The 288,358-nt window shown below is 39.8% G+C and overlaps 5 protein-coding genes across 18 annotated transcripts; 3 read left to right on the top strand and 2 right to left on the bottom strand.

Moving 5' to 3' along the window:
* The first annotated feature begins 38,332 nt into the window (after window positions 1-38,332).
* Window positions 38,333-82,202, top strand: FAR1 (fatty acyl-CoA reductase 1). 4 transcript variants are annotated; one of them, XM_075425464.1, is made up of 12 exons: window positions 38,333-38,415; window positions 56,184-56,378; window positions 58,939-59,114; window positions 62,019-62,198; window positions 65,006-65,183; window positions 65,430-65,474; window positions 65,607-65,725; window positions 66,211-66,278; window positions 68,302-68,473; window positions 74,387-74,516; window positions 77,097-77,224; window positions 79,267-82,202. In XM_075425464.1, exons 2-12 carry the CDS (start codon window positions 56,190-56,192, stop codon window positions 79,427-79,429), a joined length of 1,548 nt encoding a protein of 515 aa, XP_075281579.1. In that variant the 5' UTR covers window positions 38,333-38,415; window positions 56,184-56,189; the 3' UTR covers window positions 79,430-82,202. The 4 variants fall into 4 exon arrangements, with proteins under 4 accessions (XP_075281579.1, XP_075281576.1, XP_075281577.1 ...); XM_075425461.1 differs by lacking the exon at window positions 68,302-68,473 and adding an exon at window positions 67,818-67,989; XM_075425462.1 differs by lacking the exons at window positions 38,333-38,415; window positions 68,302-68,473 and adding exons at window positions 38,448-38,585; window positions 67,818-67,989.
* Window positions 82,203-105,416: 23,214 nt separating this feature from the next.
* On the top strand, window positions 105,417-128,423 carry OVCH2 (ovochymase 2). 6 transcript variants are annotated; one of them, XM_075427612.1, is made up of 21 exons: window positions 105,417-105,831; window positions 107,496-107,605; window positions 108,546-108,637; window positions 109,762-109,934; window positions 110,875-110,970; window positions 111,381-111,532; window positions 112,248-112,443; window positions 113,202-113,225; window positions 114,700-114,790; window positions 114,893-115,026; window positions 115,440-115,580; window positions 116,572-116,702; window positions 117,100-117,193; window positions 118,000-118,131; window positions 121,082-121,162; window positions 121,861-122,047; window positions 123,574-123,643; window positions 124,214-124,409; window positions 124,695-124,846; window positions 125,179-125,347; window positions 125,770-128,423. In XM_075427612.1, exons 1-21 carry the CDS (start codon window positions 105,741-105,743, stop codon window positions 125,790-125,792), a joined length of 2,535 nt encoding a protein of 844 aa, XP_075283727.1. In that variant the 5' UTR covers window positions 105,417-105,740; the 3' UTR covers window positions 125,793-128,423. The 6 variants fall into 6 exon arrangements, with proteins under 6 accessions (XP_075283727.1, XP_075283728.1, XP_009935456.2 ...); XM_075427613.1 differs by lacking the exon at window positions 125,179-125,347; XM_009937154.2 differs by having other exon boundaries at window positions 125,179-125,839.
* Window positions 128,424-131,932: 3,509 nt separating this feature from the next.
* LOC104331830 (NADH-cytochrome b5 reductase 2) lies at window positions 131,933-153,988 on the top strand. The gene is given in 12 exon segments (XM_075427617.1): window positions 131,933-132,125; window positions 132,128-132,192; window positions 132,195-132,317; window positions 132,402-132,548; window positions 133,327-133,399; window positions 135,185-135,291; window positions 136,350-136,479; window positions 138,050-138,133; window positions 138,687-138,772; window positions 139,625-139,724; window positions 141,551-141,752; window positions 153,656-153,988. Coding segments are annotated over 11 exon segments (1,266 nt in total). The 5' UTR covers window positions 131,933-131,947; the 3' UTR covers window positions 141,724-141,752; window positions 153,656-153,988.
* PPFIBP2 (PPFIB scaffold protein 2) lies at window positions 142,772-251,774 on the bottom strand. 6 transcript variants are annotated; one of them, XM_075427606.1, is made up of 30 exons: window positions 246,507-246,623; window positions 234,377-234,474; window positions 217,505-217,719; window positions 194,971-195,060; window positions 190,577-190,690; window positions 179,982-180,113; window positions 174,126-174,308; window positions 172,012-172,104; window positions 169,380-169,488; window positions 167,814-167,846; window positions 166,039-166,100; window positions 163,369-163,444; window positions 161,093-161,190; window positions 160,834-160,898; window positions 160,506-160,574; window positions 160,014-160,074; window positions 158,090-158,131; window positions 156,003-156,147; window positions 154,353-154,385; window positions 153,647-153,785; window positions 152,855-152,983; window positions 152,081-152,231; window positions 151,797-151,908; window positions 151,200-151,288; window positions 150,091-150,213; window positions 149,286-149,411; window positions 148,265-148,453; window positions 147,699-147,869; window positions 146,033-146,098; window positions 142,772-145,349 (listed from the first exon to the last, which is right to left on the bottom strand). In XM_075427606.1, exons 2-30 carry the CDS (start codon window positions 234,441-234,443, stop codon window positions 145,278-145,280), a joined length of 3,054 nt encoding a protein of 1,017 aa, XP_075283721.1. In that variant the 5' UTR covers window positions 234,444-234,474; window positions 246,507-246,623; the 3' UTR covers window positions 142,772-145,277. The 6 variants fall into 6 exon arrangements, with proteins under 6 accessions (XP_075283721.1, XP_075283722.1, XP_075283724.1 ...); XM_075427607.1 differs by lacking the exons at window positions 158,090-158,131; window positions 234,377-234,474; window positions 246,507-246,623 and adding an exon at window positions 251,573-251,774; XM_075427609.1 differs by lacking the exons at window positions 174,126-174,308; window positions 234,377-234,474; window positions 246,507-246,623 and adding an exon at window positions 251,573-251,772.
* Window positions 251,775-270,045: 18,271 nt separating this feature from the next.
* OLFML1 (olfactomedin like 1) lies at window positions 270,046-275,761 on the bottom strand. Its single transcript, XM_009937153.2, has 3 exons — window positions 275,636-275,761; window positions 273,769-274,057; window positions 270,046-270,824 (listed from the first exon to the last, which is right to left on the bottom strand). Exons 1-3 carry the CDS (start codon window positions 275,759-275,761, stop codon window positions 270,046-270,048), a joined length of 1,194 nt encoding a protein of 397 aa, XP_009935455.2.
* Between the last annotated feature and the right edge of the window lie 12,597 nt (window positions 275,762-288,358).

Here is a 288,358-nt window from a genome sequence, read left to right as displayed (position 1 = left end):
TCTCTCTGTGGAAACTCCCTCCAGTTGTGGCAGTGATCCTAACAGGAGAATTCAGCCTACAGATCAGATTGTCTGGCTCCCAGCTTTCCATTCTGAGAGGCGACTGGACATTCATTAGCAAAGACAGTTCTTTTACCATTGTAAAGGCAGGGATGCACAGCAAGAAGCCTAGTCTCAGTGAAGTCAATTTTGTATTAAATTCTGATGTATGATGACAGTTTATTGACGTTATCAATGGACTTACATTTAATTCGAAAACATGCAAGTTTAAATTTAAATAAAGGTCTGTAAATTATGCCCCTGCGGAGTAGTGAAATTTTAGGGAGGCCATAGGTTTCCAAGAGACTCTCTGCAACTCCTAGCATAGGGATAAGCTCTTGAACTTAGGGTTTAACTGATGTTTGACCTGGGCACCTTCTTTTCTATGGCAGTTTGCTTTGATGACATGCACAATAAAAGCTTCAAGCATCCCATGGACTACCAGCAAGGATAGGGGTTTACTTGCTGGGGAAATGAGAAAAAATGGTAAGAAGCTTGGGGGACAACTGTTTATCATCTTTACATGGATATTCTTCAATTCTTGCATATATTAGAAAGCTGAGGAAGGTCACTTTGTATATGAGCCTAATTAGTATGCTATCAAACATGTTTTGTCCAGATTTTAGTGCTAGAGGGGACATGATAGGTTGTAAAACACCTATAAAGAGAAAACATTTTCTTCTGTATTTTATTTTAAAGACTTTTCTCTATTACACTCATAAAAGCTGCAGAACGAATAGTTACCTACCTAGCGACAGCTAAAAAAGCACCTGAGCGCAGGCACAGCGCTGCATGGGAGTGTGCCGTTAGCCACGCTGCCCTCGCGTGGGGAGAAGGGAAAGGGTTGCCCTGACTTGAGCGTGTGGCCATCCAGTTATCAGCAAGAGCGCAGTGAATGGGTTTGCTTTTGCTACTGATGCTTGATTCATATTGATGAGAAGCAAATCTCTCACGTGTCTGAGAAGACAACAGATAGCCAAAAAGCCTACTCCTAAGAAAATATACCTGAACAATTTGCTATGCAAATAATATGGAATACGACACAACCTTTCCATGGTCACTCCAACAAAGAGAAACTGGGCCAAGTTAAGCCTGAAGTGATTCTGATGAAGTCAATGAACTGTGGTTGAGCAAAGGTTGAATCTGGACTGTGATGTAGCTGATTTGTCTGTTCAATTTCAATGTTGACAAATGAACTCTTACAGATCTAAGAATGCTTTAGGACGTTACCACCTTACCTGTTGCGTCCTCCTCCCAGTTACACATCACTGCCACAAATATTGGAGCTGCATGAACCAGGCACATGAGCATTTCTACTCAGCTGTGGAGCAAAGACTGTCAGATTTCTAGCCAGAATAAACCAACAGAAACTAGGCCTATGTGAAGAAAATTTGTAGATATTTGAGATAGGTCAGGTATAAGTAAAAAGTAGAAGTAGTAATAGGGATTCACGCAATATCTTATTCATATGATAGCACTTACATCAGTATTCCGATGCAGTAATACAATCTTCACCCCCAAAATCATGCATCTCCAAAGATCTGTTCATTACGAAAACAGACTGTGTTAAATTGTTCTTTATTCATAACTGTCACATGGTTTTCATGGAAATAGAACTTTAAATACTTTAAAAACATGTAATTAAGAAGTTTTGAAAATGTTTCTCTTTCACTTTTTTAGGATTTAAGCTATAGCATGTGATTGAACGCATAAGAATTGAGAGCCATTGATCTATGTTAAAGTAATTTTTCCACTCTCTACTTAGTTCCTCCAGCACACACAAAAAAAAAATACCCCAGAACCCAAAACATACAGAAACCAAATACCCTGATCGTCTTGTTTTTTCCAATAAGAATAGAATTTTATTTGTATATGTTTTATGTTGATTTCCCTGGGGAGATTTATATATATCCTCAAGGATATAATTTGATCCTTATAATATCCTTGGTTTCAGTTATATTCTGGTATCATTAGACCTGGAATTATCCTCCAACTAGATTTTAACTGCAATCCCAGAAAATTCTTAACTCTCCTCCAACATTCAAAGATAACTTCATCCTCTGCTAGACTTACAAGGAATGGACACAACTGCATTTTTTGACATTTTGTCAAGTGACATTTGTTCCTAGCCCAGGAAGCTAAACGCAATCAAGGTGCAGAGAACTTATGCTACATGTTCAACCCTCTACAGGTGCTGTGTGCAGGCCACATGATGTCCCAACATAAAGCTAAAAGAAAAAGTAATCCTTGACTTCTAGATTTTACTCTCCGTAGCAAACACCAAGGAAGCACTAAAAAGTGTAAAAAGTATTTTAATAATAAAGACCTTATCTAACCTAGGAAACTTTACGATGACAGAGAAGGAGATAGTGACATCCCAGAGAATGAAAGTAAGAGGCTGAATAGCTGAAAGAATTTTGTCATTAAAAGTTCATCAAAATTTTTTTTTTTATCTCCTGTTTAATCACTGCAACCTCTAAATCAACTGGAGAAGGAAAGAGTTGTTTGAGATTTGTCATCTCACTGCCCACATGTACAGTGCGTGATCAAGACAAGGGGACACACCTGTCTCCAGGCAGACATTGAGCAAGACCTGACAAGGTTGGTGAAATTAAGTGAGGGGAGAAGGTGGAACATAGGAGGAGGAAGCAACTCTTTAACTTGAAAAAAAAGGCCTTTTGTTTTTCCTTTAGCCAATGTAAAGAAACAAAAAAGAGTAATTACAGTTTTTAGAAAGTCCTTTCCTGGCCACCTTTAAATGTCCCTTACAGTAGTTTACCCCTAATTAAGTATGGATACAGGCAGAAGGGAATGGAGCTACAGGAAGAGAAAGAGCAAGAAGAGCCAAGTAAAAGGACTGCAGAATGAGGGGGCTGCATCACCCTGGTTTAGAGGGATCCTCATAACCACTGAGTATTGCTGTAGTATCTGTGGGACTACACTGAATTTATAAAGTAGACTGTAATGCCGTTAAAAGTCTGTCCTGGGCATATCTGCACAGCTAGGTGAAGCTGCAAAAGCAATGTGGATAGGCACATTCAAGCTCTTTGGAATCCAGCTACTTAATATAGCAAGCATAAAGAAGGCCTGGTGGCATGAGCTTCACCATGGTGTGGCAGGCCATAAACAAGCTCTCTGAAGATATTCTTACTGATGCTAGTGTGGCTTGAGCTAACTATAATATAGCTGGTATGGATGTACCTATCAGGCTAAAATGACACTTTCGCTGGGCTGGATAGATATAGGAAATTGGTTAATTGCAAATCTCATACAACAATGTGATTTTTTGAGTGTTTGTTAATTTGGGAGTGTTTATTAAAAGCATATTGAACATGACTCTGAAAGCACCTAGAATAGAATTCTGAAAAAAAAAATAATTACCCAGGGAACTGGTATGTAGTTATACTTAAGCAAAACTTGTTATTAAGTAATAGCTATTTTTAGCTAATATTTAGCTATTTTTAGCTAATAATAAATTAATAGGGAGAGCTGTGGATGTTATCTACCTTGACTTCAGCAAGGCTTTCGACACAGTCTCCCATGATATCCTCCTGGGGAAGCTGAGGAAGTGTGGGCTGGATGAGTGGTCGGTGAAGTGGATAGAGAACTGGCTGAATGGCAGAACTCAGAGGGTTGTCATCAGCGGCGCTGAGTCTAGTTGGAGGCTGGTGACAAGTGGTGTCCCTCAGGGGTCAGTACTGGGCCCAGTCTTGTTTAACTTCTTCATCAACGACCTGGATGAAGAGTTAGAATGTACCCTCAGCAAGTTTGCTGACGACACCAAACTGGGAGGTGTGGTAGATACACCAGAAGGCTGTGCTGCCATTCAGCATGACCTGGATAGGCTGGAGAGCTGGGCAGAGAGGAACCTGATGAGGTTCAACAAGGGCAAACGCAGGGTCCTGCACCTGGGGAGGAACAACCTCATGCACCAGTACAGGCTTGGGGTGGACCTGCTGGAGAGCAGCTCTGCGGAGAGGGACCTGGGTGTCCTGGTGGACGACAGGTTAACTATGAGCCAGCAGTGTGCCCTGGCTGCCAAGAAGGCCAATGGGATCCTGGGGTGCATCAAGAAGAGTGTGGCCAGCAGGACAAGGGAGGTTCTCCTTCCCCTCTACACTGCCCTGGTGAGGCCTCATCTGGAGTACTGTGTCCAGTTCTGGGCTCCCCAGTTCAAGAAGGATGAAGAGCTACTGGAGAGAGTCCAGCGGAGGGCTACAAGGATGGTGAGGGGACTGGAGCATCTCCACTACAAGGAGAGGTTGAGGGAGCTGGGCTTGTTCAGCCTGAAGAAGAGAAGGCTGCGAGGGGACCTTATAAATGCCTACAAATATCTGAAGGGTGGGTGTCAGGAGGATGGGGCCAAGCTCTTTTCAGTGGTGCCCAGTGACAGGACAAGGGGTAATGGGCACAAACTGAGGCACAGGAAGTTCCGTCTGAACATGAGGAGGAACTTCTTCTCTCTGAGGGTGACGGAGCACTGGAACAGGCTGCCCAGGGAGGTTGTGGAGTCTCCTTCTCTGGAGATATTCAAGACCCGCCTGGACAAGGTCCTGTGCAGCCTGCTGTAGGTGACCCTGCTTCGGCGGGGGGGTTGGACTAGATGACCCACAGAGGTCCCTTCCAACCCCTACTATTCTGTGATTCTGTGATTCTGTGATTCTGTGATTTTATGAGGATTTTTTCAGGTTTTTTAAGATATCTGAGCTTTATGTTTCCTCCATACCTAAAGAAGAGTACCTTTGTGAAAGTGCAAAACTGAATTAAAATGTGATTTTTCCATGACAGAGATGTAGTTATGCTTTATGATACTACACAGCCCATAGTAATTTAGGTATCTGGTCTTCCTTCTGATGCATTCAGAAAACATGTAATTAGTATTATTGCCCCTGTCTAATTGGTCTTTCCATGACAGCTGCACATACTTTGGAATTACTTCAGAATCTTACGGGTGCCTCTGAGTTGTTAAGACAGCAGGCTCATTGTTTGTCACATGAACCAAAAGTATGCAGACAGAATTTTCCACTTCTACATATTGCAGCATCTTGGGTCTCTTTTCACAAGGTGCAGATTACCCAAGGTGTATCGCAGCGAAAATCAAAATCCTCTAAGGAGTCATAAACGTGTCCAGTCTTCCTAAATATGAAGGTCTGGATGCAGGGGGCTTGCTTTATTTCTAATTCGTTGCAGTTTAAACCAAGGTACTCTACAAATTCAGTGGGATTACAACTATTTTGCCTATACAAAAGAGGTGTCAAGCCCTGTAATACTTAGCAACTCCAATAATCCTCTATCAGATATTAACTATATAAAGCAGAACCCCACAAACGATCATAATGGAAACAAATGTTTTTTACTGCATGTGAAAGGATGTCTAAATGCACTCAGGTGGATGCTAATGGTGGCGTACTCTAGTATGCACTGTTGCTTGAAGAAACGCTTGTGTTAACATCTGTCTCAGACTGGGGCATATATATCATATGTTTCAGCATATAGAGCAACTGTAATCATGTTTCCAGAGAACTGGAAGAAAAATTACATCATTCTTCAACCATGGGTGTCACGATAGGATTATACTTCTTTGACTGTTGATTTCTCACATCCTTGTCTTTGCAAATGTCACTGGAGATTTCACACCAGCTTATTCCATTTCACAATAATAAACAGTGCAGGAGAAAAAAAATCCCTTAATACAGAGAAGTTTGAGATTATTTTCTCAAAGCATTCTCAATTTAAATACAAAAGCAGTTTGTCAGTTTATTGAGATCTTGGCATGCTTAACCTGGTACGGGGCATGCTACTTGCCTCTAGATGGTGCTCTCACACTGAGATTAAAGAGTTCCATTAGCTTTTTCATTACAACTTTCATAATTCTCTCAAAATCAGCATACTAAACCATGTCCCGAAGTGCCACATGTACACATTTTTTAAACACCTCCAGGCATGGTGACTCTACCACTTCCCTGGGCAGCCTGTTCCAATGCTTTACAACTCTTCCAGTAAAGACATTTTTCCTAATATCCAATCTAAACCTCCCCTGATGGAACTTGAGGCCATTGCCTCTCATCCTATTGCTAGTTACTTGAGAGAAGAGACCAACACCTGCCTCGCTACAACCTGCTTTCAGGTAGTTGTAGAGAGCAATAAGGTCTCCCCTCAGCCTCCTCTTCTCCAGACTAAGCAACCCCAGTTCCCTCAGCCGCTCCTTAGAAGACTTCTTCTCTAGACCCTTCACCGGCTTCATTGTCCTTCTCTGGACGCGCTCCAGCACCTCAATGTCCTTCTTGTAGTGAGGGGCCCAAAATTGCACACCGTATTCGAGGTGCGGCCTCCCCAGTGCCGAGTACAGGGGCACGATCACCTCCCTGCTCCTGCTGGCCACACTGTTCCTGATACAAGCCAGGATGCTGTTGGCCTTCTTGGCCACCTGGGCACACTGCTGGCTCATGTTCAGCTGGCTGTCAACCAGCACTCCCAGGTCCTTTTCTGCCTTGCAGCTTTCTAGCCACTCTTCCCCAAGCCTGTGGCATTGCATGGGGTTGTTGTGATCCGAGGGCAGGACCCAGCACTTGGCCTTGTTGAACCTCATGCAGTTCACCCTGGCCCATCAATCCAGCCTGTCCAGATCCCTCTGCAGAGCCTTCCTACCCTTGAGCAGATTGACACTCCCACCCAATTTGGTGTCATCTTACTGAGGCAGCACTCAATCCCCTCATCCAGATCATTGATAACGGTATTAAACAAGACTGGCCTCAAAACTGAGCCCTGGGGAACACCACTCGTGACTGGCTGCCAACCATTCGCCATCACTCTCTGGGCTCGGCCATCCAGCCAGTTTTTCACTCAGTGAAGTGTACGCCTGTCTAAGCCATCAGCTTCTCTAGGAGAATGCTGTGGGAAACAGTGTGAAAGGCCTTACAAAAGTCCAGGTAGACAACATCCACAGCCTCTCTGTCATCCACTAGGCGGGTCACCTGGTCATAGAAGGAGATCAGGCTGGTCAAGCAGGACCTGCATTTCGTGAACTCGTGCTGGCTGGACCTGATCCTCTGGTTGTCCTTCACATGCCCAGTGAGCGCACTCAAGATGAACCACTTCATAATCTTCCCCAGCACCAAGGTCAGGCTGGGAGGCCTGTAGTTCCCGGGATCCTTCTTCCAGCCCTTCTTGTAGATAGGCGTCACATTGGCAAGCCTCCAGTAATCTGGGACCTCCCCTGGTAGCCAGGACTGCTGATAAATAGTGGAGAGCATCTTCGCCAGCTCCTCCATCAGCTGTTTCAATACTCTTGGGGGGGATCCCATCCGGCCCCATAGACTTGTTACTGTCCAGGTGGCGTAGGAGGGCGTTAACTACTTCCTCCTGAATTACGGGGGTTTTATTCTGCTCTATATCGCTGTCTTCCATCACTGGGGACTGAATACCCTGGGAGTAACCGGTCTGACTATTAAAGATTGAGGCAAAGAAGATGTTAAGTACCGAACCTTTTTCTCATCCTTGGTGGCAATGTTCTCCCCCGCCCCGCCCCGCATCCAACAGAAGTCTCAGATTCTCCTTGGCTCTCTTTTTGTTGTTAATGTATTTGTAAAAACATTTTTTATTATCTGTTAGAACAGTGGCCAGTTTGAGTTCTAGCTGGGCTTTTGCCTTTGTAATTTTCTCTCTGCATGACCTAACAAGACCTCTGTACTCTTCTTGAGTCGCCTGCCCCTTCTTTCAAAAGTGGTAAGCTCTCCTTTTTTCCTGAGTCCCAGCAAAAGTGCCCTGTTCAGCCAGGCCGGTCGTCTTCCCTACCGGTTGGTCTTTTGGCACATGGGGACAGTGTGCTCCTGTGCCTTTAAGACTACCTTCTTGAAGAACATCCAGCCTTCCTGGACTCCTTTGCCCTTCAGGACTCTCTCCCAAGGGACTCTCTCAACCAGCGTGCTGAACAGTTCTGAAAAGTCTGAACAGTACTGAAAGTCTGTCCTCTGAAAGTCCATGGTGGTGGTTTTGCTGACCACCCTCTTTACTTCACCAAGCATCAAGAACTCTATCACTTCATGGTCACTAAGCCCAGGACAGGCTCTGACTGCCACTTCTCCCACCATTTTTTTCCTGGGGAAGTAGGAGATCTACTTATTGTCACAGCAATACCAGCTTGTACAGCTGTGCAACACCTTCACTCTCTTTGTGCCTACAGCTGCTGTGGTGCTGGAATTGCTTCCTCACAATTACCACCACTACTGACTGCACAAATGTGATCATTGAATGTCTCAAACTAGTATAGGACTCGGGTCATAACTTTGGCATTTTAGCAATGAAGCTCAAAACTTTCTTCTAAGAACTAATTCCACTGCTGGCTGTGTGGTTTGTGTGGATCTGTACTTGCATATTTCTACTCAGCATTCTCTTTCATGTTGGTGCAAATATTATGGCAGAAGGTAGAGGTGATTCATGTGTCTCAGAGATTTCTGACAACATCCATTGTCTTTGAGCAGAAGGCAATTTTTTTGCATCATTTATAAATGCTTTGCATTATTTTGGGTTCATTTTTATTTTCAACAAGCAACTCATCTTATTCTTGCATGTTCCTTCCCAGAGAGAGCTCTAACTGAGGTGTCATTCATCAGTAAGAGGCTCTCTTGGTCCCACCATCGCTTCCTATTTCTTCTGCCACATGCAGCTGTGACATACAGGAATATTTTGGTTAAAAATGAAACACAGAAATATTTTGGAGGCCAGCACTGTCCTGCTGATATGTCTGAAATATAGGTTTACTCTTAGGGAATGAGTAGCTTTGCCTACTTTTTGTGGTAACTTAATATCCATCCTAAACTTTTTTGTGTCCTCTCTCCCCTGTAGTGACAACTATGCAGGGTCCATCTTGTTCCTTTCATCCTAAGCTCACATTATACTAAACGCTATTGCAACATATCATTCTTTATCCCTTCCCTTCCTTTCCTTGAGGTTAAGTCTCTGTTCATACAAGCTGTTCCAGTTCTAGGTAAAGTGGAGCACCCTAACATTCATGATGAAGATCAGAAGTCAAATTCTTTTTCGGCAGAGGCAGTGTTCCCAAATGTAAAGAGTCTATTTATTTTCAGATAGCACAAGATCAGAGCTGTGATCCAAAGCTCGCATTTAGCATGCCCTTTAACATCCAAACGCACTGAACAGAAACAACTGAGACTTATGCTAATCCCGGTTAGCAAAGAAAAGAAAGCTGAAACTTGGAGATTGCAACATGGAAGATTCTAGAAAATACTGTATGAAGTGTTGTTTCATGACAGGAATGACTCAGCAGCTGCTTTTCTAATCTTAATGTGACACTGCTAGCAAATAAAGCTACACAGAGAGAACACTCAAGAATATTTGTTGAACTGTGGTTCTAGTATTGGATTTTTTTTCCTGTAAGACCTGATATCAGGAGTAACTTAGCTTCTGTTCTCTAGGATCTGCTCCATTAGGAACTTTTAAAACAGATGACTTTTGCTCCAAGTTTTTCTGCCTGCAAGAATTTGAAATATTAAATCATTTAAACATAGTAAAATTGTAAAAGCATTCTCAGCTGGGTCCCAAACAAAGTTACTGATACATTAAAAAGTCTATGCTTTTTATGAGCATGATAGACATCTCCCTAACTCAGCATATACAAATCTTTTTTCATCTTTCAGGATTCAAACAAGTTAGGAAATTGGAGCACATAGAATTATGAAAGTCCATGATCCAATATTAGTATTTTCTCCAGTAGTGACTTTGATGTCAGAGGAGTTATTACCCTGAATTCTTTGTTTGAAAATAAAAACTAAATGGAAGGTACACATCTATTGAAATATTTCCACCTCTTATAGTTTTAGCTGTAGAATTACAGATTTAATTAACCAAGAAGTATGTTTTAGAAAACTTTGTTAAGAGTAGGGGTACAGATTAGATTATTATTAACAGTAATGAATTTAGCATGACATCAATCTATTGCAGTGTCCTCCAAAACAGTAGTTTTATTAATAATCTTTCAGAAATACTTTCATAGTTTTCTCTACATCAAAAACTAAGATGGCAGATACCACTTATATGACTGAAATGCTGAGGTCACTTCCTCACCATGCTGCTTCCCAGATTTGCCTCTAAACTGCTCCTCAGCATATTATCCCAGGGTACCCACTGGCGTAGCTGTTCTTGTGTTCCAGGTCGAAGTTTGTCCAACATTATGGCTTCTCTAATGGTGGTTTCTGTTTTATCAACCCCACTGTTTTCTCTGTCCTCATGTTGTCTCTGTCCTCCTAGCTGCAGCAGAGAATCACACAGGCATCATGGGCTGAAAGGGTGAAAAGTCAGTCAGATATGTCTAATTTAGCAAGTAGACTTTGTGCAAAGGGAGCAAGTAGGAAGAAAGGGAGTAGAGGTGAGAAGCGAAATGACACTAGAATACTGACTCTGTACAGCTGCACTTGCACTCACTGTCAGAATTTGTAGGTCACAGCTCATCATACAGCAGCCGTAATCCGGGAAAGAGAGCACAGGTCTGAAGCAAGTATAAAGCTCATACATATAAGCCAGATGGGCAGAGGTGAATTAGTGACTTAAAGCTTTAAACTGCAGTAAACACAGACTCATTGCATCTGTCTGCCCATACACAAACATAACACATTAATGTGTAAACTTCAAGCTAGAGTTGCTCCTCTAGCTTCTTGCCTTATGTGCAAAAAGTACATTTATGTAGGTAAAGGCAGAATGATTCATGTTGTCAGTGGCAGTTTCTTGCAGTTAACTTCTGTTAGGCTAACAAGTTGATTTAAAGTCAGTGGGAAAGAAGGAGTTGAGGCCTATAAACCGTGCTAAGAGTTGTATGAGCATGCCATATGATATGCGTAGACATTTTCTGAGTCATCTTTGTGAATGGAAAGACGTTTCTTTTCTCTCTTCTAAGAATGATGTTCATAAAGTCCTGAAGAAAGATAGCATTAATACTCAGCATTTAGCATGACTTATACAAATATTCAGGAAGCCATTTCATTGGGTTCTATTTTCCTATAAGCAGTACGTAGTACAGAGCATCATTTATTGTCATTAATATTGAGTTTTGTCTTCAGTAACAATCCACAACATGCTTTGCTCTGCTTGTGACTACCACATTCATGAATAGGACTTACAGTAGTCCTTTATATGGATGGCTCTATCAGGTATACAACTTCTTATCAACAATAAACTGGACAGAGCAAAATGAATTAAAGAAAACTGACATTCCAGCTACTTTTCTGCTCTCTGGACAAAAACGTGAGCAGCACTCTCACTGTTCAGTGGGAGAAAGCAAATGTTTTCAGAAAGAGTCACCTTTCAGACTGAGGCCAACAAAAGAAGAATACACATCTTGTATGAGAGGACATGCAGGGTCAGTTTTGGACACACAGAGCAGAACCAACTCAGATGCTTCACCATCTCTGCAGAAGAGTCCTTAGATTTTAAGTCGTACATTAAAATGCTGAGTGTGCACTCAGCACACATAAGTCCAGTGTGACAAAGATAATCAGTTAAGTTACTGTACTTCAAATTAATCTTCATCTTGTATAATTTTAGGGGGAGGTATGATCAAAAAAGTGAGGTTTAAAGCTATGACTGTAGATGCATCCATTTTGCTTGCAGACCTCCTCTAATGTCATTAGGGCTACTGTTGGGCCATGTGCTAACCCCATATACAGGAGAACTAAGATAAATGTAAAGCAAGCTATATCCTTACAATCCTAGTTGTGCATCAGAACAAATATAACTGAAAATATAGACCAACATTTCCATTGCAGGTGCACTGTAATATCTGCAGGGCACAACAGGCTGCATGACTCTATCTGGGAAGATTCGTAAGTATGCTATACATATTTCTTTCTTCTGCATGCATCTTCTCTCCAAGGCTGTAGGACTTTCAGCAGCAGCTTTTCCATGTACTCAGCTTTTCAGTAGTCATGGCTACATTTGCTGAAGCCATTAAATAAATCTAACACTATAATACTTTTATATGTATGTAAGGAAGAGTTGGATGCAGTTTGGCTTAGAAAGAAAAGCAGCGACTGTGCATTTAGGAGGCTGAATCTTATTCTTAACCTTGGCAGGCTGTTTAGCCTTCAGCAAGTCAGGTAACTTTTCTGCACCTCAGTTTCTCTATCAGTAAAACTGAAGTAGTAATCTAATTTCTGTATAAATGTTGTTGAGTCCAAGGAACCAAATATACTATAGTAAGGATAAATATTTGCAAGCAGATATGTCCTGGCCATTGGAATGAAGTGCACTCTCCTCAACGTGTGATCTTGTCTCAGGCTTGCAGAGCACAGCCCATTTGCACAGCAACTGGATCAGCTCTGCTTTTCTGCCTGTGATGCAGAATCATTGAAGAGAGAACCATAAAAACCTACAGGAGCCTGTGATTTTGCAAGCCCAAATAATTATCACATATCCGGAGTATGGAGTCTCACTGAAACTACAGCCGCTGCATGCTATTTGCTTTCGTGCAGAATGGATCAGTTAAAAGAATACAATTTCTAGTCCTGTTCATGTGTCATTCCTTTTGTAACACCAATTTCCCCAAGTTCTTTTTTTCTTAATGCCTAGAAGAAACATTTCATCCTTGTAGAAACATCCACAATGAAATTGGTTTGTTTAAATATCCACAATGAAGCCAATGTTTGCAATGTGTGCAAACCAAAACACCCTAAAAAGGAATCTTATGCTTTTTCTTATGTGTACTATTTGATGAGTAGACATGGCAAGTGTGATTATACATAGACAGAAACACACACACACACAGATGTCTGTGACCATGGCTTTGTTTGTATTAGCAAGTGCCATGGAACAGCAAGAATGGATCTGTAAAGTAAATCAGTTGATTCTGTGGATCTGATTTCATTCTCTATGTGTCTTGGGGGGATTACTCCAGACTAACTCCAGTGCTGTCAGCTGAATTAGTTGTTGGGGCACATTAGGAGGACTCCCAGGGCAAATTTCTATTTTCAGGTTGCTTTCCTGCAGGAACCAAAGCCTAATAACTGGAGAGGATCAGGATATTTACTTTGGAAGTGCATGCCTAATCTGAAGTTCAATGCTAGTGTAGCTCCATGCTAAATCATCACAACTCTTACTGCTTCTAAATGAACATCTGAAGGCTGAGATGAGATTTGCTTTGATCTACACTCTACAGAGGAAACCTGAATGCCACATGCCATCATCCTTTGAGTTATGAAATTACGCCCTTAGCTCTTAATAAGAAAAGAGGTTTCCAAAGGTAAGTGCTGAGTTCTAGCATACAATAAGCAAATCTCACTCACTGGAGTTCCAAACATGCAGTTGGCTTTCTCTGTTATCTTCAGTTTGGACTCTGGAACATGGCTTTGGATATGGCATATAGGATCCTTTCTGAATCAGTTTTGATATTTCTTTTTTTTCCTCCTGGCAGAAGTAGTCAGTTTACTCTTATCTTTTTGCATTTTAGCCTATGAGGAAAAACAAGAATCTGAGTCCTCCCTAACTGTGTCACTTCTTCCATCACAGAACAACTTTAGCTAAAGAGGAAACATTCTGTGAACCAAAAACTTCCTTATCGTCACGCAACAACCAGAATATCTACAAAAATAACAAGTTTCAGCACCTTTCTAGGCTCTTTTATTGTTTCGAGCTTACTACAACAATTGATCTCCCCAGGGTACTCTGTGCCAATGTTACATGAATATCCGCTTATCTGGGGACCTACAGGCCTGCCAGCCTGACCTTGGTGCTGGGGAAGATTATGAAGCGGTTCATCTTGAGTGCGCTCACTGGGCATGTGAAGGACAACCAGAGGATCAGGTCCAGCCAGCACGAGTTCACGAAATGCAGGTCCTGCTTGACCAGCCTGATCTCCTTCTATGACCAGGTGACCCGCCTAGTGGATGACAGAGAGGCTGTGGATGTTGTCTACCTGGACTTTTGTAAGGCCTTTCACACTGTTTCCCACAGCATTCTCCTAGAGAAGCTGATGGCTTAGACAGGCGTACACTTCACTGAGTGAAAAACTGGCTGGATGGCCGAGCCCAGAGAGTGATGGCGAATGGTTGGCAGCCAGTCACGAGTGGTGTTCCCCAGGGCTCAGTTTTGAGGCCAGTCTTGTTTAATACCGTTATCAATGATCTGGATGAGGGGATTGAGTGCTGCCTCAGTAAGATGACACCAAATTGGGTGGGAGTGTCAATCTGCTCAAGGGTAGGAAGGCTCTGCAGAGGGATCTGGACAGGCTGGATTGATGGGCCAGGGTGAACTGCATGAGGTTCAACAAGGCCAAGTGCTGGGTCCTGCCCTCGGATCACAACAACCCCATGCAATGCCACAGGCTTGGGGAAGAGTGGCTAGAAAGCTGCAAGGCAGAAAAGGACCTGGGAGTGCTGGTTGACAGCCAGCTGAACATGAGCCAGCAGTGTGCCCAGGTGGCCAAGAAGGCCAACAGCATCCTGGCTTGTATCAGGAACAGTGTGGCCAGCAGGAGCAGGGAGGTGATCGTGCCCCTGTACTCGGCACTGGGGAGGCCGCACCTCGAATACGGTGTGCAATTTTGGGCCCCTCACTACAAGAAGGACATTGAGGTGCTGGAGCGCGTCCAGAGAAGGACAATGAAGCCGGTGAAGGGTCTAGAGAAGAAGTCTTCTAAGGAGCGGCTGAGGGAACTGGGGTTGCTTAGTCTGGAGAAGAGGAGGCTGAGGGGAGACCTTATTGCTCTCTACAACTACCTGAAAGCAGGTTGTAGCGAGGCAGGTGTTGGTCTCTTCTCTCAAGCAACTAGCAATAGGATGAGAGGCAATGGCCTCAAGTTCCATCAGGGGAGGTTTAGATTGGATATTAGGAAAAATGTCTTTACTGGAAGAGTTGTAAAGCATTGGAACAGGCTGCCCAGGGAAGTGGTAGAGTCACCATGCCTGGAGGTGTTTAAAAAATGTGTACATGTGGCACTTTGGGACATGGTTTAGCAAGCATGGTGATGTTGGGTTGATGTTTGGACTTGATGATCTTAGAGGTCTTTTCCAACCTCAATGATTGTATGATTCTACGAATCTGTAATTCTACCTCCCTTTTGTACCTGGCAACACTGAGAATATCTTTTTGAGGGGGAGAATTTTTCTTCCTTTCACCTAGAATCAGCCTTAACTTCTTGACACTTCCCTCACTGTGAGCAACACCAATTCTAACACGCAGCCATGGCTGAAGAATATACTGGCCTGTGACATCTTTCTAACTTTCCTTGATGAAAAGCTCCATGGATTTACAAAAAAATGAGACCAAATATTTTATTGGGCCATTGTTTTGTAAGAATTACTAGAAAAATATTTTCCGTCTACAGAACTCCAGCAGTGATGAATATTTTAAATGAAATATTTATATAAACAATTACTGGTTTCACCGAAGATTATGTCTTTCATAGTTACCAGAAGTGTGGCAAGTAACAGCTTTCTGAGAGATCTATCACACTCAAAGAGCAACATCCTCTATTTTAAGGAAGGACTGCTTTATTTAACATGAATAGTGATCTGAAGTATTTCAACAATACTCGTATATTTTCAAATTAAGTGATCTTTATTGCATCTATTTTCAAAACACAGCATTTTCTGTTGCCATATTCATTTCACACAGGTGAGCCATCACTGTGAAAGTTTCAGAAGAAGCCATCAGCTTAACTATCATCCAGATGTGAGTTTTCTAAATACAAGATATAACAATGGGAAAATCAGCATAAATGCTTCTTTAATGTGTTTTAAAATGTCAGTGGGAACAAATGAATATTTTATTACTTGAAAGATGAACTCTTCAACATTCAGCTGGGATTATATAACTTTAAATGGCATCTGAGCACAAGTCTTCCACCACTGCCTAGGCAGTAGAAATAGCCTAACTTGGGAATAAAAAAGACAGACTCTGAATCCTAGAAGCACCGTATTGCCAGTCACAAGGAAACCACAATCGAAAAAGGTTCAGGAACTGCAAATGAAGTGGCTTTATAAAAAATAAAGTATTCTGGAGAAAGCTCCAGGGTATGGTAAATGTGTCTGAAGAACTAGAGGAGTATGTCTGCAATAATCAGCCTGCAGCACTTATTAAAGAAAGTATGAAACTATGAAATTCAGACAGAAACACGCAACTCCTAAATAATATAACATCCCAGAGAAACTGGAGATAGCAGCTCAGGAAAGGACTGAGGTTGCTAATGTGTACAGAAAGATTCCTTCAGAAACTGGAGTAACTGAAGTTGTAAGGGTTGGTAATCTGGTGAATATTGCAAAGTGAGGCTGACTCTCTACTAAAGGATAAGGCTGAACAAATAAAATATCGTAACCTTGACTACACTGAGATCTGCAGTATAAAAGCTAGCCACTAATACACCAGGGACACAAGAAAAGGGTTATTACAGCTAGGACAAGCAAAACAGTCCTTGTAAAATGAATGCCCTGCTATAGTATAAATCCTTGCAGAACCCCAAAACCAAATGCATTTGATGAAGAATTAGGATATGGCCCCAGACATAAATTACAAGCAAGATTAACCTGCCAAGAAGTAACATGAAAACAACAAGCAGTAGCACCTTTGACTGGATGGAAACAAAGAACACTCATAAAGAAATACTGTGGTGGCTATGACAAAGAGTAACTGCAAGTTTCCCCAGAAGAAGATTAAAGAGGTAGATGAAAGAGAACATGGGTGAAACCATATGTTGCACATGACATGTGAAATCCAAAAAAAAAAAAAAAAAATCCAACTGTTTCTAAGCCTGGAAAAGCTGAAGCCTTGTAACATAAGCTCAAAGTCTTTTGCATTACAGTAGGGCTAAAAAGTTCTTTCATATTGAAAAGATGGTCCTATATAGTCCTGAGTTTGGCTGGGACAGACTTAATTTTCACAGGAAGCTGAGAGGGGACTCAGCCAGGATGGCTGATCCAAACTAGGCAAAGGTATATGCGATAACATATGACATCATGCTCAGTATATCACTAGGGGAGCTGGCCAGAAAAGGGGAATCGCTGCTTGGGAACTGGCTGGGCATCGCTTTCGTACCGTGAGAAAATTGCATTATGTATCACTCGCTTTTTGTAATCGTTTTATTGGTATTATTGTTGTTATTTTTCTCTTCATTTGCTGTCAGGCCCATATCTTGAGCACCGTCTCTCAGAATTTATTAATAGTTGCACCTAATCTATGGGAAAGACAGGAGGGTATGCTTTCCCCTGCTCCTTCTCCCCCTTCTTCTCCTTCAGGCTAGTCACAGCAGCTTTTCAGAAGTTTGAATATCCTTGGAATGTTCAAGCCAGCATACTCCTATTGCTGTGTCTCCCAAAAGTCTTTTGGGTCTTGTTTAGGGTCACTAAAAATTATTTTAAGAATACCACCCAGAGATCTGCTCCAAGGCTGGGTAGTCATGGGTGGCATGGCATGTGGGAGAATACGGGCAGGTGTCTAGAGAAATTCTCACTTCCAGTGCTTTGGAACTTCACTCCCAAACAACGACAGAAGCCTAAAAAAGCAAATAGAATATTTGAAAGCAAAATGCTGTGGCTATTCCAAAGAGGCATGACTTACCAGACTGTGCTGGGCCCTGGCCGGTATCTACCAAACACTGCTTGATGTTGTGCAGAACCCCTGGGGGAAGAGAGGGAGAACAGACGGCAGGTGCTGCGGCTGCTCCAAGCCTGGTGACAGGCCCTGAAGCTGAACCAGAAATCCAACCTGTGCCAGTGTCATCGCCCCTGTACAGAGGCAGAAATACACAAAAAAAAAATCAGTTTGCCTCGTCGGGGAGGATGATGAACCACGGCCGTCAGGAGAAAAAGAGGAAGAAGCAGAACCAGAGATAATCACCCAATCTATATCCCAGAGTGAGCTGCGAGAAATGCGATAAGATTTCATCTGCCATCCAAGTGCACACACTGTTACCTGGCTGCTCTGATGTTGGAATAACAGGGCCAGTGGCTTGGAATTAGGGGACAGGGAGTGCAAGCAGCTGGGATCCCTGTCTATGGAAGGGGGCATTGACCAGGCAATCGGAAAAACGACACAAGCCCTCAGCCTCTGGAGGTGACTTCTGCCAGGTGTGAGGGAAAGGTATCCGCTCCAGTTTCAGGTGGGCATTTCCCAGACAGAGTAGAAGGCCTGATCTTAAATTCTGATCCTCTTAAAGAGACTTCTAAGAAATTTTTATACAAAGTGAGTAACGAATTTTACTTTTACTCTACTCTTTACTCCACTCTCGTGAGACCCCACCTGGAGTAACTGCGTCCAGCACTGGGGCCCCCAACATAAGAAGGACATGGATGTGTTGTAGTGGGTCCAGAGGAGGGCCACGAAGATAATCAGAGGGCTGGAGTATCTCTCCTACGAGGACAGGCTAAAAGAGTTGGGGCTGTTCAGCCTGGGGATGAGAAGGCTCTGGGGTGACCTTATAGCAGCCTTCCAGTACCTGAAGGGGGCCTACAGGAGGGATGGAGAGGGACTTTTAACAAGGGTATGTAGTGATAGGACAAGGGGGAATGGCTGTAAACTAAAAGGGGGCAGATTGAGATTAGATATTGGGAAGAAATTCTTCACCATGAGGGTGGTGAAACACTGGAATAGGTTGCCCAGAGAAGTTGTGGATGCCCCCTCCCTGGAAGTGTTCCACGTCAGGTTGGATGGAGCTCTGAGCCACCTGGTCTAGTGGAAGGCGTCCCTACCCATGGCAAGGGGTTTGGAACCAGATAATCTTTAAGGTTCCTTCCAACCCAAACCATTCTATGATTCTATGAACACAATGAGGAGGATTAGAGGGGCCTTGCCTCCAGCCAGGTCGAGTAAAGGCACAGCTGGGTTTACTGTACCATGTGGATTCAATCGCCTGGCACGTTGTCAGATCCACAAGAGTATAAAGCAATAGTGGACACCAGTACACAGTGTACCCTAATGCTATCAAGCTATAAAGGGCAGCACCCCTCTGTATTTCTGGAGTGACAGGGGTATCCCAACAGCTAACTGCACTGGAAGATGAAGTGAGCCTAACTGGGAATGAGTGGCAAAAGCAGCGCATTGTGACTGGCCTCGAGGCTCCATGCATCCTCGGCACAGACTGCCTCAGGAGAGGATATCTGCAGGACCCAAAAGGGTACCAGTTGGCTTATGGTACAGCTGCCTTGGAGATGAAGAAAATTAAACAGCTGTCTACCTTGCCTGGTGTCTCAGAGGCCCCTTCTGTTGTGGGGTTGCTGAGGGTCTAAGAAGAACAGGTGCCAATCGCTACCACAATGGTGCATCGGCGGCAATGTTGCACCAACCGAGACTCCCTGATCCCCGTCCATAAGCTGATCCTTGGCTGGAAAGCCAAGGAGTGATCAGCAGGACTCACTCTCCCTTGAACAGTCGCATACGGCCAGTGTGAAAGTCTAATGGAGAGTGGAGACTAGCGGTAGACTATTGTGGCTTGAATCAAGTCACGCTGCTGCTGAGTGCTGCTGTGCTGGACATGCTAGAGTTTCCATATGAACGGGAGTCAAAGGCAGCCAGGTGTTATGCCACCACCGATATCGCTCATGCGTTCCTCTCAGTCCCGTTGGTGGCAGAGTGCAGGCCACAGTTTGCTTTCACATGGAGGGTTGTCCAGCACACCTGGAATCAACCGCCCCAGGGGTGGAAACACAGTCCCACCATTTGCCTTATCATATGAACATATGAATAACTAGGGAATTCACACATATGAATAGACAAGGGAAGAGAATAAAAGAAGATTTTTCCCTTTACATCTTTGTACAACTTTTGGGTGCATGAGGACTGGAAATAGGCTTTCATAACTGTTCTGGAAAACTGGAAATTAGTAAAAAATTATAGAAAAGAGCTTCTCTGTAGGAAGAAAAACTTTAAAAGAAATGTGAGGGAAGAGCCGTGGAGACTGTTTCAAAAGTCTATATTGATGATGTGCACTGTGGTGCTCTTCGGAGTCACTGTCCCCTGACTGCACAGACAGTTAATGAGCGCTGCAGCCTCCTTCTAATGCACAGCCCCTGATTTTACTCCCATGTAAACCAAGGCACAAGAGAAAAGGACAGAAGTGATGTTGTATAGTCAAGTCACACCCTGATGTGGAGTCAGGATAGAGCTAGAACTCACATCTGTAGTTATGAGCCCAAAGGCATTCCCAGCCTGTCGATCTACACATAGATAGAAAGAGTGAGAATCAGCCGAACCCTCTGTATGTCCAGAAGGCAGCAAGTTTGATCAGTGGGGAAAGCCTAGCACCATTTCTTAGTTCCAGTATGACAAAAGAGCTAACTTTGTCATCTAATTTTTTCTAGATTCTGTCATATTGAGGAGAATATGAAACTTTGTTCAAAGCACAGGCTTTTTGGGAGTTCAACTCCTGATTATTTTTGCTGCAGCATTTACAGCTAAAAATGGTCAAAAGTGTTAAGATTTTTCAGACTTCCAGATAAAAGATATTCCTTTGACTGAGTAAAAAATTGTGATAATTAGGCCAGTGTCCCTAATAAGGTAACTGTAAGTGTGTCTATTCCAGACTGCTGAGATATCAGGTAGCCCAGTTGGCTGTGCTAACCCCAGAACTGGAATCAGTATCACCACATCCTCAGGGCACTGCACTCAAACTAATTAGCTGGGTGATGAGAGATACGGCTTTTTCAGCTTGCCATGTGGTGTGTAAGATATTATAGCTTAAGCTAAATGTCTCCACTCTGCTTGCTTCTGACACATGTGTCTCTGTTAGCTTGCTGGGTGTTGCCTTTGTTGGCGTGGCGACCTGGTTCAGGAACGGCACGGCGACCAACCCCAGGCCGCTCGGGCCATCAGCTCGCAGACACCAATGTGGTGGACAGCAAATGGCGTTTATTGACGGGTAGCACAGTATTATATAGCTTAGGTTTACAGCGTCACTTCCGTCTGCTTACACCTATGGGCTAAACGCTACTGGTTATCAGGAGAGGAGGGGGGGGCCTACCTTTCTGTACAGCACGACATCTTCCGACTGCCAGGCCCTAACTATCCACATTTTCCCCCTCCTTATGCTTAACTAAATAGGTTAATATAAAATATAAAAGTGTTAATACTTAACCTTAAGACTTAAACTTAATATCTGGCCAGACTTAACCTTACTTAACCTTAACTACAATTTAAAAAATGTAAATATTAAAATCTTACGATTACAAAGATAAGGTACCTTAGACAAATGCATTTGTAAATTAGCTAAAATATAATCTTAAAAATTCTATTGTTATTCTTATTCTATATTGTACAGTAGTGTTAAAAAGTATACGCTATAAACTTGAATAGAAAACATAAGGCACAGTAAACGGGTAGAAGTTGAGGTAACTTTTAGGGACGATTGAGGATAACACTGGGTAGGTACATTTTTAAAGCAGTTGTTGGTGTTCTACGAACATGATGTTAACTTTCTCTAGCCGACTCTTGACGAATGACACTATCTTGTTCAGTATGCAGGGTCCAAAAATTAGTGTCATTACGATCATCGCGATCGGCCCTATCAAGGTGGATATCAGGGTGGTTAACCATGGCGAATGGTTAAACCACGATTCAAACCATCCTTGTTGGGCTTCTTTGTCTCTTTTTCTTTTTCTAGTCCTTCTCTAAGTTTGGCCATGGTATCTCTGACTACTCCAGTGTGATCAGCATAAAAACAGCACTCTTCCCCTAATGCAGCGCAGAGGCCTCCCTGTCGCAAGAAAAGAATATCCATTCCCCTCCTTTTTTGTAACACAACTTCTGATAGTGAGGAACTTCCAGGCTTGGACAGAACGTTTGCTGACTTGTCATCTTCTTTTGTCGTCAGGGTGTGTGGGTTATGGGGGTGTCCGATGATCTGGTCCTGTGAACAAAAACTCACAGTTTTCATTAGTTTTATTCTGGCTAGTATGGTGCAAACAGCCACCTGGATCGGGGTTAGATGATCTTCCTTCGCGACATGCTTAATCATGTCTGCGATACTCGACCCCGCTGATAGTGATCGCAGGATTTCTTTGGTTGTCGAATTACACTGCTGACGTAAACATTCTGCTACGACCGGGCCTTTTGCCTCCACAGGCAAGGCTGATGAATCGACCGCTGCTTGGAGACGATCCACAAATGTTGTGAAATTCTCACTTTCACTTTGCTTAATTGTGGACCATGGCGATGGTTTGGCAATGACTCTAGAGGCTATGCGAATAGCTTCTCTGGCCGCACGAGTAGTTGTAATGACTTCATGGGCCCGCAGGCCCTGGGCTTGTGCCTGGGGAGTAATCATTGTGGGATCTGTGCCCATTAACCGCTGCAGGCTGGAGCCATGCAGTGGATGGTCTGCCCCAGTTACATGGGCCAATTGCCTCGCACAGATGTCCTCCCATTCTTGTTTAAAAACGATCATCCCTGCCCCGTCAAAGATCAATCTACAAGTTTGTTTTATATCGAACGGGAGCATATAGTCTCCCCCGAAGACACCATCTATGAGGGCGGAGACAATGGCAGAATTAAGGCCTTTATCTGCGATTGCCTTAACAATCACTTGTATGTCCTTAGGGTTTATCGGTGTGTGGACCCTCTGTCCCCCGTCCGTCACCCGGACCGGGAACGCTAGTGCGGCCGATGGGGTCCAGTCGGCGCACGTAATCTTTATTTTCCTCCAGTCCGTGACAGGGATTTCTCCCCCTCGCGGTTTCTCTTTAATTTGGATGGGGATATTTTGGCTCTTGACTTTATTTATCTTTGTTTTCTTCTCTTCAAAACTTAAATTGGTTACAAGCCACTCATCCCCGCTAGTGTCTGATTCGGAGTCGGAACTCGACTGACTGGTTACTTCCGGTCTCCAGTACCTTTTTGCCGAGCTCTGGCCCCCTCCCCTATGGGCGGGCCGCTCCTCCCCCCGCCCGGGCCCGCCCCGCCCTCCGCCCGGCGGGGTGCCCACCTCACAGGCGCATCTTTTGAAATGCACGCGCTGGTTGGCTCTCTGCCCCCCGCTGGCCCCCCTTTCCCCTTCTAGGTCGCTCCTACCGCTCCTCTCCCCCCTGTTCTCCTCTGCCTCCCCTTTGTGTGCGCTTGATAACTTTAGCGCTTCCTCCCTGTTATCACCAAAGGAATTTTCGTCCCGCCTTTCCTCTTTGTGCTCGGTGCCATCTTGGGGCGCATAGGGCGGTGGTGTGGCCCAGACTTTATCAGACTCTGTTTCTTTCGCGGCGCCCCTAGCCTCCTCGGCTAACCCGCCCCAGAAGGATTTAGCTTGTTTCTCTCCCTCCGTAAGCGGATCGGGGTCCGGGAGTTGAGGGGACGTGTCGCCCTCTTGCTGATTTTTAGGCTCAGCAGAACCGTTATCGTCTGGGGGGTGCGAAGTCTGTGTAGCTGCCCCAATTCCCAATTTTGGGGTAGCTAACAAACAGTTCTTTGCCGCCTTCCAGGTCTCCTGCTCTTGTATAGCTTTCTGCAGGGCCTGCACGACTTTCCCCCACGACTTAAGCTTTTTCCCACAACCCGAGGACATCGTTTCCTCCGCTAACACTTTAGTGCACTTATCCCACACCTCAGGGTGGAGAATATCCACCGGCTGGTCAATGACCCCAATTTGCAAAAGCCTCGCAACTGCGAGCGTAAGATCTTTGGGCTTACAATCAATTCCCCACTGCTTATGTAATTGCGATACGACCTTCACAAGGGCTTCCATCCTCCTTGTTGGTACGGGAGCGTCCTCCCCGCCGGGCTGGTCCCGCCGATCCGGCCGCCGTTCACCCGACTCCAGGCGAGTCTTTCCCGGGTTTCGGCACCACTTGTTGCCTTTGTTGGCGTGGCGACCTGGTTCAGGAACGGCACGGCGACCAACCCCAGGCCGCTCGGGCCATCAGCTCACAGACACCAATGTGGTGGACAGCAAATGGTGTTTATTGACGGGTAGCACAGTATTATATAGCTTAGGTTTACAGCGTCACTTCCGTCTGCTTACACCTATGGGCTAAACGCTACTGGTTATCAGGAGAGGAGGGGGGGGGCCTACCTTTCCGTACAGCACGACATCTTCCGACTGCCAGGCCCTAACTATCCACACTGGGAGTTTGCTTAGGGATCTTTGCACGCTGCCTCCTGTGGGGTGGAGCCAGGCCCTGAGCAGACAACCCTAGATGATTGGGTAGGGCCTTGGAATGGAAAAAAGGCCTCTAAGAGGGAGTGCAAGAAGAGCACAAGGTTGCCTGCACCTTCACTTGGAGGCACAGCTCCACTTAATGATGTTTCTAAGGGGAAGAAGTAGATACTGATCTGCCTGTAACTCTCAGCACAACTGGCTACTAGTCTCCTAACTCACTGACAAGGATCTGATCATGGTAAAAAAGCCACTAGGTCAGTGCTGTTGCTACACTTTGAGAACTGTCTGCATCCTTATCTTCCCCTGTCAGTGATGTAACAGACAAGCAGAAGCATTTCATGCTACTACATGGAATCTAGCAGAGATCACAAACCCTAAAATGTCACCTGCCACTCCCATAATTTCTGCCTGGTATCATCACTGAGTGCCAGAGCTGTGTTGCTCTATCCTGACATAGTTTGATTTTCTTTTCAAGGTAACTTTTGTTCTGAACTTACTTGTTTTGTAATACTTGGATTGAGTATTAATTTCAAGATCTCTGTAGTGTATTTTGTCCTAAATCACTGCTGGGTGCACATACTGCATTGTAATTTAGTGTTTGGAAATTATAGAGCCCTACAGTGGTGTGGTTGCACATGATCCTTTGTTCACAGACGCATGGCAGAACTTACCACCTACACTCTATGGCCTTTGCAAAACAAGAATGAAACACCCAAGCACTATGCTTATGGTGTGTCTAGGTTAATTCCAAAACAACTACAGCTCCTTTACCACACATAAGCATTTATAGAAACAATAGAGATGAGGTACAAATGAGTATAAATTAGAGTAACAGAAGGAGGGGGTTTTTCCCCCAGAGCAGACAGATTTATCTTTGAAGGTGGTCAAGCCTTGGAGTTGGCTCTGCTTTGAGTGGGGGTTCGGACCAGATAAGGTCCCTTCCAACTTACATTTTTCTGTGATTCTATGATTCTAAGAGATTCCAAGAGATTGTAGCACCCAGTCTAGTAAGGCAAGAAGAAGATAAGGGAGTGAGGAAATAAGAATGGGAAATGGAGGAAACAAAAGAAAAGGTTAACCTCTTTAAGAAAATATGGAGGCTTGGTTCTTTTGGAATTCTATCTACCAAATGGATTGGTGTGCTGCAAGCAAAATTAATGGAACAAAATGCTACAGCTTTCATTCCCATGAAATGCAAGGAATGTGAAGGCATTTAGCTAATGGAATTAGTTAAGATATATGCAGTTGATACATCAGGGAAACCAGGATTCAACACAAAAAACTCACAGTACAAAATAATATTTTATACCATAATAGTTTTGGCAAAAACCTGTCCTGCATTAAGCAAGAGAAATAAAAATAAAAAAATATTTAAATTCCAACTGCGTCCTGAATGTCAGGTCCAGAATATGGCCAAAGACCGGAGATTCTGACCCACTGTCGAATGAGAGCTGCTATTAAAAAGTCTCACAGAAGAAAAATACTCAGCTTGATTTCTTCTACACTTGAGCCTCAAAGTTCGCCAAATCAATCTGAATCAGGTTTGCAAAGACATTTGGCTTGTAGGCATCTGACCGCTTCAGCTCCTGATTGGAAACCCTGACTCTCTAAGCAATGCATTGAAGTCTAATCCAGCTAGTTGGTCCTGCCAAGAATGGAGATAAATATAATTGGCACCCCGAATGACAGAAAGTTGCTTCTCTCCTTAGGAGAGTGCGATCAGTTTACCCCTTCAAGAGGCTCCTAGTTGGGAGAAGGGATATATTTTCTGATCCACGTTCTGTCTCTCATCCACGATCCCTGTTCTGACAAATTTATTATATAAAGTGAAACAGCGCAAGTAAGAGATTCCAGAAGACTGACACCTAAGGTGTATAGCAGCCGCTGTCAAGGTCACTCTCATGGACCATGTGAGAAAGAATTAACAAGAAAGTCACTAATCAAGCAAAGTGAGGACTGAAATGAGGTCTGTCAACACCAATGTGGGTGCCTTAATCACCAGATTACTGAATCTTTAGAATTCTCAAAAATGAAATCACAGCTCAGAATTACTTCTGAGTCCTCATATTGGAGGAAGGACTATTGCACTTAGATTGATATTCTTAGGTTGGGGCTCTTTTGTCTCTGCCTGGACAGAAGTATATACCCATCTATTTAGCGCTTAAATAGCGAGCCTGACACATTCAGGCTGCAGTAGACCACCGTTACATATTCTCCATGGGCAAACAAGGCATTTTCTCTAACTCCAACACACACGGAGTTTGCTGGATTTGTTGTGCTTTTGCAAACCGTTGCTACAGTACATGCACATTAGACCTGAATCTTCTGAGAAGTGCCCTAACTACTGCGTGTTTGTTACAGTGTTGGGGATTTCTGGACATCCTGCTGTGTGCTTAGGACTGAATGGTGGGACAACAACAAACACTTGACAAATGTCCAATATCTTTAAATTCTGTCCAGTCAAAATATCTGTAGAATCTTCTACAAAAAGTAGGCTGTGTCCTTGGGACCTGACGACCTGACTACTCTGCTTTAAGAGTCAAGTCCTGTTGGAGATTGCAGCAATAATGTAGCAATATTACAGTTACAATTAAAACTTAAAGCATAGGCTACAAAATCAAGTGTCTTAAAAAGAAATAATTTCATTGCAGCCAGTGTTACAACAGTGCATTTTGTGCAGTTTAAGTTTACTGTGTTGCCAAGAAATAATCTTATGCTCTAATACGCCTAATGTTAAGGTGACGATTAAGCAGCTCTCTAATATGTGGCTCAACTGACTGTAACTTATCTGAACAAAACATTTTCAGTGTTTGAATTCATATAGTCCCTTGCTTGATAAGAAATTAATTTTAACAGAGGTGTCTCAGCATCAGTGGTATCTTGCAACTGTGCATCATAAACTTAGATTACATTGCTCAATGGCCGTAAATCTGCTCGGTGAATATTAGTGAAGACAATGACTGCCAAACTGAGCCAATATTGTGTTTTCTCGATGTTACCCGAAGTATGGTGAGTGTCAGACACTTAGGAAACAGCATGTAAGAAACAAAGACAGGGTGTTGCTCTTCTTGATATTCAGCTTCCATCTTCCAGTGCTACTTACATGTCATAAATATATTACCAGGAGACTGCATATGGCATTGTGGTGATGGCTTTAAATCAGCATCAAATATTATGTGAGAATCACAGTAGCATCTTAAACCACATATGCTCCCTGGTCTGTACAACTGATAGCATAAGGTAAAATTCAGACAAAAGAATATGTCACAGAGGACTTAATTGCAAATACTAATCTTACACTCAGTGTTCTTGGGCCTTCACTTTTTTTTCAAACCAGTGGCTCTATATAAATGAAGAAGTTCCTTACAGGATGTTCCACAGTTTCTGAATGTGATCTTTCTCCTACTGCTACCACTATTTTTCTAATTTTTAATTTCTAATGAGGTTCCAGGTCATATCACTCAATGACTCATGTGAGATTCTAGAGTCAGTTTTAGGCAGGTGGAAATTAAGTAAAAAATCTCAGAATGGGTACTGGGACTGTGCCTAAGAGCCAGAAGACGAGCACACACCACATTGATCCTTTCTTCTTTGTGCTGCTCTGTCTACTGTGGTGTCATCTAGGGATAGTTTCCAGGCTCTGGCCAGAGGGGCTGGCAGAGTAACCATTTCACAATATCTATAGGAATCACTTCAGCATAGTATTTGCTTCATCATGATGTAGTTTCCTAAGGTAGGATTTACATTTGTCCATACTTTAGTGGGTGTTTTTATTGAGTTTGCGTGCCAAGGTCTTGGTAGCAGGGGGGCCACAAGAATGGCTTCTGTGAGAACCTGCTAGAAGCTTCCCCTGTGCCTGATAGAGCCAATGTCAGCTGGCTCCAAGACGGACCCACTGCTGGCCAAGGCCGAGCCCATCAGCAATGGTGGCAGCACCTCTGTGATAACATCATTAAGAAGGGGAAAAAACTGCTGCGCAACAGCAATTGCAGCAGGAGAGAGAAGTGAGACTATGTGAGAGAAACAACTCTGCAATGCCCAAAGTCAGTGCAGAAGGAGGGGCAGGAGGTGCTCCAGGCGCCGGAGCAGAGGTTCCCCTGCAGCCCATGGAGCAGACCATGGTGAGGCAGGCTGTGCCCCTGCAGCCCATGGAGGTCCACGAGGGAGCAAAGACCCACCTGCAGCCCAGGGAGGACCCCACGCCGGAGCAGGGGGATGTGCCTGAAGGAGGCTGTGGCCCCGTGGAGATCCCACGTTGGAGCAGGCTCCTGGCAGAACTTGTGGACCCATGGAGAGAGAAGCCTGTGCTGGAGCAGGTTTGCTGGCAGGACTTGTGGCCCCATGGGGGGCCCACACTGGAGCAGTCTGTTCCTGATGGACTGCACTCTGTGGAAGGGACCCATGCTGGGGCAGTTCATGAAGAACTGTAGCCCACGGAAAGGACTCACATTGGAGAAGTTCACGGAGGACTGTCTCCCGTGGAAGGGACCCCACGCTGGAGCAGGGGCAGAGTGTGAGGAGTCCTCCCCCTGAGGAGCAGGGAGTGGCAGAGACAACGTGTGATGAACTGACTGCAACCCCCATTCCCCATCCCCTGAGCCACTCGGAGGGGGGAAGGTAGAGAAAATCAGGAGCGAAATTAAACCTGGGAGGACGGAAGGCATGGGGGGAAGGTGTTTTGAAGATTTGGGTTTATTTCTTACTACCCTACTCTGATTTGATTGGTAATAAATCAAACTAATTTCCCCATGTTGAGCCTGTTAAGCCCATGATGGTAATTGGTGAGTGACCGCTCCCTGTCCTTATCTTCACCCACAAACTTTTTGTTAGATTTTTCTCTCCCCTGTCCAGCTGAGGAAAGAGAGCAATAGAGCAGCTTTGCTGGGCACCTGGCAGCCAGCCAGGGTCAACCCACCACAATGTTACAACCTGGTAGCTTCATCAAGGATCTTGCTCTCATTCATCTGTGAAGCTGTAATTTGCTATGAATCTGAGGCTGTTCTTGTGGGCTCTGAGTGTTATGACAGCTTGAAAACCTTCATGGAGAATAACAAAACTTTTCTCAGTAACATAACTACATCACATGAGTGCTGACAGTGCAGCTGCAAGATAAGATGTGTTTTGCCTCATCCCATTCAAGGATTCATGCCCAAAATAAAGGAAAGTTTCCGTGATTCTTCATTTCCATGCCTGCTGGCTTTTCTAAACATCTTTCCACACCTTCACTGTCTGTAAAGTCAATGGCACATCACAAATCTATTCAAGATTCAAGTGTCATGTCAACAACTCCATTTGCTGTTGATGGCCAGTGTTCAGCTCTTCCTCATCCGTCTACACTTCTTCATGTTTGAAATCCTTTTCCCTGCCCTACTTTCTGTTGCCATTTCCCCCTTGCTGATGCCCTTCTTTCTTTTATTACTTTTCTTTTTTTGCTCTTATCTACTTGCTTCTGCAATGTCAACAGCTATATTTCCAAGTTCAGAGAAATTTCAGAGATGCAACCAGCAGCCTTAAGAAAATGACACTCCTTGTAAATCTGCGTCGAGAGAAAGCCACACGTTTCTTGGGTAGCAGGATTACCCCATGGCAGTATCAGAGGGTTGCTAGCCTCACAAATTCTGGATTTGAGAGGAATGTTACCTCAACAAATTTGAATGAACAAAGGCAGTGTTCTTGAAGACCAAGAATAATAACTACACTTTGGGGCCACACAACAGATGCAGCAATGACAGAGAGCTTGAAGGGATTCCCAGCTGGGAACACCCTACCAAGCTGACAGCTCATCTGGCCTTCTGTATGCTCAGTCCCGTGGTGACTACACAGCAAAATGTGGAAGAGTGTGTACCTTCCAGCATTGGTCTGGGTATCCAATTACTAATCCCACAGAAAACTCTGCAAGGGATGTGTCTTCATCTTTCTCCCCACCACAACCAGCATCAGCAGCTTCATGTGTCAGCACACCTGATCAAAACCAAAATGGCTGTAATACGTTTTGAACATCCCACTAGGGTAGAAAGCATGGGGCTTCTGGTGGAATAACAGCAAGTGAGCTCAGAGTTGTGGAGAAGTGATATACATTGCTGACCTGATCACAAGACCACAGTTCTCTGTGTTTGCACAGGCAGTAGTATTGCATGTGCAAACTGGTGGCCAGCAGTCGCAATATACCCTGTCTGCACTCAGATGCCTCACCCAGTAACTATCCCTGGGGTCAATTGAACAAGCAGTTTTTTGACGCACTCTTCATTCATTGTAGGCTACAAAAAACGAGGGATCCCAATTCTGTGCTCTTTTTCTCCTTTGCAGATGCTTCTTACCATTCTGCATTGCTCTGCTATAGGCATCCACAGGAGACTTTGTAGGAGACACAGGCTCTTAGATCACCATGCTGGCAATGGCATCGAGGTAACACTACTACTAGGTGGATCATCATCTTCAGAACTTGACTTCACCTATCCCTCTCATCAGATAGTCGAGGCAGAAATAGCTCTGTCACATTTTTTCCAATACAGAGACCTGTTCTTCAGAACTGGGGCACTATGGGGACAGAGACCATAAGCAACAGAACAGTGCCTTGTATTTGACATCCTTGCTTTTCTCACCTCTGCACATTCCTTTGATGAAAAGCGGGCTCAGCACTGATTGCTTCAGTCTTCTGATTTGCCTCTGTCATGCCAAGTTGCAACGAATATAATACAACATATCAATCAAAGGATAAAAGATCCAATAAACACTAACAAACTGCAGACTTCTGAAACAGGAATATTAATGTCAATACAACTGAGGAAGAGATACTATTTTATTTCACAGCTGAAAGCATGAAATGGCTTATTTTGAACAGAGTAAACATAGGAAATACATTAATGATTTTGAACCTACAAAACCAGAAACACTAAGCTAAATATAAATAACTTTGGAGAAAATACCATTGAGATAGGATGTTCTGCTTATATTAAAGGATGCTATTAAACTGTTTAATAGAACAACAGCAAAAATTATGAAGTGATCAATAAGACAAGGACTTGTATAGTTTTTATAATTATATAGATAGAGAAATTACTGTTCTTGTTTAAGTGAACTAGATGTTAATTTTGTGTAATCAGTCCTTGAGGACAAATTATGATGCTTATGCAAGCAAAACAAGTAAGCAGTTTTCAACATTTTGATATGGAGAACTAATAAATAAGATACAGAGGAAAAGTGAAGCATGAAATGAGCTGACACTAAAGCGAAAGACTACAAGTAATGTTGACATGTGGATACATGCTAATGAAATTCACTGATAAAGTGAAGAAACATCATCAACACAAATAATTAATGATTACCAATTAGAATTAATCCTAAAAGAGCCTGTAGCCTAGACTAACAGAAATCAGAAGAAATTTCATTTATATAGAAACATGAAGCTTTATGCTTGGGAACAAATAACAACACTATGTGCTAGAACCTCAACAGTTTTACATGACAGAAGAGGAAACCAAAATATACTCATCGAATTCACACTTTTTATGAACTGTTGACCTCAGATAGTTATGAGAAAAACAAATATAAGCCTAAGCTGACATAAAGAGATCTGTTTTCAGTAGAGGTATGAAAATATTTTTCCTGTGTAAGATCTCAGTGAAACTTCATCTGCAACATTGTATAAAATTATGAATTGAATCTAAAAAAGATTCGAAGATGGGCTCCTGGAATGATTACGGAAAAGATTCTCTAGTCAACAGAAAGCTTACAGAACATGGCTATTCTAGCCCAATAAAATGAAAGCTGAAATGGGGTAAGAATGCTCTCTACCCATGTATCACTGTGGGAATGGATAATTGGATAAAAAAGCAAGTGCTGGCAAAGAAACAAAGGTGTATATTGGTAAATGCAGTTAGACTGCAAATTAAAGGATAGTTCAAAGAAGACTAGAAGAAGCAAAGTATGATCATCTTACAAAGGGATTTCCATGACCCGGTGTTTGTGATAGCTGGGCACCAGAACTGTGAGCCCATTAGGCTCCCTTTAATCCTATATTCGTAACAGGGCTACCTGTCTTACAACTTTTTCAGCCGGTCTGCTGTTCCTATGAGAAACAACTTTCACATCTTTAATATCTGGTTCCTTTCAACAAGTCTATCCTGTACAAAATTTGTTCTTTACTGAGCTGTTTTCTTTTAGTCATATGATCCAAACAGCTACATTTCTTAAATGGTATGATGACCTAAGCCTCACACGATCAAGTTGTAACTAAGCCTCTGTCCTTCCTCTTAAAGGATCGGTTCACCCTACAGCACTCCTCACGGCTATCAGCCATTCCTAGCAACCGTTCCTATCACCCACAGGTTTATCGGTATACTCACTGTACTAAAATGCAATTAAATGTATTGGTATACCAGAATGCAATTGCATCAGAAAATTTCAGTAACAAAGAAGAGAGAAGCTAATATCACTAATGCCAAGCTGACAGGACTCAGCACGGTAGCCAGTACACTTAAGAGGTGTTTTAATCAGTTTTTTCAAAATAAGGAATATGAAATCAAGTTTCATACTTTGGATCTCACGACAGGTATTTCTGCTGCTTTTAAGTGATGCAGCAAGAATGCAAAAGCAGAAATGATGTTTGTGTGTAGTCATGAAACAAAAGATAAGAATCAGCCAACAGGAACCTTACAAAGTTCAACAAAGGGAGAAGCAAAGCCCTGCACTGGGGTTGAATAACTCAATGCACCAGTACAGACTGGGAACCAACCAGGCGGAAAGCAGCTTTGGAGAAAAGGCCCTGGGAATCTGGGTGCACCGCACATTGACCATGAGCCAGAAGTGTGCCCTCAATGCAAAGGCAGCTTACAGACTCCTGGACTGCATCAGGAAGAGCATTGCCAGGAAGTCGAGGGAGTTGATCTTTTCCCCTCTACTCTGCACTGGTGAGACGTTTGTGGGGTACCAGTACAAGGGAGACCAGTGAGTCCAGCAAAGGGCCATGAAGGTGACCGAGTGGCTGGAGCATCTGTCATGCGAGGACAGGGTTAGGGTTAGGGTTAGGGTTAGGGTCATTAGGGTCATTAGGGTTAGGGTTAGGGTTAGGGTTTAGGGTTAGGGTTAGGGTTAGGGTTAGGGTTAGGGTTACGGGTCAGGGTTAGGGTTAGGGTTAGGGGTTAGGGCTAGGGCTAGGGTTAGGGTTAGGGGTTAGGGTTAGGGGTTAGGGTTAGGGGTTAGGGGTTAGGGCTAGGGTTAGGGTTAGGGGTTAGAGTTAGGGCTAGGGGTTAAAGTAGGGTTAGGGTTAGGGGTTAGGGTTAGGGTTACGGTTAGGGTTAGGGTTAGGGTCAGGGTTATGGTTAGGGTTAGGGTTAGGGTTAGGGTTAGGGCTGGGAACGTTCAGCCTGGAGAAGAGAAGGCTCAGGAGGGTTAGGGTTAGAGTTAGGGCCAGGGGTTAGGGTTAGGGTTAGGGGTTAGGGTTAGGGGTTAGGGTTAGGGTTAGGGTTGGGGTTAGGGTTAGGGTTAGGGTTACGGTTAGGGTTAGGGTTATTGTTAGGGGTTAGGGTTAGGGTGAGGGTTAGGGTTAGGGGTTAGGGTTAGGGTTAGGGTTAGGTTTAGGTGTTAGGGTTAGGGTTACGGTTAGGGTTACGGTTAGGGTTAGGGTTACGGTTAGGGTTAGGGTTAGGGTTAGGGTTGGGACTGTTCAGCCTGGAGAAGAGAAGGCTCAGGAGGGTCTTATCAGTGTGTAGAAGTTCCTGGTGGGGGAGTGAAGAAGACGGAGCCAGACTCTTCTCAGTGGTGTCCAGTGACAGTACAGGAGGCTACAAACAGAAATACAGATAATTCTGTTTAAACAGAAGAAATAGTGTTTTTTTATTGTGAAGGTGGTGAAGCAGTGGCACAGGATGCTCAGAGAGGGTGCAGAGTCTGTCCTTGGATACTCAAAACCCACCTGGACATGGCCCTGATGAACCTGCTCTAGGTGGCCCTGCTTTGAGTAGGGCTGGTGGACTAGACAATCTCCAGCAGTCCCTTCCATTCTATGATTTCTTGATTTAGTAATCTTCACTGAATATATATCGTAATCCTAACAGTTGCTACTGAAAACGAAAGAATTAGCACATTAGCATGTAAAACATACAGAAGGTAGCAGAATGCATTCAATTGTAAACCATGTATTTGTGACCCATCCAGCCTGCACACTGATACCTTATAAGCATTAAATATATCCAGGATTAAATGTAAAAAACACTCAGTACACTAAATAAGTATGCTCAATCAGTTAATTTATTAGTAAAATACAAAAGCAGCACTTGACCAAAAACTATATTAGTTCTTTGGAGAGTAAAATCAGAAGTTTCTTCTCATGAGCTGTGTGCTCTGTTTTGAATCCAAAGATATCTTTAATTCTAAGTAGCTTTCATACACAGCTGAAAATAAGCTCCTGGATTTTTCCTAAACCGGTTTAACTAGTTTTCATCAGACCCTTATCTTTGAAACAGAGCACCTCAAATTAGAAAACAAACAGTTTTAACTGCATTAGTTACTGCTCATACGAAGCCCCAGTTTTGAGATTATGTAGAACTGTATCTTTCATACCACATTATGCACAGAAGTGAGTTTGCAAGTTCCAGCCTATATTACTGTGACTGGAATGCACTGTAGCTCAAGGATAAGAGCTGTTAATCCTTGTAACATCAAAAATACGCCCTTTATAAACACCTTCTTTAGGTATGGCTGTTAACTCCTATCAGCACGAGCACAAATGAAGTCTAATGAGAGTGTAAGTTTGCTGAACAGAAGTAGCTAGCTTGTGGTAAATATACACCTTAGTTTGTGCAAAAAACCCTACCCTTCATCATATGTCCGCAGCTGACTGAAATAAAGCTAAATTACTATTGTTTGCATAAAACCAGTTCTGTTTCTGAGGTATATAGCGATGAAATTATGCACAGAGAAACCAGGTTTCCATATGAACACTGTTTTCCTGTAGAATGGCTGTTTTTTCTGGTGATACTTCATGTTTCTGGTTTGGCACTTGTCTTCTCTCACTTCTGCCAGTGACACCTTTTTCGGTTTGCAAAGCAGGGAGACTGGGGAACCTAGTCCAGGCAGGGGATGCAAAATTTAAGATTTCTACAAGTTTGTCAATAAAAGGTACAAAGTTCTCATAACTGTTGGCTTGCTTAAAATTGGAGACATGCAATGAAGTAACCTCTGGAAGATTCCTATGAATGAAATAACCAAATGTTAGCTTTGCTTAGAAATATGGACCAGTTTAAAGACATGAACTGGATCTCTCTTTTTTTTTTCTGATTGTGAGTATGTAAGTGTTTGTTTCATACTCTCACAGATAATAAACCAAGATCTGGCCTTGCAGGCATTTGTAGATATTTACCTATAGAGTTCTATAACCTTGTGTCACACTAGCGCTTTGTGTTGGGTAATAGAGTTTCAAAACTTTTTCTTTTTAATATTAGCTAATGCAAGTCTGTGTTGGGTTTTTTTGTAACTTGTTCAGCATTCCCAGACTAGTGCACATTTGTGTTGATATCGTCTCAGTTTTTTCCTGTGATGAAAAACTCACAATGCTACCTTGAATAACCAGTTTGGTAGGTTCTTTGATAAGAACCACATGTTACTACGTTAAAATACAAATGCATTGTGATACTATGTCACTACCATGTTTTACTGCTGATAAATAACTTAGGAGGGATAAATTAATTGTGACTTTGAAAGAGTAATCTGGAAAAAAATCAGGTCATTATGTCTCACATGATCCCCACAATTTCTGAGGCTCTTGAGCTCCCAAAGCAGTTTTACAGCATTGTGAACTCACGCTGTATCATTGCAATACTCTGCTTTATCAAGACATTTTGTCCTGGTGCGGTAGAAGACTGATTCAGACAGATAATAGTACATTGCAACAAGTTGATATTTTGAGTTCACTGAACTAAACTGTATACTGCACTGATAATCAACACAAACTAACAACAGTGTGCTCTGAATACTCTATATTTATTTTATGTTCTGATGGCATCTGAAATAATTTTGTGATACTGTGCTCTGCTGTGTTGCCAGTAAGTCACCTTGAGGTAACGCACATATTTGATGTATGACGATGGCACGGTGATCTTTTCGTCAGAGGTATGGAGGCCATAGAACCCACAAAAAGGAAGAAATTCTGTGACTTTCATGCTGTACTTTGCCACTCATTTAGAAACCACACTGATCAGGTATTTTCAGCCTACAGAATACATACTTGGTAACTTTTACATGTATTTTTCTGGTTTTCCCCTATTTTGCCAAGAAATTAGGTTTTAAACTCTGATATCAAAATTGCTTAATCATTAGTATGAAAAACAACTTATATTGAGTGCATCAAGTTAATGCACTGTCATTGCATTATAACTTACCATTAACAAGCTATGACAATCATAAGTTGATATGGTATTTCTTATACACAAAGTTTAAAGCCCCACCATTTTTTAGCTGTTTTCAAAAATGAGGCTGGACAAAATACACTGCTCTGCCCACATTGAAGTATTGCTACTATGTTCCCCATTTCTTCCGTTTGGTGTCACAGACATTTTACAAAGTGACTTCTGAAAATTGCACCCAGATTTAACTTCTGTAACAATTTGAGAAACTGTAACAATTTGAGAAACTTCAATTTGCATATATCTAATAGAGATTTTTTAAAAATAAATTTTCTGAAGAGTTCATGTGCACTGACTGCAATTCTGTACTTGCAATGGACTCTCTCATACCGGGGAATCTGAAACGAAAGAGCTTCATACCTGCCGTCAGAAAGGCGGCCTACCCTATGTCAGGATTTCACTAGAACAAAAAAGGCAACACTGGTGCCCTAATAGCAACAAAGCAGTAAAACCTCTCAGCAGGAACGTGGGGGGGTTTGGACACAAACCTTTGTGCTGCCTGAGTTGGTTTGCCTATATGGCAGATGACCAGGTAACGCTTCAGCTTCAAGGAGCAGGTATTTTCCAAGGAACAGCATCTTTGAAAATCTGCCCGCTGACTGTTATGATGAAGAGTTCAGATTTATGTGATTCTAAGAACTCTGTCAAGAAGTACCTTGGTAATTAGTTTGGAGTACATAAATCATGAGAATACACATCTAATAATAAGGATAAAGTCATCACTGAATCTCTGTGGATTATGTGAGCACAGCTCCCAGACTCACAGCCCAGAGCAGAAGCTGTTCTGAAAAAGTAACATGCAGTTGCATAAGCAAAGACTGTGTTTACACCAGTTCTCACATAATACTTTATATGCACTATAATCTGAATTAATACGGGTTGTGCAAGCTTACACAGGGTGTTTCCTAACTTTTGAATGCTTCAGTATTTTTTCCTTTAAGCTAATGGATGTCCATCTGTGCAATACGGAGTTGTGAAACAAACGGCATATGGTCACAGGGCACGGCGTAATGGCATGTTGCTTTGTAGCCTCGCAGTATTTGCGAAGAAACGCTGAGCTGAAGTGCAGCGCGACAATCTCTGTAGCACAACGCGTATCCACCATCCGCTGACAACGGCACTGCGCCTGCAACGCTGCGCAGGTTCTCAGGCTTCACCGCGCCAGCTGCCGAACGCTGCCGCGGCGCTGGCGGGCGATGCCAGCGGGAAGGGCCCACCTCTGCCCCCGGCAACCGGGCGCGCTTGCTCCCCAAGACCTCCGTTGGCTTTGACCTTTCGGCCTTAGCACCGCAATACCCAAAGTTCCAGAAATTTAACCAGTGAAATCCCCGTGGCAAGTGGCGCGTTGTTGGGTCCCTTTCTCCGGCGTCAGACGCACACACACTCGCACACACACTCGCACACACGCACACGCCAGTGCGATGGGCCCGTGCGTCGCTGGCGGCTGGCGTGCGGCGGCCCGCGGGGGGGCAGCCACCGGCCACCGCGCTGCGATGGAGCAGCGCCTCCGGCTCGGCCGCAGGCCCGCGGGCAGCCGGGGGAGCCGTTTCGGAGCGCCGCGGGGACTGAGGCCGCAGCGGGGATGTGGCCTGGCGCCCGACACCGCTGCGGGCAGGCCGCAATGGCGGCGGAGGCCCTCGACGCGGGGGAGCGCGGGCCGGAGGCCGCGGCACGCGTCCAGCCGCAGCCCCCGCCGAGCCGCGGCGCTGGGTGGGGCTCCTGGAAGCCGCCAACCCCCGGCGTCCTCGTCCCTCCGAGCGGCGGAGCGAGGAGCCAATAGGCGGGCGGGTGCCGTGTACGCAACGGCCAACGGGAGCGGCTCTTTTAGGACCGCTGTCCGGGCCCCTCAGAGCGGCGCGGGGAGTGGGGCGCGGCGGGGGACGCCGCCCGGAGCAGGTAGCGGCCGCCCGAGCTGGAGCGGGAAGCTCGGGGCGCTCCGGGGCGGCTGGGGGCCGCGGGCCCACCCGCTCCATCCTCCCCTGCGGTCTGCGAGGGGGGCGCGGAGGGAGCCGGCCTTCGCCGCGCGTTTCCGGGGCTGCCAGGCGGTGGGGACGGGGAGCTCTGAGGTGCGTCGCGGTGCCGGGCGGGCCGCGGGCGCGTTGCAGGCGGAGGAGCTCGGCTGCCGGGGATCGATGCTTAGGAGAGGGGGGGGCCCCGGGCGCTTCCCCGGGCGGCTGTCTCGGCACCGCCGGGCTGCGCTCTGGCGTGGGCGAGGCCGAGAGCCCCGGGGCCCGTGGCGGCCCGCTCCACCTGCCGCCGGGCCCGGAGCCGGCGGGTACCACCCATCTCCCCGCGCCCTTCCCCGCCTGTCTCTCCGCGGCTCTGCCCTCCCGTCGTTGCATGGATCTCTTGTGGGCAGCGGCTCTTCCTGCGGGGCAGCCTCCTCGGCTTCCCCCGGCTCCGGCCCCACCGCCGCGGGAGTTCCCCTTTCCCGGAGCCCGCCTAGTTGTGGCCAGGGCAAAGAATAGGCTTACGGGAAGAGGCCGCGAGTTTCTCTCCCGCTTACAAGAATATGTGGGGAAGAGAACCGAAATGGTCCGTTTCTTAAACAGGAGTCCCGGTTCGATGGGCCTGTGCATTGGGGCATGGCAGACCGAGAGCTGTGATAGCTCTCGGTGTGTGCAGCAGCCCCTGCCTCTGGGCAGAGTCTCGGGGTCCTTGTGGAGCCGGAGCGGCGTGGGTCTGCAGAAAGATTTTCTCGAGTGAAGCTTAAAGTGTGGCAGAGAGATACTGATTGGTAGCAAACCTGTAATTGAAACCACCTTGAATCCCATGGAAATAGAAATCATTAATTTCGTTTAACCTACCTCACAGCTTTAGCAACTGAAAGTTTCCAATCTTTTAGTAACCATTTCAGTAAGAATCAAACTGGCAGTGGAGCATGTAGGAGTTTTACTGTATGTGATATCCATCTGTGCTGTAGTGGGCTAGAATTTCTTGACCTCCAAAGTCCCCAGTTTGTGTATCATGTCTGTGCTTTATAACTGAGCTATGTAATCTCCAAATTGCTGAAATAATGGTATTGGGTATATGTTTCTAGGATCTTTCCTCTTCAGCTTTTCTACGCTGTTTTTGTAACCCTTCCCTCAAATATAGATGGCTTAAAAGTCAGCCATTTACCCACCAAAAACCTCCCAGAACTGGATATGAAAGATTGTCTTTGCAGGTTTTTGTCTTTCTTTTTCTCCTGGCAGCTGCAGAACTATAAAGTAATATGCAAATCTGGAGGTACTTAGTTTTTATTTATTTACCTTGTGCAGGACTGCAGGTCCAATGAAGCTTGCTAGAGACAATTTTAACAGTAAAAGCCCAGTGGCACAGGTTTTTTTTTTTTCCATTAAGTGTGACTGTTTAGTGTAGAGGTATGTTTTGGGCATGATGTGTATTTTTCCTTCCTATAGTTAGAAAAAACCCAACCTGTTGACATCTTAATCATCCTAAGCAGTAAAAATCTTTCTCAATAAAAAGTTAGCAATGAAGCAAAACTGTAACTCTTATAATAGCAAAGGTTGTCTCCTCATTTTGTATTTAGTATTCCTCAGACTTTGAAAATTTACAGGATGCCTACTAGCCAATTGTGAGCAGAGAGCGTCACTAAGTGTCAGTTTTACAGTGCAGCTTCTGACAGTAACCCTTGATTCTGCTTAAGAGAGTCATCTTTGAAAGCTGGAGTAATAGATATCTTGAAATACCTGTACTAACATTTCTCCTGCAAATGGAGAATCAGTCCCTCCATAGCACCTCTTAGCTCCTGAGAGGCTGAACTGAATCTCCTCCTGACTACTACAAAGGTCCTTTTTCATCTCTCTGTTTCTTGAGTTTCTACAAGAGCTAGAACTCAAGTTTCTTACATGCATCGTGCTTCTAGTGCCTGGAAGGGATGTATAAGAAACTAAAATGGTTATACAGCAATTTGGAAAGCTAAAGCAAGTGCTAGAAAACATCCTAGATGTTGAAGACACGGCTCTATCGTTGCAGTGATATCAGGTTTGGTTAGCTTCTCCAGCCAGAAACTGTGTGTATGTTTTGTGTACGTGTTTGGTTTTTTTGTTCTTAAAATACGCAGTGTTTGAGGACATTCTATGTTCAGTACAGTATGCCTGCTGCTTGTCTGCAGGAAGCAGAGCTTGCTGGGTAACTTAAAGCAAATGAATAAAAGCTTCTGAAAAGGAACCAATATAATCAAACTTGTACTTGATTACTTGTAGTTTGGTCCTTAGTCTGAGGTGGACAACTTGCCTCATACAGTGCTTTAATGGCTGGGTATGGTGAGTAAGTTCATGTACATCTGCAGTGTTTCTCCCAGTTGCTGCCTCGCAGTAATACAGTCCTCTAGCTATGCTTTGTTTAGCTTCAATGCTGTTAAAGTTTGGAAGCTGCAAACAGTCCTAATAAATACTGTCTCTCTGAATAGGTATTCCTGTTTGCTTTTTTCTTCCTAGTGTCTCCAACCCAGGGTTTGTAGTGAGGCCCTCTTTATAAAACTATTCTGCTTTGCCTTTAAGCTTTTTCTAAATACTCTCAAAGAATGTGTGACTCAGTTAATGTACACTATTACTTTCTTCCTTTGGGTGTGGTTAGAAAGACTATGCTTAAGTCTTGCAAAGCTGTCTATTTGGGGTTGGTAGCTATGTATTCACTACATCCCTTTCCATGTCATTGTTCACCTTGATGTTTGTGAATTTGTGGGGCTTCTTGTGCAATAAGCACAGTTGATGGATCCAAATAACCCATCCATTAGTGTAAACGGGACTTAAGATTGGAGCGCTTGGCAAATACATGATCAGTAACAGCTACATGAGTGAAGTAAATACTTGTGTTCTTCTGAGAAGCAAGAGAGAGGCTTCATGAGTCCTGTTGAATTGGCTTTAGCTTTTATTTGTGCTGTTTGTAGGACAGTCAGTAGAACTTGCTTTAACTATGTATGTGCTTAAGCTATTTTTAAAGATAAAAAAAGGTGGGAAAATGGGCTTTTAATTTTTTGACAGGGTTTTCTTCTGTATGTATTGGAAAAAAAGAAAGGTAGATTTGTGTGTGTGCTTTTTCAAGTAAGTGATTAGGCTTGAAATATTACTTGATAGAGCAGTTGTCAGGTAAATAAGTTATTGTTAGGTTTCAGAATTATTGCGAATTTCTGCAGGACCATGATGGTAGAGGCAATATCTTTATTGTTTTCCATTGGAAAGCCATTGAATTGTACCATATTAAGATGTTATGTTGTTTGACTGTGGTTTTGCATGAAGGATTTTGAAATGGTTCACCTAAACATTAAGGAATTATGTTCTTGATTACAGTTATGGAGGACTTGACTGTAATTTGAATGAAGAGTTCCAAAATCTTAACTCTTTTTGCAGCTGTTCAACAGTCAGCTCACCAGCTGTCAGTATGCTTACTATGGGTGTCCTTCATTAGAAAGGCACTAGAAACTGGGATTTGGTGAAACATGATCAAGAGCATTTGAGGATTTTTCTTACAGTAGTGTAGCTAGTGAATTAGTACTAAACATTCATACGTATCTGTTAAATAATGAATTATATTTGGTATGTTTTCCCCTGTAAATCTTTCTTAAACTACCTGAAACTTCATTGAGAGTAGCTGAGAGGATCAGCAAGGTTGATCACCTTTGATTATGTTTTTTTTCCTTCAATTGTGAAAGGTATGGGGAAGTATGGAGGGAGTCTGGAAGTGCTGATTTCTAGGATTTCAAATTCATTATGTAACGTCTGCTGTAAAATGTGACTCAAGCCTTTTGGCTCCATAATAATATATATTATTTAAAACAAGGGAGGAATAGGAGAGGTTTTCTTGTTCTTGATGAAGTATTCTGATTGAAATTCTTTGTTAATAAATTTAATCATACATGCCAAGGCAATTCCAGTAAAAGACTAGCTCAGATGGCTTATCTTGTCCTTCTGATGTTTTGAACAGAATAATTGCAGGTTAGAGTTTTTGGGTGGTGATCTTTGTCCTGTCTGATCAATATGAAGAATGTGAATCTGGGTTTTAATTACCTAGGTTTGTCTTTTAACAGTGAAACTAGACAAAATGACGAGCCACTTGAGTGTTGCTTGTTGTCTCTCCCTCCCCCTTCTCTTTATAACTTGGTTTCTCTGTACTTGATTTTTGGCTTTCCCCTCTCAGCAAAATGACAGTATCACAGTAGCAACTGGAGCAATAATCTTCCTGCTGCTGCTAAGGCTTTTCCTAGTGATAACCTGGGCTGGATATCAACATACCTGTATGAAGGCTGAATTGATGCCTTTGGCTTATTTTATTAATAGAATGAAGAAGAATGGAGTGATCTTGTAGCTTTACCAGTTGTTGTAGTAGTCAACTATGAGTGTTACTCTGTTCGTTGTGTTGTAGCTAGATTCTTCAGACAGGTTTTGTTCTCTGTTCAAGGTTAACTCAAGAGCCATGATTTATGCAACTACCTTGATAAACAGTGAAGCTTTATCTTGTAATCCTTTCGTAACCAAAAGCACAAGTAAGATTTCTAATGAACTTACATAAAATGGTCTGGAACTATGATCCTGTTCAGCAAATCTTGAATCTTCCTGCCTGTAGTTTTCTTAAAACTTTTTTGAAAGTTCTCTGGATGTAAGTGTTAAACATGTTTCCACATGAACTGGAGACTGAGTATAGTAGGTGTTCTTATGTGGTATGTGCTTTACTGTAATAGCTTAATTTCTGAACCGAGCTATGCCTTCTGTGCCACTTGGAGAAATGAGGTTAATTGTACCCAAAGAGGTTTTTTTTTTTCCTTCAATGTGTTCTTGAAGGCTAAGATCAAACAGTAAACAATTCGGAAAAACATCAACTTATGTAATTATAAAGGGAGAGTAAAACCCTTTTCTTTTATACCAAGTCCCTCCTCTGAAAATGAATTAAAACATAGTAAATGTAATTACAGCAAAGCAAGGGGCCACTCTAGTTCTTTGTGAACTTGCTACTCAAAAATGACTCAAAAGTAGTTTCAAAGTCATCTGGTACAGAATCCCTCTGAATAGAAGCATAAGTGAATGGAGATTTGTAGTAAAATCAGAACTTTGGGTGAAAGAAGGTGTGTGAACATGTGCACCAGAAGTATCTGTGTAACCACAGGCATTGAATACCTCTAATGACAAAGTTCTGCTGGTATGAACTCAACAGTGGCCCACACTGAGTTCAGATTCCCCTCAGTAAGACTAAAGGAGTAGAAGAGGTTAAAGACCCCATGATTTCAGGCACAGCCCTGACTTCAAAGTCTCTTACTTTCACAAGGGTGCCTTCAAATGGCAAATGAAATAGTTTGTGGGTTGGGATGAATTCTGCTAATAAATTATTGGGTGGTCATAGGTTAGTTGGTCCAAATTCAGAGTCTTTCTAAAGTAATTGAGTGACTACTGTACTTGTTTTCTGTCACTGTTGTCTTAAAGGAGGTTACAGAACTAATTCAGTGTCTGGTATCAATGTAGACTTTGGTGTCAAAATGCTGTAGTACTGTTAAGTAGTTCGTATGCAGTATTAGTTAAGTGTCGCTTAAATAAATTTAATACTCCTTACCTGAATGTGTGTACTGGCAGAGGTACTATTATATCCTATATATGTAACTTGAGGAGCATACAGTCCAGCAAAAACTTTCAGTGTCTAGCACTTTTTTGTGGTTAAAAACAGTTAGATGAAGAACTGTTTTTTAAAAGGAAGTCTACTTGATTTGTGGACATAAGGCTATACACTTAGCTGTGTAAAACTTTGACCTAACTGTATTAGTTACTCTAACTGGTATTGTGTTTCAATAGATAAAAGATCTAAAGTGGACAAATCTCTTAATTGGTAGGACGTTACTCTCTTTGAATGTCTTCAGGATTGAAGAATATAACTAGTTTTATATGTCTATTGCTATTTTTCAAAATTTCTCTAATATACCAAGTGTCAGCCATGAGTTTGCCATTGTCCACATACAGCTTTGGGTCTTCTGGTGGCATTTATACTGCAGTTGTGATGACTTGGGTGTAGTCTTTCAGATTGATTTAGTTTTGTTGCCTTCACTTGTTTGTAGAGATCATCAATAAAGGCATGTTGGTATACATGTGAGATCTTAGTATTACCCTGAATCCACTCCAGTTACTTGTCTGGAAGGTGTGTAGTGAGATGCTTACCCTCTGGCATACTACTAGGCATAAGCCAAAGACTGGCTAGCTAATACTAAATTAGTAGACCCATTTTGATAGTTCTTCAAAACTTAGTTGTTATAATTAGCTTCCAGTGTGTTTTCCAGCTTCTGGAGAGGTGTTAAATTTTCTTCGCAGGTTTATCCTGCAGGGGACTCTGGTTTATGGCCAGTAAAGAAAATGACCTTGCAGAGAGTGAATAAGAATGTTGATGAAGTCTAAAACTTTGATAAGCTTGTCATGCTAGCTGTGGGAGACATCCCCAATCTTCCTTGTGATTGTGAAGTTTGAAGTATGTGTTCTTTAAGGTTAGCTTACACCAAAAGCAGTTTACAACAAGAAGTACTCTGTTCCATCATTTCAGTCTCTACTCATCTTCTGGAACAGTATCTTTCACAGATAAGGTTTCTCAATGGATATAACCTTGGACCGTGAAGACAAACAAACTGTCATCCTTTGGTGATATGCTGGATAGGTATTGTCCAAATAGGGCAGATCACTGACCCTTGTGGTGGTTAAAAATGTGGACATTCTGCTGATAGCATTCATTGATTTACTTTTGTGGAAACAAAGCACCAAATGAAATGAGACATGATATCATGATGTGACCTAGGCTTGTCTTTCTGACAGTAACCTTATTTAGATGAGTTAAATATTACTTCCTCTGTTGCGTGAATCTCTCCAGTTCTTAGGCTTTTTTTTTTCCCTGACTTGCTATAGTGTCCTTGCAATTTGGCAATTGAAGCTCTATATGAAGGACTTCGGTAATGATTTTTTTTTTTGTCTGGTGTGATTTGATGTCTAGATGGAATTAATCTCCTGATTATACATAAATAAAATGTTTATTCCACCTTGCTTTTAGGCTTTTTTGTGTCATAGTGCTGCTAGTACTTGGTTCAAGCTGTTGGAGGGAAAGGGGGGAAATTAGTTTGTCAGGCTGTATTTTTGCAGAATGTTGTGGCTTGTTGCTGACACTTAAGAGGTTGGGAAATACACGTTGTCTATTTCCTGTGAGTGATAATATCGGTATGATTGAATTTGGAGGGAGCATCTTGCTGACCTAATGTTTTTCAGTGATAAACTAGAAAACAGACAATGTAATCTCTAATGAGGACATACATGCACACTGTTCTGTTTTTGGCTAGGATGGAGTTAACTTTCACAAGAAGCTGGGAGGGGACACAGCCAGGACATCTGACCCAAAAGAGCCAAATGAGATATCTGGTAACATGATGTCATGCTCAGTATATCACTGGGAAGGCTGGCTGTGGGAGGGGAATTGCTGCTTGGGAGTAGGCTGGGCATGGACAGTGAGGAAATTTGCACTGCATATCCCTCGCTTTGTATATTCATTTTATCAGTCTTATTGTTGTTATTGTTCTCTTCGTTTGCTGTTCTTCATCCCAGCCCACGAGTTTTGCCTTTTTCTTTCCAACTCTCCCCCCCATCCTATGAGGGGGAGGAGGAGTGAGTGAGCGCATGGTACTTTCTTGCTGAAGCGCTAAACAATGACAGTCCTTTTTGGTGCCTGGTGTGGGGCATGAAAGGTTGGGATAACAGCAGATCCAACCAGAACATGTTGAACCTAATTTGTTATATGCATGCATTGTATTAGTTAAATAGCTGTTGGTAACAATGTTGGGTTTTTTGTTCACATGGTTGTGTTATGTAAATCCTTATATGCACTATGTATTGCCTGCGGTGCTGTCTATCACACAGGGAGAGGGATCAGAATTATGATTTTTCTGTACTGTGTAATACCAACTTGTGATAACATCACTGGGCATGAGGTTAGGCTGGCCTTTGTACGCGGAATTGCTGTCATGCCTGTACCTCGGGCACCATCTCTCAGAATTTATTAATAACCGCACCTAATCTATGGGAAAGACAGGAGGGGATACTTTCCCCTGCTCCTTCTCTCCTTCTTTCTCCTTCAGGCTAGTCACAGCAGCTTTTCAGAAGTTTGAATATCCTTGGGATGTTCAAGCCAGCATACTCCTATTGCTGTGTCTCCCAAATGTCTTTCGGGTCTTGTTTAGGGTTACTAAAAATTATTTTAAGAATACCACCTAGAGATCTGCTCCAAGGCCTGGTAGTCATGGGTGGCATGGCACGTGGGAGAATACGGGCAGGTGTCTAGAGAAATTCTCACTTCCAGTGCTTTGGAACTTCACTCCCAAACAACGACAGAAGCCTAAAAAAGCAAATAGAATATTTGAAAGCAAAATGCTGTGGCTATTCCAAAGAGGCATGACTTACCAGACTGTGCTGGGCCCTGGCTGGTATCTACCAAACACTGCTTGATATTGTGCAGAACCCCTGGGGGAAGAGAGGGAGAACAGACGGCAGGTGCTGCGGCTGCTCCAAGCCTGGTGACAGGCCCTGAAGCTGAACCAGAAATCCAACCTGTGCCAGTGTCATCGCCCCTGTACAGAGGCAGAAATACACAAAAAAAAAATCAGTTTGCCTCGTCGGGGAGGATGATGAACCACGGCCGTCAGGAGAAAAAGAGGAAGAGGCAGAACCAGAGATAATCGCCCAATCTATATCCCAGAGTGAGCCGTGAGAAATGTGATAAGATTTCATCTGCCATCCAAGTGCACACACTGTTACCTGGCTGCTCTGATGTTGGAATAACAGGGCCAGTGGCTTGGAATTAGGGGACAGGGAGTGCAAGCAGCTGGGATCCCTGTCTATGGAAGGGGGCATTGACCAGGCAATCGGAAAAACGACACAAGCCCTCAGCCTCTGGAGGTGACTTCTGCCAGGTGTGAGGGAAAGATATCCGCTCCAGTTTCAGGTGGGCATTTCCCAGACAGAGTAGAAGGCCTGATCTTAAATTCTGATCCTCTTAAAGAGACTTCTAAGAAATTTTTATACAAAATGAGTAATGAATATGATGACGAGGATTAGCGCAGCCCTGCCTCCAGCAAGGTGGTGGAAAGGGACAACCGAGTTTACTGTACCATGTGGATTCAATCGCCTGGCACGTTGTCAGATCCACAAGAGTATAAAGCAATAGTGGACACCAGTACACAGTGTACCCTAATGCTATCAAGCTATAAAGTGGCAGCACCGCTCTGTATTTCTGGAGTGACAGGGGTATCCCAACAGCTAACTGCACTGGAAGATGAAGTGAGCCTAACTGGGAATGCGTGGTAAAAGCAGTGCATTGTGACTGGCCTCGAGGCTCCATGCATCCTCGGCACAGACTGCCTCAGGAGAGGATATCTGCAGGACCCAAAAGGGTACCAGTTGGCTTATGGTACAGCTGCCTTGGAGATGAAGAAAATTAAACAGCTGTCTACCTTGCCTGGTGTCTCAGAGGCCCCTTCTGTTGTGGGGTTGCTGAGGGTCTAAGAAGAACAGGTGCCAATCGCTACCACAATGGTGCATCGGCGGCAATGTTGCACCAACTGAGACTCCCTGATCCCCGTCCATAAGCTGATCCTTGGCTGGAAAGCCAAGGAGTGATCAGCAGGACTCACTCTCCCTTGAACAGTCGCATACGGCCAGTGTGAAAGTCTAATGGAGAGTGGAGACTAGCGGTAGACTATTGTGGCTTGAATCAAGTCACGCTGCTGCTGAGTGCTGCTGTGCTGGACATGCTAGAGTTTCCATATGAACGGGAGTCAAAGGCAGCCAGGTGTTATGCCACCACCGATATCGCTCATGCGTTCCTCTCAGTCCCGTTGGTGGCAGAGTGCAGGCCACAGTTTGCTTTCACATGGAGGGTTGTCCAGCACACCTGGAATCAACCGCCCCAGGGGTGGAAACACAGTCCCACCATTTGCCATGGAGTGATTCAGACTGCACTGGAACAGGGTGAAGCTCTGAACACCTGCAACACATTGTCGACTTCATTGTATGAGGCAACACAGCAGAAGAAGTTTTTGAGAAAGGGAAGAAAATAGTCCAAATCCTTCTGAAAGCCACTTTTGCCATGAAAATGAAGTAATGTCAGGGGACCTGCACAGGAGATCCAGTGTTTAGGAATAAAATGGCAAGATGGGTGTCATCAGATCCCAATGAATGTGATCAACAAAACAACATTTATGTCTTTCCACTGACTAGCAAAAAGGAAGCACAAGCTTTTTTGGCGCTGTAGGTTTCTGGAGGATGCATATTCCAAATTACAGTCTAATTGTAAGCCCTCTTTACCAAGTGACCTGGAAGAAGAACAATTTTAAATGCGGCCCTGAGGAACCACAAGCCTTTGAACAAGTGAAACAGGAAACAGTTCATGCAGAAGCACTTGGGTTATTCTGAGCAGGACAAGATGTTAAACATGTGCCCTACACCACAGCCAGGGAAAGTGGCGCAACCTGGAGTCTCTGTCAGAAAGCACCAGGGGAGACTCGAGGTTGACCCCTGGGGTTTTGGGGTTGGGGATACAGAGGATGCAAGGCCCGCTATGTACTCCAACTGAAAAAGAGATATTGGCAGCATACGAAGGAGTTTGAGATGCTTTGGAAGTGCTTGGTACTGAAGCACAGTACCTCTTAGCTCCCCAGCTGCCAGTGGTGGGCTGGATGTCCAAAGGCAAGGTTCCCTCTACACATCATGCAGCTGATGCTATGTGGAGGAAGTGGGTCACACTGATCACACAGCAGGCCCAAATGGGAAACCCCAGTTGCCCAGGAATTCTGAAAGTGATCATGGACTGTCCAGAAGGCAAAGATTTTTGAAATGTCACCAGAGAGGAGGTGATATGTGCTGAAGAGGTGCCACTGTATAATAAACTGCCAGAAAATGGGTAGCAATATTGCCCTGGTCACTGATGGGTCCTGTCGCATTGTGGGAAAGTGTTGGAGGTGGAAGGCTGCTGTATGGAGTCCTACACAACAAGTTGCAGAGACTGCTGGAGGAGAAGGCGAGTCAGGCCAGTTTAGAGGTGAAAGCCATCTGGCTGGCTTTAGATGTTGCTGAACTAAAGAAGTGGCCAGTGCTCTATTTCTACACTGACTCATGGATGGTGGCAAATGCCTTGTGGGGGTGGCTGCAGCAATAGAAACAGAGCAACTGGCAGTGCAGGGGCAAATCCCTCTGGGCTGGTCCTTCAAGGCAAGATACTACTGCCAGGTTAGAGAAGCCGATTGTAAAAGTACAGCACGTAGATGCCCACGTAGCCAAGAATCAGGCCACTGAGGAACCTCAAAACAATGAGCAGGTGGATCAGGCTGCTAAGATTGAAGTGGCTCAGGTGGATCTGGACTGGCAACATAAGGGTCATTTATTTGTAGTTTGGTGACCCCATGACACCTCAGGCCATCAAGGAAGAGATGCAACATACAGATGGGCTCATGGCTGAGGGGTGGAGTTGACCATGGATGCTATTGCATAGGTTATCCATGAATGTGAAACGTGCTGCAATCAATCAAGCCAAGCAGATATAACCTCTGTGGTACGGAGGACGATGGCTGAAATATAGATATGGGGAGGCCTGGCAGCTTGGTTATATCACAGTCCCACAAACCTGCTGAGGCAAGTGTCATGTGCTTACAATGGTAGAAGCAACCACTGGATCACTGGAAACATATCCCGTAGCCCATGCCACCGCCTAGAACACTATCCTCGGTCTTGAAAAGCAAGTGCTATGGCAAGATGACACTTCAGAAAGAGCTGAGTCAGACAATAGGACTCATCTCTGAAACAACCTCACAGACACCTGGGCCAAAGAGCATGGTATTGAGTGGGTGTATCACATCCCCTACCATGCACCAGTCTCTGGGGAAAATCAAATGATACAATGGACTGTCAAAGACTACACCAAGAGCAGTGGGTGGTGGGACCTCCAAACACTGGGGTGCTCATTTAGTAAAATCCACTTGGTTAGTTAACACCAGGGGATCTACCAATCAAGCTGGCTCTGCCCAATCAAAACTTCCATGTACTGTAGAAGGGGATAAAGTCCCTGTAGTGCATGTGAAGAATATGCTATGGAAGACAGTCTGGGTTATTCACGCCTCAGGCAAAGGCAAGCCCATCCGTGGGAACGCTTTTGCTTGAGGACCTGGGTGTGCTTGGTTGGTGATGCAGAAGGATGGGGAAGCCTGATGTGTACCTTGGTGATTTGATTGTGGGTGAGAATAGCCGGTAAATTAAATTGCTAAATAACCCTTCAGCTGCACCTCATCACTGCTATAGTATAGTTGTTATATGCCATATCGATGGTATTACAGTAAGAATCACCCAAACTAATGAAGGGTGAACTTTGATGAAACCAAGCAAAGTGTGGTGATGATGGGACTAGACCTGGCATTAGCAGCTGGTGCCCAGCAACGTCGTGGAGATCAACATATTCAGCCTGCAGACTGTGGGCACAGACTGTGCCAGATACACAGCCGTAAGCTCCAGATAACAGCATGCAGTTGTCCAACACCACGCATCATCTCTCCTGCCCTGAAAGAAAGACTGTTATGACAGGTGGAGCCCAAAGTCATGGATTAAATGAACTCAAAGGACGTTTTAGAGGGATGGCCTGTAGACTAGTGGAATGATATCTCCATGTATGTATAATCTCAAAGACAGGAAAAGTAATGGTGGTTAATTGGGAAGTGTAGGATCTGGGCGTGATGTAGTTGGTATAGAATAAGGAGTAGATAATGTCATGGTTTTGGCTGGGATAGTGTTACTTTTCACAGGAAGCTGAGAGGGGATGCAGCCAGGACAGCTGACCCAAACTAGGCAAAGGGATATTTGATACCACATGACCTCATGCTCAGTATATAAACTGGGAGAGCTGGCTGGTGGAGGGGATCGCCGCTCAGGAGCGGGCTGGGCAGCAGGCAGTGAGAATTGCATTGTGTATCCCTTGCTTTGTATTTTCTTTTTATCAGTGTTATTGTTGTGTTTTTTCCTTTTCCTCTGCTGTTCTGTTGAACTGTCTTTATCCCAACCCACTAGTTTTGCCTTTTTCCTTCTGGTTCTCCTCCCTGTCCCACTGGGGAGGGAGGAGTGAGTGAGCAGCTGCGTGGTTGTTGCCGCCTGGGGCTAAACCACAACAATAGTCTTGTCTAGTTACTGGTGTTAGCTTTTAAACATTCAGTAGAACTGCAGCAGTTTTTCCCGGCACTTGTAAAGCAAGTCTTTAAACATCTTAATCTGTGTTTGAACGAATCTGAGAATTCATCTTTTTCCCATTAAAAACAGAATTGTCTCTCTTTTAAGAGTCAGACCTGTGTTTGAAGCAATGAGTTAAATATTGCTGCAGTATCTCTGAAGGCAAACAGAGCTGCCGTTGTTTGTTCCATAGTAGCACTTGCTCAGCCTTGGACACTAGCATTTTTTACAAGATGGGGAATGTTGGCTGGGATCCTGGACAACGGGTTTTTCTTGCTGAAGTGCTTAGGAGCTCTTAGTTTATCAAAGGACAGCACCCTTCAGATAAGTAATATCTTCAAAGTGCCACTGTTGGTTTAGCCCTTAACCTGTGAATTCATCAGTATCCTAGCATCAGTTTCTCTGTAGCAGCATAAGGGAAGTTTCTTCCACCAAAAGCTGTTCATCCCTACAAGTTATCTGATGATTTTGATCACCCCTATTCTAGAGCAAAAATCGTTTACAGAACTACTATTAATCCTTTCAACACTCAGATTTCTTTTTCTTGACTGTTATTACTTAGTAGCTTGAAGTAGCTGTGATACAGGGTTTCGGATGTTCCAAAGTGTGCATTAGACAATTTTATGTTGATAGACATTATCTGTCTGTGTGTTTGAAGAGGTAGCTGTAAACAAGCCATTGGATAACTGGTGAAAATACGTATTGCTGGTTAATAGCTACAATTCAGCTATTGCAAACATGCAGCAAGTTGCACTCTAAAACTAGATAAAATGACTGCTGACACTTAAATATCAGCATTAAAATACCACATTTGCTTTTGCTATGCTGTCTTGCAAGGTAGGTATTTTTTCTGGATCTGCTCCAGCTTGTTATGTGTTAGAGGTCAAACTAGATTTCTGCTGGGAACTAAATCTATTTCTTAACTCTTCTTTTAAAAACCACAATTATGATGTAGTTCCTCAGTAATTTGCTGCCATAAAGAACTCTGTAAGATAACACAGGTAATATATTACATTATACCTATGAGAAGTCCCTTCTGAACTTGAAATTAGGAGATGCTATGCTAACTGGCATGTGGAGATACATTCTCAGAGAAGGCAGGGAAAGGTAGGTGAAGAATGGGGACACTCTTTCCCATTCCTGCAGCTGAGATTGCCCTACTGGACAGAAAGGTTAAACATAGGGTGTCGATTTCAGACTTTGTTCCTTCACACCTAGATTCCATACATGATTTTTACCCTTAATTCATATTTGATGCTTCTAGGCAATTTGTTCACAATCCCAGTGTTTATTGCTGTAACGTTGGCAACAATGTATACTTCTGAAAACATCACCAATTCTGTTTCCCAGCTGGAATCTTCTAGAGGTATGGAAGTAGAAGGCAAACTTACTGTGGAAAATGGCTATGAATTAAGTCTACCAGAGGCTAGTTGTCAGAGAACAGAGTAAAGGGAAGTGGTGTTGAGAATTTCTCAAAGGAAATGCTTCTGTCAATACTATTTTTTTTTTTAAAAAAAAAAAAAAAAGCTTGCAAACATATAGGTGTTGCTGCCTCTCGAATGTGAATGTGAGTATGTACGTTCATGTGTTCTGGTTTTTTTTTTATTTTTTTTTTAACTGAACCCTTTTCATCACTGTACTTAATCATAGCTTTGGATCTGGATGTTTGGTACGTCTGGTATTCCGTAAGAGTTTCTGTAAGAGTTTCAGGAGAGTAACTTAATTATTTTTTATCTGATACCAACCTCATACTCAAAGGAGTATGGTCAGAAATAACTGAGGTGGGAAATTTTCTGATTTATTCTGGCTTCTAGTTTTCTTTACATTGTATGATTGTAAATATTCTCAGATTTTTCAGTTGGCTAAAAAGCTGGACCATAGCAACACAGATTTTTCCACTGACAGTATAACTCTTTTCACTGTTTGGCTTTTCAGAAACAGATGTTGGACTGTAGCCCCTGTATTGGGTGTTGTAGCAAGGTTCCTGTGTTTGCATAGCCAAAGGCTGCCTCTGCCAAGTGAACAGGTTTGCAGACTGAGGATACAACATTGGCAGAAGTAGTATTAAGCCTTCCTTTGAGGAAGGGCAAGTGAACAGACAGTGTTAAAGTACTAGTATAGAGTCTTAAGGGATAAAAAATATTAATGATGGCTAGGCAGGTAAATTAGTAACAAGATTATGTAGGAACCATAACAAAACTTGAATTTTGGTCACAAAACTGGTATGGTAATGATTGCATGAGTTTTCGCTCTTTGAGGGAATGAAAGTCTTACCCTGTATGTGGGAGCAAGCATGGAGGTTCTTAGGAGGAGATGGAGTTGAATGGTGTATGTAAAGACTAGGAAAATAAAAGTTATGCGAAGGACGTACTTGAATAGCGAGAGCATTAATTGTGACTTCCAGAGCCACAGTGAAGAAAATAGACCTGTATCTTACAATGAACAGGAAATTATTACTCACAAGCATGCTGTATCTTGCTCTTCATGCTTTACTACAGGAGGTATGCTTTGAAATTTGCATTAAAGTCTCTTAAGTATGTGGTGAAAGTGGTTTAATGCAAGTAGCCTTTTCCTTCCATCCACCTCTTTCAATCTCCTCAGACTTCAAAAAAGCAATTTGGGATGATGTACTGTGGCCAGTGGAAGTAGTGGTGTTTGTTGTGTTCTAAACTTGCTGCTGTGTCCTATTATCAGTTTTTAGATGCTTCACTAATAAGTGCAGGAGCTACCCTTGTCAAAGAAGGGAGTCTAAATAGGATTTGGAGTCTTGGACCAAAAGTAAGACTTTGTACCCAGACTCCAAAAACTGGGGATTGTGCAGGTGATAACTCATTTCTGGCAAGTAATCATTTAGAGCTTGTTCAGAGACTTCAGCATGATATGAGAACATGAAAAGCACAGCCAATTGCTTTAATGTGACAGGTGCCTGAGATGTAGACAAGCATTCAAAAAATATTTACTTACTTTTCAGGCAAAAAGCGCGAATTAAGACTGTAGTTGCTCACTCCTAATATACAACATCTTGTGTATTGCCTGGTGAGTTCATGCTTGCGGTAGCCTGCTGTTTCAAAAGAACTAAGCATATTTACAAGTTGCATTCCTTTTATTCTTGGTGGGTGGTAGGTGAAGAAAGGGTCTCATCCTGCTTAGGATGTTGTAATTCTTACTTGCTTAAGAAACACTCCATCTGTTTTTAAGGAGACTTTTTGTTGTGTTTTTTTAGTATAATGGATTTATGGAATCTGTCTCTTTTTGGTAGTGTTTTTGTCATAATGGTCTGTTTGTGTATCTGTTATAGGAGACTATAACTGGACTTTCACTACACCAGCTTACTATTTTTATAAGTCTCTAATTAGAAAGATTGGTAAAACATAGTGGAAATGTAGCCACATGCTATAGTCTTCTACAGTAAAAGCAAGCTGTTTAAGGGTTAAAGTAAATATGTTGGTATATTGGACTTAACAGAATGGCTTGAAGTTATCCTGAGGCACGGGTTCTAAAGGTCATAAAGGTCATAGTCCAAAGACCACATTAGTGTGAGAGATTGCAGTATATTTGCCCTTAAAAAGTTTCAATTTCCATTATCTCGAACTAGACATGATTTCAAAGTGGTTGATTAAGGGAGAGGAAATAAATAGTAATTTTCATAGTTAACTTCATATCTGAAGCAAAACCTGCAGTGCTTTAGAGCTTTGTTCTGGATTTAAGTAACAATCACTTACCCTTCATTTTACTGGGAGGTGTATTTGTGGCTAACTGAAATTATTAGTTTGTGTGAGAATTCTAATTGCTTATTTGGGAGGGGAAAAAACCCAACAAACTTAATAGATGGAAAGGCTGGAAGCCTGTATCATCTGTAGAACTGTATGTTGTTTTGCAATAGATATAAAACCAGCAGATCTCGTACCAAGAAACTAACTATACCTTCTCTCTGGCTTAGCATAATTTGTAGGAAGGCTAAGCCTAATGCAGACAGGGGACTTTGCTGACACAGGCAAAATACCAGGGCCAGCAATTGGCAGATGCCTGGCTCCCTGTCTTCTGTCAAAGTATTTGAAGTGTCTACTTGTCATTATATTTAAATGACACGACCTTTAGTTTACATGGAACAGCCACTCAAAGTGGTAAAGGACCATGCACATAAAGGTAAAAATAGACTGAGGTTGAACTATTTTCCTAGACTGAGAGGGAGTCTTAATTCCTTAAGACACTATATTAACAGGGCCAGTTTACAAGAAGATCTGGGATGGCTAGTGGCCCTGTGGGATTATTCTGGAATGTGGTGAAATAAATCGTCTTTAAGTACTGGTGGTAGGTGAAAAACGGCTGTTAAGCATTTTTTTCAGGCATGAGATTGAATGTTTGAATCTGTGCCATTTCCATATATCTTCTGCAAATGTGAACTCCTAGAAGTTCTTTAATATACTTCTATTTTTAACTTCTGTTAAGGTCATAATGGTTTCCATCCCTGAATACTATGAAGGAAAGAACATCCTCCTGACAGGAGCTACAGGCTTCATGGGAAAAGTGCTTCTGGAAAAGCTGCTCAGATCTTGTCCTAAAGTGAAAGCAGTGTATGTATTGGTAAGACACAAAGCAGGGCAGACACCTGAAGCACGAATAGAAGAGATTACCAGCTGTAAGGTATGTGTCATATGTTCGCAAAGTACATTTGTGTCCTTCTTTATAACATTCCCATTTCATTTTGAGAACAGCTTTGATTTGTCTAAAGCAAAAACATTGTTATTAAATGTTTGTTTCATTCTAACAGAAATATAAAACCTAAGACCTGGTAGTGTTTTTTATGGTTTTTGAGCTGTTAGTCTCTAGCAAAGCCAGTAGTGGAAAATTATCCTGTATTTAATTCAGGAGTAGGTTGTTTAGCTGTAATACAGAATTAAGAAGTAGAACATCCAAGTTAATTACATATTCTTTTAACAAGTTTTAAGTGCAAGAGGCAGTGTCGACTGGGATTTGTAAGATGAGATTGAGACCCTTCTTTAGATCTCAAGCAAGAATATGTGATCTGAACAGGTTGTTTGAATAGCTTATGTTTGTAAACAGAAGTGTTTGTCGTAATAGATTCTATTACAGATTTCTGTTAGTCATGGAGATTAGTATAAATCTGTGACAATAAAGGAAAGGCACTGAAATTCTGTGCCATGGAATTATCAAAAATGGTTATCTAAATGATTTTCTGTGCATGCTAGGTTGGCTACTTTCTTCCAGAAATGACTCGTTACCTTAATATTCTGGTGAACTAGGCTGGGCATTCTTACTACATGCAGAGCCATCCGTTAGTGTTGCCCATCTCTCTACTACAAAGTATCTGCTCTATGATGAGAAGGATGAACAGGAAGGGGAGAGATTTCTAGTGCAAACTTTGCCAAAGCAGAGTTTATTTCTGTCCAGGTCTTTCTCTTATGGGATGTGGGAGTTGGCAGTTTAATTTTTCGAGCTTAGGAAATATGTTGAGATACAGTGTGGTCTCTACAAAGTGTGTGCTTAGAAGTTGTTTAAAGGGAATCACGAAGACAGTATGAATGCATGTAGGCTAGGAGGGGTAAGCTGTTTAAAGCAATGAATTTCTATGACTCTGACTAGTTAAGATTACAGCGGACCTGAGGATGGCTGTGTCCCTAGTAAACTATTTTCTGTAACCATGTCAAAACTGTAGCTTATAGCTCAAAAGCATATGCTTGCAGTCCTGTGCAATGTCAGCGTGCAACAGAATAAGTTACAGTAGAGTTCTGTCTTAAATCTAGTCGCAAATTCTCCCTACATAAAACCCTCAGTTTGTCACTCTCTGAAACAAGTAAAATGTCTCCAGACTAAACTCTGAGATGAGAAAGGAAAAGCTTCTCGGTCCCCTTGTTGTATATATTATTACCCAAATAAACAGTGTGGAATATTCAGGCAAGGAGGAGAGTAACAGGTAGTGTGGGCTGACTTAAATTTCAGTAAGACTGAAGCCGCAGTGTAGCTTTTGGGGAAACTCCTGTGTTGTGAAAGGCTTTTTAAATTTGAGTCCAAATCTTTTGCTTATAGTCTATACCAGCTCCTGCTGAGATAATAATCTGATGTGTTTTATGAGTCTTGGTGAGCACTTACTGCTGGAATGGGTTCACTACCAGTCCTAGTAAGCAGGACTGCTGCTTGAGGTAGTCCTGCATCTTAGTCCCTAGAGTAAGAACATAAAGGGATGGTGTTGCAGAGATGTAGATAGGGCCAGATGTTTGTTCTGTCAGACAATACACTTTCGATCTAATTTGTCTAACTGGTATTAACATAATCAAGATTCTTCCAAAAGACTATGAGAATTTTTAATAGGATCTGTTGTCTTAAGCCGTCCAGTTGTAAGGGCCCTGCCAGTAACTTTTCGCAATTTTGATGGACTCATTAAATGTTCTTCAGATGCTTGGACATTCTGTTTCTTGAAGGGTTTAAAATATAAATGGGTGAATGTGGTAATCAAAATAAACTGAGTCGCAAATAGCCAAAAAATGTTGAGGTTTCTACTTCTTTGGACTTCAGATATCTAATTCCTTTGTTAATTTGCGCTATGTACTGAATGTGGTCTAGGTGTTTGTTTTTGTTCCCCTTTGTGCTGGTTAGTGGTAGTATAAGGTATATAGGAATAATGTATGGCTATGGATGTGAAAAGGGGCAGGACAGATAGAAAGTACAAAACTACAATGGTGTGACTTGTACAAGTCTGTAAGGAATTGAGTAGTTATTGTCAAGCTTAGGAAGTGGGCAGAGTTTTCCTTTCCTTCTGCTGAAAGAAAAGAGATTACAGTATTTAGACTGCTACTTAAAATTTCTTGGAGTCCTGCTGTCTAATAGAGACCATTCCTTCTTTCTTCTGATGATGATAGAGATCAGGTTTTAAGGATAGGTATGAGTATTAAAAAAAATTTAAGTGCAAATTGAAGTCTTTGTACCTTCTATATAACACATGCAATACTGCTTTCGCTGTGTGGGATAAAGTGTGCACAGCTTCATTGCTGAGTATGTCCATGGGAAGTCAGTAACATGGTGTAATTTTCTTAAAACATTTTTCTAACTTACTGATGATTTTGAAAAGTAAGGAGGTATAACTCTATATAGGCAGAAAATGTGGGTGTTTTCTTCAATTAAATGAAAAATGTATCTCATCTTCACTGGCTATTGGTTTGAATTTTAAGTCCTGTTTTTTTGACAGCTCTTCGACAGGTTGAGAGATGAGCAACCAGACTTCAAAGCAAAAATAATAGTAATTACGAGTGAACTTACGCAGCCTGAACTGGACCTTAGTGAACCAATCAAGGAAAAACTTATGGAATGCATTAATATTATATTTCATTGTGCTGCCACAGTCAGATTCAATGAAACACTAAGGTGAGTCTAAAATTCTGTATACTCTGGTCTGGTGGCCCTCAACGGGAAGGGGGTAAATCAGATGTCTGCCCAAAAATATTCAGCCTGCCAGGCTGCCTCATGTGCTCTGGTGTTTGTGTGTTTGATCAGTTTCATGATGCCCCTTAAAGTAATAATCTTTTCCTCTGAACTTACCTTAAGCTATTTGGTTTTCATTTGCTCTTCTTAGGAAGATGGAGGCATATTATTTAGACCTGCTTTGCCAGAGTTTAGAATTACACTATTCGACATGGAAATGTTCATATCTTTTTAAAGCTTTAGGCAAAAAGACAAATTCATTATTAACACTTACAAACTAAATAAATTATACTTGTAGTTTTGCTATAGGACCCTCAGGTTTTGTGTGTTCGGTTGGTGTTTGGGTTTTTTGGTTGGTTGTGGGTTTTTTGTTTGTTTTGTTTGGTTGCGTTTTTTTTGTAACTACATCCCTGTGCCAGCATTTCAAAGCCTTTTTGAAGGGAAGCTGTTGAAAAGGCTGGGGAACATGTTGCTATTATGAGTCTTCCTGACATCATGTGTTGCTCTGATCCCTGGGATGAGTAGAAGGGATATGAAGAAGCTGTAGCTATACGTACCGTGCTCACTAGTAACATTAGAGCTTTTTTCCTAGTGTGTGAAGGGGAACACAAACTATTCCTTTAGCATTCCTTGTTAGAAGCGGAATGCATGTTTTCAGGGGATCTTTTTGGCAGAATTGTAATTGGGGGAAGTGCTAGCACTTGCTGTCTACCTGGTGAACAAATGGGAGATTAAATACTGCTGAGCTTTCTCTGCATCTTCATAAAGTCTAACACTAAGAAGGACAGAGGTTTGCATTGGAGGCAGTAGGGAAAAGCAGATGCTCAAGAAAGATGAAAACTAAAAGTTGAAAACTTCTCTGTTGTACAGAAAATCTATTAAGGAAATACTAGAGAAAGGAATACGAGAGGTAAGAGAAAATTATATTTGCTTTTTGGCAAAAGCAGTGACTTGATTTAGTGTTGAAACATGGGAATAAATATCCGGTTTAGGTAGATGGCTTTGCAAGGGATAGCTCCAGTTTTTTTGGGGGGGGGGGGAAGGGAGTAAAGCAACTTTGAGTTAAAACACTTCTCAACTCGGATTTTTTTTTTTTTTTAGTTGTTACAAAGGCTGGCTCTACCTCTCTAAGAATGTTATACTGTATGCTGACATGTCATAATGTAGCCAGTGTTTATCACTGTGTTATGGTCTTGAAATGTTAAGGACCTGCCAACCTGACAAAATCCCAGAGGGACTTCAAAACAATTTGAAAGACTGGTGGAATGGAGTGTTGGTATAAAAACCTCTGGCAGTTTCCATTTTCTTGGTAGGCCCAGTATGTTGTTTCGCAAAACAGAAAATGTGAGCATTTCTTGGGAAAGAGTTGAGGACAGAGCACCTAACAGATGTGCTGGAATGGTTGGAGAAACCTTACATCTGAAGACCACCTAGAGCAGCCTTCATCAGATGTTTAACAGGAAGAACTAATATAAAATTCAAAATACTTGGCTAGGGGCCAGTGGTAGGAATAAAGTCAAGAAAACAAAACAGTTTGGCTTATTTTGGAAGTTTTCCTGATTTTTACTTGCTATACACTGTGACATCTTAGTGATGCATACAGCTCTTGATTATGAACTCCTTCCTTTGAGCTCTTGAAAGAGACAGTGAAGACTGAGGACAGTACTTTCATCTAAAAAAACCCAAACTGATTTATTCAGAAGCAGAAGTAATATTTTCCAGTTATGTTAACTGCTTTCGGAAAGTGGTCCCCATATCTTGTCCCCCCAGCATTTCAGTAATAATGTGTGATAAAGCAGTCTTAAACTTGCTTCGTATTTGGAGGGGGTGGGGCAAGATTTTTTCATGTTAATGTAATACTTCATTACAAAGACTGTGATAAAGTTTTATTTAGCTATATTCTTGAAACTTAGTTGATTAGCACACTGTGTACAAGAAAACTAGTGCCCATAGTAAATTTTATAGGCTGGAGAGAATATGTGAATTTTACAAAATACTCATAGTGGTTGGTCAGTAAGCTGTGTTCTGGTGGGAACTGTAGATACACCTAACCTCCTACAGTGTCCTTAAGGACTCTCTTTTAGTGAAAAGCAGTGAAGTTGGAGGATGAAAGTGTGGTTCTTGGTGATTTCCTGCCTGCCTGCCTGCCTGCCTGCCTTCCTCCCTCCCTCTCGAGCCTCGTGCTATCATACAAGAAGATGCCAGTCTCAAACTTACTAGCCCTGTAAGGTCAACAACTCAGAAGGAAGGCTAACTCAACTTGAGCTAGGAAGTTCAGAGATACATCTCATGCAGGATCTAGGTGTTGTGGTGTATTATTTCCTTCACATTATTTCCTCCCTCCCTCCCTCCCTCCCTCCCTCTCGAGCCTTGTGCTATCATACAAGAAGATGCCAGTCTCAAACTTACTAGCCCTGTAAGGTCAACAACTCAGAAGGAAGGCTAACTCAACTTGAGCTAGGAAGTTCAGAGATACATCTCATGCAGGATCTAGGTGTTGTGGTGTATTATTTCCTTCACATTTTATGAGAAGTGTAGGATTGGGATTTAACTTGAGGAGAACAAAGGTGTACTGACTTTTCCCACTATAGTAATGGAGGATGAGGATGCCAAGAATAATAAGGAAAATCATCCTGAACATAGAGAGATATTCTAGATTAAGGTTACAGCATATTGTTCTAAGCAGAAAGTTAGGATATTCCATGCTGCTTCTTTGGGGAGGGTGGAGTATTTGCTAATACTTTATATACCCGTCACTGAGACATTTAAGAATGAATTGATAATTATTTCTTTTTGCTTGTTTTTTTGTCTTGCTTTCTGCTAATCAAATTTCTGTTTAATCAACAGAGATGCTGTTCAGTTAAATGTGGCTGCCACACAACAGCTCCTCTTCTTGGCACAGCGGATGAAGAATCTGGAAGTGTTCATGCACGTTTCAACTGCCTATGCATATTGCAATCGAAAACACATTGAGGAAATAGTTTATCCACCTCCTGTCGATCCCAGGAAACTGATAGATTCTCTTGAGTACGTGTTATGTTTTAGGAAGCTACTGCAGTAATTTGTAACCACTTGCTTCTTAGTAATGAAATACCAAAAAATGGCTAGAAACCTGACAGATGAAGAAACTAGCTTTTGCTGTTCTGCAAGTCTGACAGCATGGGTGACACTCTCCTTATCTGTAAATGAGATGGGCTAAGGTTTTATTGTTACCTTCAGTTAAGCTAGATATGGAGTGGTACTGAAGGAGAGGGAAGCTCATATCTGCTCATGATGTCTCCTATATGCTGAGTGTGACAGGTTTTCTGCTGTATGATAGGCTGAATCAGGAGCTATTAAAAAACAAAAAAGCTGAGCTGTTACAAGTGCGCTAGCACCGGCTTTGTGAAGGAAAGGGATAAAACCAAGACAGTCGCCTTTAACAGTGGCCTCCACTATATCCACCTAAATGCCATTGCAAGATCAGACTGATATACTGAAATAATTTTACTCAACTGCTCCGAAACACAACTGTAGAAGTAGTTCTGCTTTCTGTAGCTTTTTAGTCTCGAACTGGACGTTACTGGGGGGGGGGGGGGGGGGGGGAATTACTCATTCTGTATTATTTTCTGTGCGTATTAGCTGTCCTGAGGTCTTATTTAGTAGCTGTCAAACCCTAACTGAAACAGATGGCAAACATGGGATAAGTCGTGTAATGTAATAAATAATAATCTCGACTCTGAATCAGTCTCTCCTTTCTTCTTTGTTGTACAGAATATCACTCCTTGCAAGAGAAGTAATAACTAATTAAAAAGTAAAATATCTTCTTTAACTTGTTACTATAGATGGAAGAGAACTAACATGAACAACAAATAAGCTATTACCTCGAATGCATATTGAACCAACCCTTTTTTTATAATATTGACTTTAAATACACTTTCAAATGAGATTCTGAAATAGTCATATTCTTGTCTATCTTTTCACAAGCAGGATAAACATAACTTAAAGTGCTTGGTTTGGACTTGGACAGCTCTCTGTTTTAGAACTCATGGTAGTGAGGGAGGGCTTTTGTAAACTTACACAAGGGTGATCTCTCTAGTCAACAGCTGACGGAGACACATAGAGACAGACTTGTGTCCCTTTCTGGGCTTTTCTACCCCTCTTACCACTCCAGTTCATATCATGAAGGGAGCCTGATGCACATCAGCTTTGATTGTAACACAACACAGGTGAATACTAGTGTTGGCTAAATTCTCTTGGCTAAATTCTCTTGTGGTTAAGGTGTTGGGTGGCTGAGGCAAATAAAATCCAAGTCCTGTTTTGAAGTGGAGAACACAAAAGTAGCAGTTGTTCAAGAGGCACATCTCTGTTGTGCTTGTGTACTGTGACTGAAGGTTATTACAGTTTTAAATACCAACTACTGAATGAATTGGGAAGCAAGATGAAATTGCAAGACTTAATTTTAAGTGGAGAAACATGGTGACCCAGCTTGTTTCAGAGGTGGTGTATGATTGCTTAACACGGTGGTGTCACTTCTTAGATCACTTAATGCTAACTGAGGAGCTGTATGCCTGTGTCCCAAAAACTAACTTGCAGTGTCTGCACTTCATGTTTGTGAACTTAGTTGATAAAAGTAGGATTATTGTAAAGGAATGTACTATTTGCTCTGTAGTTGGTGCGTAATAAATGAATTAACTTGAGCAAAAAAAGTAAATATCAGTATGGTTCCTTCAGTGGACCCTGAATGCACAACTCTCCTCTCTTTTACTGAGAAACTTGTTTTCATTTCAGTCTGCATCCTTTTTTCTTTAAAAGAGGAAGAAGAAAAAAATCATGGTAACTTTTTAACAACAAAAGAAGAACAAAAAAAGACTTAATATTTAACAAAGTTCACAAATGTGCTTACTTGCTATGGTACAACATATAAAGAAGTTCCAAAATACTACGTGTTCTGGTGAAAGATTTTTTTTTTTTGTTCTTGTTGTTGTTCTTGGCATTTACTCTCGAATGTTTAGGTTTTATGGTTTAATTTGAAACAAAATGAGCATGAGATCAGTATAAACAGTCTTCTGTAAGTTGGTAGTAATATCCTTAAACAAACCAGCCTAACTACACTGCTGCTGTGGGATTTCAAATATAAAATTCTTCCTTAAGATCCCTTTTCAGAAGAGTTCTACGTATGTAGTTGCCACCTTTATTTAAATAGTAGTGTATAATCCAAATGAGTGATAGGCAGACTTTATTAAACTTGATTTTTCTGGCCTCTGGGATTGGCCTTTAGTTTAAATAAGCAAAACCCCCAAACTTGTATTTTCATGAATGGTATTTTAGGAGGCTATGCAGTTTTAAAGTTAAGCACAGTATAAGCTGTCAGCAGACATTCATTGTTTGATATGCAAATGCTAATGGAAATGTTTGACAACTTTCAGCTTTTTTAAGTAGGAAGAAGTATGTGACATGTTAACTTCAGTGGGAGTTGGTGTTAAATTATGAAAATCAAGCTGAGATTTAAAGTGTACTAGTTTAGTGTTAGATAGTGGGATTGTTGTAGAAACCTGAAATACAGAACTGAGTTTTTAATTATTGTCTAAATTTCTTCACAATTTCTTGTTTCTCTTTGTTTATGCAGCTTCTAGGGGAATGCTAATGCTTTTGTGGTTTTAGTGTGGATTTTTTGTTGACTTTTTTTTTTTTTCCTTGGTTGCTGTTTTGAAGAGGAGATTTGATTTTAACTTTACTTCCTGAAGTATTTTTTATTTACCTGGTTATCCTTTTTATTTATTGCTTTTGCTACACCATATCCCAGTGAAGCAGCATGCAGTAATATACACTTGCTTCTTATTTTGTTTCTTTAGGTGGATGGATGATGGCCTAGTGAATGATATTACTCCTAAACTGATAGGCGACAGACCTAATACTTACACGTATACAAAAGCCTTAGCAGAATACATAGTACAACAAGAAGGTGCAAAATTAAACACAGCCATTATAAGGCCATCTATTGTTGGTGCTAGCTGGAAGGAGCCTTTTCCTGTAAGTCATTGAATTTTCACCTGACCATCTTGTCTGTAAACTAGCGCATACTGACAGCCTGTTTATCTAGTGACCCTTGTGGGGGGAAAATGTTCTAGACTATGAAGTTGTGGCTTAATTGCTTCTGGATAACAATGCTGATACAAAAACCCCTTACACTTGTAGAAACTTCTCAGATTTTCACTTGAGACTGCTGACTTGAATATATTTTAACCAAATCCTTTCCCTCCCCCCTGTTCATAATAGGGATGGATTGATAACTTCAATGGACCCAGTGGTCTCTTCATTGCTGTAAGTAATGGATATACTTAAATTCCTAACACACACACACACACCCCCCCCCATTGGAAAGCAACAAAGATTCAAGTGTTTTACTGTTGGGTGTTCTGTCTCTCTTTTTTTGTTATTGTTTTGTTCTTTAAGGCAGGAAAAGGAATTCTTCGAACAATGAGAGCTTCCAACAGTGCAGTAGCAGATCTTGTTCCAGTAGATGTTGTTGTCAATACGACACTGGCTGCAGCCTGGTATTCTGGAGTTAATAGGTATAACAGATGACAATAGAGAGTACGAAGTATTTTGAAGTTATATTGTGTATCTTAATAAATCAGTCTTCTATTGAACTTCTGGTCGGCGTCCTGCTATTTCCCCAGGACAAAGGAATCTAAGGTTCTAACGGCGTTAGTCCCTCAAAGTGTAACTTCCTTATGCGAAAGAAGAGGAGGTCATCTACTGATACTGTTGTACAAGCTATGCCTGAAAATACCTTCTTGGGTCTTCTTGTAATCAATAAAATCTATGGTAATGTAGCTGACGTCTTCTCTGAGAGAAAAGAAATATGATAGTTAAAGAAAGAGAAAAGTACCGGAAGATGATACAGAAAGCAAAAAATCTAAAGTGAGACTGATGCTTTCTGCTTTATGTAAATGATGCTGTTGAGGGAAAGGATAACTTTGGATATGTCTTCTGTCTATGTTTTTAAAAGGTTATTTGTCTTCTAAGTTGCTTTTTTGTCTTTTTTTCCCTCCAGACCAAGAAATATCATGGTATATAACTGTACAACAGGTGGCACCAATCCTTTCCACTGGGGTGAAGTTGGTATGCCAGGTTTCTTTTTTTCATAAGCTTTAATAGAAAAATAAGGTCAAATAATAAAAGCGCAGGCTATAATCAGTAGCTCATATTGCATTTTTATTGTTGAAACTAGTGTAATAGCCATACCTCTCAATTTTGCGATGTATTGTGCTTTTTCATTATCTTCCATTGTTAGTTCTCTCTTCTTGCAGCATTATTACCATTTCATTTTGTTCTTGTTTTTTTTTATTCCATTATAACTTAAACTATGGGAGAACTGATTGTTCTCTTTGCTGCTGCTGTGACCTAATCTGCAGAGTGTGGGTAGTGTGCAGAGAAAAGCATTGCAGAGGAGCAGTAGTGATGTGGGGTTTAAAGTTAACCTGACTAAATACATACAGATGAACAGCCCACAATTAGGTGTTTTTTGTATCTGCATAATTGAGAGGTATGCAAATAGTTTTGCACTTGTGTAACTCTTTGTTGTGTTTGGCTTAAGTTAATTGTTGGTTGAGGTGGCTTTTTTAATCTTCAGATAGCTACAGGAGACTTCAACTATTCATGTACAGGGAAAGGTAATCTTTAAGAAAGTATGGCCACCTATTTTCAACTCTTAGATATCCTGACTAGAATGTAACCCACATGCCAAAAGCTTTGTGATAGTTCTTGTTATAAATAGCAATACAAGCTGGCTGGCATGGTAAAGCTGTCTATTAGCGTTCCATTTTTTAGAACTAGTGTTCTTAAGAATTTTTTTTTCTTTCAGTTTAATACTTAAATCTATTTTGTTTCTATTTACTATTTAATGCTTTTTACTTGCTTTTGACCACTTTATATGCATCGATTTATAAACCTTATTGCTTCAGCCAAACTTGGAAAATTGATGACTTCGTTTATATCCCAGTTTGAATCAAGGTATTTAAACACTGTCTATAAACAACAGCATAAAGTTACAAGAGGTGATTAAAAGGAGAGGTGAATTTCAACATAACTTTTTAAGATACTGATCCTGCATGTCTGTCATGAATTTTCAGGTGTCAGCAGGAGTTTCACGTGGAGTCCCATCCTAATTGCTTTTTTTCTTAATGCTTAAATATGGAGAAGTTGTTTAAAAATGTCATCTGAAATGCACTTCAGATGCTTGCAAAGTCCTCAGTCTTTTTTTAAATTATTCTTCACACAAAAGATCAGAATAGCCTTCTTCATGAAATGTAGATAACTACTTGAATAGCTTTACATGCTATTTAAACTGAAGTTGCTGTGAATTTTTGAAACCAACAACTTCTAAGGTAGGGAAGAGGAACAGAAAGAGAGAAGCTACTGGAAAAAAAAGATACTGAAGATGAAGGCGTAAAAGACCTGTTGATTATAATAAGAACCAGTTCAACAGTATTTTAGGTTAAAAGCTTATGACTTTGCTTTAGTTTCTGTGGATTGTAGAAGAGTTAGGGTGGTTATTTAAATAACATACTGGCATAAATATTGTACACTGTAATGTACTTTGAAAACCATTAAATTTTACATGGTTATTATCAAAGCTGTTACGCAACTTTTCTTTCTCAGAATACCATGTAATTTCTACTTTCAAGAGGAATCCTCTCGAACAGGCCTTCAGACGGCCCAATGTAAATCTAACTTCCAATCACCTTTTATATCATTACTGGATTGCTGTAAGCCATAAGGCCCCAGCATTCCTGTATGATATCTACCTCAGGATTACTGGAAGAAGCCCAAGGTAATGGTGACTAGCTCTGTCTTGTCTGTTCCTCTGACTTTTAAACAAAGCTATGCTTACACTATGATGTATATTGATTACTTTGAAAATTTTTTTCTTCCCCTGAATGCTTTGTGACTAAAACTCAGCCTTTTTTCCTGAGAATAGGTCATTGAAGTCAAAGTGACTTTCTAGCAAAAATGAGGATGTTTTTTGTTGAATAGTTTGGGGGTTTGAGTAGTCAAGGTACACAGAATTAGAAGATCTAGCAAGTGATGTTTGTTCTTGAATAATAAATGCTCAAAATATGTTGATCCTTATTTTTTCCTACAGGATACCACGTTAATTTGAATTTCAAGATAAATCCATTAGAAAGTGCAGTGAGGCACCCTAATTTTAGTGTGCAATCCAACCCCCTCTTGTGTCAATATTGGACTGCAGTCAGCCATACCATACCTGCATTTTTGTATGATCTTTTGCTCAGATTGACAGGTCATAAACCGTGGTAAGAAGGACAGGGCTAAAAATACCTTGCTGATAAGGTGATGGAGACTTGTGAAGACATGGCGTGGGCACTATCTAGATTTACTAACTATAAGCAATAACAAGTCAGTGGCTGCATTTTGAAGAGATTAATGACTGGCTTAACAATGCTGTCTGAGATAGTCTCGGATCAGAATCCTAGCCAGTCATTAAACTCGAGGAGGTGGCTTGCATTAAGATTGTTGTTGCTATTATAAACTGAAAATGGAACGGGAGACGGAGTTAGTAATTGCTAATTAAGTATAATAATTGTTAATTATTCCTGTAGATGATACAACTTGATCTGATGTGTTGGTTTGTATCATCTCGACATTCCATTCAGTTTATAGTATTTACACTAGTATCTGGCTAACTTCTTAAGTGGTGAAAGTGGCATAGCTCTGCTAAATGGGCTAAATAAACTAAATTATGTAGCAGGAATATAAGATGTCGCTGCAATTTGTTTCAGATTTGCCAAGCCATATGATCTTAACTCATTACATATGTTATATTTTCAAAAGTATTTGTCTTCAGACTATAAGTAATCTCCACACTGGTGACAAGTGAGTATTCATTCATTATCCTGTAGTCTAGGTCTGTCTTACAAGGATGGGAAAAGTTCTGTAAGACTTGGCACTGGATCAGTAGAAGGAAGCCATGTAAGTGGTTTGTAGGAGATAACTTCTAAACTGCCTTGGGTTCTGTTGTTCCAAGCTACTCAATAGTGTAATACTTGTAGCAACTTGTAGCGTACTGTTGCTACGAGTATTACACTATTATTACAGGCACAGCACAGGAGGCTGTGCCTGTAACTTTCCCACATGAAAAAGATGGGAGCTCGTCAGATCAAAGGAAGGTATTGAATGTACAAGGTCCTAGCTTTTAGGTTTGTCTGCAATTTTAAGTTACTCTTAATAAAAATTGATAGGAATTCCCTGACAGATATGAAGACTTCATCACTCACTAAAAATAGTTATACTATAAATGCCAACCTACTGTCTTTCAAATGGTTAGGAAGTAGTGCTGCCAGAATCTTGGCAGTCTTTAAAAAGTGTCTAGTCTTTTAAGTATTTGACCAGTGGGAGTAAACCAAGGCTGTGAATAATCATGTTGTTTAGAACACTCTTAGCAGTCTTGTATTATAACACTGGGAATGTTGAATCTTGGTTTTGCCTTTCCTGGAGTTCTTAACTGATGTCCAGAGATGGAGTTTAGAACTTTAGTCAGTAGTAGTACAACTGGTGACATTAAATAAGTATTTTCTAGCCTGTGAAGTATTACTGATGTAAGTATTCCTAATTAGTTTAGTATAACAGTGGATGGGTGAGTTTCCTGTCATGCACAAGATTTCCAGTTTCTAGGAAAGATGGGAGATTCAACTAAAACAAGCTATTGTTCAGTCACTAAGGTTACTCAAATGCACTTGAAAGAAAAGCTTTTAAGTTTGATACCCAGCTCACATACAGGAATCTGGCTTTAACTGATAGGCTGGAGCCAGTCATGGTATAGGGATGTACTGCTGTTGCTGTGGTCACTCCGTCAAGTTGACAGAATGGCTTTAATTACCAGGTGGCATGTACTGGGAAACTTCTGAAGCCTTGAAACTTTACTGGAGATTCTTAAACTCAATATAATGCTGTTCTGAGTGAAGAAGGACTGGCTTAATCTAAAATGTGACCTTTTCCACCATGATTTAGTAGAAAAACTTGAGCAGTGTGGTAAAAATGTAGTTAAATCAGCACAAGAAAATGCAAATACTGTGCTAACTGGACTTCATGTGGTCAATAGCCTGCCCTGTGTGTGCTGAGTCTGAATACACCTCTGAGGTCTTTATTGCATACAGTGAAGGAAGAACTCTAAGCAATGAAATTACTATGTAGGTTTAACTGCACTGTTGTCATGCTGTGAGGGTATTACAGTGCAACTGAATGAGAAATTTTTAACAAGTGGAAGAAATAGATCAGGCCTATGACCATTCAGAAGTGAAGAATTATATTCATAATAACAAAAAAAAAAATCAGTGTTTTTTTAAAAGTTATTGCAGAAAGGTTTCAACAGATATTAAATCATTCTTTTGCATCTCACTTGTGGAAGCAGTGTTTTTAGTGAGATGGAAATATTTTTGCTGTTTTTGCATCCAGTTGAAGGTTCTTGGATTTAACAGTTCTCTGATAATATTAACAGTTATGGAAAGGGAAGGAAGAAATAATGCATATAATATTTCTTCCAAACTTTATAGAAAGAACATGTACCATAAGGACTGACATAATGACAATTTGATATTTTATACTAAATACTTAAGAATGTTATAGCATTGAGCAATTACGTAAATAGTGTTGATAATCCTTAGCATCCAAGTTTAAGGATAGTGGTGTCAGTAGCTTGCCATATGTACTTAATTGTGTAGCTAAGCTTATTAATTGTCCAATCAATTTTGATATAAGACATAGTTCTTTCTTGTAACTTTACATACTGCTTAGCACAACAGAACCGTATGTTATTTAAAAACAATTCGGTATATTTGAAATCTTAAAGCCTTTAAAAATACACACCCAGCAGATCTTTCCAGTTACTCTGGAAGAACAGAATGTGGCATGAAATGTTTATTTAAAGTTGTAATTCGGGCATATCTCCAGCAATTCATTTTTTGTTACTGCTTCTTACAAAGCTAGAGGGAAGGTGTGGTTGATGTGTGTAGGTAGGTGTAAAGGACATAATTTCATATCTTATCATTCAATTTAAAGCTTCTTGAAACTTAACATGAAGCACCTTTCACATAGTTGCTGTCCTACAAACCAAAAATTAGTAAGGAGTACATTTTTATTGAATAGATTAGCATTGGTTTTCCTCGTGGAGGCACTTCTAAGCTGTGCACCTAATAGAACCACAGAGCTACTGGGAAAATAAGAATTCCAGTAGAATGTGTTACATTTCAAAACTTACACCCAAATGAAAATCTAAACAAAGACAAATCTGAAAGCTTCTTTCATGTATTTTAGAGGAATCTTTTTTAAAAAAAATATATAACTATCTTCAATGCTTATGCAGAGACTTGTAGATTGGCAGCCTGTAGATTCACTGAAGGATCAGTCTGTAGTTAGCATCAGAATTGTTTTTAGCCTGGAGACAATAGGTTGTATGTAAGACTTCTTCAAAATGCAGTCAGAGTCTTAAGCCAGGTCGCTTTCAATTGTCTGGTATAGAAACATGAACACCTAACTTACGGATAATTCGATTAACTGTTGCTTAAAACTTGTAATTCCTGTGATACAACAACTCAAGCTGTTGTAGTGTGTTTTTGTGTTAATGGCAGTAAGGACTGCCTAGTAGAGGCAAAAGTCTATCTAGCGTCTAGGTGAAAGTCTTGCATGCTGTCACACTGATTTGCTGACTGCCACTAGTGTTCAGTTCTTTATGATGATCAGCAGGTCTGACTGTTTTCTGTGTTCAGCTTATGGAGCAGGTGTGATACAGTGCTTGAGATTATACTGACTGGTTATATATGGCTTTAACACTTACGACTTGTATCCAGTGGCTATCTCTGGAACAACCCGTGAAGTGTGTATTTCAGAACTTCAGGTTGAGAGATAAAGTTCCGTTATGTGTATTCATGTTCTTTTTTGAGTCATGTGTGTATTCCCATTTGCAGGAGGAATATGGTGCCTTTGAAGTTAAAAACTTAATGTGCCAGTGCTATGCAAGCGTCCACTAAATGACACTCATTGCTGACATCTCTGAATGAAGCTGTTGCCATACTTACTTTTCTTCTCAAGAAACAGTGTATTTTCATGTTGATTTAGTGCAAACTAACAAGCTGTCACCAAGAAAGATGGTCCTCTTCTGCCAACTTTATAATTCATCTAGCAGTTGAGAAAATGTGGAGACATTTGATTCTTTTGGCTGATGTATCAAGAGACTAACCTTTCAAAGAAAAGGAACAATTTTCCACTGATAAAATGAATCATCTGGTTCTGTGGCCAGTCACTAAATCCAATTTGAGTTGGAGGGAGGGAAAACATCTGCAGCTGAGGCAGAACTCTTTTTAGCCACTCAATTTCTTTTTTTTTTTCTTTAAATGAGCTTAGCTATGTGCTAAAACCATATCCATAAGCAGAGGCGGCAAGATTCCCAGCAGAGGTTAGCCTTAACATTAGTTTAAATTTAGTTTAGGTTTTGTGTACAGAAAAGAACAAAAACCAGTGTCAGTGGCCATTAGCAAACTCAAAATCTACACTTGTCTAATCAGATATTAACTTGCACCATTAAGTATTTTGCAGGGGCACAAGTTTTCTTGGATGCACAGTCCATATTCCTAATTATTTTTGAATCAGAGGAACTCTGGTTCAGCTCAGCGCTCGCTGTTGCCACTTTGCCCAACTGGTGAAACTATAAACAGGTGTTTGAAAGCATCTAGAAATGTCTACTAATAAAATTAGCTTACAGTCTAAAGTTTGAATACAACTCTAAATTACTCTGTAGGTAGATTGCTACAAGGTTTAAGGAAAAATATTTGTGCTTTAGAGATACTCTGCTTTTTCACTGATCTCTGCAATTTGTGTTCTAATTCGTGAGAAGAAAACGAGGCAATTTTGATACTCCCTTAGCTACAGAGATGCCAGCCATTAGTGACAATAGGGGACACTAATGCCATGCAAAATACTTTCTATAGAAGAGTTTATGGGACAATGTGCTATATCCCTTCTACAAGTATGAATGCATCAAGGTAGCTTTCAGAGCAAAAGCAGTGGTTTTTATTGCTTCTATGAATTTTAAAGAACAAAACTTACCTTCAGAAAGCCATTTCCTGTTAGTGCTGGGTTGTTCTGCTTTCTTTGCCTCCCCACCTGCATGTTTAAATTGATCGGTGTGTCCTGCTATAAGGATCAAACTGGAAGCAGCTCTGCAAGATGGAAATACCTTGAGCACCCATAGCCAGAATTTAATAGCATTATGTTATGTGGTACAAGATAGTACATGTTAAAATTCAGTGCCCATCTCTAGCACTGTAGCACTTGAAACAATTTTGTCATAAATGTGGGAACTTTACGTCTGAGACACTGGATGACTCACATTTTTTGGGTCCGCTTCAGATGATCTGATCAAAGAGAAACTTGCCCAAATTGATCCTTATAGCATAATTTCTCAGTACTCCAAGTGATGGTTTTGTAGAGTTGCTTCCTCTGCATAATAAGGGATGATGAAGATATTTCTGCATATTTTGAAGTAGCATGGAACTGATCACCTAACTAGCAGGATCTGCGGTGGTCTGTCTGTGCCCTTAAGTATTTTTCTGCCTTTGCTGCAGAAGCAGTAGGGTTAAGGAGCTAAGCTGTATTTCTGGTGGTTGTAAGCCTTGATCTCTTAGTGACCATAATAAACCAATTTTGTTTTGTTACAGAGATCTGGTCTTGCACAGTGTGCAAGATGATCAGGGAAACTTAGGCCCTTGCTTAAAGTTGTCACATGCATATGTTCTGTGCTGTGCAGTTTGACTTTCATCAAGTTAAATTGTTCAGTACAGCTAGATATTCCAGTATGGTGAAAAGTGTTCTGTGCCCTAACTAAGAGTTACCAATAGAAGACAGCATTTTACCATCTCTTCTTTCTTTTTAGGGAAGAAAATTACTATTGTACTGGGAGGTAGGATTAGGAAAAAAGGACTGTCCTATAATTTCTGATTCTATATAAAGATTGGACAGCCAAAGTCCACTTTAATAATATGCAGAAATATCCTATTGATCTGACATAACATGCTTTGGGTACAGAGCAATATGAGATATGTTAACATGGGGGTGTGGGGTTGGAGGGTAGAAAGTGTACAATCTTACTATCTGTTTTTCTTGTTTGAACTAATGTTTACCATTGTAACCTGTACATTCCGTGCCTTGGGCTGTAGGATGATGAAAACAATAACACGTCTTCATAAGGCCATGATGTTATTAGAATACTTTACAAGCAATTCTTGGATCTGGAATACTGAAAATATGACTATGCTAATGAACCAGCTAAACCCTGAAGACAGAAAGGCAAGTAGCTGTGGGATGTGGGCATGGAGACTGAAAGTAAAATATAAGCTCATTTGTTTAAGATGGAGTAAGGTCATGAGCTGGTAATGCTGCTTACTGTAGTGGGGAGCTAACACCAGTACTAATTCAGCGCTGGAGATGCCTGTCACATCCTTTCAGTTGTGCCCAGGCTGTGTTATAAGCTACATCAGTGATGTGATCAGAGATGAAGAAAGGCAGGACCACCTTGAAGGAGGCCTGATATAGAAGATTGTCTTTGGAGAGGCCTGATCATGTGATCTGGTGTCACCCATATATCAACTAAGTGGCCGAGCTGTTACGGTTTTACCTACATCATGATAAAACAAGGCTTTACTACTTGACCACTGTCTCTCGTCTGAGGAACAGGAGGTGGGTTTTGAGGGACTTTCTTTGCTTGTTTTTAAACTAGTAACAACTTTTATATACACTTTTCATGCTGTGGCCAGAGAGCCACAAGTATTCAAAGAAATGTAAGTGCAAATTCTATCACTTCTTTCTGAAGCACGCTTTTGCTGTGTGACTAAAACTGCCTCATGGAGGGGGAAAAGCGTAACAGAAGCAGCGTAACAGAAAAGTCCTGAAGGCTGTTGAAGAATAAAAACTGTTGTTGAGTGCAGGGTCTGAGTAAGAGTGAGTGAAAGAGCTCAGAGTCAAAAATCTCAGTCTTCTGCTGTGTGTTGTTGACGATCTATGTAAGCCTCTATTTTTTGTGCTGTGTTTACCAATTTCAAACTAACAGAAACACCTGGATGTGGCTAGCTGGTTCACCCTGGTGACTAGTATTGACGAAGCTACCTTCATTTCCTGCATGAGTTCCTGTGCTGCCAGATTCCCATCTCCCTATCCCTCATATGGCTGGGAAGAGTTATGCAAATATTAAGGGATTCATTCCAAGTTATTAAAATATTTGTGCAATAGTGAAGCTGTAATGGAGTTGTTGTTTTGTGTGCCGTCCCATGTCCGTCCCTCCCCCCCCCCCCCCCCCCCCATATGCCTTACAGGAAAATGGGCATACAGCAATAAGGAACTAGTTGAAATAATGGCTGAAACTTTACTTTCTTTACTTTTACATTCTTGCTATGATGATACATTGTGGAAAATGATAACTTACTAGTGCTAGAAGGCTGTTTAGCATGTATGTATTTTTATACATGACTATAGTCATGACTATAACTACATGCTGACCTTTAACTTGCAAACAATGATAAATTACAAAGACTCACTGTGAGGGATTGTCTTCAGAACTGTAATGGGTTTGTTTTTCATTATGGAAACATAGAATGGTTTGGGTTGGAAGGGACCTTAAAGATCATCTGGTTCCAACCCCCCTGCCATGGGCAGGGACACCTTCCACTAGACCAGGTTGCTCAAAGCCTCGTCCAGCCTGGCCTTGAACACTGCCAGGGAGGGGGCATCCACAGCTTCTCTGGGCAACCTGTTCCAGTGTCTCAACACCCTTGTGGTGAAGAATTTCTTCCTTATATCCAGTCTAAATCTACCCTCTTTCAGTTTAAAGCCATTGCACCTTGCCCTGTTACTACAGGCCTTTGTAAAATGTCCCTCTCCAGCTTTCTTGCAGTCTCCCTTCAGGTACTGGAAGGCTGCAATAAAGTCTGCCTGGAACCTCCTCTTCTCCAGGCTGGACAGCCCCAGTTCTCTCAGCCTGTCTTTGTAGGGCAGGTGCTCCAGCCCTTTGATTGTCTTCGTGGTGCTCCTGGACTCACTCCAACAGATACATGTCCTGATGTTGGGGGCCCCAGGGATGAACACAATACTCCGGGTGGGGTCTTACAAAACCTTATAACATGCCTGCCATGCTGTTAAGCAGCTTGGGGATTTAGTGTATGTGTACAACTTCTAAAGCTGAATACAGTTTCCCTGTACAAAAAATGTTTAATTGTCTTATTCCTGTAATGATCTTGCTTATTCTTTTACCTAAAGTAAAATTGGTAGAGTTAAAAACCTGCTAGGAAAATTTTGGTATTTATTGGGACTTAAATGGCTGTTATTGTAGAATCTTGAGATGAGGAAATCAATGCATCAGTGAAAAACTTGAGTTGTGAATTTACTGTAGTAACTTCTTCTCCTGAGGAAGATACTCATATGGTTCTTTAAAATATAGCTATACAGCTATAAGCACAGCTGAATGAACTCTGCATTTATCAAGCAGTGAACTTTGCACAGAGCAGTGTTTATTCTGTAGTATATTGGAATTATCTTGTTGCTTAAAAGGAAACAACATAATGGAAAATAGTTATTTCTAGAGTGGAATCCCTTACAGATGAAATGGGAAAGCAGTGCACTTGGAGGGAAGAATATTACTGCTGAGGAGGAAAAAGAAGGCATGAAATGGTTGAAACTTGGAAGAGAGGGTTTAAGAAGCTGGTGGTTGAGTCAGAAATGGGTTCTAAATCTGGATTGTTTTTATGATTAAGATCAAAATAACTTTCTTGCATCAAAGACAAATTAGAATTATCTGGAATTTATTTGCCTTTACATTATTATATGTAGCAGGTGAATTTTTAGGCAACTAACAGTGAAAGCTTTTATTTCATGCAGACATTTAATTTTGATGTTCGACAACTACACTGGGCAGAATACATGGAAAATTACTGCATGGGAACGAAGAAATATGTGCTAAATGAAGAAATGTCTGGCCTTCCTGCAGCTAGGAAACACTTGAATAAGTAAGTAAAAATTCTTATTTTCCTCTGTTCTTATTTTCTGTGTTTTCTTGCCCTTGTCAAGTTTTGCTTTTCCATGTTATGGCTTAATTGTTCTTTATAGCACCTGTTGAGGTCCTCCAGAATTACTCTGTTCCACTCTAGTTGTCTGAAGTGTTTTCTAAAGAAGTCAGATGTCATCTTTCTTGTTCTGTTTGTTGCTCTTGAGTTGCTCTCAGTATTAATAGTTACAGTATTAGTCTGGGATTATGGTTGTAGCTCTGATTGCTAGTGTATACTGTAATCCAGGTTTTTGATTTTACACAAGTATCTTTTGGAAGCTAAAAAGGTTCACAGTAACAAAACGTCAGAATGGCTTGCGCAGTTAAGAGGTTTAAAAGAACAATAATTGTTTGTTCTGGGAATGAGATCTTTTGAAGCAGGCGAGTAAACAGGTATGGACTCTTCACCTTGAAGCAGGAAGCTTTGATGTCTGTACTCTAAGATGTGTTCTCTTAGCCTTTTATCTGTGGCTTAACTCCTCCAATTTGAATGCATTGTTACTATACAGAATTTTACTGGCATAGTTGCCCTTCTTTTGTTCTTGGCTGATTCATAAAGACAGTTGTAGACTTTTTGATTTGACTCTTTAAAAGAGTGAAATAAGTGATTGATCTTGTTCTGCAATACTATTTCGCATCTGCTATCCTGATAGCACAAAGAGAAGTGGTCTAGATCATTACTTGTGTCCTGCTTCTAAAGACAAGGGTTTGCAGTTGTAGAGCGGATTGGGGTGCTATGTTACAACCTGAAATATACTTTTGAAAGATGGTAATCTTTGATAATGCTGGGGATAATTGAAGAGGTGTCCCCTTCTGACTTTTTTTCATGTTGATTTAGATGCTATTAAAAAATGCGTAGGGCTTGCCATACAGTTGCCATTCTTTCTACAAAGGGTGATACCAAAAATAACATGCAGAATAGTCTTGTACTGGAACAGCATGTGGTTGCCCCCAGCTCTCAGTTGAAGTGGGTTGTTTTGTAAGAGGTTTAGATTCTAACATATACTTACTCTGAGGTATTAAGTTGGTCCTTCTATTACCATCTGGCTCTTAACTCAAACTAATCTGAACTTGAGGAGTCCATTGCTTCAATATTAACCAGATGTGGCAGCGTAGCTGACCTGGCTTCTCTGGGAAACTACTGAGTAGAATTTCTTCCTCAAATAGAAAAGTGGGCTTTACTTTTCTAATACAGAAATTTACACTGTTTTTTCTACAAATAAGGTATGCAGAGGAAGGTCTGGCTATAGTAACACCTAGCCTACCTGTAAAACAAGATAAGGGCAGTGAGTATTTCCTTAAAAAGAGCTGCCTTTACAATACAGATTGTCATGATCTACTGAACCAAAGAGATTGCTTTATTTCTAAGAAATCTGAGCAAATTCTTTCTGTCTTTATATGTGAGAAGATTGCTAAAAATCACAGTTGCCCTAAAAGGACAGTTAACCTTCTCCTAATCTTTAAATATAGCTCCCTTAGAAGGAAGGATGCAGTGAAGACTCCTGGCTCTGGCTGGAAAATCCTGTGATGTCTGTTGTTGGGTTTTTGGTTGTTGGTGTTTTTTGTCAGTGGCAGTTGGAGTTACTTCTACATATATATGAAGTTTTACATGAGGGGAGGGGAGTTCATAGTTCTAAATATTTCCTTATTTTTTGGCGTAGGTGGCAGCCTTCTACAGGAAAGTTACCATGTATGTGACATTGGCTTTAAGAGGTTTTTGTCAAGCAGCTATAAAGGAGAAGTACGTGTGGTTAGCTACAGGGCTGGCTCTGCTGCTTAGTTTTCATGTGTTCCATTTTTCAGCAGTGAGCTATGGAAAAGCCTTTTCTGGTCCTTCAGTTATCAGCTTACTTCTGTCATTTGCTTAGTACCACTCGTAATGTTTCTTGAAATGAATAGATGAACAAATTAAATTCTACACTAGAAGTTAGTTTTTAGAGTGTTTGTTTTTTCCTGTAATTCTTGGTATCTTAGCTTTTAATTATTTCATCTGTTTTTTCTTAGGTTAAGGAATATACGCTATGGCTTCAATACAGTTCTTGTGATCCTGATCTGGCGTATCTTTATTGCAAGATCACAAATGGCAAGAAATATCTGGTACTTTGTGGTTAGTCTGTGTTACAAGTTCCTCTCCTACTTCAGAGCCTCCAGTACTATGCGATACTGAAGAAGATAATTTAGCATTAGGACATCTATGCATACGGTGGTCTAACTGCACAAAGCCTGTAACATGTAGTCATCTCACATTTTGTAAAAGCATAATTTCGTCTTAAATTGGAGTGCGAAATATACAGTGTGGTATATGTAATGTTAGTTGTGTATCGTCCTGGAAACAGAGAAAACAATGGTCAAGTGCCAGGTTGAATTTGCATTAGACAAGCATTTAAGTAGCTTCAGCTCTTTGACCTGGGAAAACATTTTAGACCACTGACCAACAGAACTGTGCAATTTGGAACGTGTTTGATTGAAATCTGCCTTAACATGATTTTTTCTTTTAAGTTCTACTCTGCATTGAGCAAGATAAATATTGACTTAATAGTTGCTAGTTGCTGTAGATCTATTTATTTGAAATTCTTCTAAATTACAAAGGTTTTGCAAAAAAAAGTTACAAAAGTGTATAAATGATGGTGGATCTCCTGAAAAAATTATTTGAGGACTTTTGTAATTTGTCTTTACTTTTTGCTACTTCTTCCCTTTTCAAAGTAGAGATGCAACAATGGTGCCTACTTTGCTTTAAAAGAAAAAAAAAAAACCCACCACCCCAGCCTTCCTTAATTACTGAAAAGCCTTTTGTCTGATCTGGTCTTCAGAATGCCCTTAGTGATTCAGTTCTGTGCTCGAAACTGCGTCCAACTTGCATTTATGTCAGCATAAACAATTTGCTTCTCTGAAAGCAGAATTGATCCTGTCATTGAATAGATAAACGGAAATGTAACCCTGAGGGAGGCAAGTATAAAGTCATTGACCGTTGTCTTCTTTTAATGATTTTTTTTTTTATTGGGAACATAGAGCCAGCACTTGATTATTACACTTTTGGCTTCAAAGGGTAAATGTATTTGAAAGGAATTTATTATGCTCAGTTGCTATTTATATTACTGGTAATAGTTGGACAAACTATGGGCTTTCATGAAGAGATAAGCCTGTTTTTAAATTCTAAGCAATGTTAGCAAATACTTCATGAATTAATAATCTTTTAAATCTCTGGGCTATGAAATTTGATGCACAGACAACACCAATGCATAAGCACGCTTTCTCACACCCCTGCCCCAATAAAACCTCTTATTTCACTGGGAAAGCAGAGCAAGATGCATCTTGCTTCATAATTAAAGTACGTTAACAATTCTTCCATCTATCTTTAAATTATTAGGTTTAAATCTGAAGAAATAGGTTTTTTCTGCATGTTGCTTAGTTTCAGTAGGGAAGACATTTGTAAAAATAGCAAGTTCTAAGAAAAGATTGTATCCTTGTTTAAAGCAATACATGAAGATCTCTTTAAATTTTGTTTGCACAGAGTTTGTCTGAGAACGCTGTAATGTTCCTCTAATTGATGCACTGACCGGTACCCTTGCGCAGTGTTTGTTCATTAAAATCAGTTTATACTGATGAATATGTTCTTGAATCTGCTTGGAAAGGCAAATAATGACTTAATTACACAAGAGCTGTATGTTATACTTGCCCTTGGTATTTTTTGTCCTATTTGAATTAAGTATGTAAAAAAACTTATTTTGCTATTCTTGTGAAAACTCTTACTTTTAAGAGAACACCTTTCGTGCAGGTGTATATCTCATTTTGAAAAGATAGCGGCTTCCTTGTTGAAGCTAAATATTCTATGGTAAGTAGTTAAGCTGATTCCTTTTTAAAATTACCTGTGTATATATAAATCTAGTGATGAAAAGCCGAAATGGTCTAGGACCACACCTTGTGTGAGAGACCTCTGACTGTGGATGAAAACAAATTACGGCTTCTGTGATTGAAGATGCTACACTTTAACAAATACATTAGGTGCATTGCATTTTAACTGCCTCCCAAGTATCTTAGTAGACCTGAAAGTATGCTTAAGCATTCCTGCATTGTAGACTCTTTTCAGAGGTGCCTACTATCCATTGACACCCCTTGTCCCATGTTGGCATGTGGCTGAAGTTTGAAAAAGACAAATGCGTCATATTCTGAAAATGATTCTGTGAAGCAATTCACTTAGGAATTTTGGTTGTTTATAAATATTATACATGATACTTTAATGTTGTTTTGTTAATACTGAGAACTACGAAGCCTGTGAACTGATTATTTCTGGTCCAAAACACTGCTTAGAAATCTGTTCTTTTGAATAAATAATGAAGAAAAGGATTACTTTAAACATAAGGATATTTAACCACTCTTTAAATGTTTGCCAATTTAGAAACCTAACTTTTCTCCCTCTTTGAAGAACATGGTTCTGTGCACTATTGGTATCTTGCACAAATTCATCAGTCATCATCTTTAACTGACAATAGATTCAGTGTCACACACATTACATTAGTTTCGTCACTTCCTGTAGTCAGTCTGTGAAATTCTATCTGAAACTACTGGGGTTTTTTCCATATCAGAACCCTCTTCTCTTGCAGTTCTTCATACCAGTGTTTGCACATAACAGATGTTGATCAAAAATATACTGGAACTACATTTTGATACAGTAAGTTAGACTCACTGTACTGACTGGCAAGTTACAGGAGGTATTCCAGTTGATTAAATAGGAAGAGCAGCAGTCTGAAATAACATGGTCACTTAACAGTTATTGGTATTTAAATTTGGGACCAGGAAAAAAAAATTACGTTTTCCTGTAATGTTTTTCTCTACAGTAGGAACAGATGTTTAGAAACAGATGCTAAATCCGTGAGCTTTTATAAGACAAACAGAAATATTGGGTGCCTTTGTTTGTAAACCAAAAATAAACAAAACCCTTGAAAGTGTTGTTAGTGTTTATTGTATTTTTGCATGTTTTTAGTCTAATTTGTGGAAAATAACTGGATAGTGTAAATGCCATCCCGATATACCTGAACATAACTCTTTGTGAAAAACCTTGAAAATCCAATTAATCACTAATACTGCATTTTAAAAAACAAAACAAAAACCTTCACAATCACAAAACAAAAAAAGAAAAACAAATGCCCCACAATCTAAAACCTTCATGGGGTGTTATCAAAACACATGGTGAGGTATGCTTGGTTATGGTGACTTTCTTTTATGTCAGCTAGTTTGCTCGTCACTGTCATTGCCTGTTCATTTGTAGTATTAGTTTCAAATTTACTTAAATAGATAGACTTAAACAGATTTACTTAAATAGATTGATGCCTTTTCACGTAGTTTAAAAGGGTACTGTGGTTTTGCAGTGGCTTTTGGCAAGCAACTACAGCTACTAGCAGCATCTGCATTTTTGTGATGAGGGAAGAAAAGGTAGCATTAAGTTACTGCATCACCAAAATGGCTTGATTTTGTGGTTTTTAACTTTAATTTCTTGGAGTCTGCAGATTCCATGGATTCGTTCTCCTTTTGTCGAGAGCACAGTTCTAGAGATCTTGCACGATCTGTAAGCTGTGGTTTGGGATCTACCAGCTTTAAAGCATAGCCTTTCCTTTTACTTGACTTTAAGACTTAAACTACCAAATATAGATGGTTTTTGTTGGTCTCTTTACTTGATTCAAAATCAGAAGCAAGGAACAAAAAAAAGTTTTAAGATGTTATCACTTACATGTCTTGTGCTAGGTTTTTTTGCCCTTTTTTCTTAGTATGGTATTACATCATGCGTTGTTCAAAAACAAAGAGTGGGTAACTTCAATCTGAGAAGTACCCTACACAGAGCTGGGAAGTATAACTCTTCATAATATTTTTTACACATTTCACAGTCTGCTGAGCAGACTTTGAAACTGAAATGAGAAGTCACCAAAGAATGGCCACTCTGGAGAAACGTAAGTGAATTGCTTTAAAGTGTGTTCTTGCTGTTTGTCAATCTTTTTGTGCTGAAGTATGTGCAACTTATTTTCTCTAGCTTGGTGGCACTCAGTGTGTGTTTCAGTAAATCTGTAGAAACTGTAAAATAGTTCCAGCGGAGCTAATATGAATTGTCTGCTTTTATTTTAAATATGTGCTGTACCATCATAAAGTTAGAAGCAAACCTTGACAGGTCTTACATCACTTTAAATTCTAGGTTTTCTTGCTCTTTTCAAGATTATTCTTCATAGCTTCCTCACACAACTCTGGCCTCCTTTCTGTCTGCAGATGACTGCAAGTTAAAGGCTACTTAACTAAACTGTGAGCTGCTTCTCTGCCATCTCGAACTAAATTTAACCTTGCTTCCACTTTCAAGGTATTTATAAATGCTTTCCTCCTTAATGCTATCTTAGTACTTTTCTTCAGTGCCGAGCTGACATTCACTTTGGCTTTCCCTCCTCTGCAACAAATATGACTCACTAATAGTTAATTAGTAATTATGCAACTGTCTTTTCTGGAGTGTGGAGCAATGACAGCTTTGAGCAGCTTTTATTCTTCCTATGAGAAGCAGGAGAAACTGTGACTAATTGGTGAAAGCAAAAGTTCCAACACACTAATGCACTGAATAAAACTGGAGTGCTTAGAGCCATGGGCTCTAGGTAGGGTGAATGGTACTTTTTTACTCTTGATTCAGTTATAGCCAATAACTGCAATTGTAGTGATTATTACCAGAAGCTCTTAATGTCATTTGAAGTGAATTGTTACACCTTTCAGGATGGTAATTCTGTAGCTGCTATCAATTCTGAAAACATTAATATCCTGACATGTAGAAGCAAGGCCTCTTTTGCCTCTTCATGAGCATGTGAAAAAACTGAAGTATGAACTTAGCATAAGATTTTTCTTTTGACATGAAAAAATTAAAACCACCACTTGGTTAAAATTTTCTGGGGTGTAGAACAGACATTAAATCTTAAATTGCCCTTGCCTCATACAGTAGAAGTTTTCACTGCATCCTGTGTGTATGCCCCGTCTCTGCTGTAGAAACAGCAATTTAGTCTACTACCAGGAGTGTCAGAAAGTAGTTGTGGTATTCTTGTTTTAATCAACAAACATCTCATTTACCACTTAAGTGAAAATGATTCAGTAGTTAGCCACTATGAACTTCTAAGTATTGTGTCAGCCTTAATCTAGATTCAAGGCAGCATCATGTAGTGGAATATTTTTATCCTTATGAAACTGGTTATCTCATCCTTTCCTTCATTCCTGATGTAATTATCCCAGAACTTGATGTCTGGGGACACAAATAGTTACACTTAATGTTTTAGGCACCTAACTTGGATGGAATTCAAGGATCTAAAGTTAGGAGACTGGATTTCCTCTATTACACAAATTTCTTAGTATGATTCAGAATCGGAAGGCAAATGCTTAAAATAAGCAGGGACTTCTCAAAAGCAGTCGCGTTGTGGGGTAGGGAGAGAAAGACCTGTGGAAGTGAAAGGAAGTGGTTAAATTATGGGAACAGGCTGAATATTGTTAGTATTTCTTCTTAGGTTAGTATGTATGTGGAATTGAGGCTGTGTTGACACTGCATTGTGTCATGTGGCTCATGATCTGCATTGTTGATGAAGTTTGTGGTCTGAACAGATAAATAAGACAAGAAGTTAACTCTAAGTGAGCAAGTCTGTCATCTGGGACTTCTCACTTAATGCACTCTCCTAGGACAGTGCTTATTCAACTTAAAAATTCGGGTTCAGTTTTGAGGGAGAGAGCAGCTAAAGAGATGTTTGAATATTGTTAACTGTATGAAAGTTTGTGGAGTCTGTGGAAGATGAGGTTTTACTTGCAATTTACAAGATGGAAATCTGCTTGCAGGTTAACATGGCATAAAGGGAAGCAGTGTGTCCCACAAATACACGCGTTAATCACTCCCGTGACTAGACTCCCATGAGCAGAATCCAAATCTGTTCATTAAGGCTTGAAAAAATTTCTTAGACATAACTAATTTTGAACAAATTCCGTGGGCTAGACAAAGAGGACTTGATAGCTACTGTTAGTCCTTAGCAGGAAGAATGGAAATTGCCTGATCCTTTTGCTCTGCTGTACAATTTCTTGCTTCATGTTCCTTCAAGGACTTTTAATTTGATATGCTTAATTTTTAAGTTGTACTTAAGTTAGCAGTAAACTGTAATTCTCCAGCTGTGTGAAGCTACTTTTACTTTGAGAGAGATTAGTTGTTGTTTTGTTTGCCTGTATCTTTCAAATCCATCTTGACCTTTCCCGTTTTGTAAAGACTCTCCCAGTTTAGCCCAGAGACCCACTATTTGTGGTATAAAGCACATAGCACGTACTTTCAGAATGTAGTGCCCAATAACTAGGGTGAGTATTCAAGTCTACTTCAGGCCAGAGCAGCACAGTCCTCCTAAAGCAGTTGAGCTTTTGCTCAGTAACTGTAAATTATCAACATATGCTATTCTGACTGTTAATGCAACCTTCTCCAAGCCTGCAAGTGAAGAAGCACTCTACCAAATACAACAGTGGAGGACAGATAAACTGATTTCCCCCAGCGTTCTGTTTGCTGGCAGAGCACTTGTTTATAATCAGCTACTTAACACGATCTAATGTAGGGCTCCTAATAATCACCTTTTTCCTCTGTGTCATGTTGCAAGAGTGATGATCCAGTAGGCTACTTCCATGTTTGCGTCTTGGCTTTAATCTCCCCTTGCTGAAGGGGGTTTTTTAAAAGGAAGACGAGAACTCTGGATTTAACTATGCTTCAGGAAGATCTGGTATGTTTGGAGTATTTTATGGTAGGTTAGTTTGCACTGAGCAAACTCACTCTTAAAAACTATTGGCTCCTTTGTTTTCCTCCCCCACCAAGATGCTGCCGTTTGTTCCTCTGCTCTTGCCACCCACTCAGCTGACTGTAGTTGTGGTGCTAGGCCTCGAGACACAAGGCTTGTACGTTTTTGGCTGTAAGCACTTTGTTAATGCCAGGCACTGTAGGCATCAGGGAAATGGCTGCTTTTGTTTTTTAGGAATATTAAAATTCCAATTCCTGGAAACAAATTAAAGGCTTCTAATTATCCTGTGACAGCATGTATCAGTCTAAATTATGCACTTATAAGTTTACTTAGTGAGCAGAGCATGTCTCACAACTTTTCAATCTGTGTGTGGCTTTAGGCCACAACTAACCTTTCCTTGTCAGTCATACCTGTGGCTTTCTTCTGTTAAATATTTGATTTGGAAAGAAAAAACATGCAAGGTAACTTCCACTCTTTGTGACTCTAATTTAAAACCAAGTCTATCCATTTTTAATAGGAATGTGCTGCGCTTAGCCTAGTAAGTCACCTTCTGGATGAATTGGCTACTTCTGTGCTGGTTTCTGCATTCCATGTGGTTTCTGCATTTCAGAGCCAAAAGTTCTTAGCACCTATGTATGAATCCAGAAAGCACGAAATGTTAACTTGAAATTCTACAGAACATTAGGTGGCTGAAGATATTTTAGGGACTTGCACTCCACTAGTACTCTCTGAAGGCTTTCCTTTTAGCAGTCCTCTCTAGTTAGAGAGAGGAACAGAGAACAGTTCCAGTTTTTAAAACATTAACTGATCTCACTGTTTTATCAGTCTCCGCTATTACTGTAGAGAAAGAGGAGAGTACTGATATCAGTTAAACCATGGCTAGGAAATACTGGTTATGTCTGAATTAGTGAGCTACAATACTTCTAATCAGACTCGATAGGAAGAAAAGTACTGGGAAAACTCAGAGCCACAGAATATAGCAGCAGTTGATGCTTTTCTCTTTAAAGGTTGTGCTAATACCTATCAAATTACCTTGCTTCTAATTAGAACTTTACTGTAACTGTTGTAAGCAAAAAATGCTAAGACCAGAAACCAAGTGCAAAAAACCCAGCCAGTTCTTCTTGGCACTTGTTTGTTTCTTTGTTTTAGAATTAAATGCAGTCCTGTTGCTTTAGTCATTCTGTTGGAAACTTTTGGGGTTTGTGCTCCTTGCTTGTCTTTTCTTGAAATGTCAAGACTTATTACCCCGGGTGCCAGCAGTGATCAGTGTAGCTGGCATAGAAGCTGAATGAGGAGTCTGGAAACAGATGCTCACTTCACTCATGGTAGCTTTTACAGGTGCTTGGCATGCAGGTTTAGTAATTAACCTTTTTATATCAGGCATCTTTCAGAGTAAGTTGGATATGTGGTGGTGTGGTAAGACAGCTTGCCTGAAAGGGCCATATCTTCAGGAAGTTTAAAAAAAAAAAAAAGAAAATCCAGAAAAAACGTGTGAAGTGGAAAGCCAATGTCACCTGTGTACTCAAAATAATAACCTTTCTAAATCCTGAGGCATTGTCACCACATCAGAATGGTTTTTTGCATTTTCTGTGAGAGCTATTAAAACATGACAAGTGAGGATGATGACTTGCATCTTGATAATGAATATAATCTTCAAAGCATGAAATCTGCTTACAGGTCATCTTTCTCTTAATTCCTGTTCCCACCTATGAAACATTGGGTGGCTCCTATTTGAAGATCACCTTCTTAGAAACCCAGGTGGGAGGGTTTACAGCAGATCGTTATTAGCATGTGGTGCTGCAAAAAAGACACAGCTGCTGCACATTAGCTGCTTGGGGCTTTGGGGCAGGAGAATGAGTTCCTTCGGGCCTCCAGTGATGGTGAAAGTGTGGGCTGCCACCTCTTTAAACTGAGAGCACTGGCTGTTAGTGTTCCTGCCCGTTTTGCCTTCAGTTCCCTTGGTGGGATTTTTGGGGTTGATTGCTGCTGCACCTTCTGATCACCCTTCTAGAAGCTTTTGTTTGTTAAATTCAGCAGCAGCAGTTTCGTAGGGTTCCTTAGGAAGCTGGTCAGGAGATGGGCACAGGCTTCAGGCAAGAGAAAAGCACAAATCAGCAGGTTCCTTAAGGAGAGAACAGAAGAGGCTCAGAGGTTCTGCTGAATAGTGGCTTGTTCGAACTGACCCACAGTGAACTTGCTGCTGTTTGCTCATCTCTGCATTATCCATGTGCCCCTCCATGCTGACTTGTAATCTCTTGCTTCCAGAGGGACTGATTGCTTCCTCCACTTCGCTATGCTTAATTGAAGCATTTGTCCTCAACTGTAGGCCTTTTGCAGCCATAGTTCTTCTCATCTCGGGCAGCAGTTTTTTTTGGTTTTTTTTTTTTTTCTACTGGAGCATATGTAGCGTGTTAGCCGATGTTCAAACCCAGCTTCTGGGTTTTGTAGAACTTAAATGTCCTACTAAATGCACTGCAAAAGGCTTCCTTTGTGTAGTGCTTTGTCTTGGTACTTCAACATCCTTAGCCTGGGTAATTTAGGAGGCTATTGCAAATTCCTAGACATAGCTCACCAGGAAAAAATTGATGTGATTTCATGTGTACATAGTCAGCACTTCAACTTGTAAGGCAAAAGAGTGATTTTTTTTTTTTAAATGTAAAACATGTGAAGTGAAAAACTACTGGTCTTTTTACTTCTTTTTTTCCCCTTCCAGCTATCTGTAATACTATGCTGTCTATTAATTGTTGGATTTTATGGGACTTCTCAGTGCGCATGGCTTCTGGTGTACAGCCTTCTGGTTTATTGCTGGTTTTATGACCCTCAAAATAGTCTTTTTTGACAGAATTCTATTTAGAACAGGTATATCCACAGCAGATTTGAGTCCTCATGTTTCTTTAAAGTATTACTGAGTTGTGTTAATCACATTATGAACATACATCGTAATTTGTAAACATTGTGTAATAATTTGAAAAATTTCCAAAGTGTTTAAAGTGTACATGTCTCAATCTCCATAAACATGTACATATGTATAAAGAGCAATATATATTGCCAGTTTTTCAGCTTCTCCTCTGTTTTTGTTCATGACTTCTGATTTCCTCTTCTGTCTGTGTCCTCTTTTGGAACCGAGAGAGGAAACACTTAACCATTGCTATTTTCAAAGCATGACTGCTTTACAAGAAGGCTAGATACAGAACGCCTGTGCTAACTTGTGCCATCTGTTGGGTGCTTGGCTTGCATCAAAACTGCACTAGTCCGGTGCTGCAAGAAGTCCGTTTGCTGTGTTGATGCCGTGGTCTTCATGCTGCCTGTATGAAACAGCACAGTTTGGCCTGAGGAGAATACATAAGGCTGCTCTGGATACAGCATTATTTGAGTCTGTGGGGCTGCTGAGTGATGCTGTGCTACACAATTAAATACTCTAAAGCTTGTGTCCACTGGTGAGCTTCTAAAGGAGGCTTTTGAAGAATACACCAGTGATAAATGCTAAACTGTTAATAGATCTGAGAAGCTTGTGATCTGTCAGGGGGCACCAGAACAGAAGTGGGAGAGCGCAGGCTGTCACTGTGTGTCTCAGCATAGGTGTGGAAGATGGCAAGCAACATTTCATCCTTATTGCAGGAACTACTTCTTGAGACTGGTCTAAAGCCTTCTGCCCTGCTACATTTTGAAAGCATAGAAGACATGGAAAAGTGGTAAAATGTCAGTTTTTATACAACTGGACTAAATAAAACTTGCATATCTTGTAGTAGTGTTTGCACTTGTCTGAAAGAGAAGTGGAAAATTAGAGTTAAAATGGAAGGTGGATGATGACTCAGAGCTCTTAAAACCTTTCTACTGTTGTCCTTTGCTTTAGAGTGGAAAGTAGAACCGCTTTAGAGATTGTGTTTTAAAAGTAAACAGTCTTACTATGTTATTGCAAGCACTGATTTTCGCTTCTGCAGGAATTGGTTATAGTTTATTGGTGGAATTGCTGTAGGATGATGTCTCTCAGGCTGTTTAGTTCCATTCTGCCAAAATGAAGTATCTGAGGAGAGACAAAAGGTACAGAGGCTATAACTGAAACGTTGATTGTGTTGCAGGTACTGAACAACAGACTCCTGGCCACGGTCTGGGATGTCTTGGAGCTAAAGTAATTTGAATACATGATGTTAATTGGTAAGCTCTGCTTAGATTTTAACTGCGCTATCATTTTTAACTCTGTGCATTAGTAAGCTTACTAGAAAAGCAATACTCAGTGTCCTGAAGTGACACAATTACTCTCTTTATGTACTCAGATTGCAATATTATACCAGCAGATTTTCTGATACTCCTTTCACCTCTTTTTCCTTAGAAAAGAATGATGGAAGATTAGTTGTTTGTTGGAAACTACGCAGAGCCCAGCTCTCTCTTACTTGGCAATTAACTTCTTTAGGAAAGAGGCTTGCCTTGTTTGTAAGTGGTGCATGTCTACCCATACAGCATTTTAAAAAGTACTGAAGTGTATAATCTGTACAGTCAATACATCTCAAATCAATTGAAATTTACCTGCTATATTGTGATATTTAGTTAGATGGTTCTAGCTGTAATAGAATTAAACATTGTCCAAGGCAGTATGGAATAGAAGATTAAAATACTATCCCCAACTTAAGTATTTCCACACAAAAATCATCCTCTCAAATTACATGATTTGCTTATTTTTTGTGTAAACCCTACAAGCATATGTATGTGTGTGTACACATACAGATGTACACAAATGTGTGAATGGCTTTTCAGTTTCAATCTCTGTAGCAAAAGCTTAAATGTTTGTGGTGCAAGGTGTATGAGAGGATTTTCACCGCTTTACAGAACTGAAAAGTTTATCGTCTCCATCGTTATAGGTATATTAAATGTGGTATGCACTTTAGAGCCTTATAGTTCTATTTTTTGTTAAACTGTTAGTTACTGCACCTAGAGAAGCTGGTGCATGTAATGTCAATAGGTTTTGCTCCAGAACAATGGAGTTTTGAATAGAAAATATTAATAAAGAGACCAAAAAATTAAAAACTATGTCATAAGAACTATTTTTGACTGCATTAAGATGTGTAGGCTCTAGTTTTTTTATTGTTGGGTTTTAAAGCTTGACGACTGGTAAACGAACTTGCAGAGAGACAGTATCAGTCCTGAAAATACTCTGCACATGCAGGTACCAATAAAAGCAAAGGTGAGAGAAGAGGAGCAAGTTCAGTTGCATTCCATGACAGGTACTTTTCCTGCCACTTAGTGAAAGCATCCTGGGAGCTTGTAACTGCACCCATGAGGGGGGGGGGGGGAAAAAATCAGTTTTTCTACAGCTGAAGCTGTGTTCTAGAGTTAATTTTCAGAGCAAACTTGAATGCACAGCTAAGCAGTGATTGAGTGAAAGTGCTGATAACACCACTAATGACGATATTGCAGATGCTGTTGCTTCAGTGGGTTTATGGACTGACAGCTCACTTGAATAGAGAGCGAGCCAAAAGAGGAGGCTTTAAAACACGGATCATACAATGGACTGTTGTTGCATGCGACTGTTAGGTAAGCAGTGATGAATAGATAGAGTGCCTGTTGATGGCAATTATTCTCTGCTCTGTTTCTGAAAACTTGATTGTCTTTTTGAAACCTTAATTGCACCCTGGCAAATGCAACGTTACTACTGCAGAGGCTGCTGTTAGCCTGTTGTCTAACTTCACTTGTACGATATGAATGCAGTTAGATGCCTTGAGACAGGTGTTGAATCTCCTGTTTTGCACACCTATTTCTTTCTCTTGTTACATGGCAATACTGCACGCTGTCACTGTTGGCGCTGCTCTGGATGCTCTGTGTGCAAAGATGGGAAATGTAGGAGATTCTGATGACCAGCTCCAAGTCGCTCACATTCTGGCAACATGGCTCAGAGCCTCTCTTGTTAGGAGGCTGTTGGTGTTTCCATAGTAAACTCTCGGTCTGCAGCCTGAAGCCCAGCCGGGCCTGATTTTACTATCTTTGATCGCAACTGAAAGAGTGAAGTGAGTCTTCTGTGGGGTTTGAAGCAGACACTGCATCAAGATACTTTGCATGGCAATAACAACTCTTTCCAAAGACACTTGTGCACACACGCACTGAACATTTTCTTGGGGAAGAAGATTGTTCTGGTTAAAAAGAATTTTCCTGAGAGGGAAAAAAATGTCTGAACAGGCAAACAACCCAGCTCAGATGCTGTCTGAGGTTGGCCAGTTAGCTATACTGCAGCAGATGATTTGATACTCAACAAACTTTTAATTCTAAAAGCAGCATCTTTTACTTCAAGAGTCATAAGCTCTCTATAGTAGAGAGCTTTACACTAGCACAGACTGCAGTGCTTACAGAAAAGTTTTTGGGTGCTAACAGCGATCTAGCTGTGGCAAAATGGAGCTTCCTCTGGTCTCAGTTGTTCTGCCAAGAAGTCAAGATTATCAGCCTTAGCTGAACTTGGTGAGTTTTAGATATTGAAGTTTCTGGGTATCTGAATGGTCAGAAACACATGTAGAATGTACAACAGAAGAGTGGCATTTCAGAGGTTCTGAACTGATTGTGGTTTTGTTTTTTTTTTTCCTCTGTTAAGACAATTCACCCGTTCCACTATTCTGACATTTACGGTGGCCACTCATGCAATGTTAATTGAGAGATGGAATTCTGGTTTTGTTTATTTGTGTCACTGAATAATAGAACGATAGAATCATAGAATGCTTTGGGTTGGAAGGGACCTTTAAAGGTCATCTAGCCCAACCCCCCTGCAGTGAGCAGGGACATCTTCAGCTAGATCAGGTTGCTCAGAGCCCTGTCCAACCTGGCCTTGAATGTTTCCAGGGATGGGGCTTCCACTACCTCTCTGGGCAACCTGTGCCAGTGTTTCACCACCCTCATTGTAAAAATGTCTTCCTTTTATCTAGTCTAAATCTACCCTCCCTTAGTTTAAAGCCGTTACTGCTTGTCCTATCACAACAAGCCTTGCTGAAAATATTTTCCCCATCTTTCCTATAGGCTCCCTTCAGGTACTGAAAGGCTGCTATAAAATCTCCCTGGAGCCTTCTCTTCTCCAGGCTGAACAGCCCCAACTCGCTTAGCCTTTTCTCACAGCAGAGGTGTTCCATTCCTCGGATCACTTTTGTGTCCCTCCTCTGGCCCTGCTCCAAAGGTCCATGTCTTTCCTGTGCTGAGGGCTCCAGAGCTGGACACAGGACTCCAGGTGGGGTCTCACCAGGGTGGAGTAGAGGGGCAGAATCCCCTCCCTTGACCTGCTGGCCACACTGCTGGGGATGTAGCCCAGGATACAGTTGGCCTTCTGTGCTGCAAGTGCACAATGGTGGCTTATGTCCAGCTTTTCATCCACCAGTACCCCCAAGTCCTTCTCAGCAAGACTGCTCTCAAACCCCTCATCCCCCAGCCTATATTGATAGCAGGGGTTGCCCTGACCCAGATGCAGGACCTTATGCTTGGCTTTGTTGAGCCTCATGAGGTTCACACAGGCCCACTTTCAAGCTTGTCCAGGTCCCTGTGGATGGCATCCCGTCCTTCTGGTGTGTCAACTGCACCACTCAGCTTGGTGTCATCTGCAAAATTGCTGAGGGTGCACTCGATCCCGCTGTGTCATTGATGAAGATATTAAACAGCATCGGCCCCAGTATGGACCCCTGAAGGACACCACTTGTCACTGGCATCTATTCGGACATTGAGCAGTTGACCACTACCCTCTAGCTGCGACCTTCCAATCAGTCCTAGGGACTGACCTGCTGGAGAGCAGCTCTGCAGAGAGGGATCTGGGAGTCCTGGTGGACAAGCTAACCATGAGCCAGCAGTGTGCCCTGGTTGCCAAGAAAGCCAATGGGATCCTGGAGTCAATTGAGTGTGGCTAGCAGGTAGAGGGAGGTTCTCCTCTTCCTCTGCTCTGCCCTAGTGAGGCCGCATCTGGAGTACTGTGTCCAGTTCTGGGCTCCCCAGTTCAAGAAAGATGAGGAGCTACTGGAGAGAGCCCAGCGGAGGGCTATGAGGATGATGAGGGGACTGGAACATCTCTCCTACAAGAAAAAGCTGAGGGAGCTGGGATTGTTTAGCCTGAAGAAGAGAAGGCTGAGGGGAGATCTTCTAAATGCTTATATATAATCTGAAGGGTGGGTGTCAGTAGGATGGGGCCAGACTCTTTTCAGTGGTGCCCAGCGACAGGACAAGGGGCAATGGGCACAAACTGAAGCATAGGAAGTTCCGTGTGAACATGAGGAAGAACTTCTTTACTTTGAAGGTGATGGAGCCCTGGAACAGGCTGCCCAGGGAGGCTGCGGAGTGTCTTCCTCTGGAGATATTCAAGACCCACCTGGACGCAGTCCTGTGCAGCGTGCTGTAGGTGACCCTGCTTCGGCAGGAGGTTTGGACTAGATGATCCCCAGAGGTCCCTTCCAACACCTACCATTCTGTGAATTTTGTACATAAAACCAGGTATGTCAGAGTGAGGAATGGATGGCTGTAACTGAAAAAAAACCCCACAAAAACTCTCCTCAATTTTAAGAATTTTAAAGCCAAAGTGTACCCAAATTCTGTTGTCAAGCTTTTTCCAGGTTTGTGAAGTCTAGGCAGCTGTTTTGTGCGTGTCAACTTTTGTTTTTAATTTAATTTAGGAAGTAGGAGAACCTTGGCTAAACACAGTTCACAAGTGGTAAAGGCTGTGAAAGCACAGAAAAATCAGACTAACCAGAAGCTTCTTGTGCTCAGTGTTGGATCCTGGTGCATAGGATAGGCTTTGTGACACTGAAGTCTTAAACTCTCTATTTGATGTTTGAAAAATTAGTCATGCTGAATGCACCTATGAAGTAATCGCCATTTTCTTGCATGATTCTTTTCCTGCCTGTAACAGTGAAAATACTGGAGACTACTTGAACTATTAACTCTTCATAGTCCTAAATCTGGCAGCCTTCCAGCAAGTTGAGACAGGGTCTGAAGCCGTAGAAACCTTTTGGTTTGATTTCGTGCTGTCTGGGAACAGTTCAGGATTCCAAAGACTATACCGGGCCCAGGGAGGACCTCTAACATTGCAGGTAGAAATCCCGTGCAGAAAGAAAATGCCTCTGTTCATCTTGGTGGAGAAAAGCATGCAAAAAGATGCAGAAGCTGCTAAACTGAAGGAAGTGCCTGTGGCTAAGGTCGTCTTGAATGTCATTGGCAGTGCATGCATTGGCTGGCTTGTGAGGTTAGTCCCCAGCCCTGTTCTGTCTCCCAGTCTCAACATCCCACGTGGTTTCAGCCTCTGTGGAAGCTCTCCCCCCTGCCCCCCCCCCCCCCCCCCCCACCTTGGATAGGTTACTCTGGAGTTTAGGATGAGCCTCACTGGAGTTTGCTGTACTTAAGTTTCAGATTTATATGTCCTACCACGTTTCCTTTCATCCATCTGTCCATACACACATGTACCACTCAAGCTTTCTATGTTGGGGGATTTTTTGCATTAAAACATATCAAAACCTACAGTGTACCCCTGACCTCTGCTCTAGAGAAAGGTAGAGAGTTCCTAGATCATGAATTAGTGATGCAACTCCATGTATATTGTATTAGGGTAAGGAACAGTGCAGCAACTGATGTGTACTAATTCAATATAAACTAGCATAGAGTGACACGAAGCTACAGTATTCTGCAGTACTTGTGAACTGCAGTGTTCTGAGGTCTTGACATGGCACTTTCCGACATAAAAAAGATTGCATTGTGCACATAGTTGTGCAAAACACTGCTATTCAGTGTGTTTCAACTGTTTATCTATAGGGAGCTAGTATTTGTTGTTTAGTTTTGTGTTGGGGGGGTGTGGGGTTGTGATTTTTTTTTTTTAGTTTTTTTTTTAAACCTGGCCAGAGATCTTGCATGATTAGCACAGTGCTGCTCACAAATATGTCGCTGACCCCCATGGCATTAAAGTATTAAGTCAAGCATGTACAGAACGTGTAGGTGGTTTAGTTCTATCTCCTGTTTACATCAACTGAAGAAAAAAACTTTTTCATTTTAATTTAACACTATGCCTGTATTGGTTGAATTCACATGTCTTTTTGAGCCACAAATAAACGTACTCACTAGTCTCCTGGTGCCACCTACTATGTTAGAAATTACTGCGTCTTGAAGAACGAGAGCTGACGTTAAAACTTGCCTGCTTATCTTGGGTGGACTGTGTTGCAGTTGTTCTGAGTGGAAAGAATTCAGCAGCTTCAACTAATGCTGATGGTGATATCATGCGTCTGCTAATGAAAGGCAAAAGCCACTTTCTGCCTTGGAGCATAATGTGCTTTCTGTAGTGTCCTGTGATGTTCATTGAAGGCCTCCACAATTTTTCGACTGTATTGGTACAACAGAATTGACAAGTGGCACAGTTTGGTTTTCTACCAAACTGAAGTTTCACATCGGCCTTGGAGCTCCTTTAGATGCATTTTCTTAAGCTATTAAGACTCTACCATGATCATTTTGTTGCAATGTGCTGCTTGCAGTTTGCTCTGGCACGTCAATGCAGATGTGATAGTAGTAACCTAAAACCTCAAACTCTGGCAACTTTAACAAATCTTGTTGACACGGCTGAAATTTATCCCTTGCAAAACAGATGTGTGATGGAACGGCGGTACAACCATGGCTCTTCCCAGTACAAATTATCATGTTACTTATGCTCAATGTTGGGTTTTTTTAGTAACTCTATTATTTAGCTTTTTTGCTTTGGCTGTTTTTGCCTCTTCTCACCACCACAGTTATTTTTGCAAAGACTTCACTTGTGCTTGCACATTCAAAGTACTGAATATTTTGTAAGGCAGACTTCTCATTTCCTACTTGGTATTTAGAACTACACCTACCACTGCGGAGACAGGGGATCTCCTCAGTTTCAGTAGAAAAGTTTTCTACTTCTCCCCTTTCATCCTACTGTGTGGTGTTTACTGTAGCACAACGTATGTTGCATCTTTCCCTCAAGGAGACAACTAGTAGATTCATTGCTGGCTGGTGATACCTAAGCAGCGACTCCCCTGTGGCGGAAGATAATGCAGGTTGTTGCCTTGATACAAGCTACTTGCTAACTCTTTGCTGCTTGGAAGCAGGAGGCTAGTTATGAAAGTGAGGAAATAGAATTCTCAAGTTGAATTAGCATGCCTAAGCTAGCTAAAGCTTAAACCCAGACAATTTTGTATCAGTGTGTATACCTGTACTAGGATGAATCCTACATTAGGTTTGCTGTGGGGCAGAAAGGGTTTGCAAATTGCTGTCCCTTGTACACTCAACACAGAATGAGATACAAAACTGGAAAAGCCATACAAAAACCATGCAGCAAGATCTGTACTGACTGTGTGTCACCGTTACTCATAATGCAGTTCCTTGTTATGGTTAGATAACATCACAGATTTCTTCATCTTGCAGTACAGAGGGGAAACAATTGATTTTTATTTCTGCAGCTACTTGCATGGCTGCATGTTTCAAATACCAGGCAATGTCAGACATAGATCAGCTACCTCCATAACAGAAATGGTGTTGCTCTGCCATCTTATGGCAGAGACAAAAACAGAACATGACACTTCCTACCTTAGTTTCAGTGACGATTACTGTATACATATTAATGTGGGGCAGCTAGAAGAATGAATATGAATGCAGTTCATTCTGCTAATGGCTGTAATTTAGTTATAAATGAAGGAAATACCCCTTCGTTGTTCAGTAATCGTGTTTCGCTTAGCTTTCCCCATCTCTCTGAAATTGCTTTCTCTTTGGGCTTGGGCTGACTTTGCTTGAGCCTTCTGCACTCTTGCGTTACTCTGGCAGTGTAAGATGGTGGATAGGAGACTGACTTCTGCTTTTAACTTTGTTGCAGTCTTCCTCTCTGGCTCTCTTTTTATCCATGTCTCTCTGCAGATTTAAAGGTGGGGACTGTGAATCTTGCAGTCTTTCACAAAGAAACCCAAAACCCACTACCCAGACTTCAGCCTGGAAAGTACCTCCAAAGACTTGTAAATCTGCCGTTCTGCGGTTCTGGCACAATGTAAATAGTGCCATGAGCAGGCTTCTCTCCTCTTTTCTGCTTGACCTCTTAGTCTAAACCAGTAGCTGAGGGCTGTGAACGTGCTCTGATTCTTCCTATGTGATTGCATTTTTCCCTGGGTCCTGGAAGTAAGTTATTTAGCCATAGAGACCTAGCCTGGCCAAGAGCAAACAGACCATGGTTATGTGCCAGCTTTCTGTAACAGTGGAAGCTGGTCTCTGTTGACTGATCAAGAGCAAATACATGGATTACTTTTTGGACTTCCTTCTTTGGACTTCAAAGCTAGGTTGACAAATCATTCATTTCTGATCGCCTGCCATTTGGACTCAGTTCCGTCTCTTTGAGGCAGTGGTACCCTCTGTGTAATAGGCTGTGCAATGATACCAGCAGTTTTGGACTTCTAGCGCTGAACTTAGCGGGCACCTGGAGTGCCGTCCTTTTATGCCCTGTTCTCGATGTGATATGAAGTACAGACACTGTACTAGCAGCATGGCAATGCTAACATAATAGATTTTTATCTTCAGTATATTTCTGAAAAAGCATCCAAGATTTCATCTCACTGCTGTTTGCCTGAGATGGTGTATTTTTTAAGCACTGTATCACTGTAAGTGTTTTTCCCATGTTAATATCAGACATTAAAATGTATTCACTGTGCTCTCCAAAAATCAAGTAATTTGTTGGATTGCTTTTGGACCATGTGTCTGTTATGCATCAACTTAATAAGAGCTCTGCAGTTGATTCAATGTAATTATTGTGAATGTCTTCTATAACAGGCAAATTATATTTTTATACCTTGCTCTGTTATGATGTTTTGAACCTTGTTCGAAGATAGTATATAATTAGAGCTTGCTGGCAAATGTGTGTCTGGGGCAAGAGTACCGAAAGTTGGGGAGGGGAGACAGGTTACGACTGTAGTCTCACTCGTATTTGTTTCATACCAATGAAGGGAAGAGGTTGTAAGGCCTCTGCTTCTACCGGATGCTACTGCTAGCATCTGTCACTTACTGGTATACACCTCACTTATAGTGTCAGCTATATAAAAAAAAAAAAAAAGCAAGCATCAAAAGGCTATATGAAAGGTGGTTCTTCTATTCAGCTCTTATGTTCAGGACTTGTTTGTGTTTCATGATACAATGCTAAAGCCATCATAGAAACACTTAATCAGAATGGGCCTTTAGACATTAAAAATCTACATCTACGATGTCCAGTCAGAATTTCCTAGTATCAGGCCCAAAAGAGGAAAGAAGCAGTAAGCAAAGCTCAAGCTGATCATTGTATAGATGAGCTGGAGATTCATTCCTATGAGATGATCAACATCTCAGACATATCAGAATAATTCCTATCAAGAGAATGATGAGGGAACAAATGATAAATCACAATGGGCATGTATATATGTTTTGAAGTGGCTTAACTGCTTACACTGGAAAGCATTCTAATCTTTATCATTGGTCATGCAGAGAGAAGAAATTATATTCGTGGCAAAAAAATTATGTCTTGATGAACGTTTGTTCAGCCAAATCATTCCAGATTGCACTAGCATTATTTCAACTGTCCTCATCAAAGTGTGGTGTGGTATAAAAATGTGCTTGTTAATTGGCATACTTGTCTTGCAGCAGTCAGCTGTCTGAGGCATCCGTAGGACCCTGGTCTATGCACACAGGAATGACAGCAGGAGGGAAGGGAGGGACTCGACTGTTGTCTGTGCGCAAAGCAGCTCAGAACAGCTGAGGCAGCTGGCAGCAATGGAGAGCCCGTTTCTCCAGCGCCTTACAAGTCACATCGGCAGGGTTCCTGCTGAGTGAGGAGAGCCAGGACCTTGTGCCCTTTGTGTTTGTAATAACTTCTCTGTGGTACAATGCCTTGTGAGCTCAGGTTCTTGCATTTCAGGCTTTCTTCTTCTGAATGTGAGAGGGTTCTGAATATAGGGTCTAGATACCTGCAGAACAAAACCAGTAGCTGCTAGTATGTTAGCATAAAACAGTACAGTTACATGAAATTAGTGCTTTAATGTTCCTCTGTTTTTATTGATGTTTACATTGAGGAGCTGCCACCGTGCTAAAGACTACATATTTCATTAGCAACAAAACGTTCCTGAGGGGCTGCTGTGTGTTTGGGAGCTAAGCAACCTGCAGACTTCTGTCTGTTGCTGATTTGCTTAATCCATATGCCAGGTTTTCCTTAGCTCAAAAAAGTTAGTATTGATCTTCGCTTACAAAGCATTTTGAGATATTCAGGCCAAATACTTGAGATAAGCATAGCTTTGTTCCCTTTCTTTTCCTTTGTCCTTTCCCAATTAATCAGTTATGCTGTAGATGTAAGTCTGGACTTTATCCAAAGGAAGCTCTGGCCTGTATCTTAGCACATTGTGGTTTTCATAGCCTGTGGTATTTTTGTGTTATTTGACGTTGTTCATCTTGTTTGGTTTGGCCTTGTTTACTTGGAAAGGTAAGATCTCCATCCATGCAAAGACTTAGCTGCAAAAGGAAAATGTATGTCATGGCATTACTCATCGCAGATGCAAGTTACTGAGCCTGTATCTACAATTCTCATATATTGGTGAGCTCTGAAAGCAGGAAAAATGGAGCTGTTGTGAAAAGTGGGAAAAGGCCAGCAGGTGTTGTTTCTTTTAGTTCTTGGTTACCAGTTACTTTTGACTAGTATAGCAACTATCGCGCTTTGCTTTGCATAATGAAAAAGCACTTAGTGCGTGTTCCTCTAACGTTGCGCTCCTTTTTTGCACAGGAAACTCTAATAAATCTTGATGCATGTCCAAAAGCTTGAATTAAAGATCAAATGTTCTGGGAAACAGTGTCTTGGGGGGTTTGTGTGGGTTCCTATTCTACTGAGTACTCTTTTGAACGTTCTTGCTATTGTATGCTTTGTTCTGTGCCCTGACAGGTCAGCTGAAGAATTTGGGAGGATGTAGCAAGTTGAAGTAAAAACACTACCAGAAGCCAGCCTTTCTTGTTTTACTGCTCCGAGTCCTTACTTTAGTTAATTAGAAGCAATAAAACATAACTAAAGGTCTCTCTGTGAGGCAAGAACACTGGCCCTTTCAGTTATGTGGAGGGCCGTAATGGGAACACTGTGGTAGCGGGGGAGGAAATGTTAAAAGCACAAAGTCTAAGAAAGTAGTCTGCATCCAAGGGAATCTGATATATTAGGCTGACTAATACTCGGGAGGATGTGGAGTGGACGTAAGTTGCTCAGGGGTGGTAGCAACTTTTGCTTGAACTATGAAATTACTAGGTGATGTATTTTTTGACTTCTGCTACTCTGGTAAAAGTCTATAAAGATACTTTACACTTTTACAGATCTTCATACCTTAAGAAAAAGAACTTCACAACCCCCGGACTGTGATAGTTGACACTTAAATATTGCAGAACATGTAGCTGAGACATGTTTACTAAGCAGATCCAGACAGGAGATTGTAACAAAGCTTGGAAGAGAACTGAAAACTCTGCCTGTTTTTTAGGACAATACTGTGTCTGAAACCCAGTTTGGCTGAAGTTTCATGGCTTCTTTAGATGTTTTAAATTGTAAGCGGAGGCTGCAATCAAAAGGAATGAACTGATCTGTCTAGTGCACGCATTCATTCCGTGTCCTCCACATTAGCACTAGCATTCAATTTTTGAGTAACAGCTTTGGTCAAGAAGCCAATCCAGCTATAAAAGCAAATACAGCTACATGAAAAAGAAGAGTATTCATGTCTCCACACCGCCTGACCAGAACTGGGTCTAGCATAAGGCAAATGGCAGCAACGGGCACTTACGTGGGAGATGGGGCACAACTGCCCCCTTGGTAGCAGCCTAAGCTTGGGTTGATTTAAAGCTATTGTGAACCTACAAACACTGTGGGAGCATACTTCAGTTTTTTGGATCACTTGTGAAGCATTTGACTCGTGTGTTTTCAACAGTTACTGTTTGTTCTTGGTATAGTAGCAATCAATCATCACCACTCTTTTTATTAATAGATGGAAATTAAATAGGTTCGAAATGGTACTGGCTTAAAACTTTTGTCTCTAACCTTTTTATAAATATTTGCTTACTTTTCAGACAAACATTTTGCTTCCCCAAAAATGTCCCAGTGACTGAAAAATCATGGATATGCATATTTCTAGAAAATTAATTGACAGCATTGTGAGCTTTCTTATCTTGAGAATTAAACTTGATTTTCTTGTTATGTCAAACTCGGGCATAATTTGAATCGAGTCACTGGAATTATGGTAGGCTAAAGCTGGTGAAAAACACGTTTGGAAAATCAAAATTCATGCACAACAATTGAAACATAAATACATTTAATCCCTATTAAAACTAAATCTACTTTCAGTTAAGAACTACTAGATTCATAAATGTGATACATGAATTATAAGATTTATGAAGTTTAATAATGCAAGACATTATATCTTGTTTAAAATATGAAACTGTTAATTTTTTTGAGCGAATAAGTTTTCCAGCAGTGACCTTGCAGATGGTTCGGATGTGATCGGTGACCCTTGAAAGCACAGTTCATTGTGTTTAAAAACCCCAAAACCAACTCGCAACCAAACCCAACAAAAACACGTCTGATTTAAGTGGGCCTTTTCTGCTGATCTTCTAACAGGTTAATTACTAACCAGCATTTGCTGCCTGTTTTACCCTCCCCACCCTCTGTCCTTCACTCCTCATATTCTGTCTTCTCTTAAACTTCACATTATCACTAGGTGAATAAATTTTCCACCTTTCTTTGTCCTCAGACAGGAGACAGGAGGAGCAACATGAAGAAACTTTTCTAGCAAGAACAGAAAGTGGTTTTTTATGTCTCGCAGTCTGACCATCTCAGTGGTCCACTAACCTTCACTGAAAAGCAGCCTATGTTCCTTCTCAACAGCCCCCAACCCACTTTAAAAACCCCTCAAAACCAGAAGAACAGAGCAACTGTTCTGGAAGGTTCTGATGATGACTGTTGCATATATTATTTGCTTTCTCTTGATCTTAAACTTGTTTGTGTGCATGTTTATTTTTTTGATAACCTCATAGGAAGGAGCAGCTATATACATTTCTACAGCATCAAGCATACTTTGATTTACAAACATTACATTCTCCAAATGCACAGTGAATGAAAGGACAGGGAAGACTGACTTGCATCGATTGGCGATGTTATGTTGGGGCTGGAGACTGGCTCTACCTGCTAAGACATGGGTCAGACCATTTTGGACAGTTAGTGATTTAATGGCTTTGTTTTTCTGACTACAAAGGCACAGGATGCTAACAGGATACAAAGCCGGCTCTGTGTTGAGATTCAGAGCACATGCGTGGATGGAGATGAAGTCGTAAGATTTGACCTTTGTCTGCCTTTGAGGAATGATGCTGGCAGCGCTGCCTGCCAAAGCTGCGAGTTTTAGGAGCAGTAGCAGCTATCTAGTGGGGCAAGTAAGTAGAGTCATCAGTGCTCTCCCTGCACATGGGATAAAGATAACAGCTACAGGAGACACGTAAGTAGGTAGCAAAAGAGGACAACAAAGAATAGTAGGACAAGAAAACCTGCACTTCTCTTCTGCCATCCCAGATAAGGAGCAGGTTGTACAGAACGTGCCCTTCTATGCTTTTACTTTCTGACCTCTTTGGATGCTGCACGGTAAGTGTTGCCTTTGTCATAAATTTGAAATGAGCTGATTGTTTCTCCATTTGCCTGTTTTCTGGATGTTTCTATTTCTCATTGGTAATGTAACAGGTGTAGTTTGCACAGCATCACTTACAACTGCAGAGATTGTTTATTCTTGTTTTTATATGCTCCTCTTGAATGGCATCATTCCAAAGGATGTCATTGTGGGTGATCAGAGAGCTCTGCTGTACATGGAACTGAGTTGGGGGGTTGGGAGTTTTTGTTTTGTCCCTGCAAAATAAAAATGAGTTAGTGAAGGAAAGCAGCCTTCAAAGTTTTTGATTAGAGCTGGAATAGTATTAGTCATGCAGGCTTCAGAAGTTGCCGAATTGGGGATCTCCACAGGACCAGCAGGAAAACTGCAGTCTTCAGAAGCTCTGTTTATTTGTAACAGAAAAAACAACTGCAACTCGATGTTTCTAGGACAGGGTATGTATTCAGTTGTTTGTTGTGAAAATGCATATTCTGAATAAAAGCTGGTTTTTGTTATCCTCTGACTGGCAAAGAACAATAAAAACATGGAATTGTATCAATACATAAATGATTGTTGGGATGTTGACTGATGCTGCATTGGGGGGTATTTTGAAATCCTTGGCCAAATGATAGAACATAATTGATAGACTGAGGCTAATGAGTCAAGTATACAATTGTTTTCTTTGGGAGCCTGAGCAGAATTAAAAACCATGAGTCTTGTCCATCGTGATGGTAACCCCAAAAAGAGAAACTGTTTAATTACTCGTGCAACTTATTTTAAAAGAATATATATTATGCATTTACCTGTTGGCATCTTGAAAAAAGATAATTTAGGTAAGGTATGACTGTGAAGGTGTTCAGGACTGACATTTGTATTAACATGCATGTGTTGTTTACCCCATCTTTCTGTCTTCAAAGTTTGATGCTATTCCCATGTGAAAACTGGGTTTTGTGGGAATACTGAAGGTTGAAATATTGAATTGTTTTTTACAAAGGAAGGAGAAGCTGAGATCTCAACCACTTAAGTCAAGAAAAAAAAAGCACAAACAAACTACGTTTTCCCCTGTCTTGTGTAAATATTTCTTTGTTCCCAAGTATAAATATTACTTGCCCTTTCTGGTGTAAATGACACTTGTGGCTTCTGTCATCCAGAGTAAATATATTGCTTCTCCTGATGACTCTAATGTCTTACTTGGTGCTTATATATTTCATATGAATTTAAGGTAGTTGGGATAGTATTTTAACTGTATTTACCACTTTGTTCAGTCATTTCCAAGTCAGGCAATACTACAAATCGATAAAACTGATGAGACAGAGTTTTAAGTGGTGAATTTGCAGGATAGTTTAACTTACGCTTTTCATTTTGTGAAATCTTTTAATTTAGCTGCTGATGTGCTCCTTATTTAGGATTTGAATAGCCGCCTAAGAGACTTACACTTAAATTGCTATTAAAAGTGGAGCTTAGCCATCAAAGTGACTTGGAACTGGTGCTGCTGATTGCAGCAATACTGAAATATTTTTTATAAGCTGAGCTCTGTCCTCCTTAGTTTCCTTTCATAAATGGGATGCAAGCACTGCTGTTTTGAAAAATCACACTTTGATGCAGAGAGCTATCTCTGTCTTGTACAATGCTGAGTGTGCTGCCAACAAAATGATAAACTTCTGGTATGTTTCTTAGGTCTGTAGAATTGACTAAATATGAAGTGTGCAGGAAATATAAACTATTGTTTCTTCAAAAGCTGTAGAAATTTAGGGGCAAATAGCAATTGACATTCTGTTCGTGTGTGTTCTGCTTCGATGTGTAGATCAGCCTGGGTAAGTGTTGCTAGAAAGCAAGCAATGGTAATTTCATTTTGTCATTTTGCCTAAAAAAAATAGTCTTAGGGAGGACTTCAGCTAGTATTTTACAGCAAAGACTTCAGTAGTGGCATGTAAAAGAATCATACTCCGTTAAATCTGGAAAACTTATTTGTGCAGGTACGTGCTTTATGTCTGGATTAATGAGTAACTTCTGCTTCAATTAGTTGCTGTTCTCCTGGAGTGTAATATTTGAGTTTCTTCTTCCCTATAAAAACTCCCCTTGTTTTCACTTGGTTATTTAGCACCCCAAGATGCGCATTGCCCCCAGTAACCTGCAGGTAGTCCTGACGGGGATAGTGTGTATTGCAGAGCTTCGTGCTCTACCATCTGCTCTTCAAAAAGGTAGGGTGAAAATGTCACGTCTATCTTTAACAGATTTCTCAGTACTAATGGTTTTGTTCTTGGGCAATGTCAAGCATGGGAGTCAGTGCTGAAGTAAAGAAGCTGCACTAGTTTCACCCTCTTAAGTTTTTGACCCAAAGAGCTCATAGACCTAAACGCAAGGTAGCATTAGAAGAATTGGTCTAGTTTTCATTCTTTATTTTTGTTCCAGTCCAAGTGTGTAACTGAGAGTTATCTTTTAATGAGTAATTCTTATGAAACTTTTTTCTAATTCCTTGGTGATTCAGAATGAATAAGATTAAATATTTAACTTCCAACTTTTAAACTAATCTTGCATATGTTGGGAGAATAGACTTATCCAATGTTGAAAGAAAAAAGGAAAGTTTTAGTTTGTGAATCAGATTTTTAAATTTATTTATTTTCACTCATTTTCCCAGTACCAAATTCCTTATGATAAATTTTAAATCCTGTTTTTTTAAGTTTTGCCTCTGTTTCCTCTTTTGCCTTTCCTCACTGAATCTTTGCACAAGGGAAAAAGGTGGATGCAGTGAGAATTAGGAAAGAATGAAAAAAAAAAAAATCAGATAAATGAACTATATCATTTCTCTATAAAGCCTTTTTTTATTTAATAGCTAGGGTAAGTAGCATTATGTCAGCATTATTATGATACTGTAATCGCTTGTATCAGCCATGCTAATCCTGAGGATGATTGCAAACCCCTTTTTGTAAGCTACATTTTGTAATTTGGAGGACTCCATGTTTTGCAGACAGTGTGTACAACTATTGCTCCTCCATTCGTTGAATGCAGCCACCTATCTGCCAAAACAACAAGATGTTCCAAATTTATGGATGCTAAATTTTCCTCAGTGCAGTGTTTAACAGAGTTTATAGTTAAAATGTTGTAGAGATGTGTTTGGCTTTAATGATTTTCATACAGCTTTTTGAAAAAAAAAAAAAAAGTGGCCACTGTTAGATTTATGAAGTGCACTACAAAGAATTCCTTTGTTAGAATGTGCTGCCTGGAAGAGCTGGTTGCTTTTCTTCTGTCTTTCCTACAATGCTACCAAATTAGTAATCACCACAAATATTTGTTTCTATAAATATGCTCCTTTACAAATACATAAATATTATCACTTCTGGAGAAATTAAGCCACTGTTGTTGGTCACCAAGTTCTGTATGTTGGATATTTTGATCCCATTGGTCCAATATATTTTAAGTACATATGCTGGGTGTAAAGAGATTTCTGAAAGCAATAATGTAACAGTGATTTAATCACAAAATAATTCCAAAACGTGCTTGAAAGAGAATGTTGACATTCAAAAAGTTCAAGTAAGCATGGACCTAACAAGAACATTAGTATATATATATATACACACACACATATGCTTATGGCAGGCAAAATTTAATATTTGTGATACAATTAAATTAAAAAGTGCTCATCTGGAAAACTTCTGCAAAATAAAGTACATTGCCTTTTCCTTAGCCCAATTTATCCTTAGTCTGGGCTGTTTGTATCAGGAATCATAAAATGTGGTTTTTATCATGGCAGAGAGATTGCACGTACTTCTGCGCCAACCATACTTTCCAATGCTATGTTACTAAAAGGTAGAAGAACGTAAATCTGGACTAAATCTTTCTTGCTTTTCCCCATTTTGCTCCTCAGATCCTAAGTGTGGGCAGAAAGTTCAAGATACAAACCCGTGGAGTTACTTTAACCTTTTCACTCGGATTGTTGGGGGAAACCAGGTGAAACAAGGCTCACATCCATGGCAGGTTTGCACAAGCAAATGTGGTTTTATCTTCAGAACAAAGTCTTGGCTTTTCATAGAACTGACAAAAGAAGAAAAGAGGTATACTTTGTGATTATTGACACTTAACGGTGTATCGTTGAGCTCCACCCTGCTTCTATGAAAAGCAGTGAAGCAGGCAGAGAGGACGCAGAACCCGTCCTGCTCCCTGATAAACCTTTCTTGTCATTTATTGTTTTGTTTATCATTATTTCTGAAAGAGCATCTGTAGAATCATAGAACCATAGGTTGGAAAAGACCCCTCAGCTCATGAAGTCCAACCATCCACCCAACACCACCATGCCTACTAAACCATATCCCAAAGTGCCCCATCTACATGTTTTTTGAACACCGAAAACTAGAAACATTAGAAAACTGAACAACTAGCAGTAGGATTATTAACTATATTTCATTTCTTTACACAACATCTGACCACCAAGACGAAGTGACCCTTTATATCTTCAAGAAAAAGGTCTTTTAACACTGACATTTATTTAGTTATTTGATCCAGTACACTTAAAGAGGCATGGGGCAAACCGCTCAGAAATAGACACTGAAGGACACCACCCCCAGCCCCCAACTATTGTCAGGCATCATAGATTTGCAGTGCTCCCAGTAACCTGCAAAGGAAAAATTCTCAACTTTACTAGTAACCTTTACAGTGTGCCAAGTGCCTCAGTGTCTTGGCATTTATTACGTGTATGTTGCTTTTATCCTGGTACCAAGACACAGCTGAGCAGAACAACAAGGTTTAGGATCTGTTAGGCTCGAGTGCCATAAAAATACCATGAAAGCGGGTTTGCTTGAAATGCAGTATGTGCTTTAGCAAGGTGAATCTACACGTACTCTCTCCTTTCTTCCTCAAATGCAGCCAGAGCAGATATAAAGATTTTCTTTATTTGGCATGCCTTCTTTATACAATGCAGGTTTCCTTGAAACGAAGGCAAAAGCATTTCTGCGGAGGCACCATTGTTGCTGCTCAGTGGGTGGTCACGGCAGCTCACTGCATTGTAGACAGGTATGGATGTGATATTCAGGAGCAGGCTGCAGGTGCAGAAAAACATTGATTGTGAAAGTGTGTGTGTGATGTAGCATCTTTTAGTGGCGATTACTTACAGGTGCTACCCTTTCATTTGTAGCCAGTATTTTCATGTTTTAACAGAAAAGGAGAAAAACCAAAACCTTTGAACATTTCTAAAATAATTAAGAATAAAATAAATGTACAGGGATTGGTGCGGGCTGGTTTTTGGAAGTGGAGGTTAAAGTCTGTACCTAACTATAATTGTCAGGTGACTGCATTTTTTTTTTTTTTCTTCAGAGGCGGCAACGGCTGTGTATATGCAATTAAATGGTGAATGGATATAATGCTGACCTCTTGCATGCTGATGAACTTCAGCTTTAGTGCAAAAAAAAAACACAACAGTCCTGATTCTGTGGTGGCTTCACTGAGATTCTAATTCCCTTATAGTTAATAGTGAATTTTCATACTAATAGGTCACCTGGAATTAGAAATTTGATCTGTATCTGGCATTGTATGTGGTCACATCTTGGTCAAATTAGCCAATAACTGCATAGTTTATATTAACTACAGAAGGACAGGCAGTATCTAAATCAGCATAAAGCCTCCTGACACAAAAGTAGTTCTTCAAGTCTGGTGAATAAGTTTCAAGTGGAATAAAAAGTTTGTAGTGATTACTTTTGTGTTTGCTTGCGGCCCATCTGGTCTGGTACTAGAAGTCCTAAAGCAGGATTCACTGTGCTTTTAAGGTATAAACTGAGAATGCTACAGAAATGGTCTTATTTTTTCTGTACTTTCCTATGTCCAAATCTTTCCCCCCTCCTCGAAAAAGCAGTGTGACTGAACAGTTTTGAACACAGTAAGAGGACCTGGTTCCTTAGTGGACCACCAAACCACAGTCAGGAGTGTAGCTGAATCAGCTTTCTTCTCAGTCCTTTTCATCTCCCAGTTTCTACTGAGGGGCATACTCAGCTCTTGCTAACTGTACGTATGAAGTGCTCTAAAATCTGAAGCTGAAAGGTATTAGGTATCAGAAGTAATAACTTTTCTGTTTAAAAACAACTGTATTTTTTCCTTTCATTTTGAAGACTCTGTAGCTTAACTTTTGTTTGTCTATTCTATAGGAACCTACTCCAGTACTTGAATGTCACTGCAGGAGAGCATGATTTGAGGATCAGGGAGAACGACGAGCAGACGCTCCCTGTTAAATATGTCATTAAGCATCCAAACTTTGACCCCAGAAGGCCGATGAACTATGACATTGCCCTTCTGAAGCTGGATGGAGCCTTCAACTTCAGTAAGGCCATAGTTATCTGTGATCGTTTTCAGTGGGGAAGGTAAGGCCTTTGTTTCTCCCACATGCTGTGAAAAGTCTTGAAACTTGGTTTAAGCCCATTTCCCAGCTCATCAGATTATACCACTAAAAATCTCCGGAGTCTTTTGCAACTGAAGTGTTTAAAAATGTATCAGTTGGTATAAACAGGCTTCTTTGTACTTAATCGTCCCTTGAAGAAAAAGGTATTGTTCTTTGTATGCAGCAGATGAAAATTTGACCAAATAGGTGTTTTTATTTTTTTATCTAAGGCATAGGTGGATGTTTCTGCCTCTTGTGAACAGTGAAGCTAGTCAGAGGCAGACCAGAGCTCCGAGCGTGCGGCAGTTCAGTCTGTGCCTCATCCACACCCCTCTGCCATTGCCCTCTTTTCTCTGCTGGGGGGGCGGAAGGGAGTGCAGGATTCTCTGCGGCAGTGGCTGAGTGGTCCGTCTGGGGCTGAGAGGGCAGGACAGCCGCCAACACCCTCTCTCCTGGCCCGTGAGCCGGCCGTTTCTCAGCTGTGCAGTAATTTTGCCTTATGGTCAGGTTTTCTGAAAGGCTGCTTCATACCAGTTTTATGTAATGTTGCCATGGTGCAGACACTTTGCTCTTCCAAAGGCTCGCTCTTTGCCACCATGAAGGTGAGTGACTACTTTTTCTAATGGTAGTTTGGATCATGGTAGCAGCTAAGTTTAAGCTGAATGGCAAGGCCTGCACTGAAGCTTGTGGCGCTCATGGTTTTCTTTTTCCATTCCAAAACACTATCAAGTGGAGGCACAGAGAAATGGTCAAATGCTAGATGGATTTTTCAGATGCCACAAAAATAACAATACTTTTTAGTTTTAAAAACCCTGAGACAGGAAGCTTTTTGTTGTTGTTCTTTCAAATACTTATCAATAAAATTCATGTCCATACGTGGCAGGTTCATCAGTTTTGCCAGCATGCCTTCCTGATCCAGGTGAAAAATTTGAAGCAGGATATATCTGCACTGCTTGTGGTTGGGGCCGTTTAAGTGAGAGTAAGCCACTTGAATTCTTCTTTAACATTCAGGTTTCTTAGTGTCTTATTTCTAAAGCGAAGAGATTGGTTGCATAGGTCATAGACAGACCAGTAGAAACCATCAACTGGTCATAAGAATTGTAATCTCAAAGTGGGACCTTTGCTAGCCTCTATGCCTACCTGAAATTTACCTCAAAATGGATCACTACGATATATAGACAATATATGGACCTGTATTTCAATTCTGAAACATTTTGAAATTTATTCAAGTAAAACTGCTTATGTACACAAAACTGGTTGTGTATCAAAACGTGCTTGTAACCATAAAATAGCTTGGAGCAAGTTTCCAACTAATTTTTTTTGGTGTATTAGCAGTAATGTTAAGTTTACCTTTCAGCATTTATGAACATTTTTTTTTTTGTATTTCAGATGGAGTACTCCCTCAGGTCTTATATGAAGTCAATCTACCAATCCTAAACAGTAAGGAGTGTTCAAGAGCATTATCAACTTTAAATAAACCCATCCAAGGTGACACTATAATTTGTGCTGGATTTCCAGATGGAGGAAAAGATGCCTGCCAGGTCAGTAGGGCAGCGGGCCTTGTGTACTTACAAGTGTTCCTCAGACGCTCAAGGCTCTGTGTGCCTAAGTGAATAAATACACTGTAAAATGCGGTATTTGGAGTGTATTTATATTGATGTGAGAATTCTTTCAAAGGTTCTGTATGGCACAGCGCATTTAATTACATGATACCATTTTAATTGTTGTGTGAGTTGTATGACAGGTTCCTGAGAGCAATTTGGCAATGTATCCCAGTGCAATAGTGCTTAGGGCTTTCTAACTTCAGAACACTTGATACATTAATTAATATTGCTAAGGTGCTAAGGAGGAAAGTAGAAAGCATTGCCTTGGATTACAGGAAGGAAGGGCAGTGAGATAAAGGTTAAGTGACTGTTCTTTGTCATGGGAGTAAAAAAAAAAAAGCTACTCACTCCTTTCTACATGCTGAAATACAATAGATGTGCACCCGTGAGTGAATCAGTCTATCAGTCTGTGCCTCTCCCTCTTGACAATCCTGACTAAACCCAAGAAAAAAGAAAGTGTCTTTCTTCAGAGTTTGTGGGGTTCTTTTTTTGGTTGTGGTTTTTTTTTTTTTTTTTTTAAATTACTGTTCCCTGTGTTGCAGGTTTGTTAGCATGGCACAAAAGAGAACTCTATAAACTCTTTAAGGCTTGCTCACTGGTATGCACGCTCTTTGTAAGCTGTGGGGTGTGGGCTTTTACTTGTTTTTTACAGGGGGACTCAGGAGGCCCTCTTTTGTGCCGACGTAAGCATGGTGCCTGGACTCTCGCTGGTGTGATCTCCTGGGGGATGGGATGTGCTCGTGGCTGGAAAAGTAATGAGAAGAAGAAACATTTCGACAGAGGATCTCCAGGAATATTCACAGACCTCAGTGCGGTGCTTTCCTGGATTCGAGAGAACATGAGTGCTGGTATTAAGTCTCCACAGTCATGTGTCCCTTACTTGTGACAACTCTTCTGTCTCATAGTAATATTTCATTTAGTTTAATCTTTTTTGAGATATAGTACTTAAATTTTTCCCATTTTTCCTGGCAAAGCACTACAGCATTTCACAATGCCTCTAAATGTATGGTACTGATTGGCAGTTGCCAAAAACAAATTGAGAGCATTGTAAATGTTTGCTTCTCTTCCACTTTGCCTCCTGCTTGGACTGTATGTGTGTGTGTATATATATATGTTTTTTATTTTTTTTAAACTTTAAGAATGGTGCTTTTATCCAGCTAGCCAGTTAGCCTGGTATTTTTGGTTTTGAAGTGGAAATTCACCATTTGAAAGTATCTGAAATTCTATATGCATCTCTTGGAAGCCGCTTGTCATTTTTCTCAGCTAAAACGCGGTGGATCAGACATGTGACAACATGGGAAAAGGTCATGGTCTCAGATGTGGTTTTGCTTACTCTGCCCAAAAGGCTACATATGCCCTGTGTGCAGAAGAACAGCACGGAAGTTATCCATCACTTACAAAGTCATGGAGCTGGAGATATAAACAGCAGTCTGTCCAGGAGTGAATTTCACTCAGAGCATTAAGAAACTGAACTAATAGTTTGAATTAGAATTTGCCTCAGTGCTAGCTGCATAAAATTATCATTTCACACAGCTAAAAATAAAGCCTACATTGTGAGTAATTTATTCTTCTTTTTCCACCCCCTTCCTCATCCCTCCATTGTTAGATCTGAAAATGAAAAGCACCACAGGTGAGTACAGTATTTTTTCAATATCTTCTACCTGTGTTAGAGCATAAAAAGACCCCCCCAGATAGTCTGATATATGATCTATGAAGGAAGAAACATAAAGAAGCTTGACTTATCAAAGCACTTCTAAATGTATACTTTAAATACATACTTTTCCTCCTGGTTCTGTAGAAAAATTTACTTATGTAGGGTTGTACTTATATACTGATGACTTCAAAAAGGAATTTTCCTTAAGACAGCTACATATATAAAGCCATATTTTTTGAAATGCAAATAAAATTAATGGGAAAAATGTAGAACAGAACCTTAAGCAATGCATGAAATCTAATTAGTGAAGTTGATTCTATAGAAAAATATAGATTCTAAATAGAAAGTATGAGATAAATTAGTTGTAATTTTGCGCTATCTGCAGTTATTAGTGAAGTTGATTCTGTAGAAAAATATAGATTCTAAATAGAAAGTATGAGATAAATTAGTTGTAATTTTGCGCTATCTGCTTGTCTGATGGCTATTTCTATGAATAACCCCAAGAAACCCAACTCAGAATGTAACATGTTTCAAAATTGAAGTCTTATTTTGATTCAGCCATGTTTATGTTTTTATTGGACGCTCTGTTCATCTAGGTACCAGTTCACGTAAAGATACTGGAAACAACTCTTGTGAACTAGGCCTTAAAATTTTAATTTTAGTAATTTAGAATGAGATTTCTTAGATGATAAATGAACTTGAGCACACCATCTGTTTGTATAGACTTACAGTGGCCAGTGAGAACTGGGTATCTAAGTGCTGTTTGTGTCTTTTTGAAATTTTTTACTGGTCTTCCTAGGATGCTTCAGGTAAAATAATCTTATAAGTACATGACTCCTTACATTTGTTTTCATATACGTAGTTGTTGATAAATGTCTTACTGGCTTACCTTGCAAGGAGAAGGAATGGCAAGAGGAGATAATTTTTTTTTTTTTTAAGTAACTGTGTTTGTAGTGACAATTATCTGGAGAGGAAAGCTTCTGCTTCTTCTGTTAAAGTGTCATTAGTACCGTATTGTACTGTTGCAAAAGTCTCCTGCGGTAACATAGCTAAGGACATCATTACAAATGGGCTGCAATGAACACTTTTCTTATGTCCTGAGGTATGCATTTTCCTCCCTGAAAAATATTTATACTGAAAAGCTCATTTAACAAATAGTTTCTTGAAGGTAAAAAGCAAGCACTGCCATTTTTACAATAAAATATGATAGCACATTGGCAGTGCTTAATTTTTGTTCTCACATTATGTGTTTTAAAACTGACTTACCATAATTCCAAATACGAGAGTGAAGACAGAAGACCCATCATCAGTCTGGCTGCAGAAGCAAGGTGCAGCTGAGCAATCTGGAGTCTTGTAATATTCTCTAGATGTTTGAGCTCTTAGGTGGAACAGATGATTTTGTATGTGTCAAACCTGATTCCTTCGATTTTGTTTTAACTCTACAATGCAGCATTTTGTAGCGTTCAGGATGGCAAACTCCCCAACAGTGAAGGAGAATTACATTTTCCTGGAAGTCCCAAACAGTTCTATCAAAACCAGCAGTAAGTAGACGAAACAGAGTCTTTCTCCAGAATCTATTCCCTGTACCGGCGTAGCTGGATTCTGTTGCAGTTTAGTGAACAGGGACTAATTTGTCATTCCAGATTGTGTGTATGGACTCTGTTCGTACCAGAAGGGAATTACATATTGCTTCGTTTTTCCCACTTTGAAATAGAGCCAGAAACATTTTGTGACTATGATTCTTTATCAATCTATGCAAAAGGCAACAGACTTGTTGGTGAGTTGCTGTCCTCTTATTCTTTGAAATAATCTGTCTGTGTACTCTCTCATTCTGACAGCAAGTACACCCAATGAGGACATTGCAGTTGATTGTGTTTTACTTATGTTTTCATGATAAATACATTATGAAATATCTAAAATAAAAGACAAAGTGTGTGGGAAGAGAAAAGAATGAAAAATACCTGATAGGGAACTGTGTCAGCATATGACTTTCTGGTGTCAAAAATTTTCAATTTTTAATAGTGTGCGTCTATTTGGACTAATGGATTAATAGGGAATGTAGGGGAATAAATAAGCGATTTCCTTTTCATCCTTAAATTTTTATAGCTAAGTGCTAAAAATGGTACATGCAACTTTCCTCAAGTAACTAAAGACTTTAAACAGTGATTATTCTCTAATATTATATTTAAGGGAAATTCTGTGGAGAAGATCTTCCATTGCCTATTTTGATTGGCTCCAATAGTGTAAGGCTGAAATTTGTTTCTGACAGCAGGGATTATGGAACTGGTTTTTCCATGACCTACAAAGCTCTTACACCAGATATTCTTCCTGGTAAGTCTAAGTCTAATCATATACCTGTCTGTACTCTTGGGTGTTGACCTGAAAAAAATTTCAGGAGCAAACAAATCAGAGGAAGCTCCTATGATGTTTCTATGTGGATGATGTTAACCACACAAGGTAAGTGTGGTTAGGCTGCTGTGTGACATTGTGGAGAAACTGGGATGCTAGAAAAAGATAGGGTAGATGCTGTTGAGAGAAGCCCTCCTTTAACTTTGCCTCTTTTCCATCTGCTTTCTACAAGATCTCATTTCCTTCCCTACTTCCAGAATGTTTTAAAACTCAATTAATAAGATGAGTCAAATCAGCAGAATTTCCAGATGAAAGCTGCTTTGCTAGTCCTAAGCATACTTTCCTGGAGGGGGCCTGAGGGAAACAGCTAATGTGAAGATACATGTTGTGGAGAATTGCTTTCAGTTTTACTGTGCAAAGTGGTTCACCATCACTAGGGAGCAGGCCCAAGGGCCATCTGATGAGTCTGGATAATCCAGTTATGGACCGACAGCCGTTATTCCTGTTTCTGCAGCTTTTCCAGCTGGTTTCTTTCCTTTGCAGCGTGTAAGGGCAGAGCACAGGGAGGAATGCCCTCTGAGGGGCCTTGTCACTGCATAGCCTATCAGGAAGACATGTTCTCTGGTTGTGTTTTATGTCTCCACTTTCCAAAGAAAGCTGGCAAATGTTCTTCTGACATGCCCGTGTCCTGCTCTTCTGTTACCCCACACAAGTACCTGTGCCTGCAGTGCGCTGCCTGTAGCCAAAGGGGAATGCAATAGTTATTGGTTGAATTGCTCTTTCGCCTGGGAACAGATTACAAATTTACTTTGCAACTTTTTCAGACAGAAGGATCTGGCTTGCTGCTCTTGTCCTGTTCTCTTTCTCAGCTGTGTGAAAGCACCACAAGAGTTTTTCTGGGATTTAAATTTTTTTTGTGAACGATTCAATAGGAAATCACAGTGCCTCCATTTTTGTTTTTCTGGGTTTCCAGATTCTGGCTGTGAGTCCTTAGCTGTCCTGTTTGAAGAAGGAGTGTTACAAAGTATGCACTATCCAGAGTGCTACAGCAACATGGCACACTGCCAATGGATTATCTGTGCACCAGAGGACCATGTAATCAAGGTATAATATGAGTCCTTCTTGTGTCTACAGAGTGGAAGTGGGCACCACTGAGTTAACAAGAAATTATGCAGCTAAGGATGAGCAAGATCAAGCAACATAAGCTTGAATGATGCTGCTGAATGCAGTTAAGAGAAATCACCTTCCATCTCAAAAGCCAGATAGGTTTTAGTTTCTCCTTTGGGTTATGGTAGAATAGGAGTTCCTGGTTTAAATTTTATCATGACAGATTCTTCCAGCAAATACAGTACACTGTGTATCACCTGTGAGAGGTCTGAATGTCACAGAAATCAAACCCTAAAGGAATCATTGAGAATACTGAAGACCCTGTTATAGATCTTTGGTTTACTTCTGTGTGAATTTAACAGCAACGTTCACTTTTTCATTCTTTTATTTAAAGCTTACATACCAGTCATTTGAAGTAGAAGAGAGTGAAGATTGCTCTTACGATGCTGTGACTGTGTATGAAGATGTGGGAAAAGAGGAGGAAATCGGTTTGACTTTTGATTTTTAACATATTTTGGGGATGACCTCTTTCTTCTATGACTTTCACTAGCCATGTTTTACAGTCTAAAATCATGTTGACCTCCAGAGTCTCGGGTGATTTTGTAGGTACTAGTATCAGTACCATGAAAAATACTTCCAGGTATTGCTGCTTCTCGTCCACTTACAGAGGCAAAACCACATTGAACAGAACAGTTTAGTGTATTTGAATTCTATACGAATTCATGTAAGTAAAGAAAAGGACATAACACAATAATTTGTTTTTGTAGTAATAATGAGATACAGAAAGAATCCAAGAGGTCCTCTTCTCAGAGTCCAGTTGTTCTTCACTCCAGATGAGCATTCATATAATTCTTGCCACCTTGCTGGAGGTTCGCCTGGCTTGCACTGAATGAGAGGAAGACCTGTCCCAGTCAAATGATTTCAGCTCTTGCCTGATGCTGGTGCCTAGATTAGCACTAGCGAATGCTAGTGCTGAAACACTGACAAGGGAAAATCAAGTTTCCAATGTGTTCTGTATGTGATGGCAACCTGTGAGTGCTGTGGTATAGTAATGCAAAAATAATGCAAGAGTTTCCTTGTTCTTATGAGATGATTGCTGGACAAGGACAGACTGACAGGAGTAATAGAACAGTCCTTCAGCCCCATTCTGCTTATCTCTTCTCTTGTCCAGTTATTTTTTACCCTTCTGTGTGAGAGCTGGAATACACAGAATATTGGGTACCCACTTTTGAAAGAGATCAGGATGTAAAAGTACATGTTAATCTGCAGTGAACCTTTGCATTCTCATCTTCAGCAAAGTCTTGTGGATATGCCCTGCCAGCACCTGTTCTAAGCTCTTCTGCTATGATGCTGATTGTCTTCCACTCTGATGAAACAGAGACCTTTGGAGGCTTCAGAGCTACAATCGCTTTTGTTGCTGTAACAGGTAATAGAAGTAACTTGGGAGACGGCCTCTTTGGGGCAGCACAAAGGGCTCTTCAGTGAATCTGGCTGTTCAGAATTGTTTTGCTCTAGGAGATTCTCATCTAATAAATTGTTTCAGTGAATAAACTGTATTGTGAACCTATTGAGGCATTAAACAAAGGGCAGGTTGTGTGGGTGAAGAGAAGCAATGAATCTCCCCAAAACAGAATCACAGAATCACAGAATGGTAGGGGTTGGAAGGGACCTCTGTGGGTCATCTAGTCCAACCCTCCTGCCGAAGCAGGATCACCTACAGCAGGCTGCACAGGACTGCGTCCAGGCGGGTCTTGAATATCTCCAGAGAAGGAGACTCCACAACCTCCCTGGGCAGTCTGTTCCAGTGCTCCGTCACCCTCAGAGGGAAGAAGTTCTTCCTCATGTTCAGACGGAACTTCCTATGCTTCAGTTTGTGCCCATTGCCCCTTGTCCTGTTGCTGGGCACCACTGAAAAGAGTTTGGCCCCATCCTCCTGACACCCACCCTTGAGATATTTGTAAGCATATATTAGGTCCCCTCTCAGCCTTCTCTTCTTCAGGCTGAACAAGCCCAGCTCCCTCAGCCTCTCCTCACAGGACAGATGCTCCAGTCCCCTCATCATCCTTGTAGCCCTCCGCTGGACTCTCTCCAGTAGCTCTTCATCTTTCTTGAACTGGGGAGCCCAGAACTGGACACAGTACTCCAGATAGGGCCTCACCAGGGCAGTGCAGAGGGGAAGGAGAACCTCCCTTGACCTGCTAGCCACACTCCTCCTAATGCATCCCAGGATCCCATTGGCTTTCTCGGCAGCCAGGGCACACTGCTGGCTCATGGTCAACCTGTCGTCCACCAGGACACCCAGGTCCCTCTCCGCAGAGCTGCTCTCCAGCAGGTCTGCCCCAAGCCTGTACTGATGCATGGGGTTGTTCCTGTCCAAGTGCAGGACCCTGCATTTGCCCTTGTTGAACCTCATCAGGTTCCTCTCTGCCCAGCTTTCCAGCCTGTCCAGGTCTTGCTGAAAGGCAGCACAGCCTGCTGGTGTGTCTATCACTCCTCCCAGTTTGGTGTCATCAGCAAACTTGCTGAGGGTACATTCTAACTCTTCATCCAGGTTGTTGATGAAGAAGTTAAACAAGACTGGGCCCAGTACTGACCCCTGGGGGACACCACTAGTTACTGGCCTCCAACTAGACTCAGCGCCACTGATGACGACCCTCTGAGTTCTGCCGTTCAGCCAGTTCTCAGTCCACCTCACTGTCCACTCATCCAGCCCACACTTCCTGAGCTTCCCTATGAGGATGTTATGGGAGACCGTGTCGAAAGCCTTGCTGAAGTCTAGGTAGACAACATCCATGGCTCTCCCCTCATCTACCCAGCCAGTCACGTCATCGTAGAAAGCTATCAGGTTGGTCAGACATGATTTCCCCTTGGTGAATCCATGCTGACTACTCCTGATAACCTTCTTTTCTTCCACTTGCTTGATGATGACCTCCAGGATAAGCTGCTCCATCACCTTTCCCGGGATGGAGGTGAGGCTGACCGGCCTGTAGTTCCCTGGGTCCTCCTTCTTGCCCTTTTTGAAGATTGGAGTGACATTGGCCTTTCTCCAGTCCTCGGGCACCTCTCATGTCCTCCAGGACCTCTCAAAGATGATGGAGAGTGGCTCAGCAATGACATCCGCCAGCTCCCTCAGCACTCATGGGTGCATTCCATCGGGGCCCATGGATTTGTGGGCGTCCAGATTGCTTAAGCGATCCCTCATGCAGTCCTCCTCGACCAAGGGAAAGTTATCTTCTCTGTGGGCTTCTTCTCTTACCTCCGGGGCCTGGGATTCCTGAGGGCCAGTCTTAGCACTGAAGACTGAAGCAAAGAAGGCATTCAGTAGCTCTGCCTTCTCTGCATCCTCCGTCACCAGGGCACCCACCTCATTCAGCAGCGGCCCCACATTGTCCCTAGCCTTCCTTTTGCTGCTGATGTAGTTGAAGAAGCCCTTCTTGTTGTTTTTGACATCCCTTGCCAGCTTCAATTCCAGGTGGGCCTTGGCCTTCCTCGTCACATCCCTGCATGCTCTGACCACATTCCTGTATTCTTCCCAAGTGGCCTGCCCCTCTTTCCACATTCCATGGACCTTTCTCTTCCACCTGATCTCCGCTAGAAGCTCCTTGTTCAACCATGCAGGTCTCCTGCCTCCTTTGCTCGATTTCTTTCTCAGGGGGATGCGCCGCTCCTGAGCATGGAGGAAGTGATGTTTAAACAGCGACCAGCACTCTTGGACCCCCCTGCCTTCGAGAGCCCTGGCCCACGGGGTTCCTCCCAGTAGCTCCTTGAAGAGGCCAAAGTTAGCCCTCCTGAGGTCCAAGGTTTTGATCCTGCTTATCGCCCTGCTATCTCCACACAGGATCCTGAACTCGACCATTTCATGGTCACTGCATCTGAGTCTACCTCCAACCTTCACATCCTCCACCAGTCCCTCCTTGTTTGTTAATACAAGGTCCAGCAGAGCACTTTTCCTTGTTAGTTCCTCCACCACTTGCATCAGAAAGTTATCATCGATGCTCTGTAGGAACCTCCTGGATTGTGAATGCCTACCTGTATGGTCTTCCCAGCTGGTGTCAGGGTGGTTGAAGTCCCCCATCAGAACCAGGGCCTGCGACTGTAAGGCTGCTTGCAGCTGCCTGTAGAAGGCCTCATCAACTTCCTCTTCCTGGACCTCATCAAATTCCTCTTCCTGGTCCTCAGAATTTTGTTTTGTGTAGGAGTATTTTGGTGCCTTGTAACTGGCACTCTACAACCTTATGAAGATGTAATAGCACAGATCCCTACTGTAGAAATCTGTTCCTTCTACAGAGATCATAATAAAGGAAATAAAAGTGATTTTGTAATAAAAATATCACTCAAGACAGCCCGCTAACACATTTGCTATTTTCATTTGTTAGATTTAGATACTTTGAATTCAACTAGGGAAGAAGAATTTGAAGATATGGATATAACTGAAGAAGAAAGACAGGTTACAACAAGTAAGCCAACCTGAGTTATATTTTGTTCATCTGAATAGGGAGCACCTTTTGGACTATAATTTAAATGGTGTTTTCTCCAAATATTTAATAGATGCAGCCTGTGTTGTCCCAGAATTTTTCATTAAGATATTTTGAGGAAATAAAAAGGTGAATACTAACACTTCTATACTGTGGCTTTAGAATAACGGAACCTAATTTATTTTAATTTCCTTCACCTTTTTAAACCATTTGCAGCAATGCAATGACGTTATTTCAGCTTTTATGTTAGTTTACACCTACTTGCTTTGGTGAAAATAATTGCAAAGAGTAATTGGTGGAAATTATTGCTTTGGTGAAAATAATTGCAAAGAGTACAGAGTAGTTGAAAATAACAACCAGGATTTTAGAACTTCCCGTTTTCCCACCAGTGGTTTATGGAGAACGGGATAAGTCCACATTCTTTGTAGGTTTGAGGCTAAAACTTTTGGAGGTAAGCGGTTGCTTTTATCTTGGTGAAGCTCTTTTTTTGCTAAGATCCTCTCTTCATGCTATCTTTAAATATTGGATCCTTTGCAATGAGAGAAGTGGGAAGATTTAGCAAACAAAGGGAGGGGGGGATGCCTGAGAAGTTGTGGGGTAGCTCTTAAATGGGCTGTTTTTTGCTTCTCCAATTCTTAACTTCTAAAGACTTCCAGAGACATCAGTGGTTTCGCTTTCAGATGATATTTGTGGAATGCCTTCAAATCAGCCAAGATTCATCTTCAGCAGGATAATTGGAGGTGAAGAAGCTGTACCATACTCATGGCCTTGGCAGGTCAGTGTACAAATTTCAGATGAGCATATCTGTGGAGGAGCAGTCCTTGCCAAAGAATGGGTTGTCACAGCTGCTCACTGCTTTAATTCTAAGTAAGTACACTCAGATGAACCCTTCCCTGAGAACATCTGTAATTGCATGGTGCATCTCTGCAGTGTGGTGGTTCTGCCCAGGGTGACTGGCATGGTATTGGTTACCACCTCCTTGCAGCTGACGCTGGTGTAGGATTCTTGTGCTCTACACATACATACTAGGATTAGAGTGGCTACTAAGGAAGTAAGTAGCCTACCTTTGTAGGCTTGGTTTTCATTCAGATCAGTTTTCAGAAGAGATGACAAGATACTAAGTCCATTGTCATCCATCACTTACTCTTAGGTAACTTGTTTGTGTTTGGGTCTTTTACAGAGCACGTTTTCAGCCAGGTAGAATCAACCTATCCAAAAATTAAAAAATTACTGAATTTGTGTGGATTTTGGAGGACACAGAGGAGGCTTTTGTGCACAGAGTTGATGCCATTCCCTTATTAAGAACCTGTCAATCTCTTAAATCAGACTACATGGAAATTTTTCTGTCTTTTTTGAGAGGAGACAAAAAGATAGTCCATGTGACTTTTGTGCTTTTTAAAATACTTTCTAAGATGCAATTTTTTTATTTGTCTGTTAGGCTGAACACTACCTGTTTTGCAGTTCAAATTAATCACAAGTACATTAATTTAAAATTTACATACATTAGGTCATTAAAATATTTTTAAAAAAAATCCTCCCAGGATTGCTGATAATCAGGTATTCTGGCCTGTTTTCAAATAATGTTGCAGTTACTTAATAATGAGTGCAAGCTTTCAAAAGCCCCAAATGCCAAAGAAGCTTAGACATCTACATATTCTCCATTTCTTTTATTCACTTCCTAACTCTCACAAAACTGGGGATCTGAAATGCAAGTGCTGTTTTGAATTTTGGGCTTTGGCTTCAAAGCTTCTAAGTATTAGTTTCAAAATTTTATGGTGGACCGTTGTTGCGCTGTGTTGAAGGTACTGCTTTAAGAGCCATATTAAGGAGAAATTCTCTATTGCACTTTGCCATCACATCAGAATTTGTGTACATGGCTTAATGATCCTACACAACTAATTTCGTCAGGGAGTTACGACAGGTTTTCAGGCAGTGAGAGGGTTTGGTTAAAAAACAAAGGGTGAAATGAAATGTTTCTGTTGCATTTCTTTATATCATTTGATAGGTAGTAATGTTTTAGAGGTCATCCATTTTCTCATTAAGACGGTATGGACCAGCATTGTCCCTGGACGATGTGTGAACCATGCAGACCTTGTGTTCTGCATCAGGCACCCTCAACCCTTATAAAAGTGACCGTTCTCTCAGTTTGCTATGTGTTTGAGAGAACCTGCTGCTTCATCACGAGACTATTTCATGCTTCCTAGAAGTCAGTGGGAAGATTCCCATAGATTTGTATGGGAGTATGGGCCTTAGGAGTTGTTGGCATAGGAATATGTAGGGCCCTAGTACCTGTTTTGGGTGGGAAAGTTTTAAGATTCATGGGTTTCAATAATGCCGTAATACCAGCCTGAGAATGTACTTACCCTTTGTTTTTTCTTCTCTTTTGTTTCCAGGGAGCTATACAGAGACTTATGGATGGTGGTGACAGGACTTCATGATCTTACAGAGCAAGAATACAGACAGGTACTGTAAGTTCTGCTTAATAAGAAAACATAAATCAATCTTGCAAAATAGTTTTTAATGTAAATGCATCTTCAAAATTGTTCATGATGCAGTAATTTAACAGCCTGCATGCTGACCTTAATCTGCATTTGCGCAACAGTTTTTGTGTGACTTTCAGAGAAACTATATCAATGCAGAGCTGTGCCTTCACCAGTAACGAACTCCAAAGCTCTGTGTCCTGGAGGATGTGTGAGTGGGGAGTGTATTGTGTCTAAATTCCCTGGTGATTATTACCAAGACAGAAATAATTGAGGCATACTTTCCACTTTGCTCAGACTGGACAAATGTTTTCCCAAGACCCTTTTCCTACACTTGTTAGATGGAGTTTCCTATATGTTTCCTGGTCCACGTCCAAGAGGCATAATTTTGACTTGTTTAATATAAGAAAGCTGGTAACTTCGGTAGCTGCTTTTAAATGTTTCCTCCTCTTAAAGCGTCTTGCACATAGCCTGAAAATTTATAAAAACAAAGTTACTTAAAGACTTGAATTCCCAAGTCATTCAGAAAACGTCCATGTCTTTGCTTTCCTAGAAAAGGTCAGTAAAGCAGTATATTATACATCCAAGTTTTAACAAGACCACTATGGACTCTGATATTGCCTTACTGCGACTGGCTGAGCCCTTAGAATTCAACCACTACGTGCGCCCAGTGTGCCTTCCTGCCAAGGAGGAGGCAGTTCAGCCCTCGAGGGTGTGTGTTGTCACAGGATGGGGTGCACCTGGGGAAGGTACGCAGTCTTTGCTGTTTCAAAGGTTGCACAGGCTGTAGCTGTGTTTTAAATACTATGTTCTGTGTTGTAACAGTTGGTCTGTCTATAGGTTAGTTCCTGGAGAACAGACGTGTTAAAAAGCTTTTGCTTGTGTAAGCTCAGCTAGACATGGAGGGAAACGGGTGGGGGGAAAGAAATCAGACAATTTAGATTGAGACCGTTTGAAAAGGGGGAGGGTAGATCTTCTTTCTGGAATCTGCAATTCATGCCTCTACTGGTTTCTGAGATGTCTTCTACTTTAAGACAGAGAAAAGGGGAAAAAACTGCACCAGCTGGAAGTCCCCATTCTGGTGCTTGATGCATGTCAGAGCTACTATGTAAATCTTCCCAGTAAAGTGACGGAGAGGATGATCTGTGCTGGATTCCCTCTGGAAGAAGGCAAGGACTCATGCACAGTAAGTTGCGCACATCACCTTTGCCTTCTGACACTTGGGGTATGGCCAGATGGTTTCTGAAAGGGGGAGCGTTAAAACCTCACCAAGAGCTGTTTTCTTGCAAACAGGCTGTAGGTGATTTACAGTGAAAGACTCCTTAGTAGTGGGTATTTTAATTACTCGTATTGCAAAATGAGGTACTTCCCTTGAAAGAAAGTTATTCCTTTCTCTGCCTTTTGAAGACAGAAACCCCCAAATGCGTAGGCAGCCAGAACCTTTGGTAGCTAAACTGATGTTTTGAAAACATAAGGAGTGATGTTAGCTCATAGCAAGATTCCTTTGTCCTTGCGCAGGGTGATTCTGGTGGCCCATTAGTTTGTCCTTCAGAAGAGAACTTGGGGTTTTACACCCTTCACGGAATCACTAGCTGGGGCTTGGGCTGTGGAAGGAAGAGCTACCCAGGAGTCTACACAAATGTTGGTGTTTTTGTTGACTGGATCAAGCAGAGCGTTAATAGTAGTGGTATGTATGAAAAAAACCAGACAAACAACAATTAAATGAATTCTTTTGCTATTGCTAGATGCTTTCTTGGAGGTCTTTCCCAGGTTGCCATATTTGTATTTGGGTGGCCAGCACTTCCTGAATTCTTGGCTGTTTAAAACACCCCTAGCTGAACGCCCAGAAACAGACGAATCTAAATCAGTAGACACTTCTGAAAATCTTATTTCTTCCAGATGTATTATTATTCCCCTCTCTATTGCATTTCTGTTGTTAATGAATGGTGTTCTCTTTACTGCTGCTTTGCTGCCTCATTTCTCAGGGCTGGGAGGAGGTAGGGAGGCATGAACTGACACATCACAGCTGAGTCCTCTTTGACAAGTTTACAGACTGCCTTTGTTGATGATCTTTGCAAAGTTTACCTTGTTGGTTTTTTCTTTTTGTAGATCTCCCTGTTTTCATGGTGTGACTGTCAAAAGAGCAGTTCTGATGGAACACATTGTAAAACACTTCCAAAGCACAAATGTCACTGAAAGCAAAATTTGGTGAGAGCGTGTTAGTTCATGATTGGTGAACAGATTCCAAAGTAGCTGAGAATTACCCTGGGGAATTTACTGCTGATTTACCTGAATTGAGCCTTTGGCCTTACACGTGTGTGCTTGGGGCAGAGGCAAGTTACTTGCAGGCTTCTGACACTGTATTAATCTCTATTAGAAGGAAGGAGAGGGAAAATAAGCCACTACATACTATATGCCAAGCATGTCCTTGAATGTAGTACTGGAGAGCACAAAAATACTGCAGAAATGAGATGAAAGAAGTGCCTGTGTAAGACGACTGAAGGGGCCGTTGGTCATCCTTCCTTCCGTTAAGGTCGAAGAGAGTGTTACCTGTGGCTCTGAGAGACCCTAGGCAGTGGCAGTAGTAGTGCACCACTGAGGAGCAGAACATCATTGTCTAGTCATTAGTGATGTGAATCAGATTCGCAGAATGCTTTGGGTTGGAAGGGACCTTTAGAGGTCATCTAGTCCAGCCCCCTGCGGTGAGCAGAGACACCTTCAACTAGACCAGGTTGCTCAGAGCCCTGTCCAACCTGGCCTTGAATGTTTTCAGGGATGGGGCATTGACCACCTCTCTGGGCAACCCGTTCCCGTGTTTCACCACCCCCACAGTAAAAAATTTCTTCCTTATATCCAGTCTAAATCTACCCTCCCTTAGTTTAAAGCCATTGCTCCTTGTCGTGTCACAACAGGCCCTGCTAAAAAGTTTGTCCCCATCTTTCTTATAAGCCCCCTTCAGGTATTGGAAGGCTGCTATAAGGTCTCCCTGGAGCCTTCTCTCCTCCAGGCTGAACAGCCCCAACTCTCTCAGCCTTTCCTCATGGGAAAGGTGTTCCAGCCCTCTGAACATTTTGGTGGCCCTCCTCTGGACCTGCTCCAACATCTCCATGTCTTTCCCGCGCTGAGGGCTCCAGAACTGGATGCAGGACTCCGGGTGGGCTCTCAGCAGAGCAGAGTAGAGGGGCAGAATCCCCTTCCTCAACACGCTGTTCACGCAGCAAATTGTAGTAGTTATAAACTTAACCTATCTATTAGTTTTGTAACAAACAACATATAAAGTAATTTATGATAAGATCAAACAATTCTTCTGGGGCCTTGTTAACATTCCATGAATCCAGGCAATCCAGTTGCTGGGAAATGGATATTTTTAGTATAGTAGTTCCTGTTTTAACAAATCACGTGTTGTTTAGGCAGGCAGAAGTGTTTGAAAAGACAATTGTTACAGGCCAGCTGCAAGAACTGACAGCTATCCTTATTAATCTATACATATAATTAAAGAGGTACTGTGTAATCCACACACTGCAAACTGAGCACATTTACTTGTAAATAGCAGTTTGTTTGATGCCCAAATGGCTGCTTACGCAGGAAATTGTGATGACAGGCTCCTATTAGCTTTGCAGACTGTTCTGTGCACAGTCTTAGTGTTTAGAAACTAGATCAGTCTGATAGTATGATAGGTAACACAAATACCATCCTTTGACTCAATGGTCTGGAAAATAGCTAGAAAGGAAGTAAGATATCTCATATTGTTTCTGTTGATATTAATGGCAAAAATCTTTAGTGATGTGTTTCCCATATGAGCATTTGGTGCCAGTAACTCTACTTTTTTGACGACATTAGTTTAGAACTTATGATTATTTTAAAGATATAATTTTATTCTGTAGTTAGCAAAAAAAAAAAGATATCTCTACCTTTATTACATAACAAATATGGTAAATGTTTTCCACTAGTTTCTTCTCTTCCTGTAAAGTTTTAGGCAAAAGCCCACAAAATAATCTGGAGCATGAGCTTTCTGTGAAACTATGAAAATACTTCATGGTGGAAGGACTATGGAAAAATTCAGATTAAGTCTAAGGCAAGGCTGTATTACATTATTGATAGAGTATGCTTGTTCTATCAATGATAAGCTCTTTGAAGAGGTCTTCAGAGAGCAATGGAGGGAAAGTTTCCCGTGTAATTTTTCATCATGGAAGTCTGTTAATGTTCAGTTATGGTGGAAGCTGCTATGAGCTAACCATATCAGTTTAACTATGCTGGGAGCAGGTGTGTCTAATCACTTGGTTGCTATTCTGTTTTGCTTAACAGGAACAAGATGACTTAAAATAGCTGTAAAGTTTATTTCTGCTTATTAATCTAATACAAGCATGTCAAGTGGATGTGCTCAGAAAAATAAAAAGGTGGAGGGAGAACTACAGGTGGTATCAGCTGTGCTAGCTGTAGTGAATGCAGTGGTTATATGCTGATAAATTGGTATCACTTTAAAAAATTCCTTTCGTATGATAGGAGTGCTATCTTCGATTGCTTGTATTTGATTTGGTTGTTTGGCTACTGACTTTTTGCTTGACTGCATGATGTTGACCTTTTGTGTTTCTCCTAGTATGGTTTTACAAGTGGCCTAGTTTTGCTTTTTTTGTTGTATCTTTTTAGTCTGTTGTAAGCTACCTGGATCTTTTAGGAGTAATGTGAACTGTTTTGTGATGCAAATGAAATCTGTTTTAAGTAAAATAAAAAAATACTTTAAATGGAGTTCATGTAATGGAATTGTATTTTATGTTTTACAAAATTTATATGAAGTCCACTTCAATTCTTAACAGTCACACGAGGCTTTCTTGAACCCTACAGCCAAAAGGTGTAGGATACTGGTAAGCTTGCCTGAGTACTGAGATAGGCTCAGGTTCCCTGCGTGTTTAGAATCCGGACATAAACCTTCTGTTGGCATGTAAGTAAAAATATCATCTTTATAACATTATTTGGAAGCAGATGGAGGCTTGATGCATTGTTCATTGGCACTGTTTTAAATGTTTAGGATGAATGTCTATGTCCAAAAATATCTTGTTCAGACCTTCGGTCAACATGAGCAACTGTGACCAGAAATCTTCCTGCTTAGCTCTGAAACAGTAGTCCTGCTGTGTATGTGTGCCGGGGCGTGCATGCTGGGAGGCCAGCCATACTGCCGGTGATGCACCCGGGTAGCCTTTGCAGGAGTGGTTATTAGAGCATTTTTGTAAATTTTATTGGAAAGGGAAGAAAGAAGATGTATGTCCATTGTTAAGGCATGGCTGGCAATAGAAGAAGCAGCAATTGTTGTCTGAAATCTGGGTTCTGGCTGTATAGATAGAAAAGATGTTAAAAACTTTGAGCTCTGACACTCTGGCTTTACATCTGTGAATTCTTGGTCCACAATTCTTTTACTTTACCATCTCCTCCTTTTCCAGCCTAGGACAGTGTAGTGGCTTACTGCATCGTACTGTACTGCGCTCCCGTGACCTCCTCGATGAAGCCAGAGGAGTGACAGCGCAGTAGCGTCATATCCTTCCTTAGATGTACTCTGCCTGGAGGTGTGCGTGCCATGTATTTCCTGACTCTTTCTTTCCAGAGTGGGTCTGCCTGAAAGGATCTGGCAATTACAGTATTTAGGTGGTAGTGCAGAACTACATTGCCATGTCATCTTCCCAGTTCTCTTTTCCCCTGGCCTTTTTTCCTTTGTACTTTTTGAGGACAAGTGACATGAGCAGTTTTTTTCTCATTTAGGAATCCATTTACTGTCATGTATTGGATGCACAGACTGTTATTTCTTCATCTGAAGTGACTAGACTTGGTTCTTTACATGCTTTCGAAAGAGTGAACTGAGCAGTAATGCGAGAGGAACTGTGGATGTTACGTCTGTGTAAGACAAGTTAACAAGAGGAAAGAATTAGGGTTGGTACTTTGAAGAAAATGAAGCTTTATATAGACCAAAACCCTGCCTTTGTCTCAAAAGAAAAGAAAATAATCAGCAAAAATTGAAGGATTGTTAGGAATAGTTAATGCAGAAAACAAGAAATACCTCTGAATGTTTTTCAAGCTCTACAAAACCCCTTACTGAAGGCAAGGAAGAGTCCTGTTCTTGAGGATAGTACAATGCTTCCTATCAATAGTGCAATTCAGAGAACCACTGGTAATTGCATAGCTGTGCAATTATTAGTCACAGTAAAGTAAACAAAGTCCTGTCTTGAAAATTAAAAAAAAAAATCAGGATAAATTCCTATTTATCCTTCACTTGTTCCTGTTTAGCCTTCAGGATAAATTAGGACTGAGAGGTCTGAGTGTTTCTTCTCTCTCTTATTTTTGTTCTGCTTTATTCTCCTTGAGTTTCGAGCGTTTTGGCACATGGATATATGGTAGATCATTGATGAAAGCAAAATATGTGAAAGTTGCAAGCCGTACCATTACCATGTTGTCAGAAAATAAGAAGTCACCTGAACTTGGTGGGAGAATCTAGCTTTTTTAATCGTGGCGAATGGGTCATTCAGCCTGTAGGTCCTGGGCTCAGTTACAATACAGTTACGCTGATGACTATGGCTCTGTGTGACATAGATGCAAGGAGTTAATTTACTTCAGGAATGGAGCTGTAATATGTAGTGTTTTGGTAGTGGTTCCTCTGCTTTTGAAGTCAGGTGAGGAAAAGTTAGTATTAACAACAACAACAAAGTGTGCAGTATTCATTCTCTGGGTTTCTGTAGTCAGTACTTCAGTAACACAGAGGAGACAATGTATTTTTCTTTCAGTCTTTTTACAAGTCACATAAAATACAAGCATTCCAAAAACTAATAAATCAAATTTATTATCTCCTTGTATCACCATATCACCATCTACAGCTTGGCACACTGTGACATTATTCCTGGCATTCCTTCCTGCCTCGTAGGTTTGATCAATTTGTTTTCTTCCTACTGACAAAGATGTGTCTGTGTGATATGAGCACGCTCTTAGTTTCAATAAACTATTTTGAACCTTGTGGTGTGGGCTTGGACTTCAGTGCCTTCTATTTTCTTTTAATTGACTTTTTGTGTCTGTCCTGAACAGTGTGTTCCTGTCCTACACTGTGTAGAGGCAATAATTATACTTAGTCTTTTTTAGATTTTTTTTTCTTTTTTCAGAGCAATTTAAAGTCCATAGCTACGTTAGTGCTGCTTGTCACGAAGTAAAATTGTGGCCTGGGGGACAGGGAGGAAAGTAGGAAATCCCTTCTGTTTCCCCAGTCACACTAAGGGGAGTTCTGTGTTCTTGTCCCTCCCTTTCCTTAGTTAGGAGAGTTGGGCACAGAGGAACCTGATGAAATTCAACCTGCACCTGGGGAGGAACAACCCCATGCATCAGTACAGGCTTGGGGCTGACCTGCTGGAGAGCAGCTCTGTAGAGAGGGACCTGGGAGTGCTGGTGGACGACAGGTTAACCATGAGCCAGCAGTGTGCCCTGGTTGCCAGGAAGGCCAATGGGATCCTGGGATGCATTAGGAGGAGTGTGGCCAGCAGGTCGAGGGAGGTTCTCCTCCCCCTCTGCTCTGCCATAGTGAGGCCCCATCTGGAGTACTGTGTCCAGTTCTGGGCTCCCCAGTTCAAGAAAGATGAGGAGCTACTGGAGAGAGTCCAGCGGAGGGCTACGAGGATGAGGAGGGGACTGGAGCATCTCTCCTATGAGGAAAGGCTGAGGGAGCTGGGCTTGTTTAGCCTGAAGAAGAGGAGGCTGAGAAGGGACCTAATATATGCTTCTGAATATCTCAAGGGTGGGTGTCAGGAGGATGGGGCCAAACTCTTTTCAGTGGTGTCCAGCAACAGGACAAGGGGCAATGGGCACAAACTGAAGCACAGGAAGTTCCGTCTGAACATGAGGAAAAACTTCTTCCCTCTGAGGGTGATGGAGCCCTGGAACGGGCTGCCCAGGGAGGTTGTGGATTCTCCTTCTCTGGAGATATTCAAGACCCGCCTGGACGCAGTCCTGTGCAGCCTGCTGTAGGAGACCCTGCTTCGGCAGGGAGGTTGGACGAGATGACCCACAGAGGTCCCTTCCAACCCCGAACATTCTGTGATTCTGTGGGTCAGTCTTTTGCAGGACAGACTGTGGACTGTCCGTGCAGCCTGCAGAGCAGGCCACGGCCGCAAGGCCGAGCGCCCAGCCGTGCTTCTTGCTGGGTGCGCCGGCGGTGCGAGGCAGGCGTCAGCCGCAGTCGTGCTGCAGCCTTCGTGGCCTTTCGTTAGGGTCGTACCTGCTGCAGGCTCGAGGCGGGGATGTTTGCGTACGAAAATGGAAGATGCAGTCTTGCCCTGTGACCTTGTGTTGTTGGGTTACGAGGCGTGCGTTCCTGCGCCTGCCACGGCTTTACAAAACGGACGCTGGCGCAGCCGGTTCCGGCCTGGGCTGCCAGAGGAGCGGGGCTAGGGGCGGGCGTTCCGCGCCTGGTGCGGGGCTGCCCCGGACCCAGCCGCCGCCTCGCCCCGCGCCGGCTCTGCACAGCGTGCCCGGCGGCGGCGGGACCCCGCGGCCGCAGCTGAGCTTCGCCCGGCCGGGCCGGGCCGCTGGCCGGCGGGGGCGGCGCGGGCTGTGGCGGCGGGCAGAGGGCGCAGGCGGAGCGGGGCCGGGGAGCTGCGTGCGGGCGGGCGGCCGCCATGGAGGCGCTTGCGGTGAGGGGTCGGGAGGGCGGCGGCGCGGGGCCGGGCGCGCGTGTGGCGGGCCGTTCCCCTGACCGCCTGCCCTTCTCCCCACAGGACGCCCCTGTGGCGGTCGCCGTGGCCGTGGTAGCTGCGTCTGCCCTGCTGCTGCTGCTGCTCAGAGGGACGGGGCGGAGGACGAGCGGTCTCGTCACCTTGCAGGACCCCCTCGCTAAATACGCGCTGCGGCTGGTGGACAAAGAGGTGACCGAGCGCCCGGGGCGGCCCCTCGGGCGCCTGGACCCCCTCCCTCGTCCCGGCCCCTTTGCTGCCCATCGGCCGGGGCGGGCGGTCTGAGGGGCAGCTGGTCCGTTGGCCTGGGGGGGGTCTGAGGGACCGCTGGTCGGTTGGCCACGGGTGGGGTGGTTCCGAGCGGGCGGTGGGCCATGGGCTGCCCCGGGTTCGGGGCCAGAGGAGCGCGTAGAGCCCTCAAGGGGCGGCTGTGGCTCCCGCAGCCGGGCTCTGCGGTGCTCCGCGAGGGTAGCGCAGGATTCTTAAAAGCATTTATGCCTACGCCGTGGTGTTACAGCTGTTTCAAGGGTAGACTCATTTCTTTGTACGCTTAAATCCTAGTTTAGAGCTGTGTTTCTCCCTTGATTTCTGTCCCGTGTGCATCAGCGAGAAGTAACCCCAACAGCCTGTGCTTCTGCATGTCGTGTCTTGCCTGATCTTTGGCCAGAAATTGTGAAATGTGCTCGCTGGCCTTGGGCAATGGAGGATTTCCAGATTGTCTTTACATAAAGGTGCTGTAGGGATTGCACAGACAGATAAAAGTCACTCCTTGTGGAATTAAAGAGAAAAAGACTGCTTCTAAAACTTCTGATCTATTTAAACTTTGCTTTTCAAAGCCATTTCTGCTTCCCTTCTTAGCATTTGGCTCACATTCTGACAAAGAACAGGCTTACTGAAGTATATTGAGTCTGAAATTCATCGCAGTGGGGATGTTGACCTCATTCTGATTTCATTTGTTTGTTTTTTTTAGGAAATCAGTCACGATACCAGGAAATTCCGATTTGGGCTACCTTCACCAGATCATGTATTAGGTTTACCTGTAGGTAAGTATTGAAAGCACTTCATCACAACTATTTCTGGTTTTAGGATTTATAACTGTACTTATTACAGTTCTTGGACTTCTGACTGGGAACTTCAGGCTTAGCAAAGCAAGGAGTTAAAACCTGCATCTGAATGCTGCTGTGTTAGAGAGAAATACCACTTTTCCCCAAGGGTTGTATTACTGATCTTTTGTGTGTGCTTTGTTCTGCTTTTGTTAAATTGTGTGGTGTAGTTTAGAATAAGAACAGTGAAACTGAACTGAGTCTGATGAAAATCACCACCAGTCAGGGTATAAGCAAGAATGATATCTGTCAAAGCTTTTTGCTATTTCTTATTTGTATTCTACTTCTATCTGTTGCCCTCAGCTTGTCAGCTGCCCTCATGCTTTTGATGAATACAGTCACACTTGTAGATGAGAAAGAGAGCAGCTCTTCTGCCCGGGAAGCTTGTAACTATATTCTGTGCAAAGCAAAGGGGAAAATACAGCTACTGTTTATAGAAAATCCTGCAATATTCAAAGCATTTTCTGTGTTTGCACTTACCTTTGATTTACGTACACATGTGTACAACTTTGTCTTGCTTTCTGTAGCACGAAGTTCAATTCAGACTAGGATTGGCACAATCTTCTTTCCTGTACCCTGCAAAACTGATGACATTGAACCTTGGACCTTGAATTAATGGTAATCTATGCAGGGGAAAGTCTCCCTTTCTGACCTGCAGATGCGGCAGATGTAACCCTGTTTGTGCTGTACCGTGTTTCGCAGTTTCCCTTGCAGTATGGCAAGTGTCAGGGCCTTTCCAGTCCCATGCTGTGAGCATGTCCTTCATGCATGCTGCTTGTCAAGGGCGGCAGCCTTTCTCCAAATTCCTTTCTGGCTGTATGGGAAAGTGTGACTGAACTGTCTACATTAACTAGAGAAATGATAAATTGAGATGTGCCCTGCAGTGCTTGTGTTTATCCAGACTTTATTCTTAAGAATTTAGGAATAAGATCCTGAAACTGTATGGGCCAGATTGCTTCCTGGGAGATTCATTGCCTTCTGCTTTTTACCAGGATCTGTTTTCTGCCAGCGTTGCTCCTGCTTTTTGTTTTTTCCATATAGCTCTCTAGATTAGTGCTGTCTGGCTGAGGAGACTACTCTTGGCAAGGAGTTTCAGTTCTTTTAATGATCAGAAAGAAACATGCCTTTCAGAGTCTGCCTTTTGGAGCATTAGGTTGGGCAAAGAGCTCTCTGTGGACAGCAGCATCCAATGCTGTGGAAGCTGCAGAGTAATGGAGGCAGGCATTATGGAGAAGGAATACGGCCCAAGGCTTTGTTCTTGATGTCTTGGTGCAGAATCTCTGGGAAGTTTGCTCTGAGGAATTGCTCCTATTAAACCACAATATGTAGTTCTTTCTTTGCATATGTGAACTGCTGTATCCTTACTTTCATTTCATTAATGAACGTGACAACAGTAAACCCCAGAATATAGTGAGCACTTGAGAATGAGGAACAAACTTCTGATATCACTATTTTACTAAAAATTTCCTACTTTCCTAGTGTCTTATCCTTGAGTCTGTAACGTACTGGCTTTCTTCAGTTATCCCATGCTCCAGAAACTTGCTGAAAAAAGAAAAGACACTAGATGTTTTATGCAGCATTTATATAGCAAAGATTTTCTCTATCATTGCGTATGCTTAACAGGTTACAATACTTGCTTTTTCTCTCTTGTGTTGTTCTTCAGGCCTGAGAAAATTTTGAAACCAGGGATGAAAAAATAATCAGATGGTAATTCTTTCTCCCTAGGCCAACACGTTTACCTTTCCGCAAAAATTGATGGTAACCTGGTGATTCGAGCCTATACCCCAGTTTCCAATGATGAGACAAAAGGTTATGTTGATTTAATTATAAAGGTAAATTTTGGTTTCCTTTAATATAGATAAATTGCTAACTGGAAGGAAGGAAGGATGGAAGGAAAGTACTTCATTTTAGTGAAATATAGAGTTTATTTTGATTGATTTTCTTTTGAATAGGATGACTGCACAGCAAACAACTAATTTCACGTTATCCTTGAGTAGTGAGTTGTACCCTGTGTATCTGCTGTATGTCACTGAGAGATAGCAGAGGTGGGGTAGACAGAGAAGGGCATCACTTCCTTGGCAGTACTGCAGGAACTTCCCTAGTATTTTTTTTTTCTTTTTCTGGCAACACACAAATAGCGATCATTGTCTCTCAAGCTGCTTACGCTGCTACTAGTACTTACTGCTAATAGCTATAAGTAGAAAACAAGTCAGTAAGAACTGCTATCTTTGGTGACCCTACAGAGATTGCAATTATATGCTTGTAAGTGTCAGAAGTTGTGCTAATGGGTTTATTAAGAAAATGGGATATAGAAACAAGGGAAATCCTTTAAACTGGGGAACACAGGATGATTTGATCCTGGGACTTCTGAATTTTCTAATATCCTGTGATAGAGTTTGTTCTTAGGCAAAAATCTGTACTCTGTGCACTCTGTTCATGTTACAAGTACGGTGAATTGTTACTAACTACTGAATGCTTCTTATGTGCTTTGAAAGGTAAAAAAATATCAGGTAGCTGAAGTCTCTGGGAAAGTCTTAGAAAGAAAAGGTGGAGCAATGCTATTTTCAGAAGGAGGCATTACAAAAGTGGGGTAACACAATGTTTTTGCTGGAGCAGTAGTGAAATGAGTGCACCAGTACGTAATCTGCCTGCCATCTGTTCCTGTTGGCCTGGCTGTTTGGAGAGCCATAGAAACATGCTCTCTCATGCACATGTTTCTTATTTCGGCTGCTTCCTGTTGCAAGGCACAACAGATAACTGAGAGCGAAGAATTGTCTCAATTTCTTTCTCAGATGCTAAATTTCAGACTTGCAATATCGTGTACTACAGTTTGTAATATTACCAACTGCTAGCTTTCCTGCAGACATCCTACAACTTGTTGTTTTTACAGGTCTACCACAAAAATGTGAATCCCAAGTTTCCAGAAGGTGGGAAGATGTCCCAGTACCTAGATGACTTGAAGATTGGAGATACTGTTGACTTCAGAGGGCCAAATGGGCTCCTTGTCTATAAGGGGGCAGGTACTGTGACGTGAAGGTGGGAGAGCAAAAGGGAGGAACTTGTATTGGTTATTTTCAGAGGTGTTTTATAAAACTTGACAATTTCATAGAGAACCTCTTTTTAAAAAAAAGTGGAAAAGAGAAAATGCACCTTTCCTGGTCTTGACCAAGAGCCCATTAGAGTTGATATGATGGGAAAGAGTTCACTGTGTTTACTTTGTGTGAGGAATAGCTGGTTATTATCTCACTCCTGGGACTATATAATTAAATATGAAAATATCGCTATGGCATTCTATTACTGAGAAGGCTGCACTGCAAAGAATAGCTACACAGATGGACGGAGTGTGTATATTGTGTCCTGTGTATCTGCTGTATGTCACTGAGAGATAGCAGAGGTAGGGTAGATGGAGAAGGGAATCGCTTCCTTGGCAATACTGCAGGAAATTCACTAGTACATGTTCCAGATGCTTCTTAAACAAGTGAGGTTGTGGCCTAAAATGCCCTTGGAGAATCTCAGTATTGTTACCGAATAACCTGCTCACTGAGAGCCAGCTCCATTTCGTGTTTAAACCAGGTCTGAGTTGACTGGGAGGAAATAAGTTCACGCAAGTAATCCTCTTTCAAGATGCAAGTGAAAGATTTTGCTTTGATCTTGACTGAGAGGGACTGTGCACTTAGCTTGCACTTCAGGAAGAGCTCAGCGCTCTCGGGGTCATGACCTTTTATGATGAGTAATATACTGCTGAATCAGTTATATCTCAGAGGAAATGAGTGATGCGTGTTTTACAAATGTTCCTTTCTGCTCTGCTTTGGCTGCTATAAAGAGTGGTAGCTAGGAAAGTTTGTTACTAGTTACAGATCTCTTAAGATTGGAATATGTCAGCTACTCTTCATGTAGAATACTTTTCATGGGCTTTTCATTTGGCTTGGTCCTTGCAGAGTAACTCAATTACAAACTAGCTGATTTTGTGATAGTTCTGAACCAATGGTACACCCAGGTGTAAAGCAGAAATTGGCAAGGTCTGCTTGTCACAGGACACTAGAAGGTAGTCACCTAGCTGACTGCGAGTGTCTTGGGGATCTCATTAGCTGGAAATGAATTTCACTAATAAAGTGCTTGATAAAAATATTCAAGGCTCCAACATTCCTGATTCTAATCTTTGCAGGGGTTCTGGCTTGATGCTGATTTAACACAACTCCCTTGAATGTGGATACACACAAATGGCTAGATCCATCGTGCAAGAGAGGATGATGAAGATGGCCTAAGAAACCTGCTTCTCTGTAGCCTTTGGCTACCCCTAGCTTTCACAGTTGATGAGTTTTCTAGGCAGTGATGTGGGAATCCTTGTTTATTATAAATTATATTGGGTAGCAGGGAAGCAGTAAATCGGTTGCTCAAAGCTAGGATTGGAGTCGGTGAGTAGAAAGAGGTTTCTACCCTTTGCACTCAATGTTGTGCTGAGCCCATTTAGCATTTCCAGAAGATCTGTCCCAATTCATTGGTAGGCTGTAGTAATTTATTCCCATGGAAGTTGTATCTGTGTTTGTTTAGGAGTTAATGTACCTAATAGGTTTTGAATATGTCTTCTAGGTACCTTTCTTATCAAGCCTCATAAGAAGTCTGAAGCAGAGAAAAAGTTTGCAAAACATCTTGGGATGATAGCCGGAGGAACAGGTAAAACAACTCACCGTATGGAATGTCTACGGAATGAAGACGTCTTTATGGATACGCGTGAGGCGTATCAAACTCTGTACCTTAGCAGCAGAGCATTTCCACCCGTATTTCTTTTCATGAGTGCTTGGTGACACTGAGGCTTTCCAGTTGCTTGAGCTCAGCCCTGGGAGCTGGCAACTTTTTGGAGTTTTAACCTTGATTTACTGCGTGACCTCAGAGGGGTCACTTCATCTCTCTGAGCTTCGGTCTCAATGACAAAAAAGATTTTAGGAGAATGTCTTGAGGGTAAAATTACTGTAAGCAAGAGAGAATGCTGAAGAGGAAAGCCCCGGATACAAGTATTGTGGTTTTGTTTTTGTTCTGAAACGATTTGTAATAATAGAATCCCTCAACCTCTGCGTTTGGCATGGATTAGAAATTCAGAGGTACGTAGCTCTGTGCAAACTAAGCTCCCACTGAAGACTGAAGGAAGGCAGCATTAATATTGAAACTGCAGCCTTACATCGGTGGAAAGAAATGCCCGTTTTTTTAACTGCTTTGTTTTTTTTATCAGGAATAACTCCTATGTTGCAGCTGATCCGTCAGATCACAAATGATCCTAAGGACTCCACAAAATGTTATCTTCTTTTTGCTAATCAGGTGAGTATGCTGACTCATCTGTTTTCCTTCTTTAATGGCCTACTTTTTTTAGCTGGTCTCTCAGCTTTTTAAACATATGGGACATTGACCCCTGGAGAAAATACTGCTCTGCGTTTCATGCTGTGCCAGTGTCTTTGGATTTGTATTTTCACCCAAACATTTACGAGAAAATATTATCTGAGATAGCAGATTTTAAAATGATCAGTATAGGGAGAAACAGGAAATTGTTATTATTTAAGTTCTGTTGTTTTGGGCTGAAATCTATGGTCTTGGGCTAAAATGATTTAAGGAGAAACTGTATAAGAAAAGCTGTGAGGTCCTTTATAAATATTGCATGGTGCTGTCATAGTTCCCATGATCTTCTTTTATTTGTTTTGAAGATGGCTCCTCATAGTTTCACTTAGAACCCCTAATTCCTGTATCAGTGAATAAATAGTGTGAAGAGATCCTTATCCCCCTACCGATTTTACTCCTTCACCGATTTCAGGGAAACAGGATTTGGTTCCACGAATCTGTTGCTACAGTTAACCTTCACCATGCTGGTACCGGACTGTATTTGCCGGAGTCAGAGACAAATCCAGCTAATAGCGATTTGAATCTGGATTAAAAAGTTGTTCAAATTGCCATCTGTGAGACTGTGTTTAGGTGGCTATTAAGTCTCACAGTTTGTTGTTCTTAATCTGAATTTACAGAAGCCTGTAACGATAATAGCCTGTCATGGAAGGGGCAAAAAATCACCTTCTTGGTTTGAATGAGTTATCATTTTTGTCTTGTTGAATGCCAGACAAGCTCGCATAAGAGGGCATCTTGAGATGGTTTGGAGCTAAACAGTGGTCTCTTTTTGTTTTGCAGACAGAAAAAGATATATTACTGAGAGCTGAGCTAGAAGACATTGCCAAGACGCATCCTGATCAGTTCACGCTTTGGTATACACTGGACAGACCTCCACAAGGTGAGCTACTGGCACACACTGGAAATGCCTTGGCTCGTCGCTGTGCAACAGAGTTTCATTCTTGTTCAAGGGGCCCTTAGTAGAGTATCAAGTCTTCTTGTCTTACACCTTTAAACAACAAAGACACCCCATAAGCCTTCAGAAACAAGCCTTACTATACCACCTGTTTTGACAAGTGATCTAAACCAGGTGGCCCTAGAAAGTGTGAACTAATAATTAACTCCTGTTGGGTCAGTCATGTTATTCAGTGGATCTTTTGATGTGTTTCAGGATGTGCCACTTTGGTCCTTTCAGCAAAAGTTGCAGCTCTGTTTTGGTCTATCATCTCCTGAGTCAGGTTATGTTAACATTTTTCTGGCATTAAATTGCTTAATATCTGTAAATAGTACCTGCACATCTTTGTTTCGCGAAAGCTCTAGGTTAGATTCTGGCAGAACAGAGCTCCCATGTATATAAAGGCATTAACTATAGGCTGGTGTAGCACTGAATTAGAAATTGCGGGAGAGATTGAACTCTACTGACTGTCCTTTGAAACTTGGGTATTCATGTTTGCTGATGTTGCAAGCGATCTGAGCTTGTATTTAACAGACATAAGAGCCACACTGAATCAGATCAAAGTTCTGTAACTGTTGTCAGCAATAGCCATGAGGAGGTGGCCAGAGAAGAGTAATCCGCAAGCCTTAATACTCTTCTAGTCTTTAATATTTCTCAGTTCTGAGCCAAATGTGTCTCTGCAGCTGTAGTAACCCTCAGTGGACTACTTTGTCTCGTTTGGAGCCCGCGTGAGCTCTTTGGCAGTCTGTTAGTGGTTCTATAGGATTAGCACTTCTGTGTGAAGAATGGCGTCCTCTGGTTTGTGTTTGCCTCTTAATTCTTGTGTTGGAACAGAGTGTGAATAGGTGCCTAGCAGCTGTCTTCACGTTACTAATTTTACAGACATCTACCAATCACCCCTGCCGCCCCATCTCTTCTATCCTGCAGATTTCTGTTATTCCCCATGTAGCAGTGATGACATACCTTTGTTCATCCTTGTTCTCTCAACCTTTTCCAGCTCTGCTATGTCCCTTTTGGAGCTGAGCAGATCAGAACTGAACGGCAGTGATCAAGATGCAGGCAAACTCCATATTTTTAATTTGACATTGTGTTCCCTTTTTCTTTTCTAATACTTCTTAACATTTCATATGCCTTTTGACTGCTGCTGTTTTCATAACTGCAATAGCTTGCTCCTGATAAATGAGCTTTAAGCACACACAAAAATATGTGATGGCAGGATTATTTTTCCTACTTGGCTTACTTTAAATGGCAGATGCATTCAATAATGTCACTGCTTGAAATCATTTAGCATTTTTCCTCTTTTTTAATTTTTGTTTCTCTCATCACTTAACTACACAGCAGAACTTTTGTCATCATCAAACTTTGTCACCTCACCACTTGATCTCTTTTCCATTTCTTTTTTTTCATGTGTTGCATGGCACAGATCTCAATAGCCCTCCCTGCACAACTGCCCTTGGGGTGACCGCTGTTCACTGGAAAAGCTGATTTACTCTTCCTGTTTATTCCTACCTGCTGTCTGATTTCTTTTAAATCTATCATTTGTTCAGACTTTTCTGTCTTATCAATGAGTTCCTTGTTATCCACATGCTTGTTGTCCCTACCGAAGGGGACCACTAGGTTTGAGCTCAGTGAGAGATTTAGCCCTCTCTTGGCTTGCAGTGATGGTGGCATAACTTTGCTGGTTCTTCAGCTGCTTTGCGAGTACAACATATGCAGTTTAAAAAGGCTTCAGACTATACAGATATTCAAATTAACTGTTTAATTTCTTTCAGATTGGAAGTACAGTTCTGGCTTCATCACTGCAGACATGATTAAAACCCACCTCCCTTCCCCCGGCAGTGAGACGCTCATTCTCATGTGTGGGCCACCACCTATGATTCAGTTTGCGTGTCAGCCCAACCTGGACAAACTCGGCTATCCCAAGAGCAGTACATTTTCTTATTAACACTGTTGTCATCTGATACCTTTTAGTAAGTAAGTACTGCATATTTTCCTACAGGAACAACTGGGATGTAACTGTGCAGTATTTCTTTTTGTGTGTGTGAGCGTGCTTTTTAACCGCTTAATGTAATGTATGTGGTTTATAACTTCATAATTACCTTTGCGTGTTTCAAGAAGTTGAGCGATTACCTTGAATTGTATGGAAGTAACTTAGTCTAACCTTTGAAATTAGTATGAAATGTTAATTCTGAGAAAAAAAAATTAACTGACGGTAGGACAGAGATAAAACCACTTGTTTGTTAACATGGGTATGGAATTTGGGAGAGGGATATAAAACTGGACTAGGATTACTTGACTGTGCTGTATAGGTAGTTCATTTAGTGCATCCTGGGGAAGGAGAGTACAAAGAACAGGTTTGTTGTTTGTTTGTTTTTTTTTTTTAAATGCTGTTTTGCAGGCCTATATCCAGGGGTTAAGCAAGAAGTCACAAGATGCTATTGAAAGGTGTCTGAGCAGCATTTGAGTAACATGCAAGTTGCTTATTACTGTAACAAATTCACATTACTGTGAAACTTACTCAGGAGGATTACATAACTTCATGCCTTAGCTAAACAATCACTGCCAATTGTACAATGCAGAGGTAACTATCCAGCGATGTTAGGTCACTTGAAAGTCATTCTCTAAGTGTAGTGCTTGCTCTTTTGGTAGTTTCAGAAATTTCCTCTGCTTAAAAGAAAGCGTGTCTTCTTACTTCCTATTGTAAGCTATGCTGAGTTGATCTTGAACTCAGCTAATGCCTCATCCCAGTATTTTTACCACCAGAGCATTTAATTCTTAGTCTTCAGTGCCTGAAGTACTGCATGTTCATTTCCAGCAATTAATTTATACTACATTTGGTCTAGGGTCTCACAAATGCCTGAGCGAGAGGACATGTTTCTTCAGATGCCAATGAATGTGTTTACTAACTATTTTTATTCATACAAAGCAAAACTAAAGGAATCTGCTAGGTAAAAACTGACATAGGGGGTTTGTACTTCATCAGTTACATTTGTAGCGATAATGCAAAGAAAGACACAGGGATTCAGACTGTGACTCTGTACCTGATGAGAGAACAACCACGACATATTTGTGTTAGAATTATTACACAGTCAGCAGGAGATGGAGGAACATTCCAAATTTATTCTTAACAGTCAAAAAAATAAGCATTTACGCCTATGTTATGCTACTTAGGATTTCTTACTATATATATATTAAAAAAACACAATAATTTTGTAGACTGACTATAAACAGCCAAGATAGCACAACAATACAGTGAGTTATAAATACATCATCAAAAGAAATCTGAAAATCTGCTTGGAATATCCCAGTGATATTAAGGCTGCCTCTGATGGAGCAGCTTGTCCTAGCTGTAGTGCTGTAATAAGTCTGCTGGCTAATTAATGTGACAAAGTACTTCAAATGCCTGTAATATACGATCCGGTCACTAGTGCTGACTGCATTGCCAGATTGGAGGTTGTACTTGACTGGTTTGTTTAATATCTTTTATTAAGTATTTTTAGTGTGCTAATGTGTAGACTGACTTCTGATTCCTTTGGATTTTCCATTATTATTTCATTGTTCAGTGACTGAAAAGAATTTGCCTTGGTTTTACCATTTTGGACAATAACATCGTGTGTTTAGCTTCTAAAATGTAATCATACAGCGCAGGGTCCATCATGGAGTGAGGATTAGTTCAGGTCACCTTTAAAAAGTGCCACTGATAGCTCTTGCTGCATACTCTGGCCAGTACCTGAGATTCCCCCGTATTCTGGAAGGTTGTGGCTGGGAATGATCTGCCCTCAGGCTATATTAATACGTAAACCAACACCCTGCAGCCAGCAAGTAATGCAAAGCATCCATATGCATACTAACTATTTTCTTTACAACTGAGTAGATTTCTTTTCTGGCATTTCCCTATTTACTAAGATATCCTGTTAATAATTTATTAATACATGAGAGTCATGTCAACAGATGCTACAAGTAATTGCTGTTGTAAAGGAAACACTTTCACCCTCAAACAGCCCCTCAAGTAAGCAGTGAGAGGCTGTTTCCCTCTGTTTACAGTGCTGCAGTCCTACCTAGCTCAGTAGAATAGCAACAAATCTATTTGTCAGGTGTTTTAAAGAAAGAAATGGTTTAGTATGGTACTTGCCTGATGCTCCTTAGTCACATCTTACAAGTCACAGAGCAGAAATGTTTGTCTCCTATTGCTAAATACAGTATTTTATGAGACTCTGTCTGTAGCTGAAATGAAAAGAGAACTGAAAGTGAACAGCAATATTGTTTACAGCATCACCAGTTCTCATGCAAATGTTACAAAAGTGTTTCTACCACAATCTCCAGTCCTCAGGGCTGTTTGCAGCCATATGTCTAACTAGGTGTAACTGCGGAAATAAAACAGGCTTATTGCCATCCCTGTCTGCTGGAGAGCCTGTACTATGTTTCACACCAATCAGGCACAGGGCTCAGAACACTTTATCTGAAGCATCTTGACTGTTCAGAAGGTTTCTGAGCATCCTGATGCTAGCATCTGTGTGTCAGTACTAGCCATTTCAGATAAAATTTCAATGTACAGAAAGAGCCCATTCAATAGTTCTAGTTACAGAACTGCCATTTAAAACCAAACAATGGATCATGCTGGAAATTGTTGCACTTGCCCTACAGAGCGCAGCAAACGCCATTCTTAAAGTTACAATTACATTAGTTAAGTGTTGTGATTGCTCCTTGATTGTGAACATCTTGGTGTACATGTAAAAAAATCACATGATAAAAAAAAAATCACTTTGAAGCACCAGCTTTTGAGTCCCATCAGTTTTTCTGGTAGTCTCAAAGTTACATTTCCTGCTGCAGTTGTTCAGCATCTTTCTGAGTTAGGTAAAGATTTCTGAACAGGCCATCTTGATTGCCATCCTCCTGATAAAAGCAAGGGCTTGATGGATAGTATTATGTTCCATTCTTCCCATTCTGTGCTGCACTTGGAGAAGAAGAGGGCAGGACATGCTAATGAAAGGGATGAGAGATTCCTTTTATAGGAAACAGTCTCTGGCAAGACTGCAGTAGTGGTTACTGAGCCATTACCACTGCACTCACTAGCATCTGTCTGAATTTCTAGGTGGCTCTGTTTAGTCCACAGGGTATTACGGAATATTAAAGATTCCTGCATTACTAGTTAACTATAAAAATAAAAAATTACAAAAGATCTTTCCTATAACAGTACATAAATATATCATGTAAAAGATGACTGAATAAAAGGATAAAACAGGTTGCCAGTCTTGGCTTTCCAGACCCTGGATATGAGTACCACTTCTCTCTCAACACCTATTTCACATTATGAAATATATAAAACAGAGCAGAGGAGAGTTACCTATAATGCATTGCTACATTGACAATATGAAATGCTATGGGGCAAGTCTCACTGGCAGACAAGAGGTAAAGCTTTTCTGCACCACAGCAGGAAGCTTCTCCTGGCCACCCTCTGGACATGCATGAGGTATTAGTGTTCTTGGTCATGTTGAAACATCATCTCCAGTCTTCAAAGGCAGGCGTTAAAAACCTGCTGTCGTTCAGCATTTCGTCTTGGCTTAACATCGTCTGAAAAAGCGAGATGTGAATGAGTAAGCATGTTCAGTTAGAGGCCTATAGTTAAAGAAATCCAACTGTAATGAGATCAGATTCACAACAGAGGGGGTTAGAGCCACAGAAGAATAAAATGACTTTCTCAAATGGAGCTTTAAAGAAACTTATTTGCTTGAGAAAATTCTCACAGAGATTTTTGTGTGGCATGTGACTCAACTAGGTGATATAATTCTTCATTATACCTTTCAGTCAACTTTTTTTTTTTTTTTAAATTAGCTGCCGTGGAGTCAGGAATTAATACAATGATTTTTTGTTTGCTTTCCATGGAGTTTTAGCTGATGTAAATTTTCAAGTCTGTACCTCTTTGCTAGACTTTGTTGTGACTAAGGCATTCGATGGTGGTAACTTGCAAAATCTTTGAAGAATTGCTTTCATTTAAGGGGATGAATATCTGTCATTGGGTCAAAGAGATAGCAGAGTTTGTGAAAACTTAAAATAGGCATAAATGAAACTCAATTGCTAGACTTATTTAAAAGCAGAGTTTTTTTGGACTGTGAATGCACAACCAGGCTACGAAGAAGTATTTAACAAGAATAGTGACCCACTTACTCTTAACTACCACCAGCAATGACCAAGTTTCACCGAATGCTAGCAGAATACATTTGTGACTTTAAAACAAGAGTGAAATTGGTACATACCGTAAGATGGCTTATGCCTTGAGAAAGAGCCCCTATCTGCATTACTGTTCCTTCTGAATGTTCCATCTGTAAAAGTATTCAGGAACTAGTTCAAGTCAGACAGTATGTGCAATTTGATTCACTCTACATGCATCTTGGGGAGGTATCCGTGCCTGGACAAATGAAGTCGTGGTATGTTTAAAAGCCCCGATTTCTGCATAGTAACAACAAAGCCTCCATGCTATAAGGTATGTGAAAATACATTTAACAGTAGGAAGAGTGAATGCTGATTAAGAAAGATTGATTCCATGAAACTTGAGCTGAAATTCACGCAAGAAAAGAAAAAGCTTAACTGATATTATTAGTGAAGAGTGATATTTTCCTGATGGTGTAACACTTATTATACTTCTGGTAGTCATCTTCCACAGGCAAGCGGTAAGAGTCCTTCATGATACAGTCCTACCTATTCTTATATAAAAAGGTTATCAGTTCTAGGGTGCTGAGATTTCAGCATGACCACATGCTCAGAAATCATGCTTAATTGAAAGACCACGCTCCTAGAGAAAAGCCCCCTGTTTTTGTAATGCTTGAACAACTGCACAGCGTAAGCTGCTGGCTCAAAATTAACGCATTGACTTGCAATTCTTAACTGTGCCAGTGGACATCCATACTAAATTAATAGGATTTGGTATTGTTCCTACTTAAGAACAGTGCTTTTTTTGCTACAGTGTATGTTGAAAAAGACAATGGTTAGATAATGAACACAAATGAGATGTTAGATGCAGTAAACCATGCAAATGAAAAATTTACTTTCACGGTTAGTCTTTTCAATTTTGTGACCATTCTTTTATTAGACTTAAAATGTTTTATCTCACTTCAGGTCACTGGAGATATGACAGGTTACCCCAGATGCCTCTGTCTGGCTCTTGTGTGTTGCCAAAGTTCACACAAGCCTCCAGGAACTCCATTTTTCAGGGTTTACATCCCTTTACACAAATCAAAATTGAATAAAATTTGACGGTTTTTAGTCTTCATCATTTGTCTGTATGACATCTAGACACAGTTTCATTCACAAGTTCAGTACTGCATAACAAAAGTGAATTATTTAAGTATCGTTTTATTAATAATCTTGTTCATTACTGATGCATTGTTTTCACATATACGGTCTAAGCGTATCTACTCCCCACTGTACATAATGACCGAAAAATTCAGTTGGATTCTTTGATTAATGTCTGTTAAAAACATACAGTCCAGTTGTACTTTAATATATAACTTGATAGCTTTGTACAAATTAGTCCTAATAAATTTATTAGATTAAAAACCACCCATAAAGATAATGAAAAAAAGTAGTGTGCCATACTGAGATTATGAAAGCTAGAAGTACAAAAGTCTTGTGTTTACTGCAACCTCCACCTTAACTGTCAAAAGACATTGATCTTCTTAGTGTAAAGGTGTTATATGCCTGAAAAAGGGCTTGAAGACGGATGAGTTTATTATGATGTTGCTTAAAAAAGTTAACTTGACAGTCTTAGTACAGAACTCTTTCCAGTGTCCATAGCCAATACTTTCTCAGTGAGTTCATGCGGATGTAGCAAATACTTTGTTATATGCTAACATTTGGTTATTTGCAAGCTTTGGAATGCATGGAGAGGATGAGATGAGAATGGTGTCAGTCAGTCTGTCCCACCTGATCCAGTTCCTTCTCAGTGAACGGACTAAGTCCTTTGTATCCACCATAGTTTTTCTGAGTACCGTTTGTAGCAGCTGGGTTTGTATCCATAGGACAAATGTAGTCTGTTGATTCATCAAATTTCTTTTTTCTTAAGTTTCCAAAATGTGAAAACCCAAGTTTCTTTGGCTAAAATAAGAAGACAATAAATTTTTAATAACAAAAATAAGATTGACCTTTAAAAAACACTCTCCTTTTTGATTTCCTGTATACCCTAGTCCTTAAAGTATGTAGATTCGAAACTAAATAAATCTAATTGTTTTCACATTGGGAGTTACAGTTGATTTTGAATACACTTAGATAGTGTTCCTTCTAAGAAAAGACAGAGGGGACTGTATGCTTATTTCAGAAGCTGATTTACACAGATACAAATTAAATGTATTGGTATCTAGAATTAAGGAAAATGTAACACTCTGCCTAGAACTGACCTCTCCCCACCCATGTTTGCCCCTTATTTGCTTTATAAGACAGGGGAGAGGAAGTCTGAAATTCTGGAATAGCTCCTTTTTGAAAGCAGTACGTACCCGAACTTTGGCAGTGGTGGTCAGAGGTGTGTATGCTGTTGACTCTGTTATTTCTCTTTTTTCTTGTTGCGCCTCTGGCCCTATTAATACGTTAAAATTGGTTGTTAGGTGGCGTCGCAGCAGGGTCTTTTGAGGTGGAATATTCAGCAGCATTGCCAGTGTGTCGCCATTGAAGCGAGGTTCGAGCATCTATTAAAAAAATGGCAGAATATTTATTTTTTTATATGGTTACGTATTTACAGTAATAAACCATTACAGTGCTTAGCAGAGGGATTTCTCATTCTGACGAAGCTAGCTGTCTACATTAGACCTTTTCTAACTCACTCGAGATACGATGCTCACTAGGGTTTGAACAGGAAATGCATGAAAGTAGGCACTAAGAAATGCAGAGCGTGATCAGGCAAATACAGAATTATGTTTATCATCAAACCTTACATTTGTCTGGATTGAACAAATTTGTTTTCAGAATTTTCTGCTCTACTTTTACTGCTGTAACTGAGAGTATAAACTTAATCTTAGCACAATTTTAACTATTTCCCTTTTGCAAAAATTCTACAGCACTAGAATCACAGTATTTTAGAAATGTGACTTTACTAAGCTGCAGATAGTTCTGAATGTTTCAGATTAAAAAAAAAGTCATTCCTGATTGCTGGCAAGACTGCTGTGAGTTCAAGACAGTTATTTATTGTGGCTCAGAATTCTATTAAAACCACTCAAAGAAACACTCAGTGATGCCTTATCAGTAAGTTTTTCTTTTTCTGTACTGCTGTTGAACATTCATGCACAGCTCAGCTTTGATTATAAAAAATGTTTTAGCAGTTCCTTTTTTAATTTAGTGTTCCTTCATAAAGTTAAGAAGCATGGATCAGATAAAGAGGTTCTTTAGAAGGCCCGATCATGCTGTCATATTGCAAATGTATTTTTTTCCTCCTGCTTGACAAACACCAGATGAAAAATGTTTTATATTACAGTCTGCAAATTTTTAGTAGATATGTAGTGAAATCTTAGAAAGTGTTCTCACAATCAGGGCACCATGTACTCCGCTTCCTCGAAGGTTTGGTGCATATTCTGCCAGATCGACTGATCTGAGCCATTCCATCACTCTGTGATTGGACCACTGAACTACTTCGGAAGGTGAAACGTTATTCTGTTAAAGTAAGCAGAAAAGATGATGACAATATAGTTTGCCTTGCTCACAATATGTATCCTCGGTTCAGATAAAAACATTGTTTCTCCTCTTCCTGGAAGAGCAGAATTTTTTCCCTGATTCTAAGGTATTGTTTCTGTTCAAGGCCTCTTTCACACATCCTCTGATGAGATGGCAGGTGTAGTCTAGTACAGATGAAACCCCATATATTGCATCAAGTAGTATGATAATAGAGATTACAGATACTGGGTGTGAAAAAGAGAGCATTTTGAGAACAACATTATTATCAGGCTTTAATACTGTGAGAATAAGCTATGCTGACCAGGTAAGGCAAAAAACTTACAGTCTTTGAGAGTTAAAAATTAGGACAGGCAAAGACAAAACATTCCAAATTATTCTCACAGAAGTTGAATTAACTTCTTTAAAGTAAGCAAGTAATTTCTAAAGGGAAGTGCATGAGACTGAACTAGTAAGTGGCTCAAGCACTGAGCAGATTTTTATTATCAGTGAATACGGGTTAGGTTCCAGAGCTGCGAAGCGGCAGAACTACTGCTTTAGACACAAGTGTGGAATAGCAGTGATTCTGTTGTATGATTGTACACTGCTAACTTTCTGTCCCCTTTGGCTGGAATCGGGTAATTAGTGCTTGTTAAATTAATTTATTTAAACACTCTTTTACCTCCTCAACTGGTCTCCTGCGTAGACAGTGGGGGTTAAAACTGTTGACATGCAGCACATGAATGGCACATTTAATACTCAGATGATGCAGCTGGCTGGTGACTTTCAGAAAGAGAAGGTCATTCTGTAAGGGAGAGAGCCTTTTAAGTGGCACAGAAAACGTACCAAACCAGGTACTTGCCCCAAGAAGTACAATTTGAAGCTTGCTATGTAGTTTTATCTAAACCACAATAACTATGATTTAGGTAAAATAAAAGTTTGTATTTTAAACAGGGTTTTTGTTGGTTTTGTTTGTTGTGGGGTTTTTTGTTTGTGGTGTTTTGTTTTTTTTAAATCTTGTACCATAGCAAGACCTGGCTAAAAAATGAAGGAGAGCTTGCAGCCTATTAAGTAAAATCCCGGGCCATGGATAGTTTTAAAGTATTTGGACAGTTTCTGATCTGGCTAAGCTGGTGGTGTGGGTGGGACCACTGCAGCTGGCAACACACACCTAACAATGGAACAGTGGGGACCATGCTGCTATAACAAAGGCTCCTTAAGCAGCATGAACAAGGCTGTACTTTTGATAACAGCTAAATTAGGCAGTTTTTTCATAGCACAGTTAACAAAAACAAATGCTAATTATGCAAACCTGGGCAGGGAAACAGTACGAAAACATGGTGGCTATGTGTAGTGCATGGTTTGCTGCTAATGTGGTCAGAGCTGTAGAAATGATTGGAATTGCTGCTTATCTTCAGTTTACTGAATGCTGTTGCTAACTTGGTGTGGAGAACAACACACTCCAGAAGCTGCATGCAGAATAGGTCCTTTTGCCTTGAATCGTGGTGTGCTACATGCTATTGAAAGAAACACTTTGCAGAAGTTAGCTATAACATATCCTATGACTTCTTTTATGTACCTGTGTTAGTATTACTGATAGCAGTCATGCACTAGACAACACAGGTGAGTTACTACTGGCACTATTTCTGTCCTGCAACAAATTCTTTAACTGCACTATTTCTGTCCTGCAACAAATTCTTTAACTGCTCACATTCAAAGGAAAATTCTACAATTCTTTGCTCATTCTGAAGTAAAGTTTGGTTAAATGGAGGAAAAAAGATTTTAGCTTACCACAGTTAAGTACTGCAACATTCTCCCATCAACTCTGGATTCATGAAACTGGTCTTTGTACTGAGGTAAACCAATGTCATCGAGCCACCCTGCAGACACAAGGACAGTGGTGTACCCATATCAGATCAGTGAGAATGTAGCCCTCCTTTCCTTCTGGACTGGGCTGGTGTCTTCTGAGGCATTCTGGTAGCTCGTTCTACCTATTCACCTTTACAAAGCACAGCCTCTTACCAGAAGCCTAAAAGCAGTTCCCACCAAACAGCTTTGTCCACAAGAGCCCTGTGATATTTTACACATAGTGTGTGACTGAGCACCTTCTGCAGCGTAATGTGGCTCTTGCAAGATTGAGCTCTCTGCTGCTTACTTCTCTGCAACGTGAATGCCAGAGTTCCCCTTGGAAGATCATACTGTATAGCTGTATATGTGGATGTCAAGAACACAAAAATCTTCATTCTATGGAAAATATTACTATGTTGAAACCTAGTGCTCTTGAAAAGGTGTTTGGTAACGGCTTAAACAAACATACAGCAGGCAGCCCAGCCGCTGGGGTGGAGGAAATTCCTTTCCAAACACTTCCCTCGTAGTTCAAACACTTACGTGTCACCCAGATATGATCAAGTTGTGCAGACTTCTCATCTTGTTTTGCATTTATTGATTTAATGGCCAAAACTAATTTCTTCCTATGCAGTGGATGCTTTATTCCCATTTCCTGCAACGAGAAGCGTTAACAAATAGTTTGCCTTGCCTCTGGCTCTTTTTGTCTCATTAGGTATCTACGAAAATGGATACTACGTATTTCAGAAAGGCAGACCTGCCAAGAGGTCTGGTTGTACAGAATCAACATGTATGGTTGCTCAAGAGAAATAGTTACAGATGATTACCTTTTCCATGTCCTGAGGTGTCGCAGTTAACAGTGTATGGCCTGAAGTCACCCACTGCCTCGCAAAAATGACATACTGACCGAGACCAAAGTCCTCAAGCCAGTTGCAAACTCTTTCAGTGCTCCACTGAGCAAACGGAGCATTGTAGTCACTGAAAAGTACAAGAAATGTTTGAAAAATCTTAAAGGAAAGAATTACGGTTATTATCAGAAAGCTCATCGTGTGCCAGAGGCAGTACTACAGCGTATGTATTAGTGTGCCAATTTTCTGTGCAACAATAAAAGCCAACAGCCATTCTCGCAGTATAGGCCGTGGTACCAGTGCCTGGTTCCTTTGGCTGCCCAGCCTCAACTTGTGAACAGTTGGGGGGGGGGGGGTGGGCAGGGGGTGAATAAGTATTTCGCATTTTCTGTTTGAAAAGAGGAAAAAGGGAGTTGCGGAATCCTCATCACTTTGCAGATATTCCCACATGACATGATCAGTTCTCTTCTTTAACGAGGTGAAATTTTTGACACACCCAACAAACAGTTAGCACTGCAACCTGCAGTTTAAGGAGGTTACCTGAGTAAGGAGGTGAACTGCAGTTTAAGGAGGCTCCTGAGGAGCTACTCTGGATACATTTTCTACCACAGAAATTCTTTCTAGTTGTTGTGGAATTCCACATGTAATGAAGTATGTCGGGAAAAATGTATTTCACAAGAGCAGGGTTTGGCTGTTCAGTACATTTAACAATACTGCATAATGTGCTGTGCGAGATGAAGAAGGAACCATTACCTTTTCTGGCCTTTGGTTTCCTTTGATCTGGATAACCGAGGTCCAGCTGTTGCGCGGAGACCACCTCTTCGAAACTCTGCCAAACCCAGGTCGTCTGCAGGGAAGTTACCTGACTGAGTTCTTCTTATTCTTTCAAGACAAGAATGCCAAGATAATACCATTAGCTTGCAAGAGAAAACAGTTGTTTCGTACGGAAACTATAATGACCACTAGAAGCTGTATTAATCTCCCTGTAAACCACAAACATCTAATTCAAGTGGGAGCTGAAGAAGTTCCAGGCAAACACTGTCTAGACCTAACTCTGAGGAAAGAAAAAAGCTCTGCCGAGCAGGCATAACCCTTCAACCCAAGTAATAATCCACACTGGAGGCCAGACTTGTAAATGTCTGCTGTCCTGAAGCAGATGATAAAGCAAACATAATAAAACGCAGTCCCCCTCCTTTTTGTTTCTATTTTTTTTCTCTCATTTTTCACCTGATGGCTGAGCAACTTGCAATCTTTTAATTTTTCGTAGCGGATTAAACTGTTGGCATTCTAAATTGTTAGCATTATTATAAGACAGCAGGGTGTATTGTTTCTTCCAAAAGCATGACGCTCTGCACACTACCATCCATTTTTCTACACCCACGTGTACGTAGAGACCCACCCATACAATCACAGAGCTGCCTTCTCTCCTTTTCCTGAATTTTACTTTATTCTTACTGTATATATTGTAGCTTTTGCTGAGAACTGGATTTATTCTCAGCCAAAATGCTTTAACAGGGAACTAAAAAAAATAAAAAAAAATCTTACTTTCCCCAGATTTTCTTGATCCCTTTTGGACTCTTTCTGTTTTCCGGAGACAATGGAGATTGTGGACCTGAATCTGTTCCTGAAGAAAGAGGTGAAAGTTCATCCGAGACTACTGTACCATCCACATTCTCTGTTTCTCCTGGATTAAGAACAGTAATAGCCACGTTTTATACTAATTATTAATAAAGTTGTTATCTGAGAGACTAATGATTAAAAGCAGAACATAGTGAGCGCATCTATAAAATTGTTCTTGTATTAAAAAAACCACGCTCAGAAGGTGAAAAACATAGCAGCTGTACATTTGATACAAAAAAGAAAATAATAAAACATTGGTTAAAATAGTATTGTTATTTCAGTCATTTGTATTTAAATACTTTATTTTAATCAATTCAAGGTCTTCAGACTGAAGCAGACTTTTGCCTTGCCTGTTCTTAATACCAAAACTCCTCCATTAAAATCAGTGGGAATATTTCTTTTGACTTCAGTGAAAACAGAATGCAACATGGAAGAAGTATCTTAAAAAAAAAATCCCATCCAAATGCCATACAGCAAAAGCTGTTACTTCATTTCAGTACTGCACTCAAGGAAGTCAATCTGGATGCCCCACTTGGTATTAGTATTTCATAGAGAAAAGAAAGGGAGGAGAAAAAGGAAAAAATAAGCAGCAAAATTCATGTTAAAGTTGCATCTTGTTTGGATACAGTACCTAGCACTGGTGCACTGACACTCCTGATGCGATCTTCAGTCATCCCAAGAAGCAGAAAGCCAGATGGAGAAGCAAAGAAGATATAAAACACCAGCAAAATAAAGTTACAGAAGAGCAAAGAAGTAAGCTAAGCATTAAAAGCAGAAACAAAAAGAAAAGAAGCGGTTACGCTTGACATGAAAGTGAATATGCATTGGTATGCACAAGCCCCAAGAATTCTGCACAGGTCACCTTAAATTGTTAGGGGTTTGAGGTTTGTTCGGGTTTTTAAAAACTATTCTTAAACCATTTTAACATATTCAGCATATACTACAGAGCCCCATAAAGCCAGCAGAACATCGGAAATAAAGCAGTGACTAAGATTACATCAAATTCCTCTGAAATACAGAACTGGAGGTATAATGAGTTTACTGCACATGCAAGAAACAAACCAACCTGCATAAAAATTCTCTTAATTTAGTGTATTTAAGGAGTCTCTGCTTGTTTCTAGAAAAAGAACATTTTCCTTTACAAGATCAGCCATCCTTGGACAATCCTGCAGTTAAAGACTTAATAGCATGGCTCACGCTTTGCCGACAATGCTGCAATCACAGAAAAACTCTCTAAAAAACCAAACCTAAACAGCCCCCAACCTACTGAAATCTTGAAACTACGTTACCCTACCAGCTTTTAGGACCATGAGGTGTTAAAACCAAAACCGCCTAAAAAGACCCCAACAAACAAAAAAACCCAACCGCAACTTTTAAAGCGTAGGAACACTTCAAAATCATGAGGGGTACTCTTGTGCCTGAGCTCCCAAGCTCTGCGGTCCTTGGCAAGTACCCGGTTCTGTGCCTCACTGTTCCTACTTTTTGTCAATAAATCTATGTTTAAGATGACAGTGGAAAGAAATTAATATAGGCTTCCAGACATGGCTATGGTTGTGGAATAACAATGTACCTGTATTTTCAAAATCCACTGATGTTTTTCTGCACCTAGCAAGTTAATTTTTCACTTGTGGGTCCCCACAAGCTACAGCAACCAGTAGTGCTGATACTAGGATTTTTGCCCAAAACTCACTCATTAGTTGTATTGTAAAGTTTCACACACTGAAATGCAGTGGGATGCCAGGGATGGGCTTGTTTGTTTTAATAAACCAATCTAGTGTACATTTTTTCAAAGTGTTGACGATGTACTGGCTGTGCATTTTTGCTTGCTAGTTTTTTAAGGAAGCGGATCAGCAGGCTCAGGAGAGCACTGGAAGCGTGTCTGGAAAAAATACTGGTTATTGCTATTATCCGTATGTCTGCATCTCTAAAAGTTCCAATTTTTAGTTACAGATTTGTTGGCTTTCAGAATGCTCTCCCCACAATCTTCAAAACAGCATCTCTTCATTACTTATGCTGTCAATGACATCAGCAAATTATATCGTCAAGTGCAACAGAAGAGAAGGCTCTAATTAAAACTGTCCTTTACCCTCCAGTGAGCTGACGTGGAATATTTTTGGTACATTGTTAAAAAAGAAGCAGAACTTTCCCTAACCGAATCACGTGAACGTCACAGTCCACGGTTCTGGCATGGCAGATTATCTACCATGTCACGCCCCGATCCCGCAAACGGTTTGCTCTCTTCCCTTCTAGACAGCCCTTTCGGGGAGGCGTGGACACGTACTTAGGCCCAGGCTGCCGCTGTCCTCGCTGTCGTTCATGCCACACCTGTCCGGCGAATTATACGTTCCCTGCTCTCCGTTCTGTAAGGGTCGAGGCAGCTTTCCTGGCAAGGTCTGATACTTGCTGCCTTTCACAAGTGGTTTACTCTGTTTTTTTCAAAGAAGGAAAAATAAAATAAATATATCAAATCACTCATAGCATTTGTGATCCAGTACACAATATTTTAAAAGCTGAGAAAAAGGTATTTAAAGCTCATGGTTCAAAGTGACTCCACACCCTCAACGTTCCTTCTCACAGATAATTCCATTTAAATCCAATAGGCAGCTGACAAAGTTTTCTAGTTATGACACAGCCTTCTCTTCCCTCATATGCCCCTTCCACTTCAGCCAGACTGTATTTTACATTTAAATATATGTTGAATATTACCTGGTTTTGTCATAAGAATTTTTCTAGCTGCCTCCGTTTCCTCTAGGACCCTGGCACTATACAGTAATTCGGTCCTTCCAAGGTCAACTTTGGTAGTGCCAGAAATGCATTTAGTTACTTCTCAGCCTGTTCTTTGCTCTGTCGATTTCTTCCCTTATGTTTCACCAGACTGCCTATGTTTCTGCCTCACAATTGTATCTCACCAGAATTTAAGCCAAAAAGTATTTGTATAACTCAAATTTGGTCAAACATATTTGCCCACCGCCATTACTAACAGTAAAAGAATCAACAATGAAGTTAGGCTACAGAAATTTCACTTTTGTAAGAATTAAGATCTCTTTGCATAGATAACATTACAAAGGCAAGGTTTAAAAAAAAAATTATAGCTAAATATCTAGTTGCCAAATATATAATTGCCAATTCTATAACAGAACCTAAGCACAAGGTATACTTCTGATATATGCTGGGAAGAAAAGCCTAGACTAGGCTGTATTGTAGGGCTACTCTGGATGGCTGCTGACTCTAAAATTTTTGTCCATGCCAGGCTGACACAGAGCCTAATGCACGCTTGCCTGCAGCTGTGGTACTCACATACAGCGTCACCAGCATCAGCGAGATTATTTATGCTGGGAGGACCTTCTTCCAGCAACAGAGCTCACAAGAGGTGGTCCTCCAAGCCTCAGTATATTGTACTGAAAGGGAGCAGGTACGTAGGGTTTGCTAAAAACAGAATATCTCTCAATTTTGCTTGCATTCAATTTCTCAGTGATCAGCTACTCCTTGTACAAGGGTAGATTAGAACTTGCATATAAATCTGATAGTTTTGAGCCTAACAAGACACTTTTCCAGCCAAAGCATGTGTTTCTCAGAGATAGATACTTGTCTACAGTTTTGTAAACTGCACGCTGAGACTTCTTCAGTACTGAACCCAAATGAAAAGATGGAGGAGCCATCGCTCTGGACAAAAACATATATCCCACATCTGTCAAAACTAGAGGAACATACAGGCTTTTCCAGAGGACAAATGAACCTGCAGCTCCACGTGACATTAGTGGGAGTGGTGTACATTCAATGTGTGGTTTTGAATAAGTTCGTATTGGTAAATGTTTCAGTACTGGAAAGGAGGTTACATAGGAAAACTTTGTACTGAAAATACACAAAACATATTTAGTATAAAGAAACACACAGTGTGCTCCAATTTAGTGACCCCATTTTAACAAAATTGCTTTAAAACATTTAAAACATTGTCTGTGACAGGATGATATGTGAAATATTTAATGAGATAATAACCGCTGGTTTATGTATTCTTATTTCAAGGCCTAAAGGGATCTTTGTGATACTGTAACTGCAGTCCAGATTCCTTAATTCCTTGACCCCTGCTCCTCTTTTGGCAACTGCAGGAGTACATCCTGAATTGCACCAAAAATTGTATGAGTAGAGAAATTACATTAGCACTGTATTTTCTGAAATTGACTGACTTCAGCTTCTAACGTCACAAAAAAGAGATTTCCCTCTCAAATCCTTACCCCTGCTCTCAGAGTTTATCAGTACTTGAATTATGCAAACATTTTTAAAAGAAAATGAATATAAAATGAAACCACAGCTATACTATCACAGCACATCACAACGGACAAACGTTCAGAGAGTTTACAGTTAATATACCTCTTGTTCTACAACAGGCTGTACTGGTTTTCCGTCTACATACTACGGAGTTGCAGGGAGGGTAATTTCAAAGTTTTATGGAAAAAAGCAACAGACAAATGTTAGTATCAACATACATACACAGAACATCAATTGTAGTCTTATTACTATAGTGATGATACTTAATGCATTGACAATGTATTGCATGGTCTGTTATCTCTTCATTTCATTTCAATAAAATATATACTGCTAAATGTGTTTGTTCACTCTACAAAATTTGGACTCTGTTTAGGTTCTGTTGTGATCAGAGGAACTCTCCTATTTTTAGGCTGCTGGGTGCTCCCTGTAGACTTCCTTTAAGCTGAGAACATAATAGTTCTTGAACAGTTAAACCAACATGAAAATGACTGACATAAAAAGACAACATACACAATATCGTATGTATCCAGCTGAAACCGTAAAGAAGAGCTGTGACAGAAATGAAGTGATAAAAATATCAGCATGGCTAGGTCAGAGACACCAATGTGTTTTATTTTACTATTATTATTGCTGGACATAATTGGAATTTGAGCTTTGTGCAGAGTGGAACAGCTCCAGCAAACAGCGCCGCTAGCACGGGCTCTTCTGGACTTAATGCAGGAAGCAAAGTCTTGTCATGGCAAGCCAGCAAAACAAGGTCTTGGGGCCTTAGTTTTGGTTGTAGCTATTTCACATTTAGCCACTCACTCATACACATAGCGAGGTCTCATTTATTTCATGAAGAAGCCTCATGCCTAAATTAGGGCATACAACGTAAATGTATGTCCTTCCTGGACGTGGGGCTGGCTTGCTACAATTCTCTCATGTCCTTGGTAGTTTATTGTTCTTCTGTGGACTCTGATTTGACAGATAGAGCAGATTTACAGCCTAAATGTGTAGGTACAGCCTTATCACATCATATCACAGAGACAACTTAAGTTTTTGAATTTCAGACAGGAAAATAAAAGTTATGGAAAGAAAACAGACCTTCATAAATTCCACATGGAACGAAATGTTAGTTCTGAACTGATTTGTCACATGTATGGCCACAATCAAATGAGTGCAACACAAATTTCAATCATTCTATTTGGTCACTGTCATCTTCAGAGATTTAAGAAAAATTTTAAAAAATTTGAACAACTGAAACAATCACATTACTAGTATCCATTTTAAATGGCTTTACTAGGTGTGGGTAATCTAGTATTAAGCCTATTTTGAGTATAGAAAGTATCAATAACAGTCTCACAGCATAATTAAAAGTGCGGAAGAATTTCAGTGTACATAATGACAAAACAAGTCTCTGGACCATAATGTAATGAGACTTTGTAAATAGGCAAATTTTATTCTGAAATGGAATTAGGCCTCTGAATTAATAACAGTGCTCCTGCTGTTTAACTAAGGGAGCACCACTACCATCTTCAGGAATGCCATTTATATCAGAAGTCTAAGTTAGGGAGCAACGCTCGTATTTACATGCAAACACTGAAAAAGGAATCCTGCGTGGAAATACCCAGTCCCAATATTTAATCTCTTTCAGGATCTGCTGCCTTAACATTTTTAGACATTTGGAAGTCAAAATTATTTTAAAATGCCTACATGTAAACAAAATAATACTGCAGTTCAACAAAATGGCTCCTCATTAACATTATTTGTTGTATTTCTCTGAAATATTTTTCTTCTCTTTCAGCTGAAAAGCTGAATTTGAGGATGCGCACATACGGGTGTGTCAGCTAGCTTGTTTATTCAACGCTTGGCAATGGGGTTAAAAGAGAACCTGAACTGTTTCACTATTAGGGCTTTTTTCCCCCAGACAATGTTAGTGGTGGTTAGGGTTACTAGATGTGAAACAAAAAGAGTATTTATACTTGGCTTTTATCTTTTAGTCATGATAATAAACACCAGAAATTGTGAATACAAATAAACCAACCTTTTCCAGAGATTCACTCTGCAAATCTTCTAAACTACTTGACTTTTTTTTCTGTGGAACCCTTAAAATAACGACAGGCAAAAAAGCAACAGTTAATACAACACAGTATGTTTGCTTATGCCACAAATGTATCATATGACAGCTGTATATATCACGTAATGTCTGCATATAACAGAGAATTCAGAAGTACGAGATTAATTTCTTTTATTTTTAGCCTAAAATTCATAGTATTGGGAACGGCAATAGATGAAGTCAGAAACAGCAACAAGACATCCTTTGATCAAGAATGAAAGGCAACAAGGCACACTGTGCAGTTTTAAACCTTATATTTATAGATGACTTTTTAGAAGCTCTTAAGCAAAAGTAGACAGTAATAACTCTCCGTGAAGAGTGTGCAACATTAAGGGCTTTTAAAAATGGAATAAGGCAGAATTATAAAAAAAAAAATCTGGCTACATGTTTTACATTTCAATTAAAATTACTCATTCTTACCTACTTATGATTTCCAGAGATTCTTCTAGTGGAGAGGTTAAATTAGCTGAAGATACTGGAATGCTTCCACTTTGAATCAGAATAAAATGTACTGGTTTAAGTACTACAATACATATATCTTCTGATATATAAAAGAGCTAATTTATTCCTGTAATTCTAACCTTATACGACGATGTACCGCAAACTCGCACAGCAAACACTGCTTTCACAACTACCCAAAAGTTCTTGCAAAGCCAAGAACAGGCAAGACAAGATGCCAACAGTTAAACAGATTAAATAACGCAGACTTAGGACAATTCACACAAAAAAGAAGAAACAAAGGTCTTGCCTGATTTCCATAGCTTTGTGTGGCACTGGAGAGAGCACAGCCGGGGACAATTCTCCTGAAGAGGCCTATGTAAAATAAAAGAGTTTCAAGCCTGTAACTCTAGTGCCTGATTCTGAATCTGTTGCGCCCATATCAAGAGGCACAAAAACTCCGCCAGGGCCAAACCCTCATCTACGTTATGTTAGCTACTACAGAGAAACTGATACAAACAAACCATACATACAGCAGAACTTGCTTCTAAAACATCTTTACTAAGTACCTCTGTTTTAAATAATTCTCCTTGAGGATTATTCAAAAGATTCCGCTTTCTTAAAGTCGTCTCAAATTCCTCTTCACTGCCACCAGAAATGGAAGAGCCTGCGAGCATTAAAGATTAGAAGTAGAAAGGGAGAGAAATGGGCCAAAAAATAACATTTAGGACTGTATCAGACAGTCTAATACTTCATTCTCTAAATTCCCCTTCAGTCTTCATCTGATGCATGTAGCTGACCAGCCTCTCCGCTCCCCACCCCACCTTTGGGCTCTGACTTACAAGGAAGCTGATTTATATTAGAGGAACAAATTTACCCCTTCTATTTATATGCTGTGCTCTGTTGTGAGTAGCTGAGCTGCTTACGAGGTAGATTCTGAACCACTCTTAATTCATAGTTTGATGTTCTGAGGCAAGTTCACATTGGTACCATTTGCTTGCTCGCAGCATCTTACTTTATTGGTAGTATGCATGTTCGACACCACCTGCATCACGATGCAGTGCCCCATGCTCAGTTCAAGGATGTGAACACGGTAAACATGCTCCAGGTTTTTTCTGGATGTCCCAGATCTAAACAAATATTGAAATACTCCAAATTCATTATTCAGTAGGAATTTTATTGCTAAATTGTCAAAGCTGCAATACTAACTGAAGGTCTGAATATTTAGTGCTCAGCAAACGGCTGGAGTATTTTGGATAAGAATTTTTTTCTGGAGATCTCCTATGCATAGGGTTGCAAACAGGACATGGAAGGGCTGCTATGCCATGATGGAGAAATTTAGACTGACCATTAAGCACATTAGTAATTCCTACTTTATGGGATAGAGGTGCAGCAGCTCTGGGCAGTTATGAAAAAACATCAAATCTTATCTTATCGCACTATTAGCAGAACTCATTAGACATGAGCTTGGTTATCATGCTGTTCAGCTACAAAGACTGCCAGCAACCCTGATAGCGACTGCTGGCCCTTCAGGATATGAAGTGGAACTTAGGCTGTGGTTCCTGGTACACAGCCCAGCTACCCTACTTTAATCCAAAATAGATTTTGGGTTTTTTTAAATGTACATGTTACCTACGGTGGAGAGTCAGTCATCTTTTGCCAACATGATTTGTAGCTTGCCTTAAGCAGAAATAAGAAATGCTTACAATATATCGTGTTTCTGTCAAGTAATTATTTCAAAGTTATCACAGACAGAAGATTTCAACCCATTGATTCGACCAAAAGTTTTTAAGCAGGTATTAGACTTCAAAAGGAACCTTTAAAACCCACCTCTAGCAACAAAAAATAAATAATCAGTAAGATATTTCATGGCAACCTAAAGATGAGACTCCCAAAGTACACCTAAGGTAACAAGCTCCTTCGGCTGTGATAATATTGTAGCCATCACAGTCTGCACCTCAGGCTTGGCAATCTCAGTATACATTCTAGTTCCCACACAGGTTTTGCATTTTGTTTTTGTTTTATTATGCTGAGCATCACTTTTTTTTTTTTTATTTACACTGTACTGAACGCCTACACTAGCAAACACTAAGACCATAATACTCCCTGCGCACCAACTCAATAATCCAGAGCACCATGGCTTGCTCCTTGCTCATGCGCACAGGTGTCCTCCAAAAACCATGTCCCACAGGGGGATGGTGCATTCAAACGGGTACAACCAGCTGCAGTATATGTAGCAAAGTGTTTTAAGGAGAGCGGTTGCTGACTTCAGATTGCCTTGGCACATAAGGAGGTAAAACTGCAGTGCTTCAGACCCAGCTGATGAGCAGTTCACACAGCTGTACGACCAGAGCAGTAATCTCCCAGTCATCCTTCCTTATCAATCAGAATCCTTAATGACACCATCTAAAACAACATCTGGCACCAAAATCAGGCTCCAAGGAGGGATTTACTACTAACTGATGCAGAACAAATTTTAGGTTATGACATACGGAGTCGAGCATAAGGTTCAGTCACAGAAGTCTTGCTGAATAGTAATGTTGTAACTAAACCTCCAGGCAGATTTGACCCTATTTTTTGTACTGACTACAGCATAGGAAACAAAATGGAAATCTCCTCAAACTACAGGCAATAACACACAAGTCTGGTCAAGACATACTGTGGTTCTCTCTGTATCTGAAAGAGTGTATACTGGCTCTCATAGGACTCCAACATGATATACATACATGCGTAATGAAATACCTATTACTACACACATACATTTAAAAGGACAACAAATAGCAGTTGTAGTGCACACAGTTTTTAAAAGACCTGATATCAGGAAATTAGTCACAAGACATTTTACCGTGAGCTGCAATCATTATCTCTTTGACCCTCCTGTACTGGCTTAGCAACAGTGTTAACTCCTCTATTCGACGATCCTGTGAAAAGCATTAAATGAAAAAATATTTTAAATCCTACATTTATAACCTGCAGAAACACTCTATTACACAGTAATTTCTGTTATTCTGGCCTGCTTTTCCAGAAAGCAGGATCAGGTCTCTCACATGCCTTGTAAAGAATGGTTCTTGGCTTTTATTTGCCATTGTACATAATATTTGCTGGACAATGTGAAATTATGGATATAAGGAAAACAGAGGAGTTTGATATTACTAGTAAATTAGTTATTTACAGAAGCATAATTTGGAACTCTGCTTTCACTTCCAAGAGTCAAAGGAATATTCTGGAGTTGAACCTCAACTGCCTGAAGTGGGCAGTGTTTGTTTATTGTTAGCATCGTACCTGTAATCGTAAAGTAAATCCTGTTTATGTTTGGTATAGTTTAACAGTCTAGTCATGTTCTTTAATCCTCCCTTGCTGGATATGTTCTGCATTCCCACATCTACACTTACTCCAGTTTTGAGCACACCTTTTTGAACTGAGGCAGTCAAACCTGTACAGTACTCAAGAAATGAGGTCTCATGGATGTCTGATGTATTACCCCACTCCACTCTTTCTCTAACGCTTTCCTATTATGTATGGAAAGCGTCTTCATTCACGTATTCAGGGAGTGCACCTGCCTTTTGCACAGACACAACATAGCAACGGGTAGTAATCACGATTTGATCTGATCTGTCATTTCTCTCATTTCTATGTATGATACTGTGGCCCCAATGATAATAAATTCTTGCTATCAGTCACTAAGTGTGCGATCTTGCAATTTCCACTCTTGCAGTTTGTCCTGTTTCTTTCACCCCAGTTCTAAACCATTCCTGTGCAATAATCTTGCCCAGTGCTGTGACTACAGAGCACTGAATACAAACCCAAGCAAGTAATAAAGAACTACTTTTCACAAGCAGGTGTCAGGAAAGCCACAGAAGCAGAGAAGTGGGCACTGAGGGGAAAAAACCCAAACAACTTCCAGGGAAGCTGGCAAGTATTTAAGTGATTAGCTGATACTGGGCTGCTGCACCACCATAGCTAGGGCAGTGTCAGAGAAATCTCAGTTAAAATCTGCTCCAGTATACATATGGTGCATTACAGTCACAGCAGATATCAACCGAGTTGTAGGAGTAACTGCACAGAAACCAGAACTGTACAACCTTACAGAAAGGTAGATGATGCTGATCTTCCCTTCACTCCTCCGCAAGCACACACAAGACAAAAGAGGCCTAAAATAGATAGTCAGTTATCCCAACTATGAATAGAAGCAATAGGTTCTTCATAGCAAAGAACTGAGATTAACATACTCATCTTTTTAAAAAAAGAACTATGTGCACCACTTATTAGCAACTTGGTTAAGCACTTTCCATCCTAAATGATACAAAGAATGTTTAGAGCTATCCCAAAAGCTATTTAGAGCTATTATCTCTCAGGACGAATATTTTATTTTGCAACATCATCGAAGGTAACAGTTCTACATTAAACATTTAAGAAGCTGTGGGTCAACCATCTGTCCACTAGTTTAAGCACAACAATTTCTAAGGGAATAATCCTCCTTCCCTGTGACTATATCCAGATATTAGGATATACGCAACAATATTTTGTGTTCCCTTCAAATGCAAAAATCTTATACAGACTTGGAATTACTTTGGCAAGAGATAATGCCACGTCTTTTGTTTTCTAGATGTAAATTTTGGCTTATTTGATTTTTTAAGAACTTAAAGGTTGTTATGAGTCACATTAATGTTCTCCAGAATTAACATTGCCCTGTCCGTGTTCCCTACACACTAAAGCAAGTTTTTTTGGGATGTATCTTATTGTCTATTTGATCATACACAAGTGTGTCACCATAAAGGAAAATCCTGTGGTCTGGTTTATTATCCTAAGACAAGAATCACAGTTTCCTCGAGAAATAAAGCCTCTCAATCCCCACTCCACCCCCGAAAATAAGGAACAGTTTATGTAGCAAGTCAATGGCATCTGGAGGTGTAGGTTCAGCATCCTCCAAGACTGAGCCCTAAACCCTGCACTTGAATTGTCCAATTGACAGGCAAACAGCATACAGGCAGTAAGAGACAAAAATCATATTTATCAATTAAATGAGTTTAATTTCACTCCTCCTCTTCTTTAGTACTATTTTAATTTTTATTTTTTCTTACCCTTGTGTCTTTAAATTCTGGTCCCTTTATCCCAGAATTTGAGTCCAATTCAAACGCCACTTTGACTTTCTTTCAATATCACAATCTAAACTGAGGATATCAATGCATTTCAGATTAGGTTGGAAGATGAAGAGCTGACAGAGGTGACCAAAATTTAGCGATCTTTTCAATAGCAGAAACCAGGAGATTCTGCTCATCACAGCCTTGGCTTTCTACTCCCCTCTGGAACCTAACGAGCCTCCCAAGTTCTGCAGTCAGGTTAGCAAGGTCAGCCACACTTTCTATGTAAAAATCAACCTTCTGTCACAATCTCATGGGATAATGCAAAAATCAGAGCAATAGCACACTTACAGAAAGTAGGTTATTCAGATCATCACAGAGATTCAAAACCATCATTTAATTCTTATTATGCAGAACAAGGATTATTTTCTCACCTTTTCTTCATTTGCAGCCAATAACGATTCCATTCCTATCTTCAACCGTTGAACTTCTTGATCTAAAGATGTTTTTAAAATGTAATAAGGAAAATACACTTGCTATATTTAGTGTAAACAATATGTTTTGTGATACTTTCCCTATGTTCTTACGAGTAACCAAAACCATGTCAGTGGCATGGCAAAGGTACTGTTAAACTACATTTAACGTACAGCTTTTCAAAAGCTGAACTATTAAAAGCATAGCACAACACAAACATGTTGGTTTTGCTTATAAAAGGCTACATAATATTATTTTATATTCCAAAAGGCAAGTAATTAAAAAAAAAGAAACATTGAAGCTTATTTTGCAAAAGATGAGAGTGTGCTTTCTGTTATATATTTAAGGAAATAATTTTAAGTATGATTGAAAACTAGTCATATTCCATCTGGGAAAAATATTTGCCAGCTTATCAGAAGTTTTTCAAGGACATTTATTAAACTTGGAAATGAAAAATAACAAAAAACTAGTTTGATACAAGAAAATTTGTAAATTTGTTTTTTTTTCTGAAAACATTTCTGTATGAATAACTAAGTTAAAATCATCATCAAGAGCTAATACAGAATTGCCTCACACACAATTTAGTGTTACAAGATAGAGGTTATTCAGGAATGTTATAGTCAGAAATTATTAAAACACTCTCTCTGAAAATTTATGAGGTTGTTAATCACGTCATCCTAACTTTGCTGAACCAAATCTTTCTTCTCTGCTCACCATTCCTAGCAAGTCCTCCAGTACCAACCTATACTAAATAAAGTCTAGATGGTGGAGATAGCACCTGAAATAGTTTATCTGCTGTAACTGCCACTCAAGGAATTCGTGCTTTGACACTAAAACAGGCCCACTTGTTTCACTACAGACTATTATGTGGCAAGCATGAAGTGAGAGAGAAGAACGAAAATCAATGCTGCTGAAGAGCATCTTTAAAAAAACGTTTTATGACTAAATGTTGAACATACAGTGTCATATCTAAACTATTGGCAAAAACTGTTTTTTTTCTAGTACTGATTTGGAAAAATAGACACCTTGTAATGGTTAAGTTTTAAAATAGGTAAACGAACGTTGCAAACATTTCTCTTGCAAAAGAGAACACTTAGTAACACAAGACATGCACAGACACAGCCAAATCAAAAACTACAGCTAGCAGGCAGCGGGCAAGCAATTGGAAGATTTTTAAAAAGCCATTAAAAATCACAGTCCTACTGATTTCTCTTTATAAATATTAGACTTCAGAAAGAACTGATGTCAAGGTCTGTTTAAGCACATTAAAGCAAACTTTACTTACAATATTTATAACAACATCAAGTATGGAAATGTTTTTGTTCAGACTTCTTTAATTTACAGCACTGATTAAAGAATTCCTAAATCCTTCCCCTCCAAGGAAGGAGGCTTTCAATTAAAACCACATTTCCAGATATTATATGGGTTTTACACATGTATAAATTAAAAGAGGTAAAGGTTAAGTTTTGGCTCTGTTAACCTTGACAACATCCCTTTGAAGTCCAACTGTCTGATTTGTGAACCTGATTTTTTTTTTTTTTCTAAAGTGAAATCTTACTAAACAGGGCAAGTAGCTGTCTGCTTACTGCAAGCAATGAAAGCGATGTCTCATGTATATTACAATTAGACAGCCAAATCTAAACAAACATTGAATTATTGCTGCAGAATGCATTTGAGTTATAATTTGTGTGAAAGGAACAGTGAGATAAAGCCAAAAGTGAATTGCAAGGCTTACGTTTTTCTTTTAGCCTTCTCCTATAAACTTCCTCTACGATGGTAAATGGTGAGAGTCAAATAAAGTATGTAGAAAAAGCACATATTAGACAAATTTTGCAATTTAATTAAATTTGCATTCTAGCATACTACAAGTACATTGACATTATTTTTCAATTTTATCTGAGAAGTCCACCTAAAAATCTGACAAATCAGTAATTTTTATGCAGAAGAACTATTACTGCTGCATACTGTTTCCATTCAAATATAGTCTGAGTGGTTTCCTTCAATGTAGCCTAAAGAGTCTGTACAGGGTTTGATTCTTCTCCTACTGGAATCAAGGAGAGTTTCACCCATCTTCAACATGAACAGGAACAGACACACTTCTAGAAGTTGAAAGTTGTCGAGCTCTTGATTCATTGTCACACCACTATCTTTCCCTTGAAATATCATAAATTATTTTGGAATCTCATAGAAAATACAAAATTATATTAATAGAAGAGTTCATCTACAAAACACTGCTGTTTGTTAGACAAACCAATTTTCTTGTTAGACATGCAGTTCTCTACATGCACAAGCTCTGCAGCTGAGTGAAATCAGCACCAAGTATATGTTTAGTCACTTCTTTGGAATAAGATCAGTCAAAATACAGAGTCTTCTAGAGAAGACACATCTGCATTAAGTCTTGTAAGGAAATTCTTGGTGAGCTCTGGGAAAGAGGTAGCACAGCACCTGAAAAGTCACATGTCAACACGGGCACTCTTTGGAAGCATTAGTTAACATCCACAACAGAAGTTAGTGCAGCTAAGCTGATGCACTGCAGTCAACTACACACAAAATATTCCTGCATGGATAAGTGTCAGTATTATAGAATAAAAAGGTCACTGATATCATATTGCTCACAGCCGAGCAATTGACAGAAGTTCCAGGGAGTCAATATTTCAGAGAACTGTGACATGACCACTTTAGACCGAAGGCCAAACAAACTGGTTTATTTGCCATTGACCTGTACCAAGTGCAGATTTAAAACAGAAATCTGCAATAACATAGAATAATAGAACAGCCCAGGCTGGAAGGGACCTTGAAAGACCATCTGGTCCAACCTTTCATAGGAGAGGGAGCCTAAATGAGATATAGTCCTGAAGAAAGGAAAGATGTGAATCAATGACTATGTTTTAGAATGTTTGGACATTTAAACATTATGATAGCTACTACTGTGACAATTTTTTTTTCCTTAAAAAATGAAAACTATAAAGATTTTTCAAAGAAATTTTGAAGGTATACACAAAAAATACATTCCCACTGAACTACAATTACTCTTCCAAATTATAAATAAAATTCCAGCAGAAAAAGTTTCAGTGCCCCTAGGATACTTTATTGCACTTAGTGCTGCCTCTAGATTGGGACAGAATTTGACACATTAAAGGCCTCTATTCTACCAGAAGACAAAATAAATTTGCACCACTTTTCCTCCCAAAATAAATTCTGTAATCAATTCTTGGATCTGCTTGTATTCCTTTGAAATACTGAGCCAAGCTGAAGTTAAAGTAGGGGTTTGGATTTTTAATTTTAATTCCTCTCCTCTTACCTCTTTCTGCCACTTCACTATGTGATGATGTCCTAGATAGCTGACTTTGTAAGCGTTCTATTTCTGCATCTTTGAGAGCTAATTCCTCTTGAAGCTGGGCTATCTCAGCCTGAAAGAGAGTACAACAAATTCAGAATAACATCATCATGATTCTCTGTGATTCTTTCCCATGAACTAGAAGACTCCTAAGCGTAACACTTTACCTCGATTAATGTCCTGCTCCCAATTCAGGACATTTTGTAAACACTATAACAACCTTACATATTTCATGGTGTTAGTATCCCACTCCTCTTACAGAAGCTCACTTTTTCCAAAGCAATTAGCTCTCAGAGAAGACAGACTTACAGAAAGGTAAAATTTTCAAGGATTCATGTAGGTAAAGAAACTCTGGAAAGCTCTCAATGCTACAATGCTGGTCATGTAATCATGACTATTATAGGGCAACTCCTCAGTTTTGCATGAAGACCACTAAAAGATAGCAATGCATTTTTTAAAAGATACTGTTTTTTTATCCTAGATACTACTTAGTAATATAACTGAGAATCTATTAATGCTCAGCCCTATTCTCAGCAGTGTAACAACACTGTTCTTCCTCACATCAGCTACTACAGCAAACAGGCTAGAAGCAAAGCATGGCTTGGAAAACAACCATATAGATGCGATGAAGTCTCAGGAGTTCCTTCACACTTACTGCAGTTTGTGCTGTCACTAGATTGGGAAAGAATATCACACATTAAAGACCTTAACAATACAGCAGGAAAAGAATTCTGTGATTGTCCAGCTTGAAATACAGTGACTCTCATCTCTTTTTTTCTATTCATGAGAAAAACTGTCAACAGCATACTTTACTAAGTCAGTAAATTCATTAAGATTTTTTTCAGCAGCCTTAAAGCCTCCATGTATCTACATTCTGCATTTCCCCCAGCAAAAGCATACCAAACCTCCCTGCACACAAAGGAGGAAAAAAAGAAAAACAAAGAAAAAAAGGAGCCAAAAAAAAAAACCCAAACACCACTAATGTGACCAGTTTCTCAGGAAACTAAAATAAAGCTGGGAAAAATGCAAAACACCAAACAACATTATCCAAACAGGGAAAAACATGGCTTAATTTACTCTAATACACAAACTGATTTTCACCAGGAAGTAAACAGCTGGATGGCAGCAAAAGATCACTGCTATGCCTGCAATCCCCTATGGAATAGAAGAATTTGCCTTGTTGCATCTCTGTTGCATCTACACTTCCCAGACTAATGTGCTTTTTACATCCAGCCGTGGAAATATTCCAATTTCTCATCTAAGAAGCTGGATCAACAGGAAGACAAAAGCCGCAGACCTCCTAATACCACATTTGGATTTGCCTCCCCTCGTGTATTTGATCTCATAGCTCATTTAAATGCCCTCTTTTCCTTTAATGTCTCATTCCTGCCAATTCTACAGTTATTTTTCTGCTTCCCCTCTCTTTCCCTGTACTTTTCTCTCTTTCTAGTCCTGCATCTTCTCTCACTCAATGGGTTTTATGATTCTTCTTTACCTTCATTCTGCTCCTACACTTTCCATAATCTTTATCTGTCTTGGCCGTTGGCCACACACTGCTTGAGAAAATATTTTCCCAAAGACTGTTCATATCCACCACGTCAGAGAAAACATCTTCATGGACACAAGAGCTATTATCTTAACAGGAAAAAAGACATGACATCAACATTTCAATATTCATCCAAGAATTCTCAAAGGAAAAAATGCTAATACAAATAATAGCTTTCTATCATTTTGGGATCAAGCTATCAAGTATTAAAAAGAAAACTCAGTTTAATAATTTGAAATGTTTTTCCAAGATCCAATCATAACTCAAAAAATCCGTCATTTGTATGAACAGGGATTATAGTACCACATAAATGAGAGGAGATGTGATTACAGCATAAAAGTGTACATCAACAGGGAAAAATAATAAGGTGCTTTTTAATCTAGTGGAAAAGGGCTAAAAATTCAAACCGGAAATAAAGTGCAACTGTTTAACAATGAGAATGTTAAACTAGAAAAATTAATTACTGGGGAAAATGATTAAATGTTTCAAATATTGAGTTTCTCCAGATTACGATCAAACAGCTTTCCAGGATTTAAGGTCAACAGAAGGGTAAGGCAGCTATGCACTTTGATATACACGAAGTCAAAGCAGATGATCTAATGGTGTATTTTGGGCTTAATGTCTATTAAAAAAAATTCCATAGTAAGTGAACACCCAATCAACTTCGCATGTCTCTTCTCTCCAGTCTGGAAAGCGTATTCCACAGAGGCTGTCACCATTACACAAACAACAGAAAGAAAACCTTCAAAGGGGCCTTTCCTCAGAACAGGTCTTTTGTAAGTAAAAATGCCTCCGTTAGTTTTTATTAAATAAGAATTACAGAAAGGTAGAAGACTGGAAACTGCAAGGAGGGAGCAAAAGGCACAAAAACAAGCTAAAAAAACTTCAAACCAAAATACTTATTCCAAAGATGGTTGAAGAAAACTTGACTTTTTAGTAGGCCCTGACACAAGGCAACTGTAAGAAAAGTAAATATTGATGAGAAGTGGAGCATATCCCTTTCCAGCTGAAAGAAGTCTGTCATTAGCAAATGTCAAGCATTCTGCTTACTTTAGTTGCTTTTAATTTCCATTCGTATTGGTTTCTTTCATTTTCCAGTTCTTCCACTTTAATTTTGAGGTGTCTAAGTTCCTGTAGCAAACCCTGCAAATGAAGAACAGCAACTAAAAGTAAGATTTCTCTGGTGGATATTATTTTTCATAGTCCTGATCATGCACAAACCACACAGTAATGAACACTGAACCACCATATTAAAAACTATGACCTAGTCTAAGACGACAAAACTATTTTGAATCGAGAAATAAGAAATACTTTCTTAAACACTCCACTTGAAATTATGAACAAATTTCTTAGTCCTATTAAGGAAGGTAACTGAGCCTTGTGATGTCGTGTGTGTTTCAGTGAAAATCAGCCAAAAAATCCACCACTGCAGTCTCATATAACATTAACTACTGAGTGGGTTGGTTTTTTTTTTGGGTGGGTGGGGGGTGGTGTCTGGGGGTTGTTTTTGTTTTGTTTTTTTATTTTGTTTTGTTCTTTTTTTTCAGCCACCTCAGAAAGTAAGGAAACATGCAGTGCTAAAAGATTACTAGCTTTCATTAAAGTGACAATCCTCTCCCCAGACAGGTGTTTAAGCTACTTACCACAAAATATAACAGTCAGACTAAATAGTATCTAGGAAGTTACAGGCATTTAATACCATGCACATACAAATACGACTACAAATATGCTACTTTCAGCATTGATGTCTGCCACTTTGCAAACTGAGTTGATGCAGCCTAGAGATGCAGCCAACCAGGGTTCCTAAGTTTCTCCATCTGTTCCTCTGACAAAGTTGTCTCCGAGACGTCCCTTCTCCCTTTCCTTGATAGAACTGTAACTTACTGTTCATGCAGAAGGACAACATTATTAAATCCTCAGTGGAGCTCTGATGATACCAAATGTCATAGAATGAAGGAATGGAAAAATTTGGAAGTGCAACCCCATTTTGGAATCCTGTATAGTACCTACATTAAGCAACCATACTAGTATCTTGGACCAAATTAATGTTTATTTTGAATGACCCCCAGATTTGACTCTCAGACTATTTCTCCAATACACAGCTTGTACTGTAGTTTAATAGTTAGCTCTGGACAGGCAAGCTCAGAAACAATAGCACTATTTTCAAAATAGGCATCATACCCAAATGAGTTATCTTTGTAAAATAAACCTATGAGAAAAATTACTGAAAAATTCCCTCATAATATAAGCAGACTATTTAGAAGATAAGTTCTGAGGATGCAGATTTCAACCAAAGAGATGTGGCAACTAAACCAAACTGATTTGAAAGCAAATGCTACAATGGACTTTTTCAGGCATACCAGTATCGTTTCACCCGCAGTCAATTTAAGCAGTTTATGCAAAGTAGCTTTTGTTTTGAGTTGCGACATAGTTTTGACCAAATACAACTGGGATCTGTAATGTAAATTCAAAAATGCTTTTCTGGTAACTGCTAATGTCAGAGAATAAACAAACATGTGTTGGATTTGCTACTTTAAAGGTACAAACGTTATTTTTATTATGTCTCTATTCATTGACTTTAACATTATTACTAGAAAAAGAAAGGATGCATTTCAGAAAGTTTTACCTGAAACTGTATTTTATACCTGTGTTCAGCTATTAAGGTATTCAGAATTAATGATCTGTGTTCAGAGGACTAGTTAGGGTGCACCATCATGCATGGCTAGGGTGACATTATTGGGAGCAAAATTAGCAAACTATCGAACCATGCTAGCATGCTGCATATCAAACAGACCAATCTCAACTAAGAAAAAAACCCACCACCAACCACAAAAATAAAAAAAACCCCACACTACACCAGCACTACAGTCCTACAGTAAAATGAAAATCATAAAAAACCTGAAAGAGGTGTTTGAGTCTTGCAGATATCTGTGCGTTAGCAGACAGACATCAATGGTGACCAAATTTATCCCAATAATCGGTAGTGGCAGGGGTCTGGTGTGGGGTTTTTTGATATTTTTTATGACCACCTCACTCTTTTCTAATGAAAGCCACAAAGATTAATGCCAATAATTCACAACATAGCTCTGGTTAGCGGAATTTAGTTTCTGCAAGAGATGGGAGGAGGCAATACACAGGCTTCTGCTAAGGTGTACTTCTCGTACATCACACCGAGAACAATTCTTCTGGCTGACAGTCTCTACTACTGATCTTGGACTAGATTGAGGACCATTAGGTGTCAAGTCTGGTTTCCTATCTTGAGACTTTCTTTCTTGGATTCTACTATTAATTTCCAGCTGCAGTCTACACATCTGCTCCTGTAGCTCACTGATCAGGTTCACTACTGACTGAAAGCATGGGAAGAAAGGGAAAAAAAGACAAAAAAAGACAGGTGAGAAAGAAAATGATGCAAAGAACATATTTCTACAGTTGCAGCTCAAAGAAATACATGAAGCACATCAAAGGCAAACTAAAAAGAGAGAGATGATGAGTTTCCCTTCTGATAAAGTATATGTGAATGGCTATAAATCTGCAAAATTGCACAAAGCTACAGTTTAAATAGAACAAAATCTATATTCCAGACTAATTCATGCTTCTGATTCTAATGTGAAGATCAGAATTTGGCCTCTCATTTTTGGAAACTTCTTCAGTCACCTGAAGTCAGATATCAGGAAAAACTGGAACATATTTTCATATGCTGGCTCAGAGGCACAGTTTTGCTGAAACAGGACTTGATTACATCCATTTACACAGCCAAATCATCCACTAGGAAGAAATTCCTAAGTGTTTAGTTGGGGCCATAACCTACTCTTTCACAATTTATACACAGAATTTACTAGTAAAGTAATTCTGTTCCTAGCACAGTTCAGAAAAATAACTCCATTACCTAGCTTGATAGCTAGCCAGTAACTTCACATGGAGAAAGAGTTAAGCAACATACATCGGAGAAATCAAAGGATACCACAGCAGAAGTAGTAATGACTTTAAAGTGCACTGATCTACTAGCCACTTTCTTGGATTTGTGTGTAGCAATGATACACACACGCAAAAAAATCCAGCTATAGAAAGCAAACCAAAGACAAGTATTAAAATCTATATAACATATCACTTAAATTCTAATGCTAACTCAGTAGCAAATAGTGCTGGGTGTTTTCTCAGGTATTACAAGTTTGGAGTGCCTTTCTCTTATTTTTTATGTACAGTAACAATATACTTTTTGTGGTTTCGCAATCTTCTCCAGTGGAATAAATTTTATGAGATTAATCCATTTCCCAATGACATGGCATTTTTTTTTTTCTTTTTTTTTTTTTTCTTTGTTACAATGCACAACAGTCCTCCTGTAATTTCAACTTTCTGGTGAACCAATAATTGCAAAGCTAGAGAACAGCTACTGCAAGGACAGGACACTATTCTGACCAGGTATTTGACACAACCAATCTCAAACTGCACCAGCATCCACAGCCAACTTTAAACATTCACAAAGATTCCCTTTCAAAAGCATATGTTAGGTAAAAGAGTTCAACATCAGTTAAGTATTTTTCTAGGGCACGATGCTTAAGATGAAATTCAGAAAAGCAGTTGCATATACTTCACTTTATACATACTATTCTTAATCAGGATCACACCCGATGTTCATCCTCTTTCATCCAACAAACCTTTTATGCACGTAAATAAGGATTAGTTCCATAAATAATAAAAAAATTTACAACAAGTACTGGGCCCTAGCATACCAGTTCTGCAATATCCAGTCTTTTATAGGCTGGCATGTTTTGCCAGGGCTGCACAGGTGAGAGAAGATAGCCTCCCGCAGTATCAGCTCCCCGAGGTGAAACTGTATCCTTCCCGTGTTCAGTGGCTATATTTGCCACTTTGCAGCACATCCCCCTAGCTAACTCATCCTCTTATCAGAGTGCCGCAAAGCAGAACACCCATAGGATGAGCTGTATGTACAATTTCGGTACTATCCACAATCCCTCCATCTTCCATGCTTTGATTTTGTTTTTTACCATCATCTCCGCAATCAGATACCTCACTGAGCAGTACCAACTGGAGATTGGAATCATCAGAACACACATCCATCTCTTGCTTTCTTTTAAACACCAAGGTTTCAGTCTGTGCTCGTCTTTGACAGAGAACACTGTTAACCCACACAAGGTTCTGAAGAACCACTCGTCAAACAAGATGCACAGACTTTTAAGCACAAACTGACAGCTGCTCCAGCTGTGGTAATATGGGAGAGTTTAGAAACACTTCTGCTGCTCGCTTGTAATTCTTTCCTCTTTTGCCTCACATTAAAAACAGGAATAGGGAACACTCTGTGTCCACACAGACTTCCCTCATGGCAAACTTCACAGTACAGAAATGGCAGAAATCCTTATCACAGTGAAGGGTAAAAGGTCTATAGAGGAGAAACAGATGAACTCCAGCCTCAATATACACCTTTACAGTTGTTTCTAGTGTCAAGGTAGAAAAGGCTTCTCATTTTTGAGATTCTTACACAGCACAAAAATTTATTAACACTAACATACTATAACTTGAATTTGATTCAGGTAAGACAACACAACAAACTCCCCAGTGGGAGTCAGGGGCTCACTGACCGAAGTCTCTTTGAAATTGCAAGTAACTGTGCACTAGATATTTAATTCAGAAGTGTCCACACAAGAGCCACAAAATCCTTCACAACAGCTTACAGCAAACTTCAGGTCCTCAGTACAAAAAAGCAAACAGGACAGAACTTATCCCATGCTCCAAAAGAAAAAGTAGGAGAGAAGAAGGGCTGTTAAGCAAGCTGAAATGGACAATTACTCCTGCAGTCTTCTGATAGTGATAGAATGTCTCTTTCGTCTATGCTCAGGTAGAGCAGGTATCTGGGCTGCCATTAATCACTTAATAATATTGCTGCATCATACATTAAGAAAACACATTTTGAAAATTTCTAAGGCTTCTCAGGTAAGAGAAAAGCTACGCAAACTCCCTCAGGTGGGATTTCAGAAACCTGCACAGTATCACTGTGGCAAAAGTAGAACATTATTGCACAAAAAAGGAATTAAAATGACAAAGGCAAGAGTGAGACTGTCCATTTACAAGACGTTACTCTCCTGGCTGCTCTGTTATTTATATAAATAACTGGGACTTTAAATTTAGCATGTGCTTTTGAAGAGCCAGAGACAAGTGGCATCCAGTGTGAAATTAATACCTTTGAGGGGAGGTTAAAGATGCTTGATAAGCTCTTTGCTGCTCACTAAAACCAAAACGAAACCACAGCTGCACAAGATAAAGTGAAACAAATCTGACACATTAAAACTTGCTCATATTTAGAAGGATACTTTAATTTGCTTTGTTTCCCTCAAATCCAACCAGAGAAATAATTTTACAGATAAATTCTATGTGACTGGAAACAGCTGCTGTGAAGTAAGCCGACACCAAATTAGAATACAGAGCAAATAGGCATTAGCTGAATTATTCTGCAATGTCACATTTAATTTTAAACTTTTTAAAACCCGTTATTATACTTAGAAATGGTAGTCAGCTATGAATTATAATTAACAGGCCGTTTAAAATGGTTTGACTACTGGATTAAAACCTGAGGACTATTACTTCTGACAGCAGCAAATCTATCAAATCACTGTTCTGCTCACCTCTGTCAATCCTAAACTCGGTCTTGAAAGCAGCAATTGGCCAGCTGCAGTCTATAAGAAAGGCTCTACTTCTGTCACGCATAGCTTTGTTCCACTTAGGTAAAAAAACGAATTGCAATTTTATTTGAAGCATTATAGACCATAAGAGTGTGTTGTAGCAGGCACAACATTCAGAGACGCAATTACAGCAAGATTAATTTCATTCAGTCACTGTCAGTTTGGAAAACTGTCTTACTCTGAAAAAAATAGGTTACCACAACACAACTGTGTATGCATAAACAAGGGCAAACTAAAGGTAGACTGTTTGCATACATAAGAGTGGTTCATTCACTAGAAAAATGTAGTCGGGCAGTGAAGGCAAGGAGTTCAGGAAGACACTCAAAGCTATTTCCAAATTTAAGCAGCAGTTGTAGCCTAATAGCATAAAGAAAGTATATTAATAAATTTTATTTTGAAGTTTGAAATTGTTTGTACTGAAAACTAGTAAAATTTACAGTAAAATGAACTGAAACAGGGTTAAAGCATTATAATTCGAGTTAGCATCCAACTGGATTGAAAGCAACCCCTGCTTATCCTGACAAATTGGATTAATGATTATTCAAGACAATCTGAAATAATTTAAAAAATGTCTCAAACGAGCAAACCAAAATTGCTGTTTATTTCCCACAGCTTTACTTATAACACCCATTTTCCTTGCTTTGTATACACAGGTTTGTGACTTTCAACAGGCTAGAAATCTAACCACATCTTGGGGCAGTTAATAATTCAGGGCGTACTTAACACAATGATTCTCAACTTTTCCATCAGATGAGAATCCTTTTCCACCTCAGCAGGAACATTTCCTATCACTCAGTAATACAACAAAGGCTTCCAGGCCAATAAAGCTCAACTTTTCCATCCAAGGGGGCTGCACACCCTGTTGCAGTGGCAGAAGACAGGTCACAGCCTCGCCCTCATCGCAGGCCCAGACGTACTGTGCACTTAGAAGTCCCATCAATGCAAATACACTCAAAAGCTTTGTTGCTCTCCAGGAGTCAGACTGACTGAGCATGTCCCGTAACAATTTAGGCAGGCTCGTCCCGGTGTTCAACACGCAATGGAGGTCTCTCAGGAAGGCGGGTGCTGGGAGCAGGCTGCCATCTGTAGCAATTAGGCGCTGTACAGACCTGTTTAGATTTTCAGGTAGTACAAGACTGCTTAGGCTTTCTGTACACAAGACGCTGGCAATTATGGGTGAAAGAGCATGAGAAGGCCACAGATGGTTAAAACAGCAGCTGGTGCCTCTCTGGCTTGCAACCTTTGCCAGAAATTGCTGTCTTTAAGCTATCTTTTAATCTCTAAAGAAAACTTCAGGCGATAAATAGGGCAAAAAACAAACACACCCCAAACGTATTATGTCACTGCAGGTAGATTGCTTATGCACAGCTATCAAATATTCCATTAGCAACATTATGGAGAGCAAACAGTTCTCTAACACTGCCTGGATTTCAAATTGTCCTAGGTCAATGTGGAACATAAAATCTTCTCAGTGAACAACGTATAAATCTCGGACCTAGTGATCCTCCCTTGCCAGGTAATCCTCTCCTGCTAGTTGGTCCCCTTACAGGACCACGGAGTAGGGCAACACAAGGCAATTTGTATGAATTACTGTCTTTCATAATTGCTTTCCTTCCCAGCTCCCACATGCTGCTCATTACCACGGAACAGATGTTGTTCATATGATTCCTTGTTTCATACTCTCCTTCTTAACCAATACGGTAAAAAGCAAAGCTTCTTTGACCTCCAAAACTCTCCACAGCTGAAGGGGAGAATGGATTAGAATTTCCTCCAATGCCTGTCATCTTTTTTTCACTATTTGTTAGGTAAGCACAAGGGGAAAGGCTTATTTGAGGAAGATGCCCTGCCCCTTGCCTTTGCCTCCCAAGTGCCATGAATCTATTAACAGCACCAAGGGTCTCCGCATCTAAGTGTTTGCAGCATCCCTGAAACTAATGAGCTGACAGTCTTCTCTGCCACATAAATGAGGAAACAGAAGAGCTCTGGTAGGCCTCAGATGGCCATGCCAGTCCAGCTCCTGTGGAAAGCAAAAGGTTAAGTGAACACGAATTGTAATGTATGCTTCTGGAAGGGACTTAGTGTCTTGATTAAAGCCAAACAGCGACCTTTGAAGTATAATGAGAGAGGGGAAAAGAAACCACATCCCAAACATGCATAATCATATTCCTCACTGAATTCACAGGGCCAATGATAGGGACTGTGCTGTAAGCATGGAAAATCCTATTGCATGCTGATTTCAGCTCAAAAGTTCAGGTATATGACAACATACTGTAGGCATACAACAGAAAAAAAAAAAAAGAAACCAAGCTAATGAAAGGAACTCACCTCAGCTTTGTTCTGTTTCTCTTCATATTCACTCTGTTCCTTTTCCATACCAACCAGCTTAATCTTCAGGTCTGAAACTTCAGCCATTAGATCTAATTTCTGAGTCTCTAGTGATGTTCGACTTAGCAACTCCTGAAAGAAAAGCAGAACATTTTCTCCAGTTACTTATTTGAACACAGACAGACTGCTATGCGATTTACTGGCAGAGCCATAGAAAAGTGTCTACCCCAGTGTTTAAGGCTTTCAATATGAAAGCTAAATTATTATCTTCTTCAAAAGTCATACTCACTACTGCTTTACAATGCAAAAAAGTCAGCAAGATAGATTTGATGTAAGCATTTACTGCAGGCAGCAAAAATAACAAAAAAAAAAATGGAGTGACTGGCAAATTCGTATGAAAGCAAATTTCTCTACCTCTCTCTTCATGGTGTTTATACTTTGAACTGTTTGAACTGTGTGTTTCTGGAGTTCTGTAGTTCATCTAAATGTTCTCCTGTGTTAATTACTAAACCACTGTTCTCCCCTCCCTATTTCAAGAAAACTTGAGGCAGAGTTAAACCCTGGTAAGACATGAAATCAGAAAAGAATACTAAGGCTGAACAAACACAAACCCACACAATGCCATAGAGACCTGCACACGACACATTACAAAACATTTAGCTACTTCCTAAAATCCGCATCAGACAAAGCTATGTTTTAGTATTACAATGAAACATTTTAGAACTTCTTATCATGTGTTATTCAATAAAAGATGTATTACAGAACAAGCACCCTAAGCAAAATAAAGTATCAAAGACAAGCAACATTTCTGCAGTCATGCTAATAGTACTTGAAAGTTTACACGATGTAGTACTTGTTAACTTCTGAAGGCTACATGCTCTGGAGGGAACAGCACTGAATGAAAAGAGGTATGCCCTAACCGGAATCTAAAAGGCAATGTCTAAACTGAGTAACAGTGTAAACAAGAAACAATTGGCCATGACTTTTGCTTGCGTGCCCTGAGTTTGCTTTTCAGATTGCAGAGTAAAGCATACTTTGGGCAGAGTGATAGCATTGTGTTTGGAAAACATTCAATATTCACACCCTTCATTGCATCTTTCAGTTTTCAAGAAAGCCAGATCAAAAAAATCTTTCAAAATTTACCAGTGTGTATTATATATATAAAATGCTTCTGTTGGCCTCCATTTGCAAAGAGAAAAAAAAATCCCTCAGGAGACTTACTGAAAAAGCTATACCTAACTTCCAAGTGCCTAATAAGTTCTTGCAAAAGAACGTAGGTTTCTAAATGGTTAAAAACAATTACAGTAATTCATAACTCATACTGGTGTTTTGATCATATGAAATGCACTGAGGGATTAGAGAAGATTTTGCTTTGAATTACATTGAAGTGACTTAACGAAGTTGGCATAGTTATTCTGGATCTATGCTGATGTTAATGAGCGATCAGAAACTGCCCTGTCCATTACTGTTTTCTCATCTCTTCCTCTTCCAGAAACTGTACAGTATGTTGTAGACTATGGCTTGGAGCCAAGGAAGTCACAAAGGTTATTTTAAAAATTATACAGTTAAAAGTTTATTTGGAAACTAAATCTGCTCTACATGTAAATTGTTTTAGTCTGGTGGGGAACACTGCCCAAATTAAAAATAGCACTAAGCTTGCATCTGTATTGCAACACCAATTATCTAAGCCACCCACTATTCCCAGTGCCATGCCCATGCCTGCTGACATTGACAATATTTGTGTACGAAAGATGGGCTGCGAAGATTTTATGTATGAAAGATAGGCTATGAAGATGGTGAGGGGACTGGAGCATCTCTCCTACAAGGAAAGGCTGAGGGAGCTGGGCTTGTTTAGCCTGGAGAAGAGAAGGCTGAGAGGGGACCTTATGAATGCCTACAAATATCTTAAGGGTGGGTGTCAAGAGGATGGGGCCAGACCCTTTTCAGCGGTGGCCAGCGACAGGACAAGGGCCAATGGGCACAAACTGAAGCACCAGAGGTTCCATCTGCATACAAGGAAGAACTTCTTCACTCTGAGGGTGACGGAGCCCTGGAACAGGCTGCCCAGAGGGGTTGTGGATTCTCCTTCTCTGGAGATATTCAAAACCTGCCTGGATGAGGTCCTGTGTAGCCTGCTGTAGGTGACCCTGGCAGGGGGGTTGGACTAGATGATACCCAGAGTTCCCTTCCAACCCCTAACACTCTGTGATTCTGTATGGATGGGAAAATAAACACAAATGTAGCCTCATGGATTGTTTTTTTTCTCTGAATGAAAGAAATCAAGCACTAATCAGGAAAAGATAGTGCACTGACTTTTTTTATTGAGAAACTCTAAGAGGCAGTCACCTAATGAAATCCCAGCAGTAGCTGCTTTCTACAGAGTTCATTACAAATTACAATTTTGTTTACAAATTACTCCTCTATCTCCTAGAAAAACACTAATTTGCACAAGTTCCAGAGGCACATTCCAGTCTACATTGGAACAGACTTCTGTACAGCTGTTAACATAGCAGACTTTTGCAGATTAAGACATAGCTATAAATGGGAACTTTGATATGAAATAAGGCCGCTCAACATCAAAAAGGCTAGCAGAATGAGGTGACTTTGGCCCCACGGACAGACGCTATTCACTGTTGAATAAAACAACATTTAGAATTTTTTTTTTTATACTGACATGGTGTTCCATGATATGACAGGAAGATTTCTTAATAAGGCAAGGAGACATGGCATCCCTCTAGAGACTTTTAACAAAAAAATCTATGCTTGGAATGCACTATCGGACATTACTCCTTACTTTTTCTATAGACTCACATACTACACTTAGTTATGCAATGGAGAGTAATTTCTCCCTCCACTCATTCCGAGTTCAGTAGCTCCATGCGAACACTAAGGTGCTACCTGGTGTAAGTGAGCATGAAGGCAGCTGACATTTTTGTTTTTTTAATAAACTCAAACAAAATTTTACAGTTTGCTCTGGAGCTGGAGAATCAGATCCTCAGCTAGTGTAAACTGGCATAAAACTCTTGCCTTAAAATAGACAAAATAGCTAACTATCCCTGGTTTGTTTTCAATGGAGCTACACTGATTTAAAACAGCTGACAACTTCTCTTGCATCTAGAGAGTCTAACTTTTGCTTTGAAAGAAAGTGCCATTTAAAGTAAATGTCCCCTCTTGAAATGGTAACATCTGGAAGCAATTATTTTCATCTTCAAGCAGATGCTCACAGTGAACAGATCATTAAGAATGTGACCCATTTTGTTACAGAGAAATTATAGTGTATTTCAGTGGTATGATGCAACTTGAATTCAGCCAAAATAAATATGCAATTGTAAGAAAAGAAAATACAAATTTATGTTATTGGTTTTAAAGCAAAAAAGTTAATTTGGGCTGTAGCAGCTTCAGGAGGATCTTAAAGAGCTGAAACACAGAACAGGAATAGAACATATTCTAGGGAATCTTATATATAAACAAGATACTTGTTTTTAATTTTAATATCTACTGTAAGTATAATTTAATTTATCAAAGTTCTTTTTTTTTCAAAAATCAAGTTTTAACTTTAAAAAGTAAGGAAAAAAGCTATTTTAGAGTAGAATAATTACGAGTCATTCAGAAGCTACAATATGCATGTACCAGACAGATCAATGAACAGCAAACTATTTCCAAACACGACTATTTTTAAAATTCACACTGTATACTTTTAAAAATTTAATCATGCTTTTCCATATTCTAGATGACACTGAAGATATGCTGTATATCTCACTTTCACATTTTGTTGTCTTGGAAATACATAATTCTTATAAAGCAACTTATAAGATTTAACATGACAGAACATAGCTTAGAAATAGAACACTACACTATCCTAGGCTGCCAGATGCAAGCACATTAAATTCCAGGATATTCAGCATTCCACAAAACAGACAGAACAATCATGCCACAGACTGATTGAGAAACCATAAGTAAGATTTTAGTTGTGGGGGAAAAAAACCTCAAAGATCCCATTTTGCACTTGTGCACCATACAAAATACAACACTCAAAACATTTCATACTTTTCAGCCTTATTTAAATAGTTGTGCAAGACAGACAGACAGACCAAGGCACCTACCTGCTAAGCAAAATTCAGCAAGAACCAACGCTAATGAAGACTGCACTTTCCAAGTGCTGTGTGTCAGCTGTGGTAGAAATAAGATATTTGCTTGACTGAAAACACAGCTGAGAGCAGCGCACATGTGTAATCACCATGAAATGGTGCAAGTCAGTAGCAGAGAGTGAATTACAGCCCTCCAGTTCATCGTTTGCCCATTATATAGTTAAGCAACAGAACGGACAGAACTTCCCCTTGCACTGCCAATTTGAACAGCCCTTTGCATACGCCTGATGAGCAGATTCATGCCTCTATTAAGTCTAAAATAACAAAGCAGTGTAATGCTCACCTGTATAGATAAGCTGTACAACTTGCAAGCACACTCTGAAAATCTTATGCCTCACAACCAGAGCCGCACAGAGCACACTTCAAAATCTGAAACACTAAGCTAGCTGCTGGCAAGAAGTTACTGCATGCTATAAACAAGTGCTGAAATTCATCTAAGATCAGATAACTTAGGCAACTGAAAGTTGAAGGAATGATCCTTGTCGGCCAGCAAAGTTCCCAAGAAGCAAACAGATACACACCAGATTTATACTCTGCAACCAAGATAGGATTCTGGCTCCCCTGAGTATAAGACAACAGCAAAACCAGAACAGGTACACACTAAACTGCACTGGATTCAAGTTCCTACTCTCATACAGCTCCTCCCTGCATTCTTTTAATCCACTGGTTTTTAAGACTGTCCATTGCGCCTCACAAAGGGCACTGTCTGGCACACTTTTCCCTGCTCCTTGCACCCAGGCAGAAGCTGGTCATAAACTGACATGAGAAACAGAAATTCACTCCCGTTTGCATTCAAGCATTTCAGTTTCTATGTGTATTTTTAAGACAGAAAGAATCCTAAAGCTAAGTGCTTTGTACTTTGCAAGAGCATTTACTTGATAGAAGGAAAACACAATCATGTTTACACAATGCAACCATCTGACAGTCCTCTGGATCGCTTCTTGCAATTACATGTCAGAAATAAGACAGAAGGGGAAAGACATGGTCAAGCCATGTCTAGGATTTGGTACAGGTCAGGTACAGGAAAGGCACTGCCACACAGACCAGCATTTTGAATGGCAAAGCAAATTCTATGCTGTTACATTTATGCCACAGAGCTTCAATGGGAACTAGTATCTGTTAAATAAATCCAATGCAGCACTGGAATAGCAAAGAGGTAACTAACTATTTTTACTCATGATAATTTCCATAACAAATACACTTAAAAGAACTGTGCAGGTGAAATCTGTATGTGCAGAAAATTCACTTTTCAAACTGTCTTAACACAGCTGTCAAGATTGACAGCATAGATTCCATAGCACCAATGTGTTTACATTATGCATGGCTCGTATTTTCTGTTATGGGACAATTTAGGCTACTTTATAGAGCAAAAATTACTTTTGCTTTCCAATTCTATTCCACATGTGTACAGAGTTCAAATGAAAGAAAAATTGATAGCAAGCTGATAGGCGGTTCCCCAAAAGGCTAACATAGCAGATGTTCAAAACTCTCTCTTCTCTTAAAAAAAAAAATTTTCTTTCTTAAAACTGACTGGAAGAAAGAGTACTTAGAAATGCAACAAACTAACTTAGAACAAGACACATACACACCATTGTTCTCTAAAATTGGCTGCAGTTTGACATTTTAAAGCAGTTGATATACTTACTGGAAATGGACTGTCACAGCATAAATTGTTTTCATAGGATAATTCTAGGATTTATTTTTTTATTATTTCAAGACATTCATTACAGTGTGCTAAGGGGCAAGGCAGGTAACTATTCACACAGGCTGGCATTTCCATATCCTCTACACATTTGATGGCAAGACAGAGATACCACTGGGAGGCAATTCAGTGAGACCAAACTGGTGTCATGCTCCCAGTCACATTCCAGAAAATTTTCTCTTAAGATGTGCTATGAAGTGTGACCAGTGAAATGTGTTTCTTGGCCCAAACTGGAAGTGTACTTAAGGACTGATTTAAAGCTTTGCCCATTGAGTTTCATGAGTTTTCAAAAGACCTATTTTGTTTTAAAGAAAGAAAATGCAAACACTTTCAAGGTTTTTGTTGATTGGAGTCTGTAGTTGAACAACTATCCTTACAAAAGCAAAACGTTGAGTTTGACACTGTAAGCATCACATCTCATGAAATCATACATGCAGCATGTGTAACTGTGCACACCAAGGTATCTCTGCATCTGTTACACAGGATTCTCTTGTTTCTCAAATGATGCTGAGCCTTATTTTCTTCAGCTGTGGTTTCATAAACAGTTAAGTCAAATGCACGTCTCGCCATTGCCCTTATGCTATGCCTTGACCTTTTCTGTGAGTTGTTTCAAATCACTAACCCAGCAGAAAAAATCCCCTTCTTTTTAAACCCCAAGTTAGTTTTCTGTCCAGTCATTGAGGAAAAAGTCTGATGAGCATGAAAATCACTATAAAATGAGTTGCAGAAGCACATGGTCGGGAACAGGGAGAAGTATAAAAGGAGAATGAGGCCTTCTCCTTTTTGTAGCAGTAACCTTTAAATAGGCTCCACTCATTTCTTCAGTTCACATTTCAACTACGGGATATTGCACTATCCTCTTAGAGTGATGAAGAATCATGATTTTCTGCAAAGAAGCAGCAGTGTCTGTTGCTACTATTCTGCATTCAAGATGTCTACCCTAAATGCTTAACAGCTATTCTATGTAATTTGTATAAAGTTCATTCTAGCTGTTATTTCAAAGTTTTTCCATGATCACCTTGTAGCAGGGTTCAAAACAACTGTGCATAAATCATAAGCCAGAAGGATTTTAGCCAGTAACCCCACCCTGATAAAGTGGACAAGTCTCTGCTAGCATAGATTCAGCAAAAACTATTTTGCAGGGTAGCATTACATACCCTTTCTGTTGTGGAACTACCAGATATCATCATTGAATTATCTTAACAAAGTGTATGCTTTTTGTTTTTATTATAGCATTTTGGGCACAGAACTAATTAAGAGTCACTTTTCTTAAAAATATTTTCAGCAGGGCTTGTTGCAATAGGACAAGGAGCAATGGAAACTAAGAGAGGGTAGATTCAGACTAGATAAAAGGAAGACATTTTTTTACACTAAAGGTGGTGAAACACTGGCACAGGTTGCCCAGAGAAGTAGTGGAGACCCCATCCCTGGAAACATTCAAGTCCAGGTTGGATGGTGCTCTGAGCAACCTGGTCTAGTTGATGTCCCTGCTTACTGCAGGGGGGTTGGGCTAGATGACCTCTAAAGGTCCCTTCCAACCCACAGCATTCCATGATTCTAAAAGAGGGTGGATTTGGACTGGATATAAGGAAAAAACGTTTTACGATGGGGATGGTGAAACACTAGCACGAGTTACCCAGAGTGGTGGTAGATGCTCCATCACTGGAAACATTCAAGGTCAGGTTGGATGCGGCTCTGAGCAACTTGATCTGGTTGAAGATGTCCCTGCTCACTGCAGGGGGGTTTGACTAGATGAACTTTAAAGGTCCCTTCCAACCCAAACTATTCTATGATTCTATGTTCCTGGAGTCAGGTATATCATTTCCCAGATAAGTAACTAAGGTGCTTATCCATACTGCAGTTAGCTTAATTCTACTAATATACATTAAAGATTTTTCAAGCTAGGGCAATTATCTTTATCATTCTATTTTCCATTTAGAAGCAGCAGTCGACTTAAGTTCACAAAGGTAAAAATCAGTGGGGATCAGTATATTGTAGATAAGCAAGCAGAACCATAAAATAAAACTGGATTTCATGCACCTCAGGAAGATAACAGAAGTCTTTGTGAAAAGCAAGAATATTTCTATAGCTACACAGAATCAGATGATTTTTTTCTATTAGAAATAAGTTAGTTTACTGTAAAAGTAAATACTGTCTTGAATGACCCACTACATAGTTTTGACTGGAAAAACTCAGTGACAACACTAGTATCTTTCATCTCTTTGCTAACCATCATGAGCACTTGTACAGGACACTGGTAACTGCCAGCTGAGAAGATCTGAACCCAACGCTCCCCAAAACCTGATTGATCCATCAGTCTACTGAAGTCCCTGAGGGCAGATACTCACTCTACTTGTGACAAATTAGCTGCAAGAAGGACTGTTGGCCACATATCTTACATGAACGTCCGAATCATCACATTATCAGGTCATTCTCTTCTCTCCAAATCTCAACTCATTCCCTGCAGAGGGTAATCTTTTTAACAAGATGAACTGAGAAAAGCACCTACCAAATAAATCATAGACAAATAGGGCCCTCTGCTGAGCTATAATAAATGTATAATTTCTCTGACCGTTGAGATTTTGAGAGATCTAACTTGGATTTCCCATATCTCACTGTCTACTGGGGGATGTAATCCATGTGAGAAAGGCACCACAACTACCATTCCCTCATCATCTTGCAGTGTTTCACTTAATCTGCTCTTCTTACTGTTCACAAAACTAAAACATTGATTCAACGTCATTTTTAACTCATTCCAGTGAGAAAATAAATTCTAAAAATTTAAGTTCCACACTGAATTTATTTTTTCAATTTTCGTTCAGTTATTGAAAGTACATCATTCACTATAAAATTTAAATACTAAGCGTATGTGGTTGTGCATGTGTCTGTCCCTGTGCAAAGTTCAAATGGACAAACTCATAGGATTAAAATGAAACACAAATCTTTACCAAGTTGTGGCCTAGATAATTCTTGCTTTTAAAAAAACCCGAACAACTAGCCAAACTCAAGGTATACGCTGTATGCATGAAAGATCAGTCACTTAGAAATTTAGCAATCAAGAAGCAAGCTTGTCAGTATTTCTATAAGTTATGTTCAAATGCAAGATCTCAAAACTAAGATACAAAACAATCAACAAATTCAAGCTTATTGCTAAATATTTAATATGTGTACAGGAAAGAAAATAAATTTGAAATTACTCCCATTTGGCAACAATTACAGCCACTCAAAGTGATCTCAAAATTTAGATTTAAGGTTTATGTTAAATATATTTGGAGATTCTCTGACTTCCTTAGCTTTAGTACAGACTTTTGTAGCTTATCACTTTAAGATCAGCTTTGTATGCATTTGTACACGTACCAAATGCCAGATGGGTAGATTCAAATGAAATAGCAACGTACATGTATTATTACAGCCTATTTTCATACGTCTCAGTGTTCTGTTAAATCAGGCTCTAAACTGACAGTTTCTTCAGAATACTATCAGAGCAGAAAATTTTAAGTCAGAGAAACAATAAACAATTTTAGCAGAATTCACAGAACAACTATCTAGTTTTACATTGAAACAGGAAACTTCTACACTCTATTGTAAAATGCCTTCCTGAGTTAGAAAACAGATTTTCATAACCTAAATGGTTACTGTTCGTTGAATTTCACTTCAGATCTCACTGAAAAACTAAATGCACTTATTATTTGCATTTTTAAAAACATCCCCTCATTTAAGTATGAGAATAAGACTTTTCCCAGCTGGTAGCATTTTGGGCTGCAAAGGTTGGGTGAGATCATGTTTTTTTAGAGAACTTTGGAGAATTATAACTTTAAAAGGGTGAGGATACCAGCTTATCTTATAGAAACTGCTACTGTTTACTTACTTACGTACATGGATCCCTATCCTAGTAAAAAGTAAATTTGTAACACAGAATTTTGGGTGGGCAGAGGAAGTAAGTTCATCAAGAACAATACCTATCCTGCAAATTTCTGGCATAGATTTTGAGGGTTATTTACAGTTTCAATATGTACTGCATTACCAGCGGATGATCTGCATCTGTAATAACAGAAAATTGCACCAGGAAAGTTCTTTTGCATCGACAGACCTGCCAACTCTGCAGTAACCCATGAAATGTAAAGTAATTAATTTATCATTTGTTTTGCTCCCTCCACATACAACATGAAAGAGCAAAAATTAAATCACATAGCCTGAAACTGCCAACTGAAATACAGAAAAATATGTCTTTATATACTAATTTTCTTTTAAAAGTAAGGGGAAAGCTCTCCTTAGGTCTTAAGGTTATAGAATCAAACTTGATACAGTAATTAATTTCAACTTACTACCTGTTCAGGTTCAAAGCTATACAAAACCAGAAGATATTTAAATAAAACTTCTTAATTCTATAACTTCTACATATATTAGATACATTTAACCCGTCTAACCAGTTACTCAACCACGCTCAAATTTAGTTCGTCAGCACTGTACAAATAAGACATAATAGTTTCATTTTACATGCTGCCACATCCAGCATTATGCAACCAGCCAGTAAAATGTTTCTGCAACAGGAAAACAAAGAAACACTTATAGAAAAAAAAAAAAGAAAAAGAAGCGGAAAGCAGAAAGAGGACAATAAGAGAGGCATTTTTCTCCCATTTTATCTTGTTGCCAAAGGCACTCACACATGCAGACAAGCTGACCATATATGTTCACCCCTCTGTTGAAGAAGATTATACGAGCAGCTTTCCAATCCAGATTTTTACCTGCTGAAGCATTTCTTCTGTAGCATTCAGTTTCAACTGATGCCCCTCAAGACAGATTTCTAAGTCCCGGATTTTCTCTCCTTGAGCTTCCACCTGGTCTGTGAGAACACTCACCTGCAATTTGAGAAGAGAAGCACAATGCTACTGAACTGCCTGTAAATAAGTTTCAATTACCTTATACAATTAACATCCAAATGCACATTTTAACAGCAAGTTCTCTTTGAAGTCCTCAGTGGTTTAATATCCTTGTGTACTGCAACAACCTGCTCTATCAAGATAGACAATTTTTCAGTCTTAACTATATTTTGCTTCAACCCCGCCCTCTACCTGCCTCCCCCCCCAATTATTTTGGTTTAATATAAAAAAAAAATGAGCATTTCTAGAAGAGATGGAAGACTCCCCAAGTCAGTTCATGCAAAAGTCTGAAAAATTAAAAAGCACTTAACAAGAACATAGGATATTAAAGATATTTTAAGTGGTTTTGGAACATGCATTGCCATTTCAGGTTCTGTTGGCATTTCACTCCCTAAACGGAGAAACAATACAACTGTTCATTCGGAAACTAACCAATTACTTTACTTCTTACAAGAACAGAAAAACAGCTTACCTATCAATAAAGCGTTCTGAAGTTATAAAGAACGCAATGAGTAAAAGGCATGTTTTAGCAGCAGCAGCAAAGTTCTGTTCCAAGAAAAATTCCCAGGCTTTGCAAGCCAAAACATGAAAGCAGAAGTGAGATACAGACAATGAATCCCAGGAAAAGAAACAATAAGCAATACTGGTAAAGAACTGTGGGAATGGTGGTACAGACCAGTGAGTGTGTCATAAGAAAAGCCCAGCAGCCTAACTCAAAGCTTGTAAAGCTGAAAAAAATACACTCATTAGCAAGATGTGAAAAATCCCTGAGTGTTAATTCCTATGTTAAGCAGCACATACACTCTGTATATTCATTTTTACTATTTATTTATATAAAACCTTTGATTACACTAGAAAAATGTTATCTCAAACAAAAAAGCAACCGTAGGTGTTTAAACTGCAGTTTGAATGAAATGTGTTAACAAAAACTTCTCTATGCTCTCACATCCAACCCTGCAACACCTTTATTTAAAGGGGAGGAGGGGGGGGGGGGGAAAGCACAGTATGTGGAAGTGAAACCCTTAAGATGTACCCACCATGCAGCATTTCTAAAACCCAATCAATGAACAACTGAGTTCACTTCAGGGAAGCTGCAGAGGGAGTTACTGGGTGATCTGTATTTGTTTTACCTGCAGTGACAAACGTGCCTGGGAAGTGAACACAGAAATAGAAAAAAAGAGGACTATTTTATTCTCATGCCTCTAAAGTAGTTGGCTCTAGGGTTGAGTACAGATGAATGCAGGATGAGAGATGATAGGAAGGAGTGGGTGGAGGCAGATGGCAGGGGACGCATCCAAGCTGGGGCAGGGGGAGAAGTCCCTGCAAGAAGTCTGTTGCTATCTGGCTTTTTGTTTTGCTTCCATTAAATGAGTGATGGCACACAAAAACCTCCCTGTGAGGTCAGAAAGCAAAAAGGAACAAACTGAATCCACTCCTTCAGCCTGATGCAGGTTCCAGAGAAAGAAAACAAGCTCCACTTAAAGGGTCGGGTTAGGTTCCAACTTGCATTGTAACCTGTAAGTAAAACCCTGTATGTTAAATGTGACCTGCAATGGAATTTAGTAAAACCTTAGCAGCTTTAGAAGCATGTGCTGGATGTTCCAGTAGTTAGGCTGAGAAGCACATTAGCCACTTTGAGCTCATATTTTCCCCTCGGTTCAGGATCACATCTGCCAGACTCTTCAGGGAATCAGCAGGCTGCACACAGAACATAACCCCAGCGTTTGCTACGCTGGCAAGTCCATCTTGCCTTAGCAGTGCAACACCCACAAAAATCAGCCCAAAGATAACATATGTTCTGTAAATGTCTATAAAAGTGAGGCATATTTAACAATTAGCTAAAAATCAACTGGTATAGGGTTTAAAACATCTTTGAGGAAAAACCAAACCAAAACAAATGCCTAAAGAAGTACATTAGCTCCTACACATAGGCACTGAGCTCTAAGAAGGTATCCCAGAGTGGCAGCATTTCCAGCCTCCACTACAGACTGAACAGTGGAAGCAGGTTTGAAAGTGCACTGTTTGACACAGTCTTGGGGGACACAGTGGGCACGACCTGTGCCCACTACAAGGTGCCTTGTCCTGCTTCTGCAGCAAGTCTGATGCAAGACTGGAGTGCTCCCAGCCTCATATTCCCTACAGATTACAGCTATGAACCACAGTTGCTGGCACAATGCAACATGAGCTACAGACTAGGGGTGCTGTTTCGCATCACTTTCTCACCCTTCATGCCAATGGTCACACCTAGGAGCCAGGTTTGTACCAGCAGACTGCCTCGGGCCAGTGTAACCTCAACATGGGACTTGCCTGTGTTCCTCGTATTGGACTGTCTAGATAGAATACACCAAACTGGTGTAAATCAGGTTCTAATCCCAGCTCCATCTTGGCACCTTTTTTTTGTTGTTGATGTTCATCTACCAGACTGAGGTTTTCATCTATCTTATTTGCCTGGGGTTTTTAGAGTTCTGCTGCAATACTGTGCAGTGGGATAGGAAAATGCATAAATATTGACTAAGCCTCTTGATTTGATGGGAGTGTGATGGGGGTAAAAAGCAAGAGAGAGATAATTTCTACATCTGATTTTACTGCACTTCTTTTGAGAAAAACTCTAGGTAGGTCTCCAAACCATGTCATAAACAACCCTTCCGTGCGAGTTTGGCTGGCAGTGTTCTATGGGTGCCTATCCGTGTGGATGAAGAAATAGTTACTAAAAATCAGCAAGATAAAGACAGGAAAAGTACATACGGAGCAGTAGCCTGGAACAGTCTTCACGAACTTACAGGCACTGGAGACTAGCGGTCCTGTTAAATCCACAAAAGCTGATACGCTTTGAACACCAGCATTCTGCCAAATCTGTGCAAGCCCAGCAGCACACATGACCATCAATGACTGGCTGCATAGCATGAACCACATCCAACACGTCAGTGGCTGCTATATGCAGACAAAGATTTCAGGACTATACACACATGTGACAAAACAAAGGAGGCCTTCAGGGACAAAGTCACAGGTGCATCAGGACAGCCCTCTGCTTCTGAGTAAACAGCTGGGTTTGCCCTTGTAATTGTTGCTCCAGTTATGAGTTGCTCATGTGTGTGAGTGAACTGTGTGAGAAGTGAACGTACTGTGTGAAAGGTTATTTGCTATCATTAATAGAATTGAGATGTTACAGTTAAAAACCATTTGAGTAATAAAAGGTGTTCTAATAAATATCAGTTGTGATGTTGTCTCCCCTGACCTGATTCGCTCTTGGAAAAAAGGGAATTTGCAGCATACACTTCAACACTTAAATTTCAGCTGGAAGTTTGTTTTTCACTCAGGATTTTTTTTTTCCCCCTAAGTTTGGTAACAGCAATTTTAGTTTAACAGTAACGAAAAAATCCAACCAGGTCTAAGCTTATGTCTCACAAACCATTTATTGTTTATTTGACAACAGCAGTGAGAATTCTGCTCAGCAAATTAACACAAGTGTGAACAGAACATACAGGATAAAACATGCTTACAGAAACTAGTAACTGAAAGTAGGGAGAATACCTACCCAGTATAGTTCAGTTTTGTCTGATATAAATATATATGCTTATAATATTCTTTGGTAATGTAAAGAGAAAGGATATGTAAAGACCATTTTAAGAAACTCCAACTTCAGTTTTAAAAAGCATGTAACATACAGTCTAGTTATAGTGAAAATACCCAGAAAAAATAATTAAGTTTTTTTGAGTTCTACAATGTGTTTTTTTGAGTTGTACAACAGAATCTGTTTGAAAAAGGCTTGGTAAACTGAGAAACAGGAAACCTGGAAGAGCTTAGGCATGCATTTTACTGTCAAATTTTCTATTTCCTCTTTTACCTTAAGCTTTCTGACGATGTAAAGCAACTTTGGTACAGTATACAAGCAGAAAAAATATCTGTTCTATCTACCTGCCAGTCTTCCAGTTAATTAAAACTGGTGGCACGCAGAACCTAGAAAAATCAACTGGTACAACCTAGCAAACCTAGAATGAGGACCACTACCACAGCATTGTCTCAGGACTCCATATTTTCCCTTTGTCATTCTTCTCCCTCTTACTGTTGTTACTCCCCTTTCCTTTACCAAGTTACCCACCATGAAACCAACCAGATGGATTATACAAATTATAAATTAATTCCTGATTAAATATCAGTTACATTTGTGACCTGCTAACATTTAACAGAAAATACTCTGTCACTTCAGCTTTTATTCACTGAATATCAACTATGTAGACAGTGTTCGCTTTAAGACATACCTGCAGTATGAGCGACTCTTTATCACCTTCTAATCGTGCCAATCTTTCTTGATAAGTTTCATTATTAGATGAATGATGATTCACCTGTGACTGAGGGAAAAAAGTGCTATGAGAATTTCTACAGTTAATATTAAAATTTCAAGAAAGTTAATAAAAATTATATACATTGAGAGGCTGTCACTTGCAAAATATGTCTACAGACCAAAACTGTTTATATTATATGCATTAAACCTTTTGCATGTACCTTTTTTTACCTGGATTTTGAATACTTTCTCATTTCCAGCAATCAAGAATGGTATAGGAATAGATACGATATTTTCTAGCAAATTATCATTTCATTGGGAAATGCCATCTTATCAAGACAAAAATCATTCAATTTGAAATATCTGGTCTCATCAGTCTTTTGTCAAAGTCAAGGAATCTTGGTGTTTAGTTTTAAATGGTAAGATGTGCCATATGAAGCATACTATTCCTAGAAATTACTGAAAGAAAAGTATAAAGTTTTTTGTTAACCATTCACAAATTATTTAAATTATCAAATTCTTATCAGGAACTACTCTAGCTACATAATCACTTACAGATTTCTAAATGGCTCTAAAGAGCAAGACTTTCTAAAACCTTGCCTGTTCCTAACTATTATGTCCCATTTCCTATGAATTTATTACTCCAGAGAAACACCACAGAAACACCACAATTTAAAAAAAAATCTGCATATTTATTTTTAAAAGTTTAGACTAGAGTCCCATAGCTTCATCCTGCATACAACATTGTGTAACTGTGTGAGTGGAGCTGTTTGCTTAGCACATCAAAAGTAACATGAGCCCTTACTGGTTCGTTTCCCAGCTCCATTGCGGGCAATGCATGTCTGCTGGGGAAAAAAAACACTGGCTGGCTTTTCAGTTAACAGAAGAATCCAACGCCAGTGAGTTCCCTTCAACTACACTAGTCTGCAGCTGACTACTCATTTATAGTTACTTGTACAATGGCACCAATATAATTATAATCCTTGCCCCCAACTGTCCTTTCTTTTTCAACCGAACATTTGTGAATAGGACTTTTAAAATATTTTTTAAATATATTCGTTGCTTCTTGATCTCCATTGAAGTCTACAGACCCAAATATAAAACAGCTGATGAAAAGAAACATGGTGCTAATTAATGCAAATAAAGAGATAAAATATTTATCGAATCAAAAGACACTTTTCAAGCCCTGAAGTGCTGAACTAGATATAAGCGAGGCATCTTTATGAGCTGAGCTGTGAGGAACTGAGCACCTTCATCCGATAATTTTGCAAGGAATTTAGAGAATCACAGACACCAACAAACAGGACTAAAAGGTGTCTGAAGACATCCCATTCATTATGGTTCATTATTCCATCCTAGGACCAATGATTATTTGCAGTATGCTTGTCTTGCCTACTCCTAAAGACCTCCAGAAATGGAATACACAGCCTCCCCAGATAATCTACTACTTAGCTACATTTTTCTTAATGTGTAACCTGAATCAGCATCTCTTCAACTTCAACCTACTGGTTCTTATCATACCACCATGGATTTTTTAAAAAAAAAAAAAAAGACTTCCATTCGCTTCAGAAATTTTCTACATATTTGAAGACTATCTGTAGAACTCTGATCAGCAGGTCCCTCTTTGCACTAAATAAACACAAGTTTTTCTGTCTTTTTCTCACAGGTTAAGTTTTCAAGATGTGTTTTGTTGCTTTCTTTTGGTTCCTCTTCACCAGTCGTTCCTTGACTTCTTTTGAAATTAGGTGCCTAAAAGGAGATATAGGACTCCAGCTGAAAATGGCTAGAGTGAAAAAAACCTTCTACCCTCTTGTGGAAAGGCTAGAGAGGGTCCAGAGAAGGGCTACAAAGACAGTCCAAGGTCTGGGAAGCCTGCCGTATGAGAAAAGGCTGAAAGAACTGGGTTTGTTTAGCCTTCAGAAAAGAAGGCTTAGGGGAGACCTTATCACTGTGTTCCAGTATTTAAAGTGTGGCTACAAAGAAGATGGAGACCACCTTTCCACAAGGAATCACATGGAAAAGACGAGGGGTAATGGGTACAAGTTACTCCTGCAGGGATTCCAATTGGACACAAAAGCAAAATTTTTCACAATGAGAACAATCAGCTACTGGAATAATCTCCCTAGGGAAGTGGTGGATTCCCCAACACTGGACACTTTTAAGATTCAGCTGGACAGGGTGCTGGGCCGTCTTGTCTAGACAGTGCTTTTGCCAAGAAAGGTTGGACCAGATGACCCTCGAGGTCCTTTCCAACCCAGTATTCTACCATTCTGTTATTCTTTTCAGAGACCTTTGGGCCATTTTTCTTTTCGTATTAGCCATATAGCAACACTGATATATTTTCAGCCTAGGACCCATAACTTCCTGATCCTTTCTTAATGCTCTTATTTAGCTAGCATCCAGTTCTTCATTCTCTGTTTACCCATTGTTTCTACTTAAATGTACAACCTTGCACTAGTCTATAATGAATTGCATCCTATTCTAATTAGAATCATAGAATCATTAAGGTTGGGAAAGACCTTTAAGATCATCAAGTCCAACCATCAACCCATCACCACCATGCCTACTAAACCATATCTTGAGGTGCCCTATCTACAAGTTTTTTGAACACGTCTAGGGATGATGACTCCATCGCTTCCCTGGGCAGCCTGTTCCAATGCTTCACAACTCTTTCAGTAAAGAAATTCTTCCTAATATCCAGTCTAAACCTCCCCTGAAGCAACTTGAGGCCATTTCCTCTCATCCTATCACTAGTTACTTGGGAGAAGAAGAGAATCATCTATAAGTTCACCAAGCTTGGTCCTTACTCCCTGTTTTAGAGTAACTAAATTGAAGTTTCACAGTGGCCCCTGTAGGAAGCAGGTCCACTGTGTAAGTACATAATGCCCCTAAAGGAATGGCCCACTGTGTAAGTACATAATGGCCTTCACTCCCTCTTCTTCTCCTAACTAGCTTTAATTTTTTAGAATTTCTGTGTCCTAACTTCTCTGTTCATCTTCCCTAACATCTCAATGCAATTTTTTCAAGACTTCTCCTTTTATTAAGAAATACCACCCACCTACCCCAACTGCCCCCACAGTGTTTATAAAACATGTATCTTCTGTTTAGTTTAGGCCCTGTGTATTAAAATTTTGTCAGTCAGTCAGTTCGTATGGTCCTAAAGTTCATTCCTTATTAACTTCTGTAGTACTATAAAGAAAATCAGGAATCCTCATAAGTAAACAGGCATTTCTGTATGTCTGCCTAGATAATCCTTTGGCCTCAGCTATGCATCCTCAATCATGCTGCCAGTCATTCTGCTGGGGTGTTATTCCACTTAGAGAGCAAAGTCTCATACTGTACTTCAGAATCCAAAATCTTTAGCCTTGGCGACTACATTTCCATTAGGGTTAAAACTCCATTACATACCATTAAACGAGTTTTCTCAATAGAGAGCTCATAGGCCTTCCCCAGTACGTCTCTGGCTCACACACAGTGGTAAAGCAGACTTTCCCGCACCTAGAACATCAAGTATTCAGGGAAGAACAGCACACTGCTAGGCAGGAAAAGATTCTTCTAATGAAAAAACCTAGTGATGAAGACTGCCAAGTCAAGTAGATTTTGCACCCTTTTTCCTGCCATCATTTGCTATTTTTTTAGGCTAGATTTAAGAAATATACCTGTAACTACTTGTGTAACCACTCCCCCCCAGCCTTACAGGCACAGCAAGTTAAATTATTGCCAACACATTTTTATAGACCATATCCGTCACGAATGCAAAATAGAGTTCAACATTTTATATAATCCGTAATTAAGGCTTAGTTCAACATCAAATCACAAATAAGATACTTTACTACACTCACATTTACCAAACGTAATGCCTCGGATGATGTCTGCTGCACTGAGTGACTGTAAAATCTCCTCTGCTGGAAGCCCAATACTCAATACCCATGTAAAACCTAGTGAAATCACACCCTTGTGAACAGAAAAGGGGGAAGAAAAAAAGAAAATCAACCCTGACAACAGGTCAGCCAGAGAGTGCTCAGATAAGTACAGGAAAGTACAGTAGACAGAAAATGACCTGCTAAATAAAAGTGGCTGATTGACACACAGCAGTTGTTTAAGACTTGGGAAATCTTTGTGGCATGCATAAAGACAAGATAAAACAATGTAATATGAACCAAGGCCATCTGTGGATGGTTGAAGTGCATTCTGCAGTTGTGAAACTGTGTGGTACTGAGAGGAAACTGAGCAAGTACAGTTAGGTATCACACGTCCCAGCAGCAGCTGAATATAGGACTTGTAACACTAAAGTCATGGGACTACAGACTACTCAGGTTGGCATAAGCACTCACAAACAACAAACCCTCGATTTGTGTAACCACATGACCAAGAGGCTGAATCACCAAGATTTTCCAAAAAGATGTTATTTCAGAAGATATAGCCTTAAAGACCAAAAATCATTACCTGGGCTCCACAAATTGTAAGCTAAATATTTAAACTATATTTCTTGTAATGAAAGAATGAGAGAAATTGTAGAAAACATGTAAAAGTTTATGATAACACATGATAATAAAGTCGAAGGAAAGATATGCTAAGGCAAGGTGGCTGAAACTACCCTGATGGTAGTACCACTGCAGATGAAAAGTCAAGTGTATATCATAAATACTTTGCCTAAGGGGGCTGCAAAGCAGTTTCTTTAAGCGCTTGTATCATAGTCTCCATAGATATTTTGGACATAGTTTAACGCCCATCAGATTGCATCAGATATCAACATAAAATGTTTCTCGACTAAAAATCAACCATTTTTCCTGGTTGGGGGTGAGGGATGGGGGGGGGCTTTTGCATTCCATCACTTGCTTCAGCTTCTGCTTTATCTTTAGTTTCCAATCTCTCTCTCGACTATGCTCTTTAACTCAGACATAATATTGGTAGCTGCTGGAAAGCTGTCTAAGTATCACTTACATGCTCAAGTCATTATAGAGTCCTTTTCCAAGAAAAAGGCTTAAATATTTTTCCAGAATATATGACACAAAAAAACTGGACTTCAGAATATGATTCAACAGCTTTAATTTAAAATGGGTACAATCAGCAAAAGTACAAAAGGGTATGGCAAGAAAGGGAAGAAAAGTTTGATCGACTCAGCTGTCTTAATTTTTATCAGCCTTCTTAGAGCCTGGAATGTTATGTTATGGAAGCATGTTCTGTTATGGAATGTTATGGAAGAATGTTATGTTGTGGAAACATGGAATGTTATGTTTTCTTGCATGTTATTTTAAAAGGAAACAATTCAGAATGCAGCTTATTGTCAGAACAGACTGACAACCATTGTTTAGTGCTTCTATACAGATGTTCTGTTCGAAAGCTTCTGTAACAGAACTTCTAGCTGAATCTTGATAGGCTGTAAAAGTAAGCCCCTTAAAGCACATATGCAAGATAATAAAATTGAATACAGGCCAGTTTATATTCTCTTTATGGTTGCTGTTTCAGTTTCAGCTCAAAGAATCTCTAACACAGCTAATTTTAGAACAAAAAATACCAACTTCCAAAGTTGATCAGCAAGCTGTTGCACAGAAATTTGTCACTAACATCACGGACCTTATACTGGGCTGTGGAGGGAGGAGGAGCTGGGAAAACTGGCAGTCAGTTACAGTGGTGATTTGTAAGCTTTTTCAGCAAGTCACCCGCCTCTTTTAGAAGACAGATTATGTCATAACCATGCTCTCTTCTTATTCAGTCACATGAATCACCTTCAGTTCCACTGATAATTGAATAAGATGCCTGTGCCAACTATAATACTTGCGTTACCACAGATTAGGGACATGCTTGACATATTGTCTTTTGTTGCAGTTTAGAAGCTGAAAACAAGGAGTATAGCCAGCTGAGTTCAACCAGTCAGTTTTCCTGCCAGCTACTAGCAGCACAGAGACCATAGTATTATATTTCAGTACAAGAAAATGTATGCTATATAGTTTTTCCAGCCTATTTGGAGTTGATAATATTTAGAAGAACATAGACTTTCCATCTCTTTATTACTCTCTTGGGCAGCAGCAACGATGTTATGAGTCATAGTAGTTGCTATTGTGTAGTGATGAGTGAGTAGCCTACCCAGTAAATATTTTTATTTTGGCATCTGACTATGGATGTAATACAAATATAATCTCTTTGCATGTTAGTGCTACCTCAGATACACACCCATCTGAATATATGTACTCAGTGTACTTGAGGAGGAGGAGAAGGCTGGAACATGGTTTCTGGATCTGTAATTCTTGCCTTTCATCTGAAGGCAATTAATAAAGCAACAACAGGATTTTATATTTGCCATTGTTCCTTGTTGGTTAAGTAAAAGGGCAGTCACTGTGAAAAAGCTAACAGCATATAGTCTGAAATTAAGTAAAGACAGAGCTAGGTAAATTTCTGTAGTCCTTAAAATAAAATAATTTTGATCAAATATTTATATTTTATCTGGATAATTTTTCCTAATTCTAATACCTATTCTATCATCCAGACAGTTACATTACTTAAAGGAAGACATCCTTACAGAAGTCATAACATTCACCCTCAATATCATGAGCTTAATGGCTAAAGCATGGGTTTGATTGCTCCACTTCTTGCTAGTACAGGTTATGAATAGCATCTGGAAGAAAGGAAAGGAAAGAAAAATCATAAGAATAATGTATACCTACTTCAGGTCAGCCATCATCTCAGTGCTGCCTACACTTCAAAAGTTAAGTCTAAAGCAAGCTACAAGAGTCATCAGACACGCCCACTTCATACGAAGGCATCTCTCTTTCAAAATAAGACATCCTACCACCGTACAAAGTTTTCCAGAGGCAAGAGACTTCCCATTTTGCTACACTTCATCCACTGCAGTTCATATAGCTCAGTTAATTTATAATGTTCTTAGAGAGCCCATAATACTGTTTGTAGTAAGCATTAGCATTAATGTTTGTGATGCTTGTTAATAATTTGTGGTTATATCTACATGCCTACATACCAGAATGGGGGTTGTGCCATTTTTATTTAGAATAATCAGGCCAGATGGAAACATAAGAATAAAGCAACAGGACAACAGATGAAATTGCATGTGAATCCTCTAACCCAAATCCCTTGGTAGAACTGAAGAAAGCTTGCTAAAGATGAGACACTTTCAGCTTCAGGTAGTACAGGGTGTCTCAGGTTTCGTAGCTTGCAACAGAAACTTTTAACAGTGACAGATTTATGCTTAGGCCCTGTGAAAGAACCCAGCATCAGTTATCTGCAAAACACTTCCCACAAATTGCCCACCAACTAGTTTATAAGAACTGAACAAGAACTTTTCCATATCCTTCTAGAAACAGACTGCTGAGAGTCACGCCTTTGTTCATAATTCCTGTGACCTCCTTAGCTGGGTTTTGTGACTTACTAACAAGGTATCCTCGAGTATGTGCATTGTTACAAACTCTTACAACACTGCATGAAACCAGGGTGGTACTATGTGCCTATGTCAGATATCTTTCAGCTTCTCAGCCAGAATAAGCTAACTGGGACAGTTCTGAAATTGCCATCAAAGTATCACATGCCATGAAGTACAGCACAGCTGTACTCATTGCTTAGATTTGGCTTTCTGATATTAGGTAAGATGTTGTCAGAGAAAGTTCTTTCTCTTGTGAGAAATACTACTGCAGACTAATAATTTTTATTACTGGCAAAAGGCAGAAAAAAGGTAAAATGAAGAAAAAACAGTAAACAAAGGAAAACACACTAACTGTGCTTCATCTACAACTGAGACACGGCTAGACTGTTTTTTGGCTCTGTACATCTGCTCTCACATTTTGCTGCCCACTCTGTCCATACCTACGGCCATTCCTGGCGCAGCACTTTTCACAGGTCATGCTAATGTCAAGTCCAATGGAAAGAGCTGAATTGTGGTGACACCTAATTTCTATTTGATCTAAAGACTGCTTTGTCCCTGCTGCTGTTGCATGATGCTACTATACACATTATGTTACAAGATTACTGCTTAAAATCAGATCCTCTATTCTAAGCATCTGAAAATAGCAGTTGTATCTGTAATTTTGCCTGCCTGGATCTCATGATTTTTGTACTTGTCTGCTGCCCTAAGCCAGTCCAAGCCATAGATACCATGCAAACCTAGCTTAGCCAACCAACTGCAACATCAAAACTGATCCTGGTCTCTGAACTTATTTCTGCTAATGATGAAACTGGAGTCAGCTTTGGCATACTTCACCAAGGGTTTATGGAAGTCTGTTGCAGTTACTCTCTTTTAAGTGCTATTTGTTACTCTGAGGGTACTCATACTTTCACTATCAGCCAAAGAGCAACAGTTTGATTGCAGGGCCTGAAATTTTTACGTGCTATCACAGTCAGTGCCAGACATGTGACATCAGGATTCTTGAACATGAGAATTAAATAAGCAACTTAGATTGCTTCAACTTTTTTTTTTTTTTAATTTTTTTAAGATCACTTGTCAAAGGAATTTGGGAGCAGACTGCTTAAGTTCTCCTGGGAAGAATGCAAGATAATTTTCTGTTCTCTTCCCTTCCCCCACATGTGCTCACTCCCTTAAAGGGCTTGCAAGGAAAAGCAGCAGTACCGATATTCTCCTTTATGTACTCTACATAAAAAGAATTATATGTAACCACAGTAATAGCATTATTAATTTCTGTAACAGCCTGTGCCACATTTGAACACAGTATCATTTCTAAACACAGTACTTGAAAATCATCCTAAAGACACTCTGTGTTAACCCTTCTAAATCTGTGAACATTTCAGTGCAAGACTTTCTTCACTGAAGCTATATCTTGAGCCCTTTCTCATTATGTTACTGTCCTCAGTGTATCCTGAATGCCACACAATCTGGTAACAGCACACCTTAGCTTTTTGTTAGCTAACCTATCTTTTTGGAAATGAAATTTACACGGGGAAGTACAGGTGGCAGACATATCATATTCAAAATTTCATTTAAATAACAAATTAATATGTGATCTCAAAAACCACAAAAGAGTTATTTAGCTTTAACTTCACAGAACACAGGTTAAACTAACAGTACAGTGTTACCAACTGCTACTTCCTGTTGTCTCTTCTTCACTATTCCACTCACTTCCCATTTAATCCCCCCTCATCCACACTTCAGCAGTGTAATAGTTTCCAGAACCTGATATAAACATTTTGTAAACAAAGTGCAAGATTCTCAAGCTTTTATTAAAGACTGACATGTCATGAACATTTTCTAGTCATTCAAGAAACTACCCAAGTTAAAGTTCCTAATTATATTTCACATAAGTATTTACCTACATTTCATGTTCATGCAGCTAGTAAGAAAACAGAATGTATGTGCATACGGACACATGTGTGTTTTTAATCCAGTGCCATACAGAAGCACTAACATTAATGGCGTGTATAGAATTTGCAAGAAAAGTACACACAGGCTAAAGTAGATTTTAAAAGTGTAACGACGGGATGTGCTGCTTACATGACACACAATTAGATTAATATTGAATTAAAAAACACCCAGTATACTGTGAGGGATGTATTCACATCCCATTCATGGATTTTTTCAAACGCTGAAAAATAAATACTTAGAACCCAAAAAAATCTAAAAGCTGACAAAAGAGAAGTGATTTTCCCACAGTGATGAGACATCTGCACAAACCTACTGTTTTTCTTTTATAGGAAGACAAAAACAATCTCATGCAGTTAATTCTTGTTCAAATACTTCATGAGAAAATTAAGATTTTAATAGCACTGTCTTTTGAAAAAACATATTTTTATCAAAGTAACATGCACAGGAAAAAGTACCACCATTTCTACCCAAAACAAAGGCATCCCAAAAGATCTCATAGAGTTACCCTGATGAAGAATTAAGCGAAACACTAGTGAAAATAATTTTTCATTTTAAAGCACAACATGTAAACAACATATTCTCCTTTTTTTGCCATACATTCCCACGCACGATTTGCTTTGTTGTACTACAATCTCAGGAAAGCACGAGCACTTGCTAGGATCTGTTGCCATTTGTTCAAAGTCTGATCCTAGAGTTTCATTTTTAAAGACAAAGACAGCTGATTCTCTCCCCCCTCCCTAAGCCTCCTCCTCCTGCACGAAGAAACGTCTTTAATTCATTTCTCACAAAGAAACTTACAGTATTTTATGTCTGTGGCACTCAATATGTTTCCTTTTGCAAAGCTGAGAGTTCTGACTAACATTTGCTAAAGTGCATTTACAAAGAGAAAATAAAGCTCAGCAAATCACTTACCCTCTTTAGCCACGTGAAGTGCTTGTAAATATCAATCTCACCATCCATGCTTTGGGCCCATCTCAGCAGTCACATTCCCAGGGTTAAAAGAAACTTTTGGAAGCGAGCTCACTGCTTTGTTCTACAGGATATAGCTGTGACTTCTTCCCCTTTCAACCCTCAACTTCTGAAATCTCAAATGCATGTTCATATTTTAAGCTAAATCTTCTACCTCTGTCCCACAGTCTTATCCCAAATGCTTCTCACAGATGTATATATAACACACAACTGTATAAACTTCAGACTCTCCCCCAAACATCTGGTTTTTTTAAACAGCAGATCAGTTAGCAACAAGAACAATGCAACTCTACAAATGTCAAAAATATAACTTGCTAAATGATCTTTAAAAAAGGATCTTTCAATAATAGTATAAATCTGCAGAAACTGTTCCCTTTTAATGTTGAATAACAAGCTAAAAATTATTAAGCTGTCACTGAGAAACTATTTTCAAGTAGTGCCTTCTCTGGCTTTCTGTTTCAAGAGTGGCTGGAACTCATTACCAAAGACCCCCTATTTCCTGTCTCTGTTTTACTCCCTGTTTATCGTAACACTACTCAGCCTTCTCAGTTTATTTCAGGCTCAGACTAAACCTAAAAATAAGTTCTGCTCTTTGAATTACTCGCCTGTCCTCTCAAAAGACATTACAAAAGAGGAGGAATTCAAGGACGATCCTGTGGATAAGTTAATTATCCCATAACTACTGCCATTGCCAAAGAGTCAATTTTCCATCTTAACAGAAGATGATGATACCCTTCTAAGATTTTTGTCTGTTCCTGCTGAAGCTGAAGTCTCATAGTATGGCAACTTTTCAAACTTGCAACACCAAGATAAATGCATATGCAAAGCAGAGCTTTGGCAAAAGAAGGAAAGTTCGAAAGTGTTGCCTGTTACTGCGGTGTCCTCTAGTGCCTCCACACAGTAGTTACGATTAAGTTCCAATTTTTTCCCAATAAACTCCAGTTTCCAGTGCTGTATATCCCACTAGTTAAAAGTGACTTTGTTCTTAAACTGGGCAACTGATTGTTCCACACACGAGGACAACTGCTTGGGCAATGCCTATTAAGACCAAAACACAGCTGTCCCCATAGGATTTTTGTGATAATCTCAGAACATTTACTTATCTCCCCATTTTCTTCAGTTTCTACAGCCAAGCTCACTCCTGCATTTAAGGTAAAGTAAAACAACAATCTGGAAGAGCCAGTGTCAAAGTTGCCCATCATACTAATGCCGTATACAAAGATCTCAAAGTCTGAAGCTGTACAATGCCCTGAAAAGCAGTTCTTACAGGGACCTGCCTCACTTCAGCATCTACCCACATTCCAAACTATGGAAGTCACAGAAACATGAAGGAGTTCCTGCAAGCTACATGGGGTTTTATTGTTTTGACCTGATGGACCTCTTTTTACAGTCCTCCATGACACTAATTCAGAGGGAAGGACAGAAACCTAAACTTCCAGATTTCTTCATGTATTTATTACCTGTTGTTACTTAAAGTCATGTGACAAGAAAAATATCAATCATCTTAAAAAAGTTAGTGCTACAAGTCTTCTGCAGGTGTTAGGATACCCAAAATCTCCAGTAAATGTTTCAAGATAAAAACCTGTTTGTTTCCAAAAGTGAACCACGACACCAGACAGATCTGAAGAGGACTTTGGTTGCTCTGTACATAGAACTTACTTTTTCTATGGCTGTAGAAGTTTTTAGAATCATAGAATGCTATGGCTTGGAAGGGACTTTTAGATGTCGTCTAGCCCAACCCCCTGCAGTGAGCAGGAATATTTTATGCTATCTTAAAGTTGATGAGAACAGCTACATCTTGAATAGCTCACACCATCTGGTAAAGGCTTTAGTACACTGTCAATGGTCCATTTAAAAAAAAATCATAAAAATTAAGATGCAATTTATATCGAGCATTTCTCCATGCATGACAGCCTCTATCACGGCTGACAAAGTGAAGACTGAATAGGGGCTCTCTTGACATTAAAACATGAACTCCCTACAGCTTAAGGCATTTTTTTTTTTCTCCAGAAAACTAGTTATCGAATTATGGAGAACAGCAAATACAGTAAACATATATCCCATAGCACCACCACTATGGAGTCTCAAGTTCCACTTTTCATCAATTTCAAAACACAGGCTCTAAGATTCTCATTTCAGGCTTATTTAGGGAAGAAGGAAACACCTTTCTTAAAACACTCCACTACACATCACCTCTTCATGATTTTGTTTTTCATCTAAAAAAATACTACAGGAAACTATGCTACTCTGCTTATTAGTGCCTCAGTGTAGTGTCTGCAGCTAGGCAAGTATCTGTTTCTCCTCTTAAAAGTATTTAAAATGACAAACATACCTTGTTTCTGCCTTGTCATTTGTCCTGGATTTCATGCAAAGGTCTCTTGACTCTGTTACAGTCATTCTTCCTGACTAAAAGGTAACATGTCTGAATTTTCTGCATCTTATCAGCCACAAATGTTGACAGCATACATTCCAGACAGTCACGTGTTCACTTTTAGCCTGTCACCTGCATGCTGAACTTTACGTCCTGCTTGAGCTTTGGACTGAAAAAGTTTCAGACACCAACTGAATGCAAATCAATTGCCCCAGATTTGCTTAGAATACTTTTCCATTTCACTGGAAAAGTAGGTTAGCTTCTCTGGGCAGTGTGAAAATAAGGAAAATTTGTTGCAATCTGGGGATTGCTTCATAGGCTTACCACTGCACTTTTTTTCTTATTTTTAGGAAATCCATGTCTGTGTGTAGTTCTCCACTAAGAACTAACTTCTAGCTGAATGGAGAATTAAAAAACAAACAAAAATCCCCCACTATCACTGCAATGCCACCACCCTCAAGTGTTATCACACGGAGAGAGAATAATCTAGCTATTACTCCCTTTCCCCACCCAATTGTTAATTTTCTCCATGTTATCTCCAAAAATAAGTGAAAACACAAATTACGGCAATATAAATGCAATGTAGGGCACTAAAACGCTTAAAATTAACAAAGTTTCTATACTCCACAAGCTGCATGAAAACTCATCAGGCTTTCTTTGCCAATTCTGTACTTCCACAGAAAACTGCTGACTACTGATAGAACTAAAAACTGTTGATAGAACTAAAAACTCCATTTGCAGAACACCAAAGGTGCCAGCCACATGAACATCTGCTGATGCACAACCCATAAAAAACACTCAGCTAAGCAACCCATTACTTTATTAGTCAGAATGTCAAATATTTCAAACAAGATTTTAAATCTGTTTCAAATGGTAAACAGACATGCTGTAACAGCTTTGAAACTGAAAGTAACAGAATGCTTTAAACAATCAGCTACACTTCTTATGTGCCTCCCTTTCAAACCTATGAAGTGCCAAGAAAACATCCACAAATCCTCTTAGAACTGTGGAGGGAAGGCAATCTTCCTGTCTGGTGTATTCCCTCTTCTCCTATCAACACTGGAGCTGAGGAAGCACAAAGCTGTTTGCTTTTCCACCACTGTCCCTCTTTCTCCCACCCAGCTGAGCCCCTATGAACATTGTAAAATTATATTTAATACTGTTATTTTAGCAATTTTACTTTTTATTCAGTTAAATTTGTGCTAAACCACCTTTTGTTTCTTTTTTGATCTTTCAGAGCAGCACAAATGCAAACTGTTAATAGCATTCTTGTATTGGCACTGCATTGCCTGGAAGGTTCAAGGGCAAGGGAATAGGAAGCAGAGCAGGAGTTCTTCAGCCACCATCAGGTCCAGGTACCTGGAGCATAGCACCTCTCTTCCTCTTCAGCAATAACTTTCAGATTATTTTAGTTTCAAAACTCATTAGCCTCTGAAAAGACTAAAAGAACATAAAATTGGCCTTTCAGGCCAAGAACTGAAATAACCAGCTACGCGTCTTCCCAGCCTCACCAGGAGAGTCCAGCTGAGTATCGACATGAAACAAAAATTTACTTATTCCCAAGAATTTGTATCAACTTTTCCTACATCCATGACTCTGTGCTCTTCCCAATCCTAATGTTCAGGCTGCTTCGGAAATAAAGAGACTAGGACCAGGTTTTAAAAGGGAAAAATTTCCTCAGCATGCCAATTCACACACCTGTCATTCTCACACTGCAGAAAAATGCAAGAGCTTCAGATTGAAGAAAGAGAGAGAATATGAGAACATGCCTGCACAGGAATACTTGTGTAAAAAGAAATTCAGGCCGTTTGTGCAAAAGACAATGGATGAAGAAATACTTTTTACAAGGTGAGGAGTAGCTTCAGAAATCTAGATCAAGCATTTCTAGCAAGATAATTTGTCTTAGTACCTTAATCATGACTAACCGACAATGTTTAAGTGACAGAGAAAGATGAAACTCTTGGAATAAAAGAAAATAAACCCCTGCATTCTGTATATGAGCACATTTGCTTTACTTGTGATAATTAAAACAAAAAACCGAACCACCAAGTATCCTGGGAAACAGACTAGAAATAATATTATGCAGATAGATGAACAAATACTCATTTCCCAGCATAAAGTTGGCTCAATCCAAATGGCTTCTTTGATTAAAATCTGTATTTCAGAAATAGTCATACTTAGATGGCCATTAGTTCCAAGCCAGCATGGTGAGTCCTCACCCTTACTGCTTATTCGGGGCAGGGGGAGATAGCACTTCAAACAGGTGCTGACATATTTGGAGTCATTCCCATCTGCAGGCTGTATGATATCACATGTCTCTAGCACTACTATTCCTTTCTGGCTATTGCTCAAGTAATAACTAGCTCTCTTCCCTTGGCTTGCCTAAAGAATGTTTACTGATGCTTAGATGAATTTACTGTTTATTAATTCATTCACAGACATTTGCACATTCTTGGCAGTTTCAAATGTTTCTTGACATATGCGGAAATACTTTTTCTAGCCCAAGCTCTAGAAGACCTGTAGCTTTTTGAATGAAACTTATTTAGAAGAAAATATAGTTTGCAAGAAACTTGAGTACTATGTTTTTGCATAAAAACTAAAAAATATTTTCTACTTAACAGAACAACAAAACCACTGTGAACACTCCCCCCTGTTGCTGTAGACAAGAAAAGCATACACTGATATGTAAAGAAAATATTTAAAGAAATATATTTACATTTTACCACACAGCATATTACAATAAATCAGGTTCAGTTTTCAGTCTGAACGGTTTCAAAGCACTGCTGAAATTACTAAATATGCTGTAAATCAATATATGAAACACTTGAAACAGGATATTAACCAAATATTTGCACAAGCACCAAGGACATTACCAGGTAACACTTTTGCCTCTCCTCAGTATAACACACATCAAATCTTCTCTCTTAAATTTCAGAACAGAAAAAAATGTAAAAAACCTCAAAACAGAATAAGCTGCAGATAAACCTTTACAAGTCCTTATTTCTGATAAGGAATATACAAATATTTATTATTTTCTTCTTAAGCATTTCATTATTTCAGCAAAACAAAGCACATGTTTATCTACTTATGAGGAAGAGTAGCATGCCAACATGTTGTATACTCTCTAAAATAAGTAGAATTTATTTCCATTTTTGAAAGATCACAAAGACTGAAAATATATTTAGTTGCATTTTAACTAAATACAGGTCTCTACCACTATTATTAGCGTACTATTCCAAAGGAGAATGAAATAATTTTGTTGTGAATTATATTATTGCTATGTTTGTCATAACTGATAGCATTTAGCAAATGAGATATATCAACCTACCCAAATTCTGTGAAATCTGAACAAAGGTTATACACAGAAACACTTCCAACTTACACCCTTCCTCTAACATTTAAGTAATACCTGCAAAACAACACAGGACCTTTAAAAACAAAATTTTGCCCCCAGCTTTTTTATGTGACCATTATCTTTATACCTTATCTGTTAACACGATTATTTAATGAAATAAATCTTTCTTACCAATCCCTCTTTTTACTTTATGGAAAACATTTTCTGATGCTTCCTCTAGCTACACTTAAAAAAGTAGCTACTTCATAGCACTTAGATTTATACATCAATGTTTGTTAAATTAATACAGTGTATCATATTTAAAACAGTGAAAAGCAATGCAGCTGGAAATTCTAGTGACAAAGCATAATGTGAAATGAAAAAGGGACACCATACATAACATTAGCCACAGAAGGAAAGATGAACTAAGGTGATATTCAGCCACTTAGTGCAAAGGAAGTCAATGAGGCCAGCAGCTGAAAGAGTCTTAGACAAACGGAACAGAATAAATCATACCAACCCTTCTGAAGGCTAACATGCAATTTCTGTATACAGTCATGGCTTCCTCTATTTCCTCTGACAGTATCAAGGTGTGAATAGTCCACGTAGGTGAGGATTGCTCCCAAGGGCTAAACTTCACAAAATGTTCGTAGACTATCTTGAAATCTTGGAAAACTTAAGGTATAAAAACACAGGCCCTGCAATTATAACAGGAATATCACCTTTCTTCCATGAATACTCAAAGCCTAAGGCCATTACACAATTCTATTTAATCAGTTCTAGTCATTGTAGCTTAAAGGTGGCTCTGTTAAGCACTGCTGACCATTACAAGGGTGAAAGAAAATGCTCGAAACTAAACTCACCATGTAATCTTAAGGAAGAGATGTAAATCAGCCTCACTTATTTCAAAGCTATTTTAAGCTTCTATTAGTTCTTCATGCAGAGCAGACTTTCTTACCTCTGCTGACTGCTATTACAGTGAGCAGTCACAGTCAGACATGATAGGATTGACTCCCAGACAGAGCAACCACAGAACATTAAAAAAATTAGGCCTGGTTCAGAAAAATTCCATGCAAGCTGTGCACACCCCCTTTCCACTAGCTCCAAGGCACTTTCTAGTATTCATAAACAGCTGCACATATGAAGGACATTGCTGTTTCTTGTGTGCTGTGAATTGCTCTAACATGCTTAGGGAACACTGAGAGGATCAGATCTTCCAGTTCAGGGCTTCCTTGCATCATCAGCTCATTGGTAAGGCACCAGAGCACAGCAGAGGACTGGGTCATACAACTTGAGACTCTGACTACTCTTCAGAAAACACATCCATCTAGTGTTTCAAGTTGGCAAAAATAAACATGAATGCTTATGGAATGACGGCTTTTCTACACTGTTCCAAGCAGGCTCTACTGGTCCATTTTCAATTTAACATGTGTTAACACCACTTGGCAATGGGAAGATTCAGCTATACATAGCTCCATCGTGACTCCCAACAGTTGAGTACCACAGTCAAATCTATCAGCAGATAAATCCACTGGCTTTAACTGGCATTGCTCAGAATATATTCTCTTCCCACTCAGCTGTTACTGAAAAATTCTACTGAGAATTTTATAAAAGCATTTTTCCAAGTATATTTAAGTGCCCTGTATTGCAGTCATTTTCTGCCTCTGTTCTGGACAGATAACTCTAAAATGAAACTTAGACAAAAGTGAAATAAAGAGAACAGTGATTAAGTTTCAGCAGAGCACTTCAACACACGCTTAAAATAAAAATTTGAAGTAATTTCAAAACTTCACAAACTCCACCAAGTCAGAATTCTGAACTGAGGTTTACTGTTTTAATCCAAGTCCCTCTGAAGCTACTAGGGAAAAAAATTCCTCTATTTTAACACACAGTGGAAACAATCTCTTCTGAACATTAATCATGACCAAATGGCAATCAAGACTCTAAGAAATTTATCCTATTTCTGCTAAAAAGTCTAGTTTTAGCACTACAAAAGAACAGAGCATGAAATCAGACAAAGCACGGCATATATCACAAGGCAAATCAATTTAACAGTTACCTCTACAACACATTACTATTTCTTCTGTCGTTCTCCCCTTCCTGTTTCCTCAAATTTAAAACATTCAGGAAGATTTTCAGCATTAGGCTTCCGAGAAAAAGCATAATGAGGAAAATACCAATGAGTTTTCAAGAATCAGCATTTTAAGGGTCAGTATATAAAGCTACATGGTGAAGTGCCTTGCTTTAAATATAAATGATCCACTGGAAGGAAGATAATATTTTGCAGTTCTAGAAATAAGGCTTTCACTCATGCTTAAAATCATTTTAGGACCACTGTAAGAACACTAGGCTTCCTCTTTATTCAGAAAGGGGTTTCATAAAGTTGTATAGAATTAAAATAAACAAAACAGTGTAGAAGTTAATTTAGTTATGAAATAAAACTGTAACTAAGTACGTTCTCTTACAGCTCACCGAGTCAAACATAGTCAGTTGTTACTGCAGCAGTTAATTTTTAATGCTGAAATTACTGCCTGCTTTGTGATATGTCACGTGGTCACTAGCAATACTAAAATATTTAACAAGAAGCATTGGAACTATACACAAAACTGTTTTATAGCAACCCTCCATGATAATCCCCAGGTCTTTTTATTCTGTTTTTAAGGCCAAAGAATTTATAATGGTAAAGCACATAAAACACTCAGACATATGAGCTTCGAGGCAAAATTTTTTAATACAGTTCTTAAGTAGTTAAATATCTATAATTAATGATGCTTTATTCCATTTTAGCTTTGTCAAAAGATTTGTGCAACTACAGCAACTGTTAAATTCTCATTCTATGACGAGTAGAATCTTTCTAAATTCAGCGCTAACTTTGCCAAACCTATTTTGCCTATCTCAAAGCAGTGGCAGCACAGCTACTGTGCCCAGTTATACTGTAAACTCAGGAACCTGATATGTTCACAGATCCCAGACCACAGAAATGCAAAAAGGACCCTTTTCGAAAAGCACACCTTTCGTTCCACAAATGGTGTGCCTCTTCTTTAGGGGGTTGTAGATGATAAGCCCAAAATCCAACTCCATCAAATCGCTGAAACAGTAAATCCCTACCCATGGTTCCATAAAAAAGGAATAAAGCAGATGCTTCCAAAAGAGGAAGTGAGGTAATATCAGGTATGAAACACAATGTTTAAACTTTTCACACTCTAGGCTTATGTAAATTTTCCCACATCCTTGGTTTTCACACCTAAAGCAGACAGACCAAAGAACATAACAGCTACAACTGCTAAAACAAAAAAACAACAAAAACCACCCCCAAAAAACACAAACAAAAAAAACCAAACTGCAAAACACAACTTGGTGATATTTCATGTCTGGTAAATTCCATAGTTCGGTACTATGGAACTGAAGGAAGGTAAGGCTCTAGTGAGGCCAGCCATAGTATCTACAGTCAGCACAGGATCTTCCTGACTGATCAGTAATTGGCCAATGTGCCTCAAAGCTGACCAAAAGGCTTATTTATTTAAACACTAGGTGTAGTTCAGCACACTAAGTGGCAACTACCAAAGCTGCAAAGCTACTGGAATTATAAGGCCACAGGGCAATTTTCTGCAGAATTTATTTTTCACATTCCAGTACAGTTGAGCTCTAGTTTCTAGACGATGCTCCAATACAAACAAACAATACAAAGAAGGTTCAGTCACTTTCTGTCCTCTGACCTGCAATCCCAACTACTGCTGTGTGGCTCAGATAGAACTAGTGTGGATAGCCATACTCTGCCTCAGAGAGCTTTCAGGGCTGCACTAGGTTATGATGATTGCTAACGCAGAAGGAGCACACAAGAAAATAATTGGGACTTCTATTCCATATTTCTGCTGAAACCAAAATGCTAGTTGTTAAATGCTGTTGTTTGATACTATCCACTGGGAACCTGGGCCATCTTACTGACTCCCTTTTCTATGGTTTCTCATAAAAGCCAATACAGAGCAGTAGCAAAACACACATTCAAGTTATTTCCATAAGATATATTGTTTGTATTCTTTATTATGCATGGCAGCTGCAATGATTTTTAATACAATTTTCAAGCACGCCTTTAAGTGAAGAAGAATCATAAAATAACACTTGCTCTTTTCTTGATAGGAGTATGCTTATCTGGTCTTAAAATAAACATCAGGTTACTTTTTGTATCTTTAGTTTCTAATGTACTCCTAGTCAGGATAAGCTAGGTGTATTTTTGACCTCACCTATTCCTGTACAATGCTACCAAAAAAAAAAAAAAAAAAAAGAAAAAAAAAATGAAGGCAGTTTCTGTATTCTCTAAAGCCAGTGGCTTATTCAGTACATACTAGAGCAGCCTCCAGCTTCAAAAGAAGGTGCATGGACCCCAAAAATAAACAGATGTGGAATTAATCCCCAAAAAAGAAAATCCCCCTCCAATCTGAGCTATAATAGCTCTAAAGAAAAGCCCAAAAGCCTCAGTTCACCATCCACTGCAAAGTTAGTTACAATTCAACTATTGTTACTGATATCAAACATTGTTTTATGTAACATTTCAGTTGAATACAACAATTCAAATGTATGCCAAATCTCTGTACCGAATTATTAGCTTACGCTTTAAAGAGAATGCTTAGGAGAGACACTTGTAGCAAATTGCCCTTGAAAGCACCTGGCATTTTGTATGTAATGATGTTTTACCTGATGGTTAGCAGTTGCAACAATTGGGGCCCACACCCCTGGGGTGCCCGTGTGAACTTGTGGGGTGCCTGCTCACCAACACATGGGTTAGCAGACTGTAGGGAGCTCCACGGGTACACACAAAAGCTAAAGCACCCACGTGTCCCACATGGAGATGTGTGTAATAGGGGAACCCACATCCACAGAAGAGGCTGTTTCTGCTTGTAACCAACGCCAGGTGTGAGAGAGCAAAGGTGCGCCTCTAACTGTGAATGTGTATGTGTGCATGTCTGTGCTATTTTAACTTTTTGGAATTAGTTATAGAACTGCATTTAGAAATTTGTAGGTGTCCCTTAACATTTCTTAAGCATCTCGTATTCTGGTTTATCTGTTGTATTGCTGATGTTGATCCTAAATACACAGTTCACTGATTTCTAGTTAATTATGTTTTTAATAAATCATCAAACTGCTTCAGTGTTGATATGTTTAAACCGTGGGAACTGAGCAGGGTTTTTTTATGACACTCCAACATTTCACAGACTAATGATTACCAAACTTTGTTTGAGGCTTCCAATGTGAATGGATTCATTGAGGTACGGAGTTCTCATTCTCTATAGCTTACTACCTTGACTATCCTTTTTCACATATTAAGTATCACGTTTCACGGCTCCAGGCTAAAATTAAGGAATAACCTATTCCATTTCACTGAACTGAGCTGCGTTTTACCAGATTTCTTCTCAATTTCCAAGTTAAACTGCTGCTTCTCAGTGGAGAAAGCTCTTCCACACCTGAAGTCCACGGAAGTTGTGTGCATGCTTAAAAATTATTTGCATTTTTTAAAAATAAAATACTTCTGCAACAGAGGGGCCAAAAGCCAGGCCATCAGATTCATACTCTCCAACCTGGTGGTTCAGGGCCAACTTTATTGTGAACAACTCTGAAAATTTATGTCTTTTATACATTAGAAATATCTTTCAGCTGTTGCAAAGCTTTGGAAAAGTATTAAAATTTCTGCTAAAACAGGAATTCAGTAAGAGCTGGCCTTATGATACGGACTCAAAATCTTGCACACTGGATAACGCATCTGCCACTCTGTTTATTGCCATGCTGCTCTAAATGGTGACAACAGCAAATCCAAATTAAACATCGCCTTCACCATTTACTTTCAAAGCTGGTACCAAATTCTCGTTTCTCTTCCTTTACATCCAATGTGTCTCTTAAGTTCTGTCTGAAGATCTGCTCCTCACCTGGTACACCTCAATCTTTTCCAATATAGTCACATTTATTCCCCATCTATCCCAATATGAATGTCTCGCATTGAGAAGCTAGAGGTTCCCTGTGCTTACCAGCACTGCCTGGTGTGCAAGATACTTTGGAAATTCGTAATACTAATAGCTGAGGTAAAGGAAATGTAGTGAGGAATCAACAAATTTGAATTTGTCCCTTCAACAGACAATGCCACCATATTCCAAACTGGTGGTTTAAAACCAATAAGTTTTATAACTAGTTATAAACTTGCTTGCTATCTCCAGCAAAGGACCAACCAAACCAAACCAAACACACACACAGAAAAGGTGTTTTTGGTAGTTCATTCTTACTATCTTTTCTCTCACCAAGCACAAAAGAAGTTCTTTTACCAACTTCTTATATTCCTGTATCTGTATTGCTTTAGTAATCAGCACATGAAGTGCTAACATCCTCACCATTCTATGATTGCTCACCGTCCCCTGCAGTTCTCCAAGTATGCAAATTTCAGATATTATAAAAATAATTGCAGTATCAAAATACTTGAACTAATGCTGTTTACAAACAAAATGGAAAAGCTATAAATAACTACTCACCAGATTTTCTTCAAACCACTCCCGTATACACACTGCTGTGGCCCCTGGAATTTGATTGCGCAATGCTTCTTTCTCTTGAGGATCCTCTAGCATTTCCAGTGCCATCTTTAGATCTTCCAGGAGATGCAAAATTTGAAATGTCCCCAGGTATACTGATGGAGCAGGTGACACAATATCATAACCACCATTAGCATACTCTGTAGCTGACTTTGTACCTAAAACAAGTAAAAACAGGACAGACAATAATGTTAAATAACTGTTTTGTAGGTGACAAATATATAGGTACTACATACCACAATGTTTGGACTTCAGAGGCTAACTGACAAGTATCAGTACTCCAGGCTTAAAAATACTTGTGTTGGTCCCTAGATAAATAACAAACACTGAAGAGTTAAATGTGAGAGGTATGTACAAGCATATAAAAATGATTTTGAACTAGAAAACATTTGCAATGGCCATTAAATTACAAACGCCAAAACCTTACCACAAATCACCTGTAATTTTCCATGGTTACCATGAGATGGCACTAACTTCTCAGCTACGTAGTTAAAAGTCCCCACACAGAGCAGTGTTAAGCAATGCCAGAAAGATTGACGCCGTCTTTTGACAAGAAACTTCGATGAAAATAGATCGTGTTACCAGAACTAGAAACATATGTGACCTTGAGTAGCTTTAAAACCCTCTCACAGAGGACAAAGCCCAAAAAGTTAGAAATAAAAATGGCTGATGAAACTTTGCTAGCTCTCCAAATTGCGAAAAGCTCTCTAAATTACACCACCTCCCTCCTCCCAGCACTCCAGCACCAATATTATTTTCTCAAGAACAACAAGCACAGCAACAAACAATCTCACTTTATGGAAGAATTATATATAATACAAATTCTAATATCTCTGAGTCTTTTTGTCTTAATACCCTGTGTTTCAATGAGATGCACGCTAAAATCAGCTATCTTTTCTCAGTCCTGAATTTCAAATTTTGATTTCATTTAATATTCTTTTGTTTCTTTAAGAACTAGTCAGATAGAATACTTCTATTTGCTCTACTTTTACAGTTTTTATTTACAATTTATCACCTCATGTACATAATCGATTGTACTCACGTCTTCATTCCTGTTCTCTCTGGCATAAGCAATCGCATTTCCCCCCTTCTTTTGACTTCATGGGAGATTTTTTTTTTTAGGCTTTTGATCATTCTCACTGTACTCCCCTCAATCCTTCCATTTGGTTACGTACTTTACAGGTGTATGCTGGATCCACATAGCATACAGTATTCCTTAGAAGACTGTATCACTGATATACACAAGGGGATTATAAGAATCACCATAACATTCTTCATTTTACTCTTGTGTTTAACATAATTTACATCTTCCTTATGAAAGGAACAGAAATGTCCACTGGGCCTTTGAAAATTATTTGCGAAGTTTTTTTCCTGAGCAGATGCATCTAATTTGAAACCCAGATGTATAAGTAATTCAAATTTTCTTCTTCAATGCACACTACTTTGCATAAATATTAGTTTGCCTGCTATGGTTATTTATCTACCATGATTCAGACATTACAACTTCTGTTTGAACCCAATGGTTCCTTTTACATATAGCCTGATACACAACTAACACCTAAATACAATTCATGAATACACTGACACTCTAGGTCCTAGTACACTGAAATGCTTTCTGCACCTGGATTAACTTTTAACCAAAATGCTAGCTGATGACTTAATCCTAATATTGTTTCCCCATCTCAATCAGTTTTTGATCTGAGACAGTATTTTTTCTCTCATTTTGTGAACGCTTAAATTTAACTCAAAGCTTTTGGGAAAAATCTAAATAATATCAAACCAGGTCTTCTTCAACCACTGCTTTAATGACACAAAGAATTCCATCAGACCAATTCTCTTTGCAAAAATTTGTGTGAATTCTAACTGTATGATTTACATGTTTTTTTGTTTGATTGTTTTAAACAATGCAAAACCATCCCTAGAAATTTCTGAAGTTTTGCAATGCTCAGAAGTAGGGATTTTTTTTTTTAAAGCAACACCTTTTTTTTCTCTACTGGAGTATTTCATAAAGCCTTAACCTCTTTTCAAACTCAAAATATTCCGCTTGGCCCTGTTGACTTCCGCTGCTCATGAGTTTATTTTGAAACCTCCAGTGTGAGATCTCATCTTAATTTCTGGCTAAGACCATCTCCAAGATAAAGTTTCTTCCGTATCCGGTGCTACAGAGACTGCTGCACAAGACAACTTAACCTTGTTAAACCAACTCTGTCTTCCTCAATTTTTTACTTTTGAAGAGAGGATCAGCTAACTGTTTTGCTGGATTTGAGTATTCTAACCACTGAAAGATATTTTCTTGTGTATTTCTATACTCTCAGCTACTTATATCAGCTGAGTTGTTTCTGTTTATGTACTTCCTAAAGAAGATTAACATTAAACTCTAGCAACTAAAAATAGCATGTGTCTAAATTGTGTAAGAGCCATTTGGATCATATAACCCCTTAAATCTTTTCATTCAGCCAGAGTGGCTCACTACTTACTTTCCAAAAGATACATGCACACAAACTGACATCTAGTACTGTCCCCGTAACTAACTTGATGCCATTTTTAAAGATGTGGCTTCCTTGGTGATTGTGACATTAGGACTTTTAAACTAGTTTTCTCACTCTTTCTTTTGGAAATTTTACTGTTCCTTTGCTTAGCAAGTACTATTCACACCAGAAAAGCAGGCAGGTTCCAAAGTTATTTCGTAATCAGCTTTGGTAGCTACTGCCTCCATGAACTGACAATTTTAAGCAGATATGGAATGGGAAAAAAATCAATGAAGCATTCTTCTATGGCATTCTTTATGTTATTTATATAAATACTTCTTATATACAGACAAGAGAGAAACAAACAAACAAAAATTCACACAATCCAAACAAAACCACACAAACTTTCAGGCTGACAAGCAATACTTCAGGTGTGACATAAAAGCCATAATCTTTAAGTTAAACACAGATCTAAAGCAATTGTTCAGGAGTTCAGTTAATTATACCAGATATTTAGTTTATACGGCCAAATATACAGCCATACCATATATACCACTGTAAGTTTCTTGATGACAGTATTGGTGACATCTTCTCTCACCAGTCTAAATGCCTCACTACGTATCACATCTTGCCTCCATCCTTAGATTATCACAGCTACACCATTACTGGTAACATATACCTTCTACAGCAAATAATTTTAAATTCTGTAGGAAAATTCAATGACAGTGAAATTCACACATTTTGGCATACCTTTATTTGATTTGCCTCTATCAAAGCACTAGGAAAAAACCATATATGCACACTCTTTAATCTTGGCAAGCAAAAGAACTGTCACCTTAAGAAAACTAGTTCTATAAGGGTAAAAATTCTGAAGCGCTGGAGCTCAGGCAGAGTCAGCCAGCAATTATACGTTATGTGATTTCCTGAGACTAGGCGTACTCCATATGTGTGCTTCAGTTACCCCAAGCTATTTAACTGACTGTTCAGACTGGCAGACCTCTAAGCATCCTCAAAGTCTCACACTTTACACGGCAGTGGATGGTCATCATCCCTCAGAACTCTCAAGAACTGGGTCCATGTGTAAGGCACATGTTCTGAGTTTCCATAGTTGTAATCTAAGGTGGGTCAGGAGGACAGTCCTCTCCTGTGTAGAAACATTTTGAAGACGGTAATGTGTTTTTACTGGGAAAGAACATCAGCTTCATGTCTAGTGATTGAGACAAAGTCAAATTAAGAATTTTCAGGTTTTTTTTCTTACTGTTTTCTTTCCTGCTTCAAGTTTGCCTCCATTTAAGTTTGTGTGAAATAAGAAGGAAATATTTTTCTATTCATTGATAACAAAAAGAGATGTAACAAATGAAAATCATCAGACATCCTTATGCCAAACTCATGTTCCCTGAACTACCTAACAACACACAGAAGGTGGTATATCTTATGACTTACCCCATACTTATGACTGGGAATTTATTTTGAGCATAAATACTACAGGGTTTTAAACTGCAGAAGACAATACAGATACTTCAGAATTTTCTTGGCTAATAATAGTAAACAGACAGCTCAGTATTTTTGCTTGCACAAATAAAGATATAATGATCTTACAAGTGAATTGTCTGTAAATTCTTATAGGCACTAGTGCCATCAAACTTTGAAAGGAAAAACATCTCTTTGATTAATATCAACTAAAGTTAAATGAAGGAAGTAGAGATCGAGAGGCTCTATTTCATTCATAATTCTAAATCTTTCAACTGAGGTTATTATCCATGAAAGAAATGGTTAAAAAATATATGTATCTCTCAGTACTATTCAAGGTTTGTATTTAGACATCAAAAAGCAGGCACTGGTGACAGAAGAATGGACCTGTGTCCAATATCATCAGAAAGACAAACAAACAAAAACCCAAATCATATCTGCACCCTTATCATGCTGAGAATACAGGGCATAATTCTGAGATGTGCTGAAGATTCTAGCTCTCAGCAATCAAAATTCCACTAGCTTCAGGTCACTGGGATCACAAATATTAAGCAAGGACTTAAAAGTGCTTTGTTTTGCCGAATTGGGGCCAGAGTACTCAGCAAAAGTTACAAAGCCCTCTCATGAATAACTCTCCTTGTCTGGAACAGGAGCTACCCACAGTTCTCAGTGCATCACTAGAAGAGAATGCGACCCTTCACACCTCCCCATCAAATACATGCATACATTCCTCCTTTGTGAAATTATTTTTAAACTGGTTTGCTGTGGGCTGCCACTGTACTCCCTTTTTTTTCTCCTGTCTGAAATGGAAAATGAAGAATTCCTCTGACCACAACACCTAATGCACTTTATATTAGGTAAAAAGTGATATAAATGCAGAAATGCAGAGTTGAAGTCAGGATTTTAACTCAGAAAGCTTCCTATTTTACTGCCTAAATTCAAATGAATCACAGGCTTGCTTCTCTCACTTGCTTTCCATGTAGTTTTGTAGTAAGTAGAATATATATTGCTCACCAGAAGGACAAGAACACACCCTGAAAAACAGAAGTAAAAGTGCATAGAAGTAAATTATATTTCTTCGCATTAGTTTAAACCTTTACGTCTTCATGCTGCAAAGCACATTAAGTTTCAGCATCAGATAGTAAGACTGAACAAAGTGCAAACAGAACACTACCTGTTACCAATATACTCTACCATTAACGGCAATTAATTTGTGTGTAGCTTTATTACAGATAGCTGAATTGGAGACAAATATGGTTCAAGCACTAGAATTTTATAGATATTCAGGAAAAAATAAGTGCAGTTTTGAACTCTTGCAAAAAGACTCATTGTATAGCCTTGAGAAAGTCAGTCTTCCTCATTTTTTCCAGTGGTAAACAGGACACAGGGGAATCTTTTGTCATTATGTTTATATAATACTCAACACCATGGTTTCCTAGTGTACTAGTGGAACGCAATTAATCATCATAAACGTCCACCTTAGAGAAGCAGGAAAGAAAGAAAGGCAAAAAAAAGTATTGGAACTAAGACATTCCCAACAACTCAATCCTGGCTTCCACATACAGACAGTGGATGAAAGAAGTTAAACGTTGCTGCACAGTGTATGTATGGTAGAAAGAATCAAAAAAGGTAATAAACCAAGGAAAACAGCTTTTAAGTTACACATTTCCTAGACCCTGACCATGCAAGCACGTTTTGAGTTCAAAGTTCCTTGCAATTAGCTGAATGGCTTCAAAGAAATGTTCCTTTTGGGCAAATACATAACCTATTCAGAAAACGGCACTACTGGTAACTTGCAAAAAATAAATTACTAAGCAGAAGTAAAGAAGCATCAGAAAGCCTTGCCAGTCTGAGAATCCACTCTTCACAGCTTATATTGTACACATTCATCCATCACCCAACTTTAATCACTCTTAGCAGTAGATACTGTTTCTCATCTCTCACTTTTCCTTGCCCCATAACTTCTGATCCCCTGTATCCCTTATCACCTCAGTCTTCTCGCTCTATAACTGGCTGAGTTTCAGAAAAAATTCCTGGTAATACACAACTCAACCATCAGTGGTTAAAAAGAGATTTTCCTAAAACTGCTGACTGCTTTAGTCCAGAAAACAGCAAAAAAAAAAACAAACAACACCCCACAGCAAAACCCAAAAGCTATTTCTAATCTGGGGTAACGATGATGTTGTATAAAGCTGAAATACTCATGGGTAACAGTTTTGATATCTGACCAACAGTGGTTAGAATAAAATTATTAACATACACTTTCTCTGCCCTTTCAGTCAATCATTACACTGCTAGAGAATTTTTTTTTTTACCTGAGTTTTTACTCAACCAGCATATGGGTTTTCCAAGTTCTTTCTCTCTCCTTCAAGACTACAAAGTGTAATTTTCTTCGAAGCACAAGTCTCTCATGAAGATAGCCTTGAAAATGTGAATTTATGTAAACTAGTAGTAAAGGTCTGGATGGGACATAATTCAGCCTCCTTGTTCCTAAGCCTTCTGTCAAAGGAGTGAACAGGTAGCTCACACAATCCTTTCTTATAATACTGTAATGCAAAATACATTACAAATGGTGTGTTTTGAATCATAGCTCATATTAGCTTCTCCTCAAATCCCTGCTTTTAGATCTTTAACTACAGGGAACAGTAACTGTTGAGCTGGATTAGCAGGAAGCCCTAGGAAAAAATTTCCAAGCCTAGAAATGTTAATGACCACATTCAGATGCAAGTTTCATGCGGCTCAGATGATTTTCAACTGAACTTTGTTTAAAACCACACGTGAAATCATTGAGACAATTTTCAAGAACTGTTTATAATTTCATATGCAAATTATCTATGTAATTACTCAACCTTTTTCCTTTTACATGCTTGTAGACTCCTAAGCTGTGATGTGTAGCACTTTCTATACCGTATATGCAACTCCAACAAAAAGATCTCTCTTATCCAGAAACACAAGCTAAGCAGTCTTACAGCTGGTGAAAAAAGGAAGACAGATTATGCAGCTATGATGGAGATTTGATACTGACTCTCCATCACACAGGAAAAACAGGATCAACACATTTTATTAAAGACAAAAAAAGAACAATACTTGCATCAGTGTTCTCTCTTTTTGTATTTACACACACACAAAAAAAGTGTATTTAGGGCCAGTGAAAGTAGTCTAATTAAAACAATGTTGTGAGACAACAAATACATCTTTTTAGTACAAAATCCAGAACTGTTTGTAAGCAGTAGTAAGCTACTTGTAACATGAATATTGTTTCATGAAAAAAAAAAATCTCTGAAAGCACAGGGAAAATAAGAGCATTCGGTTTGCGAGGAAACACAGGCATCTTGTTTTATAAAAATTACACTGTTTTGATTTATAAAAACGCTTTCAAACCAACTTCATTGCCTTCAAGTAGGAAGTTGAGAAGCTATGATTCTGAATTTAAAGAAATCCCATGTTCGATAAAACTTTTTTAAATTTAAATCTTAGAAATCTGTTCACTAGCCTATTAAACAACTGAGTGACTTGTACTGAAAAACAGATCACATCATACAAAGCACAGAAGAACCTTTGTATCTCAGATTTTCAATCCTATGGGGTTACAGCCATCATGGCTTAACTGCCTTTCTGCGCTACATGTTGTATGTGCAGCTATTTACGTTTCTGTTTCTTTTCCATCCTTTTTCAAAATGTAATACAAATACCTATGATGTATGGATTTTGTTTTGCATAAACCCATTTGGAGTACACAGTTAGGCTGAGTTACTGAATGCCTTCTTTGCTTCAGTCTTCACTGCTAAGGCTGGCTATCAGGCATCCCAGTCCCTGGAGGTAAGGGAGCAAGCCTGCAGAAAGGATGACCTTCCCTTGGTTGAGGAGGACTGTGTGAGAGATCATTTAAGAAAACTGGATGCCCACAAATCCACGGGCCCCGGTGGGATGCAGCCACGAGTGCTGAGGGAGCTGGTGGCTGACATTGCTGAGCCACTCTCTATCATGTTTGAAAGGTCCTAGAGAACAGGAGAAGTGCCTGAGGGCTGGCGGAAAGCCAATATCACTCCACCCTTCAAAAAGGGCAGGAAGGTGGATCCAGGGAACTACAGGCCGGTCAGCCTCACCTCCATCCCGGGAAAGGTGATGGAGCAGCTTATCCTGGAGGTCAGCATCAAGCAAGTGGAAGAAAAGAAGGTTATCAGGAGTAGTCAGCATGGATTCACTAAGGGGAAATCATGCCTGACCAATCTGATAGCTTTCTACGATGGCGTGACTGACTGGGTAGATGAGGGGAGAGCCATGGATGTTGTCTACCTAGACTTCAGCAAGGCTTTCGACACGGTCTCCCATAACATCCTCCTAGGGAAGGCTCAGGAAGTATGGGCTGGATGAGTGGTCGGTGAGGTGGATTAAGAACTGGCTGAATGACAGAGCTCAGAGGGTTGTCATCAGTGGTGCTGAGTCTACTTGGAGGCCTGTAACTAGTGGGGTTCCCCAGGGGTCAGTACTGGGCCCAGTCTTGTTCAGCTTTTTCATCAAGGACCTGTATGAAGAGATAGAGCGTACCCTCAGCAAGTTTGCTGCTGATCCAAAACTGGGAGGGGCAGCTGGTACACCGGAAGGCTGTGCTGCCATTCAGAGAGACCTGGACAGGCTGGAGAGTTGGGCGCAGAGGAACCTGATGAAGTTTGACAAGAGCAAGTGCAGGGTCCTGTACCTGGGAGGAATAATCCCATGCACCAGTACAGGCTCGGGGCGGACCTGCTGGAGAGCAGCTCTGCAGAGAGGGACCTGGGTGTCCTGGTTGACCATGAGCCAGCAGTGTGCCCTGGTTGCCAAGAAGGCCAATGGTGTCCTGGGGTGCATTAAGAGTGTGGCCAGCAGGTCGAGGGAGGTTCTCCTCCCACTCTACATTGCCCTAGTGAGGCCTCATCTGGAGTACTGTGTCCAGTTCTGGGCTCCCCAATTCAAGAAAGATGAGGAGCTACTGGAGAGAGTCCAGCGGAAGGCTACGAGGATGATGAGGGGACTGGAGCATCTCTCCTATGAGGAAAGGCTGAGGGAGCTGGGCTTGTTTAGCCTGGAGAAGGCTGAGAAGGGATCTTACAAATGCCTATAAATATCTGAAGGTTGGGAGCAGACTCTTTTCAGTGGTGCCCAGCAACAGGGCAAGGTCAACGGGCACAAACTGAAGCAGAAGAGTTTCCACCTGAACATGAGGAAGTAATTCTTTACTTTGAGGGTGACGGAGCACTGGAACAGCTGCCCAGAGGGGTTGTGGAGTCTCCTTCTCTGGAGACGTTCAAAAGCTGCCTGGATATGTTCCTGTGCAACCTGCTCTAGGTGACTCTGCTTTGGCGGGAGGGTTGGACTAGATGGTCCCCAGAGTTCCCTTCCAACCCCTATCATTCTGTGATTCTGTGAAACCCAATGCAGTACTGCATTTTTGGTATGCTGATGTAGGTGTCTGTGTCATGACTGTATTTTTGTTGTTTTATACTGACAGTACTGTTTATCTACTGTCAAAGAATTTAAAGTAGCGCATTTCAGACGCAAAGATTTCTCCATTTGAGTTGGTCTTAATGGTTATTTCCAAGAAAACTTGTTTTTCTGTAAAGGCAGGAACACATAGAAGGGAGGTTAAAGACCAACTTGATCAGTAAATCCCTGTTTGACTTGGACCTTCAAAGGACAATTGTCTTATACAAAACAATTTTAAACATCTATTTTTGTAAAAAATCAGTAAGTGTTTATAGGAGACAAATTGTCAGTGCTTTCAGCTCCATAAGATTCTGTAGTACTGCCCTGTTTACAGACGGAATCCATCAGAACAAAATTCCAAACAGAATTCAGGGAGTCTTCACTCTATCTTGTGCTCAGACCCCTACTGTCTGTGAGAAAATATGCTTCGGATAGTGAAAGTATGGGAAGCATGTTTTGGGACAGTAGCCCAAATAGCTATAATGACCTCTTGCAAGGTTAAGCACTCAAAATTGAGGAAATTCCAAACTTCAGGTTGCTCTGGCAACCCTGGGTAAGGAATGAGACAATGCTGCACATGCACAATCAACATGCAAGTTGTCGTGATTTTCACCTGCTTTTAAATCACAGATCAAAACTGCACCTGAACAGCTATGTAAGGTGTTAACCTCAAGGCTACAGCATGTGTAAAGCCCCTACAAAATATAGTATCAAATGGCTGTAATGGTTACGCAAGTGTGCACACCGTTTGTGAGGCCATGTCTTGGATGTTGTTAACAAACCCAAGCTGACGTGAAAAATTACGTATTAACTAGAAATAGTAGAAAGACAGTGAACTGCTATATTCTTAAAGGTTTAAAAGATTTGAAATTGTTATAAATCTGTTATTGCTGACATCATCTAAGGAATCAACTAATTAGCTTTTCCGAAGTCAAGTATCTGAAGCTGTGTCAGCACTTTACAAGACATAAGAAATGTTATAAAATAAAGATAAATGTTGAACTACAAATTGTAAACCCCAAATACTCGTGTTTTTAAGTTTTCCCCTGTAATTTCCAGGATGGTTAAAGGTCATCATTTTTGTCTTTTTTTTCTGCTCACAATATTCTTGATACGTAATTTTCTGGAACTGTTATGACAGGAAGTTATGTATTTCTCTGTCAGAGACCTGATTTAAAGTAATTTATTATTTAATTTCCTTTTTTTTATCTCTATTGATAGAAGATCTATGCATAAATATGCTTTAGCTCATGGTTTCAAAAAGCCACTAGAGTATCTTATATTGCAAAACTTCACAAATGCTCACCTTAGTTCATGCATAGCAGTGACAAGATAAACAAGTGCTGTAGATAAGTTACTTCTTTTGTTCAGAAAAAAGCCTAAATTATTGATTGAAAAAGAACAGAAAATAAAAGGGAAATGCACTAATCATAACTGAAGTACAGCCTATTAACACAATTACAATTTATTTACAAAATACAAGAAAACTGTTGTGGCTGTTGCTGTTCAATTACTCTGATCTATAACAAAAGAAATTGCTCATTATTTAATTTATTCTGTTTCCCTTATCATTATTTCAACTATAGTCTGTGTCAATTCAGTGCTTTAAAATGATATTCTACAAAGATCTCTGTATTAAAATTATAAAGAGCTATACACCTTTACTATAGAAACTAAATTCTGAACTTAAAAATACTGTGAAACCTGAATGGGACATAAGTGATAAAAATATAAATCCATCTGGAAGTATACAAATTGAAAAATAAAAATAGAAGCTATTCTCTAGTCATTCTACACAATCACAAGAGGCTCGTCCTGCCCATCAGCTGCGTGCACCCAGCGTGTATTTCAAATGAAATCTCCCCCCGCCATCATGAAAAAATAGGATTAAGTGCTTTCTGTCTGGTCTGGACAATTTCTGTCTCTTATGAAGCAGAACAGAGTTGTCTATCTTCTTCACTTAAACTACTGTGAGACTAGTCCTTACATTCTGAACGTGTCCTGTGATGATGTGTATGACTATTCCTGGGTAAAGGATGAGGTCACTAGAAAATATTTTGATTAACTATTGTTTATGTAGGAACTCAGTGAAAACCTTATTCCACAAAACTCAAAATCCACCCAAAGGGATTCAAACAATAGTGTCAGTATTTTTTGTCCACTTCTGCATTTTTAATCCAAGTTCTAATCACTTAACTAGAGGTGGTTTAGTAATCTAACACGTCCAGGAACATAGCGTATCTCTGGAACTTGAACTCTACTATTGTCATAATAAAATTATAATGGTCTAAAACAAGAAGAAAAAAACCTCATAAACCCCCACAAACAGGTCCTCCTTCAAATTCTGGCAAATAGATCCCGTGAGAAAAACATATTCAACTTGAACTAAAATCTCGTTTATCTCGAGCATCATTTCCTCTAAAGGCGTCTTTTTTAGCAAGGGGTGGGAAGTGGTTGGGTTTGTAGCACACCCCAAAGCGATGAACTGAAAACAAGCATTCTGCCACCTCAAAAGAAGGGAATTTAAACATGCATACTTCAACAACTTCTTGACAAACTTCTTATTTATTTGTATTTTTTAATCTGTCAGTACTAATACTGAAACATCACTACATACCCATGTGATAACACATTTAACTTTCTCATTATTTTTCTGTAAGCAATAATTGCAGGAGCTCTGGTTAAAAGGAAACTCAATAATTACACTGATTACTTTATGAATTTGAAGAGACGCTGGAGCTGCAGCAGACTATTATATTGTGACAGGAGGTTTTGGATCTTACAATTATGGTCATTATTCACAAAATGAAATAATGGAATTCCAGAATGTTGACAGAGAGAAGCAGTTTGATATAAAAAAAACGTAAAATAAAAATTATTTTAATTCATTAGGATATATTGCAAAGAAAAAATAATAAAAATCTATAGTCCTATAAAGAAACACATTTTAACAAGTTATAGTACAAGCTGAATAAAAGGGAAAGTCATGACTTGGTCAAACCTCATTGCGAAGTAACGCCAAAGTCAGGCATCTCAGATAAAGAATGCATAGACAGATCTGACATATGAGCGCTTTCTTTAGAGAAAGCCTCTGTTTGGAGTGCAAGTCATTCTGGCTAATGGATATGTTCATTGACAATCACATTAGCCCTTTTTGCTATTTTAGTCAAATAAGGCTAATCATTTAGCGTGACTAATTTATATGGCTATGAGGGTGGGTTATCAGTACAGATGTACTGAGGCATTAAAGACTTGGGAACACTGACCTATCTGTCAAATTTGATCAAGCCCAATGAAAATCAATTTGTTAATCTTGCTTCACAATCCTACCCTCATGCACTCTAAACACTAATATATTTTATATTGCACTGAGATGCCCAGTCTACAGTGAGACTTTTTATTTGGATTAATCAGAATCCTGTATGAGCTATGCTAACATTTGGAGTAAGGGATATGACTTAAAATTTGAAGGCTAAAAGTAGGACTGCAAATCTGTAAATATTTATTATATATATTTGCATGCCCAGTTCTTACCTTAAAGGACAAGACAATAATCTAATAATTTAATAGTAACTACAGCTAATAAAAGAAATCAGGATAGCTTTCTCATTAAAAAGTGAAAATGCTGCATTTGAGTGAAAATGCTGCATTTGAGTGTATGCATATACACATCTACTCAAGCTTCAAAAATTAACCAATGCAAGTTACACATCTCTGGATTTCTCACTTCTCTAAAATAGTGATTAATGCTAATTTTGTGCCTAAAGCAAAGGTTTCTGAGGCCAAGAGAAGAGCATAGCTCTCCTAGTACCCACTTGGGCCTTGTTTCAAAGGAAACATCTTTTTCATCAGCCACCCAAGTTTCCAATATTCATGAAGTTTAGCCTTAGTCTTGTATCCAGCGCTACCTAGAGATATCCACGGAATCTGGGTACAATGAACTGAAATCGCACAAGCTCTGAACAGTTGATTTTTTGCTGTTTCTAGACTGTTCTATGAGCAGCTACATTTGCACAGATGATTTCTCCAGTCTTTGCGTCATATGGTACGTATAAATCTGCAGTTAGAAGACTCTCAGCCTTGGTTTGTTTCATGACAGTCCTCCAGTCCGCCGCTGAAAGAGTTTCCTACTTTATTTGTGCTCTTGCCATACAGGACAACAGAATATTGCTGTTTTCCAGTCCCTGTCCAAATTGCATACAGAAGCTTACTGGATTGAATTAGAGAGAATCAAACTTGAATAATTACTATGTTCCTCAATTTGAGACAAATTGGGATAATAACTGTATCCAAGCATAGGCTCCAGCAGATATATTTGGTCCTTCAAACATACCAGAATATTCAATAAACAGTTCTGGAACACAGAACATTAGAGGGGAATGACCAGAACAGACTTAACTCAACCTATCTTAAAATGTCTTATCCATTTCTAGTAATAAAAAAACAATATATAAATAAATAAGGTAAACAACCTTCCCACCCAATTGAGCTTTTACTTTATGTTAGAACTAAAAATCAGTAAAGGAATAAAACAATATGATTTTTTATTGGTACAGGTAAATACAATTCTGAAATCATATGGGAAGTCTTCAATTAACATTGATGAGACTTGCTTGACAGGTGCATTGTCTGGGAAATATCTTGGTTCTTTTCCCATTAAATATCTTTATATAAGCCTGTTTTCCATACTATACTGAATATCAGTGGACATTAGACTAAAAATACAAGCAAAGTGAAGTCATAAAGTCAAGTCTCTTGAAGAGGTTGCCAATTTGCTCATGACCTATCCATGCACTGTGGAAACAGTCTACATACCACTAGCATGCCTGAATCCTTTTGTTTTAGAGCTTGGGCACCAACACCACTACAAAACAGCTGTGAAAGCGACATATAATCTGCTGATTCACACAGAATATTTCCTCCATCATTTGCCTTGCTTCTCCGTATCACTGTCTCCACCATCATGGCAACTATGTGAGAGGAATAAAAGTGTTGTTGTTTGGAAGCCTGGAACAAATTAATTCTGTTCCTTATTTATCAAGATTATACCCTAAAATGTTGTGGGCACAAACAATCTGAAAAAGGAGTGGGGAAAAAGAAAAAGAATATTTAAACCAAAAAACTCAAATCTGGCTTCTGACCTCAATTGTTCTTCTAGCATGAAATGTGTGATTTTCTTAGGCAGTCATATATTGTCATTTAATAATTTATGTCACATATTACAAGGCTACCTTTCCATACCATGGAAAATATACCCAACACTAAACACCTATTGTCTTAACCAGAACCAGCCCCACAACAGCTATTTTTCAGAGCTTCTATTCATGGAAACACTACTAAGTAGCAATGTTACACTTTCAGTGGAAAAACCATACAGCCTGTAAGTCTGCAAAACTTTTCTGAAAGGAATATGAAATGGCATCTTCAAGTAAAATTGAATTTTTTTCTAAACAAAACAGCACTGCTCAGATAAGGAAGGCAATAGACCTGTTTGTTGAATACATGGTCTTTTATTACTCATAAAAGGAGATACTGGACAATTTGAGATATGTTGGAAGCATGATCTATTAACACAAAAGACTGAAGCAGATGAAATCCTATGGAACGTCAAACCCAAAAATCCTCAAAATCATGACAAGTTTTATAATGCTCTCCTTCCAATGACAATACACCACAAAGCTCTGACAACTACTGGAAGAAAATAACTGTCTAATATGAATATCAATTTAAATAGAACATGCCTGCTTTTCTTTCTCTTGATTTTCCTGAGGAATGGAATCATCAGCGCATCCATGATATCACCAACATGTGCTGGGCTATGTATAAATCATCACAGAAGAGAGATACTGAGTTAAAATCTGCAGATGAATGCAGGTGATTTATGAGCACAGGTTTCATAGCATAATTAAAAGGACATGTGCTTCTATTTACTTTGGCTCTTTTGTAGCACTACTCGGGATCATAACCCAAGGTTTGCAATGGCTAAGAAATTATTTCGTTTCCCTAGTTTATGAATTATGGTTTGGGACTTGCTTTTCTTCTCTCTTTACATATCTGAGGGAAGTCCTGACTAGCTGTTTATGTGTTTTGTAAGATGTGAAAAATAAAATCCCAATTAACTTCTGTTGGTTAAAATCTTGTTTGAATCATGTTTTGCATTCAGAAAAAGAAGGGAGAAGGAAATACATATCTAAATTTTCCTATTTGCCTAACTTGTTCCATTGGCGTGAAATGTTATTGGTGGAGTTGTATCTATCACATATCCACATTTACACTTCTGTATATCTTAGCAGTCTGTTAAAGCTTGCACATTTAGAATAAAATGAAGACTCGTCTGGATGAGAAAAATCTAGAGATTCTTTAAACTTAAAATCTTGGATAATGACTAATCACGACTAGTCTGATGGTAATATTTGAAGCTCCATATTAGTCTCTGGATAGAAAGCTTTACTAGAAGAGCAGGAAGAAAGGCAAGAATAAGCACAACTGCAGCAACAAGAGGCTGATATCATCATCTTCACCATCAGGGGGAAAAAAAAAAATGAAGGTACAGCATGGGTGTCACTATTTAAATGTATAAAGCTTTAGTGAATGCTTTCCCATTGTGCACAAGTGAGATCATGGCCCTACCCAGATACTTCTTTTAGGAGCTCATACTGAATGGTGTTTGAGCACAAACCCCAAGGCTACTAAGTCCTAACCACAGAAATCAACTTCTCTTCTTGGATGCTGTAACACTGAGAGAAAATTTTTTAATTGCCTTACCATGAGAGCACGAAAAGACAGCAAATTCTGTCTTGCATCATATGCCTTTCTAGTGGAAGGCTATGTAAAAAGAAATTCATAGTTGTACTCCTGGATATAAATGTCAACAAAAAGATATGTGTTCTAACTTATTAGGCCATGCAGGTAATTAATAGGTAAGTTATTTTAAATATACACATCATAAATAAAATTATGTATATTTTTATATATATGTATTTATGTGTATCTATGTGTGTGTGTGTGTGTGTGTGTGTGTGTGTAAAATACAGATATATACTATCCAGCTAACTGGAAGCCTCAGTGAAATTTTTTTTCAAAGACATACTGAAATAACAGACACATGCAATATGGAATGTTACCACACAAATTAGGCTGTGTTTAAGTTACCATATGGCATTAGAGCAAAAGAAATCTCTTTTACTTCAGTATTCACGTCTGAGGTGGAATTGTGAATTTTCTTCCTTTATTTTACTTTAAAGTTTCTTCACATAACTGTTGAACCATAGAAATCTGTGTGTCACAGAGAACTTGACAAATTGAGAATAATAATTAAAAAGTAAAAAAAACAAACAGGAAAATTGCAGGAGGGAAAGAGACAAACATTTTTAAATCTCAAAATAGTTTGGTGTAAAATAAAGCACTATTATACCTGCAATGATGTCATCCATCTGCTCCAAAGCTGCTTCCAGCATATGACTAGCGTCAGAAGCCATCATCTGCGATTTCTTCAGACCTTTACTCCTTCTACTGAAAAGACAGATGAAATCATCTGTGTTACACTAAACCAGACCTGATAGAAAAATACATGTCACTGTTGCATTATAAATTATGCCACATGAGCAAAAGTCCACACTAGCAAAAATGCAGCCTAGTAATATGAAAACTAACTAGATTGTTCTTATTCTTGACAGATGACTTGGGATTTCTGAGATTTCCGAGGCTTTCATTCTTTTTTTTTTTTTTTTTTTTTTTAAGAGATTTTACTAAAACAAGGAAATGCAGATGGAAAGAACACCAAACAATCTCAAATACTGGAAGCTTGAGATTCCCCACCCCTCTTCCTTAACAACGGTTTTCTAGATTCAAAGTTCAGTGCATTTCAACCTTTTGCACTATGGGGAAAAAGAGGATTGACTAGGTTTCAATGAAGGAATGAACACATGGTGAAAAACACACTTAACCTGTAGGCAGAACTCTGTAGGAGCTCTGCTTTTTGATTGCTGCCTCAAGAGTAAAGCCAATTCTGAAATTATTTTTACTCCTCCTTTCTCTATCCCCATTCAAAATTTCTACCACTTCTTTCATAACACTGTAAATACAGCTCTGTCTGTTCCAATAACCAAAATAGCCCAAGTATGAAGTTTCTGAAGTTACTGCTGCCTCTTTAAAACAGGATTAAAGATATTCATGTTACCATCTGACATTAAGGATAACACACAAAATGTTCCAAAATTAGTCTCTACTTGTGAGTTGGTGTTGCTGGACTCTTAGTCAAGTAGCAGTCATCAGTCAACAGACGACATTTCAAAGGGGAAAAGAATTTATGCTGTCCATTTCCCTGCCAGTGAAAAAAATCTCTCTGAAATAAGGCCCTTTTACACATCACTTCATCGCTGAAGTATGAAACCAGTGCCCACACAGTGATGAAGAGGGATTCTACTCATACATATTTTTTGCAGTGCTCTAACACACAGCTCAAAATACTGACAAAGCCTTTAATGCGTCACAGAATTTTGATTGCCCTTCCATGAAGGGTGCAGTTCAGTCTTTTGACATTCAATATTCTGATACAGTAAGTTTTTATATTTGTGATTCAAACCTGCTTTCTAAGCATCACAAAAGACACCTGTCTGACAATGGCTAGAGATATCCTTCAAATTATGCACATTGTAGGTAAGTGTATAGGCAACGGTCACACATTTGTGGGGTCGATTATTCCAATGCTCCGGAAATTTCACTAATCTTTATCACACAATTACCTATGCCAAGAAATCAATTATTTTGAATTTCACTAAATATTGTAATAATGCCTAATGGGAAATCACATAGATTACAACATTTTTATACTGTGTTTATCCAGTGACAGTTCAGGCACTGTCCACCATGACCACTGTATGACTGGTGGCTAAACCACCCACATTTACTGTCTCCGTTGGAGCCTGCCTAAACACTAGAATGTAGAATCAGTAGCCAGAAGATAAAGTCAGCTTTAAAATAAAAGCTTACCTATTTTTTGTTTCAGAGAGACGGTCAGAAAAAATTTTTAAAAATCCCTTAAAGTACCATTCAGGCTGAGTTCTAATTACTGTATCATAAGAAATGCTTAATCTCAGTAACAAGCCCAGTGGAACAGAAAATTTCTTACTAACAAGTCAAAATTATTTGCTTCTCTTACAAACTAAGAATCTTGAGACACAGGCTTTTCTCCATAGTGATGGTGAAATATACACAAAGAAAGTTAATTTATTGACAATCTCTGCGTTATCAGTAAGGTGTGTGTCCTATGTCCATTCTAGTCAATGTATACAACATCAATATCTAAAGGGACAGATGCGAGGAATGATCAAACTGATCTGAAGGGCAATATGAGAATGCCTTAGCAGAAAATGGAAGAAAAATCTTTAGTGTCACCCAAGACAAAGATTAATGTAAATGAATGGTTGGGTTTGGTCTCTCAATTTTTGTCAAAATAATAATTTAAGTATGAACAAGCGTAAATGTAACAGAATTTCACGAAAATGCATCTGACCTTAATATTTCATTTAACGGTATTGGAAATAACACAAATTATGCTCAGAATAATCTGGAACGTCATTAAGTCAGCTGATATAAAGTTTAAATTTCAGAATGCTTACACATGTGAACTTTACAGACACTCCCACTGATTCTGTTGCTTCAATTTGTTGTTTTTGATAGATTTCAATCTTCTGTTGTCACATTTACCTGCCCGTAGCTTAGTAGATTCACTAAATGCTTTAGAGATACCTGATTCTCAACTGCAATGAGCCTCTTTCCTTGCAATATTTCTCTTTGTTCAAAGCAACCATAACATCGGTAATAAACACCTCTGTGAAAGGAAATCCACCTACAGTAAGCAGCTGTCAAAGAGGCACCTAGGCTACTTTGCCTTTTTGGCAGATGTGGCCACCAGCCACTCCCCCAGAAATCTAAGGCCACCAGCTGCATTGGTAAATCAGGACAGCAGACTGGCTCAAAATTAGAAGGGAGAAAAAGAGTGACAAATACTACAAATATCATAGAGTTTCTATTACTAGATTGCACCGCATGCTCTTACTTGTGCTGTAAGCTCCTGCTCAGTGTTCTTAAAGCAGTTAGAGCCATACACAGTGGTTATTAAAAAGAAATGGAGAACTACCGTTTCTTCTGAACATCAAATATAGTATTTGACCATCTGTAGTGAAAAAGGTACAGAAAATGCTAACACATTACATTACAAATTTGAAATATTACTTATAGAAAAACCTTCAATCAAGACCTTGGCACAAACCAGGAAGTTTTGCTGAAATGTACCACCAGACCTAAGTCTTCTATCTCCTCCCAGCCTCCACACTCTGCGTGTTTCTAATCTGTATCCACAGTATCTTTGCTGCGTAACTGCATTAAGCTGGAGTAAAACCTGCTGATCAAACAACGATTTAAAAATAAAAGCAATGTTCTTTGCTCCAGAGCAATAATGTAATATTACTTGCTTGACATCTTTTTCTAGACAGACCTGTTGCTTGTGCTTCAGGCAAGTTTTACTTTCCCAGACACTCCCTTCTTACAGTTTGACTGTTCTGAGCAATATTATGAAAATGGCTTGTTAGATCTCTTAAGCTTTCAGTTACAATTTCTGATCTAGTCCTGTAGAAATATCTGTAACTGTGGATTCTTTTTTTATTATTATTAAATAACCAGACACCTACATCAATCCCAAGGCATGCTGAATGCCTCAAACAAGACCCATCTATTTGCTGGCATTTTAATTGCAATTCCTTGTACAGTTTTTGTTCCTGAATGACATCAACAGATGCAGAACACCATGACATATCTACCTATATAAAAATATATCTATATTTTGAAAAATAAGTTTTTTCAGCTTTGGCAAGGACTGAACAAACACTATCTCTAACATTACAGTACAAGCTTTAATATTAGCAAATTATAACCTCCAGGATTTATCAGATTAATTTATATACCACCAAAATACAAGAACCAATTTACTCACCTTTTCAGGTCCCTAAGAAGAAAATAATTTATTTTATTGCCTGATCAGTAAAAATTGCTGGATATTAATAGCCAAAGTTTTACTGTTAAGCAGACGTAAGTCTAAATTATTATCATCCTTTCTAAGCCACATGCTCATACTAATGTAGAGCCCAGCCCACAGATAAAGATATTGCAACCCTGTTTGCTATAATTACCTAAGTAATATGATCTTACAGGAAGTGCAGACAGAGGAAACTGGTCTGAATGCCCTAAATTTATTTTGCTTAGCTAGCTTTACCCTATAAATCCCAATCTGAGATTTGCATTTCAAATAAAATGAAAAATCTCTGGTAGAACTATTGTGCTTAGAGCAAATCTCCCTTGCAAATTTCTTAACCTACTTTCTTTATATAAAACTATAGCTTACTGTGTCCAAAAAGAACATAATATTTAACAGACGCATTCACTATGAGCAAGATGTTCTTCCGAATTATGAAAGGCCTTAATTAAATTTTAATCTTTCATGGCTGCCTTGAGCCAGCAGCTGCCCAGAGATAAGAATGTGAACATTCAGGCAACTCGCAAGTCAGATGTTTTTCCAAGGCTGCTCCTAATAATGAGGTTGCAAATTTTATCAGTTATGGAGGGGGGTGTGGTTTTTGACAAGAACTCTTGAAATCCATATCTTGCCTTAGTATTAGTGCTTTGGCTGGCCTACAAATTCCGCTTACATTTAGAAGACACAGCTAATAACTAACTACCACCACCCTTGTTTCTGGGATGAATAAATACCTGTTTGTAAACTGTTTAAAGATGCAAATTCAAGTACCACATTGCTTTGTACTTAATGGTATAATAAAATATCAAGTGGCTTGGGTAAGCTTCAGAAGTTCTCCATGCTTTCTTCAGCTGCAAGATGACTCCTGAGCTAGAATGAACAAATGCGCACAATTTCCACCCCTGCCATTTGCCACCTTGCTTCTCCCCCAGCCCCATGCCACCTTGTATCCAGTCACCCCACAAGGACACAATTGCTGATCCATCTCGCCGACCTGGCTTGGTAGTTCTCATGACACCATCCAATACAAAAGTTATAAATACATATTTGGATCCTGGCCTTTTAGAACCAGGCATACCTCTCCAATTAAGTTAATCCTTAGTCTTAAGTAACCATCCACAGCTGCTGGGAACAGAAGAATTTCTGATGATCACTAGAATGACAGCCTAAGGAACACTACTTACATAGCATCCTCCAGGACTACCCAGCCAGAAACTGTATTCTTCTGAATATAGCTTAAATTTAATTTATGTGTTAGTAAAGACACTACTTGCTCTATTTCCCATTCACATGCTTCATTGGAATAGGCAGAAGGATAAACAGAAGCCTTCCTTCATTGATTACTCTTTATATAATAAATGAAAACAAGACTATATATATAGAGATTTTTTTAAGAATAAGCAGAATGGGAATAAAAAAAAAAACCCCACTTATTTTCAGCTAGAAGGTGTAAAAGGTCCGCACTAAGGGTGGAGGGAAGCTCTAGAGAGAAATATAGATTAGCCAAAGTTGAACAAAGACCTGATACTGAACTATTTCAAGTAGATGGTAGAAGAACTGGTAAAGTCTCTAGTCAACATATTGCTGGGAGCCCTTATATAAAGGGACATGCTTAAGAGAAGCACAGTACTAGTACAATACGACCATGTTGAAAATGAGCTAACTAAGCTCATTAACTAAATAAGCTAAACTACCTTATGTAGGCAGCTGGGTATAACCCTGGCACCACGTTTGTGTGCTGCTGATAAAAGTTAAGAGTGGCAAGCAGTAAGAACTATGCTGCTTTTAAACATATTATTCTAAATAATTTGATTTAAAATATGAAGGGTACTGAATGTAGTTAAATTTACTCCATTATGAAGTAGCAAAGTCAAGGCCAAACATCTGTTTTCAAAAACAAACCCATTAAGTCTGCTAATAAGAGTCTGAATTTCAATTTTGTGGGAAGGAAAAATGAAAGCACCCTTAGAAATATGCTAAATGATCTGGCTGATACTTTATGATACTTTAAGAATACAAATAGCCTCATAGTAACTCCTCCACAGGACTCATGGATATTAAGTTACAGTTGCTATTGGTACCATAACCAAATTTCCTGACTCATGTTTGTACAAAGTCTCATCCTTACAGTTAAAAGCTGACACTGACAACAGCATGTGCCAAGTGAGGTTTCTTCAGCTCCTCTCCATAGCAGTTCTATGAACTGCAGAAAGCCCTTCATTCCTTCCGTGTTGTTTTAAACATTGTTCACAAAAGCTTAGAAAAGCACTTCATAATGTAATGTTAATTGTTATCAGATATGTTTTTTCTTTGTTACAGAGTATAAAGGGAAATGTAGCTTCTGACTTTGCAAATCTTAAAACCAAAACCAAAATTACATTCATTATTTATTATTATGTGAAAAAACCCTCATTATTTTAGTTCATCTAACTAGTTCCAATTTCTAGCCAGTTGAAACATCAAAAAGCTACAATGAATAAATGTTTTGGAGTTAAACTTCAGCAATAAAGCATTACCTGCTAAAATAAATGAGAGGAAAGTTTATGAACCAAAACGTGAACATTTCTGGTCTTAAAATAAATGCAAAGATGAATGGCATACAAAAGTCAGATTTGACACTACAGTTCACATTAGTTATAAAAATATTACAATTAAGAAGAGTTAGACTCAAAATTCTGACATACAAAATAAACCATGTTGTTTCTTATCCCTTCTGATCTCAGGTATTCACTGGCCTCAAGGTCACAGCTTCAAATATTCTTCCATGCAGTTCAACATTTCAACTAGGTCTTCTAAGTTACCTAAGTCCAGATCTAATACCTGGGAAGCTGCATCCCTCCCCCCCAGCCCCTCGCCCCCCGTCAAAAAAAAAATAATCCAAACCAACAAAAACATGTAAGAGTTGAAAAACTTTAGTGGAGAAATGCTATAATGAATGATTCTGTGAAAGTAAATTCATGCCCTAGTAAATTGAAAGGTGAGAAATGGTAATAAAAGTAAACACAGAATTCATGCATGAATGAACTCATTGCCCTAGCATAAAACAGAGGACAAGACCTTGACAGAAATTGAGAGAGATTAGGCATATATGATTAACAGAAGTATTCAAAGTTATCCTCTATAAAAATCCTAAATATTTAGACAAACTATACTGCTGGAAAAAACATTCTTTAAAACTGGAGAATCTGGAATAACATTTCTTATGGTTCATAAATAGTTCTCAGGCTTTTTCAAATCTCTCTGAAGGAAAGGCTTCTCAGCCTGGTCACGACAACCTACTGGATCAGGCCAGTCTCTTATGGAAAATCCTGGTGTTAAATTTTTGTTTGCCTTCCTGCATTTCAGTAGGTTTTATAAATGGAAATCATTCTTCTTGCCCGTTAAGCTGTTATGGAACCAACTCAGCAGAATAAGCACTACTAATAACTTCCTTTACGAATCTATTCAGTACATGTGTATAAACCCCACTAGAGATACAGAAGTGTGTATGAGCACTGTGGAACAGATTTTGCATGAACTTCTGCAGGTACCATTTGGAATATTAGCCTGAAAACACAGATGTTTCACTGAAGGAGGCCAGTGCTAGCACAGGGCCAGAAGATCTGACATCTCAAAGAAATCTAAGGAGGTCCAATTTTCAAATCTGCTCACAGTGTCCAATTTCTGTCAGCTCCTTGATGTACACAGAGGATTGTTGTAAAAATCAGCTGCTTTGCCAACAAAGAGCAAACACTTCTCAGCCAACTGGCTTAGTTTTTAGAACCCATGCAGTCCCTGGTCCTCGTGCCTCGACTTCTATTTAGTACTGCCTGTAGCGTAATCAAGACAGGTATCCATCAAATTCATATGACTCAGAGGCAAAAAATGGCTATGTATTTTTGGAACTCTTACGACACTGTAAGAACAGTCATGCTCGTTCAGACTATAAGTCTGTCTGCCCCAGTGCTCTGTCTCTAATGATGTTCAGTGCAGCACAGGTGGATAGTGATCAGTCTCCCACTCCATCTTTCTCAATAATCAGCAAGCATGAGACTTCATGAATCACAGTCTGGATAGGAACTGTCATGTTTCATAAATGCTGAAGGACCTACCCTCTGTAGATTTAGCTGATTTCTTTTCAGATCCATTTTGTATCATTTTTCAATGAATGCTCTGACACTACAAAAAAAAAAAAAAACAGTGGCTAATCACTGCTCACTTTTTCATGCCACTGTCTTACAGTCTCTTTCCAGTCCTATTCCTCTTTCTCCCCTACAACATCCTGATATCTACTAAAATGACAGTTTTTTTGACTGTGTAAAATTTCATTTCACATTAGGATTTTTCCCTCTTTGAAACATTTTGTGCAGCATTTTATAAATAACTGGAAACATCACTAGGCTGGTTTAATATGACCCACTCTGCGTCTGTGAACACAAACATGCTGAATTCATACTAACAGGAACTGACAGTATCAAATACTTCCATATAAATTTAAGCTCCACTAGCTATTTTGAGGAAAGCGTCTGTGGGAAACAAAGAAAGGAAAAACATACTTCTGCTAGAAACAGCAAATTCATCATAAGTGAATCTGCTTGGCTTAAAAGCACCAAACTAGGAACAACAAATGGGTCACTATGAAAAGCACCATATTCCACATTACTCATCACATCAATGAAAATATACATTTTAACAGCTATGTCAGTTTAATGCTTATAAACAAAACATTTTTATATTGATTGCTTCCTGAAGATTAATGAAAATATCTTTGGAAAAGGCTGTCTTCAAGTTTTTGTCTTTCTCTGCCTAAAGAATATGTATATCAAAGAGGCAAAAATTCTCCATCGCAAATTAAATCCTGATCTAAAATTACAAATTTTGTTGATTTTGTTCCTCCATTGTTCCGAATATGGGACATCTTACTCCTTGCAGAACTGGCCAACAAGTAAGGAAGTAGCTGTATCAAACACTGTGCCACAGATCATTTCTAAATCTGAGAATGATATATTCTCCTGTTCTATTTACCTTCCACAAGTAATGGATTAACATAATTTTCTAATTACGAGAAAAAGCATTATACAGAGAGGCAATGTTGCAAGACAGACAAAACAGTAACTCAACATCCAAAAGCAACATTTAGCATTTTTAAGATTCACATAGGTGAGAGAAACTTGTAGTATCTCCCAGGTGAAGAAACATTATCACAGGTCGCAAGAAAAATGTGACATCCTTTATTCCTGTTACTGTTTCCGCTCTTCTTGCCACAACTAAAACAAGTAAGTTTTGGGTGACTGTATATCCAGTTTTGAGTATTGGGTGCAATTTTATAGGCTTAGCAAAGAGTTCTGAACTGTCAAGCATGCTGCTTCTACAAGTTAGATACATTCAATGGCACACGACCCTGTAAGTCATACCTTTTATTATCAACCATGCTAGGCATTCTCAAGTTCTTACCAATCACAAAGCCCATACTGTGTCTGCCAACCATTTCAAGGCATTCATTCTCAGTTCTATACAAACGTAAAATGAACAAGTTTCCATGTCAAATCATGTTATCAAGGGTAAATGAACTTAAATTTATCCTTATAAAATATACATGATATGTAGGACTGTATGAGAGATTTAGTCCCCTGTGTTCAGTGGTCTTCAAAAACTCCATGTGGAAATATCCAAGACAGTTTTATTAATTCTGAAAAAACATATATACACTCTTTTCCACTTGAAAAGAAAAATCTGGTCATTTCAACAAACATTGAACTACTCTTCTGTCATGAGGAAATTGTTTCTTCTCTACTAGCCTGCCTTTCATAAGGGATGCTCCATGACAGAAGGAGCACTGTTTACTCTGTTAGTTAAGGAAAGCAAATACAATAGATTCAGTGAAAAATTGTATTTACAGGCATACTGCCTGGCAAACTAGGCTAGCTGCCTAGCATGGCAGTTTTATCAGACTCAACTAATCTAGAACCTCTGCTTCCGAGTACCCAAATCTGAGTTTCCAATGGAAGTGAGCAGCTGCTAGTCCTGTCCTCCACAATTAGTCCTTTGATAATCAGAAGCTTTGATTAAATAAAAAAAAACTACAAAGAACTGGTGAATCCAAACTAAATTCATTCTAGAGCAAGAATTCCCTCCATACCAAATCATTTACTTTGAACACAAACTCCACTTCCTACGTTAAAAAACAATGCAGTCTTCTCCAGTCTGGTCTTCTGCAAGTAGTTTATGTGAAATGAGAACCAGCTGGGCTTAACAATCTACAAGCGAAACTGAAGATGCTACCAAATTTCATAATTAAAATAGAGGATACAATCAAAGTAAAACAGATTTGGACCACAATTCTTACAACAGTTTTCTAATGCTTAGCCTAATCTACAGCTATTATGAAGTGTAGCATACACTGGAGAAAGTATAAGTGAGTAACTATTGTGGACTATTATGTATTTTTCACAACACTACAGTATGTTCTGCAAAGCAGGCCAGAACAGATCTTTTTCTTGCACAAAAGCTTGTTATAACAACTCTCCTTTCTTCTAGCAACAAAAGGTTCTAATATGATTTTCCTTCTGTACATATGAAGTTTGCCAGACCAGACCATAAATTGTTCTTTTCAGTTTCAGGTAAAATTACTACTTTGGATACATTCAGCTTCCTACATTGAAGAACATTTTAATTCAAGAAACAGGTAACTAATCATTTATAATGTTTATTACTGAGATTTGTCAGGTTTAATATAATCCATACTAACACTAAAATACTTTGTATATATAGTTTTCATTACAGAAGACTACTTTCAAGAAAAGCAAACTATTTACCTGACTCCTTTTGATTTTTTTCAGATGCAGTTAACAACTTCTTTAATAGAATTACACATCCTACTTTCATTGACACTTTACAAATAGTCTGTGTTTCTGGTCTGTACAAGTAGCTCCAATTTTAAGATTTGTTCTTCCCTTCTTGAAACAACTATTAAAGTATGTATCACAAAAGAGCTTACAACAAACACTTTACTTATACATGTATATATGCTTACATAGCACTTGCATAAACATATCTTAAGTTCAGCTAGAGGAGGGCTTTTTGTTTGTTTGGGGAGTGGGGGTTGGGTTTTTTGTTTTGGTTTTTTTTTTGAGTAGTAAGTACACTTTATGCACAGTTAACAAGGGTAGCTGGGCACCCTGTCTGAGCACCTGGGTTGAAGCTATTGCCACATTTCCCACGGTCTCTCTATTTCTGAAGTTGTTACTGCGTGTCCTGAACACATCTCAAGATCCAGTAACTTTTGTCATATTTTGTCTCGGTCTGCTGGGTGATCACAAATCTGCCAGTGAAACTGTTTAGGGAGTGATGGTAAGGCCACTGGAAGAAGATCCATGCTTATGTGATTTTTCACTTGTACCCTCACTACCAAGCATATAGAAAGGTTATAATCGTAAATAAATCAAGACACAACTTCATAACTTAGGCTGGGCACAAAAACTTGAAAAAAGAGGTTTAGGAAAGAGCTTATGTTAACTGCACTGTGAAGACCTGCACTTAAACCTAATGAGAATGGTTTTATGAAGTTTTATACGGGAGTGTTATCACAGAATAGCTGAGGTTGGAAGGCAACTCTTCAGATCACCTACTTCAATTCCTAAGAGCTTGTTTTTATTAGCATACAGGTTAACATTGGCTGCAATATCACCAAGGCACTGAACGTATAGGACAAAGATGGCTTAACAGAAATCTCATTATGAACTACAGAATGATAGAACATTTTAAGTAAAAGACAGAGAAGTCTTATGCAAGATGATCTTAATACATCCCCTGTCTAATACTGCACACAGCAAATACCATCCAGGTGAAATGCAAAAACTTTGCTTCGCAGGATGGTTTGTGCTGGTTTCCTGTCTACGTAAGATGTCAGACTTGCCTCCCCAAGGTCTTTGCTACAGAAATTTTTTTTCTCTGGAGTGAAAGATCAAAATACTTCAGTTTAGGAGCTGACTGGATTACATGCATTAGTTTACATCACCACAGAAATGGATTCATAAATCTTACTGCAGTATCATTAGAATAAGATGTTCTCATTATGGTTATCAAAGCAGATGCTACCATTTGCACTGTATTGTAGTTGAATAAAAATATGATCTGCTATACTCAAGGGAAACTTTGCAAATATTTTCCTTGTCAAACTAGGACTTCTGAAATAAACTTTGGGTTGAAAATAGTGCAAACTGGAAGCAAAATAATGTCTTTGTACGAGCAGTACAGACAGAAACAAGAAGGAATCCCCACCTAAGTCACCTCTGAACGTGGAGACCAACCAGACTTGTTTTCAGAAGAGGATAAAGTAAAACTTAAGTTCCCATACTGTCCGTGCTTGAAATCCAGATTAGAATTCAGCATCTTAGATTTATCTTTAGTAATTACTTTAACTGGCACGCAATGTGTTGATCTTAAAGAGTATGAAGATATAGCCAACAAGTGAATCATTCTGCATGAATATTCATACACCTTACATCGTTGCTCTAATGAAAACAAGACTCACATTCAGCATTTGGTAAGCAACATTTGTAACAGGGCCAGGCTCTGGACATGTCTTTCTCTTCTATCTAGCATGTCTTGACTTTGAGCCTTCAGTCTTCTTTCACCTCTCCAGCCTAATTCAAGGTTTTGCTGAAGCAGAATCAGGCTTGCTCATCTGTTTTCTCCAAATTCATTCCTGCTTCAGGAAACCACCATCAATTTAGCACCATGTGCTTGGGTGATCTGCAAAAGATCTCTCATACAATCAGTAGTTCATGCTCTGTCATTGCAACTTTTTGGAAGTCAGATCCATCATTTACCATTCCAGGCATGTTGTCTATCACATACTATCTGGTTACCATTGGGTTTCTCATCTTTTCCCCTCTCTAAACTACAAAGTGCTCTATTTTTCCCTGTATTCAATTCTCAACTTCAATCTTCAGTTACTTCAGGTTTCACTTGGATAATTCAGCTAAACAGATGAATACACATTTTCATTTGGATACAAAATAAATATAAAAATATATATTTTACATATCACATACACAGAGTTGAGAAAAACACTAAAGGCTACCCGTTAGTTTGTTGATCAGCTGGCAGAGAAATAATTTTCTCCTGTCTGCTCCAATTTTGATGGGTTATTCTTTGGACAAAACTCATTATGGCAATTTTGAAGAGCATCTTCATTATCTCTCATTCAGTTTGAAACAGCAGTATCAAGAGCTTAAAGAAAATATGCATTCACACACTAAGCATCTTTGGTTCTTCCAGTTTTCTGCAGAAATATCACAGAGTATGTAATATCTTACCAGTACAGGAAATAGTGACTTCACTTTATTGTTTGAAGGAAAAAATAAAAAACTTATGAAATTAATAAAAAAAAAAAAAAAAAAAACAACAACAGAAAAACACCTAGAATGTCAAGAATAATTTTCACAGTTTTACCTGTCACTACTGGAACTGTGGCTGTAATTCCTTCTATAAAGCAAAACACTTCTCTATTAATTTCATTTAGGATAGCATCCACTTTACAACTGTAATGGCACAAAACTGATCTAGGTTCCATGAATTTAGGGACCTATTTAATAAATAATTAAACTGATTCATGCTCCCAGCAAGAAATCTAAGAAAAATTTCAGAGCAGGAGAGCACTGGGGCCTTGGAAATCCATTCTTTGCCATAGATAAGAACAGCATTCTCTCCAAGAGTATGCTGAAAGATGCATCCTACATAACTGAGATCGTATTATTTATTTGATGAATTCAGGAAGCAGAACAGGGAAACTGCATGTTAATACTGTCTTATGCATGTGAAGATACCAAATTTTCCTCTTTGATCAGTAAGAAAACATACAGTTCTTTCCGCTCAGCAGCTTTGGGTTACGGGTCTTCCAGAGATACTAGTAAGCTACACAATATTCATAATAATCTTGCTTTACAAGTTATCAAATTAGAGTTTAAAATCCAGCTCATGGTTACAGTCTTTTAAACCACTATATTGTAACTTGGCAGATGCACAGTATAAACACAAAATCCACAAACTGACCTAGACTGGCAACAGTGCCATTAGGATTTACTTTTTATGTTTTTTTCAGAAAGGAATTATCTTCGTAATTTAACTTCTTTGTTCTCTGTATCAATGAATTGCCAAATAAGAGCAAAGTGCTATTGGGAAATGGTTTTATAGCACATAAACACATGAAGATGCAGGGAAACAAAAGAGGTAACTAATGTTTCAAGGTCACAAGAGACTTGAAATAACATTGTGCTAAAACATACAGGTAGAGGCATCTAGCTACAAAAAAAACCCACCTTTATTTTGTTGCTTAATGAGCGTCTATTCAAAAGAAGAAGAACTATAAAACATTGTAACGGGATGGCAGGAAGAAATTCAAGCTGTCACAGTTAATCAAAGACATGTTATTGTCTTTGATTGACAAAGAACTGGTGCTTAGACAAAGCTAGAAAATAGATTGTCCAAAAGTGGGAGTCTCAGTTTCTTCAGCTCGTCAGAGTAACAGGTGAGTTGACAGCAGAATAGACAAGAGAAAACTGGAGAAAATTTAGAGAACTTTAAACAGTTCATACCTTAAACTTCCCAATTTTCAAGGGATTAAATTACTAAAGCTAAATGATTTCATACGCACCTACTGAATTCTGGTAACTGATCAAGCATGTCTCCACAGGCAGCCATTGCTGGCTAAACTTCACCTAGTAGCTTACGAGAATTTCAAGACTATACCTTAAAAAGTTGAATTCACTGAACTCTGAGGATAAGGTGGCAAACTGAGATGATAAACATCTTGAAAGATTTGATTGATGCAACTTCACAACAGAAAAGTGACTTCTAAAAGTTCTCATCTACTGCCCTAAATAATGTCATCTTCTGTTGCATTACTATTTCTACACTCTTATATGCATATATTCTGGAAAATGCAGAAAAGCCTTGCTTGGTACAGTATGTCGAATGATAACATGTTTGCATCTATACTGAATGATTGTTATCACAAAACAGATTTCCTTATGCATCATTTCTCTGCTTTGATAAATGCTAAATCCTCTGAATCATACTATGAACATCTAAAGCAAGAAGATGGTTTCATCCTATTTCTGTGAATATCTTTTTTGGGGGGATGGGGTGGCAGGCAGGGGAAGGTGGATTTTTTGCTAACTAGCAAAGCCCCACTAAGACTCTGCGTTACCTGTATGAGCATAGTCCTTTATTAACCTTACAAGGTCAAGGCCCTCATTTGTTTGAGCTGAAAGGCTCAAACAAATCCCTAGCTGTGGGGAAAGTGAACTAAGTTTCTGGACTGTCTCTGAATAGTCTAATAAGAGTGAAAGGAGTGTCTAGAGATAAGTGCTTTTTGTGGGAGTTTGTTTTTTTTTTTAAGAGAGAGAGACTGGAAAGAGGCAAAAAGGAAACAAGTTAGGTAAATGAGAGCTAGAAGCAGAGCTGCACCCGGGGGGGGGGGGGGGGGGGGGGGAAAGGTGGGTCACTATCTTTTGTTCTTTTTTATTTTCCCATGTTTTGCCCTCATAGCACATTCTTGCTCTGCCTTTCCCTCTTGTTTGCTGACTGACTAAGTGTTCAGGGAAGGTGATTCTTAAGGTCTTCACTTACTCTCTTGCATCTGTTCTCTTCCCACCCTCTGTTCAAACACTCTACCACACTAAGTCACGTTATGCTGCCTTAGAGCCTGCATAGACAGTCATGGGTAAGAGAGAGACTCAGTGTGATAGAAACATGAGAGGAAGCAGGGAGAACTGATTCACAAACCCAGAAAGCACTCCTCTAGTTTATGCCTACACTGATGTATTCTCCCTTTGTTTACACACACTGATCACTTTTCCACACTGCTGCTACGGCGTTAACAAGCATGAAGTGAGACCATCTACAGTAGGAGTGAGTGGAGGACAGTGCTTCTTATCCATCTCTTTGTATGTCTTCCCTACTTCTTTCCTGTCTTCCCTGCTTCTAGCATAGTCCTAATATGGATGGGGCTGCTGAAGTGAAATAAAGATGGCAGCAGCAGTGCCCTCTGCCACCATTCCTCAGCTTCCTAGGGCAGGAGATGAAAGCAGCAAGGGAACGCAGAACCAGGGAACAATGCTCCCAGCCCAACTCCTACCATGCTTCAGCCACACAGGATAATTTCCGCCCCCTCCCTTTAATCTGACGCTTCCCATAGGGCAGAGTCCCAGATGTACGATAGATAAATTGCTGTGAGTTTTGCCAAGACACTTGATTATTACCTGGCTTCGGTAAATAAAGCATTTAAGTTTTCAAAAGCGATGCTAATTAGTTTGAAACAGTTACAGGCATACCATGCATGTCTACAACAGATATAAACACCAGCAGCCAATGGCAAGATTAGTCTTGATTAGACTTCAGCTGAAGTCATTCCTGGGAACTTGAAATTATTTTATATATTACAAATTATACGACTTCTTTTCATATATTACTTTCCCCTCATATTCTGTTGCCAAGCTATACTTGTCCTGAAGACAAACCTAAAGTTCTCTTGAATTCTCCCTCTGGTCTAACTTACGCTGGGTTTCCTTTCTGTTCAAGAGGCCCTTACAATTGCTTCCAACTGGGACTATCAGCAAATAGTAAATCCATATCATTTAAAAACAACCATATTTGCTTAGGTTTGTCCCAGTTTGTCCTTTCACCCTGCTGGTATACCGAGTTCTACTCCAAGCATTTCTCCATTAGGAAGATATAAGGAAGTGCAACAATTTATTGGTTTTAGTTAAGTTTACATAGCAGATCCAAGTCAAAGTCACAAAAGCAATGTAAATCAATAAACCCAGAAAGCTGAAATTCAGCCTTCTTTGGTCTCCCATCTACTCCTTCCACATTCCTGTACAAGTTTCAGAACAAAGCCCTTCATGCACCTGTTCACATCCTCCTGTTTAAAAAAAAAAACAACACAGAAAAACACCCCTCTCTTTTCCCCCTCCTGCCAAACCCTGCAATTAAAAATTCAAAATTGTAGAAAACCTTTATGACTATGGAAATACAATGTGTTGTACGTGCACTTCACTTACATAGTCAGATCCACAGTTACTGACCTAACAAATTAATACCTAACATCTTGTTTTGCCCCACGAAAAACTGAACAAAGGATCATACACAAAGGGGTGTGATCCCTTATTATTCTTGTAAATGCTGGGGGGAGGGGGGGAGTATTTTTATCATAGCAGCAGGATGAGTGCTGAACAATGAAACTGGAGATCCCTCGACATCTCCTCATACTCTTACCTCCCTCATCTCTGCACTGGTAAAACAGCCGACAACAGCCAGTTTCATCTTCAGCCTGTTCGTTTCTGAACACCCTTTTAACTATGATTTCCCCCACATACCTCTTTTCTGAATTAATTTCCAATGACAGACCGGGGGCGGGGGGAGAACACCTCACTCCCACCTCGGGGAAGAACCTGGCTGCAACTGGATGTCATTACTGGCAGCAGAGCTTCCGAATCGACTGTTCCACGTCAATAAAACGGTTTATTTGCTGAACTGCTAGTTGAACTCGAGTTTCGAAGCTTTGCTCACTGTGAGAATAAATATTTAACTTACAGAAGCCGAGTCTATTTAAAAGTCTTCTCAACAGCGTGGAGTCCTTAACTCTCACAGCAATAGCAAAGTGTTTCGAAAGAGAAGCAACAGGCATCGCAGTCGCACCCGCAGCAGGATTCCTGAAGGATCTCTCCTTTCTACAGACGGCCGCAGCGCCCCAGAAGCCGCCGGGAGCCTGCGCGCCCCGCCGCCCTGCCTCCTGCCCGCCGCTGCCCCCGGGAGAGAGCGGCCCAGCGCTCCGCCGCCTCACCGCCGAGCCTGCGCCCTGGGGACGCCCGCAACGCCCGGGCAGCGGCGCAAGCCCGCCCTGCCCGCTGAGGCGGGACCCTTCCGCCGAGCACCCCCGCAGGCAGCCCGCCCCCGGCCTGGCTCGCGCCGCCCGCCGGGACCGACCTGCGCGGCGGCAGCGCCTCGCGGGCTCCGCTCCAGGCCGCCCTCGCCCCTCCGCGGCGCCAGGTGCGCCGCGCGGCGGTTGGCGGTCCGCGCGCGCGGCCCCCGCGCCATTGGCTGTGGAGACAGGACCGGCGGCGGCTGCCGGCCCCACGTGACAGCGAGCCTCGGCGCCCCCTCAGCGCGCCGCGGGCCCGGCGGGAGCTCGCGGGGCGCGGCAGGACGCCTGCGGCGGGTCCGGCCCGGGCAGCGACCGGCCCCTCGGAGTCCAGGCGGGCAGCGGGGAGGCAGGCAGGCGGGTGGGTGGGTGCGTGCGTACCCCAGTTCCCACGCAGCACCGTCAGGGCTCGCGCGGCAGCGCCTCAGCGTAGGTGTGCGCACCTGTCGCGGCATAAAAGCGCCTGGCGCCCAGCAGCAGCCCCTCCTGTCGGCCTGAAATCAGGGCTGCGCCAAGGGCCCTGCCTGCGGAGCGCGGCTCCGTCCGTGGCAGGACGGACGGCGGAGCCGAATCCTGCTTTCAGGGTCCTAGCGGGTTCCTGGCTGGCGCCTCATGACCTCTCCCCTGCCTCGCGGCACCGCAGCTTCACCAGCTACGGTGCTACGGTGTGCCCTGCGGGGACTGGCGAGGCCTGGCTGTCGGAGCCGCAGCCTTCTGCACCTTGGCTTCACAGAAACCTTTCCCATCACCTCATGGCAGAGATGGAAACTGCATATTATCAGCCCCTCAGTGAATGTCAATGTGAACAGAAGGGTTTGGACAACTTGCTCCCCCCCCCAGTTTCTGAGTTTTATTCTTTGTATCATTATTACTGCAAGTAGAACAATTGATTAAAACTGTGTTGTTTTAAGTAGTGCTACCAGGCATATTTTTGGTGTATATTCCTACATACCAGGGATTTTCTAGGTTAACAAAGATGTTAGCTGAGAAAAACTCTCTTTCTTCAAAGATTTAAAAATTAGGTATTTTTATACTTTCAGCACTTCTCATGTATTTTAATTCTATTAGTAAAATAATAGCATAGGCCATTGGGCCTGTGCAGCCTGCTCTAGGTGACCCTGCTTTGGCAGGGGGGTTGGACTAGATGATCCACAGAGGTCCCTTCCAACCCTGAACATTCTGTGATTTATATTGGTATAGGTGGTTTATGTCTTATTTTCACTGACTCCTGTTTTAAAAACATCCGCTAATGCTATGTTTGCAATGTCAAATATCTCTAGTACAGGTAGTCTTCAAGGAAGCAAACACATCAAACAAAGACTCGCACTCAAAAGGTGTAGGTTTTCCTTCTGTCTGTAGAGATTCCGGGGTCACTTCTAGAAATATGGAAAGTGCTGCAAGTTTGGTCACTGAAAGTTTACTGGTCACTGAGTACCTTGCTGATCCAAAATCTGAAATAGGTTTCTGATGTCTTGTTTTTACACAAACATCCCACATGCGTGATAGTGACGCAGCTCTTTCACAGCATGTGTGCTGAGTTACTTCTGATCATGTCAGTTTTCTAGGGAGTTGGCTAAACAACAGCAAGCATTTAGCAGAAAGTGACATAAGGAGTTTTGAGTACTTTGTAACATCCAAAATGTAATTAACACACACTTTTCGCTGTTTTAGCAGTGGTTATATTTTAATCACCACTGTTTGCTGTCTTCCCTCTGTGATAATGTCGAGTTCCTTCTAAATAGTCTAAGCATGTTTAATATGCATGACATTTTAGTGTAATTCTATTACTTACAATAATCATCCTCAATTTTAGAATTTCCATTTGCCTAGCACAAGCTTGTACTGTATTTGGAATGTTGAAACATTTTGTTCCCTGTTACCAACTGATGCACTCTCTGACCTGGTGAAGAGTTATATATGATTCCAGTTTTCTTTTAAGCTTATGCGTGAGACTGAGACTATGAATCACATACCAGATACTCCAGATAAAAAATTGGACCTCACTTATAGAGCAAACATGCCCAAGGTGGGAGAGGGAGAAAATGGGAAGTGGAACGCCTTTGAAACAGCTCTGATCATGCTAAAGAATAATTAAAACTGGCAAGAATCCACAGGCTGTGTGTTAATTTGGCTTGCTTTTGAATTTTTCTTGTCTTTCCTCTCAGCTTTGAGGTAGTCATCTTAAACAGGTCGTGCAGAGGAGTGGTCAAAATTACGATGGTTGATAATATTTGCATCTTTTGTAATATTGATACCAGAAGTAATACTATAGCACTGTTTGTTGCAGTGTTGTTAAACCACTTGGGAAATGGTCAGTGGAATTTAGAACAGTCTGGGCAAAGCTGGGAGTCTTTTTCAACATCAGTCTGGTTTCCCCTCCTTTTCCCCAACTAGCGTCACTGGTGGTCTAGCACAGGTGTCTGGGTGACTTCCCATATGATGGAAGCAGCATCTGGGACCTCATTTACTCCTTGATAGCCATGTAGGGTTGTCACCTCCTTTCTCGTTTATTCCTGACCTGCAATAGACAAGACCCTGCTGGTACATGCTGTACTCCGGTGTCTTGTTGGGAACAGCAGCATCAGCCAATGCATGGGGAAGCGAGCATGGCCTTGCCCTACTGCTGTGAAGGGAAAGGACAGAGAGACTGTGCAATTACTGCCACTCCCTTGCAAAGCACAGGCAGAAGGAGGGGGAGGTTGAGCAGCTCGGGCTAAGCATAGAATACAAACCACTGTCCTGCTACTGCTGCAGTATTTATTTTACGATTCTGTTTCTGAATTTTTTTGTTATATGGTAGTGCTGATACTACTATAACATTATTGTACCTCCATAAGGCACAGAGAATCCTAATTTTGGGCTACCTTTAACTTGTTGATCCTGTCTGTCTTGCTTAATATAATTTTATCTGAAGTGGGTTAATTCTGCATCTCTCTTTCTCAGTATAGTGAGTTTCAGAAGCACTCCCTCAGCTGTCCTGGCCTCTTGGATAATTACAATTCCAGAAGTCCCCCCTTCAATAAGAGTGGTTTGTTTCTTTTCTGCAGTAGTCCAGACACATTACTGTCACAAAGCTGGCATTGTGTTAAGTCTTTGCCTCTCTTATATAACAATGAAACTTATTAAGGGAGAGCAGAACCATCCTCCTCAGTAAAGACCTATTAAAAAATCCAAGTTAGGAACTCCAAAAGAGAACACTGCTGGACACTGCTTTACTGACCGTCCTTTCTTCCATCTTGAAAATCAGTGGAAAGTTATCTATGAGATCCCAGATTTTGCTCTATAACTCTTTATCTCCACTAGATATAATGACCAGGGTATTTTGTTAAAAATTATTGAGCAGAACTGTCCAAGTTTCTCTTCCTCAGTGTCAAAGTCACATTATAGGTCATGCTGACAGTGCTGAGAAGCCCTGTATTTGAGTTCAGGCCATGTTCCTCATCCTGAAAGTGTGCCTGAATGGTGTTTAGGCTTATGCACTTTAGTGATTCTTTTATAGTGCACTACTTGGTCTATTACTGGATTGTACAGGTAAGTGGCAAAATGGTTCCTAGTCACTGAAGGGTAAGGACCAAAACGGACACTTAGATCACAGCTGTAAATGGCAATGCTCCCTAGATAGAAGCTCATGGCTGTAAGGCAGGAAAACGACATTCATGTTTTGATACATCAATTTGCAGTATGTTCCAAATTGCTGCTTTATTTGCTGAAACTTTTAATTTTACTCTTTATAAAGGAGAGTAAGTTGGCTGCAACTAATGTAGTGTAAATTCATTCCCAACCATTCTGATTTTTTGGTACCAATTTGCTCAAGAATTCTCACATGAGATACTGAAGACCTTATGTGCTGCTTTATCAAGAGCTTTACCGCAAGAAGACTACAGCAAAGGTTAGTCACAGTGTGATTTCACTGTTTTCCCCAAATCACAGTACTCATATTCCTAGACTGTACAGGCTACGAAACACCAGCATTAAAACAGTGAATAAACATCATGATGTAGGACTGTGAAAGCTGCAAGTAATGTGTAATCTCTTGTTTGTGAAAAAATGATCCATTTAAATACTCAGAGATTTCTTTTCATGTAAGTTTGGTTAAATCAGCTGTAGACAGGAAATAATGGATCAGAACATCCTTCTCCATTGACTCCATATAGCTAATCCATCGTGTCTCATTAGAAAGTGTAGCCTGCCTTATCTTTAACAGAGATTTGTGGCCAGTTGTGTTACCAATTTCCTCTGGTAAGGTGGACAACCTTCTCTTATCTTTTGAAACTTTTTTGTTAGCATATGTGGTATGTGTTCTTTTTTGATGGGTAAGATATGGTTGTGTGGTTTTTTCCCCTGTCATTATTTGGTGGAGTTAATGTGAAATATTCATGATGAGAATTTAAATAGAGATTTTTTTGTCTCTACATAGAATTATATTTGGAATTTTCTTGGACTCTCACAGGACAGCTACACCTACTTGATACTAAAACAAAACTTGTTATTTTATTCTCTCACAGTTTAGGGTATAACTGTTCTGTAGCAGTATACGTGATATAAAAGTCTTCTTTTGATATATCTCTTACTAGGACAAATGAAATACCCTTTTTAAAAAAAAATCCCTAGATATATAGATAGTTTTCTTAGAGAGCACTATACGCATTGAGAAGTTTTTTTCACTGCAACAAATTCTGTTTAAATTCTGGAAGTTTTTGTGGGCACGTGCAGTTCTCAAAAAAGGCTTTCAGAAGCGTACTGTTACTTCTTGCAGCATTTTAAAAGATATTTAAACAAGCCATTGATCTGGCCACTTGCAAGTAACGAGTTGGAATGATATGCGAGAGCTGCAACTACCTGGCTAGTGGTGCTACAAGGACATTGCTCCATCTAGTGTTCAGCTTTTAAATAAGGCAGGAGTGAGCCTGAGAGGTTTTGGAATGAACGTTCTTGGCTCCCAGGTAAATACTAGCTCCCTATGTTGAGGCAATGCATAAATTTTGGGGTTGGCAAGCCTACCGTATTAAATTAAAAGCTAATGGAGGGCAGGTGCAGTCTTTTCAGGCAGACACAGCAGTTTAAAAACATCTGCATTTGCATTTGCTTTTGCCATCAGGCAAAGTCACTCTTCTTACAGCTTGGAAAATAGAGCTTATACTGTAAGTTCCTGCATACTTATCTACAGAGATTACAGTACCATATAAGCTGTTATTCCATCTCCTTTACTGAAGCAATTTTGAGTCATGGGACTTGTTTCAGTCAGACTGAACTCATAACATTGGGGGATTTGGCATTTGTCTAAAGTTAATGTATTGAGAAATGGTAAAAAATTCATGCTAGAAAGTATTGTGAATTACATAAGACATTATTAAGCTGTTTCTTGACTCAAAAGTTATCCATTATTCTATTATCTTTTCTTGAAATCTTCTAGCCAGCGTTCAGGTTTGATTCAAATAAGATGTGTTTTTTGGTAAGATCTTTCTTATTTAAATAACACACAGAAAATTCTGTACCTTCAAACACAGGAGAGGCCACAAAAGCAGAAAAATTCAAAGTTCGTCTTACCTGTAAGTCTTGAGCCAGGAGACAAGGGTCTCTGTCTGCTCCTTTTCCCCGATAACGCTCTTGATTGCTTCTGTCTTTGATTGTTATGGTTGCTATCACACAGTTATTTTTCTCACAATCATACATACAGATGCAGTAAGTCATGCCTTCACCTTTGTTTTAGAGAGAGACCTTAGGCAGCTCCAGCTGATGCTGTTTGGTATTATGATTCTGTTAGCGTGATACAAGAAAATACTCTGTGCTTGCTTAGCTGCAGGAATGAGCTATGGTGTGTGACTTGTTGCAACTCTCAGGCAGTAGAGATTAGCCTAAGCCACTTTAATCTAACCTGTACGTTAGCAAGAGCAGGCAAGGTCACTCATTGTGACTCAGCTGATACGCAGGAACTCAGTCACATGCCCAGGCTCTTGATTTGTTTACTGATCGGCTTTCTTTTGTTATTTTCTGACATTTACTAAAATCTGACTTTATAGAGGATGAATGATACCTTCTGTGGAGATGAAAGGACATTGGGCAACATGTAGTCAAGTATAACTGAGTCCTTGCTGATGCACATCTTAAAATTATATGGAGGGTCAACTTGCAGGCAGCCACAAAGATCTATTGCAAAAAAAACCCCAACCCCCAAAACCAAGCCAGGGAAAAAACTAGCAGGTCCCTCTCTCTAATGATTGTCTTGAATCCAGTAGCTGATAACCTGTATGCGTGTACCATAGTGTGCATAACTTGGAAATTATGAGTTGTTGACCATGACTGACATATGCAACAGGAATGCCTAGATTTACAGATTCTCGGGGGGCCTGTAACTTGTTTCTACACAATACAGGTTCCTGTCAAAGAGCCCTTCTTGACTCTTTCTGTAGTCTGACTTTTAGCCATTTCCCTGTTGCCGGGTCCCTTTGTTCCTCTCTCTGCCTTCAGGATAAACTTTGTGATTTTCTGAAACTTGATCTAGCACCTAAGACCTATTTTTTCTATCTGCCAGACTGCAGATTTTCAGCAATTTTTCACTCTTAGGGTGTTTTTTTTGTTTGTTTGTTTTTTTTTGTTTTTTTTTTTTTACGCTAATGTGTCTCCTCTCTCTCTGCCCTGGCTTTGAGCTGTAAGCCTAGTTTGTAGATGACTGCCCACATCCTGGTCATTATACTTCCATTAGATTAGAATTGATCAGAAAAATGTCTCCTGATTTGTTTTTCTTTTTTAAATTAACTAGCATAGGGGTCTAAAGTCTCATATCATAAAACCTGAGTACAGCCCTGTTAATTTTCCTATGTATTGCCTATAAATTTAAAGCTGATTACCAAGAAAGAGAGTCAATGTAAGATGACGAATATTTGAATGCATGGCAGATTTTGTATAAATTTGAAAGTATTACCGGGTGATGATAAATAGTATCAAACCACTTTAAAATTCTCCTTTTTCTTGTATGGCCAAACCAAATCATCTTGCCCTCTTCACTCAAATTGAGATACATGTTTAGTGTACTTCATGGTCTCTGCATGGATCTCACCACAAACTGAAATCTCAGGGTGTATCTCCACGGTTAGAGATAAACAAATCCAAACCGAAGTCTTCAATGTGAGCTGCCTATATATACATTTCCAGTAACAAAATCAGAGAGGTATTCTTTATGAATTATGCATTTCTTGCCCTCCCCCTGCCCTGTACCATTCCAGGAGAAGAACTGGACTACACCTTGGGGGTAGAAGCTGTACAGCCTTCATGCACATTTATACCCTCATTGGGCATAGAGCTGATAAGGAGCCGAGTTAAGTACCAGCGTGAGGCCTCTCGAAAGGGTTGCTTTTAGCTTGATCACAGTGCCACAGATGCAGGAGTTTTGGTTGATTCTGAGAAAACCTGTGTTTCACTGCAAATTACCTCTAAATCCTGTTGTGATTTTGCACTGATTGCAGCTATATAAGCCTCTAAATAAACTTATCTTTGTTTGGAAACTAAAGCAATTTCTTTTGTGCTTTATCATAATTTCCATTAGTCCAAATAAAAACAGAACTTATCGTTGAAAAAATTATTTATGAGCCTTGTGAATTTTGGCACTTGAGCAGTTAGCAAGTCTTTTCTGGGTAATTTGCGCTTTAGTTTTATTATGCGCATTCAAACTTACCTAAGATGTATATGTTACTCTGTGTTATCAAAGCATATTATTTTATTCTCTGCAGCTGCTTAATGTGAATTGTCTTTGACTTGTTATGTTAATAGTTAGGAGTTTCTGTCTCCCAGAAAGTCCTCTCTGAACAGGAGGTAGTGATGGTCAGTCATCTTTATTGTGGCTCTAGTATTTGTTTTAGAAGTTTCAGAAGTGCTTTGCTCTTGTTATGGAACTAGATGTCTTTGCATATTTATAATCATCATGATCCTTATTTTTTTTCCTAAATATGAATTTATGTCAAACCAAAAGAAGTACCTCAATATCAAAAACTTGCTGATATGATAATGACTGTGTTCCTGTCATAACTGTAGCTTATGACTGTGGCTTTCTGCATCTAGACCTGAATTGTGACTCACAGGTTCAGCCTCAGAAATCTTTCACTTTTTGCCATGGTAAGTGATTTTTTCCTGCTGTTAGGATCTGTCATGTGCTTTTTAGCTGGTAAATTCAGAAAAGGGTTTACTCCTTTTAGGCTCGTGTAAAAAAATAGCTGTATTGTTTGGTCTTAAAGCCTCATTCACCATTCACAGACAACCTAAAATGCTGACTTTATTCACTACAATTGTACACAAATGAAATATTTGTTTCCCTGAAGTGATGGAATGAATAAGGATATGAATTTAGCTTCCCCTTTGTCTTGCATGTGCATTGTCAGGTATCAGGAATCTATTTCTGTGAACATACTGCATTCCTTTTCAAAAAGTATTCATATCTTGTTTATGAGCATTCCTTATTGTTTTTCTTGGATAGTGAGTTATGTGACATTGTAGTTCCTCACTAAACAGTCAAACAAATTCTTTTAGTGTAGACACAAATGAGTGAAATTAAGTTGTGATTTTTATGAATACTAATACTTATAGTTTTGAGGTTAATTTGATGTTGTGAGTAGTATCAGACCAATACCATGACAGCAAATGTTAATATAAATATATCACAAAAAAGTTTGCTTTAGCTGGAAGAATATGATAAGCAGCACCTTTCTTGCCTTAGAGCTCCATTAGAGGGAGTGAATAAAATCACAGCCAGTAAAATCAACTGCATCTTAATTGTGCCACCTGGCTTTCAGTGCTGTGCATAAACCTATGGAGGTTTATGTTGCAGGAGTAGCTGGATGGTTGTGGGTGAGGAGAACTCAAATGTTTTTGTTAAAAAAAATTAGATCTCTTCTGCTCTTCAAGAAACAGAGGTGCTTTGATTCAGGTTATGAAATAAGCTTAAGATACAAGGTTTTATGGTTCTGATTTCGCCTAGAAAATTACAATGGCATATATGAATCATTTTATAGTTGTACTGTTGTGTGCCCTTGGGTTTTTTTTACTGTTTATGTGTGTGCACTTGTACATATCAAAACATAAGCATACAAGTATATGACCATTTCCAACGTATTTTAAATTGCTTAGAAAAAGTCTACCTCATTTATATCTATTGGTTAGTAAAACAAAAGATGGTTTTCAGTTCAAATTTGATAAGGAAAAGATTTATTTGAAGTATATATCATATAAGTTGTGGTATTAGTAAGCTGGGGAATGAAAGACATTTATGTGTAATTTAATTTAATTTGTTGAAAAGACCAATTAGGAATGTAGTTGTATCAAATGTGCAACAAGGATGGGAATGTGTTATTTTTCTTATGATACTAATGCCAGGAAAAGAAAATGATGCAGGGTTCCCTGGAGGCTGTTCCAGTTCGTCTACGTGCAAGTCCTGTAAACTTAGAACAATACATTTTGACTTTGCTACTGTCATTAATCCTTGCAAGTTTGTTTGCATTTTGTGGCTAAACAATTGAATAGGAAATGCATTTTTTCTGGATGTACTCACTGGCTTCCAAAAAGGCGGAGAAAACTAACAATTTGTAGCATTCAGCAAAATTACTTCTGCTAAAAACATTACTGAAATAGAATTTTTTGGAGATCCTGATATGAGATAACATTTTCCACAGTGATAGGTGTTCTGCACACACTTCAGAGCTGATTGCCTCTGTAAATGAAATATCTGATTTCAGATGGTTCCCTCAGTTTTCTGGGTCCATATAGAGAAGAGCTAGGGCTTCAAATCAGGTTTAGCACCTATTCTAAATGAAACCTTTTATGTCAAAGTTTTTTTTACCAACTGCACATGTGGCACTGGAAAGCTGGCATTAAATCAGCATGCATCTTGCAGACACATTAAAATTCTGTTTGGAAAAACACAGTGTGAGCAAAATGCCAAAGTAAATCTTTGTAGCTCTTACAGGAAGAGCCATCCATCCACATGGCACAGAATCAATTTCAAATTGAGTATGTAGACAGGAAATTACATTGACACTTTTATCTTCTAATCCTCAATTGAAGTAAATGGACAGTGATAGTGCAAGCAGTGTAAGACTGGGCCTTTAAAAGAAAAAACAATTGGGCATATGTGTTGTTTAAATTAAATATTCTGATAAAACTCTATTTAAAAACCCACAGAAGTGCTTAATTCTTCTAGGATATTTGTTAATGTTTACAGATAATTTCAGGTGTTACAAGAGATCAGAAAAAAAGTATGAAGTGTGAGATCAGTGCTGGTCCCAAAAGTACTGTAAAGAGGATTACTTATCAAATTGTATTTGGAAAACAGATCACCATGTAAGAAGTTTACAATCTAAGTCATTGCATTAGCAATTAGTGTTGATACATTGGATTCTTTCCTTTTCCAGCTAATTAAGAATAAGAAAATTATTATTGACTTTGAAGTCACAGAACAATCTAGTGTGATAATCCTGTATTTAAATTATTTTTACTTTCAAACAGTGGACGAGAACCCAGGTAAGAGTTGTAAAATGATCTGTTTTTCAATGGTTTTATACCAACCACATATTTCAAAGCAAATGAATGTCACATCAGATCATACAGACTGAGTATCCCATGTACAAATACAGAAAGGCTGGTCTAGTTTTTCTCAGCTTTGGAGCTTCAGCAGTTTTCAGTAGGGGCACAGATTCTTAGAGGGCAAAGAGACACCTGGCAATATGCTCATTTTTCTCAGTTAACTTCGCAGGATCGCTTAGATAGTGCCCAGAGACCACTCCCCCTCCCTGCTGGTAACTACTGATGTGATCAACCACCTGTCAAAATGCAAGATTACCCAAACCTGTATTGTTCCCAACAGAGGAAACTGCAAGTCTCCTGTCACTGAAAGTTTCTAAGATAAAAAGATCCGTGCCAAGGTTCACTAGCCTTGTAGTCGGAGAATTTTCTGATGTCTCACTTGACTGTAGTTTGAATTCTTACTGTCTGTCAGAGGTGTGGAGGACAGATGCTGCTCTTCTGCTTTCCAATAGCTTTTTACATATTTGAAGCTTGGGTTATTTTGTAATTGTGCAGTTGATCATTCCTACCTAAAGCATAGGTCTTTGTTCTTGTCCATACTGAATTACATCCAAGGTTTTTCTGACTGTTTTCCAGACTAATTTTGGTAGAAATGAGTATGCCAAAAATTCAATCCTTAAAAACAACTAGACTTGGAAAGAGTTGGTTTAGCTCATGGAGCACTGAGGTAGCAGGAATGGGACATGATAGTTGGATGGTAGGGACCTGAGGCTGCAAACAACTGGGCCTCTGCTCGGCCTGTGTTCACTAGGAATCTCACTGTCCTCTTCAGGAAAATAGGTAAGAGGAATATTACTACAGCGTGTACCAATTTCAAGTCTTTGAGCTCACAGTTTGAGAACACTTACAGGCTGAAAATGACTACAGATCTGGTAAAGTCAGGTCTGGTAGTATAACTTTCTATGGCTATGTGTTTTGTTTTGAATTCATATTAGCGTTAAAGCTAAAAATACAGTTTAAACAGCACTGGAAACTCCTTATGTTAAAGAACCTCCATACTCTGTGTAGGTATTTCTGATCCTTAAAAAGTAGGCAACTATCAGTGACTTTCTGTTGTTCTAAATGCCCTGTATAGTTGCATAGAACCATAGAATTTTATGGCACATTTAATAGATAAAGTGAACTTCTTCACTGATAGACATTTTAGATACCCCTTTTAGTGTGAACAAGGCTTGATGGGATGTACATAAGAGCAAAATTTGGCCTCCCTTCCAAATTGACTTTCCGAAGTATTCATGCCAATACTGCCCAATTTTTGAGGTCCAGATAAGCCCACTTCTAAACAAAGACACACAAGAAGACATTAGGACTCTTGTAGAGACATGCAAGTGTGTCATTGTGGAGACATGAAAGAAGTTAGAAGGAAACTTTCAGTTACACCAGCAGGCTTTGGATTAGGCCCTAAATAGAAATAAATGGGTGAAAATGTAATCATGAAGAAATCTGTACATAAATTAAGCTGTTTAGGAGAGAAACAAATTGTATGGGTGGAGTTCTTACCAATATAACACAACGTAAATAGTGACTGTCACAGTCTATCAGTGAATACTGAAATCCCTTACTCGCTGTAATGTGAAGCAGTGTGCCAATTCTCTGGCAAGAAACTACCCTAGCGTCGTACTCCAGCACATGCCACTGCCTTGCTGGATTTCCTGCGTATCTGTAAATGGAACTTGTTTGCACTTTTGTTTGGTTTTCTGTAACTGCACTCCTTGGATTGTATATTCCTTTTTCTGGGCTTAGGGCTAAATGTAGTGCAAGCATAATAAAATGTCTTACCTTCTTATGTGCAATGCAAACACATGAAAAGTTCATATAACTTAGAGAGCCACAGGTCCTAATTTTTGCCTTCAGGAGAAGCCATTCCTTCAGTGTTGGAAGAGCTGTATCTTAATGGTTTTGGTTCTGCAGTTTCTATTCTAAGCTTCCATGTATGTGTTTGCAGCAGTGTCCTCTGACTGGTGACAAGCACACAGGGTGGGACACAGCCCATGGGGAAAAACATGCACTGTTACATAGCAGGATGACAGTAAACATGTAATAGTTGCATTGCTTAGTGATAAACACATCTGTTATAAATGTTGTGTGTGTTTTTCTTATATGGTGGTTGCTTGCATGAATGCTAAAAGGGGCTCTCATACCCATAGTAACAATCAATCAGATCATCTACCTGAACTGGAAGCCAATGCCCTCTTTCATGCAGACTTGTCATGGCTTGCTACTGTCTTGCCAACAGTGCTTTTTGGAGACTGGTGTCTTGGAGCCTATTGTTCGGTACAGATATTTGTGATTCTTTCCTTTCTGATTCTGAACAAACAGTCCTTATTTTTGCCCTTTGTCATCTCAAAGTTAACCAAATGTCTCTTCTGACATTCTCACAAATATCAGTTTGTATGCTACCATTAATGAAAATTAATCAAATCCGTATATATTTATGAGATTATCAGGAAACTGGAGGAGAACGTATGCCGTCTTTCTCTTACCTGAATGTTAACTGATCAGCAGAACAGACCATATTCACACACATGACTCTCTCTCAACAGTGCCATTGCTGCTGCAGTCTGAGAAACTGCTGTCATTGCAGTCCACAAAATTCATATGTTACCCCAAACCCACAGCCCATTTCCCATCTTATTCCATGCTGCAGGACCAGTAGCCTAATCTATGTTGTGTTCCAGGAAAAGCGTGAGCAAGACTGAAGCATTAGTAGTTGTTCTTTGTCTTTGGCATAGCTGTGGTGAAACATCTTGGTGACACTCCTAGGTGAGTGCAGGAATCGGACCATACTTTGTGTTAGAGAAGAACACTACAAATATCCCCAGGGATTAAGAAGAAAAAAAAAAGCAGTGAGAAGGTTCATCCTTAAAACTGGAGAATAGAGAAAGGGTGAACCTCAGACTGAAAACAAAAGCCATTACCTCCAGGTGCCAAGAACCTCCCTCGGTGGCCTCCAACAGACTCTTCGCTTGGTGCCGGCACAGAGGCCCAGAGGACACCAGACCCTCTCCTCCCCTCTCCCTTGGGGCTCTGTGCAGAGGACATGGCACCTCCCCAAGCTCCAGGGCCAGGGGATGGGGAAGAAGGGCCGAGACAACTCCTGGAAATTGGCAATTCTTCTGTAGAGTGCTGGGTGACCTCACACAGGCCAGCTGTGCCTGCTTCCCTGCTGGTGAGATGTCTGGATGCTTCACCCCCTCCCAGCCACTGCCATGCACACAGGGGTAGTGCCATGTGCAGGGAGCTGGGTCACTGGGGGGTTGCCAAGGACCTTCAACACCCCTGGAAAGCCATTGCCACAATGTTGTCCAGCAGAGCCCTGGCATGAGCTGAGGAGGGGATTGGAGCCCAGGCACATGACAGGAGGTGGAGGGCAGTCCCTGTGCCCAAGGGGAAGCAGAAGGGCACAGGGGAGCCATCCCCAGTAAAGGGGCCCTCAGACCCCCAACCCTCCTTCTCCCACATGAGGCCATCTTTCAGGCCACAGCCCCCCCAGTTCCCAGAACAGCCACATTTGGCCACAGGCATTGCTATCATGGTGCCCTCCTGATGTCATGAGCTACCTCACTTCTGTTTGTTCCGGACCCTATAAATACAGGGACCTTAGCACCTGGCCCACAATTCACTGAACTTTGAGGTCCTTGAATTCCAAGAACGACTAGAAGAAAGGGGTCCCACAGCAGCAAGGCAAGTGGCTGCACATGTCTGCATGGGAAGGCAGAGAGGCGTCTGCGGGAGAGGTAGAGGAAGAGGAGGCAGTGTCAGAGGCAGGGTACCATCAGCCACATGGTAGTGATGGCCATCACTTGTGTAGCTGATGGTGTGGAGCCCACGGAGGTGGATCCACCAGAAGACCAAGAAGAACCAATGGAAGTGGATCCACCACCTCCAGCATGGCTCCCCTGGCACCACACCATCAACATGGTGTTGTGGGAGCACCCAGCCAGGGCCCTGCCATTGTCCCAACCTCTGCACCTGGAATTAGCTGAGAGGCCCAATCTCCATGCCTGGCCATTCTGTGGGCTCACCTGTTTCATCTCCCAGCATCAACAATTGTTTTGTTGACTGCCCTGGGTGGTGTGAGCTGATTTTTCTCCTGCCCCACCCCTCCTGAAGGGGTGCCATCCCCTCTGCTCTGAGCCCCAAGAAAAGGGGATGAGATGACCTGGCTTCCAGCAGGCTGCTGCACCAGGGCAACAGGAGTTGTCCCTCAGAGGGCCACCAAGGTCCCTGGGGCCTGGAGGTGGGGTTTCTTCAGTCTGAGGATGAGAAGGTTGCCTGATGAGTGGTTGAAGATGAAGCCAGATTCTCCACGGTGTTTCACGAAAAATAGCAACAGATCAAGCAAAGGAGTTAGAGAGACAGCTCTTCCTTTGGGAAAGCAGAAGACTGCAATTCTGCCAGGAAGAAGTGCTGGCCTTCAGCGTGAAGGTCCCATCTAGCTGCTTCATGAGGAGTTCTTTTTCAAGGTTGGGCAATAAACAATTTTAAAAAACCTGAAACAATAACTCAAGAAAATAACAGTAAAAATACATTCCTACTCTTATTTGATACTTTGGTGACTGCCTCTGGACTCCTCTGTCCCCTCCTGGTCTCTCTAGTCCAGGAAACACACTAATGGTTGGGGCATGGGCCCAGCCTTTGAGATGGTGAGGGTCTGGGGTTCCTGGCACCAAGGGCAGGCTGAGGGAACTGCCTCTGGTCGTGAGGGTGGTGAGGCACTAGAGCAGGTTGCCCAGAGAAGCAGTGGATGCCCCCTCCTTGGAGGTGTTCAAGGTCAGGTTGTCTGGGGCTTTGAGCAAACTGATCTAGTGAAAGATACCAGTCAGCCTCACCTCTGTGCCTGGGAGGATCATGGAGCAGATCCTCCCCTGCCCCTCTACTCCGCTCTGTTGAGACCCCATATGGAGTACTGCGTCCAGCTCTGGAGCCCTCAGCACAGGAAAGACATGGACCTGTTGGAGTGGGTCCAGAGGAGGCCACAAAAGTGATCAGAGGGATGGAACACTTCTCCTAGGAGGAAAGGCTAAGAGAATTGGGGCTGTTCAGCCTGGAGAAGAGAAGGCTCCAGGGAGACCTTATTGCAGCCTTTCAGTGCTTAAAGGGGGCTTATAAGAAAGCTGAGGACAGATTTTTTAGTAGGACTTGTAGCGATAGGACAACTGATAGTTTTAAACTAAGGGAGGGTAGATTCAGACTTAGATATGAGGAAGAATTTTTTTACGATGAAGGTGGTGAAACAGTGGTACAGGTTGCCCAGAGAGGTGGTAGATGCCCGGTCCCTGGAAACAGTCAAGGTCAGGTTGGATGGGGCTCTGAGCAACCTTGATCTAGCTGATGTCCCTGCTCTTTGCAAGGGGGTTGGACTAGATGACCTTTGAAGATCCTTTCCAACCCAAATAATTTTGTGATTCTATGAAATTCATGAAAGAAAAGTCTTTAGCAATACTAAGCACAAATACAGTGTTTCTGGCATGAATCACTAAAGGGAGAGATACATACGCTGTTCTTATACTCTTCCATATGTATTCTTTCTTGGCACCTCTTTGAGATCGGCTGTTGGGTTCGGTAACTCTCTGGTTGATTAAATAAGGCTACTCTTGGGTAATAAAAATAATAAAATAATAATAAAATAAAAAATAATAAAAATCAGTGGGGTTGCATTGCAGCAAGGAAAACTGAAGTTGCGCTTTAGGAAAAATGTAACAGCAGCTGGCTTGTGAATTGATGGAGTAAATCCCTGGGGAAGTTGTGGACTCCCAGTCATTAAAGGCTTTAAAGAATAGGTGAGACAAGCTGATTCAACGATGCCTCCTCCTGTCCTTGTTCTCTGATGATTGTACATAAATGATTTGCCAACAAATCAGTATCAGCATTAACATCTGGGAATTCCAGCTCTTCAGCTTGATTGTTCATATACATTTTTGAAACTAGAAGGCTTGAAAATTTGCCCCTCTTTGTAAATGAACCTCAGTTTTGAGATTTATGAAAACTTTGTTATTCTATTCTGTTTTCATTTCTTTTGCATTTTGTATGATATGAAATAATCTAGTAAAGCTCATTAATACAAAACTTTCTCCTTTTATCAAAACTAGACTGTACCTTTAATTCATTATGAAGCTTTGCTTTCCAGGGCAGCAAGGTTCAGAGAGGACCCTGCCTGAACTTTTGAGGATTGCTCATTGAAATCTCTATATACACTCATAATATAAGCTTTCTCTGTTTTGTGATATTGTGACGCATAGCATATTCCAAGAATGCCTTTTCTAAAGAGCAAACTCAATCTGTATTTACACTGAAAGCCTTTATTTGTTAAGAAAATTACACATCCTTTTGCAATAAAAGATCTCAAAGCATTCCAAAGGTGGCTAAAACCGTTTTGTATTTCCGTGTTTGCAATTTTACAGATAAGGAATAAAAGGCAAAATAGTTGAATCAGCCTTTACCCACAGTCACACAGGAAATCAGTGCCAGCCCACCTTACTTTCAGCCTGAGGATGTCTTTAACTGTGCTTCCTATAGCTTCTGTAGCACATGGGTAATGCTATAGTCATAAAGGCTGCTTAGAATGGTACAGTTTCTTTTGCTAAAAGCAGAGTAGAACTGTTGCAACTCAGCAGTCCATACGCTCTTACTTGTTTTCTGGAACTCCCTTTCAAAATCATTCCCTGATGTCTGGCTGTTCTGTTGAAGCTATTTTTAAACAGAACAACAGCTCTTTCAGTGTAAAGAACAAAATAGGCTTTCTGTAGAAACAGCTGTGGATCATTTTTAAGCACCATTTTATGTGTGGTTTTTTTTTTCTTTTTGTTATTAAACAGAAACGCAGCTGTCACTAAAATCCCAAAACTACAGCCAGTACCTGTATTCATAAGTAAGTCTAGGTTTGGTTTTTTTTTTAGTATTATTTTTGACACAGAAATGTGTTTGTATTTACCTGGAGTATAGCTGTTACGCACAAAACCAGGGCTGACCACTGCAATGCCCTCACTTGCACTATTGTGCTCATCAGGGCCACCTTTTCTGTACAGGTATTTTGCTGGAGTCAGAGGACAGGATGAGAAAGATTCTGCTATGAGAAGTGGAAGTGCTATAATAAGTCTCTCCTATTAAAACTTAATAGGTAATTTCCTGGAAGCATGTGATTTTATAGTGCTCACAAGAAGGCTTCCTATGGTGAGCTTCAGAGTAGTGAGGGTTGTCAGATAATGTGTATTGGACAGGAAGGACTTCTGATTTGATTTCCATGGCACTGAAGCAGAACACGTAGTTTTGATAGGAAGAGAACATGTCAGAGATGGATTATTATTTTTTTTTAATTAACCTTAGTCTTTAATTGGGGTGTGTGTGTGAGTTGTACATGTGTGGCATTTAGGCATCATGTAATTCACATTAATGGAGTCTTTGCATATTCTTAATTGGACATTAGTCTAAGATCACTGAGGTATGTAAGCCTAAATTTATGTAAAATGGATGAAAGTTGTAACATATGGAAATTGTGTAATTGTAGTACACTTCAATGACCATGTTGACATGGGACTGCTAGCTTTTAAGCGTATTTGAAAAGTTGCTGAAGATTCTAGACTTTTTGCTTTGTGTGAAGCTTGTAAATGATCTGGGATCCATCACTCCAAGCAAAGAGTTGCTTTTCTTTAGGATTGTAATGTATAGTGGAATGGCTACCCTGACGTTTTGGAAAATGCAATACTGGGATTTCATGAGTATTTACAGCATCCAAAACGTCATAAACACATTGTATGCGAGAGGTGCCTCCACTAGGAGAGTTGTAGACCACATAGAGTATGTTGCATGCCATGAAAGCTGCTTCAGCATCCTTGCTGTTGCATGATGTTTCCCAAGTGTACTCTACTGCCATGGTTATGTGGTTGATTTTAGTAATTACAATGTTTCCTCCAGTCTCTGGTTCTGCATGGATTGCCCAGAGTCCTTGCTCATCAATGGCAAGATCTATTTTTGTAGATGGAGAAAGTTGATAGGCAGGAATCCTTCCAGCCCCTGGCAATAGCATTTGGTCAGTTATATTTCTTTTCTGGATATTGAATTTAATTATCTTGTTTAGGGAATTGTATCTGTGAAAGAAGAGGAAACCCTGATACATGATGTGGCCAGTTCCTTCCCAGGGAAATGGCAAGATGACTCTACGAGCTTTTAGTGTATGATTGCTTTCCATGAATGCCATGATATGTGCAAATTCCAAAATAACATTATTTGCAGACCCATTTAATAAATAAATCTTTGTATGCTTTTTGCCAGGATCTTTCATCCAAGAGCCATGCTTATCTCCAGTCTTCTTAACTACCTTTAGGGACTTAATGCCTGCAAGCATGTGGTCACAACCTGCAAGAAAACACCCAAAAGAAAAAAAAAATTAGAATATCTGTGAATTTTCTAGTTTCCTTTCTTTGAATTACTTAGTTTCCTTTCAATCCAACTGTAAGGCCAGGGTCAATATATCAGCAAAAGTGCCAGCAGAGTGGCTATGGTAAGTAGTGTTGAAGCTAATTTTATACAATATATTCAGCATCTCCTGCTAAGGAAACTGCGTATCTTCAGCTACACATAGTGTGTTGTTTTCTGCTCTATTAGACCAGTGTGATCCAAAAGGAATTCTGTTTGCATACCCAAGAGCAGACCAAGGGCAGTTATAGATTCTCTGATTATTCTTGTCTGTTCTTTTACAGGGCTGTAACTTTTACTTCAGAGAAATGACTTCTGTTTTAGATCAACACCGTAAAATAATCAAATTTATTTCTTATTGGATGGGTACAAATTAAAATCCATTTTCCTGATACACCATGTGTATAGTACTTTTGTGTCAGGAATTCTCTGTTAGCCTCTTTTTTTTTCATTTATAGTATAAAGACAAGTAAAAATAGATAATTGTAACAGAAAGCTGCAACACTGGGTTACCTTCCCATTCCCCCTCCCAACACCTGCAGCACAGAGGAACTAGAAACAATATATAGATTACAAAATTGGGAATGCCCATACATTAAGGTGGTCTTTAAGCAAACTGGTATGATCTTTGTGTTATCAATTCTTCTGCTAGAAGCATGGCTGGTGGAATGACATAGTTGTTTACCTCACTATAGGGAATAAATTGGCATCAGCAGAGAGCGAGTCATAGTTTTGGCTTCATTACAATTTGTATGCACTTTGCACAGATGTTAAAGACCAAAAAGCACCAAGCTTGTGAAGACTCAAACATTTAGACTCTAAGATCTTTATCAAGGACCATCCTTTCCAGGAAAAACTCTCCTGCAAAGCATATTAACAAGCTTGTTTACCGAATGCACTCGTAAATTACAAGGGACACTATTTGAAGTTTAAAGACTTGCCCTTAGTGAAGTGCAGCCATTTCACTCTAACCAAAGCATTTGGATACTGCTACTATGGCATGGATTTTTTTACTGGAAGTCTCCACTCTGGATACACCTTCCCTGAGCAAGCCACAATAGCTTTCCCCAAACTGACATTTATTGATTAGATAGATTCTAAAAGCTTAAAACTTGAATCAAAATACCTAGCCAGATTTAGCAACATCTTCCTCTACAGGAGAAATAACCTGGCCACTATCTGAAATCTATGAATCGTGTCTCGAGAGAGAGGATTTTTAACTCTCCTTGCCTATCAAAACAGCTTGGAGGAAGGCTGATAAACTGACACATTCACAGAGGGCAAAAGGTTTACTGAATTTTTTCCACATTTTCCACAATGATACCTTCAAAGCCCACTGTTTCTTATCGTACCCCAAAATGTGCAGAAGGTAATTTCCCGTTTCCCACCCAAAGCAGGGTGAGGTATCAACTACTGCATGTAAAAACAGTGATTCTACTTGATTTTTATTTTCAAGCCTGTGTGAACTTGAACCAAAACCACTAATAAAGTCAGACTTAAAACATTGCTTGCAGGAGTTTTGGAGTGACTCAGAAAAAATAATCATGACTTCCATTTAATGTACGGTAGCATAGAATCAGAGCTGCTATTTGCTAGAGGGGTTCTTGCTACATTTTCTAAGTGTTGTAGAATCTACACAGGGACTAGTTTTGCCATTGACTTCAATGGGAGAAGCGTCTGACTAGTACTGACAAAAGTAAAGTTGCTAAGAACTGCTGAAATAAAATTAAAAGTAGTAATTTCCAACAAGGGAAAATGGAAAGTAATTTTTTCCCTTCTGAAACTCTCAGAAAGATATAATTTTCAAAGTGTTCTTAACACAGTCAGTTTAAAAATCCCCAAATTTTTCTGCCTTTCAAAAAATTCCTAATGTTTAAAAAGTCCATATATGGAAAAAATAAATCTTGATATTCAGAGGACTCAATTGTGGTGTAGGATTAGAGCTTAGAAGCAGTATAGGTGATTACTTCTGTTACCATCTGCCTTAATATTCTTTCGCTGGAAAATTTCAAGGAACAAACTGTAAAATTAAATCAGTCTAATTTTGTTGAAGTTAGTAGAATGCTATTATTGATAATGCTAAAGATCTTTCACCTGGCTTTTTAAAAAATGGCATTTTATATTTCTTTTTTGTGTATTTTTCATTTCTTACTACTTTTGAGTGAAAATGCAACAGACTATTTAAAGTATGTCTACAATTTGTAATTTGCATCTAAAACTCAACTTTCTTAAGGTAAAGAATCTTATAAAACTTAATTTGTTTTTAAAAAGTACAGATTGTGACTATATTCTTCATAATAGGTGCCGTAACACGTAATTTTCAAATCAGAGCTGAGCTTTGCTTGCAGCTAGCCAGTGTGCTCTCTTGATAAAGTACATGTAGAGGAGAAGAAGGACAAACAGAGGAGTACAGTAAACCAGATGGAAACTGTAGAAGTGAATTTTGTCTTTTTATTGACTCCTGAGTTCACTTTAGGGATGAGGTTTTGACCCCTGCCCACTCCAAAAAGCAAAGACCACCATTAATTCCTTGGTATAGCTGCAATACTCAGAAATACACTGGCATTTTTTCTGGGGCTTTGCAAGAGTATACCTTCAGAGGCTTTTTACATTACTTTATAATAAAAAGCATCTTCCAAGGAATCAATATGATATCCAGTAGAACATCTGCAAAATAAATGTTTGAATTGTACTTTCTTCCTTCCCTTTCTCATACCTTTTTTGTAGGTTTTTTTTTTAAAAGTCTATTTGCACAGCCAAAACACCATGCAATTGTCTGTGGTATTCACATAACTTGTGAAAATCTGTTATCCCTACATCAGCATGCATTGGCTGGGGGACTGGCTCGTTCACATCAAAGTTCTGAAAAGTAAACTGTTCTTACTTGCATTAAGCATGAGTTTAAGTTTCTTTTTTTCTTCTGCTTCTTCAAATAGCTGCTGTTTCACCAGGTCTTCATGTACTTCTATACATGTATTAGAATCTGTGACAGATCCAAAATAGTCAATGTCCCTTTGTGCTCGTTCAATTCTTGCTAGCAAATTCTCTAGTTCACTTTTAACCTCAGTCTTATAATTGTTCAGTCCTGCCAGGCGTGACAGTACCATCTTTGAAAAGTCTCGGAATTCTTCCACGTAATCCAGTATGTCTTGGTTGCATTTTTCCAGCCTCTTCTTGAGTTAGAACACAGGAAGAAAATACATGGATATACACGTATATTCTGTATAGATTACAACCTCATTAATGATTACTTTAAAAACCATGCTATTCTCTCCTTTCCATTCCCCCAGCCCCCCATCTATTTCAGACTGATGGTCTGTTGCTGTAAATCTATGTGAAGAGGACATATTTGACTGGCACTAACATTGACATTTCTAGACAAAAATACTGCTTCTATAAATATAACAGGTGGCCTGAAAATAGAAGCCCAACTGCCACTTTGGGATGCTGAGGAAATTAAGCCAATATTTAAGCCCAAACACAAAATCATAGTGCCAGACTGAGTGTTCTGATTTGGTACTTTATGCACAGATTTCAGGTGCTTTGTTTTAAGGTGGTGTTTGACCAGGGAATGTCTGAGTTTACTGGATTATAAGTGCAGTATACCTGTGTTCTTTGCAAACTTGGTGGTGGTGGTTTGTTTTGCGAGGTGTGGTTTTTGTGTGGGTGTTGTCCCCCATCCCCCCCCAGCCATTTATATTGATCATAAGTCCCCAGGAAGCTGTTCAATTACTTTCTACAAAAAACTTGATTTTAAATGTTTACAGATGTTCACTTCAATATCTGCCTCACCCTTTTTCCTGTTCTTTGTTTGGTGCCCCTTGCACCACATGCCACAGGTGGAATTGTGTCATTTTTAATGTGTGCCAAATGAATGGAAATTACCATGTGAAGTTATTCCTACGGTGGATAATAAAATTTAAATCTCAGTCTACACAATGGGAACAGAATACCAGGCTAATCCTTCATTTTTTTGTGTGTTGTGAAGTTAAGACCAGTGAGAGCTTTGTACAAAAAGGGAATGCAAGATCAGACAAGTTAAAGCTGCTGTAAAAGTCTACCAATGCAAGTCAGGAGCGAAGGACATGTTAATGTTTTAAGATAAACTATCTGTGATTACAGCATGCCAATACTGAAAAGGTATTTTGCAGTACTGATGTTTTTTTACTGCAGAAAAAGAAGTAGGTACTGTTATTTTTATATAATTAATTGAAAGCAAATATTTATTTCAGTTTCCCAGCCATATGGGTCTTATTTCAACTCCTAGTTAAAGTGCGGAGACACTGCTAGTTTACACAAATGTGTCTTAAACTACTCTTCCAGGTAGGTTCATCTGTACAAAATAAAAATAACTGATAAATTTCTATCTCCTTGTTAATACTTGGCAGCAGATCTACTGGTGACAATATGGTTATACTGTTCCCTAGAATGGACTGTGACAGTACTATGAACATTTGCATATTTAGCTAAATTCACTGATGTCATAAAAAACCACAGGTAATAACAGAATAAAAATATAATGTTCTGAAATTATATCCTGCAATAAATAATGATGTCGTGATTAGGAATCATTATAGTTAAAGATTTAGTTAGAATTTTACTTATATATTTGAAAAAGCTGGAAATTTATCCTCCTGATATTGCTTAGCATGCAAATTGTTCTGTGTCTACACACAGAGAAGAACATTCATACATTTTTCAAACCTCTTTGCAGTTAGGCAGTATTACAGAATGATACAGATCGCACATACCTCTAAAGATAGGAAACGACGGTCAATGTAGTTCATCAGTGCTGCATCTTGCATCGTATATTGCGCCGCTCCCAGGACGCTTGTGAGGAATGGAACTAATAACAATCGGAGTTGCACGACTGCCATTGTTTCATAAAATTTTGAGGCAAAAAAGTAGTGAATTATTTGTGTGTGAATAGGGAGGGCAATTCCAAACACCAATTCCAGTCCAGGATTAAATGAAATTTAACAGTTGACTGATGCCACAATGTGTAAAAGTAATACTAAAAATTACTAAAAAGTTAAAAATACTGTGGCTGCAAGTATTAAAGACTTAAAATGGGTGTTGCAGTTTGTCATTAAAACAGTAAAGTTGTGGGAAAGGAACTGAATGTGTTTATTTCTAGAAGCCAGATGACTGCTTTCCAGTTTGTGATCCTATGATCAGTCCCAGATGTTCAGTACTGAGTCACATAAAGCCTTTAGGCCAAATTTTATTAAATACAAATAAAAATAATTTATTTTCTCTCCTTTCTCCTCCCATCTGCCTTCCCATGTGACTAACACAGTGCAGTGTATACTTGGTGTAAGTCAGCATGGATTCAAAGTCAGTGGAGCACTGGTCATGCTTTCATAGGATGATCTGATGCATAATGTCTGTAGCTATTTCAACAACCACACCTATTACTGTAAAACAATCTAAAGCAATTGTTTTCACTTCCAGTATTCAGCCTATTTACAGTAGGACTGAAAACCACAGATTTAAAAAAAAAAAAATAAAATTCCTTCCCCTGGTGTCTTGCCAGTAAATCTCTAGCTAAAATCAACATCCTTAACACAGTTCTGTGTCAGTTTAACAGAGTCTTTGTTAGATCTCTTCTTTCAGAATAATAATTCGACTTAGGATGACTTAAAAAATTAATTGTAATTAACTTACATGACTCTATTGCATTTAAGGCAATTTTTATTTATTCTTTTTCATAATTTCCATGACTGAATGCCTTGTCTGGAAATATATGTGGCTATGCTAACGTTGTATTCACTAGGAAACCACGTGTTAGGATGTTAGAAAGCTCCCTTTGTATCCAGCCAAACTGGATATCTGTTTCTTGGAATTCTCCACCTCTTCACAGTTTCTTCTTACAGTATTTTTCCTCACATTTACACAGATTTCCTTTTCTTTCTGACTGTAAGCGTGTGACTTGTGACATAATTCATGAAAATGTGTCACAGCAGGCAGATTTTTACCTCCTTCTGCTTGATTGTTGCGAGGTAAAGTTATGCGTGCTTTACAGGCAGATTTCATAGAGGTGCACAGGTAAGTATTTTTTCTTTTAATATTACTTTATCCTAAGAGTACACTATCTTCTTTTCTACAAAATAATCAGCTTTGACACTGGGGAAGAACACAGAAAAATAATCTCTTTTCTAACCTCCTAGTGGAACGTGGAATCCTTCAGAGCTGTTCTCTGAGTTTCGTATGTATATCACAATAATCTAAGGCAATGATCAGGAGATGAAGATTATGGGATTCAATAGGTTAATTTCTTCATTTAGTGGAGGGAGAAATCATGCATATGTATAGAACAAATATCATGATTTGCCTGGAGTTTGGAACATGCTTGACCCAAGTTATGTCTGCAGGTCCTGTTTTAAAGTAATATGAAGTAGCATCTTAACTTTATGACTTTTAATATTCTTTTTCATTGCAGTCTGTAGTCTGAGTTTCCCTCTAAAATCAGGCAGTAGCCTCTTTGGATAATTTTATTCGATTATGTCAGAGCATTAGTCATAGCAGAACTCCTTACTGAAAGTTTTTCCTTAGAAAGGGTGTTACAGGTTGTGTCTGAATTTTTGATAATCACACAGTTGTTCAGACTTCACTCTATGAAAGCTAGCATTTATCAGTTTCAGAGTAACCTTATTTCTGTTTGAATCCAGACCCCTAAGCATTTAAAATATCCTAAGCAAAATATTACAAAAATTGTTATCAAGAAAGTATACTTAAAAGTTAGGATATAGATATGTAATTTTGTAATTTCTTTCCTTCATCTTAAAACATGGATAAATTTTCTACAAAGCAAAATATCTTGAACTGCTAAACATCCTGTATAAGCTTAAGCATGTTGTATAAGAAACTGGATTTTGTAGTATTGCTCCATCATTTCTCAGAATTACCAGCAGCTGAAAGACCAGAAGCTTCCAGGGATTTCTTTTAATGAAACATTTCCATGCTTATTAAACCGTAACCTCATGGTGAATGACAATGATGCTCATGTCAGATGCAGTATTCTGGGAGGGCATGGTATAGATTCTGGTTAAGAATTGAGCTTTGTTTGGTTTTGGGTTTTTTTTCTTTAGTTGTTATGTGTTTTCCAATTCTGTTCTGCCTAGATATATACATGTGTTTTTTCTCAGGTACATATTAGCTGTATATGTAATGAATAAATATATATATATATTTATGATAGTGATTTATAGCAGGTTTGCTTGGCATGCATTGGGAAGACATTGGTCTCAGTGCACAGGTTGTTATACACTAACAGAGTAGAAAGATTGTTCTTGTCTCAAGGAAGACTTTTTCTCTTGGGAACTGCTCCAGGAATAGGTTTCCTACTACTACCTTTATTTTACAGACAAACCTCTAAAACGAAGCAAGTATGTTGGTGTAAATGTACATGCTTTTTCACTGTTCTTGTCCTTGTCTCTATGGGTAAGACGGTATTCATTCTTTGTCAATGCCGCTGCTTTGCTGCACTTATCGTATGTTTTTACCATTTGGTGTCTCTGTTCTGACAGCTGTTTGAGGTTTCCAAATAAAAAATAGGCATTTTCAGCTCCTCATCTGTGTTTGCAGTTTTGATTTCAAATGCTAGAGGAGTTTTCTGTGTTTTAAAAGTGACGTTGAAATAAATTCAGAGTGGATACTAGATTTGGGGGAAAAATGACATTTCTTTGAGATATTATTTCACTCTTATACCACTGCATGCTGTGTTTTGTTAGGCTTTTTAAAGTCAGTTTCCTTCCGGCATTTCAGTTGGTAAAGCCAGAGCAGTGCCACAATGTGTCAGGCTCTTTGCAGTAATTTGCAGCACTCTGTTGTACCTGCAAACCCTGTTACAGTCAAGGAGAATGGGTGCAAACTAAGTGGATGTAAACTAAAAAGTGTACTTGATCACAGAAACTCGTTTCTCCATCACACTCATGATGCAGAAATCTTGTCTATCATGAGATAGGACCTCAGTCATGGAAACCTTGAGCTTACTACCACATCAGCACTGTAGCTTCCTGTTCCAGGTCTTCCGCAGTTCTTTGACTTGCCTCCAGTCCCACTGTGGCTTCTTGTAGGCACGCCTTAGCTCTTTACAGGAATCATGAGATACATTTGTTGTCCCACCAGAGCCTTAACAAAGAAACCACATTGTTTCATTGCTGTGTCTGTCCATACCTGTGACTCTAATAGACTCCCAGTGTGCTCTGTAAACCCAGCCGGCCATTTTTCTTTCTGAGCTTTGGAAACATCCCTGACTCCCAAGCTCCATCACCCTTCTTCCTTGGCTTTACTGAGCAACGGATGCTCTCTTAATGCTGTGTCCTGCACTATTACAACCCTGAGATGGTGGGAAGCCCTCACTTTTGTAGCTTAGTTCTAAGTAATACACGTGTACATATACATCAGATTTTACTCCTGAAGTCCAGACTGGCTTAAAACAGGGTTGATTATGTTTTTCATCTTTAGTTAACTTCTATGTGTAAAGCAATAATACATAGATGAAAAGAAAATATCAGTCATAGTCTGATTTACAGCTTTCTGCATGACTGATGTATATACACATGCATTAGAATAACTATTACTCAGCCTCACGCATCAGTGATACATCAGTGCATGTATGCATTGTGGTTTTGCATCTCATGATCATTAATCAAATGTATTATAGGCAAAAGAAGATGAAAATAGATAACTATCTGATATAATGGGATTTGTTTGTGATTGCAATTTTGTTTAGTTTATGGTTGCCTAATTTGGTAGGTTTTGGCACTGATGAATAATGATGATCTTTTATATAAATAATGTATAGTGTATCGTTGTATTCTTGTGTATTTTCTAATTTTGTTCAGACTTGGGTCTACAGATTAAATTCCTTGTTAGTACAAGCCACTACCTGATGAGGTTGTCTAATGCTGAGATCTCTGAGGTTAGAAAAGATTTTTGTCGTAGTGGAAAATCAACAACTTTATTCCAATTCTGCCTTATTTTTTAAAAACTGCTTTCAGTTTTATATCTTAGACACCGATTCGCACTTCTGTAAAAAAGACAAATGTATGAAATCCGATTGAAGTCTTTGTGTGGTGTTCAGCTCTAAGAACAGTGTCGGGAGTGATACCAGTAGGGGATGTAACACACTGTGATAAAAAGGAGACTTCGCTGAATGTTGGGATTCTGACAGAGGCTTCCACTAGGCGGCTCTCATGTCCTTGGAATTATAAGGCAAACTTCACCGAAACACACCAATTCCAAACTCTCTGACTGAAATAAAACATACACACGAAAGCACGGTTCAGATGGTCCAAAATTTTAGAGACACACACGAATGGAAAGCTAATAGAAAGTCAGGTGCTAGTAAGCACCTGGCCAGATTGCTTTAGCAACCTGCTGCTGCAGTGACAAGCATACAAGCATCAGGGGTCTGTGCCTTCCAACGTGGTGAAAGGCAGCACTTCCTGGAATCAGCAGGAGCTTGGGATGTCCAGTAACTGCAGGAAAAATTAGTCATCTCATAAGGACTGGAATGAAATCACAAAGGCAAAATTAATCCCCATTTTATTTGTACTGATTTACAGCTGGAGCTAGTTGAATCATAGAATTATAAAATTGTTTGGGTTGGAAGGGATCTTTAAAGGTCATCTAGTCCAACCCCCCTGCAATGAGCACGGACATTTCCAGCTAGCTCAAGGTTCCTCAGAGCCGCGTCTCACCTGGCCTTGAGTGTTTCCAGGGATGAGGCAACCTGTGCCAGTGTTTCACCACCCTCATTGTGCAAAATTTCTTCCTCATATCTAGTCTGAATATACCCTCTTTTAGAGTAAAACCATCACCCCTTGTCTTATCACTACAGGCCCTATTAAAAAATCTATCCCCATCTTTCTTATAAGTCCACTTCAATTTAAATAATCCACAGAACTTCTTCTGGGACAGATCACGAAATGGTCTGACATAAAAATCAACCACATGTAGCTATTTTGAATGGTCTGTTTGTTTGTTTGCTGTAAAACTCAGACTTACATGTTCTGCTGATCAAAGACAATTCCCTATACTTTGAAGCCTAAATTTGTATAACCCTGAAACTAAACCAACTTCTAATTGTACAATTCAATATAAACTAATATTAAAATTTTTGCTGCTTTTGGCTTGTTTTACAGTGTGAAATCTGCTTATGAATATTCTCACTAAAATTTGTTTTGCTTGAATGTTCATGTTCATTAAACCTATTCGTGGGAGTACAGTAGCCAAAATGACATTTTTTTGAATTTAGAGCATTTGCAGGAAATTATTATTACAATTGCCCAGCTCAGTTCAGTTGACAATGCCAACTGTGATTTTTTGGTAATATTTATTTTTGAAGCAGATATTTTAGGTGTGATGCATGACTTCTGTGTATAAAATATCATATTAAAGCTTACTAGTGTGGAAGCCTGAAAAGATATTTTTTAAATTTTAAATGCCTACGATGATATGTTTTACTTTATTTTGTTGGGAGTAGTAGACACTGACCTTATAACACTTCATCATATTTCAATGTTGTTTCATTTATTGTTGCACTGAAGAGATGGATTCATAACCTGTGTACCTACATGTTGCAAATAAGAGAGAAGGGATCTGTATGTGCCTGGGAAAGCTGTTACAGCTTAGTAACTTCCCCTTTGAGATGACTAAATGTCACTAACTAGTGGAAAAATATATGTTTACTGATGATGAATAATGCATACTTTTGTAGTTCACTGGCAAATACGAAGAGAGTTTGTAACAGGGTGATGTTCTCTGAGACTACAGCAGTGAATTCAGGACTCTTCAGTTATATTGTTTAAAACTAAAATTATGACACTACATTAAATTTCCAAGTGATCGCTGATGACATGTTCACAGATTAGAGTGATAGCTACAGTACCAGAAACTTGAGCTGAATAGAATGGAGTTGTGCTAGCAAATGTCTAATTAGATCTACCCAAAACCTAAAGGATAGGAAATTGTCTATGAACTGGGGGAACTAGGACAGAAAAGGCCCTGAAGGGGCCATGCAGAACTTGATGAAGTTGGTTGAGATTTGTTGTGCTGTTTTTTTCACTTTACCAGTAAAAAAGAGCCCTATAAAGGAAGAGGGGCCAAGCCCAGACTCAAGAGTTGTGCTTAAAAATAAGTTTTTTTTCTTATAAATAAAAATAAAGATCAGAATATGATTAAAAAGAAAATATCCGTGATTATCTTTCTTGCTATTTATATTTGCTTGGTATCAGCTGAATCCTGGTCTCAAGGTAAGATTAATGAGGCCTGCTGTGTTCTCAGATTTCAACACGAGAGTCTTGAGATTTCTACTTCTGGAAATGTTGGTTAAATTTTTACAGTGTTCAAGCATACTTCTCTGGATGAATTAAAAATTAAGAACTGCATTCAGACATTGAGCCAAAGAGTCATACCCTGACTTTAAATGGAGATCCACAGTATAGATTTCTGTCTCTTTCCAATATGGTATGAAAAATAAATTTCATCAACCTTTTAAATTTCTAATTTTTATTTCTGCCAACCTATTTATGATCTCAAAATTATCCCTGATGCATGGCAGAGAGTCTAAGCAAAATAAACTCTTAGAAACTATGGTGTAAAGCAGGGGGATCTGAGCTAATAATACAGAATAAGTACATAATAGGAGAGCATGTTTTTTTTAATGCACATTAATCTGAGCATAAGCTCAGAGGAATCTCCTGACAGACAAGCTCCAGGTCAGGAGAAGGTGTATCAGGTGGACCTGCAAAGCAGTCATCTGTAAAACTTTTGAAATTGACATTTTTCAAAGCCCCATCATGTCGAGACACTTTCATATTTTCATTTATTGTAGGCTTCATATTATGCTGCACCCAATCTCTGAAAATGAATAAAAAATAAGACATTCACAAAAGTCTCCAGATTAGAAATAGTATCTTCGAAACCAACGGAGAGTCAACTCTAAGCATGACACATATGCAAAAAAATGGATTTTGTGGCCTGTATTCTCTCTAAGGTTAGAGCTATCACATTTGAAAGTCAGTGTACTAGAGGAGGTGGTCATAGGGCCAGTCCATGATGAATAATAAAGCACACGCGCTACACTGATTGAAAAGGACATAAACATGTTAAGCTGTCATGAATAATAGATAACCATTTCTTTAATTTTTCTTTAGAAGTCAGCCTGTTGTTTAGCAGTGCTATCATTGTTATACTGAATCTATTCCTCAAGCTTTGTTATATGACCAAAATTAATTATCTCCATCCAGGAAAAAGGTCACATATTTCTGTGCACAGGGTATACATTCTGCAATATTGTATCAAGTGGATTTGATCTGTTCCTTTTGACCTGTCAGAGCTCAGTGCACACTGAATTTGTGTAGTTTGAAATGCATGCTTCTGCTCAAGACAATTCATCTTGTTATAAAAATATGCAACCAATGGAGTCTTCTCTTAGGAAAAAAGCAGAATGCTTGTCTTAAGAGGAAAGCTGAAAAGGACTGAATCCATTCAGTAACACATAATACGTGGTAAAATTTTCCATCTCTCTAGCCCTCAGTTGGCCAGACAATCAGAAACTGTTTCTATTAACTGATTAAAATAGAAATTCAGTGCCACCATCATGGCATTTTACTGGGTTGTGGAGGAAAAAAAAAAAAAAAAGCTGTTCTGCCGTGCAAGCTATCCAGCCTGGCTCTGTTTGTTTCTCTGAGTAGATAGGGCATGACTAACTCGTCCATATGTTCAAACATAAAATTCCTGCTGTGGTTCTCTGCAACAGAGGGCAAGCAGCATCTGTACATAAGGGATATCTTTTCTGTGCTTGAATCAGTGTAGTTCTCCAATGGGCCATATTTATTCCCGACACTTGGGAGCTAGCACACTACTGTATCTTTTAGGCCTGCTGGTATAATAGGAAGACATTTCCATTTCTGCGCATGATATGTGAGTATCGCATCCAAATGCTTTACCACAAACTCGCTGTCTGCCCTGTGCACTTCTACCTCTCGCAGAAAGATTGTACAGTCTCTGCAGAAGTGTCATTGTGCTGGGCCCATGAACACAGCTGGCTTAATTTTAAGAACAGTCTGGGGTGAGCAATCACTGCAGTCAGTCTCATGTGCTGTGCTGCTGTGGTAGAGTGAGGCAGAGAATTTGTGTGTCTTCCTGTGGGCTGTGTTAGTGTTAATACATGAATGGGTGTTAGATATGTTCTTTGATCCTTTGACAAAATTATCTATGTATGTCTGCTTGAAAGGTGATTTAAAAAGATGTTACTGCCTGCTATGGTATAAGTAACAAATCAGACTTGGTCCCTAGCTTCTTTTTTGTGACTTTCTTCCTGGTCTTTGTTACAAGCTAGTTCCTGGTCCTCTGAACTCTCAAGTCCATCTGTCCTTTACTAATGTCACACCAAATGAAATGGCATAGGAGCTATGAAAAATCCTATTGCATGTTTCTGCAGAGAATTTAGAGAAAGAAGCTTCAATCTTAAATTTTGGGCTTCATGTTTTTGGAACTCCCTCTTAAAGAAACACCATAATTTTGTCCATGTTTGACATATGCCAGGTATTAGAAAGTATAGACATATATATAGTATGTGTATAGTATATGTATATGGTGTATACATAGTGTATGTATAGACAGTTTTGTAATCTGTCTTGAATGATAATCCTTGTATACTACCATTTGTTACATGTATTATTCTTAGCTCCTAAGGGCCAAAGTTGTTACAAAGCTGAGGATGTGCCATGAGTTGTTAATTATAGATTAGGATCTCAGACTGCCTTTTCCTGCCTCCATGCAGGACCACATATTTCCTGCTTGTGTATGTTTCATGCAGGGAACAGGAGCTGTCATCTTTAGCTGGCTTTTCTTACTAGCTAGTTATTCTTTTTCTTTCTTCTTTCTTTTTTTTTTTTTTTTCTTTCATGTAATGACAGTTTTACAAATAGCTTTCCCTTTCAAAATGACTGAATCATGTTTGACTCCAGTTTTCTTTTTCTCCATGTGTTTGAAATATCTATACCTATTATACAGACAGGAGACAACTTGGACCAACTAGAAAGTGACGTTGGTACAGGAATTGTTGTTTTACACACCTGTTGGAAGCTAAGGAGCTCTTCTTTCTAGTGCTAGGCACTTCCAAAACCATCTCGATATAATAGTTTCGGCTCAGTTATCAGGTGGATGAATGTGATATAGCACATATGAAGAAACACATAGGATAAGCTTTAGCACCTTATTATACCTTTACCAAATAAATAGGCTCTTACATAGACTTACGAACAAAGGAAACACTAGACAGTTAAATATTAATTAAAAGAAGGCAATGCAAGAAGATCTGGCAGCCTAGATAACGCATCTGTAGCCCCACCAGATAACAGGCCCAAAGCTGCAAACACACTCCTTTTTGTAGAGAAGTCAGATGCTGCCACTGGAAAATGGCTCAGTTTGACATCTATGGCCAGATGGTCAAACCTGTGCCCTCTGTATATTGTAATGCATGCAGCTAATTCTGCCAAGTATGAGAAAATAGGAATATGATCCAGTGATTGTCAGCAGTTAAACAGGATTACAGCAAATGCTCATATATGCAGCCAAGGTACATCAAGTTGTTGGTGATTGTTTATGCTGCATGTGTGGCCTGATTGTGATATCTAAGCCTTGGCTCAACAATGGTCCTGACCTCCAGCAACTGTTTCAGTTTAGGATGGGCAGGTACTTGTCTCAGCAGGAGGTAACAGACACTGGACCACTAGTGTCCATGGCCTCTCATCTGCTACTGATAATGCATTTCTTTGTTTCTTGTTTGTTCTGCTCCAGTGTACAGTCAAAAGACTGAAACTATCCACAGATTAACCTGTTTGACCTTGAAATGGAAACAGGAACAGTTTGTGATAGCATGTAGGGGCAGAAACTAAAAGAACTGCCTCTTAAAAACCATTCACTGCATAGAAACTTGAGCTTGTGTTGCGGTCTCCTGAGCAAACAATAAAGTCAGCAGTGCACTAAGCATAGCTGCCAAAGTGGGCTGTGAGTTAAGGTACAAACCTGGACTCAAATCCAGGCTATATAAGAATGTGGATAACCCCAGTTATTTTAAATGGGGATATGCACACCTGTAAACTGTCTTGAGCTGATACGGCACCTATTAGGGGATGATATGATATCGAAAGAGAGAGCTCTAGGATAAAACTAGTTGACTAGTTAGTGGTAATTACAGATCCAGCTATAAGCTTTTTAACATAGAGGGTGGCTCCAGCTGGATGGTCCGGTAAAAGCAAACTCTTCAGAATTTCTTTTTTCTTGAAGTTGCCATTGACTGAAATGAGTTGAAAGACATTTTCCTTTCTCCCTCTAAACTTTATCTGTTTGCTTGGCATTAGTAAGCTTTTGTTATGTTTTTCACAGTTACTGCATTTCAGTCGTAAACGTGATGGGTGAAATACACTTTGGATGAAAGATGCCACAGACCACTGAGTGCTATTATGGGACTAGTTTCCAAAGTAGTTATCAGGAATGCAATTGTACCCTTGAGAGTCTTTTTTACCTACCTAATTACCTAGAGTTTCTGTCTACAACTGGGCTAATAAACTTTAAAAGCCATGCAAAGGTTTTACAGTGCTAGTGATACAAACAGAACAGTTGCCTGTATTCTTACTGCTCAAAAGCTTCACAAGCTGTGCTATCCTAATTACCTTTTTTCAATGAACGTCATCCCATGAGAAATTTCAAATCCCCTACAATCTAACTGAATGTAGGCGAGATGGAAAATGCACATGGAAAAATCAGTTTGCCCAGCAGGATTCTTGCACAGACTAATTCTTAGAGAAGATTTTTAATTTACTCCAAAACACCTAGGGTGATTCTTTCAGGTAGCAATTGCCAATTTATGCTCAATGAGAAACACAGTTTCTACAACTACCTGATTAGTGTGATATACTTATTTTCTCTACAGCAGTATCCTTGATACTGTAGAATAGCTGTAAACTACCCTTTTTTCCAGGTTGTGACATATGGGTGATGGCTGGCTGCTTTAATGCTTCTTGTGACAGTATCAGATGGGATTTACTTAGAGTAGCACTGGGGTGGGGGGAATTTCTGCAACCTCGTAGTCGGGGTTACAGTCAGGCTTGAAATGAGGATGGTATTCTACTGTTTTAAGCATAGCATTGCAGATTACAAGCGTTAATTAGTGATTAGTTATTCAGAAAATATGGTTTTGTATCATAAATGTATGTGCATAGTGATTAATCTCTGGTTTGAACAGTTCACATGCATGTGGAAAAAACTTCACCAACTGGTTTAATATAGAACACTGTGCAGATAGTCTGTGCTTAATTTAGATCCTTAGGGTAAACAATCCTTGCATGGAATTGTATTTTTAAGTAAGAAACTGTCTAGAGTTAGGAAACATTCCTAAAATGGTAAAGTAGTCCCCAGAAGTCTACAGGAAAGGTGACTAAATTTGGATTTATTTACATGGATTCTATTCCACCTCTACTTTTTCAGGACTAGTGTCCCATTAAGTTGAAATCTATTCCTCTCCAACTTCATTCCTGTTTATGCTGTTGAAATAACTGGTAATTATTGCTGGATCTGGTGCTGTTTACAGTTTTTTTTTTCCTTTTGGCTTGAGTTTGACCTTTTTAGGTGATGCAGTTTAGTCAGACTGCTTTGATGTCTGCAGTGCTCCTCTCCTGCAGCTTTCTCCAGTTCTTTAGTATCTTGACACCCAAGTTAAGGAACTTGTGCAAACCTGCCAAGGTTTCCATCTTTCACTTACTTTTGTATTCACAGAACATGTTCATGAGAAAGATGCAGCTAGAAATGGTATGGGAAAGAGTGTTGATAACTACGAACTGTATCATTATGTCAATATACTTACATTGTAAAAGTATATTTTTTTACTCAAAAGAAGCAAATTTTCTTTTTCTGAATAGAATCCAATACAGAATAATTTTTCAATGGAATGTTAAAAGCCTCTTTTTGAAATTTATGCCTACCTATTTTGGAATGTCCTGATGCTTCACATGTTCTGATTTCCTTTTTCTTCTCTTTCATAGCTACTTGTTATATTAAATGTATACTCATAAATAAAAAAACATTTTTCTTGCCTGAAGGAAGTTTATTGTGTGTTTGTAAAAGATTGGTTCAGGAAGTTGAGTTCCACTGGACCACACACACTTTCAGGAGCAGTCATAAATTTTGCAATTGCAAGCATGTTTAAATCTTTTATTTATAAGTTAACATACTTTTTATACTGTCAGAAAATAGTGAGCAGAATGTACGTCTGGTGCATCTGTCTTAATGTCAGGAATGTCTGCCAGTTTACAATTTTCAAACAAATAGTTTGTTGTAATCTCAAACATCAGTCTTCAGCATGAACTCCTGGGTACTAAATTAAACAAACGGAAGCTGTGTCTTACTATAAATAGAAGGCAAACATGTTTTGATAAATTAATCTTAAAAGAACCTGAATT

The sequence above is a fragment of the Opisthocomus hoazin genome, chromosome 7, assembly GCF_030867145.1.
Source record: "Opisthocomus hoazin isolate bOpiHoa1 chromosome 7, bOpiHoa1.hap1, whole genome shotgun sequence".
Taxonomy (NCBI): Eukaryota; Metazoa; Chordata; class Aves; order Opisthocomiformes; family Opisthocomidae; genus Opisthocomus; species Opisthocomus hoazin.
Note: the sequence above shows the minus strand (reverse complement) of the source record. Positions and strands in the feature narration are given on the sequence as shown.

Bases quoted from the DNA above. Each gene is read 5' to 3' on its own strand.
- OVCH2 (XM_009937154.2), top strand. From the start codon at position 105,741: ATGCGCATTGCCCCCAGTAACCTGCAGGTAGTCCTGACGGGGATAGTG. The intron at 110,971-111,380 runs GTAAGCCACTTG...TTTGTATTTCAG, and splicing joins TTGGGGCCGTTTAAGTGAGA to ATGGAGTACTCCCTCAGGTC. The intron at 115,027-115,439 runs GTGAGTTGCTGT...ATTATATTTAAG, and splicing joins AAAAGGCAACAGACTTGTTG to GGAAATTCTGTGGAGAAGAT.
- PPFIBP2 (XM_075427606.1), bottom strand. From the start codon at position 234,443: ATGATGGCTTCTGACGCTAGTCATATGCTGGAAGCAGCTTTGGAGCAG. The intron at 160,075-160,505 runs GTAAGAATGAGT...CGTTATTTTAAG, and splicing joins TCTCTGGAAATCATAAGTAG to GGTTCCACAGAAAAAAAAGT. The intron at 151,909-152,080 runs GTAATCATCTGT...TTCTCGTTGCAG, and splicing joins CACCTCAGGACATGGAAAAG to GAAATGGGAATAAAGCATCC.
- FAR1 (XM_075425464.1), top strand. From the start codon at position 56,190: ATGGTTTCCATCCCTGAATACTATGAAGGAAAGAACATCCTCCTGACA. The intron at 65,184-65,429 runs GTAAGTCATTGA...TGTTCATAATAG, and splicing joins GCTGGAAGGAGCCTTTTCCT to GGATGGATTGATAACTTCAA. The intron at 77,225-79,266 runs GTAAGTAAAAAT...GTTTTTTCTTAG, and splicing joins GCTAGGAAACACTTGAATAA to GTTAAGGAATATACGCTATG.
- OLFML1 (XM_009937153.2), bottom strand. From the start codon at position 275,761: ATGGCAGTCGTGCAACTCCGATTGTTATTAGTTCCATTCCTCACAAGC. The intron at 274,058-275,635 runs GTATGTGCGATC...TTCTAACTCAAG, and splicing joins GTCGTTTCCTATCTTTAGAG to AAGAGGCTGGAAAAATGCAA. The intron at 270,825-273,768 runs GTAAGAACAGTT...GTTTTCTTGCAG, and splicing joins TAAACTCATGCTTAATGCAA to GTTGTGACCACATGCTTGCA.